The following is a 261,947-nucleotide window of genomic DNA, read 5'->3' on the forward strand; positions in this document are numbered from 1 at the left end:
ATGTAAAATCCGTTTTTTTTGCATTTGTAAAAAGCAATATCCGCCTTTTCAATGTTATACTGTCTTTTAAGAAACTTAACTTAAACTGTCTTACTCATAAATTAAGAAAGGGTGGTCAGATCTTCAATAAATCAGGGCTCGTTGAAAAGGTATATAAATTTGTTTGACCCGAATTCATCCCTAGACCAGGCTTGCCAAACCTCCGTCCTGTGACTGCTTTTAAAAATAAACCGATGTCTGGATCATTGAATAAATCAATTGAGTGTCATAATTCATTTTCATTTCCTTTCATTTATTGGATTGTTTTGGCAAAAACATCAGTGCAGTAATTAACCTAAGCTGAGATATGGGGTACCTTTCAACAGCTGACTAATTCAAACGGTGTTAGAGTTTACTGGTACACGGGAGAACAAATTTAGCAGGGGAAGGAAAAAAGTTACAAAATAACCTTCGAAATTGCTAATAGATAGGAGATAGTTAGAGGAAAGGAGAGAGTGTCATAATTCAAAATATTACCTTAAGATCATTTTTTCACATTTAATAACACAAATTTAATAGAAACATTTATTTGTTTGTTTTGCCTTATCAATCAAATGTTGCTAATTCAACGCATTATTTGAATATTGCATTTGTATTTTTCTTATACAGTCCAGACTCGATTATCCGAAGCCTAGATTATCCGAAGTTTCGATTATCCTAAGTTCGATTATCCGATGGTTTGTATGGGACTTCGGATAATCGAATCACGATCTTTTTTTTTCTTTTTCTTGTTTTGAACATCAAATTCGAGTTTTGCAAACCCATTTTAGTCAAATTTGAATAGTTGATTGCCTGTTAAACAATAAAATGGATTTTTTCAATATTTCACCGCCGTGTTGGCCGCCATCTTGGATTTAAAAGTTTTAAATCACTTTAAGGTGAAGCCGTTGATCATTTTCGAAGAAAATTGATCATGATTTGATTTGATGTGATAACCAACAGGGCCACAAGGATGACCTATGTAGCGGTTGCTTAGAATTACAGTGGCTCAGACTTAAAATTTTCGAAGAAAATTGATCATCACTATAAAATATTCTGTATTAAATTCAATTTAATGAATTTCAGCACCAAAAGGAATCAGCATGTGCCGGTTGTTGCCTTCTTGAAGCCACTGAAAGAATTTTTGATCTAAATCAATTGTGCTTAAAAATTTATAAAATTTTGTGGCACAGTCATTGACGTCCTAGTTGGCAATCATTGATTAATGACGATTTCCATAACTTTACAAGGAATGGGATAATCGTTACTAAAAGGAATCAGCATGTGTAGGGCACTATTCTAAACAACTTGTTGAAAGAATTTTGTCAAAATATTGAAAGCGACGCAAAATTCATATCTTTGAACGAAAAATCATGACAATGATGGAAGTCTTCACGTTAACGTAGTTTAGGGGTCATACTTAAGCTCGACAATAAAAAAATAGGCAACGAAATTTTTTTTTTTTTCGTGATTCGATTATCCGAAGTGAAATTTTTCCGAGGCCTTCGGATAATCGAGTCTGGGCTGTATATGTTTTTTTGTTAAAGTTTTTCTTTAGTTTTAATGTAATGCATATCATTTCCTAATTAATATTTTTAGAACAGTCAATTCTCTCGTTGTCGATATTGAAGGGGCCGTCGAGAGCGGAAGGTATCAAACTATAGAACGAAAAATCAAAGCATGCTTCTTGAAGGGGCTGAAAATTGTATTGACAGCTGGAGCAATATTGATATCGAGAAGATCGATAGCCAGAGAGTATTAAATAATTTAAAAAATGGCATTAGAAAACATAATTATCTGTGTGTGTGTGGTCCAATCCAATACCCGCTGGCCGGCAGTGAAATTATGGGAATGTATAGTTTGTATCAGACGTGGTTTATGCTGATACAACATATCTCAGTCCCGGGTATTAGGTGGTGACAGCCCTCGCGCTGCTTCCAATCACCCATTTCAAATGGCGATCCTAGCGGCCCAATTCTGAGGTCATTGGGCATTGTCTGGCCCCGCCTAAACAGAATACAAGAACCAGACGGGTCCTCGAACTACCTATAAACTTCCAATCCCATCAGGCAAAACAGGGATCAGCGCGTTTATAATGGTTAATAAATGGCATTTGTGTAACACTTCATTCAACCTCCGAAACCCAACTAAATCGTCAGCTTTTCTTCTTTTTTTCACCGGAGGACGCGCAGGCTTGATCCTGTCATCCTCCGACGAAACTCGCACACCAATACACTAGAAAACAAAATAATCTGTTTCTTAAAAATGTACACAAAGCTGGTTCTCGAGCATAACTCAACCGATCGGAACCTCGATCGAAACGATTCTTTATTGAGTGAATTGTAAGGATAGATCCTAAACCATTGTAGAAAGCAATTTGGTTAAATATATATGTTTTGCAAACAAAAACATTGTTCCGTTTTTTTGGAGGCTCAGTTTCAATAAATTTCATGATTAAAAAAAAACAGCATATTGTTGTGATTAGGATATAAAAAAAAATGCAACGACCAATAAAAAATGTTTTTTTTTAATTTTTATGATATCAGGGTATTTGAAACTCTGAAAGGTATCATTCCCGGTCGTCCATTTGGCGGCCATGTTTGTTTAAGAAAAACATTCAAATATGATTCAGAATGTATCCATAGACAAATGGTTTTCTGTGTGTAATTTACTATTTCTGGACCCTGAATTCAGAACCATTACTGACAGTCATTACCCCAGGAGTGAATGACACCATCTACGACCTTAATTGCAATGAACAAAAAACAATTGCATAACAATTCAATAAAAAAAATCAAATTGTTTGCTCTACAGCATTGCCTTGGCGTTCTCGATTGCGAGTTTCTTACTCGAAACTAGGTGTCCGAAGGCCTGATTGTTGAGGCAATTGCAAACCTCTTTTTACACCTTAGCTTCCATCCACCCCGGGGCTAGAACTGACGACCTTTGGATTGTGAGTCCAACTGCCTACAAGCGGCTCCACCGAGATAGGACCAAGGGAGACAACTCCTACACCTGGACTGAGCTATATTTACTTCCCCATCCGACGAATGGCGTGGTCAGACAAATCTCGTCTCGAAAAATGCCACCGGGACCGTCTCGGATCGAACCCAAGCCGACTGGGTGAGAGACAACCATAACCATAACAATTCAATATTAAACTAAATAAAATAAACACATTTTTGAACGATATCTTAATATTTCTTTTTAAAAATCAAGAATGAATATTATTTGCAACGCATATTTATTAGTTTGTTTTCTTATCAATTTTTAAACACTGATAAGCCTCTGCTTCAGAGCTTTTGGTGTTGGCACATTTTGAGACGAGATTTGTCTGATCACGCCTTCCGTCGTATAGGAATGTAAATGTCGGTCCGGACCTAACCTAATGATCAGGTCGTTACGTTAGTCCATGTGAATGAGTCGTCTCCCTAAGAAAGGTATAAACCTGTTTCGGTATAGTCTCTGGTCTGCAGTTGGAATCACAATCCAAAGATCGTCAGTTCAAATCCCGGAGCTCAAGTGTAAAGAGAGGTTTGGATTGCCTCAACGTGTCATGCCTTCGGACACCTGGTTTCCAGTAGGAATCTTACACTTACCACATAGATTTTTTTGCGTCCTCCTCGGTATTCGAACCAGTGACTTCTAGATTGTGAGTCCAGTGTGTGGTTCGATTGATCCACATAAGCAGACGTTTGCTTACAATAATGCCAAAACACGTAAGCAACTACGCGACTAGCTATGAAATCCCGATTGGAGAGGATATTTTTTTGTTTGTTTCGGATTTCGGATTCAAAGCAGCATAATGAGTTATTCTAAAAATAGCTTTATTAAACACTTTTTATGCATGTTTTACAGTATAAATTTACAGTTTCCTCATTACATTTGCAATGAACATTATCTTTTGCAAGGACTAACCACTACCAGTTTTCGAGCTACGTATTTTACATTGATTTTTTGTGTAATATGTTACAGAATCCATTAGTTGGTATGGTATCCAAATATTTATAATCATAAAATGATGGTGTTTTGAAAAGTTTATATTTTCATGGCTAAGTAATAACTAGTGTTTATTTTTATCTACACATTTGATGCATGATGGCAATGATTTTTTTCTCTGATAGAATAATATTTATATCATATTCTAATATATTTTATACTGTTCTGATGGCAATTGTTACATGTTAAGCGACATCGTACAATGAAACTTTCAACTCTGCTTGGTAAATTCAAAATAATAGTGTAAAATAAAGGCACATTAAATATTTCTTTGTAATATACAGTTGTAGTTGAACAAAAACATAAACCGCTCCCTTTTATCTTCAGCAAGGAGTACGAGTGGTACCCACGAAAGTATTCTAGAAGTGATCCACTTTAACGGAGACCGTGTGCGCAGCTGCATTACTAGGAAGCTCGATGTTGTCCCAGTCGGTTTGCAGATTCTTCTCGCTGTCGGTTGCCTTCAGCGAAAGTCCCAGTGACGTTGTCCGGCCGGCACAATGGGGTATGTTTAGCGTAACGGGCTGCAGGAATTCCGTTCCCTGGGGACCGCACATAACCAGCGGCGAAAGCATTGTTTCACCTGTGATGGAGGGTGGAAGAGTGCGATTAGAATGTGGATGGGTAATTTCAGTTATGTGCTGTAGACGACGGTCGGACAAGCATGCAGGTTGTTATTGCTGGGCAAACTTTAACTCAAATCAAATCATATTATATTATACCATTTAAATGTATTCACTGTATCTAGTTTGATTCGCTTTAGTCATTTTGGATTAGTGATTTGGGTTCAGTCTCTAGTTATCTTAATAAAAAAGTGTTGGTGGTCCATATTACGAGATTTCTACTCGGCATTAGTCAGATAATATGTTACAAGAATAAAATGCATGCAATTTGATACGGTACTGGAGTAAAGTAACTGAAAGTAGAGATTTTGAGCTTTCTTTATCACTGTAAGACATACAAGAATTTAAAAATTGCGAAAATTGATAAAGTGCTTGCTCATTTTCAAGTATACTCTACCTAGAAGGTCCTTGAGCTACGTGCAATCTGATTTTGTTTTTAATATTTTTTGAGGTCTGAAAGGTTTTTTCTAAAATTTGAGTATAGAGATAGGAAGGTTCGTCGCTGCGGGTGCATGCAATATGTACAAGAAACGAACCACCCCACGACGAGGACGTGGCGGAAGCAAAATGTTATAAACCAAGAACACCCGTCAGGTTCATATATCTTATGAAGAAAAGTATTACCGTCAACTGGGGCGAAACGGGACTACAGTTTGAATAAGGGTCTTTGCAAATATTTTTCAAAGTTTATGTCGCACACCCCCCCCCCACCCCTTCAAAATTTGTCTGAAAAATCAGGGGGAAAAAACATTATTTTTTCAAAAAACTTCAAAATTTCAATAAAAACAGGAGTTGAATCAACTGAAAACAATGTTAAATGCATTTTTCTGCATTGATAATCATATTTAGCATGTTTGGGCTGGAAAATAAAATATTTTGAATTTTTATGATGTTCCAATGCACAGAACAGCAAAAACTTTTTTCTCGAAAAAAATCGTCAATACTTAGATATTTTGGAAACTAACGATTGCAAAACAACTGGACAGGTGTATAATAGGGTGGGTACGTTTTTCAAAAAGTTCTCGGATCAAGTTTTAGTATGGTTCCCCTTGTAGGGAATGCCCATAGGGACTTTCATGCCAAATATCAGCTCATTTGGTTATAAACTGGCTGCGCGCATCAGGGTTAAAGTTTACATGGGAATTACTATGGGAAATTGGAACTTTTTGTTCAAACGCTCCTACAGGTCTGGGAAAATCACGCGCCAACTTCTGGTATAGTCAGGCCTAAGGGGAATGGTCTGGAGAACAATTTTCCCGAAGAGAGCATATGGATTCGTTGTCCCTAGACCTGGCGCATCGGCAAACAATCCGATGTCTCCGGAAACAACGGTTTTCCCTCAAAAAGCATCAAATATTCCTTAGCATGCTATGAAAGCTTGATGAACGCCGCGACGCCACGTGGTTGAAATATTTGCAAAAAAATACAAATTTGCTATGCAAAGATCCTGAATTCGACTAAATAATATCAGGATTACTCGAAATGATCATTTTCTAGTTAAAAGAAGTTTTGCAATTAAATATTCCAGCCGTTTCTCACCCACGTGGCAGCTGCCTGACGTATGGCGTCGCGGTGTTCATCAAGCTTTCATAGCATGCTAAGGAAAATTTGGTGCTTTTTGAGGGAAAACCGTTGTTTCCGGAGACATCGGATTGTTTGCCTATGCGCCAGGTCTAGGGACAACGAATCCATATGCTCTCTTCGGGAAAAGTGTTCTCCAGACCATTCTCCATATGCCTGACCATACCAGAAGTTGGCGCGTGAGACCTGTAGGAGCGTTTGAACAAAAGTTCCAATTTCCCATAGTAATTCCCATATAAACTTTAACCTGATGCGCAGCCAGTTTACAACCAAATAAGCTGATATTTGGCATGAAAGTCCCTATGGGCATGCCCTACAAGGGGAACCATACTAAAACTTGATCCGAGAACTTTTTGAAAAACGTACCCACCCTAGACTGTATAATGCATTTAAAACACCTTTTTTCATTCAAATGTTGAAACCATGGCTCGTAAATTAAATTTTTAAACTTTTTAGTTTTTGGTCAGAGGCGAGGGACATAAACTTCAAAAAATATTTGCAACGGCTTTATTGAAGCATTCAAAACTTCAAATTAAGAAATCCTTGCACAAATTTAGTTGATCTGTGTCTGTTTTAACCGAAATCAATCAAAAAATATTAAAATATAATGCGGTACTCAAAATATTCTATCAATGTTTTTACACTTTTTATTTTTATATTCTATGAACAAATGTAAAATATTTGAAAATGGGACATTTGATAAGAGTTTTTCGAAAACAAAATAATATAAAATTAGTTTGTAATAAAAACACTGATAGAGCATTTTGAATTTCCATTATATGGGATAAGTATTTTTTTCTGAAAACTCCATAAACAAAATTTTAATTTTTTGCTTTTTGGGTGTTTTTAGAACCACCTTGAGTCAGGATTGAAACACCCAAAAAGCAAAAAAATAAAATTTTGTTTAAAAAAACTCTAGATTTTATTTCATACTCAATCTTAATCAGGAAGATGAAACAAAACTTTCTTTGCAGAAATTTCCTATGGGCTATAACATTTCACTTCGGACACGCCGTGCGCCCTGACCTTCCTTACAAGCTATGTTCAAAACAATATTTGGAACTTCTAAAAATGGTCAAATTGCACGCTATTCTCAGTTTCTTCTCCATGAATTGAGAGTGTGCAGATACATTGTAGTTCGGTGTTGATAATTTTTTTGCAGAAATAATTTAAATAAATGTTAACGACTTTTAACCAACATTCTAATGCATTCAATGTAATAGTGTGTTAGTAAAATATAAATCATTACTTTATGGTAAATACTAGCTACTAAAATCATGCAACTCAAAGTGTAAAACAACACAAACACACACACACAACACACTTTCACACAAGGGTGCACACACAGATTTGTTTGCTTGAAATGTTAAATGTATGATGGAAGATAATGTTGAACCACAAAAGCATCGAATAAATCATAAAACGAATGATAAGAAACATAATTATGGGTCATGAAACTTAAACACAAAGTAACTTTATATGTGAATACAAATTGAGTTATGTGAAAAGACAAAATTAAAGAAAAAAAAACGATACAAAACACTACTGTGGCTAGCAAATAGGAACAATCGTAGAACCAACCGTTTTCCATATCCAACGGAGGGCCACCGACGCTTTCACTGAGACGTGGATCGGTAACGGTGAAGTAAATCTCCTGCTTGATACCAGCCGGGATGGCACCAGGTGGTATCTGGAGTGAAACATTCCAAATGGGATCCGCCAGAGTTCCACCGGAAGCGTCAAACACCCCTCGTCGTGTGATGGGTTGTCTCGGCGGAGGCAATCCCAGAGACATTTCACTGGCAAACGGAGTACTGTGCGCGTTTGGAGGCCCTATAGGAAGGCTCATCTGAGAGGTGTACTGGGTTTCGATGGAGGTTCTACTAGCGTACACTTCAGCGGCACTTGGGCTGACGACTGAAGCCGGAGGTGCGGTTGTGATTGGGGGTGGTGGTGGTTGAAAGGCCGGAGGTGGAGGACCGGTTCGTTTCAGGAAGTTTGAAATGTGAGTCGCACGGGAACTGAGAGGAGTCGAAGCCTTCTGTAAGTCCGATTCGTTTATCTTGGTAAGAGTTTCTTCCTCATCATCGTCCTCGGATATTGCTAGAGGTGCTTTCGAAAGGTTATCAATGGCTTCCGTTTCAGCTGTTGGCGTAGCATCCTCCACATTCGTGCAGGATTCCGAAGGATTGATATTCGAATGTTCCGATATCTCCTCTGGTTTCGCATCAAATTTTTCTCCGTTTATTTGAAGTTTGCTAAATTCTTGAGAGCATGCACCATCGATTTCATTTTTGGACTCGTAAATTGGTTCGTGCTTTAGTTCCCTTCTTGAGACATAGTCTGGTTCTGCCATGGACTCCATTGCTTCCCGCCTTGATTGATAGATTTGATCTCGAAGTTGAGTGCGTGGTTTGATACCCTTTTCCTTTAGTTCCTTGCGCGTAGAATACGTAGAGCTTGCGGGAGAGTTTGGAGAACTCGAGCTTGATTCTGTTGCCACGTGTACACGACCCGAACTTCCAGGAGATTCACTTCTGTCGCGGTGCTGATTTTGAATCATCTCCAGTCGGCTCTGTTGGATGCGATCCTGCATTTGCTTCTTGCTCTGATAAAGATGATCTCTGTGCATCTCTCTTCTGCTCTGATACACCGGTTCATCCATAATACGACGATTTGGATCACGTGAATCGTTGTACATGTACGATCCACTCTTGCTCTGGTAGATGGATTCGTCGTTCACCGACGTGTTCATTTCCATTTGATACCTTTCGGAACCCATTCGTCGGCGATTAATGTTGTTGAAACTTGGCGAAGGAGCGCTACGATCGGCCATACTGTGTCGACGAACAATTCTTCGACCGGTAGTGTTGGATCCTGAACCCGGTGCAAGTCCAGGCCTTGAACGTTCCAGCTCGATGAGTGCCCTGTTTGCGTAGAGATTTTCTTGCTCTTGGTCGTAATAGCCACCAGCACCGCCATAATTTCCATAGATTGATTCCGTCTCCAAGTTCTGGTAGGTACTGTTGGGATCTTTCGGATGATATGCTTCGTGCATTTGATAACCTCCCCTCATGGAATGCTGTGCGGGTGGCGGCGACATTGACTGTCTTGGATCGCCATAATACTGCTGCTGGGCATAGTACTGCCGTGGGTCGTAGGCCGCTTCCTGGAAGCGAGTATCCATCATGCGAGACGAGCGTGGTTCCATCATTGAATGTTGTCGTTTTAAGATCGGTCGTAACTTTTTATCAGCCTCCGCCATACTCACTTGTCTTCGGAGGGGTCTTGTAGTCTTTATGAATACGTTTTTGATTGCCTTCAAAGGAGATTTCAGTATATTTTTCTTTGGGGGTTTTGCTGGTAGCTCCGGTGGCAATCCCGGATGAGGTATATTTCTGCTGTACATGTCATATCCGGACGAACCCGGAATCGGAGGGAGCGGTTGTTGCTGCTGCTGTCGGAGTCGTTCTTGGTACATTAAATTTTGTTGGTGCTGATTAAACTCATGAATAGACATCATTGGCTGGTCCATCTCGCTGCGGGAGTATTTGTGAGTTGATGGAATAAATTTTATAAGGCTGATCAATTCAAGTTCAAACTAATGAGGATGGATATTTGCCTCTTAATGCATGGCACAACACATGCACTAACTTTTCCCCCATTTCGTTTAGCGATTTTGTGGAGATTGTTGAAGGAAAACTTCCTGTTACTTACGCAACCCTTGAACATTTCGATACTGTTCCGTTCCACGAAGATTGTGCAACGGTCACGCAAACCTGACACTCACTCACACTTCCGTCTTGCACGCGCATGCAATCTAATTGGTTAAGACAGACTCATTCATTCGTACCGGCACCGATTTTGTATTACTGGGGAAAGTGGATTAACATTTGCGAAAACTAAACGAATAAAGTGTTAGAAACAGAATGGGTAGAATAGAGGTATACTATCGTCAACTGCTGTTACTGGAATAGTTTCATTTAATGAACAATATAAGCTAAGCAGTTAATAAAACTTGGAAGGTAAAGAAATCACCAATTTAGGTTGAGTCTTTCGAGATTCTTTTAACAAGTTGTCACTGAACAAACATTACAATTTATAACTGCTCAATGAATAGAGTTTCAAGCATTATTATTTTCCTGTTAATTTAACGAGCTGCTGAACGATTTATTAGTTAGTGAAGTAAACCTTTAAACCAAAATATGTTCTTGAAGTGTCGACTGAATAACCGCACAATTACAACGGCATATTCTTTATTCGTGAGACACAAGATAAGTAGTGAATTCCGTAACAAATGAAATAAAAAATGCGCAACAAAAATGAGGGTAAAAGTTAGTGCGATTTGTTTTGCCATTTATTTTCGTGGCAGAAATGGAAATATTATGGCATGGATAACGGCGAAAATGGACTTGAGATGGGTGTTTGTTAGTATAATTTGGTTTTTGATTAGATGAACGGATAGGTTTGGGAGCTAGTGAAACTTGTCGCAGTATCTTGTTTGACTTGGATGGTTCCATATTATAATATGGAATTTGTTGGAAGGATAGTTTATTAAAGATTTAAAATTGAACGCGGCAAGGTAATCACAAAAGAATGGATCGGGATATTCGAGTGGCGTAACACTTAACTGTGTTCATGGACTTACCGCATGTTATGATGGTGCCCAGCAGTACCGAGTTGTGGCTTCCGGTACAACTCAAACGCCGATCCTCGTTGTTCACGGCTACCGGCTAAATCAAGCGGATGTCGCTCAGATGGATGCATTGGCATATTACCTATAGATATGTAGGATTGGAATGTTAATATTTGAATTAATCCCCTTGAATGCAGGGATTAATAAGTTTGCTCGTGAATGTGCATTTGGTGAATCATGAGAAACTTTTGTGTAGTTGTGAAAATTAGTATAAATGTAGTGTTACCTATGCCATGATTTGGGCCCCGCTACCTCTATGCATGTAATTATTGCCGTATGGATGATGTGCGTTACTGTTATAACCGTTATTAGGACCCATTCCCATATCTCGGCCTGAATTACCCATGTAGTGAGATTGACCGCCGTTGTTGTTTCCGTTGTATCCGTTGTAGGCGTTCCCAGCGTACTGCCCATAAGGATGCATTTGCGACGGGTGTCCACCGCTGACGTTCATATGGTTATTGTTCGGCGAACTTGGCACATTGTGGGCGACGCCTTGGTGATAGTGGGACGACATTGGCGGGTAGTAAAATCCATTCGGGGATCGCGGGGATATCGGTTCCTGAGAAATTTGTAATAGATAAGAATTTAACTTACATTCAAGATAGGCATCCCAGACTTACCCCATTTTCCCACTGTCCAGAGTTCATAGGGCCATTGCCGCTGGATCCACCCCCGCCTATGGGAGGTCTATAGTTCTTGGGCTTGGGCGGTGGAACTGGTTTGAATGGCGCTCCATTGCTTCCGTTCGCTGGAGGTGTCCCCAACATTGGTGGTGGTACCTTGCTTGGCTTGGAATAATCGGCTTGTGATGCTGAATTGTTGCGACTGTTGTGTGATGTGTGCGTGTGTCGTGAGTTGAATGATGAATATGAAACGAGTGGGCAAAAATCATAAAAACATGTTTCAATATGATGTAACATCAAGGATTATATAAAATAACAACAGGGAAACACAGAGTGGAGTAACAGGGATGCAGCAGAAAGACATATTTTACATGAATATGTGATGAAAATGTGTTGAGAGATAGATCGTGTTATTGAGAACGACTAGGGATTGAGAACGATCAACGACTACTGTAGCACCATTATCATTTATTTGTCTTTTTTAGGAGGAATGTATTTTGGAAGGCACTTTAGACAAGGGTATCATATTTGGAATAGATTAATCTACGATTGTGACAACATAAGGTATAGTAGTGTAGATTTGGCTGCGATTTGTTACTGAATAGATTCTCTTTGAATTGTTGTCGCATTCTGCAGCGTGAAAAAATAGAAGTATATTTTACCAAAACGTGATTACCTTCTGGTACCAAAAAAAAGTGAGACGTACTAATTCATCAACTACTCACCTATATTTGCCATAGTCCGTTTTTGTTTCGATGATATGCTTCCTCGGACTTTCCAGCGCCAGGTTTGAGGGACGCTGAGGAATGTTCATACCGGTGTTGCGTTCTCCCGAGTTTCTGGGCGTGAGTGCATCATGCGTTCCTGTTAGAGAATCTACATTTAGTACACCATGACAGTCTGTTAGTATCCAGTGTTTCAACTTACCGTTGAAGTTGTTTCTGTCTGGGTGCATATGACCTCCCCGTGGTGGAGTCATAAGCAGGTCGTTGTTACCAGAGGTTCGATTATAGTCCGAAACATTTGACTGATTTGGAGCTAGTGCCGTACCGCCACGTCCACTGAAAAAAAAAATGCAGGAAGCTTGTGTTAGGCCCTTGTGTAAACGCAACATGGTTCAAACATAAACTATTTTGCATCCTTTGAGCAGTACCGATACCGCTTGTTACATTACAAAAGTAAACTTACTTCGGCACCGATTTAAGATCATCGGGCGCATTGGGTCCTAACCTCATATTCTGCGCCGTGAGCTGAGACGTGTTGTAGGAGTCATAGCTGGACACGCTATCGTACGATCCGTTTGCTTTGCTCGGTGTCGTAGGATGTCCCGGAGGTTGATTAGGACGTGTCCGATCGAGAGACGAGTTTTGCGTCCGTTCAAGAGAATTCAATCCATTGCCAACGGGTGCACCACGTTTGTCCTGCACTGCTGCGTTCAACATTTGACTTCGGGTTGCGTAATCATCGGCCGCCTGGTCCAGATTGTCCGTTGACGCTTTGTTGCCAAAAAGTCGTTCCTGGGCTGACCGTCCGAGGGTTCCTCCCGTGCTGGAGTTTCGCGATGGCAGTGATGACCCGGGCGTGCTGGGTGGCACGGTGTTCAATGGCTTCGATGCACGATCTATGCGAGGAGGTAAATCTGGCACTTGAAAAATGTTTTCTATTAATCTACTACTGTTTGATTTAATTATGCACAATTGGTTCTTACCTGGTCCAAAATGATTCGTGTTGTTTTGTTGAATCGGTGGAGGTGGTCGCGAAGAGCCATATATCGCCTCGTCAGGCGGGATCGGTGCTCCGATATTGTTCTTTGATGAGAAACCATACTTGTTGTCGACGGTCATTCGCCGTGGGTGTGCGGAATGGTCGTACGGGTTCTTGACAGGGGATAAAGTTATCATATTAAAATTAAATATTTATTTGACATTATTTAATGTGGCAAAAACCTCCCTAGTCGTTCAAAGAAACGATTTAAATGTATGTTGAGGTCAATTGGTCGAAAACTTGACAAACATTAATGAAATTTTCAAATATATTTTTTTATTTCTCCAATTATTTAATTTGATGTATTGGCGGTCATAGAGCTTTATGACGTTTCGCGTACGTACGCAATATATGGACACGTAAATAACTCTATTGCAGTGCCAAACTGCAAGGGGTTTACTAGACTTAATAAGAAAAAGAGCACGATTGGTTTAAATCTAAGTACTAAGTGTACAAAGAGCTGATTTAACTAGAAATTTAACGAGAGGCTTTAATTCAAAATATGCGATTAATCCATTTTGAAGCTTATAACAAACATTTAAAGATCAACAAATTACCATTATATTTTGAAGGGAAAGTTTTTTTTATCTTCAAGAGCATGTACACGGAAAAAAAAGTGTGCGAGAAATCGTGAATTTCGATTCATGAATTCGTGAATAAATTTGTGCATGATTTCGTGATACCTTTCATGATTTCATGAATTTTATTCATGAAATCGTGCATAAAAATGCACGAATTTATGAATTTTATTCATGGCTAAAATATTTTACGAATATTCATGAATTTTCCTTCATGAAATCATGCATATCACTATTCATGATTTCATGACTGATTTACATGAAGTCATGACTAAACTTCATGAATTCATGAAAAATATTCATGATTTTACGATTATTTATGCATGCGTAAATTTTACGCCGTAAAATTTTATTCGCGAATTTATGAATCATGTTTTTCATGATTTCATGAAAGTTTACATGATTTCATGAATAAAATGCATGAATTCGTGCATAACATTCATGGGTTTATGAATTTTTATCCATGTTTATGACGAGTGATCTTGATCAATCAAGAACAGTTTCGCTCGAACTGTCAAGTTTGTTTTTCGCTTGCCAGTTCAGCCGCGTGTTTATTAGCCACGAAGTCAATCGCGTTGTGACTTGTCGTGTCCTGTTTGTTGTGTTTGCCGGTGAAAGTGACCGTGATTAGTGGACCCGGGATTTAGAGGTGCTGTCCACCGGAACCGGGAAAAGATCTGCGGCCGTTCCGTTGGAAATGGCAACGGAGCCAAGAGCTAGCAGGAGGAGGACCAAGTTGCAGGAAGAGGACCGGGCGGCAGGAGGAGGACCGAGCGGCAGGAGGAGGACAGAACGCGGGAGGAGGACCGAGCGGCAGGAGGAGTAACAAGGTAAGAGTGAGGACAATCTGCAAAAGACAGAACAGTTCCCGGTTGGTTCGCGTGTTTGTTTTGATTGCCGAATCAAAGGGAACATGGTCCATAAGACTGTTCCCGTGTTTTATCTCCGCGTGTGACAGTTTCTTGGTCGCGGACTCGTAGGGATTTCGGTTTTCTGTCAATTGTCGGGGCATTCTATGCGTGTGTGTGTATTTTAAGTATTTTAAGTATTTTAAGTATTTTAAGTATTTAAAGTATTCAAAGTATTTTAAGTATTTTAAGTATTTTAAGTATTTTAAGTATTTTAAGTATTTTAAGTATTTTAAGTATTTTAAGTATTTTAAGTATTTCAAGTATTTTAAGTATTTTAAGTATTTTAAGTATTTTAAGTATTTTAAGTATTTTAAGTATTTTAAGTATTTTAAGTATTTTAAGTATTTTAAGTATTTTAAGTATTTTAAGTATTTTAAGTATTTTAAGTATTTTAAGTATTTTAAGTATTTTAAGTATTTAAAGTATTTTAAGTATTTTAAGTTTTTTAAGTATTTATAGTATTTTAAGTATTATAAGTATTTTAAGTATTTTAAGTATTTTAAGTATTTTAAGTATTTTAAGTATTTTAAGTATTTTAAGTATTTTAAGTATTTTAAGTATTTTAAGTATTTTAAGTATTTTAAGTATTTTAAGTATTTTAAGTATTTTAAGTATTTCAAGTGTTTTAAGTATTTTAAGTATTTTAAGTATTTTAAGTATTTTAAGTATTTTAAGTATTTTAAGTATTTTAAGTATTTTAAGTATTTTAAGTATTTTAAGTATTTTAAGTATTTTAAGTATTTTAAGTATTTTAAGTTTTTTAAGAATTTTAAGTTTTTGAAGTATTTTAAGTATTTTAAGTATTTTAAGTATTTTAAGTATTTTAAGTATTTTAAGTATTTTAAGTATTTTAAGTATTTCAAGTATTTTAAGTATTTTAAGTATTTTAAGTATTTTAAGTATTTTAAGTATTTTAAGTATTTTAAGTGTTCCGACAACACTGCCACCAGGTCGACATAAGTCACGGCGGCACAGACACGGTCGCAGCAACGCCGCAAATCGTGTCAACGCAACGCGTTGACAACTGTCACGAGAGAGAGAATGAGAGCTAGGGAGAAAGAGTGAGAGAGAGCGAGGAGAAAGAGCGCAAAAAGCAACGTAAACAAACGTTGACAAGAAGTTAGAGGAAAGTGGAAAAAGTTTACGTGCAGCTAGAAGATAGGAAGATAGTGAGAAGTGTTGAAAAGTGCGCTTTTTTGCGATTTATGGATTGAATCCGGCGTGCATGCAACACGAAGTGGACGATCACAAACGAGGAGGTACAATCACGATCGAACGCAAGACTGGTAAACAAAAAGCAAAAAGCAAACAAAACATAGTTAAAATATATCCTAATCCTAGTAGTACGGTTGCGCGACTAGAAAACGTTCCGAGGGAACAACAGAGGGCCGCTAGATTACGGTCAAGAACGACACACAGACGGCAAGGCAGAATTGGATTCCGGCGGAGTCAGCAGGGAATTTCAATTGAACTTGTAAGTTACACTGAACAAAAAGTGCACGATAGATTTAAAAGATTAAAATGATGAATTTGGATAGGATTGTGGATAGGACGGTTACAAGGAGCAGGAAAGGATTTCCGGAAAGGATCAAAATAAAAAATGTAAGGAAACACACACACACACACATACATGTACATATACAAACATACTAAAAACTGTCCTTAAATATATTCAACAGTTTGATCTGCTGCGAAGCGGCTGATTCACAAAATTTCGTTGGATTATTTCTACACCGTCCGAACAAAATCAAAATTTTTAAACCGGATTCGGAAATGGTTTCCCGTATGAAGGAAACGAAGTGCATGTTCTGCAAAAAGGCAGACAAGCACGAGCATGGTTGGGAGGAGTGTTCTAAGTGCGGTTCGTGGGCTCATACAAAGTGCTCGGGCGTGGATGAAAAGTCGGAAGAAGAGTGGATCTGTCCGAAGTGTGTCGACTCCGAATTTCTGCTGAAAGTTTCGGGGAATAAAACAAAGAAGTCAGGCCCCATCAGCGATTCGGGAACCGTCCCAGGCGCTAGTTCTGTTGCAGTTCCAACTGAAGAGGAGTTGGCTGAGGAACAGCGTGCCGAGCGGGAGGCTTTCGTGAAGCAAATTGAGCTGCGCAAGAAACGTCTGGCGGAAAAGCTGGCCTGGAGCGAGCAGAGGATGAAGGAGGAGGCGGAGATGCAGGCGCTTGAGTTGAAAACTCAGCGCGAGATCGAGCAGAAGCAGCTGGCGCACGATCAGGAGATGCTGCAGCGTCAGTTGGCTGTAGAGAAGGAGTTTTTAAAGAAACGGTCAGCTCTGAAGAAGCAGATCGATGCTAGCAAGGCCAAGGTCGAAGCGCTGAAGGCCGAGAAGTCCACGGAGCAGAAAGTGACCGACTGGTTGAAGGGTGGCGAGAACTCTGGAACTGGAGGAAAACCGAAGCCAAAGCCGAAACCGGAAGTCACTCCGGAGAGCAGCGATCATGAGGACTCTGGAGAAGATAGCGATTCGGTGAAGTCCGCAAAAAGTGGCGTCAAGAACAAACCGAAGAAGGGTGGCAGATCGTTTGGCAACACTACTCGCATCACGCGAGAGCAATTGGCCGCGCGAAAGGTGGTGTCGCATGCCTTGCCGAAGTTCAAGGGTGAACCGGAAGTCTGGCCGCTGTTCATCAGTTGCTTCGAGCACACCACGGAAGCGTGTGGCTTCTCCAACATCGAAAATCTCACACGACTCGTGGAGGCACTTCATGGCGAGGCGCTGGAGAACGTGCGGAGCAGCCTAGTTTTCCCAAGTGCGGTGCCGGGCATCATCCAAGATCTCCGGAACATGTTCGGGAGACCAGAGAAGCTACTGAAAGCGTTGCTGGAGAAGGTGAGGCAGGCGCCGGCACCGCATGCCGATCGTTTGGGTACCTTCATCAACTTCGGGATGGTGGTGAAGCAGTTGTGCGACCACCTTGAAGCTGCAGGTCTGCACGACCACCTGAACAATCCCATGCTGGTGCAGGAGCTGATCGAGAAGTTGCCGCCTAGCTACCAGATGGATTGGGTCAGGTTCAAGCGGGGCAAAAGGAGAATCCACTGCGAAGGTTTGCGAATTTCATGAAAGGGATCGTGGACGACGCTTCGGAGGTGGCGGATTTCTCGCCACAGAATATGAGCGACCACAACAAGCCAGAAAGAGGAAAGCCGCAGGGCAGAGCGTTCGTTCATGTCCATGAAACGGAGCTGAAGCTGGTCGAAGCGCCGCGCATCGAGAGACCCAGCAGGCCCTGCTGGTTCTGCAAGCGGGCGGATCACTTCATCCGATCCTGCGAGGAGTTCAAGCGGATGAACGTCGCGGAACGGCTGAGGGAAGTGGAGAGACTGCAATTGTGTGGCCGGTGTCTGAACAATCACGGATCTAGACCGTGCAACTTCAGGGGCCGGTGTACGGTGCCGAACTGCGTCGGCGACCATCATCCCCTCCTACACCGCGCGGAAGAGACGGTGCAGCTGCAGAAAGCGGAGAACTCGAGTCGCTCGGTGATTTTCCGCATGATGCCAGTAACACTGCACGCCGGAAAGAGACAGTACGACACTGTAGCGTTCCTGGACGAAGGATCGTCGGCGACGCTGGTGGATGACGCCGTGGCCAAGCAGTTGAAGGCAGAGGGAGTTCCAGAGCCGTTGATTGTCAATTGGACCGGAAACATCAACCGGATTGAGGACGGATCGCGTAAGGTGGAGTTGATGCTGTCAGCCAAGGGATCGACAGAGAAGTTTCCACTGTCGACGCGAACCGTTGGAGAGCTGCTATTGCCACAGCAGAACGTGAACTACCCAGAAGTGGTAGGAAAGTACACGCATCTGTCCGGCGTGCCGCTGGAAGATCTTCCGTCAGGTGTACCGACGATCCTGATCGGATTGGACAACCTGCATCTGTTCGCGCCATTGGAGTCACGTATCGGCCAGCCTTGTGAGCCGATTGCCGTGCGATCGAAGGTCGGATGGACGGTTTACGGAACGGAGAAGCGAAAACCGCGCAGAAGTGTCCATTTGAATGTGCACTTGGTGGTTCCAGTGAGCAGCAGTCAAGCGCCCGAAAAGCGGAAGGTGCCGGATATGCAGGACGGTAGAAAGCCGTCTACAGTTCCGGTTAGCGAGCCCAAGGAGACGCAAGCACGAGAGATTCTGGAAGAATCGACGACCACTCTGGGTCGAGAGCCGGAGAAGAACCCGGCACTGAAGGAGAAAAATGAGCCCACGAATCGCCAGTGGAACGAGGACTGCACAACCAAAGATGAGCAGCCGAGAGCGGCCGCGAGCGAACATCGTTCGGACCCCGGGGCAGCTCCGAATACCAACGGCCACGAGACGAGCAAGGCTCCAACGAAGATGGTCCGGGAAATCGTCAACAACTGCGCGGCTCAGCTGACGTGGGTGCGGACGACGTGGTCGGTCAATCCTCCCCTGTCATCTCACTTGGGAGATGCTTGGGAGCGACTGATGCGATCGGTCAGTGAAGCGCTCATGGCGCTGGACGATGGACGGCGACTCATGGACGAGATCCCGAAGACTGCCACCGACGAAGCGGAGAACGCACGTCCGCTTGCGTACTTGTTGCAGCAGTCGGGCGAGGCTGAACCGATTTTCCCAACTCTTTTCAGCGATATGCTTCACCAAACCAACCGGGCGGGGCTCTTCCGTCGCCGCATCCGACGGTGGCTCTACGGGACACGTACCAGCGTCCCAAACAGCTGGCCGGCGTAACATGGAAACGACGGAATGACGAGAACCTGCCGAGGCGGACGAGGTTCGGGAAGACGACATCGCGAGATACCATGGAGGGCAACGAACGGAAGTGCTGGATTCGGGGCCCCGTGGACGAATCGATCGTATGCAAGGACGAGCGGGTGAGCAAGGCGTGGGTGCGCACCGAAAGCGGCTGGTGCAAACGAGCGGTGGCGAAGCTGGCAGTGTCGGAGATGCGAGTAGGTAACCCTAAACCGGAAGCGGACTCCCGGACCGGGTTACGGGCCGGGGAATGTTCCGACAACACTGCCACCAGGTCGACATAAGTCACGGCGGCACAGACACGGTCGCAGCAACGCCGCAAATCGTGTCAACGCAACGCGTTGACAACTGTCACGAGAGAGAGAATGAGAGCTAGGGAGAAAGAGTGAGAGAGAGCGAGGAGAAAGAGCGCAAAAAGCAACGTAAACAAACGTTGACAAGAAGTTAGAGGAAAGTGGAAAAAGTTTACGTGCAGCTAGAAGATAGGAAGATAGTGAGAAGTGTTGAAAAGTGCGCTTTTTTTTGCGATTTATGGATTGAATCCGGCGTGCATGCAACACGAAGTGGACGATCACAAACGAGGAGGTACAATCACGATCGAACGCAAGACTGGTAAACAAAAAGCAAAAAGCAAACAAAACATAGTTAAAATATATCCTAATCCTAGTAGTACGGTTGCGCGACTAGAAAACGTTCCGAGGGAACAACAGAGGGCCGCTAGATTACGGTCAAGAACGACACACAGACGGCAAGGCAGAATTGGATTCCGGCGGAGTCAGCAGGGAATTTCAATTGAACTTGTAAGTTACACTGAACAAAAAGTGCACGATAGATTTAAAAGATTAAAATGATGAATTTGGATAGGATTGTGGATAGGACGGTTACAAGGAGCAGGAAAGGATTTCCGGAAAGGATCAAACTAAAAAATGTAAGGAAACACACACACACACACATACATGTACATATACAAACATACTAAAAACTGTCCTTAAATATATTCAACAGTTTGATCTGCTGCGAAGCGGCTGATTCACAAAATTTCGTTGGATTATTTCTACACCGTCCGAACATTAAGTATTTTAAGTATTTTAAGTATTTTAAGTATTTTAAGTATTTTAAGTATTTTAAGTATTTTAAGTATTTTAAGTATTTTAAGTATTTTAAGTATTTTAAGTATTTTAAGTATTTTAAGTATTTTAAGTATTTTATGTATTTTAAGTATTTTAAGTTTTTTAAGTTTTTTAAGTGATTTTAGTATTATAAATATTTTATGTATTTTAAGTATTTTAAGTATTTTAAGTATTTTAAGTATTTTAAGTATTTTAAGTATTTTAAGTATTTTAAGTATTTCAAGTATTTTAAGTTTTTTAAGTATTTTAAGTATTTTAAGTATTTTAAGTATTTTAAGTATTTTAAGTATTTTAAGTATTTTAAGTATTTTAAGTATTTTAAGAATTTTAAGTATTTTAAGTATTTAAAGTATTTTAAGTTTTTTAAGTATTTTAAGTATTTTAAGTATTTTAAGTTTTTCAAGTGATTTTAGTATAATAAGTATTTTAAGTATTTTAAGTATTTTAAGTATTTTAAGTATTTTAAGTATTTTAAGTTTTTTAAGTATTTTAAGTATTTTAAGTATTTTAAGTATTTTAAGTATTTTAAGTATTTTAAGTATTTTAAGTATTTTAAGTATTTTAAGTATTTCAAGTATTTTAAGTATTTTAAGTATTTTAAGCATTTTAAGTATTTTAAGTATTTTAAGTTTTTTAAGTATTTTAAGTATTTTAAGTATTTAAGTATTTTAAGTATTTTAAGTATTTTAAGTATTTTAAGTATTTTAAGTATTTTAAGTATTTCAAGTTCTTAAGTATTTTAAGTATTTTAAGTATTTTAAGTATTTCTAGTTTTTTAAGTATTGTAAGTATTATAAGTATTTTAAATATTTCTAGTATTTTTAGTATTTTAAGTATTTTAAGGTTATCAAGTATTTTAATTATTTTAAGTTAAGAGTGGAACCAGTTTTCGGCTTAAAAACTCTTTAATAAAGTATACAAAAAAGTTTTTTTTTAGTTTTTTAAGCATTTTGAGCATTTTATTTATTTTATGTATTTTGCGTATTTCAAATATTTTGAGTTTTTGAAGTATTTTATTTATTTTGCCTATTTTGAATAGTTTGAGTTTTTGAAGTATTTTAAGATTTTAAGATTTGTTGAGTATGTTGAGTATTTTATTTCGGTGTTTTTTTTTATTTTTCAAATTTTCAATTCAACTCTTTATGAATCTATTTTCGTCAAATTAAAGTGTTTGATCATCTGCATTAACAAAAAAAAATCCCATTATTGTAATTAATCACTTTATTGTAACTGGAGTTCTTAATGAGACAAAAAAATAATGGCTTAATTATACGAATTATCGATTATTCTAGTATGCACTCAGACAATCAGACAATCGAGTCTGGACTGCACATGAAATCCCTTAGGTCTTTTTGTATTTAATTAAAGTTTTTGTTGTATTTTTGTAAAGAAACGATCGGTACCCAATTAACGTTTCCGAAATGCTCATGTCAAGTTTTGAATGTTGGTTTTACTAAAGTTATGATTGTATTTTTCATTTATTTAAGGCATTTTTGAACATCACATAACTGGGACCTTTGTAAATTTAGAATTCTTCCGCAGTGACCGGTAATCAGTTCCAAGATGGCCAGATGGAGCCACAGTTTTAAATTTCATGAATTTTGATATGTCACAAGACAGGGTTCCTTGCACATTCCAAAATGTCCCCAGTGACCACCGGTAACCGGTGACCGGTTCCAAAGTGGCCAAGTGGGGCCAGAGTACATTGGCATCACATACAATGGCCACAGTTTTAAATTTCATGAATTTTGATATGTCACAAGACAGGGTTCCTTGCACATTCCAAAATGTCCCCAGTGACCACCGGTAAGTGGTGACCGGTTCCAAAGTGGCCAAGTGGGGCCAGAGTACGTTGGCATCACTTAAAATGGCCAAAGATTTGAATTTCATGAATTTTGATATGTCACATGACAGGGTTCCTTGCACATTCCAAAATGTCCCCAGTGAACACCGGTAACCGGTGACCGGTTCCAAAGTGGCCAAGTGGGGCCAGAGTACATTGGCATCACATACAATGGCCACAGTTTTAAATTTCATGAATTTTGATATGTCACAAGACAGGGTTCCTTGCACATTCCAAAATGTCCCCAGTGACCACCGGTAACCGATGACCGGTTCCAAAGTGGCCAAGTGGGGCCAGAGTACATTGGCATCACATACAATGGCCACAGTTTTAAATTTCATGAATTTTGATATGTCACAAGACAGGGTTCCTTGCACATTCCAAAATGTCCCTAGTGACCACCGGTAACCGGTGACCGGTTCCAAAGTGGCCAAGTGGGGCCAGAGTACATTGGCATCACATACAATGGCCACAGTTTTAAAATTCATGAATTTTGATATGTTACAAGACAGGGTTCCTTGCACATTCCAAAATGTCCCTAGTGACCACCGGTAACCGGTGACCGGTTCCAAAGTGGCCAAGTGGGGCCAGAGTACATTGGCATCACATACAATGGCCACAGTTTTAAATTTCATGAATTTTGATATGTCACAAGACAGGGTTCCTTGCACATTCCAAAATGTCCCTAGTGACCACCGGTAACCGGTGACCGGTTCCAAAGTGGCCAAGTGGGGCCAGAGTACATTGGCATCACATACAATGGCCACAGTTTTAAATTTCATGAATTTTGATATATCACAAGACAGGGTTCCTTGCACATTCCAAAATGTCCCCAGTGACCACCGGTAACCGGTGACCGGTTCCAAAGTGGCCAAGTGGGGCCAGAGTACATTGGCATCACATACAATGGCCACAGTTTTAAATTTCATGAATTTTGATATGTCACAAGACAGGGTTCCTTGCACATTCCAAAATGTCCCCAGTGACCACCGGTAAGCGGTGACCGGTTCCAAAGTGGCCAAGTGGGGCCAGAGTACGTTGGCATCACTTAAAATGGCCAAAGATTTGAATTTCATGAATTTTGATATGTCACATGACAGGGTTCCTTGCACATTCCAAATTATCCCCAGTGACCACCGGTAACCGGTGACCAGTTCCAAAGTGGCCAGGTGGGGCCAGAGTACATTGGCAATACATAAAATGTCCTCCGTTTTTTCACAAAACAGGGTTCCTTGTCAATTCCGATATTTTCACCCAGTGGAACAATATGGTAAATGAACAGAAAAGTAATTCGGAAATTGTGAAAATCGTACCATGAAATCGTGAATATTATGAGTTTTACTTTACGAATTTTTGAACTATGCATATTGGGCACGAATAAACCAGTAGCCGTGAATAAATTTGCATGATTAGACATGCCCGAATATACTCGTAAACGTGAATTAAATTCATGAATTCATAAAAAAAAATCACGAATTCATGAAATTTATGCATGATTTCATGAAGTTTATACATGATATCTCGAATTTTTTACGCCTTCAAAAATAAATCATAAAAATATTCCAGAACTCATGAATTTTGTGCACGAATTCATGCATAAAAATTCACGATTTCATGAATTTTATGCATGAAATCATGAATTTTTTTTCACGATGTATATTTTTTCGACCGTAATCATGAATTTTTATTCATAAAATCGTGAATATTTTTCACGACTACATTCATCTATTTCATGAAATCATGAACATTATTCACGTTTACGAGTGAAATCGGCCATGGAAAGTCATGCATATTTATTCACGATTCCTGGATAATTCGTGCCCAATATGCATAGTTCAAAAATTCGTAAAGCAAAAATCGCGATATTCACGATTTCATGGTACGATTTGCATGATTTCCGGAACACTTTTTTTTCCGTGTATTTATAAAGAGCTTCAGAAGGCACCAAAAGTCATGTATTGTAAGCAAACACGCCTTTGAGATACCGTCATCAGGACTCAGGAGTGAAATTGGGTCTGGGGGGTGAGATTGGGTCATACAAATTTCAGCATTTTTGTATGACCCAATATCACCCCCACCCAATGTCACTCCTGATGACGGTAGCCAAAGTCTTTTTTTTCCAACACAAAAACGTATCAATCTAAAATTGGCTTGGGGCTATTTCATATTTCAGCAAACTGAGCTCATATTCGGGATTTAAGCTAGGTTCAGCACTGCAATTGACAAAAAAGAAAGGAAAAATTTAACCGCTCTTACGATCATGATTGAACAGTAGTTACAGTCGGAGACTAAATTAAAAATACTCTGAATAAGACACGAACCTTTTTGTTTTTTTTTCGAACTTTCAGTGAACGACACAAGTATGGTTTAGATATTAAATTAGTTATTTATTGAGTGAAAAGACAAACAATAATTCAGTTTTCATGTATATACCCTTACATTATTCTTGAGTATAATCAGTATTTCTAGTTAAACAGAAAAGCACCTCAACTCAAAAATCATTGTTTGACCTTTCACTTGTACGACTTAAATTTGTTCAAAAAACAAATAAATAGAAAAGGGATGCGGTTAGCTTACCGTGTATGGTGGTGGCATTCCATCACCGAGTTCTCTATCCCTATCCAAGTTATCCTGATTAGTGGCGATCGAAGGGTCAGAGCTTGACTTCACCAATTGCGGTAAGTTGCCCAATGATAATGATGCCGATGGTCCCGGGCTCAGTTCCAGGTCCGATTCCGGACTCGAGGCATAAGATAGTCGGGAGGTGGTCATGGGGAAAAGGAAATCGTCGGACAAGGACTCTACTGGCTGCTCACAAGCGAAATACGGGAGAATGAACACACACGACACGGGTGTTGGGTTGATGGTTGATAAATGGTGATGATCATTTTAGCAATGTTCAGATGATCATGAGCAGGATGACGGCGATCATGTTACGCATGACACGCATGTTGTGTTGTTTCAATATTTATTAGTGGTATTTTGTTTTTATTTTTTGTTTGGAAGCGGGGACGATATATGAAAATAAAACAGAGAAAAATCACACTGTTAGACTCTCTTAACAAAACTCGTTTGTAACAGACTTTCTTTAAATACACAAAAAATACTTCAGTAGTTAGTAACACATGCACTACACTGAGTATTGTTTTTACAATTTGACAAACACAGGCAACATAAAGTATTAGTTTATCGAGAACACTAATTGTCGATGTAAGTTATGTTATGTTTGTCATGCACAATGCCGTTAGACTGTTTAGGTTTGGTGTTAATAATATTAATGTGGTTAGTATCAGTAATTCGACAGCTGCGAACGTGCTCACTATTGTTAGTATCATTTACAACGGAAGTTGGCTGGTTCCTGTCGTTTAGACCATTGTTGTTAACAGGAGAGTAGTTGAAATAAGGAGTTGCATGTTCAATTCGGACTCCATTGTCGATGTCGGACAATTTGTCGAAGCTTGGCGTTGAGGATTTTCCGAATGAAGTGTATAAGCTAAGAGATGATTGCGGTCTCGTTGGATTGATAAGCCTTGGCATCGAATTTGAATGATTGGCTTGATTTTGAATGGGTATTAATGGATAATGATTGTTTAGATTAACGTGAGATTTGGGATCGCTATTGTGGTTTGGTTGAGGATAGTTTAATGATGAACGCTGCTGTACAGCAGTTGGTACGGTTGGGATAGGCACAGAGTGTAATTGATGCTGGTGAGACGAAGATGGCCAGCCGACGGGCATTGAATAGCGATAGGGAAAACGTGGGTGGTTAACATATCTATTTGGAGGAGGCACACAGCATGATAGCGGACAAGGTGGTTGCAGATAGGGAAGAAAAATGTCCGACGTGAATTCCACCCGCTAAATGGGACATGATAAGAGCCAAACAATGAAGGAAACAGTTATTGTTTGCACCGACACCGAGTTCTAGTAAAGGCTTTCTTCTTTGCATTTTGCTAACAGAATAAAATTAATTAATAATAAATTTATACCATCAAAACAAAAAGTCACTGTTTTTAATTTTATTCCATTAGTTTTACCATCAACATCTAACATCTACAAAACATTGACCATCTACCAAATGCAAAATACAATAATCTGACAAACGAAATTACCTTCGTCTCGGACATCCAAACGGCTCCACTTTGCTGCTGGTCGATAAAGTCCCTCAACTTGCGGTACCACGTATCCGGATCGTTAAGACTGATGGTTGCGCTGAACACATGCGACCAAACGCGCTCAAGTTTTTGACACTGTTCAAAGAGCTTTTTACTACTCTTGTGCTGGGATTTTGGAAGTCCTTGCCGCAACTGCTTGACACTGTGCTTCGTGTCGGCTTTCAGGAAGATTACGATTGGATAGAATTGTGCATAGTTGAGTCGATCGACTGCGTTCGGTGTGATGTCGAGTAAGGCATGTTTGCCCCGATCCATGATATCGCGAATGTTTGATAGTCTCACTATTCCGCCACACTTGGATCCCTTGTCGTCGTCTTGCAACGGGGCCGTATATTTGTCCGAGAAGTCCTTTACTAGTCGCTCCCGAGCAATGTCGGAAACTGGGCCGAATAGGACGACGGGACGCACGAATCCTGGATGTCGCAGAACAACTCGTTCGTAGGCAGGGAATTTGGAGATTGAGTCAGAAAATACGACATCGTCCCAGTTTTCTCTGGACAACGATTTCGACCTTCGGTGCGTTGAACGCTTCCTGCGAAAAAAGCTGACGCGCGACTCGGAGGCGTTCATTTCCTTCTTCGTTGCATTGAACTGTGCCGTGGCCAACTCTTCGGCACGTGCTTTGTTAGGTATGACCCCTCGTTGCAGCTCCTGATGACCATGGCCAATACGTAATACTTGCCAAGCTCCCACTACTCCGTTGTACAATGTATCAATCACTCGGAAGACGTCGCCGGCTTTGAACGATAGTTCTCCTTTCGATGGATTTTCGCAGTGGAAATGAGTTTTGATGTGGAATGAATCTCCTCGCTGCTGTGCGGTAATGTTGTCGTATTCTTCTTTGCAATACTGCACGATCAGATCGATACGATCTTGTAGACTGAGTAGAAACAGTACTGCTTCCTCTCTGGTAACTCCGTTCATGTCCATATCGTTAACTTTCAATATTTTATCACCAGGGACGAGTCCTTGCGCCGCTGCGGGACTGTTTTGTTGTACTGCCGTGACAAAGATGCCCACTTCATTGCCGCCGGTTAACCGGATGCCGACGGAACCCTCTTTCTGGAATGTGATGTATCGTGGCTCCGAAGTCGGTTTTTCGTCATGCAGTGGACGTCGCGTGCTGTAAAAGTCCTCTCCCCGTGGAGGTGGTGGTCGTGGTGGTTCATCTACGGTGCTCCGTGACCGTATGTGACCACTTCCATTAAGTCCTGCTCCTTCGTCTCTGCTACTCGACGCTCCCTGAGGTGTACTGGGTCGGTCTAATTGTTGTAAAGAAATATCTGTTAGTGGGCCTCTCGATCTCCCTCGTGGTGTGAGGTTGCTTTTATCGTCTACTAGTAACGTACTCATGGCGGATGGTCGCGTCGGTGGCTGCACATACAAATTTTGACCAGAGTATATTCCACCGCTTCCATTCAGATAATTTTCATCCATATTACTGCAGTTGGAAACCTGCGCCGTATGGGAATACACGGGTGACTGCATGCCAGAGCTGGTACCATTGCCCAGACCAGCGTTCAACGTGGCATTGGTAGAATCACGTAGTACGGCCAATGTCAATCGTTCTTTGCACCCGTCAATGATCTTTTTTGGCTTCTTTCAAGCTCATAGAATCATTGCAGTTGGTATTATGTATCCTTGTTACAAGGTCACCTTCCTGTAGGGAGTAGCCATTTGCGGCTAGCTGATCTTTTGTCTTTGACGAAATTTCCTAGAAAATGAGCAAGTCGTTGCAATAATATTAAAATACAAACCCAGTTTATCTGACTGCATGCACCAGCTCACCTTAATAAATAGCCTACATCCTAAAACGATGCCGAAATCATCTTTTTTGCTCGCTTTTGTAACAATCACTTTGATTTGCTGTTGAGATCCATTATTCACTAATGCGCCCAGCCCGAGCCCGGTTGAGCTGATACTATGTTGGTGCTGGTGTGAATTGACTCCCACACCGCCCGCCAGAGCGTTACTTCCCGTGGGTTGCATCAGAGCGTGGTTTGGGACGCGACGCTTTACTACCAACGTCACCGTATTTCCACTGTCCCGCAGCACTTGTACGGCCGTCGCGTACTCGACGTTCTCCAACGAGATTCCGTTGACCGAGATAATTCGATCGTTGACTCTACAGGAAAAAGGGGGTGAATGGTTTCTTTCAGCTTCCCGACACATTCCAAAGACAGCAAAAAAAAGAGTGGTTCAATACTCACTGCAGTTGCCCTCGGCCGGACCATGTTTGAGCACATCGCTCACCGCTATCGACGGGTCACCGTTGGCAAAATGCGGATTGTCCCTTCCACCGGACACGGCTATACCAAAGCCGTACCCCGGCACCCGGGACAATGTCACGGTGTTATAATCCCATGATGTTCGCTCGCCCTGTGAATAGAGGAAAGAAGAAAAAAACAAATATTAAATAGTTGTAACCGAAACATTACCCCATGCAGCTTAAACCCTTTTATAGCAACGAGGTATTTATGTCAAGGAATTTTAACGTAAAAAGGTTATAAAGCAGTGATCACAGTACCCGGAGTCGAGTACGAAATTTCTAGGACACTCTCTTTTGAAACAGAATGAATGAATTGACGAGCAGAATTGTGACTAACTGATCCAACAGAAGAAACTGTGTTCAAACTGAATGGATAATAATTGTTCTGGGCGCGGCGCACAGAAGAGAGATGAGCGCAAACAACATACATCGGTTGCGGGTAATTGAAAATCACTTCAATTAGATCTTATCCGTAAAGACCGGAAGATTCGCTGTTCAACAACCACTTCAGTGCCCGCATAAGCGATTTTATTGCAGATTTGACAACAACGAAAACACTGTCTTATTTTAACACGTGCAACATCACATTGACAGATTTCATAGAATTTAAAACATCAGAAACAATAAATATTGTTGTTCATATAAATAGTCAATGACCACTATTTGCACAAGTTTTATGCTGGCTAGAGCACCTCAATATGTATTATGTACTGTACCTAATTGCATCGAAATTGAAAGTGCCTACCGTTGCAACAGACCTCTGAGCTTGGACAAACTTCTCGGCTTCTTGTTGAATAATGACATGTTCATTAGCACTACAGGTTTTGAAATTAGATACATGCACACACTTACACACATGTCGATAGTGTAATACAAAACAAATCAATTTAATTGCTGAGGTTTTACACTTGTTTCACCCCAGCCAAAGCCACTTTAGCGGTCAGTGCCGGTGGCTATAGTAGTTATGCAGGTACTATGCGCGTAAAATGAGATACTTTCGTTATTTTGAAATTTCCGGAGCGGCATACAATTACCTAAAGCATGTTTTGAACGGCGCTAATTTTGTACGGCAACAATTGAAAGTGGTACTCGCTCAATTTTACCCCGTGTTTATTTATTTTGTTCTGCACCACCGATGTGGTGAACAGGTTGGATTATGCAACGATTTGGGGAGCACGTACCTGCTCAAAAGAAATGTAAACTTATACGTTTGACGCATGAGTTAACATTATATTTTTAAATCGCATTTTTTTTTACTGCCGGGACTCGTGGTGTAGGGGTAAGCATGGTTGCCTTTCATCCAGTCGGGCTGGGTTCGATCCCAGAAGGTCCCGGTGGCATTTTCCGAGACGAGATTTGTCTGACCACTAGAGGTGGGCAAAACCGCTCTTTTTTAGGAGCCGCTCATTTTCGTTCGCTCATAAAAAAGAGCCGCTCTTTTGGACGGCTCTTTCGCTCTTTTTCACAATTTTTATGAAAATGTTTTTTTTTTTAAGAGTCGTGTGATTTTATAAGTTATTTCACACTGGACTTTTACAAATTATTTTATAAAAAAATTTTAAAACTGAAAACGAGAAGATGTCCTTGAAAACCATGGGTCTTGGCGGTTTCTATGTCAAGATTTCTACTCGAACCTAAATATTCGAGTAATTGAATCGCATCCAAACTTAAATCTAGAAAAAATTGCTATTAATTTAAAAATTGCGTTTTTTTCTGCAAGAATTGGGCAAAAAAATAAAAAAGTATAAAAATTTAAATAACGAGCCCTGGTTTCAACATTTTCATAAAAAAGTGTTTTAGAATGCATTATACACCTGTCCAGTTGTTTTGCCATCATTAGTTTCCAAAATATCTGAGTATTGACGAAAATTTTATTTTTTTCGAAAAATATATTTTTTTACGGTGCTGTACATTGGATTTTCAGAAAAATTCAAAACATTTTTAAACGCTTGTTTAAAATTGTTTTGAATTTTTATGAAATTCCAATGTACAGCACCGCAAAAAAACATGCTTAATATGATTCTCAATGCAGAAGAATGCATTTTAGATGGTTTTCAGTTGATTAGACTTCAATTTTCATGGAAATTTTAATGTTTTTTGGAAAAATATTTTTTTGCCCTTTGATTTTTCAGCCCAATTTTGAAGGGTTTTCAATTCTCAAAAACAAATTTAATGCTACATTTTTTGGAAATTCAATAAATTATATTTATATCAAAAATCATGCCATCTTGGGCCGGTTCTTTCAAAAGACCGAAGTTTAAAAAAGAACCGCGGTTCTTTTTTTGTGAGCCACGGTTCATTCGCTCTTTTCGGAGAATCGGCTCTTTGAGCGGCTCGCTCTTTTTTTTGCCCACCTCTACTGACCACGCCTTCCGTCGGATTGGGAAGTAAATGTTGGCCCCGGTCTAACCTAGAGGTTAGGTCGTTAGCTCAGTCCAGGTGTAGGAGTCATCTCCCTGGGTCCTGTCTCGGTGGAGTCGCTGGTAGGTAGTTGGACTAACAATCCAAAGGTCTTCAGTTCGAATCCCGGGATGGATGGAAGCTTAGGTGTAAAAATAGGTTAGCAATTGCCTCAACAATCAAGCCTTCGGACACCTAGTTTCGAGTAGGAATCTCGCAATCGAGAACGCCAAGGCAATGCTGTAGAGCGAATAAATTGATTTTTTTTATTTTAAATTAAAATTAAACCAATAAAATAGTTTTTGTGCTACAAGTTTCAAAACAATGATTCTTCAGCACGAATCGTACAACAACGAGGCTACCGAGCTGGATAAATACGACGAGTGCAAAAAAGTTAAGGTTTGAATCAAGTTCCCAGCAAAATTTCTTTTCAAAGCAGATTGGCAAAAATGAGTTTTATATTTCTGCAATTTCTTTGAAGATGTAAAAAAATTTATAAAAAAATAAACATATAATTTAAAAATTATTTTCAATCTCATACATGCATTGCAATGTTTACTAAAAGCCGACGAAGAAAGCTCACCGAATACTCAATAAAAATACGTTGCATTGACCGCGTTTAAGCTTCAAGGGGTGTGTTAGTTGGGCTTTAGCTGTGCGCTTTTTTTTCTCTCCCTGCAAGCATGTGCAGCGCATGACACGGTGTGTGAAGGTAACACACTGAACCGCGGGAAACCTCAAACCGGTTAGATTAGTGTTTTTTCTTCTACCATTCACTGACACTGTTTCTTCATTTATTTGTTGTTGTTCGAATGGAATTCAGCTACAAAGCAGCAGCCCATTAATACAAATAAGAAATCAATCCTTTTCACTTCCACTAATACTGCTGTATTCAAGCTCAATTTCATGCTTTGCCGTGCAGATTGCTGGTGTTGATAAAATTCGTGCATACTAGGGTGACATCAAAAGAAAAATCCTTTGGCAAATAAAAATCGTGTGCCAATGTTGTTTACTAGCACGATAATTTAAAACTTAATTGGAAAAATAGTTGTTGTGATTGGATTTAACATAGTTTAAGGTAAAGATTTATTAATTTCACTTTTGACGCAAGTGAAGTATTAACTTCAATAAACCGAAATATCGTTCAAAACCCGAAAAATCTCTGGTGGACATCTTCGTTCGTAGGGTATTTTAACCATTAGTGGACCCCCTAGTAGAGCCGAAGCATATTTTTCACAAATTTTCAATATTTTAAGCACTTTTTCATAACCCTTTGTACAAAACAATGAAAAGTTAGGTCTTTTGAACTGTTTTGACTATTTGTTTTATCAGTTTAATTGTTTTTGAACAGAAAAATAGCCATTAAAAAAAAGTTTTTTTTGCCTGTTATGGACCCCCTTTTGTGTACCCGGGTCCACAATCGGATTGTGGCAAACTGTTATTTGTATACCAAATTTAACCGATATTTGATGTTTTGATTCATGGTGTAGGTCTAATGATAGATATAATGAATAAAAGATGGCTTCTGCTCACTTTTCATCATAAACAAATATGTTTTGTTAACAAATTTGGCTTTAAACAACAAAAAAAACCTAACATACATTTCCGAAAAAGATCAGAGAAAACGTTTCAAAAACTACTGTAAACATAAAAATATTAAAAAAAAAATAATTTTGATGCACATTTTTTTAAATTAATTACATAAATGGCTGACCGAAACTAAACAATAGATTTGTTTACAGTTGCTGATAAAACCACGCATGTTTATTAAAAAAAATGTTTTGTTCTTGATTTATTATTATAAAATATCTTTTCAAACTGCAATTATGATACTTCAGTTAAGTATAATTGACTATAGTTTTAATTAATTATAATTTTTTACGGCTCCAGCATTTCTGGTACTTTTAACATGAAACAGCTATATTTATACTCATAATTGAAAAAAAATGCGTTAATGAAAAAAAATGCGTTTCAAGGTTTAATTAACAGGGGTCCACTTTTGGAAAAGTACGGATTTTCGTTTTCCTATATTCGACCCTCCTAATTTTTGCTCGAAAATTTGCAGTTCTTCGCTTTATTTCAGTAAAGTTGCTTAAACTAACATTATTTCGACTTGCTGCAGTTAAATAATCAGTCAAAAAATGATTGGATAGTTAATTCAGTCATAAAATATAAATGCAGTTTTGTTGTGAAAATGCTAGTGGCCATGGCTGATTTCAGATGTCGAACTCAAAACGCTTATTTTGGTGAAAAGGACAATTCAATATCAGTCAACATTGATTTAAATGATGCTGATCATGCCAAATAGAAGATTTGTAGACAACAACACGCTTAAAATTGTGATTTTATTGATTTTTCATCAAAAACCCTTCAGAGGGTCTACTATAGGAAAGGGGTCCACTAATGGATAACGTACCCTAACGTCAATGACGTCTCGTCAGAATGCGTCATTAAAGGATTAGGGGGTCACCATGAGGCGTCGAATTCTGCATTTAAAAATATTAAAATTGCAAGGGATTTTTGTCTTAACCAATTTAACTCAAAATTTGCACAGACAAGTATTTGATTTTGTTAAGAATCCAAAAAGAAGTTCTTCAAAATTTTTAAGGGTTAAATGGGAGAGAGTGATGCGCTGTCCTGTTACTGTTACAATATCTTTGTTAATCACATGAATCATATTTTTTGTTGAAGTATTTTATTACTTTTTTTCAATCAAATTTTCGAATTCAACACCTCAAACATATGTGAAATTTTTCAATTAGAAAAAAATACCAAAAACACACAATAAATACCAACAGGGCAAAAGTAAAAGGTGTTTAAAGTTTGTTTCAGAAAAGTCGTCTTAGAATGATAAAAAGTTCAATTTTCAAAAGAGTAAAAACCATAGGCTTGCAGTGCACACAATATCCAAGCTTTTGAGCAAGGGAATATGGTTGTTAAAGGATGTTACAAAAAAGATATTGAAGTTTGAAAAATATCAATTAGGTATTTATATGTTGTTGTCGTTTTTAAATCTAGATTAAATTTTCAAAAGGTCCTTTCTGCATAGGAAACCCATGACTCATAGGTTGTTTTGAAAATTCATTTATTTATGTCAGCTTTAATCTTCTTGGTAATTTATTTACAAAAGTTATAATAAAAAGCGAAACCATTCTAACTTCATCTTATTCACAATTAAACACAATTAAAAATACAACAGAGAGAATTTGAGTTTTACAAAAATGCAGGCAATTTTAAGATTTTTAATATTTTTCTAACTTTGTTTACCTGTGTCGTAGAGGCTTATATTTAACATGAGTTCATAGACAGACAAACCACCTGGATTCGACCTCTAGAAAAAAACTGAGAAAATTCTTCAAAAAATCTCATGAGCCATTAGTATGTGTCCATTCAACAATTTTGCCAAAAGTTCCAAAAATAATCAACTCTGAAGAATGCAAAAAAGGTTTAAACATCGCCCGTCAAAACGTGAAACCCATTTTTTTTATTTGAATTTTTTTCGCATTTAAAATTACTAATCTGTTACAAACAGTTTTAAAAGTTTTTGTTCATACATGTCTCGTTCATCTTAATCGCCCTTTTATTTGATAACCTCACATATACACGTAGGTGCGCATGGTTGCTAAAGATGAATACTAGGCGGGATATCACAAAAATATTATTTTTTCCAGCCGTAACGCAACGTTGTTGTAATTGTTATCGATCAGCGTAATCAATTAATTTTAACGCAGTTTATTGCCTTCCTTTGAAGGCATCACATATTTACATCACACTCACATCTGTGCACGTTTCGAAATGCTTATAATAAGCAATTGATCATTACTCAAAAATACTGTTGCTTGTGCAGGCTGTCGTCAGCACTTGCGCGTATTTGCTGAGGTTAGCTAGCGGGTTGGACGACGCAACAAACTGGTTCTCATTATTTACTCCTCAAAGGTTACATTCTCTTTGATTATATGTTACTCGCCGGGGTCGGTTTGCAAAGAACGACACCACTAGCAGAACCAGCAGTGGCCACCACTCTAGGTTTAAAAAGTTCGATTTTCTGTTGCAACTGACTGTGTTAAACCAAATGTTGTAACTTGACCTTGAACAAACCGTTTGCTGGCGCATGGTTCAGAAATAATTTTATATTTTAATACGCCTCTCGAAAGGTGCGCTGATGTATATGTTGTTATGGGAGAGCCAACCAAACCAAACCAACTAATGAGCTAAAATTCATGGACAATGGCTTATATTAAACAAATGCACGGCGGACTAATTCACCGCGCAGACGAAACGAAATCGAAGCTGGGAGGGTTGTTTAATATGTTAATCACCTGAGCATCGTTGTGAAAGTGGTTATTGGGCAATTGTGTTCCATTGGTTGGTCCTATCATATCCATTGTTAGCGGCGCTGTTGTCCTCCTGCTCCGGTATCCATTTATAGTGAGAGCTTATCACAGACAGTTTGGATGATCTGACGATAGATGGCCCGGGTTCGACTCAGACCATTTGTGCGTGCGTTGAAATCACGAGAATCGCCGAGCTTATCTGCTTGACGGCTGCTTCCGACTTGATTTTTCTCGCTCTCTTGGCTCCGTTCCACTGCTCTCGGCCACCGAGGCTGACTAACTGATGCAAGGATGTGATACAGACCGTGGCACACGATAAACTGCTGACGATGTTATGCTGGTTTCATATTTCCGTTTGTGGATGTGTGTATGTTTTGTGTGTGTGTCTCAGCGCGAACCAACGTTGCTCTTTCTCTCACACTGGCAGCAACGGCACCGACAGCTATGCGGGGACGGATTTAAATTCCAACATATCTCTTCGTTAGCAGAACGATGACCATAGCAGAAGCGTTTCCAAAACCTTGAATTGGTAATTTATTCTTCAGCACAACATTTTTTTTTTCCTTCTCTCTTCTTCACATCCAACCCAAACACATGAGAACGATCACAAATACACTTCCACAGGCCTTAATAATGGTACTTGTATCTGTGCGCGAAAAGCCAAGAAGCGATAAAATTTCTCTACGTTCTGCGAAATTGAATACGGAATTTTAAATTATCGCTCTTGAACGTGCACACCTCACTTAAGCACTCACTACTGCACCCAGAATAACACACTTTTTTTCTGTGTGCCAATACTCCCTCCCCTAAAAACAAGAAGGGTTTGGCAGTACAACTGACTCCGACGACGACAACGTTGGAATGTTGACGCTGTTGAGTACTCGGTGGAAAACTGGTTACGCTGCACATAAAGGTAAAATTCCACACCTACGACTCATGCCGTAACTCGCCTTAGCTCACTCACAAAAAGGCACATTTCAGTATTCCTAGTATACTCTCAGCAGATATTCCATAGCTGCGTACGCGTAATCTTTAATCCTGTGATCGTGTCACGTTGTCACTTGTGGATTAGTCAAATCACCAGAGCTTTTCCCCAAATATTAAATCAGCACCAACAGCAGCAAGTTCAAACGCGGCGCACGACTCAACGGCACGAAAGAAAATGGACGCCCAGAAACAAGTTGTGGCTCGGCTCGGATCGGTTCCGAAAGCAAATGAAAGCAATAAGCGACTCCGGAGACGACGACACACAGAGTAGTGGATGACGATGACGTTGCGGCCAGCCAACCAGACCTAAGCGGCAAAGCAGGAGCCTCGGCTCGGGATGAAGAGAGTGGCGCAGGTTTCCAACAGAAAAAAAGAGCGAGAGAAAAATCCCAATTCAACAAAGCGATCCATCCAGAAGAAGCGAGAAGGGCAGCAATTTAAAAATCATTTCTTATTTGCCTGATCATTGAGTATACACACCTTCGGTCTCGGATTCGCTCTCTCTGCGCGACAACCACGATGACGGTAGATCGAGAAGCACATGCCATGGGGATATTCAAAGTATTGGCCAAACGAACGAACAGGTAAAAATTCACCCGTAACCTGTTGTTGGGTGCTAGAGCTTAACGATGGTATTCATCCGAACAAGCACCTGACGGTTGCACCTAAGCGAACTTGATCGAACTGAGGATCGATGCAAAGAATTCGACAGTCACTGTCCTTAACGACATTGGAACGGCTGATATTTGGTTTTATGAACTTTTCTCACATGTCATTTTTTAACAGAGAACCATGAGTTTGTAAGACTATTTAAACCAAGCGATGTGTGTTATCATCTTGAAACTTACTGAACAAATAAATTTATTTTATATGTGAAGTCCTTAACGGAACAAGACATTTATTACACTTCTATTTCTGCATGATATGTTGTGTTTGCTGCCAAAGGTCACTGAACTGTTTAGAATTGATTTTAAACAACATTTACCTGAGTAGAAAACATCATTTAAACGATCACGCATCTTCATCTATCATTTAATCGTCCTGCTATCTTGTCGCACGTTAATTTTTGACTCAATTGAATAAGGACGTTTTTTGCAGCTGCTTCCAGTGTTTACCCATTTAACTTTTCCAGATCCCAAAATCTCGAGTTCAATCCTGAGATACACAGTGAAAAACGTATAAATTTGAAAGGAGTGATTTTGGAAGTTTTATTGTAATTTTACCTCAGTTTAGACTGAAAAAGTGGCATTACACTAGGAAAGTGGTGAAATTACACATTTTCAGAGGTAAAATGTAAAATTTAAATGTGTAAAAATGTTTAATGTTTATTCGTCAAGCTTATGTAGACTACTTACAATTTTCTTACATACTAGATAATGTGTAATACATTTTTCCTGACATAAACGTTGTACTTCTTCCCAGTTATGATATTAGCATGATTTTTTTACTGTGTATAAATAAACTCTTAAATCTGTGCAATATTGACACTGATCCTATTTCAGTGTGATATTTTCCAAAACAATACAAGATTCGTTTCACCTCAGCCCAAATATTTTAACTGTTAAGATTGCTTCCAGGTTTTAAACTAAATTCTGAAGAAAAAAACTACTTCTACATTATACAACACAGAGTAAATCCAACAAAATCCCACCCCATATTTGTTTTAAAAGGTCATTTAAACTGTTGTCTTTCATATGTTTATTGTAAATCTGTCCCAGTTCCTGAGGGGAACACCCTTTAAGAGTATCGGGGCCGGCATTTACAAAGCGGATTCAGTGACAGTTTATTAAACAACTTTATGTTAACATGTTAAGGTTAATGTTAACATTCCATAGGTCGCCTTCCTAAGGTGCCGTTGATAAGGTCCAGCTTGTGACGATGCACTACCTTCCCTTTACTAGGCAATCGCATCCAGAAGAGAAACGATCACCAGATATGTTGGTCCGAGTCCGAGGATTTGAACCCCGATCTACCGCTTACGAGGCGAAAGCGTTACCACTAGGCTACGTGACTCGGTCGTTTATCAGTGGGAGTGACTATGTGTCAAAAAACGATACACCTCTAGTCATTTCTACGGAAACAATTCAAATTACATCGAACAAAATTTAACGTAGGATTGTTTTTAGATAGCTTACCAACATTTTCCAAAAAAATGATGGAATTTGATGAACTCTACCATAAATGCCAATCGTTTGAAATTTTACCAAATTTCACCCATTAGACGGGGTGACATTGGGTCAAATGAAACTAAAATGATGCTCAAATACAAAGATAGGGTCAAAACAAGTTATCCAACAGTGTTACTTGTTCGAGGGAATTTTATCGACTGCTACAATGTAAGAAAAGGAGATTTTTTTTTAAATTTTTGTACTTTTAGAGCAACACAAAAAAATAATTAAAAGATTGATTTTCCGAGAGATAATTTTTGAACAAAAACGTACCTTAAATTTAGACAGCTGTCAAAATTACAGGATTTGTTCTTGGAAAGTGATTTTTTTTGGCGAAGTTTTCTTAACGCTTGAATACCCAACTTATGTCTAGCTTGAAACTAATGACTTTTGTCAGTTATCAAGGACGGCTAGCTCAGTCCTTTCCAGGACAAAAGACCATCAACTCAAAGGTAATCGTAGACCAAAGCTACTGACTACTCATCACTCAGGGTCGGCACGAACTACTAGGCGGATTCAGGTAAATACGGATAGGGTAGTAAAAATCACAGAACCACACTTTTCAACTTAAAAGGTATAATTTTATTGAACTGTGTATTTGTGTGTGAGTGTGGGCGTGTAAAACAAACTCTGGGACAACGTACCGTACTGCTGCAGCTGGTCCTCGGGCTGAACGCCTTCGGCGTTACCTCTACGATGGCCGGTCACAGGAGCGCCCTCGACTGTGCCGCCGGAACTCCCAGGGGGGGGGGGGTTCGTTGCAGCCACGTAACGGTTGTAGGCTGTTGTTGTTTCCGGAACGCTTGAGCTGCTGGGCTGGGAACCACGGTCGGATGTCGAGCGAGCGTTGCTGGACTTCCGCGCGGGCAGGCGTCTTCCCTCAGTGACGAATCGGCAAGCCCCGGAGTCCACCGATTGGGCTCGCCGAGAGGGGAACCTCCTTGGCGATTATGGCGCGTTCCGCGCCAGAGGTTTTGCGGTCTTTGACGATGAAATGTAGGCAACGGCACCGCCGCGCTTACATGCCTAGATTGACCAGATCCCGTGCACCGATGAGGTCCAGCGGACCGTTGACTTCCGCCGAGGCACTTCCACTTCCGGAATGCAGGACGTGACCAGTACAAATTGGCGGTACTGGCACTAGCGGACACTCAACCGACTACACGGACGCCTGTCAAGCAAAAGAGGCCGATCTTCGGGATCGGCGAGCCAGGTAGACTTCTCCCTCCTATTTTCCCTGGAGGGAAAACCACCATTTTCCATCCCACCCATTGTGTGCCGTCTCGACGCGACGCCGCCAAGAACGGTCTTATTCGCAGCGGTACGAAAATCCCTTCGCTGCTTTGTAGGGTGTGATGTTGTATGTTGGGGAATTAAATCAAAAAGTGAAGGTTCGTTCAAGAACTGTGACCAACGGTTACACTATCCACCACCCCGGTGAAAAAAATGTGAAAGCACGACGAGGTTTCGCATTTTTTTACATTAATGCTTTCCATAACCGCCGTCGGCTTCTACTAGATTCGTGGGTGTGGACAAATAAACCTACAATTCTCAGGTACACTATCATTAAGACGCGCGAGATCATGAACCTCCACAAAACATCCCAAAAATACATAATAAACAATCAAAACATGCAATATTTACAAACAAATTAAAATAATAAATTAACGAAAAACATTTAAAATAAATCAAAATAAAAGTTTAAAATCATCCCGAAATATTGGGTAGACAACTCTATTTTGTTGCTGGCCAGCATAATAAACACGTGCAAAAGTCTGTACAAATTAGATCACATTCGATCGTGAGGGGTGAATCAACAAAAAGTTGACCCCTGCAGCAAACTGTCTCTGCAGATGACAGATGCCAAAACGTCACTACTGTCACATCGCCGAACTGTCACCACATGTTTACATCTGCGTGATTCATCAGTTCGATCGACTATTTTTCAATCGCGCGAGTGGTGTTCTCGGCGTTTTTAATCGTTTACGGACAATATATTGAGGTAAGTACCATGGTATTAGTAAACAATACAACGAAGAACATCTTCGTATAATTTTCCATTCATTTTTCAGCGCATTTAAGCCTGTGAATGGTGGGACGTTTTGCTGCCAGTGCGCACTCTTCCCGAGGAAGAGTGGACTGCAGAAACTCCCAAAAATCCCGGGATTTGCCGTGAAGCCATCTTGACGGCGCAAGAGGCAACAGGTAAGCTAGTGTACACATTAAAATCGATTTAAAAGAACGATCGTCAATGAACGTCCCTAAGTGGTGATTTAGGTATCGTAACCACTTTAATTTTTGACCATTCTTGGTCTGGCCCTGCGGCCGTTGGTCAGTCCCCTCACTGTCACTCTACGGACGGTGCTCGGACGGAGGGCACTTCGGATAACCCCTTCGTCGTCCACCGAGCCGCCAGCGCAGCTATGGACTGCCAACTAAGGTGTGCTTTGTGAGCAATAGCGACACCTACTAATTATGCTCCTTTTACGACTGGGAACTTAATCCATCAGTCTTTCGAGCAATGGTTGACAAATTCACAACATAAAAATAAATAAATTTTCACAACACAATACATTCATAGTACGGTTTAAATTTATAAATTTCTTTTTCTTTTTATTTACAGGTGACCATCATCAACACATTCCCGGAACGGTTCACTGGGTCTTCGGGACGAACCAACAGAAAGTTCCGAGGATAGAATTAATCCCTCGCCAACTTCTGCGGTCAATCGGCCCTTGGTCAGCTATACCGGTTCCGGAAAAGGAAGAAATATGGACCTGTAAATTACATTCAATAAAGTTGTTCAATTGATTCGTCCACTAACTCCATCAGAGAGAATTCCGGATTAATCTTAAGCAAGTCCGAAACCTTCTTCTTCATCATTAGGAGCTGTTGGTTTCTTTTTCTCAAGAGTTCCGTCCAACATTCCTTGGAATATTCTTCGTACTTTCTTGATTTCCGATTCCATTTCCTTGTTTCGTTTCGCAGGTTCAAATTCCGTAAGTTCCGTGGGTTCTGATTTATGCTTTTTATGTCGCGCCTTATGCTTCACTACGGAAGCTTCGGCGGACTTCGGTCGATTCCCCGGCGAACTTCCGTAGGCCGAGTCAGACGACCTCACCGTCTCTTTCTGTTTCCGAATCGTGGTGCCGCCGATCCTCCTGGAGGACGGGCCGACACAGAAGGTCACCGTCTTCGGATGGGTCTTCCTCTCTCGGGTCTTGTTCCCGGAGACCGAACCTCCGTTCGGCTGTTCATTTTCCACGGCCACAGCACTCGGAACCACCAACCTCTCGGTGTGTTGCCGTTCTGTGACCGGGTCTTTGGCTGACTTAGCCTGGGTGTGCCGAGAGGACACCACTTCAAGCACCGCGCTCAACTCCCGGAGAAACGTTTGCATGGCCCGGCTAATCTTCACGATATCTGCCGGTACCAATTCTCCGTTCCCCCGAAGCTGCTCGCAGAACTCCAAACTAAATGTCAGGTCATTAATCACCGAATTGATCGGGTAGTTCTGATGGCCGGGAGCAACGGGACAAGGCATCGCGGACAGTCCTTCGACGTCCGAGCAATCCGCGTCGTACTCCACTTCTTGCCATTCCACTTTGTTCGTCAAATTCGTCATGATCGTGTATTGTTTTTTTCTCGTCATTGTGTGTGATTTTGTTCGACCAGCGCGCAGCGTAATAGTCATCAATTTTTAATTATCTCTCATCGTCAATCCGGGGATGGGTAATTGTGCATTGTGTTGTCTTGTTATTGTGTTCAGGTGTATGTGAGGGTTCACGATCTTAATGTTTTATGTTTCATGTTCATTTCAATCGGCTCGCGACAAACACAAATTGCCCAAAACCACGAATTTTCGTTGCTTTCAACGGTTATGGAAAGTATTGCGTAGGAGCAATAACTCTCAATCGTTTTAAGCCCTTTGGGGGCACTAACACAAATTTTCCACAGGGGAGGGATAGTGTGCAGATGGAGAAAGCCGTACTGAAAGTACGGATCCCTGCCACCTCCCGAAGGAAAAATCCTTAGATTTTCAACCCGCCGGTAAACCTGAATCGCTTTTCGCTGAACTTTCCGCTAGGAAGCCAATTGAAACTAATGACTTTTGTCAGTTATCAAGGACGGCTAGCTCAGTCCTTTCCAGGACAAAAGACCATCAACTCAAAGGTAATCGTAGACCAAAGCTACTGACTACTCATCACTCAGGGTCGGCACGAACTACTAGGCGGATTCAGGTAAATACGGATAGGGTAGTAAAAATCACAGAACCACACTTTTCAACTTAAAAGGTATAATTTTATTGAACTGTGTATTTGTGTGTGAGTGTGGGCGTGTAAAACAAACTCTGGGACAACGTACCGTACTGCTGCAGCTGGTCCTCGGGCTGAACGCCTTCGGCGTTACCTCTACGATGGCCGGTCACAGGAGCGCCCTCGACTGTGCCGCCGGAACTCCCAGGGGGGGGGGGGGGGGGGGTTCGTTGCAGCCACGTAACGGTTGTAGGCTGTTGTTGTTTCCGGAACGCTTGAGCTGCTGGGCTGGGAACCACGGTCGGATGTCGAGCGAGCGTTGCTGGACTTCCGCGCGGGCAGGCGTCTTCCCTCAGTGACGAATCGGCAAGCCCCGGAGTCCACCGATTGGGCTCGCCGAGAGGGGAACCTCCTTGGCGATTATGGCGCGTTCCGCGCCAGAGGTTTTGCGGTCTTTGACGATGAAATGTAGGCAACGGCACCGCCGCGCTTACATGCCTAGATTGACCAGATCCCGTGCACCGATGAGGTCCAGCGGACCGTTGACTTCCGCCGAGGCACTTCCACTTCCGGAATGCAGGACGTGACCAGTACAAATTGGCGGTACTGGCACTAGCGGACACTCAACCGACTACACGGACGCCTGTCAAGCAAAAGAGGCCGATCTTCGGGATCGGCGAGCCAGGTAGACTTCTCCTCCTATTTTCCCTGGAGGAAAACCACCATTTTCCATCCCACCCATTGTGTGCCGTCTCGACGCGACGCCGCCAAGAACGGTCTTATTCGCAGCGGTACGAAAATCCCTTCGCTGCTTTGTAGGGTGTGATGTTGTATGTTGGGGAATTAAATCAAAAAGTGAAGGTTCGTTCAAGAACTGTGACCAACGGTTACAAGCTTACACGGACTCCCAGCCTCCCAAACAAGTTGGAACGTTCCAATTTTTTGAGTGGTTGGGAGTTGGAATTTTAAGCTGTCGCCCACACAACCCTCTAAACAGAATTCAGTTTCATTGAAAAGAACCTGAGAAATTGCAAAATCCGTACATAAAATTTGCCAATTTTCAATACGTTGGTGAAATACTCTGTTTCTTACGAAGATCCAGGTCAGATGCAAAATATGGTTTTCCCTAAATTCTCAGAATGTTATAATCTATATGTCAGACTTCGAAATACAATTCAGCGATTTCTATTAGACCATGGTTCAATGGATTAAACTAAAACTCAGAATTAAGAGATCTGAATTTTTATCAAATTTTTTAAAACATGCAAACAATGTTTAAAAGCGCCGTGAAAATATGAAACACACAATTTATAAAAATGCAAAATGCAAAAGTATAAATAATGTTGTTACTACGAATAGAAAATGTTATGCTTCTTAACCTCTTGTCTACAAAAATAAAGATAGAGGAGTTTGGAGTGACATGTGAGGGGGTAAACATTTTCATTTTCTTTCAAAAGATAAGTGGTATCAGCAATGTTAGCGACTAGGCCAGTTCTAGTCATGACCCAAAAAGTTTATAGGAAGCTAGCAGGCAATCTACTCAAATTTTAATATATTTTAGAGCTGAGAAATAAAGTTTGCCATTGATTGTATAAAGTGGCTAATTTAAGTTTAAAGAAGTTTTTTGTTTTAAATTATACTTGATGTTGTCAACATTTTGTACAGTAGGGTCCTAGGGCCCTATTTTAATTTTAGCATAGTGTCATTTCCTAGTTATTTGCAATATTTGGAGTAAGTTAGACATTTTTCTCAGGAGTTTCAATATTACCCCCAAGAAAAAGATATGGATTAATTTGGACACATTTGGTTACAAGAATGTCTCTATTACCACAAACTCCGACATGATAGTTTTTCGTTTTTGGCGACACGTTTCAACGTTGTTTTTATCTTGCCAAAATCAAATTTCAAATCAGAACGTTTCTAACAAGTTTGAAAATCCCCATGCCATTTTTGTTCAAAATAGTACCAAGTCTCGTCACTACATGCCTAAGACATATTTCCAATTCGTTTATAGTGTGTACAAAAGCGTTACTCACAAACGAAAGAAGCATAGCTTATAATAACACTAGCATAAACCTGACTCAAATTCTCTCTCTCTCTCTCTCTCTCTCTCTCTCTCTCTCTCTCTCTCTCTCTCTCTCTGTCTTGGGTGCTGGGCAAAGCAAACCCGAAAGCTGAACAAGAAGGTGGCCGGAGAGCCTTCTTGGCAGACAACTTTGAGTTGGTCAGAAAGCAAGAGCAAAATGAAGAAAATGGGCGACAAAAACTCAATCCACTGGAAAAGAACGAACCGGGCTGAATTTTACAGTGGTACGAGACATGCCTTAAATTTTGCGAGATGTATTCATCACTTACCTAAAGTGGCGGTTCAACCTGTAGATATTATATTTGCAAATTCTTGAAGCTGGAGTGTCTTTATTGATTGAAAAAATAATACCAATAATAACCAATTTCGTTACACTTTTGCAAGGCCTCCACAACAAACACATTAAAAGTCAGCAATCGTAAATAAAAATATAAGATTTTATTTAAGAAGGATTTCCATACTCTTCAGCTTTTATAAATCTTTGAATAAGTCTTTGTCGTTGATGATTTAGACAAAAAAACAACAATAATCAATTAAACTACACAAGATGACGATTTCAAAACTAAAACAACAAATACATTAACACGAACCAACCCAAGAGATTTATGGCTAAGCGGAAATGCACACATTTTTGACATTCTTATGTTTTGAATTCTCTTTTTATCTCATTCGTATCTAATGAGTCATCAAGTAAAAATCTTCTTTATCTCGTCATGCCATTTCTTGGCAACTCACAGTTATGAATTTTAGTTAATCGAAATATTTTTTTTGTGCACAAAAATTCAAACACCTTCGAAATGGTACAATAACTATGGAATTGTTGTTCAAGAATGACGTTGTTAAAGACCTTCTCAGCAGTTCTCAAATAGTTAGACCCGTATTTTTGTATTGTTTGTCCATTAGGGTGATCAAGGCCGTGTTAGGATGGTCCAAAAATTGCCATTCTTGTCGATTTTTGCTAAAACCACATTTTTCAACAAAAAAAATCATAGCTTTTCGATTGAGCAGTTCTCTCAGGTTTCGGTCATTCGATTTTTATTTGTATTTTTTAATCCGACTGAAACTTTTTTGGTGCCTTCGGTATGCCCAAAGAAGCCATTTGCATCATTAGTTTGTTCATATAATATTCCATACAAATTTGGCAGCTGTCCATACAAAAATGATGCATGAAAATTAAAAAATCTGTATCTTTTGAAGGATTTTTTTGATCGATTTGGTGTCTTCGGCAAAGTTGTAGGTATGGATAAGAACTACACTGTATTTTTTTTTGCAAATCAAGTTTTAGTAACAAAAAATTAAATAAAAAATCACCATTTTTTGTTTATCCAGTATCATTTTTTTTTTCAATGTATTCGAATCCCCCTCCGTGTACGCACGAGAGCAAGCAGCTGTCAAGTGCTCAGTGCTCCATCGTTTTTTAAATTTTTTTTCACCGTAATTTATTGTGATTATCCGCGAGTTTGCTTCTTCAGCATGCCAAAGGCCGGCCGTGGCCGTGGCAGTTCGAGTGCGGCCTCGAAAAACCTGCAAAGTTCGTCTACCGGCCGTGTGCAAAAAGGTAAACAAATCAATGCCGTGTGCGCAGAAGGCATCGACAAAAAGTATCTACATTCCGGATATGTTTCGAGATCACCAGTGCGAACCCGTTCAGGTACTTCCAGTGCCACGACCAGTGGCACATCAACATCCGCCAACATCCCCATCAGGAACGAGTACCAGATGCTGAGCGACGACGAAGCAAACAACAACAACAACACCGACGGTAGCAGCACTACCGACGACGACGACGACAATGGTCGTGCACGGAAAAAAGTGCTGACGTCAAAAAAGAACAACTCTCCAGCGGAACGTAGACCACCTCCAATTTTTGTTTTGGACACGTTACGGACGATGTTGACGAGTTGCTGGAAGGCCTCGGATATTGTCTGAAAATCGGTAATTCGGCAATGCAAGTGATCACACTGATTAAAAAGAATTTCGACCTGGTGTTTGAAGAATTGAAGCGTAGCAACTTTAACTTCTACACATTCAACCCCGAGAAGCCCCTGTTAAGGTCGTCTTACAGGGTTACCAAGACCGTCCAGTTTCCGACCTGAAGAAGCACCTTTTGGACGCCGGAATAAAACCGCGGGAGATAAAAGTGATCTCGCGAAAGACAACGTTAACAGGTATTCACACACTGTACCTGTAGTACTTCGACCGCGACACCGTCAAGATCCAAGACCTGCGGCGGACTAAGACGTTGGACGGTTTTTGGGTAAACTGGCGGTTTTACACAAAGAACCCGACGGACGTAGCGCAATGGCCACGCTCGCGGAACTGCAACCTCCGGCCCCACTGCGTGAAGTGCGGTGAGTCACCCCTCTCGGAGGCGTGCGCACTGCCACGAAAGGCGGACTTGGGGGACAAGGCAGAACAAACCAAGCCGCGAACTGTGACGGCTACCATACCGGCAATTACCGCGGATGCGTTGCGCGCAAGGCCTACCTCGAGGAGCAGGAAAAGAGGAAGAAAGCAGCAGCGTCCCCCCCTCTTCAGCGAAGTACGAGCGCAGCCGTTCCTGCAGCTGGAAAGTTTACGGTTCCAGCGGAAAACTCAGCGTTCCCTCCTGGTTGGGGACGTTCGTTAGCCAGCGTGGTCGCTGCCAGTAGCGGCAGTACGGCCCAGTAAAAAGTCACCGGGGAAGAACTCTCCACCCTGCCGGAGTTCTTTGCTCTCCGGGAGAGATGATGACGCGGTTTTGGAGCTGCCGGAACAAGGCGGAACAATTCTGGCCCTTGGGGAACTGATGATCAAACACATCTACAAAGGATAAATAACCTGTGATCTAGATATAAGCTTTCTCTTCCTCTATCCCTTTCCTTTGCAATTTCTGTAAGTTTTTTTTTAAGTTTTTCTTACTCTAAGGCACTTGAGTTGAAGAAATATTTTTTCCAAAATGGATTATGATGCAACACACAGCTGAAAGGAACTCCAAAACTCTGTTATGCACTTCGAAATAGCTCATTGTATCTTGATTATTCACCAATAAAACCGAATTGAATTGAATTCAATTTCAGTGTATTCCTTAACCATACCTACAACTATGCCGAAGACACCATATCGATCAAAAAATTCCTTCAAAAGATACAGATTTTTGAATTTTCATACATCAGTTTTGTATGGACAGCTGCCAAATTTGTATGAAAAATTATATGGACAAACTAATGTTGCAAAATGGCTTCTTTGGGCATACCGAAGGCACCAACAAAGTTTCAGCCGGATTAAAAAATACAAAAAATAAAATTCTTTAAAAAGGACCGATTTTGTAGAGAATTGCTCATTATAAAACCAACTCTAGCGTTCCGGAATGCATTAAAAAGGGCTGCATCATAGAAAAAGGCATCATAGAAGTTACTATAGTCTTACATTTTAAAAGTCATATGAACACTTCAAATGCCGTTTTGATGGTGTGTGGACACGACCCATGGGGTTGTCACCGGCTTTGAGCGTGATAAGAAAAAAGGTGTTTTTAATTTTATAATTTTTAGTGCACGATTGAGGTGCAATGACCCAGGTATACTTTTATTAAACGAATTAAAAGCACCGTGCGTCTCCATGAAAGTTATGAAAACATTAAATATTTGTGGAGGTGCATGGAGCTTTTTCTTAGGTTCTTAGGGAGCGTTCTTTTATTACGTAACGGGAGGGGAGGGAGGTTGAAAGTCGTGTTACGCTACGTAACAAAAGAACGGTCCCTTAGTTTATAATATATTCTTCTAATACTTATTAAGACTAACTCTTATGCTTCTAAATGGTTTTGCAAAATTTTACTTGCTAGTAACTAAACGAAGAAGAGTTTTTTTTAATCATAAAAAAATAATAGGTATTTGTTACAACTAAAATATTTAAGCAAAAAAAAGTTCCGCAAATATGTTTTCATTACGTACAGCTGGCCTTGTAAAATTGTACATACCTTAGATTTCCTCCTGCTATTCATGTATTTATCATTAATCATATCTAAAATAGCCGCTGGAGAAGGTATCTTGTATCGCCTGAAGCTATCATTTCTGCATATTCCAGTAGCTGCAGTTGGTATTAGTTGTCTCTGTTTGTGACTCAACTGAGCTTCAACTGCCATAGAAGCGTTTTTTGGAAGGTTATAGTGACTGTTGCTGTGCTTTGCGTTTTGCCTATTGGACAAGGACCAGCTCCGTTGGTCCAATTGTTGACCCTCAAGTGACATAAATGCTTGATTTGTCCTCGGAAGTGTACCCAGATAGCTATCACCATGCATTCTAAAAGTGGGCGTTAATTTACGGTCTATCGTCATGGTAGATATTGGATTTACACCCATGTTCGCTGACTGATACTCGTGAAATTTCCTTTGTTCGTTCTTCGCACGATCGGGGCAAAAGTGGTTTCGATGTTGAGGATTTTCATACAGCAGCGTGCCGCTCACTGTTTGTCTAGAGAAGTTGGTCGGTTTCATGCCGGTTGATGTAGCAAACATGTTTTCGTAAAGCCTTCCGTCGGGCGCTCTCGGAGGTGGGTGCATTTGGTTAGCGTAGTTGTACCCACGTAAGTTAGCTGGCAAGGTATTTGCATGCTGGCTAAAGTAGCCGTTAAAGTCTGGACTTGACTTAAGAAAGTGTTCCACGGGATAAAAGTTTTTCGTCGTGATTGATGATGAAACGTACGAGTTCCGTTTTCGTTTCCCTTGTTGGAAGATACACTGCTTCGCCGTTTGTGACCTTGTGAGCCTCGATGACTTCCACCACTGCTCGATTTTTTAATGCCAGCGACACCAACATTAGACTTCGGAGTTCGTCTGATCCAATCCGGAAGTTTCATTTTAGTGTGACGCCCACTTGTCTGCTTATCAACAAATCAGTTTTCTAAGCAACGAACGAGGCAGTTTTTCACGGTTCACTAATTGAATTAAATCTGTTTTCCGACTTCATTCATGTTCGTCTAAGCCTCTACACTTGACCGTTTCTAACGCAGCCAAGTAGAACAAACATTGATTTTTCCTTCACTACGGTCTTTTCACATGCCCTTTGAACTACTTTATACACCCCAAATTTGGGTAATTATTAGCACTGTAATCCGCTGCACATCCCTCAACATAATCACTTCATTTCACACCCTTCCTAACAAGCGCTATTGAAACGCAAATACGAATTCCACCCCCATTTTGCATTAAAAAAAATAATGCATATAAACGCGACCAATATCGTCCACACTTGGTTTTGCACTGGACGCTTCTGTTGCTGTTAATTACATTTATGGGCTAGCCACCAAACCATAAATAAGACCGCTTTGGGAGGTGTTGAAAGCCCGATGGTACAAAGTGAACTAATGTGAACTGATGCCCATGCCGACGCTGATAGCACAAACTTTTTTTAGAACGTTTCGTACTATATGGTCGGAGGCAGAACTGAAATATTAATAGTCCTAGAAGAGTACTCAGGCATCGTTTAACCCTAGACAGTATCAGAATGCCGATTGGGAGGCGTAAGTTGTATTTTTTTTAGAAAACTTGTATTTTTTTGAACGCTTTGCTCTAATACATTACGGTGTCGATTTGAAAAAAATAGAGACTTGTGTGTTTTAAAGATTTAATTTAATATTTACATGATAATTTTTCATAGTCATGCTTTTAAGGGTTTCTAGTGAACTTGGTGAACATGTAAAGATGTTTGTAAAACAACCGAAAAACTCGTCTCCTGATGGGTACATTATGTAACTAAGAATCAAGAAATGAATATGTAGAATTAAAGAAATAAAATACCAGATTAAACTTTCTGTTTATCCGTCTATATGAGCGATACAAAATCTGTTCATCACTGTATAATAATCACATTATCGGTTATCCTTCCAGTCGTGTCATGCGCACTGGAAGTGTTTTCATTCCATTTCTACGTCGCCGAAAGGTGAGATGTAGGCACATATATCTATATTGCGATATTCACGAAATACTGTGTCCTGTTGGAGAGAAATAACTTGTCGCCAGCCAAACTCCCCAAAACTTTTTTCAGAGTGTTGCATTCCCTTAAGGACGCGCAGATAGAACGTAGCCAACAGCATATTCCGGCACAAATAGGTACGAGAAGCACATTTCACAGTTGAATGTCCTCCCGAAATTTATACGTGTTTGTGTGCCATACAAACAACACCCTTGCAAGGGTCGTAGGAAATTGGCAAAAAAAGCTGCGGCCTATTGGATCGTAATAAATCTTATTCAAAATCCCCCTGAACTGATTCATGTAAGGCAGTACAGATAACTTATAATTCATAACTTGTGATATAAAAATTCTGTGTTTTTACTAAGTAGTGTTGCTAAGTAGTACTTACAATTCGATCATCCTCCACCACCTGATCCGCCAGCACCTCGATGGTTTCATTCATCGAATGGTAATTTCGCTGCTCTTTTTTGGATTTACTCCGGACTATGCTGGACGTTCGATTTTTCACATTAACACCTTTATCGTACGCGTAATCACCAAACGAAGGAGAACTAAACCGTTTAGGCTGGAGGTAGGAATACGGAGACACTTGGGACAACCGGCTGCCACTGCTTAGGCCGTGTAAATTGCGGTTATCATCATTTTGGTTGTTTGCACTAGGACTCGCAAAGTTACTGTTGGATACACTGTATTTACTCTCCCCGTAAGGATCGTAATTTTTTGGTTTATTGCTGCTACCATAATCACTAGAACTGTTGCTCGCCACTGCTGATTTCGCCGGCAGTTGAGGAATCGGTGGTGGGACGGAACCGGATGGAGGCGAACTGCACACCAGTGAGGAACGACGGGATGGGCTGTTGGGAACAGGTGTCGGCGTTGCCGTACCACAGTAGCTCGTCGATCGGCGGGATCTGTTGGAATCGATGGTTTCCCTGAAAAATGATGGATACAAGGATAATAATTCATCAGTTGTGTGCTATCTTGTGACAACGACCATTTAGTACTTTTCGAGAAAATCGATTTTTAAAGTTTGGTGGTAAATAATTTCAAAATTATGAATGAAAGAGACGAGCTTTTTAAAGCAATCGGTTCTTATACTATCTATTAACAAACGCTCCAAGGTTCAACTAATTTGGTTTCAGTTAAAAGATACAGTAAATAATGTAAACAAAAATCTGGAAAGCACTTGTCACAAGTGTGTTTCGAAAGTAAAATTGTACTACGTGTCACAAGTGTGCACAGAATTCCCATACAAAATGAAATAGTAAGTCTACAATAGATTAACCGACTTAATCAGTATATTTTCAAAAACAAAAGGTTGCATTGCCTTTAGAAAGTATGTGTGTACATAAATTTGTGAAAAACAAGAAAATTTTTCCACATTTTCCAAAAACATGTATGACGTGTCACAAGTGTGCATAATCATTTTGATGATAAATTGGTCTATGTCACAAGTGTGTATTGCGATATCCGGGAAACGGAAGCGAGTTGTGGTCTATGTCACAAGATAGCACACAGCTGACGAATTATTGCAAGGCAAAATTTTGGTTTTTTGAAACATAATTCTGATCTCTGTCTAATGTTTTCCCACTGCCTTTTCTCCGTGACTTTACAACGAAAAATTCCCACATTCAAGCATTGTACGACTCTCAACAAACGTTCAATGGTTCATTTATGCAAAATTTGCTAAACTTTTTATGATATTTTATAATTTTAAAACACAAAACATTTTTTTTAAATCAAAATGCATGTTTTTATCAGCAAGTATAAACAGTTCTATTGTTTTCTTTTGGTAAACTATTCAACTAATTGATATGGAATCTTGTTTAAAACTTGTATAAAACTCTGCTACGTTTTTACACTGTTGGCATATTTTCAAACAAAACCTATCTTTTACAGTGACATGTGATCAAAAACCTCTACAATCGGATTATGGACTCGGGTCCACTGTAGGAAAAGGGAATTCATATCAATTTTTTCTGCATAAAGCAATTAATTGATAAAAAAAAATAGTCAGATTTGTTCAAAAGTCTTCAGATTGCATTATTGATTCCTACTACGACTAACTACGATAACGAAATTAACTTTTATTTGCATATTTGGAAAACTTTCTCAACATATAGAAAGAAACAACGAAGAAATAAATATTTGGATAAAAATTCGAACAATCCTTCAGTTAGTATTGGAAATATAAAAAAATGAATCGATCTGATTTTTTTTATTTATTCAATAACTTTTCTTTAGAAAATTCCCGGGTCCCGAGAATTCCCGAGAAATTGCCAAATTCTCGGGAAATTAAAAACTTCGAGTATCTTTACCCTCTAGGTGGGGGCAACTGTTATGTGAGTTGGCCTAAATCACCAATTTCAGTTATTTTTAACGGTGCACATCAACCAGAGCTTTTGCACCAAGATTTATGTTGCAGATATTTAAGTATTTTCGAAACTATGGGAACTATCAATATATATTTTTATTCATCCCCTAAAGTACTGTCTTCTAAGCAATTTACAACAAAATATTCCTCTTTTTAAAATCAGATTGTTTCAGGATTTGGTCCGTAAGTTTGTTAATTTTGGAATAAGAAGACAACAACTTCTTTCGTTGCTGTGTACCCTTAAGCTTTATTATTTCTCATCAAGATGCTTTGGATAATCTTTTTGAATAAAAATGTTACTGAATTATAATACTTTCTTTACTATTTGCTACACTGGTGGTTTTTCGTTATCTCGATTGCTTAACAAACATTACTGTTTTTGCCATTCTCACTAAAGAAAGGTATAGGTTTTTTTTATTGCTGGATATCACTTCTATCTTCGCAAAATATATTTACAACATTTTTTTAAAAATATTTTGAAAACCATGAATTATAATTTCTCCAATAATTTGGAGATCTTCTTGTTCATCCAAACATTTTCGATCTTTAGTTCTACAATAACAAAAACATAATTTTTGTTTGTACATTGTTTATACAACAAATTGATAATTCTCGATTAAATTTTCAAAAGGTCCTATCTGCATAGGAAACCCATGACTCAAAGGTTGTTTTGAAAATTTACTCTAGAATTAATTATGTTAAATTTAGAATTTGGGGGAAAAAATACTTTTTCTGAAGGAACCCAACTACTCAATTTTCTTGGTTTGTAGAACTTTAGAATATGCGGACAAACTGGACCGCGATACATCGATATATACTATCGTTAATTCTTTGTCAATCCTTAAGTTAACCTAAAAATTTATTGATACGGTCGAATAAACAACAGGATCTTAAATTTTCATTCAAAGAGGTTTGATGATGTTTTGGCCTCAGCAGATGATTACGGTTCATCACACTTAATGACATGTTACCTTTTTCGAAACTGTGGACTTCTGAAGAATATTGGCGTGAGTGGAACAAAATACCCCAACTGAGGAGGACCATTATTCGGCGGATGGAAGGCCCCGATTGTGGCCGTCGGTGTCGGAACCGGTGTTTCGTCACCAAATTCTTCCTCAGTCGTCGTGCTCGCTAGTTGGTCATCATCGTCCCCGGCACCCTCTGGCACAGTGTAGCACGACATTCCACCGGTAGTTGACACCAGCATCTGTTGATGCTGTTGTTGTAACTTGTGCCACTGGTAGGCTGTTTGCCCGTTGTACTCCATCATTGTAAGGATTTAACTTTGATAAGAGTCTTTTATTACACTAAAATTTTTGTTAAGATATTTTTTGATTCATAAAAAAAAACTCGAATAACTTTTTTTAAGGCTCGAAAGCAGCGTAGATAAAACAAAGATTAATAAATCACTTTATACCATTTCGTCATTTGTGGATGTTCGTTTATCTATAAAATTTAAATCTTATCATGATCTTCAATTCCAACATTCCCAAATTCCAACAAATCAGCAAGACACCCAGGAATGCAATCTACTTAGATTCACTGTTGGCACCCGAAACGGCATGTTTTTTCTGTTCTTCCTTCACGACACTTTGCTGATGCCTTCTATCAACTCCACTTCCATGCAATCTCATTAGTAGCTTATTTTGGGAGAAACTTTTGTGTTATTTTTATGTCGGAGAAGTTTTGTTGTTTTTTCTTCACTTTAGTCGCCGGCTGCGCTCTTCAGCACATCATTTTTTTTTCATTGAAATTCTTTGCAGCCATTTTTGTATCAACGAAAATTAAATCTTAAGTTCTTTTCAATTTATATCGAAAAAAATAATTAAGAGTATCAAACCAGTAGTCATTTTGTTTTCAATGTAATTTTAACTTCTCTCAAAAACAAAGATTTTAGCTTTTAAAATAATTTTGACAGATCCACTGAGTATTATTTACACTTACAGCTTTCAAACTGAATTATCAAGCATAATTTCATACACTCAGTTATTGAAAATCGGTCACATAAATATTACACAACAAAACGGAAAATGCCCTTAATTTTCGTCTTCTTGTCCTTTCGATTTTCTCACATTCTCAGACGATACTGTGGAATAATTTCGCGACGTCATTTTTTGCGACGAGAGATCAAAACGATGTCATGCGTTTGTTCTATTTTCGAATGAGGCGAGATTGGCGAAAATTTCGTTGCAAGTTTCAACACATTTTTCTTCATGATTGAGCAGGTTTTCATTCATCAACTATTGTTCTCTTAACAAATATCACTTTAGAATCTTTGATTCAATAAAAACTGAAAGAATTTTACAATTTCACTGTTTCACGTTCAAAATGTCACTACATTTTTTTACTATGAAATAAACATATGTTAAACAACCGCGTGTACGATACGATCAAGCACGAGACACGGACTGAACTGATCATCCAAGCAAAGTGTCCCAAAATTCTCCCGAACGTGTGAACTCTCTCGCGTACAGAACAGACAGCTCGTGAAAATTGCCGAGAAAACAGACGGACGGTGTTCTAATTTCGGTGAAATTGACGGTTCGTGATCATCGTGAATGCGGCCAGCAAAGCATCGTTTTTTCACAAGCTCAAACCTTCACTACATCATGATAAATGAACTCGTTTGTTTGGTCATCTGCCTGATGACTCGATGGTTTTGTTTAGTAATTCTTAGTTGTTTTCTTTCGACAAAGAAAGTTTTATTTATAACAATATAATAACAAAGTTTTATTTATAACAATATCTATCCGGATCTTAATTTGCTGACAATTTTAAAGCAAATATAACATTATTTTGTTTGCTTGTTTTCCAAGTTTCTCACGTTTTTCCCCAAAACAAACACAATCAACTACAATAAAATTGAATTAAATTTACTCGGCGTTACCCACCATTCCCGACTAGGCTAGTGTTAATGCCATGCAAGTAGGAAGTGACCTGATTGCAATAAATATTTCCGAAACGTAAAGGGTGCATTCTGTGCTTAACTCATGATTTTGTTTAAATTGTATCAGCAACAGTTTTCATAAAAGATGACAATAATTAGGACACACTGTAGTGTACATTTTAGTTTCTATCTAAGCTGCACTCATCCATACAATTCATCAATTATTCAGACATCATTTAGCCGTTCAAAGGATTCATGTTAGACTTCCATTACGCTGTTCTGTAGAGAGCAGAAGATTCAATGGATGAATGAAATGTGAAAGAAAGAGGACAACAAAATATGGTCCAAGCTGTCAATGTTATAGAGGCCAGTAGCACAATTTAGGTAATCGAGATGAAAACTCTACATTTGCTTCCATTTCTATTTTATGCGATTTAGTGTAAATTTCTATTTTTATCCGCTAAGCGTCTCTATTTTAACAACATTCAATTAAATCACTTACCTTCCATTCTCCATTGAATAGTCATCAGTAATCAGAGCCGTTGTGTCTTCTTTCGAATCTGAAAATACAAGTGAGAGATGGATTTTTTAAATAAGTTTTATAAATACATAGATTCGCGACGATATTTGTCTGATCACGCCTTCCGTCGCATGAGGAAGTAAATGTTGATCCCTGCCTAATTTAGAAGGTTATGTTGTTAGGTCAGTTCAGGTGTAGAAGTCGTCTCCCTGGTATATGTACAAAAGAGTTACCAGATCAAGTCTACTTTGGTAAAGTCGCAGGTCGGCAGTTGAACTCGCAATCCAAAGTCGGGGGATAGGTTGTAAAAAGAGTTTGGATCGCCTCACCATTGAATCCTTCGAAAGCCTAGAACCGAGCCTTGACCAAGGGTTTGGGCAAATTATTTGATTTTAAATTGAAATAAATAAAATTAGTTTCCTTAACATTTCTTAACATCTAACATCAGACTGAATTTAACACAATTTCCAGATGAGTGCAGACATATTCGTCGAGCTTCTTCATCGTAGGTTAAGGAACATAACAACAAATATAGCCGATTCAGAGAAAATTGTCCGCAATCTGAATCAATCCGCAAAGCTGAAAATCAAGGGTTGGCTTGAGACATTTTTCTCTGCTACGACAATAAAATATTGTGAAAAATATTTGTGTTGTATGTTTCTTTAGTTATAAAGAGCAAAAAAGTGTAAATTATCCAAATGTTCAACGCCACTTAGAAAACTATATATCAAAATAACTTCTCAGGTTCACAGCCAGTGGGGCGAAACTGCTTTTAATGAGACATATGAGAGAGAGGTGAAGAAGAAGAAAAATTTCTTCTTTAAGAACTGCTCTGAATTATTTCAAACTTGATTGAATAATTTTATGATGAAATAAAAATTTAATGGACGTTACAGGGTAAATCTTTTTATAAACATGATAATTTACTTCATTTTCGTTTCAAAACTTTACACGCAATTGTAAAATAATAATGGTTAAAAAATGTGGTTATTTCGAATTTAATTACAGCCAGTACTACCCTGCTAAGAGTCAAACAAATAGCACATCAAACTTATGTATAATTTCCATAGAATATCTGGAGGTAAAGGCCCATAAACATTTTGCTGAGCAAATCTCTACCAAAACCGGAAATGGATTTTATTTGTTTTTTTTTTATTTGGCTCAAACTTTATAGGGGCCTTTCCTATAACCAAAGAAGCTATTTTGTGTCATTGGTTCACCCATACAATTCTCCATACAATTTTGGCAGCTGTCCATACAAAAATGGTACGTACATAACTGTAACTTTTGAGTGAATTTTCTGATCAATTTGGTGGCTTGGGCAAAGTTGTAGGTAATGTTGAGGACTATTGAGAAAAAAATAGGTACGCGGAATTTTTTTACGATTTTTTAACTGTCATTTTATTTACAAAAACTCATTTTCCCAAAATACGTATTTTTTATTTTCGATTTTTTTATATGTTTTAGGGGACAACAAACCAACAACTTTTGAGCTATAGAGAAGTATGGTCAAAAAATCTTTCAATATTTTGAAAATTTTAAAAGGGCCTGTTTTTGAGACTGTTTTTTTTTTAAAAGTACTCAACAATACCTACAACTTTGCCGAAGACTCCAAATTAATAACAAAATTCACTCAAAAGCTACAGCTCTTTGAATATTTACGTACCATTTTTGTATGGACAGCTGCCAAAATTGTATGGAGACCTTGTATGGGTTAACCAATGACACAAAATAGCTTCTTTGGTCATAGGGAAGGCCCCCACAAAGTTTGAACCAAATAAAAAAAAATCAAAAAATGGTCGAAATCGGCCGATTTCGTAAAAATTGCTCTACTTTACAAAAGCTGATTTGAAAGCATAAAAATGTCCAGAATATCCTCTGTAAGCCCATTCAATTCATTTGTTCACCTTTTATTTTTACATGCCAACGAATCAGACGAAGAACGATGAAAATTCCCAAGAAAGTCCGACGAGGAAGTGTTTAATTACATACTGGACAGAACAAAAAAAAACAATTCCGATTGCTTGGTGAATCAAGGGCTCTGCTGCTCCAACAGCATAAGATAAAAGCGGATAAATAATGTGGTAAAAGAAAACAACAGAAAGATACATAACGTAAGCTGAATTGAAGATGTTTCAAGTGGCAAGTGTGTAAGAACAGCTGCCCTCGATCGGCTAGCCACGTCACATACGGTAGGTTTTTTGCTCCATCCAACTCTTTCCACAGTCTAAAGCCACTTTAGTGTCATCAATCAAGTACTACTATCGATCGGGGCTCTCTGAGAAGCTGAACTCTTATCCTAAGACCAAACTCCCCGGTCCCTGGGAACAGGTCTCACGCTACGCAACCCCAAAATTAACCAGCAAACGTCCCAAAGCGTTGCGGTTTAAACCATTTTGAAACGAGCTGCACACAGTCAATCAATCGATATCAAAATGCAAACAAACGGCGGTCGTCAATCGGTTATGGATCACCGAGCGCATTGTTGTTACTGAAATTACTGGGGACTGGCCCGTATATTCCAACTACTGCCTACTGCTGCCAATTTGCTCAGTGAAGCATGACTCTGAGTTAAATTTAATTTCCAGATGTATGAAAGGGGTTTCTTGTTAGCATTCTCAGTGGAAACGTATTTTACTTGAATTTGTATTCAATTCTTCAGAAAAAATATATTTTACACTTTTGGAAAACGACACTCACTGGCATTGAAAAATTTGCCTACTTTCATTTTTTGTGATGCGTACAGAGTTGAAAAGAATAATTGCAAACGATACTTTACCGCTAACGGGGAACCTAATGGACCACAAATTGCACTCTGTTCATTTTCAATGTTCTGTTCTGAGTTTGATTATTAGATGTTTAGGTTGCATGGCAGACGACTAAAAGAACATTTGTGTACAGCACATACTTCCTTCATGTGCTCCAGTGAGACTGTTATGATATGATGTTTCCAGAAGATCATCTCATAAATCCAATTGGAACGCAAACATTGTTCTGAACCGGGCAGTAAGTGAGGAAGCTAATGAATAATAATTTAATTCGCTCAATTAACAATTTCCATAAATTTTTATTCGTGCTGCCCCCTTACCTTCATTGCTCTGGGACAATTTATCGTTGATCAAGTCCGAAATCAGCTGGCTGCACTCGGTCTCAATGGCGTAGCAGAATTGTTTAAACTTTTCGAAGCCATCTTTGGCCACTACTTCAATCAATTGATCGCACCGTTTTTCCAATTCCACTTCACTATTAATTTGCTCTTCATCTTCCACGTTGATTACACTATTTTTAACCAATATCTGGATAAGATTAGTCTGATCCAGTTCCCGGATTATGGTCAGACGGTGCCGCGACAGTAACGCGTACACCTCTTCGACTTCATCGGCCATCATTTACGGCGCTGGAAACTAAACTGACTTAAAACATACGCTCTGCGGCTTCTCTTTCCAACCAACTCTGTATACGCATTGAAGAGTGTCGATTGTGCTGCTGCCTGGCTATGCTGGCTGTTTGTAAACAATTTGCTTCCGCCGAACTGGTGAACTTGTATTTTGTTTCCACTGTGCTCTCTGTCTCAGATTGAGAAGGAAAAAAACATCTATTTCACTTGGTATATAAAGCAGCATCACAAACATCTCAAAGGGAGAGCAGAAGAGGAAGCATAATCCCTGCGTCACACTCCCCTTCTCGTGGCCCTAACATTGTGACAGCGTTTTTATGCTAACCCCGCCGAAAAGGAAAACGAACTTTATGCAAATCTTAATGATATTTTTTGAGTCATTTGTGTTGCATTTCCCAAAATAAATAACTAAATATAATATCGTACTGGTAAAATTTCCCTGGTACACGAAACACGGTTTAGGAAATAACAGTACTCCAGCATTGCGATGATTACCATGCGACTACATTGAGGCCTTTATTACATAGTATGTTTATGGAGACGCAAGGTTGTTTAGGTTGATTGGGATTTTCTTGCATGAATCCACAACTCATGCAGCAATTAATTTTATAGAAATTCTGATATTTAGGGGAAATTCTCGTATGTTCGGCAGGTCAAGCACTCGCTTCTAACTCCATCCAATTAGCAGATTATCACTATTTAAACAACTAGTTTTGCACAACTTTTGTTATAAACATGCTTGCTCACTTCTTATTGGGCTGTTAATAACTCGATTTCAGTTAAAAACACTTTTACTGAGCTGTAATCGAATGTCAAAGTGCTGATATGCCAACATTAGAGGCACGCTGGAATTAGATTCTGTTCCCCTAACTTAAGTAATATTTACAAGCATGCACTTTTTTATCTTAATGATATGTTTTTTTTTTTTTTTTGTTAAACATTGAATTCTTTTAAAAATCTCAAGACTGTACATCCCATAAGTTTAAAAGTGTTACAGAGATAAGATTGAGAAAACTAACACCAAATTTGTTTTCAATTAGTGCGTGCTACCCAAACGATGATCTTGTAAGAGAGTCTGCAAGTGAATGGATAAATCTGTACTGTGTAGACAGACAAATATGTATTTTTCTGCAGGTTTGGAAATATTGCTTTTTCACGCACTAAAATGTTGTTAAAATTATACCATTTCTAGAAACTTTGTGGACTAAAAACAGAAGAGGGCTAATTCTTTTATAGTTTTTTACAGTTTTAAAATTTGATGAAAAAGTCCATGGAAACATTTTTTCCTAATAAATTTAAATCAGACATCACTGATATTAATCGCCTATTTTGAAACTGTTTAATTTTAGATAATGTGAGAAATGGAAAAAGACTGAAAAAATAGAAATGGAGGAAATGGATTTTTTTAAATACACGTAAGTCGTACACGTGGTATGTTCTAAAATTCTAGAAAATCGCTAATGATGATTCGCTTGATTCTTCATTTGACAACTTTGCAGGTGATAGTTAAACAATTGCATATTTATCATTTTGTATAACAACATGGAAAATATTGACCCTCGTAATCCACTAATATGGAAGTATAGATCTGGAGCAACATTTGGGCGCATAAGCATTTTGACAGCTAGAACTATTTTGCAAATTCCGAGACAACAGGTAACTATTTATCAATACCTTAATGCCAAAAGGTAGCTGTTAAGGCCAGTTATTGTTTTACATTTCGGATGTTGTGTAAAAGATACCGATTGTCTTGGAATTTGCTAAATAGTTCCTGCTGTCAAAATAATTTTCCGCCATTTTCTCGTGTTGCTCTAAAGATTTATGAACAGAAAAACCAAATTTCATACTTATTGTCATTATTTAAGAGTTGAAGCAAAAGACTGTAAGAAAGAGAAATGCTCTGAGTAAATGAACTTCATTATTGAAAAGACACATTCTCCGTTTGGTATAGAAGTGCGATAGCACTGAGGTTTGAATCAACAAAATTGTTGTTGAATATAATTAACAACAAAAATGCGTTGAAACAAATCTTGATTATCTCAATTCCACAAAATGTTGTTGTTGTTTTGAAAAAGCTTCTTTGACGTTTAGCGTTGATTCAACAAAAATCATGATTTTCAAATCAACAAAACGTTTTGTTGATTCAAATATGCCTTATTTTTCTGCGTGGATAATTGTAAAACCTCATGTAATGGCAAAATAGATGTTTTGATTAGATTCTACATAGTTAAAGGCTTCTAAAAAACGACTTTTAAAAACTACCAAAAAATTATGAACACAATTTTTGACGCATGTGAAAAAACAGCAAAGCAATCCACTTTAACGACCCCCGGGTCTTTTGTGGTCGCTGTTGTAAGTTTCTGCTTATTTCTAGGCGTCCGAAAGTTATGTGTGGTGAGCAGTGATCTGCCCATAATTGAAAATTCGGCTATTATGCCAAATCAAGTATTCCGAGAAAAACGCGTTTTAGTGTTTGTCACAAAATGTCTGTCAAGGCAATTTCCCATAAGAGTGGCATATTAGCCGTTTGGTTTTTCGCATCGGCAGCCAAGTCTAAACACTATTTCAGTGAACTTCAAGTTCCAGAAGATGCGTTGGAACATCCTCTACCACCTGGTGCTAATATCTCGTTTTTGCCAAAAGTGGATATTAGCCGTTTTTTTAATGGTGGGCAGTGATGTCAACCATCGCGACGCTCATTTTTGGTTCGCGGCACATTTTTCGTTTGTAGTGCTTTTCAGTTACGGAATTCGACATTTCTTCAGAACATTTTATAGCTGTAAAATTCATAAGCAAAAAGTTACAAGGAGATTCCAGACCTCAGGACCAATGGTTCGCGATGCTTTCGTTTGCCTAACGCATTTTTGGTTGTAACTTTTTTTTTATTCATCAAAAATCAATACTATGTTCAGCAAAGTTGTACAATTTGGTGTGTTCTACACTGCCGCTCTAATCGTGTCCGTCCCATATGTAAAAACAGCAAGCCGAGAAAAACGCGTGTGGATTTTCTCCGGCTTTCTAGAACAAAGTACTACATTTTATTGGTTTTTCTGATAGTTTACATGATTTTGAACCAAACTGCATCATTACCTCAAAATTGACGAAATTACATATGGGACGGACTAGCTTCGAGCGGCAGTACAAGTCCTTCATACACAACTTTGTCAAATTCCGTAACTGAAAAGCACTACAAACAAAAAATGTGCCGCGAACCAAAAATGAGCGTCGCGATGGTTGACATCACTGGTGGTGAGTCACCCGAAACCTCTTTTAGGCAAATGGACTGACATTTTACTTCCCCATCCGACAGAAGGCGCAAGTGAAATGAGTGAAAGAATAACGTCAATAAACCGAAATACCATGTTTTAAAGCACCTCAATCGCAAAAAGCACTTAAAACCAGCTCCAGAAATCCGACATATTTCCGGGGGTCGGGAACTATTTTTCCGAAACAGATCATATCCTGAAAATAGAACTAATTTTTCGTCTAGCATATTGCACATTAGCTCGTAGAACATAAACCAAAACGTAGTTGATTCTTATTTATAACATATGTACTTTCAAAACATTTAAAATTATTGAGGTGTTTTTTTTTTGAATATCTGAGATACATTAAAAAAAAACTGAAAAAATAATCGTCAAACTTTTGTAATGTCATGGCAGAATGTGTGAAAATATACCATGATTTAATACATAAATCATTGTATACAAATATTATGCATACAATATGTAATACAAGCATTATAGCCAATTGGGTCCTAAAATGAAGCTTAGATTGCTGATATTATTGTTTACACACGATGTATTTTTTCCAGACCTCAATGATAAAAAATTCGGTATGCCTGATATTTGGCACCGTGAAAGAAGGGCTCTTCCCCGACATTTTGCGGTATATACCGAAATATTTCGTCGGGGGGTCTAGTGCAACTTTTTTTTTGAAGATTATTTTTCGATTTTATGAGATATTTATTCAAAAAAAAGTCACAGGAAATCGGTGCATTCATGTTGATATCACTCAAACTTCTTATGAATATGCCTTGGGGACTCTATCCAACTATATTTGACCAATATTTGACCTCCAATAAAAAAATCGAACCAAATTTACCAAATTTTCATGTGAAAGGTAATTAAATTAAGAAAATTTTGAAGAAAGGCACTATTTATTCCAGGAAATTGGGCATATCTCTGCTTATATTGAACCAAAAGTGATATTTTTTTAGGGAACTTGTTCAGAAAACTGTTTTCTACAATGTGATTGATTCTAAAATGTTTAAAAATGTAATGGTGTTATGTGGCCGAGGATTGAAAAAATAATTTTCGGAACCTATTGGCTAATAAACAGCTTATTAAATAAATAAACTATGTTTTGCATTGTTTAATGCTCAAATTTGTATCCGGGCAATGTGTTGCTGTTATTTCATGACAAATTGTACAAAGAAAAGATTTACTTTCGGTCGTATCGGGGTTTCCTTCTTGGATTTTGGGGTTATTTGAAAGAAAGCTAGAAATCTGGTAAATTTGGTTCGATTTTTTTATTGGAGGTCAAATATTGGTCAAATATAGTTGGATAGAGTCCCCAAGGCATATTCATAAGAAGTTTGAGTGATATCAACACGAATGCACCGATTTCCTGTGACTTTTTTAAACAAATATCCCATAAAATCGAAAAATAGTCTTCAAAAATAAAGTTGCACTAGACCCCCCGACGAAATATTTCGGTATATACCGCAAAATGTCGGGAAAGAGCCCTTCTTTCACGGTGCCAAATATCAGACATACCGAATTTTTTATCATTAGTTTGTTCTAAAAAATACACCGTGTACAGCGATAAAACTTATTTTTCTGAGCACAATTTCCCTATGTACGACCACAAAGAGTTTAAAATAGATTTTTAAATCAATTTTGAAAAATTAACCTCGCGGTCCTTCTTGACAGAAAAGCTCCTACTTGACAGCTCGTTCCAAGGGGACCATAGTTAATCCATCGAAAAAATGTTGTCATGTCAAAAAAAATTGCATTAACATGACAAAAATTGATCAGAAATGAGTTTTAATCGTGTTTCTTACCGTTGTACATAAAAATTGACATAGGGCTTTAGTACCCAAGTCGGAGAAAAATGTCCGCTCGCTATCTTTACCATTAGAAGGGTCATTTACATTCAGATAAACACCATGCTTTATAGTTAAAACTAAAACTCTTTCAAATAACCCCAAAATCCAAGAAGGAAACCCCGATACGACCGAAAGTAAATCTTTTCTTTGTACAATTTGTCATGAAATAACAGCAACACATTGCCCGGATACAAATTTGAGCATTAAACAATGCAAAACATAGATTATTTATTTAATAAGCTGTTTATTAGCCAATAGGTTCCGAAAATTATTTTTTCAATCCTCGGCCACATAACACCATTACATTTTTAAACATTTTAGAATCAATCACATTGTAGAAAACAGTTTTCTGAACAAGTTCCATAAAAAAGTATCACTTTTGGTTCAATATAAGCAGAGATATGCCCAATTTCCTGAAATAAATAGTGCCTTTCTCCAAAATTGCTTAATTTAATTACCTTTCACACGATGGGCTTTGCCTACTGAGATTTGTAATGAATGCTATAGAATAATTTCATTTATTTCGTCAAAACTTGTTATAATTTTTACGTTTTAATAACATATTATCATCATAAAAAATATCTTAGTAGGCAGTGCCCATCATGTGAAAGGTAATTCAATTAAGAAAATTTTGAAGAAAGGCACTATTTATTCCAGGAAATTGGGCATATCTCTGCTTATATTGAACCAAAAGTGATATTTTTTTAGGGAACTTGTTCAGAAAACTGTTTTCTACAATGTGATTGATTCTAAAATGTTTAAAAATGTAATGGTGTTATGTGGCCGAGGATTGAAAAAATAATTTTCGGAACCTATTGGCTAATAAACAGCTTATTAAAAAAAATAATCTATGTTTTGCATTGTTTAATGCTCAAATTTGTATCCGGGCAATGTGTTGCTGTTATTTCATGACAAATTGTACAAAGAAAAGATTTACTTTCGGTCGTATCGGGGTTTCCTTCTTGGATTTTGGGGTTATTTGAAAGAAAGCTAGAAATCTGGTAAATTTGGTTCGATTTTTTTATTGGAGGTCAAATATTGGTCAAATATAGTTGGATAGAGTCCCCAAGGCATATTCATAAGAAGTTTGAGTGATATCAACACGAATGCACCGATTTCCTGTGACTTTTTTAACAAATATCCCATAAAATCGAAAAATATTCTTCAAAAAAAAAGTTGCACTAGACCCCCCGACGAAATATTTCGGTATATACCGCAAAATGTCGGGAAAGAGCCCTTCTTTCACGGTGCCAAATATCAGACATACCGAATTTTTATCATTAGTTTGTTCTAAAAATACACCGTGTACAGCGATAAAACTTATTTTTCTGAGCACAATTTCCCTATGTACGACCACAAAGAGTTTAAAATAGATTTTTAAATCAATTTTGAAAAATTAACCTCGCGGTCCTTCTTGACAGAAAAGCTCCTACTTGACAGCTCGTTCCAAGGGGACCATAGTTGATCCATCGAAAAAATGTTGTCATGTCAAAAAAAAATTGCATTAACATGACAAAAATTGATCAGAAATGAGTTTTAATCGTGTTTCTTACCGTTGTACATAAAAATTGACATAGGGCTTTAGTACCCAAGTCGGAGAAAAATGTCCGCTCGCTATCTTTACCATTAGAAGGGTCATTTACATTCAGATAAACACCATGCTTTATAGTTAAAACTAAAAAAAAAAACATTCGGTCATGTAAAACACATTGTTCATTGAAATAGCGGGTAAATTGATTTTTTCTTGATTAATTGCAACAATATTTTTTCATTTCATTTCATTTATTCATGTAGAGTAAAAAATATCCTTTTAAATTACTACACTTTGTTGAGAACCAGAAGCGCAATACTTTTTATGTTGAAAATACATAACATAAAAAATAAAAATCTCTCAAGTATCAATCGGATTTGAACACGTGTAGAAGAGGTTTCAAAATAAGTTCATGAGTTGTTGTTGAGATTGTTGATCATTTTATCAATTGCGAATAAAACTAATGAAAACGAAGAGAAAAAAATATGCAGCTCCGTCACATTGTGTTGCAATATCGAGTTAAGCTGCCACCATGAACCGTTTGTACGTGATAAGAACGATCTTGATTGCAAAATTCGTTTGTAAAAAACAGAGTTTCCGATTGTAAAGCAGTAGTGGTTTGATCTTGAAAAATACAATCAAAATCATTTTCACGGCCAAGCGTTATCTCGTGATTGGTCAATCCAAAATTATTGTTAAAGTTTGGTCAGCAGTATAAAAGAAAGTGCCTTGCAATTGTTCTTTCTCATTTGCCGCAGCTGATTTCTGTATCGAAGGTCGAAGACCACGTGCGAGTGTCTCTTCTTCAGATAAAAACCGCGTGTGTTCTTTCGTGCCAGTTTAACAGCTAAACTAGAGTGAAAACATTTATAAAAATGGTGAACGTAGAAATCGACTCGGCCCAGGATGTCTCCATGCAGTCGGAGAAGCTCAATCCGATGCAGATTGATTCGGAGGAGATTAATTCCATCCTGAGAGCTATCATCATCGCGCGGACCAAGGAAGGAGCTACATTGGACGAAATAATTGGTAAAATAACTGGTTATTTTTAATTTAAGAGTTTTTCTTATGTGTGCTTTTATCACAGAGGACTTCAAGGAAAAAAACGATGAGTGTCTGTTAACAATGTTCGGGGATCGGGAGACCATTGTGAACTATTTGCGGGGTCTCGAGGGCGTTTGGACTTCTTTCCATGAGCCACATGGACCGCTACTATGGTACTGCAACACGTCGAAAACGCAACATCTGTCCAATATGATCAAGAATCAGAAATCGCCACGTGGGAACAAGAAGTATCCATGGCGTAATCAACCGGCTCGGATGATCTACACATCCAGTAGCAATGTCGTCACCGGCAGCAGCAGCACGATGATGGCCGGCACCAACGGCTCTGGTCAGCGGGAGAAATTCTTCGATGATAACATCAATTTCGTCCCGAAACGGAACGCGTGGAACCGTGTCCAGCTGCAGCAGCGAACCCCGGCCTACCATCCCTACATGCCACCCCAGAGACGGCAGGTGCAGCCGGCAATGCCGAAGACGCAGCGCGGATACTATTCCAGCATGGTAAGTAGTATCCCCAAGCCTAACCATTAGGTTATTGACACATGGATTTTCTCCACCTTTTCACCAGCAAAACATCGTGCCCAACTTTTGCGGTTGGCAAATGATCGGAGACGACTTTTTCCTTTCGCTAGCCAGATGGGAATTAGGATACTCGTTTGACCCAGGTGAGTTATTTACCGAGAAGAATCATTGAAAACTCGATGTGTAATGTTTGTTTGTTTTTTTTTCTATCTTTAATCACAGGACACACTATTCAACAGAGCGGCCTTTGCATTTCCGGCTTGACAATCGCGGAGGCAGTGGATCGCGTAACGAAGGCAACTGTTCTTAACGATCGGGTCATATTACACATTGGTGTGGTTGATTTGCTGCATGGGCACGAATATGTAGACATGCAGATGGATCTGCTGCGTCTGATGAGAGTTTTTGAAGAGCGTGGAGTGCGCGTCATCCTCACGACCCTGTCCCCAATCGCAAACAGTTCGCACATGCCCGGTGTGGTTAACCGATATTCACAATTCAACAGTCTGATTCGCAACTCAAACTGGCGCTACATCGATCTGTATCGGTGTTTTGTCAACGAGCGGCACAACACCCTGTACGAGTGCTATCAACCTGGTCCGCGTCACGTCAGCGGAAGCAACCAACCCCATGTTTTGTGGAACAAGCTGGGACGCCAGCGTATCATCAAATTCCTGAAAACACAACTCGCGAGATTCATCTAAGGATCCTTCCTACCCGATACCAGCGCACGGCCAAATTATTTCACTAGCGTACTCTTACTTTTCATTTTAATGTGTATTGTAAGTCTTAATTGTTTATTGTATTTTCTGCCATTTCGGGGTGAACCCTCCCGTGCAAGTGGCACACTGCATTATGGTTGGTGTGGAAGCTGTTTTTAAAACTCCGGCGTTTAAATTCAGTTTCCCGTACAAACCAATACTTTAAGGATCCATTGCGTCAATCTTTGTATGACCGGATACAAGGGTCAGCCCAATGCCGCATCCTAGAGTAGCTGGTTAACGATTTCGTGGAAGATCGCGGGCGATCGTTCTGCGAGATTGTTCAGCTTACCCCACTGGGTTACCGGTTCCCACTGGGCGTCAAGCGACAGAATTATGGCTGGTCCATCTAATTCCCCTTTCCAAAACACCGAGCGCAATGCAGTTGCCACAAAACGAGGTAGGACGAAAACTTCAAAGTAGTAGTAAATAATCGCGATTATTTAGCGCTCAATGGCCATACGAAGTATGTTAAGCTTTTCTAGATCTTAATTATTTTAAAACAGAAAGATTTGAATATTTACTATGCTGAATGAGATACTAGAATTTGTCGAGTTAAAATTGTTCAGTCACATGTGATATGTAATGCCAATAAATCTTTATGTTAAATGTTGTGTAATTTTCTAGTCTTTTCATTTAATAAGATCCGATTCCCTAAAATGACAACTAATTAACATAGAAAAAAACCCTCTTTGATTTCCATCTATGTCAATTTTCAAAAAAAAAACTGGTTAGAATTTTGTTAGAAAGAAAATTCAAAATTATAGCATTAGAATTATTCTTCTCTTTTCCAAGTTTTAAAATAATTTTGAAAATTTGAGTTTGTACCAACCACTGAGGAACAAGGAACATCAATCAGGACATCTGTTTCAGATCCAAATGTTGCCAATTGATTATGATTGCTTTTATATGAAATTGCGTCAGGTAGAAATAAAGCATAAGATTGCAACTATTACAAAACATAATCGGCCATGTTTTTTTTGTACAGGTTTATACAAACAAACAGCTAGAAAGAAAAGGAATACCTTGAAGCGTATCGGGCTTGGTATGTTAGATCTAATCAATCGAATCAAGAAACGAAACGATTACCAGTTATGTTAGTCCGGCCGGGGATTGAACTCCTGATCTGATCTACCGCTAAATACACATCATCACGTCATCATGATGATGTTAAAAACATTTTTTGCAATTCCGTCGTGAAACTACTTACTTTTCCTGTCATTCTTGAACGACGAAATAGCCTACTTTTCTTTACCAAAAATAACAGAATCAAATAGCAACACTTTTCAAAATCAATGCTGAAAAGTTCTGAATCTACTTTTCAGAACTCAAATGGGTGCTGAAAAGTTGAACTTTTCAGCACTTTTTTCGAAAAGTAAAACTTTTCAACATTTTTTTGATTTAAACGATTTATTGACAAAATACATGAAAATTTGACATAAAATTTCACTCAGTGTGTGTCTTTTGGAATTGCAAAAAAAATTGTATGGAACTCGTTGCAAAACTTGATTTTTTCAGCACTCTTCATATTTATAAATGTACGATAAATGTACGACTCGTGCTGAAAAAATCCTCTTTTGGCAACTTGATGCATAAACTACTATTCACTTAAACAAGATTTGACTGTATTGGCTTTACCGAAACATGGTTGAATTCTGATATAAAGGATGCTCTGATTAAATTCGACAATTTTGAAATTCTGAGACATGATCGTAATTCTACAACAAGGGTGAGAGGAGGAGGAGTAGCACTTTTTGTACGCCCTGAATACAAAACTAAAATCATTAAAACATCCCCAGCTGATAGTATTGAATATATGTTTTGTGAATTAAAAGTAAGGTCAGTTGCAAGTTGTGGTTGTTGTTATCTTTAAACCCCCAACCTTGATGGATTTTAGTTTTTTCTTTGAGGATCTTGGTAACATTTCTTCAACTTATAATAATATTATTCTTATGGGTGATTTCAATATTAATATTTTTGTCTCAAATCCAATGTCAAACAACTTTACTCGTCTTATAAATAGCTTTTCTCTCTCGATAGTCAACAAATCATTTCCAACTCATTTTCACGACACAGGTTCCTCATTGCTTGACTATTTCATATGTTCAGAAAATCTATCATCTACTCTATTCTCTCAAGTTTCTGTTCCATCCGTGTCACACCATGATCTTATTTACACTGTTTTTAATTTACCTGTTCCTGTTGCGTCTTTAAAAACCATATCTTTCAGAAATTTTAATCGCATTGATAAGGAAGCCGTTAGAAATGATTTTCCGAACTTTAATTGTGATCAGCTCAATGGAATAGTGGATTGCGAAACTTTGGCTTCAAATTTTAATCATAAATTAATTCAAGTAGTGAACAAGCATGCCCCCTCTAAAAACGAAAACAATTCTACCAACAAGCTGCCCATGGTATTCTAAAAAAGCATATAATGCATGTGTAGATCGGGATTTAGCTTACCGTTTTTGGAAAAACAATAGAACTCTTGAAAACAAACTTATTTACAATCGTTTTCGAAATCGTGCTACAAATCTGATTAGAATTGCAAAAAAACAGTATTCTGCTAAATTATTTGATACAACCTTGCCATCTAAAACTATTTGGAAAAACTTTAAAAGTCTTAGATTTAGGGACGACCCAGATAACCTTGACGATAAATTTAAACCTGAAGATGTTAATAACTGTTTTAGCTTAGCTTAGCTTAGTTACCTGAAGATGTTAATAACTGTTTTATGCAAAAAATTGAGAACTATCCAACTGGAAACAGACAACCTACTATTATTCCTGATATCGTTGAAGAAGACCAATTCAAATTTCGAGCTGTTACTGAAGATGAAGTCCATAAAGCTATACCTACTTAGAATTAAATCTGATGCAATAGGGTATGATGAAATTCCACTTAAATTTGTTAAACTTTTTCTTGATCTTTTGGTTCCATACATTACGCTTTTATACAATAAAATAATTTCTACAAATACCTTTCCAAAAATATATAAACTGGCTATAGTTAAACCGATACCTAAAATAAAAAATCCATCTAATCCTAACGATCTGAGACCCATCTCTATTTGCCATCATTATCAAAATGTTGTGAAATCTTACTGAAAGATCAAATAGTTCAATATGTTACATTCAAAAAACTTATCACTCGATTTCAATCTGGTTTTCGAGAACACCATAGTACATCCACCATTATTACAAAAGTTTACCAGGATATAAATGCAGCATTTGATTCTAACTATGTTACAGTACTTATCCTAAAGGACTTCACTAAAGCCTTTGATTTGATTGACCACAGAATATTTATAGATAAACTTAAAGAACAATTTCAATTTTCTAGTGATGCTTGTGATCTTATGAAAGCTACCTGAGCGACCGTTCGCAATTAGTTCAAATAAACGGACACGATCTCAGTTTAGGTTCACAAAAAGAGGTGTACCGCTAGGATCCGTTTTTGGTCCGTTGGAGTTTACATTACCGTAATCTGGGGCGAATCGGGACTACAGTCTGAATAGGGACAGCCGTTTTTAGAGCACATAAAACTTTTAAATTTGGAAATCGATGTACACATTTTGTTGGTCTGAGTCTGTTCTAACCGAAACCAACCAGAAAAATCAAAATATTGTACTCCAACATGGTTAAAACTGCTGTCCCAATTCGCCCCATGTGTCTCGATTGGCAGTGCGTGGCCGAATGGTTACGCTGTCCGCTTTGTAAGCGGATGATTCCGGTGTTCGATTCCCATCTGCTGCAACCTTCCATCGGATGAGGAAGTAAAATGTCGGTCCCGGCCTTGGTTGTTAGGCCGTTAAGTCATTCCAGGTGTAGGAGTTGTCTCCATGCCATAAGTACAAACAACACACCAAACCAAGCCTACTCCGGTGGAATCGCTGGCGGCGGTTGGACTCGCAATCCAAAGGTCGTCAGTTCAAACACTGGGGTGGAAGGTTCCTTGGAGTAGAAAGAGGTTTGGGTGCTCTCCCCATTCAAGCCTTCGGACTCCTAGGTTCGAGCAGAAACTTGCAATAGAGACCACAAAAGACCCGGGGGTCGTTAATGTGGATGGTTTGATTTTTTTTTTTAATTTTTGTCTCGATTGACCCCAGTTTACGGTTCTGTTAACGTTTGCCTAGTTTTATAACTCATTGTTATAAACAATCTTTTGCCGATGATACACAGATTTACCTTTCCAGCCCAGTTGATCAGCTTCCTAACAAAATATCTCTAATAAACTCTGATTTATCTGCTATTTCTCGTTGCTGTAAGGATAATGGACTTGTTTTAAATACTTCAAAAACAAAAGCAATATTTTTTTCCCGTCAGAATACAGTTCTTCTTCACTTACCTCCTATTCAAATCGACAATGAAAATGTAGAAATACTTAATGAATGCTTGAACTTAGGTATTAAAATGAACAAACATCTTACATGGGATGATCATGTATCTCTTATAAAGAAAATAGGTCTATTCAACTCTTCGAACTCTGAAAAATAAAGCTAGTACACACACTGTTAATGCCTCATTTCATTTACGGTAATGTTATATTTTCTAAAATGAATGTTGACACTGAAAGACACCTTCAAGTTTGCTTCAACAGTTGTATCCGTTTCATTTACAATTTAAGGAGATTCGATCATGTTTCACAATTTCAAAGGTCAATTTTTGATCTGTCTTTGAGCAAGTACTATCAGTTTCAATTTTTGTTATTTTTATTCAAACTTATAAATTTCAAGAGCCGCAATATCTTTTCGAAAGTTTAGTTTCCAGTCGTTCAAACCGCACAAAAATATTATAATACCAGTTCACCACACTAACTTTATGGGAAATTCATTCGCAGTTTGAGGTGCACGTTTGTGGAATGATTTGCCGCATAATTTAAAATCTATAACTTCATTTAGTGAATTCAAGCGTAGGTGTAAAGAGCATTTAAAAAAATATGAGTTTTGTTTTGGTTTTTGATTAAGGAATGCCTTGTATTACACACTCTTTTATAACTACATACACAGCTGATAATCAGTCTTAAATTTATTACTGAATTCTATTTAAACAAGTTATTTGTCGTATTATCGACATTTTTATTTCTTTAGTCTATTTCGTTTTAGTTTTTAATTTAGTTATTAGTTTTTAGTTTTGATGAAACATAAGATCCTTATCATTTAAGTCAATGTATACAAAAAAGGTTGTACCTTCGGTATATTTTTGAAAAAAATACAAATAACTAGATAATTTGGCTTAAAATATATAAAAAATGATTCAGGGCGCCAAAATAAATTGTATGAATATTTCTACCGAAGTGTTTAAAAAAATCATACTTAATGCTAAATTTATTTTTCATCCAAGAAGGGGCGCTCAAGTGGCATAAAATTCAAGGAGTTCTAGAATAGTATCTCAAAATAAATACAGTATTAAAGTTTGGACCCTTGTATAACAAAGCCATACCTTCCAGACTAAAAAAAATCCAACTATATGTTATTTTCACGTTAATTTGGTTGTGAATCACAATCATCAAAATTGTGAAAAAATATGGCCATTTGTTGAGCTTCTTTGAAATAGGATTTTTTTTTACAGTAAAGCATAAAACTTTTTTTGAAATTTTGGCATTCTCGAGGTATAAAAAATGGCTCTTGAAATATTTTCAGCGCCATTTTCCCTTTCATAAGCAACTTCGTGCATTGAAATTTGCCTACGCTATTTTAAAATACTAGAGTTTTGAAATAAACAAACTGTTGTAAACTTTCACCAATAAGACCAAAATTATTTTTTCAAGAAAGTAAATGTTGTTCAGAGCACAGAAGTTGTTCTGAACCTCACTTTTTCAGTTTTAGTTTAACAAGTATTGTTTACTTTTTAAGTCATCTAAAAAGTTTTGGGAATGAGATTCTATTCAAACTTTGTTTTCAGTTAAAAAACATTCATATAGCTTTGTGCAAAAAACATTTTCTAGAATATACAATAGGGTGGTCCAAATCCGGACTTTTTTGGGGCTACCCCCTGAAATCAAAGATTGACCCATCACTAGGCTAAATTCCAAATTTGAGCTCATTCTGACCACGGGAACCCCTCCCTCCAATCGCTTAAAGTTTGTATGGGAAAATTCGTCAAAATGTATGGAGAAAAGCAACTGTTTTACCTTTTTACCTGTGGAAGGCGCCATAATTATCCGATTCTTACCAATTCTCAAATGTAGAACCTTCATTAAATTTAGAACAACTTTCCCGAAGACACCATATTTTTAGGATTTTTTCCCACGAAGTTATTAGCGCCCAAAACTGACCATTTTTGTGCGGCCAGCTGTAAGGGGCTACCTAACAACGATGTTTATTTCCAATTCGTACACGCACGTGCTCTCTCTCAGGTTCAAACTCTCTCACGAGCTTGCTCGCCTGCCTGCCTGCCTGTTTACCTACAAGCGCGCGCTGTTTCTCTGCTTGGACTTTTGTCGTCGTCGTCGTTTTCGTTTGCTATCCGCTGCGCTGCGTTTCTGGCATGTTTATTATGATTTTCAACTAAAATAGCAGGATTGTTTTGAGATATATTTGGCATATACATTCTTAAATTATGTCAAAAATAAAAAAACTGCGCTAAAAAAAATGTTTAAAGAAAAGACAGCTTAGGCTCAGTTAACAAAATACAGCAAATGTAATGAGAACAAGGTTTGTTTGTTTTCCCAAACATTACACGCAGTTTTTCGTATATGCTAAAGAAACATGATAATGATTCAATTGTTTTAAAAAAATCAGGTAATACAAATGTTGTTTCTTTAGGTAGTCTGCTTTAACAAAAATATACTTTAGTACAAATCAAGGCAATTTCACAATTATTGCTGCAGATTCTCATTCATACTCTTTAGAGAGTATGAATGAAAATTTGCAGCAATCATTGTAAAATTATTATTTAAATTTTTATTTTAGAGTTATTTTTTTATTCTTTCTGCAAATTTCTTTCTGTGTTCCTAGACTAGACGTAGCAACAAATATTGCAACTGTTTATCATTTTTTGTCAGTTTACCTGTACATTTTTCGATTCAGGAAACATCTCTTTCTGCACAATCGTTAACTACATTCAGATCAGTTTAAAAAAAATCTAAAGAAAATTCCTTCCTTTTTTATCTAAAAAAACAGCATGGTATTTCTTGTAACAAAAGCAGATAAATTAAAATCCAAAGCGTTTGCAAATAGATTTGGATCAGAACAGATGACGATTCATGGATGAACTAATTCATCAAATTTGTATTCTATCTCACACGCTCTTATAACATGATATCTATTGTTGTGTTTTTTTTTTCGTTTTGTTGATCACATATTACATTGAATTTTATATCTCAAAACAAACCTGGTATTTTAGTTCAAAATTATAATAAACATGTCAAGAACACATCGCAGCGAATAGCAAACGAAAACGACGACGACGACAAAAGTCCAAGCAGAGAAACAGCGCGCGCTTGTAGGTAAACAGGCAGGCAGGCAGGCGAGTAAGCTCGTGAGAGAGTTTGAACCTGAGAGAGAGCACGTGCGTGTACGAATTGGAAATAAACATCGTTGTTAGGTAGCCCCTTACAGCTGGCCGCACAAAAATGGTCAGTTTTGGGCGCTAATAACTTCGTGGGAAAAATCCTAAAAATATGGTGTCTTCGGGAAAGTTGTTCTAAATTTAATGAAGGTTCTACATTTGAGAATTGGTAAGAATCGGATAATTATGGCGCCTTCCACAGGTAAAAAGGTAAAACAGTTGCTTTTCTCCATACATTTTGACGAATTTTCCCATACAAACTTTAAGCGATTGGAGGGAGGGGTTCCCGTGGTCAGAATGAGCTCAAATTTGGAATTTAGCCTAGTGATGGGTCAATCTTTGATTTCAGGGGGTAGCCCCAAAAAAGTCCGGATTTGGACCACCCTAATATACAATTTAATTTTACGAATAACAAAAATTAAAATACCGATGAAAAAAATCAATGCAAAACATAATTTAAAAAAAATGAAAAATATTCTCAGGCATCGAATCGCCCATCACCCCCTCCCCTCACTAAAATTGAATAAAAAAATCTTATATTCATATTTTTTCACCAACTACAATGCTATAAGGAGGATAAGGCGGGAATCAAACCCGCAACCCAAAGCAACTTAGGGATTGACAGCCGAAGCTGCTAACCACCGCGCCACGAGGCTCTCCAATTTATGCAGGCTTAGTAAATATCAAATTTGCTAACAAGTTATAGAGCAATTCCAGCTCAAATCAGGAATTTTTCTGGTACTTTTGTACCCGACCCTCTCCGGTTTCAATGAAACTTTGTAGACATGTTATCCTAGGCCTATATAAGCCATTTTTGTGTATATGGAGCCAATTGCACTCGAAAATGACATTTGAGAAGGGCGTAAATTTTTTAGATATTTTTGTATTCTGTAATTTTAAAATGACTGTATCTCGAAGCCGTTGCATCATACCAAAAAGTGGTCAAAGACAAACTTGTAGGAAATTGGACGGGCTTTCTGAAAAAAATAAACTGAATGAAAAATACACGGGGGGGATATTTCAATTTTTATTATTAAAAGATAAATTTTAAGGTGAAGTCACTATTTTTTTTCAATCAAAATTTTTGAGGAAATAGCCTAAAATGTGAAAAAAAGACCCACAAAAAATGCAGGATGGTATGTCTCTCCTAAAAAAATACAAAAGTCATTTACTAAACCTGTTTTTTGAAAAGTGGTCTCAACGTCAAAATTTTCAAAACCGATAATAGGAATCGATTCTCGAGACAATCTTACATAAAATGCTCCCTTCAATGTTGTATACTTGACTGATGAACATTTTTAGCTTAAAACTGTTTTTTATGCAATTTAAAAAAAATGTTTTTCGACTACTTTTCCAGGGTGTGGGGAAGATTGGACCACCATAGAAAACAATCCATTATGTCTAATACAACGTTGAAGGGAGATAATAAATGATTTAAAGGGCCTTTTTAACATAGTTTCCATGAAGTTAGACCATTTTTATGAAAATAGTCACTTACCAAAACAAACATTTTTGAAATAGTTTTAAAATGTTTAAATAAAAAACTATTTTTACAAATAAGCATCAAAACAACTATAAAATTAAAAAAAAAATCAAAAAATCAAACCATCCACATTAACGACCCCCGGGTCTTTTGTGGTCTCTATTGCAAGTTTCTGCTCGAACCTAGGAGTCCGAAGGCTTGAATGGGGAGAGCACCCAAACCTCTTTCTACTCCAAGGAACCTTCCACCCCAGTGTTTGAACTGACGACCTTTGGATTGCGAGTCCAACCGCCGCCAGCGATTCCACCGGAGTAGGCTTGGTTTGGTGTGTTGTTTGTACTTATGGCATGGAGACGACTCCTACACCTGGAATGACTTAACGGCCTAACAACCAAGGCCGGGGCCGACATTTTACTTCCTCATCCGATGGAAGGTTGCAGCAGATGGGAATCGAACCCAGAATCATCCGCTTACAAAGCGGACAGCGTAACCATTCGGCCACGCACTGCCACTAATGTTGCATTAAATTGTGATTTGTGAACCTAAAGGGAACGACATAATCCATTTAACCGAAATTTCATAACTTTTTATTGTTTTTATAAGGCAGGCAAAGGGTGGTCCATTCTGCCCCCAAGTGGATTTTAATTTAACACTCCCACCACCAAGCCGCTAAATGATTTGAAGGTTCCGTTGTTGTTTGATTACCTTCGTGAAAGCTCTTGGTAACATTATAAACATTGAACAAACTTTTTCAAACAATCTAACTTTCGAGAAAGCTATATTTAAGAACCTCGAAATAAACAACATTTGCTTGGTTTTGTCAATACATTTCATTTTCGCTCATAACTCGAAAAATACAATAAATTCAAACGTCGTTTTCGGTGTGGTGATGTTATTTGACGTCCTTTATAAGACCTTTGCCTTATAGTTGGTCTAAATCCATACTAAAGCCCAAATCCAAGGGTGGCCCATTCTGCCCCCTGTCCCTAAGTCTATGGTTTGGCCTTTCCTCGGAAAATTAATTTTTAACAAATTCTGAAAGTCTAATGTTCTATAGTAATCAAATTTGTAGCGTGACGTTATAACGCGTACGAATTAAGCATTTTGCAACTTTTATGTAAAAGGTTTTGTCATGTTTTTAACGTCAAATTGACTGCTGAACCGAATGCAACCACTGATTTTTGCAAAAAAGCTTCCACTGCGTCGTAGCGTCACAAATATGTTCAATACTGTATCTTTAAGTTTAGTAAATTGTAGGTAAGTTTTGTTGTTTTTTTCTGTAGAAGCTATGGCAACTAAATAGGTTCAATGGATAACATCAATTTGTCCAATAATTAAAAACTTTACTTGATCCACCTTTAGGTAGTTGGTGCCTTTCTCGCATATTTTTATCAAAATATATGAGATCCGGCCTCAAAACAAGTTTATTACAAACATTAAAGTTCTTATAACTTTTGATAGGGTTGTCAGATCCTCAATCTTTTGGGCTTGATGTAAAGGTCTTTTGATTACCTATCTAACGATGGGTCGCATGATAGATCCGGAAAACTTTTTCATCAAAATATTTGAGATCCGGCCTCAAAAAAGTGTATAAATAACACTTAAGTGCTCATAACTTTTGATGGGGTTGTCAGATCTTCAATCTTTTAAACGGGTTGGAAAGGTCTTTTAAATACCTTTCTAAAAATGTATAGCATGGCCGGTTTTCTTACAAAAACCACTCTTTTTACAATTTTCGGAAGTTTAGCTAACATCATTTTTTTAGCATAACTTTTGAAGTACTTTTCTAAACTTCATAATATTGACTAGGGTCTTGTGGGACCCCAAGACGGATCGAATGAGACCAAAACGGTCCAAATCGGTTCAGCCAGTCCGGAGATAATCGTGTGCATATTTTTTGGTGCACGGACTCACATCCAGACACAGGCACAGACATTTGTTCAGAATTTGATTCTGAGTCGATAGGTATACGTGAAGGTGGGTCTACGAGGTCGAATAAAGAAGTTCATTTCCCGAGTGATTTTATAGCCTTTCCTCATTGAGGTGAGGAAGGCAAAATAGAAACTTTTGCTGGCGTACAAGTCCTGAGAATGTACCAATCATAACGAGAGGCTTTGAAAGGTCCCTTCTAATTGCATTCATTAATTGTAACAATTATTGTATGCAATTAGAAAAGACTGAACAAATCATCGGCAGACGGAGAAATATTGCCATTACAGAGAATGCCTCAAGCCAACCCTTGATTTCTTAGCAGAATGAGGACATTTTTCTCTGAATCGGATATATTGAGACAGCGACAACCAGAGATTGTCCTGAAAGCTACGTTCAGGCAACGATTTTTAGTTCTTTTTGATATGTTGGCAGTTAGATAAAAAAAAACACTAATGAACGATCTTAGTCCAATTTTTAATAAAACTCACTAGTTGTTTTATTAACCGTAAGCAACAGTTATTTTTATTTGAAAGTATTAATCAATTCACAGAATTAGTTCATGTATTCATAATTAAAAATTATCATTCAAAGGCGAGCAGTTTTGTTCAAAATCAATTCAGTAAGCTAGCAGTATGCATGTGTTTGTAAAATTAAATCAGGAACTCATGGCGTTAACGGAATCGTTAATACATATCCTCAACGGATAATATTGCTGGATGTGTGCAGAAATACTCCACGATATAGTTTTTGATGTACCTTTGATCTGAAATAAATAAATATATTGGTGAGACTCCGATGGACACACATAAAAATGTTAACTTACTCGGATACTGATTGGCGTAAATTATTCCATCCGCCAGGTGTTTAGCCAACTTTTTAAACAGAAAACGGTTTCCAATCAAGCCTTCGTTCAGTGGTTTCATCAATGATTGCACCACCCACTGGGCGATCCTTTGGCGGCAGCTCGATATAAGCACTTCGTTCAGCTCGATCGACGGGCTGTACGGACCCAGCTCATCCTCTTCCTCTTCGTACTCGCCAAACAATTCTATGAATCGCAAGCGAATGCGCTCGTACTTAAAGTAATTTGTGTCGGCAATATTGCTCAGCAATTCACGCAGTTTCATCTTTTGCATGTGATATTCACAGGGCCAAAGACTCTTCTTGAGATCAGCTTCCTTGGTGGACGATTGTTCTTTGGGCTGCCGATTCACATTAGTTAATTCGATCAATTGAGGCGAGGGTGAGTTTAGGGGTTTCGATTGGCCTTCAACTTGCTGGGGATCAAACCTTTCAATTTCATTTATAATTGCATTGATTTGAACTTGATTTTCGCATGAATCGAAAATGTTTCCATCGTCTCCGTTGTCAAACATTGCTTCCAGTTCGCGTATGATATTGTCATCGTCTTCTTTGGAAATGCATTCCCCTGTAAGTACTACGTTTTCTGGCGGCCTCGTCATCACTTCACTTGTATCCACGGGCTCTTGGACATGTTCCGATGTTTTGGCAATCGTTTGCTTCACTTCAGTGCTAGATTTAGTCTCCTTTTTACTTTTTTTCACAGAACTCTTACGACTCGATTTAGTCTTGCGGCTGGAAATGTGCATCTTTGCTTCAAAGTTTCGAATTTTCTCATCCAGAGTCATGGCAGGAACATCGGGAAGTACCCCAACCTGCTGATCATCCATCGTTATCGTGCGCACTTTAGTGCACGTGTCCATGTCTAGCTCATCGGTTTGAATGGACACGTGGCTGCACTCTTTTTTGATAATCTTTGGTGCAAATTTACTGTCAACCAAATTGGGATGTATCGAGCACTCATTAGTTTCTTTACGAATCTGAGAAATCTAAAAGGAGTATCGTTGTCAGAAATCTCGATAATTCATTAAATAATTAAAAAAAAATCCCATTACCGTTTTGAGAATATATTTCCGATAAAGCGATGCAATCATGCACGATTGAACCTGCAGAAATTGGAAATGAAGCACATATAACGAAACCTCACACAAATTTTAATTCTTACCGCCTTCATCTCGATTCTTTCGGCACATCTTTTAATCTCATCCGAGGAGAACGTGACATTCTCGTACGGTTCTACCGATCCGGACCAGGCGGAATAATTGCCTTCGAGCAGCCCTTCCAAATACTTTAAATATTGGCACCGTACCTTTCCAGTTAATCGATGCGCCGGCAAGTCAATGATTTCGATCGTTTCCAACAGCTCCGTTGAGGGTCAGCAGAAAATTCCTCGATTCTCGGAATTTTGCACGAACTTTCGTTCATGTAATCGAGGAATATATCGGACTTCCGGTAGATCTGGTCGTAGGGATCCGTTTCGGGATCGGCGCAGTACTGCTTACCGGTGTTCCTAAAGAGATAAGTAAATCGTGAAGTTATTTGATAAACATTTTAAGAAAATCCAATAGAAAAGTTACCACTTCTGTTTCGGCATGATTCCGTTTCGTTAATGTTTCGTAGGAATATCAAATTTGATTCAGACTGAAAATTATTTGGCTTGAATAAGCATTTTTCACAAGGTTTACTTTTTCACATTGCTTGCAAAATAAACAATTCGATCGGTGGTTTGCTGAGCTGTAATAAATTGACACTCCATTACATGCTCTACCATAAATAATCTGGATGATTTTACATTATATTTTACATTGTTTTGGATGCAATTTAACAGCAAGCAAAGTTTGTTGAAAAAACACCTCCAAGTTGTTTTCATTTAAAAAAAAATCCATAACAAAATTATACACTGGTAAAAAACGACGTCGCATTTGACAAAATCACGTATTTTTGGTATAGACGTATCCAGTTTGAAATGGCCGCTAGGTGGCCAATGGTGTTAGAAATGACAGCTTCCATGTATTTGAATATGGGAGCTCAGGAAAACTCAATTTTTAAACAATAAAATGATTATTTATGATAAAAGTATTGATTGATTAGGTGCACAAAATGTGTCTAGAATATTATCAAAATAAAAACTGTTCGAAAAATTTGCAATTGAGATAAGTACACCATTCGATTCAGCAGGAATTTTGGGCACCAAAAATATATGGTTTTCATATGTTAAGTGTTTTATTTTAGAAGAAAATTAACAAAAAGTAAGAAAATCGAGACATTTAGTATGGGAGCTGTCAAATCTCTCACCATCAAAAAGCAGCGTTGAGCTTTCGCTGGATTTGTCTATAGAGCTTTATGACGTTTCGCGTACACACACTAGAGCACCATTTGATTTTGCTGTCCGGACAAAATTTAACCTCAATCTTTTTCGTGTACGTACACGCAATACATGCGCACGTAGATTACTCTATTCTCTCCTTTAGGGAGCGTTCTTTTATTACGTAACGCAAAAAATCGGATGTTTAGACCCCCTCTCCACGTAACAAAATTTTCATACAAAATTTAAAATTTGTGTATGGAGCGTAACAGGGCTTCACTGAAAAAATCCAACATAGCATAATCAAATGTTTTTTCACGTGAGCTCCTCCAAAAACCAACACGATAACTTCACGTGCTTTTCTTTTGACTCTCACATGCTTTACATATCGAATGTTTGCGAAAATCATTCAGCGCCAGCTGATCGTTGGCAAAAAAGAATTCACTCATTTTCCGCATGGTGTTCACGTAAGATTCAAATGAATTTCGCTTGTATTTGCCCCAATCGGCTTGTCCTTTGGGTTTAAAGTGGAAGTCACGTGAGATTCAAATGAATTGCACTTTGGTTTGCCCTGATCGGCTTGTCCTTTGATTTTAAGTGAAATTCACGTTAGAAACAAATGTTTTGGTATTGAAAGCCGAGTCTTGAGAAATAGCCAATCAGTTTATAGAATAAGATGGCGATTGGCAAGAGCTCAAAGTTCGAGCTATACGTTTTAAATCAAGTCTATTGCAAATAAATTGCAATTAGATCGAAATTTATTAAAAAAAAAACTGATCGTGTAATCGTGGTAGGTACTAACAAAACTATAATTTATATTAATTTCAATATTTTAACAAAATTTTCTGACACTTTTACAGGCAATCAAGATCGGGCAGCCTCCAAAAGGCTTTCTGGAAGCCGATGTGGTGTCCATGGTGCGCACCGAACAGTTTAGCTGTCCTCACCGGATTTTTCAGGAGGATGTGGCTTTTGCTGGGCGGATGAACATTAACAAAAATAACTGTGTAGGATTCGCGTGTGAAAATGATGTGATGTGAAAAAATAGTGTTGTATATGTTTGTTAAAAAAAGAGAATAAAAATAAATCCATGAAATACAAAAATAAAAAAATATATATATTTATTTTCGTAATTTTTATTATATCCAACAAACAAATCACTTGAAAATCAATGGAATTTCATTTGGCACTCACAAGGGTTGCATTGCATATTCAAGTGAGTAGTCACGTTAATTTCACGTGTTTTCCATTCGAATTTGATGCGTCGCGCGATGGATTCTTTTGAAGTGATTTACACATGACATTCACATGCTAAAATTAACTGCAGCCGGAAATGTGGTCAACCCGTGCGTTTCTATAACCCTCTTTGGAGGGCTCGTATAAAAAATTGACCGTTTTTGGAACTGTAGCACCACCATCCGTCGGCTGATTGTTCGGAGTTGCTTCCAAAGTTTCAATTTCCTCTTCTGGATATGCCTGGAACGTTTTCTCCGACGTTTTTTCGGGAGACTTAGCCAGCCTGGGCCGTTATTTCGCAGTTTATTCTGTAACGTGATTTTTCAGCTAACTTAAAAGAGCAAAAGATTTCTTTAAAACTAGGCTTACCTGCGATTGTTCTGACGGTATCTATGAATATTGCACCCATCACCTCACATCAGAAAATATTTAACACTAAAATCAATCAAAAGACTTCCAAAAATTATAAAATGCTGAAAAATTAGATTGGATGCAAAAGGCCAAACAAGAGACTAGGATTTGTTTTGGTTAGATTTATTTTGGCCACGGGCCGACCAAAAAAAAAGTAAACAAAAACAATCGGGCTTCGTGTTAGGCCAAGGGCCAAAACGGAAAGTGAAACTTTCACTGTTTTCAAAGGATCTAAAATGAAAAGGGCCAACTCTCCCCCAATGGTGCAAAATATTTTTATCAGGGCCTTTGTTGCTTTTTCATCCATTTTCTCGAATAAAATATATTTTTTGGTAATTCTAAGTACAGCACAACATAGCCTTAATAGTTTTTCACTATTTAAGGGAATAATCTCTTAGATAATCTTCATTAGCTTGAATTAGGATTTGAAAAACTTTTTCCAAACTTCATTTTGATTTTTCTCAATGTTTTGAAAATGGACTTTGAACCTTTTACAATGTTTTGCTTGAAATTGTATGGGGCGGATTCATGTGGAAAACATGTGATAATACAATGAGCCTTTCTTTCAGTGTTCCGACCCCTCCCTCCCCCATTTGCGTTACATAAAAAAGAACGCTCCCTTATTCCTTTGGCGGCAACATCTTGAAATCAACTGTGTAAAATACAACACCCTAAACAAAAATCATGATTTTCTGAGTTCAATATCCCACTTTTCATGCGAATGTTCCAGTTCAACCCATATTACCATTTTTATGGTTGTATTACCTAAACTCTAAAAATAGTAAGAAAAAGTAGAATATTGAACTCAGAAAATAATGATTTTTGGTAAGGGTGTACGCCCGCGTTTGTTTACCAACAAACTTAAACGACGGAGCGAGCTGGCTTTGCGCTTGATTGAAACGATTTAAAATTAAAATTTGTCAGAGAGCACAAATAATTTGTATTTTATAAATACCTACTTGCTACAATGTGCGGACGAACTTGCTTGTAAGTATATAATATAACCTGTCTAAGATTAAACAACTTTTCTAAGTTTTCTTTCAACAACTTCCCTCCTTCTGGAAAGTCTAGCTTAAAATCTAGTCCTTTTTAAAAAGGTCTTATGTATAAGCTAGGACCGTTAAAAGAATCAGAAATTCGCTTTCACGACGTTATTACCCGGTGAAAAATTATAAACTAACAGGCTCTCGTCACAAATAAACAATCAATTTAATTTGAAATTTGTGCGTTTATTTATAACGATAACCTGTTAGTTTACAACTTTTTATCATGTCAAGGAAGTAACTGTAGGAAAAATATAATCGATAGAAATAATCCATACAAACTGAGTCAGTGTAACTATTCGTTAAACTAAAATTAAGCAGAAGGCCTAGACTAGAGTCTTGACAAAACTTTTAAAAGAAGATAATGTTGGTTTAGTTTTTGCATCGATTGGTAAACCGTTCCAGCAGGTGGCTCCGCGTAAATACAGAAATAATCCATAAAACTTGTAATATCTGCAACGTTATTACATGTTATATATTCTGAAACCGTAAATCAGCTTTATTAAGTGTGAATAAGTTTATCCCGAGGTTTATCCTAAATCTTGTTATTTTCCCTGCAGAACTCTCAATCCAAAGGAGATCCAGTCATGCTGCAAGTACAAAATTACGCCTGAGAGCAAACCAAAATCTCCCGAGTATCGGAACGAATTCAACTGCGGTCGCAAGTATGAACCATCCTACAACATTGCCCCAACTGATTTGAGTCCGGTGTTGGTTTCGGCCGCTCATTTCGACGAACAAAAGGACAGCGCGGAAAGGACGCTGGTTCCGATGATGTGGAGCATGGTTCCACGCTGGCACAAAGGAGACTACAAAAAGCATGGCCTAACTACAAACAACTGTCGGCTCGAAAGCCTGGCAATGTCCAAGTTGTTCGGACCGTCGTTTAACGCGGGCCAAAGGTGTATAATTCTGTGTGAAGGATTTTATGAATGGCAGACAACAAAAGCGCTCAAGGCTTCGGACCGTCCGGCATTCTTCGTCCATATGCCACAGAACGAAAAGGTCCGAATGGACGACAAAACGACATGGAACCTGAAAGACGACGGAATCAATCTGCTCAAAATGGCTGGACTGTTCGACATGTGGGAAGACGAGAACGGCGACAAACTTTACAGCTACACGGTAATCACGTTTGAATCTAATGAAAAGTTCTCACCAATACACCACCGCTTGCCGGCAATTTTGGACACGGAAGCGGATGTCACTGCTTGGTTGGACTACAAACGAGTGGGAGCTAACCGAGCCTTGAACATGCTCAAACCGAGCGAAGCTATCGAATGGTACCCGGTCTCGAGTTTGGTGAACAACTCCAGAAATAAGTCCAGCGAATGCAACAAGCAAATTGAACCAGGACAAAGCCAATCCACGACCCCAAAGAGCAAACTTATGCAGTCGTGGTTGATTGTCAAAAAACGTAAATTCGACGACGATCCAAAGTAGTTAGCGGACACATCTTTCAACGAAAAAAACTCAACGCATTTCCTTCAGTAGCTTTAATCAACCGCCATCGTTACCTGTGAATCTTTGTTAAGTAATTGCAATCGTTTCCTTGAAATAAAGTGCATCTTCAGATGCTGGATTGACTGTGAAGAGCCATCCCACTGTTGGAATTTTTGAAACTCTTGCTTATCACACAAATCTGGCAGCTCCAAACCTCCGCCGTTGAAATCGTGCACCTCTTTTTCCAGTGTCATCCTAATCGAGGATTCCCGCGAGGCATGCTGGTTGTTCCGCTGTTTGTTGATCGATTGAACTAGCTTAATCTGCTCTAACTCCTCGTTGAAACGCGCCAAATATCTGCAGGTTAAATTAAATAAGTAGTTTATGAATGTAGCCGCGGATCACGGTTACGCTTACTTATCTATCAGGGTTTCAAACTCCTGACCCGAAAGTGGTTCCGTTCTGTCCTCCAATTGTTCGGCGAACCATCCCAATTTTTTGCCCACAACGTTAGCTTTAACGGCGTGACCCATCTTCTTTTTCTCACGATTGTTAATTCTGTAATAAAAATAACCATGTAGAAATTTTTGCATTGAACGCCACTTTTGAAATTACTTTTTAATCTTTCTGGCCAACGCCAACGTTTTGCGACTCTGAGGATGCTTGCATTTGACCAGATCTTTCATTATATTTTTCGGCTGGAAAAAAAACCTGCTAATTTAATACGTAGGTTGCAGTCGAATATAAAACATACCATTTTGATTGAAAACGTAAATGAAACAAACAAATCTTGCAGGAAATTTAAGTTCGCTTTTAAAATATTGAGAAATAAAATTAAACAAACGCACGTGCTGTTATTATTTTAAAGCTTGCCTCCTTTGACGTTTTCGATCAACTGTGAACATCAAACCACGCGCGCAGGGATGCCATTTATCTTATATCTGTATAACTTCAGTTTTTTGCTAGAAAAATGCCTGCAGTACTTTCTTGTCAAACTTGCAGATGCAGATAGGAAAATAGCATGTAATTTCATCGAACACCTAACGTTGACATATCTGCTCGTTGACGCTCAAATACATTTTCAAAAATACGTTTTCAACTAAAATCAAGCAACAAATAGCTTAATAGTAGATTTTCTTTCGCTAGTAACGCAACGTAACAAATAAACGAAATTTGCTGTTTTTTTAGCCCCTTAAGCCGGCTTTGCAGTTGGAAAGAAATTTTATTGAAATTACTTAGCAGCAGTAGTGTAACGTACGAAAACACCGTTATTTAGTTAAGACATTTATTCCGTGCCGCGAAAACGTGTGTTTACACAAGCGATCCCTCTCCTCGACTCGCACTGCACTGCACTCAAAGTCAGAAGTATCCCTCAAAAGGGTTCTTTCAATCCTCAAAAAGGATACTTTCTATCCTTTTTTAAAGTTCACCCGGCGTCACCCTTTTAAAAGGGTATGTCAAATTCAGTACATTTTCGATACCCTTTTAAAGGGTGACGACGGGTGAACTTGAAAAAAAGGATACTTTTTAATTTGAGTGTGGTAAACAGCATTACACCTTTTTCAGTTCACTTTTACACACTTGTATGGGATTTTTCAGTTCAAGTATGATTACACACTTTCGTGTAATCATACTTGAACTGAAAAATCCCATACAAGTGTGTAAAAGTGAACTGAACAGTGTGTAATGTTGATTATCAGTGTGGCTGTGTGCTTCTGTCCGCTCGAATGACAGGCACGAGGGGCGACTCAATGCTCATCCTGACTCTTATAAGTATATCCAGGATTTTAAGCAGAGTCTCGGTCCGAAACTTCAAACACGAACAAAAGCAGCGAACCGAAGATTGGCAATGACGTTTTGGAATTTTGACAGTTTGGAACGCATGAATTACCCCATTATCGGTTTCCCGCACGGGTGATGTGGGGCCCTGTTTTTAAGCGAAGGTGGCGTTCGAATGGTGAACGCCCGAAATGTCAAAATTGCGCAGTAGCACCAACATTAGAGAAAAAAATGTGGTTGTCATGGCACACTTTTTCCGTAATGTTGGTACCACTGCGTGATTTCGACATTTCGGGCGTTCACCATTCGAACGCCATCTTTGCTTAAAAACCTCGATACGCTACAAGTCAAGCAAAACAATGTAAAAGGGCCGATGCCCAAGTGTAAACAAAGAGTCCATCCTGCTCACGTCAGTTGATATTTACCTTAGGAACGAGCAGGATAGACTCTTTGTTTACACTTCGACTTCGGCTCTTTTACAATGTTTTGCTAGAAGTAGTATTAAGCAAACCTTGAGCAAACCAAAACAAAAATAGGGTTCGTAATAAGCATTGCAGTTTTTCTTTTTTTTTTTTTTGCAGGAACAGTAACCAAACGGTCTACGGTATTGGAAAGGTGTTTTGAGGCACCTACTATCTCAAGGACCTTGTAGCTAACATTGGTACTGCTTCTTGTTACTAACGATCTGGATGTGGGTTTTAATCCCGCCATAGTTTCGGTCGTTAATTTGGTTAATTTAAATATACCCACTCTTAACCGTTCGACCAATTCTCACCACTTTTGCTGTTTTCCGCTATTAAATCAACATTTTCAGATGTTTTAACAAGCTATTTATTACTTTGGAACAGTCAAAAACACTGTATAAAAGCTGTAATTCATGATCAAAGTGCTGATAGGCCGATAATAGAAAAAGGCTGAGAAATGGTATAGTTCCCCTATTTGGATACCAAAAGAGATATTTTTTTTTGAGATTTCGATTGCAGCGCCTAGGTAAAGATCATCAAGCCAATCAAATAGGAAAATTTGGGAATATTTTTTCAAACCAACAGAACATTGAGGAAAACGGAGAGATGTCGAGGAGTAAAAAAACATTCCATTCTTTTATTCAGTTTTAACATTGAATTTTATTTGTTTGTAATTATAGATCATTTTATTAAAATTTAAATTCTATACAAGCACTAGTAAATATACTTTTATGCATTAATAATTATTATTTATGTATGATCTTGTAAAAGAGTAACCCAAAGTAAGACTTTAATCAGATGCTTTGTTTACAATAAATAAATAGTTGCAGGCGGGGTAAATTTGGAAACCGAATTAATTTGCTTTCATTTCTGTTGCATCCAACAATGCGTTCCTACCTAGAGAATGACGGGTACACATGTTGTCGCTTAGTGGACACAATATTTTATTTTTTTTAGTACGATAATGTGTTTTTTTTTTGTCGAAATTATAAGGAACGGGAAACGTATGAAGCAACTCAAACGGAAACTACTTCGTTTTCAATGTGTGTGAGTGTATATTTCGGGACGAACGGTTATTTGCATTTCTTCACTTTTAATCATACCTCTAAGCGTAAATGTGTGTGTGTGTGTGCCGCTCGAATTGACAACAAAATGTACAAATTTTAAAGTGAAACAAACGTTTGAATTTTTTCACAAAGTGTTTTTTTTTTCTGGCGTGACGATTTTAGTTTTTTTTCTGTTGAATTTTCTTCAATTGATTATTTCATGTATGTACTCTCTCTTTTGTTTCGCTGTGTGACGCGTATGTTAGTTTTTTTTCTCTCTTCCATTCTACTCATATTTGTTTTTTGTATTGAATTATTAAAAATTAATATCTATTTGTAATCGCTACTCCAATGACTTGCTTCGGTCAAAGTTGTGTATTTTTTTTCTTTTTTTTCAATCGAAACGAGGAGGAAGATAGCTGACGTGTGGCTGATGTCCTACACAGTTGTTTTTTTTTTCTGGAAACAATCGTGTTTAGGTTGTTTTTTCGATGAAATTATCGCATTGATGAATTAATCCGACACTCACGTGAGTAAAGAATCCCACAGTGCACTCAAAGGTTCTTCACCCATTTAGTCAGTCACGATTGTGAGAAGTTTCTCATGTGAGTGCCAAAATAACCATATTATCATCGTTGGCAACCTCGGTGTCACTGTTTCTCACAAGCTACAGCAAATATGGGACATACTGTGGACAAAAAGAAAAATAACTCTCGTGCTTGTGGACAAGCGCGTTCGCTTTGTCACAACTCTGTTGTTGTTGTTGCTGCTGCAGTTGAATTTGTAGAGAAAAATAAACCACTAATCACATTGCGTTTACCGAACAGCGGTGCTTGGCTATCGCGTAGTCGCGTCTGATTCGGTTGTTTAATATGTGCAGTTTTGTCCAATCGCAGCGAGTTTCCGACGACGAATAGGGATTTTTGACACTCGGACCTTGCTTTGAGTAAGTAGAGTTTAGAACGTACAGATGACTCTTTGTTATCTTCATTTAAATGGTTTGTTTCTTGCTTGCACTAGGGCTTCCTTATCAATGGGTTTTTGAATATTTTGTGGTTGTTTTTTTTTGTTTAGTGTTTCGTTCCAGTAATAATAATGCCTAAGATGTTACATATATGTTTGCAATTACATTTTGCTTCTATTTTAATAATTTATTTAAAGTTTTACCCCGTTCGCAAATTTTCTTTCTCCAGTCACTCACAGTTGCCCACTCCGCGCCGTTACTGCACGAACTATATTCATACAGATAGGTTTTTGATGATAGTGTAATCTTGTGTATTTTAACTCCTGTTTTTTTTGCCTTCTTCTCTTTAACTTTTAAACAATTTTCGTTACGCAACACTACCTAGGATCGGGCATATGCTTTGACGACATCGATGACGGCGTGTTGGCAGAAGAGTTAGCCTGCTTCATTTCGCGTGCTTTGGCCGAATTGGCGGCTTGCTGCTGTTGTTGTTGCTGCTGCTGGCGTGGACGTCTATCGATGCAACCACCTCCGCCTCCTCCACCTCCCTGGGACCCTGGCTTGGACGATGACTTACCCTTGACCCGTGACAGCACCTGCGGGGGATGCAAGTTTTGCAGCTCGTCCGCAGCGCCACTATCACTGTCGACCTGCTTCAGATTATCACAATTGCCCTCATCCTTGCCGTTGTTGTTGTTCGCCGCACCATCCTGCTGCTCGTCAGCGTCACCGGTGCACTTTTTCGTGTTCCTGTTAAGGCTGCTGTTGTTGATGTTTCCCAAATTCAACAAATTCAACTCGTCGGTCACATTAGACTCTGCATTTTTACTAAAAGCCTGGACATTGGCGATGGTTGAAAGCATCAACGACTGAACAAATTGTGATCTGAAATATAAAACGTGATTGGTGATTAGACAACAATTGTAGACTGCAACCCGCATCCCATACCTATCGGCACGATCACGCTCTAGTTGTGCTAGCTCTGCATCGTCCAGACTGGGCACCATGAAGCGTGCCATCAGGAACTGCGACTGCTGCTGGGAGGCCGCAGCCGAAGCAGCAGCGGCAGCGGCGGCCGCGGCCGATGCCGACACACCGCCCAGGATGTTGCAGGCGGCGAGACCACCGGACGAAACCATCGGCAGCGAGGACGACGGCGCAATCGGGGCATCGCGAGAACCGCCGCCGCCTCCGCCGCCGGCATTGAGTGTGATAATCGAACTGGACTGTTGCGAGGTGGAGGCGCTTCCGCCGGATGCGGACGCGTTGCTGCCGCCACCGGTTGCATTCGTCGCCGAGGACACTACCGGTTGCTGCTGACGTCGTGGTAATCGCTCCAACTGCTGGCGAGCGGCCTTGAAAAGGGACAAAATAGACACGGGAGAGAAAACATTAGCGAGGGTGATTTGGCGAGGAAGGAAATCGATTTTCACTGTAAACACCTTTTCAAACATAACGATCAACATTTTTAAGGTTAAACAACTACTAAACACACGCGTACGAAAAGATGATTGTTGACACACTAGTTATAGGAATGGAAAGAATACAGTTTAACATCTTTGGCGAAGGTTGGGTGGAAAAGGGGTTTGGCGTGGTATTTGCGCCTCAATCACCTCAGGAGGAAGGAATATTATTTTGTTTAGTCTGCCTAACAACCGAAAATGTTGATTCGTTACGATTTTATACTAGATACCTATATACGGATATCGGTGAACACTACATTCCGATACTAATATGTATCTTTTCAATTTGGTCAGGGCATTGATACAACATTGATTAATCTCAATCATATCATCTATTACGAGTTACTCAACTATGAGGAAAAACTAAGTTACCTGCGAGTAAATTACTCATCACTCTCGGTGAGTGTGAGGGCCTTCCTCATTTACTTACAAAGAGGGCTTTGAGCGCTCATGAGGGCTATTTTAGAAAACAAATTTCGAGATGTCAAACTCTACATCGGTAATTTTCTTGTTCACCCAACAGTGAAAAAGTAGTCCTGATGGTAGAGTCGCAGTCAGTGATCCCCGTGCACCGCGTTCAACCGCGTTCTCTGTTTTCTGTACTCGATCAAACACCAGCACCGCGTGTGCACGCGTACAAGCAAACCTAAACTCTGCCGTGTACAGTTTGTACGCGCACACGAACCTCGGGTTTAACGAGGCACATCAGCCGGAAATCCGTCCTCGAATTTTTTTTTTCTAAAACTGTTATATCTCGAAAACTACAAAACATATCGATATGATTTTTGATTTAGCCCCTAGAGTTTTAATTTCTGAACAATTTGCAACTAAGCAAAACTATTTTTACAATACCATTGTTTCAATGTTGGGTCCGAGAGTTCAATGTTGCATGCTGTTTTTGCATTCTACATATTGGTTTTTGATCGTGTAACCCCAACAGGGTAAAAACCACATTGTCAGTCCAAAAAAGGAAGTTGGTACGCGCTTCTCAAGACAATTATCTATTCATTGAATATAAATTTGTTTTGATATGAGTTTTCGTTTTTTTATAGTAAATATTCTACAAAAAAATATTTTTATCCAGCCCAAATCATGCAACAGGCACGCGACAGGCAATTTTATTGCATACAACAGAAGTGGCAACAGCGCGCCATGCTAGCCTGCTGCTCAGCACTCGGCCAGCACGCGGCACACAGCGAGAACAAAGGAGCCAAATAGGGCCGATTTCATATTTTTGTACGCTTTTAGGAAAATAAATATTGGACGACAAATGTCTTTCAAAATATTTTTTGACTAAAATAATGCCAACAGTAAATTATGTAATAATATTTTACACTCTAATAAAATTTATTGATGTTCCACAGCGAGATGGAAGCGTACAATTCGTACTCGGCTCAGCATTTACATTTTGCAACCTGAAGAAAAAAAGTGAATGAAATTTTATGTAATAATCTAATCTAATCTAATCTAATCTCACACAAACGCAGCCAGTCCGATGAAAGCATGCTGGAAAGTCTTGTGATTAGATTACGCCCCAAGCACTTTTCTTGTCATTATTAATAATTGTAGTACATCCGAGAACACCCGAAAAAGTATTACAAAAATTAAAGCGGCCAGCCCTACTACGTTGTGTTTACCGCAGAGAGGATTCTGAGAACGGATCACATTTCTCAGAATCTACAGGGGAGGAAGGATGCGTGGACATACCGTACCAAACGCTCCGTTTGTTTTTTTTTGCATTATTTTTGTGAAAGTTGTGTTTAGTGTAATAATATATAGTTAAATGTTATATAATAAATGAATATAATAAATAAATTTTATATGGTAAATTACCTTCATAATCAGCTGAAAAAAAAAATTATTAAAAGAAATAAGGCAGAGCGTATAGTACAGCGTTTTAGTAGAAGGAGTGTAGAGATTGTAAGAAATTTCGATAGTTTCAATTGAAAAAAAAAACTATAAACAAGAGGAGATTTAACCGAATTTAGAAACGTTCGAAAAAAAGTAAAACATTTAAGAAATAAATATTAGAAATTTCTTTGAAAAGGATACAAACTGGAAGCAATAAGAAACAGCTTCCTTCTTCAAGCCTCCTTTCAGCAGCAAGTGGAAGTTTGGTAGGCTCCCCTCTCGCCAGTTGCACTCTGCACCCCGCGTCTCTATCACTCCTTCACCGAGCCGATCGCGTTTCAAAAATACCGCTTCTTGCGCCCGCCAGACAGCTCACGACAAACACCCTCGTACATTACACATCAACACTGTGGTACGGTGGAGAGGGGGAGTCATCGGCTGACCAACACCATCTTATTACACCGCACAATACTTGCATGCAAGTTGATCACTTCAATGTTCAGGTCAGGTCACACTACCGTGTGCAATGCTTTCACTCACGACGGCGCTCGCAAAAAAAAAAAAACAAATACAAAAGTGGCCAGAAACGTCACCACCGACAAAAAAATGCTCAAAACGCACAAATAATGCAGGAAAACGGGCAAACTCCACAATTTTCGCGACAAACTCTTCACGGCCGACCGAATGACACCAAATAAGAAGGCTCAATCCTTCAAATTCGCACTAAAATCGCGATTTAAATAAAGCTGCCACGACACACACGACATTTCTCAAACGCGCCCGCACGTCTAATCCCGTGAATGAAATTTTATGTAATAAAAATGTAATTTGAAGCTTCAAATAACACAAGTGATTTCAAAAATGAACAGTGTTTATTCTATTGAAAATTTTGATAATTTTGGTGTACTATTGACCCTATAACTTCTCTGCTAACTTGCCGGCCCGGCTGGCCTCGGTGTGTGATTGTGTGTGCGTGTGTGTAAGCTTTGTTTTGTTGCACTCATTGCAATCAAAGGCATGGTTTTGGATTTATTTTGGCATTCACGTCGTTATCGACTGGTAAAGAGAATGATCAAATTAGATAATTTTTACAAAATAACAAAACTACAAAATTACAAAATTACAAAATTACAAAATTACAAAATTACAAAATTACAAAATTACAAAATTACAAAATTACAAAATTACAAAATTACAAAATTACAAAATTACAAAATTACAAAATTACAAAATTACAAAATTACAAAATTACAAAATTATTAATCAGACAAAAAATACAAATAATAAAAATTATACAAATAATAAAAATAATACATATAATACAAATAATAAAAATAATAACAAAAAATACAAAAAATACAAATAAAACAAATAATACAAATAAAACAAAAAAAAACAAATAATACAAATAATACAAATAATACAAATAATACAAATAATACAAATAATACAAATAATACAAATAATACAAATAATACAAATAATACAAATAATACAAATAATACAAATAATACAAATAATACAAATAATACAAATAATACAAATAATACAAATAATACAAATAATACAAATAATACAAAAAATACAAATAATACAAATAATACAAATAATACAAATAATACAAATAATACAAATAATACAAATAATACAAATGATGCAAAAAATACAAATAATACAAATATTTTTTTTGAATTTTTGTATTTTTGTATTTGTATTTTTGTATTTTTGTTTTTTAGTATTTTTGTATTTTTGAATTTTTGAATTTTAGTATTTTAGTATTTTAGTATTTTAGTATTTTAGTATTTTAGTATTTTAGTATTTTTGTATTTTTGTATTTTGTATTTTGTATTTTATATTTTGTATTTTTTTTGTATTTTTATTTTGTATTTTGTATTTTTGTATTTTATTTTGCATTTTGTATTTTTGTATTTTGTATTTTTGTATTTTGTATTTTGTATTTTTGTACTTGTATTTTGTATTTCTGTATTTTGTATTTTGTATTTTGTATTTTTGTATTTTGTATTTTTGTATTTTTGTATTTTTTTTGTATTTTTGTATTTTTTTATATTTTATGTATTTTTTTTATTTTTTGTATTTTGTATTTTTGTATTTTTGTATTTTTGTATTTTTGTATTTTTGTATTGTATTTTGTATTTTTGTATTTTTGTATTTTGTATTTTGTATTTTTGTATTTTTGTATTTTGTATTTTGTATTTTTGTATTTTTGTATTTTTGTATTTTTGTATTTTTGTATTTTGTATTTTTGTATTTTTGTATTTTTGTATTTTGTATTTTGTATTTTGTACTTTGTATTTATGTATTTTTGTATTTTTGTATTTTTGTATTTTTGTATTTTGTATTTTTGTATTTTGTATTTTGTATTTATGTATTTATGTATTTTTGTATTTTTGTATTTTTGTATTTTTGTATTTTTGTATTTTTGTATTTTTGTATTTTTGTATTTTTGTATTTTTGTATTTTTGTATTTTTGTATTTTTGTATTTTTGTATTTTTGTATTTTTGTATTTTTGTATTTTTGTATTTTTGTATTTTGTATTTTGTATTTTGTATTTTTGTATTTTTGTATTTGTATTTTGTATTTTGTATTTTTGTATTTTGTATTTTTGTATTTTGTATTTTGTATTTTTGTATTTTTGTATTTTGTATTTTTGTATTTTGTATTTTTGTATTTTTGTATTTTTGTATTTTTGTATTTTTGTATTTTTGTATTTTTGTATTTTTGTATTATTGTATTATTGTATTTTTGTATTTTTGTATTTTTGTATTTTTGTATTTTTGTATTTTTTGTATTTTTGTACTTTGGGACCATCCAGAAACCACGTGTACACTTTAGTGGTGAGGGGGGGTATGGCGATTGTCCACGATCCATACATTTTTTTTTTGTATGGACAATTGCCGAGAGGGGGGTGGGGGGATTGAGATTCCCAATAAAGTGTCCACGTGGTTTGTGGATGGTCCTATTTTGTATTTTTGTAATTTTTTTGTTTGGTACTTATTGATTGTAGAGTATATTTATTTGGTATCGTATCAAATTACTAAAATTTGTTCTTATTTAGGTTTGCTGAACTAAAAATTAAAAATATTACTGAAACGTTATTTTTCATGATTCGATGGTTCGAAGCATTTGAAAACTCTTCGATTATCTACTTTGAACTACAACACAATATTGGAACAATCTTCTAACTTTCACGACACTTCCCCTAACGTCCAAAGTCATCTTTCGTGAGTAGCTAGACACGTGGTTGAGTCGTCACGTGAGTAATCACATGAAAAACTCTTACGTGAAAAACTCCGTTACCAGTCACGTGGACAGCCACAGTTTGCCAAAAAAAAACTCAAAAATCATGCATTCCATTGAATCAAAATTAGAAACAATTCAACTACTAAGACAGGATGCGTATAGAGATATCCATGCGCGAGAGTATGTTAGTTTGTTTACACACGAGAACCACGTGCTTGAAATTTCAGCCAATCACAATCGATCAAATTCAAAACAATACTCATGGCGAGCCTCTGCTGCTGGAATAGGGTCAAGCACTCGATTGATCACAGACATAAAATAGTAATCTAGAATATATAATTTTTTTTATATTGAAGTGTGCTCTAACAATTGTAAATATATTTAGCATTTTTTCTATTCATTTTTTTATCTTTAGTTTGAGAAGGAAAAATTGCTCAGCAAAAGGGATGATAATGGGCTTTGGTCTTTGTGAGACATCTCAAAATTTTATTAGCAAACGATACATTATTGCGCATGTATTTTCAATATGTTAGTAAAAATGTTGATGAAAATATCAACTTTCTAAAATGTATTTTCATAATAGAGAGCTAAAATGTGAAGTCTACCCTATAACGTTCCTTTGTCTTCGCTTTGTGCTGGCCGTGTGCAGCAGCAGCAGCCAAGAATGGTGCGCTGTTGCCATTTTTGCGCTGCGCAACTGAATTGCTTGTTGCACTTGTGTTGCATTATTTCCGAATATTCAAAAAAATATTGTAAAATCACGAATTATTACAAAAAAAGTGTACTAAACCAATAATGGTTGAAAGGTATTTCAATCAACCATCTTCAAATCACTCTACAGAACAATCCAACCACCTCAAAATGTTGCACGACATTTCTTCGTGATGTCGCATGCAACATTTTTAGAAGAAGAAGAGAACAACTTCCCCGGCTGATGTGGGCCCTTAAAACCGAACCTTGCACCCCGGGTACAAACCCCGTGCAAGCCGACGACGCAGAAAAGAGACAAAAATAGTTCCCTCACGCTCCCTCTGCTGTAAAGCGGTGTTTCATTCTCCGCTGCAGTCACACTACAGTGTTTGCCACAGAGAGAGTGAGAAGCAATCATTTTTTCGTCTCTTAACACGCTCTTCACTCGCACGGCGTTGTACCCGAGGTGTGCACCCCGTGTTTACACCGCGTGTAAACTTGAGTGCGCCGTGCGGGGAGAACTCGAACATGGCAGCCTGGTGTGTTTAAGGTTCATCTGCACTGAAAACATGTACGGCGTGTACGGCGTGCGCGCGTTTCGGGAAGACTGGTCGCAGTGCTATTAATTAGAAGTTTTTTTTTATCACAGTGGTTCAAATCCTGATTATAACCTGTTTTTTCAGCGAGTTTAATTTTTTTATTCACAAAGTTTGTTGTCAGCTTCCAGCTGTCCTACCGACGGATTGGTCGGAGGTTGTTTAGACGGGGCATGCCTCTGCGGGTGGATTTTAACAGCTCTACCAGCAGTGGATGGCCGTGTTGCTGAGGTAAGTGGCCACTAGGGTGGTCCAAATCCGGACTTTTTTGGGGCTACCCCCTGAAATCAAAGATTGACCCATCACTAGGCTAAATTCCAAATTTGAGCTCATTCTGACCACGGGAACCCCTCCCTCCAATCGCTTAAAGTTTGTATGGGAAAATTCGTCAAAATGTATGGAGAAAAGCAACTGTTTTACCTTTTTACCTGTGGAAGGCGCCATAATTATCCGATTCTTACCTATTCTCAAATGTAGAAACTTCATTATATTTAGAACAACTTTCCCGAAGACACCATATTTTTAGGATTTTTTCCCGCGAAGTTATTAGCGCCCAAAACTGACCCTTTTTGCGCGACCAGCTGTAAGGGGCTACCTAACAACGATGTTTATTTCCAATTCGTACACGCACGTGCTCTCTCTCAGGTTCAAACTCTCTCACGAGCTTACTCGCCTGCCTGCCTGCCTGTTTACCTACAAGCGCGCGCTGTTTCTCTGCTTGGACTTTTGTCGTCGTCGTCGTTTTCGTTTGCTATTCGCTGCGATGTGTTCTTGACATGTTTATTATAATTTTGAACTAAAATACCAGGTTTGTTTTGAGATATAAAATTCAATGTAATATGTGATCAACAAAACGAAAAAAAAAAACACAACAATAGATATCATGTTATAAGAGCGTGTGAGATAGAATACAAATTTGATGAATTAGTTCATCCATGAATCGTCATCTGTTCTGATCCAAACCTATTTGCAAACGCTTTGGATTTTAATTTATCTGCTTTTGTTACAAGAAATACCATGCTGTTTTTTTAGATAAAAAAGGAAGGAATTTTCTTTAGATTTTTTTTAAACTGATCTGAATGTAGTTAACGATTGTGCAGAAAGAGATGTTTCCTGAATCGAAAAATGTACAGGTAAACTGACAAAAAATGATAAACAGTTGCAATATTTGTTGCTACGTCTGGTCTAGGAACATAGAAAGAAATTTCCAGAAAGAATAAAAAAATAACTCTAAAATAAAAATTTAAATAATAATTTTACAATGATTGCTGCAAATTTTCATTCATACTCTCTAAAGAGTATGAATGAGAATTTGCAGCAATAATTGTGAAATTGTCTTGATTTGTACTAAAGTATATTTTTGTTAAAGCAGACTACCTAAAGAAACAACATTTGTATTACCTGATTTTTTTAAAACAATTGAATCATTATCATGTTTCTTTAGCATATACGAAAAACTGCGTGTAATGCTTGGGAAAACAAACAAACCTTGTTCTCATTACATTTGCTGTATTTTGTTAACTGAGCCTAAGCTGTCTTTTCTTTAAACATTTTTTTTAGCGCAGTTTTTTTTTTATTTTTGACATAATTTAAGAATGTATATGCCAAATATATCTCAAAACAATCCTGCTATTTTAGTTGAAAATCATAATAAACATGCCAGAAACGCAGCGCAGCGGATAGCAAACGAAAACGACGACGACGACAAAAGTCCAAGCAGAGAAACAGCGCGCGCTTGTAGGTAAACAGGCAGGCAGGCAGGCGAGTAAGCTCGTGAGAGAGTTTGAACCTGAGAGAGAGCACGTGCGTGTACGAATTGGAAATAAACATCGTTGTTAGGTAGCCCCTTACAGCTTGCCGCGCAAAAAGGGTCAGTTTTGGGCGCTAATAACTTCGCGGGAAAAAAACCTAAAAATATGGTGTCTTCGGGAAAGTTGTTCTAAATTTAATGAAGGTTCTACATTTGAGAAATGGTGAGAATCGGATAATTATGGCGCCTTCCACAGGTAAAAAAGTAAAACAGTTGCTTTTCTCCATACATTTTGACGAATTTTCCCATACAAACTTTAAGCGATTGGAGGGAGGGGTTCCCGTGGTCAGAATGAGCTCAAATTTGGAATTTAGCCTAGTGATGGGTCAATCTTTGATTTCAGGGGGTAGCCCCAAAAAAGTCCGGATTTGGACCACCCTAGTGGCCACTCCCGGTCGTCGACAGTTGTACAAATGTGTTTTGGTTAAGGATCGGGACATGCCAGAGAAGTTGCAGTAGCCACCGCTGGCTTTGGCTTGGAGATTCACTGAAAACTTAAAAAGGCCGATCCAGTGCTTTGGACAGCTTTAGGCTAGGGCCACCGGCGGCCGCTGAGGCTCGATTGGCGTATCCTGGTTCTTAGTCAAGACATATTGATAGAACTGTCAGCGACCGAGAGTGGCCACAGTTGCACAGCAACACGGCCACCTTCTTTTGGTATGTCTGCCAACATCCACCCGCAGAAGCTGCCTTCGTCTGTGGCCTCCGATTTTTCCTGCGGTAGGTCAATCCACAACGGATTCGACCGGTCACCAATTTTAAAATTATGAAATAATTGCCCATCCGCTGGACTTTGACAATCCAAGGTTTCTTTTGAAGCAATGAAAAAAAAAAATACCAGACAGACAAAAACAATATTGATACCACATTAAAACCAACACATAACCTTCGGATTTATAGACATTGACGCTACCTCGAATGTACAACCGATTGATAAAGACACTTGGTTTTGGATTGATGTGGTCCTTGATTTTGTAAATAACAAATTGTTGGAAACGGCCTACTCACACCCTCATTTTACTCAAATATGAGTAAATTTACTCAGCCCTCACACTCACGGTGAGTATCGAGAGTGTTTACTGTGAGGAAGCCTACTCAAATTTGAGCGTGAGCGGTGTGTTTTTTAATTGTTTAAATAATTTGACGAAAAAAATCGTAAATTCAAAAAAAATTGTTCAACATTTAAAAAATATGTACATACAAGCTCTTTAAATCAAAACTTCGGATAATCGAATCTAAAAAAAAAAAAGTTTTTTCGTTGTCTTTTTTTCATTATCAAGCTTAAGTATGAACCCTTGTAATCTAAAGCAGGGGTGCTCAAAGTTTTGGAATGGCGGGCCAAATTTGAAGCTCACATGAGCTTGCGGGCCAACTGTGAAAAAAAGATTATGCAATAAATTGAATTACGTTATTACAATCTGTAAGACTGAGAATACTTTGATAAGCTGATTTTTTTTTAGATAACTCTATGTATTTTTAAATTTTCGTCATTTAAATATTAGAGAACAAAAAATGACAGTTTTGTTCAAAGAAGCTTCTACTCAGTTGGTTTAAATTTATAAAAACCAACAAAACTTAAAAAATGTATAAATTATCCATGAGCTTTTCATTGCAATTGGCTTCTGCAAACATGTTTGATAAAAGTTAAAATACCACGGGTTAAGGGTGGTTGATCATTTTGTGGCTTAAGATGAGTAATTTTTCAAATACCGTCAGTGGGGGTGACATTGGGTCTGGGGGATGAGATTGGGTCAAAGTGATTTTTTACGGATTTTACCATTTTTCAGGTTATTCTCAATGAAACTGAATTCTGTTAAAGGGGTTATGTAGGGGACATCTTAAGATGACTTCGCTAAAAAAATCTCGTTCCTAGAACAAATCCTGTTATTTTGGCAGATGTCTAAAGTTGGGGTACGTTTTTGGCCAAAAATGACCTCTCGAAAAATCATTTTTCTAATATTTTTGTTAGAATTGCTCGAAAACTACCCAAATGTTTCAAAATCTCCACTTCAAACATTGTAGCGTGTCAATACGATTCCCTCGAACAAGAAACGCTGTTGGATGACTTGTTTTTACCATATCGTTGTATTTGAGCATCATTTTAGTTTCATTTGACCCAATGTCACCCCCTCTAAGGGGTGAGATTGGGTCAATTTTCAAACTATTGGAATTTAAGGTAGTGTTCATCAAAATCCACCATATTTTGGGAAAATGTTAGTAAACTATCTAAGAACAAATCTACGTTGAATGATTTTCGATGTTATTTAAATTGTTTTTGTTATTAAGAAATTTCGAGAGGTGTATCGTTTTTTGACCCATAGTCACCCCCACTGACGGTATAATGAAAATTTAAGAAAAAATCAATTGAACACACTTGTATTTTTCTTTGAATTTTAATTATTATTTAAAAAAGGGGAAAACATAAAAAATATTTTTAGTGTGCCTAAAAAAAACTCATATCATTGCAAAAGGGGTTTTCAACAATTATTCTTCAAATTCCAATAAAATTTTCAATTTTTTTTGATCAGATGTTTGACAATTACATTCATAACACAAATGTCATAAATTCGCATCCCGAGATTAAAAGTTTCGTTTCGGGTAAAACAAGTTTGAGGCTTAGCCCAGAAAGAAATGGTTCGTTGTAACTTTTTAATTAGTAAATCCTTATGTTTTCGCTATTTGAAATCACATTTAAACTTTCATTAAAATATATTTTTCAATAAAATATTTGTGTCATATAGTCGCAATCAAAGCATGGATAAACCATTTATTTAAGATAAACAAACAAAAAATAAAGTTGTTCACAAAAAATAGTCTAAAATTACAAGAATTTTAAAATCATGTTATGGATGGGTCGAAGGGCTACTTTACATGATCTTTCAAAATGAGTCCGCGGGCCACGTTAATAACCCTCAGCTTTTAGAAGAATGTAATTACAAAAGCCGGCCTCGTGGCGCGGTGGATAGCGGCTTCGGCTGCGACGATGACGACAATGAAATTTTGAAAAAAAAAAAAATGCATTTTTTAGTTAAATTGGCAATCAACCATTCAAATTTGACAAAAATAAGGTTGCAGAACTCGAATTTGCTGAAAAAATCCGATTTTTTTTGTTCAAGATTCGATTATTATTGTTATTACAGTCGACTCTCTGGCTGTCGATCTTCTCGATATCAATAATGCTCCATGTATCGATGAATTCTTCAGTCCCTTCAAACTGCATACTTCGATTGTCTTTATTCCTCGATATTTTCTCTTGCTTGAAGGATCTCTTCCTCGACGGTCCCTTGGATTCTATTTGCTTCAAATATCTATTCCGGTTGTCAATAATTTTACTTTCTCTTGGCTTGCATAGACATTTTTCTTTGAGAAACGAAGCTTAGAAGGGTGATTGACATTTATTTGTTTTTGTTTGCTGGACGTTGCCATGATTCTCTCCTATAGCTGGTCAGCACGAAAAAACAAATTTCAATCGAGTCTTCATTTTGCATCGTTCTGTAAACTGATGCTTCTCTTCCTCGACGGTCCCTTGGATATTGACAACCAGAGAGTCGACTGTATTATTATTATTATTAATCGAGTCTGGACAGAATGGACCAGGGGGGGCAGAATGGGACACCCTTGGTTTTGGGCTTTAGAATGGATTTAGACCAAAAAAAAGCAAAGCAATTCACTTTAACGACCCCCGGGTCTTTTGTGGTCTCTGTTGCAAGTTTCTGCTCATTTCTAGGCGTCCGAAGGTTATGTGTGGTGAGTCACCCAAAACCTCTTTTACGAAAATGGACCGACGTTTTACTTCCCCATCCGTGGTTGGTATACTAGCAATAGTTACCGACAGCTATAACGTCAACTTTGTTTTTGAATATTTCCGTACAAACAAAACTTTTTATCGCAATCCATCAAATTAGGCACGAAACGATCGAGTCTGAATCGTTCGAATCAAACGGTTTTGTTGGGACGCTTGAATCCTATAGCATATGTACTAAAACTCAAATGGGATTACCGCAAAGTAGTCTACCTATATCGAAATTACAACGTTGTTTTTCTCTAGCAATGTTATGCAATTACCGAAACATAAGCACAGATGATGACGCCCAACAGAAAACACAGAAAGGCTCCCTCAAGCACGATGGTCCATAGTGTCGTCACCGCGCTCGAGGCAATCGTGAACATTGAACAAAGAAACCGAATCGTAGTCGTTTGTTGGGACGTTCCGTTCGAGTTTAGTTCAGAACTGCAATCTTCGTAGTAAGTAAATCGCGCGCTTATTCACAGATGATACTTGTGTTTGTGAAGGGTTTTATAGCGCAACTCTCACTCTCACAACAGCTATTAGAACACGGATGGCGTTGATGACTTTGGTGGACGGTGCATCCTTTCCGTGACTCTTTCTTCACAACAACACAAACAAACGAAATCACGACCGATCACGGGTTCGGTTGGTTTACTACTTGCTGCAGGCTGCGTATCTCATCTTCACTTCTTCTGCTGCGCGCGAGAACGGCCGCCGCAAGGGACGATGACGTCGATGATGGCAAATCGAAGCGACTTCTGCGAATCCTTGGGCCGTGGTTCATGGGATTGTTGGTCTAAGCTCCCACCCAAAACAAAAAACAAAACAGAGAATCGAAACAGAGTGCGTCAATTTGCGTCCGTTTGTACTCTGGTCAGCTTGTACTGCTGCTGCTGCTGATGCTGCCTCCGCGTCGCTTGTTGCGCCAAAACAAAAATCTTATTTTTACGACTGAGAAGCTGCGCGCGCGCGTTTCATTTTTTGCACCCACCACCGAGTGGATTAATTTTAGGCGACGTGGACAAAATTTTGAATTTTTTTCCTTAACCGAACTGCTGTTGACCAGATTCGCGAATTTTTGGCCGCTTGGTACGGCTATGCTCGCGTAACTGCACCAGTAACGACGCTGATACTGGTCAGACAGGAAAACCCTTCTCTCCCGCTCGCAGCGGTGGTAAATAGAACTTGCAATTTTCCGAATGCCCGACGATATAAACACGGGGTGGTAATTTTAGGACTTTTTGTTTTTGTTGCTAAAATTTGGTTCTACTTGTGTGCCACTTGGCAGAAGTCAACACACAACCACAATGGCGTTGCTTGCTTCGATATCTACTGCCTGATCCCAGTAGGCATACTTACAGTTACTTGCTGCCGTTCGAGCTGGATCTGCATTTGCAGCTGCTGGAGCTGCGAGGGTTGTGGAGCTCCGCCGCGGCGTACGCTGGACAGCTGCTGCAGCAACTCTGCGATGGGATCCACCGATTCCCGACCGGAGGGGGACAGCGCCGATAGGCCACCTCCCGACGAGCTAAAGTGCATATTGGAACGCCTCGAGCGGGGTCCCCCAAGGGCGCGGCCCGAGTGTGGCATCCGCCGAACACCGCCATGCCGAATCGCTGATGGTTCGTCGTATTATAATTGGTTAAGGAAAATCGTTTTAAAAATGCTGAAAGAAATCTTATTCGCTAAAAGAAACATGACACTTTGAAAAGGATATCAGGAATGAGATAAGATCTCGCGAGCCGCTCCGATGCTCCAGACTCAAATGGCCAGCAAAATCGTCCGTCACCAGGTTGGGATCACCTCCGGGGAGGGCCGCACACACGGGGCAGACGACCTCGAGGCCGGTGTCCGTGTGTTCGGAACTGACATGTTCGAGCAGGGCCGAATCGCTGAGTCCCATCCGTTTGCAGTACGGACAGGTGAACGACTGTGGCTGGTCCGGCGTTAGCACTTCGCCGCCATAGTACAACTCGAAATCGGACCTCGTTAGAATGCACTGCATTGGGTGGTCTGCCGAGTGTCGCGTGCTGGTGGCTCCCTCTTCATAACAAATGGCGCAGAGATCGTAATCGTAGCAGATCAAACATTTGTACCGTCGACCGCGAAAGTTGCTTTTTAGACAGGAATCACAGCTGACACCTGGAAAACGTAGAGAGATAATAGCGATTAGTACAAAAATGAGTCATGACCCGTTTAAAAAATGCTTGAGCTTGTGCTTTTAAGTGTAACAGGGAAAAAAACGAAACTATTGGCACTACGCCCCCCGGGGCATGGCCTTCCTCTAACGTGGGATTTCTGCTCCAGCGCCTCTGACGAGACAGGAGAAACCGGGACCGACGTTTTACTTCACCATCCGATAGAAGCTCAGTGGATAAGGCGGGAATCGAACCCGCGTCTCATAGCATCATCGGGATCGGCAGCCGAAGCCGCTACCCCTGCGCCACGAGACCCACAGGGGTCAACCTTAAAACAAAATTCGCAATTCGCAATTTTCAGTGTAAGAACGGGCCTTGACCGATCTTATGCACCAGGTCCCCGACGAACACGCACTGCCCTTACACCTACATCTCACCCTTGCTCTGAGTCAGTACGAGCAGCACGCTAGAACACGCTTGAGTGTTCGTGCCAGGCATGCACACCTTCTTTATTTTTAGTTTGAATTCAAAAACTTATTGTTATTTACTGTGTATTGTTTTCTTCTGAAATCTTCCCTATTGTTGAGTCTGTTTATCTGTTGCTATTTCTTTTGTCGCGGTGTTTTGTTACAATTTTTGGTCCTAAGAATGTTATAAAAGTTTACCAAAAATACAATAGTAATATTTGTGTTAATCCTTTAACCATTCCATAAATTGAGTAAGGGCTCAAACCTCACTTGTTTGAAAAAAAGGGTGAAGATTGAAAACAATTGACAGTAAAAGAGAATTTATGTTATAAAAATCAAGTATCAATAGTAAGAGAATGATGAACGTATTTTGAAGAATAAAAATGAGAAGCTAGATGTATCAGATGTAAAATTAGACAATAGTTAATAAATAGAGATACAAAACAAGCTTAGATTATAGTAATGATAATTTATAGGACAGATAAAGAATTATTCAAATAAATAAATTCGCAATAAAATCAAAAAAGATTAGGCGAATGATAAATAGACTTGATATTACTAGTACATTAAGGAAAAGTATATTTTTAAGGAGAAAAAAAACAAAGTTTGTTACAGCAGTATCAATTGATAGAAAAGAGTGGATAAGCTTTGAGAGATAAGAGAACCAAAAGTTAGTAAAATTAAAATCAAATGTTGGATATTAAATAGAAGAATCAGTGAAGAATTGAGAATCAGAAGAGCAAAATAAAAATAGAATAAGGTGGTAGCTGAGAATGAAGAGAAGAGAAACCCCGTTGTGCGATGTTTCAGGTACATCCACAGCAGTTGACTCAACATACTGCGAATCAAAACAATACCGTCTACAATCACAAATTACTTCCCTTTCCCACATTGTCGCGCCCCTTTCTTTCAGCCGTCTCGACTCTGACCCGCGGTGGTCAAAGGTTTACGATCCGTTTCCACAGGCCACCAGCTAGGTCATCATGAAAACCAAGCCAACGTGGAGGTAAGAAAATAGGACACTCGCAAGGAACCAGAGCTATACTGTTCTGATCAAGATAATTCGCAGAGGCGACTCGTGCCCGAATGAAGTACCTGTTCAATGTTAAAACATTTTTAAAAGCTTTTTTCTTTCCAATGGCTTTTATTTTTACGTTTTATTATTTTTATACTATTATAATATTCAGTTTATGCAAATAATTAATTAAAATTATGATTAAGACTTTTTTATCTCGTTAAAATGTATTTTTAAGACTTAATCATTAGCGTGGGGAATGTGGAAAAATAGAGCAATCGCTCTGCCATCCTTATCGAAATTCAAGGAAAGTCATTGAATATTATACTCAATTTTAAAAGTATTCATCAGGATGTTCAGAAAAAAAACATATCCTTAACAAAAGAAAACTGTTTGTTAAGCTTTTTTAAGCCCAACTAATATTGAGCTAACTTGGTTACTATTTAAAAATTAAATTGACATGTTACTTTTACTTTTTAGAACCAGGTCTTATCTCTTTTGATCCTTTGTAAAATTTTTAGAGAATTGAATTTACTCACGGTTATGTCCTCATGGCTTTGGAATTCAATATCCGAATAAAAAGAAGGACTTTTGATGTTCGCAATTCGCAATTCGCAATTTTCAGTGTAAGAACGGGCCTTGACCGATCTTATGCACTAGGTTCCCGACGAACACGCACTGCCCTTACACCTACATCTCACCCTTGCTCTGAGTCAGTACGAGCAGCACGCTAGAACACGCTTTGAGTGTTCGTGCCAGGCATGCACACCTTCTTTTCCGGTTACGCATTTTAACTCGGCCGGGGGTGGTACATTACGTAGGGTTTGATGTAAGTATAAGCGCCTAACCGTTTAAAGTGTGCCTAACAACTTTCATTAAAGCAAACACTGTTTTATATTTAGTTTGAATTCAAAAACTAGTTGTTATTTTACTGTGTATTGTTTTCTCCTGAAATCATTCCTAGTGTTGAGTCGTGTTTATATGTTGCTATTTCTTTTGTCGCGGTGTTTTGTTACAATTTTTGGTAGTAAGCATTTTATAAAAATTTTTCAAAAGTACAATAGTAATGTTTCTGTTGATTCTTTGATCATTCCAAAAATTGAGTAAGGGCTCAAACCTCACTTGTTTTAAAGAAAAGGGTGAAGATTGAAAACAATGGACAGTGAAAGAAATATATTATTGAAGAATCAATAGTAAAAGAAAGATAGTAATTAATGAAGTAGATAAAGAAATAAACAATAGTTAATAAATAGAGGCAACAAACAAGCTTAGATTGTATAAGGGCAATTTATAGGGCAGATGAAAAAATATTCAAATAGCTAAATAAAGATAAACAAAATTCACATCGCTACCAAATTAAGGGAAAACAGACAGTTTGTTACAGCAGCATCAATTAGTAAATAGAGTGGAAAAGCGTTGAGAAATAAGAGAATCAAGAAAATAAAATCGAAAACAAATGGACGATTATAAACAGAAGGCGTGTTAGAGAATCAGTGAAACAAAATAAACAGAATATAGATGGTAGATAGAGAGCCTGGAGCCTATTAGAGGACGGACATCTCAAACTAAAAGCACCAATCGAAGCACGAGAACTTTCAAACGGAGGTACCAATCGAGCAAAAGACAAAGGATTTTGCTCGATAGGCACCTCCGCTTGACAGCCTCCGCGCCTCGATTGGCACTTCAGGCCTGAGATGTCCGTTCTCTAACAAGCTCCAGGCTCTCTAATGGTAGATAAAAACGGAAAGAAGAGAAACCCCGTTGTGCGATGTTTCAGGTACATCCACAGCAGTTGACTCAACATACTGCGAATCAAAACAATACCGTCTACAATCACAAATTACTTCCCTTTCCAACATTGTTGCGCCCCTTTCTTTTAGCCGTCTCGACTCTGACCCGCGGTGGTCAAAGGTTTACGATCCGTTTCCACAGGCCACCAGCTAGGTCATCATGAAAACCAAGCCAACGTGGAGGTAAGAAAATAGGACACTCGCAAGGAACCAGAGCTATACTGTTCTGATCAAGATAATTCGGATGATCTAACAGAACTACGGATGTAGTTAGTTACGCTCCTTCCAGGATGTTCCTTACGTGGACGTCAACCGAAGAGCACGCAACAAGGTCAGTGCCATTGCATGCTCTTAGGTATCAATCCTTGGCCTGCAAAAAAAAAAAAAAAAGAAGGACTTTTGATGTTAAAAACAAAACTATATTGACATGAATCCGAGATAATTAAAATATTTGTTTTTAGCATCAGTGAAAAAATGTTTTCAGAACAAATTCATGCTACAATATATGATAATGACCGATTCTTCGGCTTCTTTAAAAAAAAAATCCCAAGTTTTTTTCAGCGTTTTGGCTGTAGTGGCAAAATAAAAGAAGAAACACCCCAATGTTGTTACTTATTCGGAAAGATAATTGATTTTCCTACAAAAAAATGTCGTGTAGAATGAACCATATAGTACCTGTGCTTCCCCTGAAATAAAAATGTAGCGTGACGGGACAACATCGTAAACCTGGACTTAAATAGGCACACCAAGAAACAAATTGAAAAACGAATCTTTTGCTCCTTGGACTGAACAAATTGGTTGAAATTTGAGTTTTTGCTAGCCATTTCTTTCCGTGACGGGACAACAAAGGAGCAGTTTTATGAAAAAACTCCTCTAATATTCAAGGGCTTGCAGACCTTATCTGGTCAATATTTTTGGCGTTTGAGGAAAGAAAACGTATTTAAAGAACATTGCAATTTTTATCATTGTAAAAATGAAATTTTTCATATAAAAATTCGAATTGGAAATTGAAAAAAGTAACTTTTTGGTGTAGCTTCGCTAAGAATCGGTCTAATAATATATACAACTAGAGTGAACCGGAACTACAGTCTGAATAAATACAGTCGTTTTTGAAGCATTTAATGGCATCAAATCTTAAACTATTTAGGACTGACCGAAAAATAAAATAACGATCATGGTTGAATCTACTCAGTAGCACAGCACCTTTGATATTTTGCAAAACAAGGTGCTTAAATCCCTTCCCTGATCTACTGTCATAATTCTTCTAATGTGTCCCGATTCTGGAAAAAAGCACAGTACTTTTTTCTTTCAATTGTTTCAATTCAATCTATCAATCACACTATCTAAACTTAACATTACATCACTTTCCAGTAGAGCAAGAATCCACTAGTAACCACTAGTAAGATCGAAGAGGTTCAACGCGCGCAGTTGAACATTCCAGTTCTAAAAAAAGCCATCACCAGTCTGCGCAAAACAGCCTGATGCCTAAAAGTGCGCCAAATATAGAGCAATATCTGTCGTGCTCTCGCGCTCTCTCATTTATTTATCAACGTGCTGTCAACGCGCTGGCTTGTTTACCTTTTGCTCCCTCTGGAGAGCTGAGCAAGTTAAGTCGGCTGGGGGCTGGGGGTGGCATTTCGCTCTCTCCCAAAAATGCTGTCAGTTCACGCTCTCAGATTGAACCAGATTTACCAACACATCGATACTGCCGCTGCGTATGAATAGGAAGCTCTTTACATGTGTTGATTTTTTTCTGTATGGAAATTTTTTCCCCGACGTTCAAAGGGTCGGTGTTGAACGCGACGAGCATTTGCGCGTGGCCCGCTAGGCTGGCTCGTTTTAGTATTGGTGGGTTGTAAAGAGAGGTAAAGAGTAAAAGGTGGCGGGCCAAAGCCTTTTTGGTGCATGCAGCTCTGCTGGACATAGAGTTATCTACGTGCGCATGTATTATGTGTACGTACACGAAAAAGATTGAGGTTAAATTTTGTACCAGCCAGCAAAACAAATGGCGTGCTAGTGTTTGTGAGAGCAGGCTTAGATAACTCTATAGGGCGTTTAATTTGTTAACGTATATTCAAACAAAAATTGTAATTTTATGTTGCTGGTTTAAAAAGCACCACGGCACATAAATAAAAAAAATATCCGCTTGAAATCGGCTACCTGTTCAATGAACAGGTTGAACAGGTGGACGAGTCGCCTCTGATAATTCGGATGATCTAACAGAACTACGGATGTAGTTAGTTACGCTCCTTCCAGGATGTTCCTTACGTGGACGTCAACCGAAGAGCACGCAACAAGGTCAGTGCCATTGCATGCTCTTAGGTATCAATCCTTGGCCTGCAAGATCTCCCTTCGTAACAAATAAAAAAAATCAAATCAAATTATTCGCTCTACAGCATTGCGTTCTCGATTGCGAGACTCCTACTCGAAACTATGTGTCCGAGTCCGAAGGCTTGATTGTTGAGGCAATTGCATACCTCTTTTTACACCTAAGCTTCCATCCACCCCGGGAATCGAACTGACGACCTTTGGATTGTTAGACCAACTGCCTGCCAGCGACTCCACCGAGACAGGACCCAGGGAGACGGCTCCTACACCTGGACTGATCTAACGACCTAACCCTCTAGGTTAGACCGGGGCCAACATTTACTTCCCCGTTCAACGGAAGGCGTGGTCAGACAAATCCCGTCCCGAAAAATGCCACCGGGACCGTCTGGGATCGAACCCAAGCCGACTGGGTGAGAGGCAACCACGCTTACCCCTACATCATTGTCCCTGATATTTTTTTCGTAAACAAATCTCACCACCAAGTCCTGTAACGCATAACGAAGGTCTTCTTACTTGAGTTTGCGTTGCACTACAAAAATTTTGACCACTCTTCTCTCCCCTAAACCGTGCGTAACGTAATCGGATAGCGCTCCCTTGATAAAATAATATCGAAATGTCGAAGCGCGCGTTTTTGCATTTTTGATTCGATTGAGAGAAGCGGGACCTCACGGTTACTCCGCAACGTGTTTTTCGGAGCCTTTTATTTGATATTTTATTTTTCATAAGCCCTTCTTTTATCATCGTTGATTGGAAGGCACGCCGTTCGTTTAAGTTATTGTTTTAATTTCATTACAGTCGGTTACGTGGTGTCCTGTTTTTCTTTTCGTTTATATTCGTTGATCGTAATAATGTATTCCAACTGGCAGTTTTAGTAAAAACTCATCAAACGACTATTTTTGAAATTTGCTCGCGTTATCTAAATTGTAAATACAGTAAAAATATACTGATAAGAACTACTGCTCGGTTGGCACGCGTTCGATTAGAAAAGCTTTTTAAATAATCAATTTTTTATCTTTCCGCAGCCGGCTGCCTAAGACTTAAAGTTTTCAACCAATAATCAAAATGCACATCACTGCCACTCGTGAATCCTGGCTTCACACCCATCTTACTAACCCCCTCAAAACTCATGTGATACTTTGTCGGAGAAGCAGTCGATTGGGCGGTCTCTATCACTCAAGTATCGATCATTCCCATCCACTTCCCCGTGACTCTACCAATGGTCGTGGCCGGCGCCGGTATTGATCAGCATGATAGGGGCCTTTGAGAAGTTGCGAAGCGAGGAAAGATAGCTCCCACTCATCTTCCACGGCTCGTGGATGTAACTTCTGGAGGTCCTGGTCAATAACGGAGTAGCAACTGCGGGTGGGCTCAGGTGGTCGCAGTGAACTTAACCCAATGCCCATTGGCAACAAAAAAAAAACTGCAGGTGGGCAGATATGCTTATGCTTATGCTTAATGGACCGAAAAAAAACCTGTTCAATTTATGGTGTGGCGACTTTTATTTTCGTTTCATTTTTTAATTGATTGATATAATCAAAGAAGTCCTTCCTACATCATCGTTGATTGGGAGGCACGACGTCGTCTGATTTGTTGCATTAAAAATAGGTTTAAGTGTTAACAGTGATTAAATTAATGTAGAGCAATTCCAGCTCAAATCAGGAATTTTTCTGGTACTTTCGTACCCGACCCTCTCCGATTTCAATGAAACTTTTTAGACATGTTATCCTAGGCCTATATACGCAATTTTCGTGTGTATGGAGCCAATAGTACTCGAAAATAACATTTGAGAAGGGCGTAAGGTATTTATTTTTTTTTGTATTTTGCAATTTAAAAATTACTGTATCTCGAAGCCGTTGCGTCGTATAAAAAAGTGGACAAAGACACACTTGTAGGAAATTGGACTCGTAAATACTTTTACCGGAAAGCTCGTCCAATTTCCCATAAGTTTGCCTTTGACAGCATTTCGATTGGATGTAAGGGCTTACAGATATAAGCTAAATTACATTGTTAATAACTGAAAAGGGAATTTTTTTCCAGTGTGGTAGAAACCTGGATAGTAAATTAGCTTACGTAAATATCAAAACGAGTCAAATCAAAAAGCTGTCACAGGCAAACTAATGGGAAATCGGACGAGCTTTTCGGTAAAAATATTTACGAGACTGAAAAATCAAGTCTGTCATATAGAAATTGGCAAAAACCATAAAAAACCCATTTTTTCATCATTTTTATTTTCAAAACCGCAGTATCTTCCCAAGGATTGGACATAGGACAATGGTCAATATGGAGACTTTTATGTAAAATTGTCTGGGGAATCGATTCCCACTATGGGTTTTTAAAAATTTTGACGTTTAGACCACTTTTCAAGAAAACAGTTTTAGTAAATGATTTTTGTATTTTTTTAGGAGGGACATACCATCCTGCATTTTTCGTCAGTTTTTTGGTAACATCTTAGGCTATTTCCTCCAAAATTTTGAAAGAAAAAAAATCGTGACAACACCTTTAAATTTAAGTTTTAGACTTAAAAATCGAAAAATCTCATAGAAGTGGCGTGTATTTTTGTTTCAGTGTTTTTTTTTTCAGAAAGCCCGTCCAATTTCCTACAAGTTTGTCTTTGACCACTTTTGGTACGCCGCAACGGCTTCGAGATACAGTAATTTTTAAATTGCAAAATACAAAAAAAAATTAAATACCTTACGCCCTTCTCAAATGTTATTTTCGAGTACTATTGGCTCCATATACACGAAAATTGCTTATATAGGCCTAGGATAACATGTCTAAAAAGTATCATTGAAATTGGAGAGGGTCGGGTACAAAAGTACCAGGAAAATTCCTGATTTGAGCTGGAATTGCTCTGTAAAAAATCCTTCCTATATCATCGTTGATCGCAAGGCACGCTGGCGGTTCAAGTCGTCTGAGTAATCGTGGTACATTTATTTAGTATGAACGCATAATTGTCCCATGTCATTTTTGGACGATTCTGACTTTTTATCATTTTCAAGTTTAGTTTGACGTATACTTTCAGAAAAACACATATAATCTAGTACTTTGTTCAAAAGATCATTGAAAACAACACCAAGTCTGTTTACCTCATCGTTGAACTTCTACGCATAATTGTCCCACCAAGCATTTTTTATCACGAAATCATGAGTTTTACTATGCATGCCATCTTGTTAACCTGTTTACCTGTAAGATGATTACAAATAAGGGTGATAAAATGCTAACCGGGATGACGTATAGGACGACCAGGGACCGACGGGACAATTATGCGTACAAACACAGAAAACGATCTAAAATTTCAATCGCGTTTTTCTCAGTTGCCCTTTTTTGAACAAGGGACAATTATGCGTAGAACGGCAGAGCATTGCCTTGGCATTCTCTATTGCGAGATTCCTACTAGAAACTAGGTGTCCGAAGGTTTAAAACGGTGAGACAACCAACACCTTTCTTTACATCTAAGCCTAAATCCACCTCAAGATTCGAACTGACGACCTTTGGATTGTGAGTCCAACTGCCGACCGGCGACTCTACCGAGACAGGTCTTTTTCCCAGGAAGATGACTTCCACGCCTGGACTGCGCTTGGTTAGACCGGGTCCAACATTTACTTCCCCGTCCGACGGAAGGCGCGATCAGACAAATCTCGTCTCGAAAAATGGGTAGTAAATTAGAAAATTACAAATCATTACTAATTTAACATAACGTAACGTAACGTTAGCCGAAATGATGATTCATTGAAATGGATTGTTTTTGGCCACGCATGTTTAATTCGCAATTTTCAGTGTAAGAACGGGCCTTGACCCATCTTATGCACTAGGTTCCCGACGAACACGCACTGCCCTTACACCTACATCTCACCCTTGCTCTGAGTCAGTACGAGCAACACGCTAGAACACGCTTTGAGTGTTCGTGCCAGGCATGCACACCTTCTTTTCCGGTTACGCATTTTAACTCGGCCGGGGGTGGTACATTACGTAGGGTTTGATGTAAGTATAAGCGCCTAACCATTTATAGTGTGCCTACAGTGTATTGTTTTCTGCTGAAATCTTTCCTATTGTTGAGTCGTGTTTATCTGTTGCTATTTCTTTTGTCGCGGTGTTTTGTTACAATATATTGGTCCTAAGCATTTTAGAAAAGTTTTTCAAAAGTACAATAGTAATATTTGTGTTAATCCTTTAATCGTTCCATAAATTGAGTAAGGGCTCGAACCTCACTTGCTTAAGAAAAAGGTGAAGTTTCAAATCAATGGACAGTGAAGGAAATATACTATGTAAAGAATCAATAGTAAAAGAAAGATAGTAATTTATGAAGTAGATAAAGAAATTAACAATAGTTAATAAATTGAGGTGACAAACAAGTTTAGATTGTATTCAGGGCAATTTACAGGGAAGATGAGAAATTATTCAAATAGATAAATAAAGAAAAAGCACATGATAAACAAAACTGACATCGCTGCCAAATTAAGGGAAAGCAGACAGTTTTGATTCGAAAATATAGTGGAAAATCGTTGAGAAATAAGAGAATCAAATAAGTAAAATTGAAATCTAATGGAGGATAGTGAACAGAAGCCGTTTTAGAACATCAGAGAAACAAAATAAACAGAAGATAGCTGTTAGCTGAAATGGAAAGAAGAGAAACCCCGTTCTGCGATGCTCAGGTACATCCACAGCAGTTGACTCAACATACTGCGAATCAAAACAATACCGTCTGACCCTCGCTGGTCAAAGGTTTACGAGTCGTTTCCACAGGCCACCAGCTACGTTACACTTTGTCATCATGATGACTAAACCAAGCCAACGTGGAGGTAAGAAAATAGGACACTTGCAAGGAACCAGAGCCATGCTTTTTTGTCCAAACAGCACTACGGATGTAGTTGGGCTCCTTCCGGGATGTTCCTCGCCTGGGTGTCAACCGACGAGTATCATCAGTATCATGCACCCTTGGCCTGCGTTTTTGGCCACGCATGTTTAAAATAACAAAACATTTCTAAATCTTCCGGGATGGAACAAACATGGGTATCCCCGCTTATATTGCATTTTTTAGTGCAAAGGTCATTTCTGGAGTCTTTTTTGAAAGGTCCAACAAACCAAATTTTCAGTTTTTGCTTTTTGGGTGTTTTTTAATACCTCTGACTCAAGGCGGTTTAAAAAATACCCAAAAGGCAACAACTGGAAATTTTGTTTATTGGACCTTTTCAAAAAAAACTCCAGATCTGTTCGAATCTCGGGTTAGAAGGATACTAGGTGTAAAACGTTACTTAATCCACTGTAAGGTGGTTGATGCCTTCCTCACATTAATATAGTTTTTTTCAACCTACAAATGATCTCTTAATATAACTTCATATACTCATAACTATCGATAGGGTTGTCAGATCAATCTTTTGGACGCGTTGACTAGGTCTTTTGATTACGCATCCAACGATGGGTCACATCAGTTTTATCAAAATATCTGAGATCCGGCTTCAAGAAGTGTTTAGTTAACACTTAAGTGTTAATAACTTTTGATAGGGTTGTCAGATCTTCGATGTTTAGGACTCGTTAGAAATGTCTTCTAAATACCTTTGGGACCATCCATAAACCACGTGGACACTTTTTTGGGAATCTTTTCCCCCCCTTCGTGGACAATTGTCCATACAAAAAAAATCTTTTTGTATGGATCGTGGACAATCGCCATACCCCCCCCCCCCCTAAAGTGTCCACGTGGTTTATGGATGGTCCCTTTCTAAAAATATATATTATGACAGGTTTCCTTACAAAAACCACCCTTTTTACAATCTTCCGGACTTTTGTTAAAAACGTTTTTTTAGCATAACTTTTGAAGTTCTTAACTAAACTTTTTAATTTTCAATAGCGACTTATGGGACCCCATGACGGATCGAATGAGACCAAAACAGACAAAATCGATTGAGCCAGTGCCGAGATAATCCAGTGCAAACATTTTTGATCCCACCACACACACATAAATAGCCAAGAAAAAATAATAAAATACTATCTCGCACCCCCTAGTAAATTTTCTGAAAAAGTCACTTTTTTGAACAAATTTTCTAAAATCGCTTGGAATCAATACAAAAAACTGTTTCGATCAGGTGTGTATTATTTTCAAACGATAGGTTTTCGTCCATAGATTAAGATGCACTATCAATATTGGACCAAAACTCAAGTTTTTGCACTCTCCCAGGCGGATTTATGTCGAAAAAATCGCATTTTTTTTTCAAAACTTTTTTCAGAAATGCTCATTTAATTTAGGGTATCCTATTTTTCCCAGTAAAACCAATACAGACAGCTTGTAGGATATTTCACATTTTTTCCCATCTGAGAAAATGCAATTTTGACACTCCAGAGCCGAGATATTTGAGTTTTAGTGAGAAAAAAGTGCCAATTTTCAAATCTTTCTCAGAATTCAGAAGCAAGGCCTGCTAATTACACGATGTCGCAAAGGTCAGGGAATGCTTTCTTATAATAATTTTTGCAATACCGTCGTGAAACTACTTACTTTTCCTGTCATTCTTGACCTACGAAACAGCCTACTTTTCTGTACCAAAAATAACAGAATCGAATAGTAACCCTTTTCAAAACAAATGCTGAAAAGTTCTACTTTTCAGCACTGAAATGGATGCTGAAAAGTTGAACTTTTCAGCACTTGTTAGGAAAAGTTATACTTTTCAACATTTTTTGATTTGAACGATTCATTGACTCAATGCATGGACATTTGTCCTATAATTCTGTCCAAAGGGTGTTTTTCGGAATTGCAAAAAACGTTGTATGGAACTCGTTGCAAAACTTGATTTTTCATCACTCGTCGTATTTATCTAACTCGGTGAACCTCGTTAGATAAATGTACGACTCGTGCTGAAAAAATCCTCTTTTTGCAACTTGTTGCATAAACTACTATTTGGCCGCTGAATCCGAATCTGAAATCAAATTTCGTGTAAACAGTGATGTTTCGGAGCTACACCCTTTTGGAATGTTATTTGCGTGTTTATATCGCTGCAATTTAAATTGCTTGCAAGTTCGGTCATACTTTTCTCGGTTTTCGTTCCACTTTGAATGACATTTTACTCACAGAGCTGTTTAATATTTTGATTATCTTAAGCAATTCGAAAAATCGCAAATTGTTATTTGGCGGGGGCTTAGGGACTACCCATAAACCACGTGGACACAGAATTACTGGTTTTGCACCTGTTTACACCAGACAAGTGAGCATGCTGAAACTTAAATTCAGTACTGTGTACTCAGAAAGGGAAAATACCACCAGATTTAGGATGCGAGAGGATGATTGAACCAACAATCTTTCAAGTATGAGCTGAAAATGTTGTCTCGAAAAAAACACTTGCTCTTCATATTTTGAATGAATCACGAACAAGATAAGTATATTGTTTACAAGTCGCGCTTAGGCCTAAGATATCATAATAATGTTGTATTTAGACTACACCGTTGAGTATAGGATTATGCTGAGCAAATGAGAATCACCATTAGATGCAGAAGCAGGAAGTGCCCTTGCGTTGTTACAAGTCGATGGCACCTCAAAAGTGTGTTTTGTTTGCCAATGTTTGCAATACAATATCCTTGTCGTCTGAGTCTGAGGGATTAAGGCCGTGTTGGGAAGCTATTTCGTGCTAATTTTAGCCGACAAAGAACGATTTCCCACTCATCTCATCGATTGTGTCGTGTGTCTTGGCATGTCCGCCCCCCCTCTTTTCTCCGAGGTACGACAACGACCTACCACGGACGGATGGTGGTGTGTCATCCGCGATGATGGTCCCTACAATCCGGATAGGTTGTCTTTTGGCTTCGCAAAGAAGTGAATTGCAGTGCGAGCAAAGAACAGACAAAATAAGTTCATCGCCGCTGCTGCTGCTGTTCGAGAAAGGGGAAAAAAGTACAAAAATAATAAGACCTCTTTCTTTACCTTCATGGCGACTCATTATTTTTCACTTCGAGGCCGCGCGTACACACACCGACAGGCGCAACGCACACTTGGATGGGCTGCTTGTGCTTCTTCTTCTTCTTCGTCGTCGTCGTCGTGCTGCTACTTCTCCTCGTATGTCACTTGGGCCAAAAAATCTATGTCCTTCCTGTTGACCCGGACCTCGGTCCCTTCCGGTTCGATAGTCTGTTAGCTTCCAGCGGCTGTCAACACGCACCAGCTGCTGCTGCTCCGGTCACCGGGCTCGGGAAATGATGTCGCGTGTTGTGGCCACACTGCACTGTAACTTTTCCACAATTTTTCCGAAATGTAAAGGAAAATCCGAGCTGCTGTTCTCACAAACACGACCGTAGTAGGCGCGCGACAAACGCGCTCACACACTCACACATACACACCCACCGACGGGTGGCAATCACATAATCGCGTTTTGCAAAATTTTTCCTCCCTTTGTCGCGCAACTTTAACCACAAAAATCGACACTTGCGAACCCGCGGCAGGCACCCTTCGTTGCCCCAAACGGTGCACCGGAAATTGTTCCTTCGTTCGAAGCTGCTTTCGTGCGCGAAATAAGTCCGTAACGCCGAAAACGGGACCAGGAATATGCAAGGAAAAAAGCTACCAACTTGCACGATGACGAGAAGACATTCCACACGGAACCAATCTGCGCTAACATTTTGAAAGGGCGTGCGGGAGGTTGGGGTGCTTAATTTTTATTGTTTAAAATTGAGTTTCGTGAGGTTTTTCTGGGTTTATTTTATGAATTAAGTGTGATGGATTATGTTTTGTTGCATTGGTGGTTAAAAATAATGCAATAAATGAAAATTAGGAAATTTTAAACAGAACAATTTGTCGCCTCTTTCAAATGTTACCGCACAATGATGGTGGTGTTGTCTTGTCGGACAAGGCCAGTGATGGCAGCTAGCGCAAACGTCAAACTGCTGTCAGATGTGAACCCCAGTTGCAAAAATACGTCGGAGTTTGGCAAACGTGGGCCGACTGTCCCTTTACACGTTGAACGAAAGTTGCTCGAATTCGTCGACGCACCACCCGTTAAGCGTGCATAATCAAAATAAACGTTGCGCGCAAAACATGATTCAACGGATGTTGCAGTAGATTCTCAGGATGGGCATTAAGGATTTGTGGAACCTGTTGACACCGTACTGCGAAAAGAAGCCCCTGTTTGAGCTCAACAGAAAGGTGGTTGCGATCGATCTGTCCGGATGGGTGTGCGAAAGTTTGAACGTCGTTGATTATTTCGTACATCCCCGGTTTTATCTGAGGTAAAATTTGCATTGCAATATACTTATCGAACGATTCAATTAATTGCCTTTTTCACAGAAATTTGTTCTTCCGGACATGCTACCTACTGACCACGGGAATTGTCCCCGTATTTGTTCTGGAAGGGGCTGCTCCGCCGTTAAAGTACGGAGTAATTATTCAACGGAACCAGATTCAGTTCCGCGGTGCTCGTCCGAAAAAGGCAGCAGATTGTGACAAGGAGGCGACTGGTGGCGGCAAGCGGAAGCAAGACGAACCCGGCAAGCGAGCTCCGGAGCAGAAAAGGAACCGATTTCATCATGTGCTCAAGCAGTGCGAGGAGCTGCTCAGTTCGATGGGACTGGTTTGCGTGCAAGCCCCGGGGGAAGCAGAAGCGCTCTGCGCACATTTGAATCGAGAGAATCTGGTGCACGGAATAATTAGCCAAGATTCGGACTGCTTTGCGTACGGCGGCGTTCGGGTTTACCGGAATTTCTGCGCTTCGCAAAACGGCGGTTCGGTGGAAATTTATGACTTGGAAAACATTCGCAGGGTCATGGATTTGGGCCAGGAGAAGATTGTGGTCATGGGCATTTTGTCCGGGTGTGATTACAGTCCGGCTGGGGTTCCGGGCGTGGGTAGGGAGCTGGTCCACCGGCTGATCCGAAGCTATCCGAGCTGGGAGATTTTGGACCGAATCAGAGCGTGGAGAAAAACGGCCGATCGGTTGACGGAGCTTGAAATAAAGGCAGAGGACAAAAACGTGTGCGCCGATTGTGGCCACGGTGGGAAAACGTTTGTGCATCGACGATCTGGTTGTGCGGATTGCCGAACAAAAGTCGGTTGCGACGAGTCGAGGTGGAAAAATCAACGCGCGAACATTAAGGCGGAGCTGGACATCAAACGGAAAGCGCTGCAAGACCCGGAGTTTCCGTCGGAGGCCATTATTGACGAGTTTATGGTTCGTCCGTACGAACTTCCAACGTTGGATCTGACCTGGAGGCAGCCGAACTTTGTTAAATTTATTGTAAGGTTTGCTTGAATTTTTAAAAAAGAATCCTGTTAAACATTTTTGCCTTTATTTTGCAGCGCAGTATGGCCGCTCTGCTGCAGTGGAACGAGATCTACTGCTTCCAAAAGCTGTTGCCCCTCTTCACGAGATGGCAAATCGTAACATTGAGCCACTGTCCGTCGAAAAGGCTGTCCATCGCACTGGAACCGAGCTACATCAAGAAAAAACGCAGCCCAAAAGGTGTGGCCAGTTACGAGATTGTCTGGAAGGACAACGCGTCGATCTTTGCCGGTCTCGTGCCGGATGAACAGATCCAGGAGTTTATGGCGGAAGCGGGCAACTCGCTCGAGACGCTGTGGAGCACGATCGAGCCGCAGCAGCTGGTCGAGTCCGCCTATTCGGAACTGGTGGAAGCATTTCTAGCTTCTAAGGCGAAACCGGCGAAAAAGAAAGCAAAAAAGACCCACCCGGAAGGAGGTGCCAGGAAAAAGACGACCAAAGACCCGAAGCAAAAGAGGTTGGAAGAGTTTTTGAACGTGATTAGTAGCGATGCGACCGAGGCAGCTGAAGAGGACCCGCAGGAAAGTGGCAAGAAACTGGAAATTCTGTACGATTTGTCCACTTCGATTGCCGGCTTGAATCTCTCCGTTGCACCAGGTTCGCCGAAGCATGATGAGACCATCAACATGTCCGCCATTCTGGACCGTTTGGCCATGGAAACCACGTGCGATTCGGACGGCTTCAATCTTTCGGCCATCGTTGATCGCGTGTGCGATCCAAACTACGGACGGTCACCTCCCAAAGCAAACCTCGCCGAAAGAGCTTCCCCAATCGCACTGAATTACGACTGCGAACTCAACGATGACGACGACGACGATCCAACAATCGAGAGAAGATTGCTTCTGAAGCAGGACGTGCTGGGGATTACGACCGAGCCGGAGAACCAATCCCTGCTGAACGCTTCCTTGCGTCCGCGGAAGCGCAAGAGTTTCTTCTTCGAGCCCATCGATGTTCCGCCGCCGGAACTGCAGGATCTTTGCCACAACGATATGGACATGTTCGAGTGCTCGACGATGCTCAAGGACCGGATCGTGGTTCCGCCCTCGGAGGACGCCAATCAAACCGTGACATACGATATTGATTTTTAAACAACCGTTTATTAAACTCTACCATTACTTTTCCAATCACACATCCTACTTGGGATCATGCGGCAACTTGAACCCGACCATGTCGGCCGTTTCGCGGATGCTCCGCTCCCCTCGACCGCTGTACGCCGCGTTCAGTTCCTTCAGCTTGCGGACACTCTCGAGATAGCAGAGGTACGTGTTTGCCGCGAACTGCATCTCCTCTTTGGCGCGGCAGTGCTGCTGCTCCGTTGTTTCAAACTTCCTGAACTGCGCCGTGATGTACTTGGCCGCAAGGGAATCGTTCGCGTTCGCCTCCGACGAGATGTGCTTGAGTTCAGTCAGCAATTTTCGCAGCGTTTTTGAGGCCATTTTTGCTCAAGGTGGAGACTTTTGGTTTTGGTTATTAGTTCAAGATCTTCCACCGTGTAATTCGGTTCTGTTGCTTCCCAAAACGATGAACCTTTGCTTTGCAACAAAGTCGTGTTGAAATAGTGGAAAGAAGTGTCGTTGAAGATGTCCGTGTACTTGAAATTGTTTTCGATTGGGACCTCAACGGTGTTCTTCGCTATTTGCAGTATGTAATGTGCGTTGTTCTGTAGAAATCGCTCAGGACTGTTGGTAATAATTTGCTCAAAACTATTACAAATCAAATAAATTCGTCCCAACTTATCCAAGTTCCAATTTTTCCACAGCAAATTGTTACTGATTTGTTTGGGGCAATGTGGCAAATAAAACAACGTATTTTGCTTTGCTGCGTACTTTCCCTCAAGATTCTCCTCCAGAACAATTCCGTCCAGCTGGCGGAGGATTTCCTTTTCTCGACTGGTGAAAACGGGATCAAAGTATTGCACTTTTTCTAATGCCAAACGCCGTTGCAAACAACGCACAAACGCCAATTGATAGCGAGATATGTTACACTCTGCCAATTTGCCAAGCCCAAGACAGACGATTTCCCGGATGTGGGCTTGCTTCAGCACCGGAAGTATCTTCTCGATGGCCCCGGTGAAAAATGATGATTCTTGTAGGTCGCACTCGGCTTCGGCGATTCGCCTAAAAACAGGAACAAACTTTTAAGACCTTTCACAATGTTATTCCCCCAAATTTACGTAATGACAGACGGATTAAAATTTTAAAGTTTTTCTCCGCGTCCACGCTGCCCAGAGGCGCCTACCTGATTAATTTGTCAGAATCAAATTCCACTTCCGCTGATGCTCTTTCTTCGGTGCCCACAGGTTCCGATTTCGAGTGCACTTTCCGCTCGGACGCCTTCTGTCCTCGCCGCTTTCCTTTTGCGCGACAAACCGAAATAAATCCGTCGGCAGATGAGGGTGATGGTTCGGTGTTTGACATGTTTACATGCTGCACGCTTGCGCGGAACTGGCCAACTTGGCTCGAATTGTTGTAAGTTTGTTTTAAAGTGTTATTTGAAGTACTTTTTCTCGAAATTGACTAGAGTTGAACAAACGTGTAAAACTAAACTTCAAACGCGACGCCAACAATTGAAAAAGCGCTATGTAAATACATTTTTGATTTTTTTTTCTTCTCGTAAGGCCAGTATGCAGCTCCAAAGGCTCCAATTTTTTGGGGCTTTTCTTCATCTTCTCTGGCTTGCATGCGCAGCCGCCACTGCCCATAGAGTTATCTACGTGCGCATGTATTGCGTATACGTACACGAAAAAGATTGAGGTTAAATTTTGTACCAGCCAGTAATTCGTCGTCATCGTAATCCCCATGGAACGTTACCAGCCTGGTGCAAACACTACCCAGCGAATTACGAATCGTCCGTGCACATTGGTGCAGCACGAGCTTGCAGAGCTGAAAATGTCAGGGGTCCTGACGCGAAAATCGGCGACGCATACACGATTTTTTCAGATCCATTCACTGAACCGCAAAACCGTGACATAAACAAACCCGACTCAGTCGTGAGTGCCCTAGCTAACTGAGCAGCTGCAATGCGAGGCAGTAGTCGACCAACGCTCATTCGACGTTGCACGCACACACATAAAGAAACAAGTTTTTACACAAAAAGTTTGTGTTTATGCGTGGAAATGTAATTTTGAATATAAGTGTAGTGAATGAGTGCGGCAGAGAGAAGAGAGAGAGAGAGAATAAAACGAGAGAGTACGTGTAGGAAATGAGAGAGAGATTAGCCGAGAGAGGATTTGATGTTGTATGCGTGAATGAGCGAAAAAATAAATCAGTCGTGTGTTTTGTTTGAGCGTGAACAGACGTGTTTTGTATTCATCCGAAATCTTGGCAAAGTCTCGGGAAAATAAAGGTGAAAGTCACGACAATGGCGCAGTGCTCCCGCCGCGATTTTATACAAAAAAAAAGGAAAAGTTTTATGAGTGCGTTTTATTTCGAGTGATTTTGTGTTTCTGTTGCTGTGGTTCTTGGCTACTGTGATGGCGTCGGCGTCCTGGCTGCTGTGTAGTGACAGGCAAGATGGCGTCAGCGTCCCTTGTCGGTTGTAAAAAAAATAAGTTCTTTTTGCCGTTACCGGCTGCTAGTGATCCTGAACAGGTTTGTAAATGTTTTTATCGGCAGCTAATCGTGTTAAAGGAAGAAAAAAAAACAAACAAGACGCCATCATTTTTAGTTTCCTTTTCCCTGTTAAGGTAAGACAGTAGAATGTTTGGTCGATGTAGGACCGACTCGTGTGACGATCTCCATATAATGAATGCTATACTGTCGGACTGATGTTGGGCTGATGTCAGACGTAATTATATAGTTTTTGTAGAACCACCACAGAATGGAAAGGTTAAGTTGAAAATTTATTCGTTGAATTTTGTTGTTTAATCAATAATAAGAGGTGGATGTGTGATTTTTTTAGGAGAATTTCGTTCTATTCAGAGATGTTTTTATGTCATGGTACATATATACTGTGTCCTGGCTTTGGAAGTTTAAGTTGTTTTTGAATAAGAAAAAAATGTATAAGGTTTATAACTTTGAAAGAAATTGCACAAACTGGTTTATGATAATATTTGATTGTATACTCTTAATATAAAATTGTCTTTGGAAAATTTAGAGTAGTTTTGAAGACCTTTTGCTTAATACGTTTTGAAAGGCGCTTAACAGTTGAACGAGTTGTTTTTGATATAGAGTAATGTTCAAATGAAACAAAAAAAAGGAATCGAGTGCAGTAGAAAAAGAAAATGCTGATTGATTTAAATGAGAGGATGAAGCGTGATTGTTTAATTGTTAAAGCCTTGAAAGGGTGAAGCGTGATTGTTGGAGTTTTGGAGCTTGAGTCCCTGAGAGGGTAGAGCGTGCTTAATGGATTTTTGAGCTTGAGTCCCCTGAGAGGGTAGAGCGTAGTTATTGCAGTTTTGAAGCTTGAGTCCCCTGCGAGGGTAGAGCGTGATTGTTGGAGTTTTGGAGCTTGAGTCCCCGTGAAGGTAGAGCGAGATTGATGGATTTTGAGCTTGAGTCCCCTGAGAGGGTAGAGCGTGCTTGATGGATTTTAAGCTTGAATCCCTACGGGGTAGAGCTTAATTGTTGGAATTTTAGAGCTTGAGTCCCCTGTGAGGGTAGAGCATGATTGATGGATTTTTTGAGCTTGAGTCCCCTACGAGGGTAGAGCTTGATTGTTGGAATTTTAGAGCTTGAGTCCCCTGTGAGGGAAGAGCGTGTAGTGATTGTTGGAACATTGAGCTTGGGTCCTATGAGAGGGTAGAGCTTGAAAGAAGTATATTTGAGCTTGAGTTCCCTGAGAGGGTAGAGCGTGCTTGATGGATTTTTGAGCTTGAGTTCCCTGAGAGGGTAGAGCGTAGTTGTTGCAGTTTTGAAGCTTGAGTCCCCTGCGTGGGTAGAGCGTGATTGTTGGAGTTTTGGAGCTTGAGTCCCTTGTGAGGGTAGAGCATGATTGATGGATTTTTGAGTTTGAGTCCCCTACGAGGGTAGAGCGTAGTTGTTGCAGTTTTGGAGCTTGAGTCCCTTGCGAGGGTAGAGCGTGATTGTTGGAGTTTTGGAGCTTGAGTCCCCTGTGAGGGTAGAGCGTGATTGATGGATTTTTGAGCTTGAGTCCCCTGAGAGGGTAGAGCGTGCTTGATGGATTTTTTGAACTTGAGTCCCCTGAGAGAGTAGAGCGTAGTTGTTGCAGTTTTGAAGCTTGAGTCCCCTGATAAGGAAAAGCGTGATTGTTGGAATTTTGAGCTTGAGTCCCCTGCGAGGGTAGAGCGTGATTGTTGGAGTTTTGGAGCTTGAGTCCCTTGTGAGGGTAGAGCATGATTGATGGATTTTTGAGTTTGAGTCCCCTACGAGGGTAGAGCGTAGTTGTTGCAGTTTTGGAGCTTGAGTCCCTTGCGAGGGTAGAGCGTGATTGTTGGAGTTTTGGAGCTTGAGTCCCCTGTGAGGGTAGAGCATGATTGTTGGAGTTTTGGAGCTTGAGTCCCCCGTGAGGGTAGAGCGTGATTGATGGATTTTTGAGCTTGAGTCCCCTGAGAGGGTAGAGCGTGCTTGATGGATTTTTGAACTTGAGTCCCCTGAGAGGGTAGAGCGTAGTTGTTGCAGTTTTGAAGCTTGAGTCCCCTGATAAGGAAAAGCGTGAATGTTGGATCTTTTAGAGCGTAGTTGTTGCAGTTTTGAAGCTTGAGTCCCCTGAGAGGGTAGAGCGTGATTGATGGATTTTTGGAGCTTGAGTTCCATGTGAGGGTAGAGCGTGATTGTTGGAATTTTGGGCTTGATTCCCCTGAGATGGGAAAGCGTGATTGTTGGAATTTTGAGCTTGAGTCCCCTGCGAGGGTAGAGCGTGATTGTTGGAGTTTTGGAGCGCCTCCTTAGAGGGTAGAGCGTGATTGATGGAGTTTTGAGCTTGAGGTCCCCTGAGAGGGTACATCGTGATTGTTGGAATTTTGAGCTTGAGTCCCTTGAGAGGATAGAGCGTGATTGTTGGAGTATTGAACTGGAGTCCCTTGGGAGGGTAAGGCGTGATTGTTGATGTTTTGGAGCTTGAGTTCCCTGCGAGGGCAGAGCGAAATACGGTTCTAAAGCCCTATATAAATTGTTGTTTTTTCGCTGGATCAACTATGGTCCCCTTGGAACGAGCTGTCAAGTAGGACCTTATCTGTCAAGAAGGACCGCGAAGGTAATATTTCAAAATTGATTTAAAAATCAATTTTAAATCTTTTGCGGTCGTAAAAAGGGTCAAAAAATCAAAATCAAACCATCCACATTAACGACCCCCGGGTCTTTTGTGGTCTCTATTGCAAGTTTCTGCTCGAACCTAGGAGTCCGAAGCCTTAATTGGGAGAGCACCCAAACCTCTTTCTACTCCAAGGAACCTTCCACCCCAGTGTTTGAACTGACGACCTTCGGATTGCGAGTCCAACCGCCGCCAGCGATTCCACCGGAGTAGGTTTGGTTTGGTGTGTTGTTTGTACTTATGGCATGGAGACGTCTCCTACACCTGGAATGACTTAACGGCCTAAAAACCAAGGCCGGGACCGACATTTTACTTCCTCATCCGATGGAAGGTCGTAAAAAGGGTCATTGTACCCAGAAAAATATGCTTTATCGTTGTGAACAGTAATAACACAAATTGAGCTTGAGCTTGAGTTTGAGTCCCTTAAGAGGGTGGAAACTGAAACTTTGAGCTTGTATACCTTCGAGAGGATAAAGCGTGTTAGAGGTTTTTAGGTTGAGTCAAGGAGAGGGAAGAGCGTGATGGAACTTTGAGCTTGTGTCAATTTGAAAGGGAAGAGCATGATGCTTGGAGTTTTGCCCTTGAGTCCCCTGAGAGGGTAGAGCGTGAATGCTGGAGTTTAAAGCTCTCAGTGAAAATTTAAGAGACGACAGACGAATAACCTTTAGATCTTAAAATTCAAAAGCGAAAAAAAAAGAAAACTTTGAACATAGATTGTTTTTGGATTTCAGTCTTTAAGAAGTGAATATTTAAGAGACGACAGGCTCTAAACCTTGAGACCTTAAATTTGGGCCAACGAATGAGATTATAGGTAATTTAGAAAAAAAAACTTTGACCATATTTTTTTCTGATCTCGGTTATGAATAAAATATGGATAGGATCAATTGTTTGAAGTTGTAACAGAATTTTAGATTCTCATTCGTTCTGAAGTGACTATTTAGGCAACGATAGGTTCGTAACCAACAGGACTTTAATTTGACTTCATGATTGAATCTCAGGGAAGATGTATTAGAATATAAATATTATCAATTGATTGGAAAGTTATTTAGAAAATTTTGTAATTGACACTATCCTTTTTTTCGAGGTGATTTTATCTCATCGTGTGTGGAATAAGTGTAAGTACTCATTTAATGATGTGAATTTACAGTTGTACGAGCAAAAAAAAAAAAACAATTGGCAGAATTTCCAGATGTAAAATTATCATGTTTTTTACAGTGAGATTCCAATTTCTGGTATATTTTATCAATTAATTACACGAGGGCTGTAGAAGCTGTCGTTTTCTTTTTATTTCTTTAATTACAGGTATTCATGCTGACGTTTGGGCCTGTACGTGTTAGGATCAAGGAGACTGAAGAAGCATCTGCTGAAGCTGGATTTTGCGATGCGTAGTGTTTCAAGATATCACAGATCACCAAGCAGAGCATTGGATGGTTGCTGAATATGTGTTTATGAGAAATCCACTGATTATAAGCTTTCCTATACAAAAAATAGAATAGCAAATTAAAAATTAAGAGTAGGGAAGGACGAGGATGTAGTGAATGAGTGCGGCAGAGAGAAGAGAGAGAGAGAGAATAAAACGAGAGAGTACGTGTAGGAAATGAGAGAGAGATTAGCCGAGAGAGGATTTGATGTTGTATGCGTGAATGAGCGAAAAAATAAATCAGTCGTGTGTTTTGTTTGAGCGTGAACAGACGTGTTTTGTATTCATCCGAAATCTTGGCAAAGTCTCGGGAAAATAAAGGTGAAAGTCACGACAATAAGTTATGGTTGATTTAAGTGTTTTGCACAGTCTAAAACCATTCAATTGTTTAAAAATAGTCAAAATAGTGTTTAGAGAGGATTTTACGAGTCAGTCATACGACACGAATTGAATAAGTGTAGCTTATTTTTTCACGTCTCTCATTCTTCAGCAGCCGACCGGCACGAGTCAGGCGGCAGTGGTTGAACGGACACAGTAGGCTTACAGTCAGATGCTAGCAGTGAACTGACATTTTGGTTTGCTTCATGTGTACGCTGGGTTGGAAACATTTTGCAGGCCTGCGAGCTTGTCCATCTGGTTCATCCGGAAATTTGCCACCGTCACAATGGGACCATTCATTCATCACCACACCAACATCCAAGCAATCCAGCTCGATGCTTTTGAGATAAGGGGCATGTTGCAGCATGCTGGCCAATCTGGTCACGGATATTATGCAATTATCCAGACTGATCTCCACGAGCTTTTCGCCAAGCGATGACCACCACGGATCGACGGCCACGATGCGTGCCCGGCAGAGTTTCACAGCTTCAAATGCCGGTGGCAAACTGCTCGGTTCATAGTCCCGATCCAGCATGATGTTCCGTGGAAACTTGATGCAGAACTTCCGGCTCAGGACGGTACTCCCATCGACAACGGCCTTCCATCGGTGGCACGTGCGACGAACCTGCGCCAACTGACAATAGTTCAAGTTCCGGAATATCATTTCCAACAACTCGCGTCTGCCGGATTCCGACAAAGTTGGTGGATCACCCGCTGCAGCGCGATCCTCGACATCGGAAGTTCTCGCTGGCACGGATCGCTGAACCACAGCAAGTAGGAAAGCTGGTCCACCGACAGGTTCCGAACCCCGGCGCACTCCGGATGGAACCGCTTACGGCACGGCCCGGTACAGGTGACAACGACTGCCGATATGATTGGCCGGCCACAGGTTCCGCCGCAGGATAAGCGGTCCATCGTTGTTGTTGGGCGTCGGTTCCCGGGAGCATGTTGACAGCTTCCATACAAACTGAGCGTACCCCTTTTTGTGGTCCCAGTGGGCCTAAGATGGCGGCCTTCGATTTTATCTAGCCAAACATTTGAAAATGGCAAATAGTTTTTGCCTTATTTCGGTTTAAAACGGCAAAATGAGCATTCTCGAATCCTAGGATACGCGCAACTCACGAAAACTGTCATGTTAGGGGCTGGTCGGTTCCGATTTAGCAGATTAGAGTTATCTACGTGCGCATGTATTGCGTGTACGTACACGAAAAGAAAATATTGAGGTTAAATTTTGTACCCACCAGCAAAACAAATGGGGTGCTAGTGTGCGCGAGCTCGGGCTTAGATAACTCTTTTAGCTGCAGCCATGGCTTTCGCCTCGTCGCGTTCTTTTGGCGCTGCAAACTGAAATGAATCTTTTGGCGGGAGTTCCGCGGTCTTTGACATATGGTACACTCTTGATAATAATTGTTCGATTTGGGATAAAGCTGTACGTTTTTTTGAAGTATTAGTCTTTTCGATTTGTTGAACTTTTAACGAACGTGTAAGCAAACAACAACAACAACAGTTCGGCTGTCAGCTTTTGAGCTGAGGTGGTGTCGTTGGTGCATAATAAAAAATAAGAATAATTCTTAAAAGATTACGGATTGTGAAATTTGCAAAACAGCATTTTAAAATGCAAGAATCTTACCCGGTCGTGGGAAAGGTCCCTACCCACATTCTAACGTGGGGCAAATGGATCGAGGAATCGCTCAATGACCAAAAAGAAATCGTCATTTGCATCACCGGTAATCCGGGTTTGCCGGGGTTCTATACCCAGTTTCTCTCTACAATACACGAATGCCTCAACAAGGAGCTTCCTGTGTGGGTTATCGGTGAGGTCAATCTTGGAATCTTGGGGAGATAAGAACTGATTGATTGCTTTTTTTTAGGTCACGCTGGTCACGACGAGGAACAGGATGGACCGTACAAGAAGCGGCTTCCCCCGCTGGAGGGAAATGAATCGCTGTACAGCTTGGCAGGTCAGCTGCAGCATAAGGTTGACTTTATCCGGAAGTACGTTCCGTCCGATGTGAAGATACATCTGATTGGCCATTCGATTGGGGCTTACCTCGCTTTGGAGCTGCTCAAGATTCCGGACATAAGCGATCGCGTCCAGCATTGTTACATGCTGTTTCCGACAATCGAGCGAATGGTCAACACCAAGAACGGGTTCATTCTGACCAGGATCGTTAAACCGTTCTACTTTTTGGTTCAGTGGTTCTACCACTGTTTTGCCCTGCTGCCGACCGTAGTCAAGGTTTGGATCATCTACGCTTATTTTGTTGTTTCAAGGACGCCGAAACATTTCCTGGGAACTGGCCTCAAGTACACCAACCCGGCCGTTGTCCACAAGGTATGGACGATGGCGTTGGACGAAATGGAAAAGGTGCGCGAGCTGGACGTGGAAAATATCAAAGCGAACAAGCATCGGCTTAAGTTTTACTACGGAACTACGGATGGCTGGGTGCCGGTCAAGTTTTACCGAGATCTCATGGAAGCGGTGCCGGACGTGGACGCCGAGCTTTGCACGCGCAAGTACGAGCACGCTTTTGTGCTGGCATCGGCCAGTCAGATGGGATTTATGGTCGGCGAATGGATACTCAAGTACAGGGTGTAAGAAGTGCACGCGTTACATCACATTAATAGTTTGCATGCTGACATCACATTGATTTCCTAATATGTATTGGGAAGGTTTAACAAATACCAGTGAAAATAAATTTGATATTCTTGTCGAGAGTGTTGTTTAAAAACTATTATTGATAGATTTAATTTTCGGTGAATATAACAAAGTATTTCGGGCTTTCTCTTAATTGCATCAAGGAGAAACAAACATCATTTCAAGCAATTTATTTGTAACATATATTTTGAAGAATCATACTAAATTATAATAAGCAAAATTAGAATCTCCCATCTCAATAAACTGGCCCATCGTCCAGGTTATCGTCTTCCTCGTTGTATGCCTCCCCGTTATCAAAGTAATTATTCCCGTAATCATTCTCGTCGTCCATCTCCTCGTCGACCACTTCCTCCTCCAGCTCTTCGTCCTTTTCCTCGTCGGAGTCGCTCGGCTTTTCTTTTTTAACATCGACATCGTCCGCGAACGACTCCTTCTGCTCCAGCGCACTCAACTTGGCGTTAATGTCCACCACCTTCGGTCGTTTAGCCCCTCCCTTGGCGCCGGATTTGGTCCGCTTGAACGTCGGCTTCAGCTCTGCCGGCATCATGGCCCAGATAAAGTCCCCTTCCTGTTTCCGCTTGGGATCGTTCTCGATCACGTTCTGGAATGGATAAGTGTTTCGTGATGTATACACAGATTTAAACACGTTAACGAATCTTACAATAACTTTGTCCGAGTAACGTTCCACCGGTCCTTTGGTACTCTTGACGGTCGTGTAATAGGCCGATTCCCGCAGGTACGAGATAAAGTCCTCCTTCCACAGAATTTTGTAATCTCTGTCGGGATTCGACTGCAAAAATAATAAAAATACAAAATATGGCGCCACTCCTAACAAATTTAACACAAACCTCCAGCGGAACCGGCTTGGACTGCAGGATTGGGTAGAGCGGTGGCGGGGCGGCCGCCGAAACGGCCTGCATCTCGTTCCGCGTCACGCCCATCGACTGCAGCTGGTCCTGGGTGAGGGTTCCGGTGGATTTTCCGCGACCGCGACCAGCCATTTTCGGAGGGGAGACTTAACTTTTTTTAATCAAAAAATTAAAATTAGAAAGCACCGCACACGATTTCACTTGAAATTTGCCATGAAAGCGTGTAAACAGCAAGTTTCGTTTTAAGCCTTTTGGGAAGTAAACATTACACGCTTAAGATTTTTGTTGGAATCTAGCCAAAATTGTGTTGAAGCCCCTTTGAGTTTTTTTTTTTCTGGCAACACTGCACCAACAGCTGTCAGTTTCTGCGAAGGAAAACAAAAATATCGGGCGTCCTTTGGGTTTTCGGGTAAATTCCGCGTATAAACGGTTCCAAAAGGGCATCATGAACGATCATTCGAAGCTTGTGGCGTCGGAGGTGAAAACCGAAAAGCTGGATGACCGCGCTGGGGGTGATCGGGAGGCCACGCGACAGGACTCGATCGAGCGGATTCTGCAGCGTAAACATCGAGTCTTTCTGCTGCCCCGGAACCAGAAGTTGACCAAACTGTCGATGTATTCGGCCTGCCAGGGACCGGATTGTCGGTGCACTGGGTGGAAGACCCCCGAGGAGAACCGGCACAAGGACGTGGAGGTGGACTACTGTCCGGACTTTCAGGAAGAGTGCCGCAACCCGAACTGCAAGCATCCGCTGGAGATGCACATTTCGCATCTGGGCGAGGTCAACGACGACCAGACGAATGAGCTGCTCGGGGCCATCGTTGACGTGGAGAATTTGTACATGAGTATGCTGAGGGAGACGGACACGGACACCAAGAAGGTGTACGCGTACCTGTTTCGGGTAGGTGGATTGCAAATTTCCTTGGAAGTTCAAGATTTCAGTGACTCAAATCTCATTCCGACAAGAAACTTCCAACAAACAACCCCACCACATCTAATGCTCCCGGCATTCCTTGGCATTGCTTTCTAACAACAAAAAAAAAAAAAAAATAAGAACGAAAATTCAAAGGATATCGATGCTACTAAGAGTTCAGTATCTCCGTACAGAAAAAAAACCTTTAACCTTGTGGAAAATATTAGATTTAGAAAGAGAAGTCAATGACTCGGTAGAACTAAAAGTGTGAGAATAAAGATGAAATTCAAAGGATGATTAATGAAAAAAAGTGGGAGAAAAGCAAGAGCTTTTTATTCCTTAAATAAAAACTTCTAGTTTTTATAAAATATGAGAATCAGGAATAATAGAAGCAAACTGATGTGGGGCAAATAACATAATTTTCAAGAATTGGTGGACGCAGAACATTGTGGCTGTCATCATCGACCATTGAACAAAGTTGCTGCTCCTGTAGATTGTTCGACTGACAGAAAAATCAAACTGGCGCAAAGTTTTGCGTCCACCACTGCGTCTAATTAGATATGAATTCCAGCAAGTTTAGTACAAACAAGCACAGAGGCATCGAATTAACAAACTAACTTCTTCTGCAGCTCCTGAGGCAATGCATCCTAACGAGATCACAAGCCGTGATCCGTGGTCCGTTGGGAGATCCTCCCTTCGAGCATCCGTCGATCTCGAAGGCTGTCACGAACTTTGTACTGCACAAGTACAGCCACCTCAGCCAAGGCGAGCTGGAAACCATGACCGAGGTGGCCAAAACGTTCCTGCACTGTTTGAACCACTGGAATTTCGAGGCCCCAAGTGCGCGTAAGGACTTGAACCACGAAGATGCTTCAAACTACAAGATCAACTACACGCGCTGGCTCGTATTTTGTCACGTTCCGGCATTTTGCAGCTCGCTGCGCCACTTTGAAACGTCGATTGTGTTTGGTCGCACGCTGTTGAAGGCCGTCTATCAGTACGTCTATCAACAGCTGTTGACCAAATGCAAAACCGAGAAGGACCGGATGCCGCCGGAGAAGCGCAACATGCTGTCGCAGTTGCCAAAGTTCCTGGAAGCGCTCAAGCACGAAGTCGTCAACGAGGACTCGCAAATCTGGGATCCCAACTTTAAGCCAACCGCCTCGTTGATGCTCCAGAAAACCAAACGCCAACACGAGGCAGCCAGTTCTTCGAGCGCGAAAAAATCCAACGATCCCAAACGCTACAAGCGCGATTCCGACTGCGAAGATCTGCCGGATGATGTGGTTGTAAAGGCGCTGAAGCGAATCAACGACTCCAACTACACGAGCCGAGCCGAGGTTGTCTTTCCTCCGAACGCCCCGAGAGACGAGGCGGCCAAAGCTGAGGAGAATCGACGAGAAATCGAATTCCACGTGGTTGGAAATTCTCTTACAAAACCCGTTACGAAGGAATCGATGCTGTGGCTGCTGGGTCTTCACAGCGTGTTTGCCCACCAGCTGCCCGGAATGCCACGGGAGTACATCTCGCAGCTGGTATTCGATCCGTAAGCTAATATCGTCGGATAATCTCCTTTTTTTTTCAAATTAACAGATCTTCCATTTCTTCCCCACCAGAAAACACAAAACACTCGCGCTAATCAAGGACGGCCGCCCGATCGGGGGGCATCTGCTTCCGGACGTTCGCCTCGCAAGGCTTCACCGAGATTGTGTTCTGCGCGGTAACGAGCAGCGAACAGGTCAAGGGCTACGGAACCCATCTGATGAACCATCTGAAGGATTACAGCACGCAGCGAGGCATCAAGCATTTCCTGACGTACGCGGACGAGTTTGCCATCGGGTACTTTAAGAAGCAGGGCTTCTCGAAGGACATTAAGGTGTCGCGGCACGTGTACGCAGGTTTGTGGATACTTTGTAACCTCTCTGAAAGGATACTTCAACAGATTTTGCTTCATCAGGCTATATCAAAGAATACGAGGGAGCCACTCTCATGCACTGTGAGCTACATCCGAGTTTGATTTACACGCAGTTTAGTTCCGTTATCCGAAAACAGAAGGAAATTGTCAAGGAATTAATCGCGCAGCGACAGCAAGAGGTGCAGAAGGTTCATCCGGGGTTGTCCTGCTTCAAAGAAGGGGTGAGTAATTAATTTAACCTTTATTCTCTACAAATCATAATGACCCGACCACATCCCACCTCCTCAGTTGCGTAGCATTCCCATCGAGTCCATTCCGGGGCTGCGCGAGGTCGGCTGGCGGCCGCAGTACCGAGCCCAACGCGCGGCCCGCCCTCTCGAAGAGTCCGCCGATCCGGACAAGCTGGCCAACTCGCTGAACGTCGTGCTGCAGTCGGTACGGCAGCACTCGGCCGCGTGGCCCTTCCTAAAGCCGGTCAACCCGACCGAGGTGCCCGATTACTACGACCACATCAAGTATCCGATGGACTTGAAAACGATGGGGGATCGACTCAAGAACAAGTAAGTGTCGCTACAGTGCTCGAGTTCACTTGTCTTACGCAAGCACGATTCACCATTTCCAGATATTATGTGGCGCGCCGGCTGTTCATGGCAGACATGGCTCGTATTTTTACCAACTGTCGATTGTATAACTCTCCTGAAACCGAATACTACCGGTAAGCTTTCCCGTTGTTTTCCTCCTTTTCCTCCCATTCATTCGTTCGTAATTCGATAACGTTCCTTTTTTTGCTTTGTCAGCTGCGCCAACACCCTCGAGCGGTACTTCCAGACAAAGATGAAGGAAATTGGTCTGTGGGACAAATGATGTTCGCCCACGAAGCCAGAGTTGGAGAATGAATCTGACCCCGAGGATGATGACGACGACGACGACGACGAAGACTGCGTGAAGGTGACTCCGAAGGCAGGATACGGCATGAAAACCAAGGCCATTTCTACGCAAAGTTCTGTCGTAGATTTGATCAGGGCCGAGGTAAAGCCGGCGGAGGGAGGAGTAGGAACGTTGTAAATAGTTGCTTTAATTAATCGTTCTACATTTTAGTAAATGATATTTAACTCATGATTATTGTGAAATACAAATCTACATTATTCGTTAACAAATCAATGTGAGTAAAATAATTATAAAATCTACAAAACCTTAAACATTGTAATTTGTAATACCAATATCAAGATAGTAAAAATAAACCGTATGAAATGCTATAACTACGAGAGATCTTTTTATGAAAATTATGATGAAAAAAAAAAAAAAACATTGCGGGATTCCAACTCGAAATTAGGTGCCCGAAGGCTTGAAATGGTGAGACGATCCAAATCTCTTTTTGTACCTAAGCTCCCGCCCACCCCGGGACTCGTACTGATGACCTTTGGATTGTGAGGCCGGTTCAGAATGGTCCGCCTAAGTAAAATGCATCGAAAACCTTATACAAACATACACATTAATGAACTCAATGTGGTAGGCTTCTGCTTTGGAAAAAACAAAAAAATATTTAAAACTATGTTTGATGCACTTTCAAAAATTGTTTTCTACTAGGGGTTGGACAGAGTCGATGGTTTTATTATTCGTCAATCTATTGACGGCGGTTTTGATATTTTCGTCAATAGATCAACGAATAGTTGAGCTAGCGTTCCCACCCAGTATTATTAATCTCGGTCCAATTTGACATCTTATAAACAATAACATGTACTTGTCTGAGTCGTGCATTTCATTTTCAAAAAAGTTTGCGCAAAACGGAGTTTAACACAGACACTGGGACACGGATATCCGGAATCTACAAAACCTTCGTATGACCCTTCTGCCTGAGCCGCCCGACGAAAAAAACAGAATCAAATGAAGTGGACGAGGATTTGGTAAAAGCATCCGGAACGGTCCACACTCCACAATCATGCTATTTGAGTTGTGTGGTGCCCTAAGACGTTAACGGCACGGAAGCTCAACAACGAAGCCAACAACTTCTTTCAGAATTGTGGAACCGTCTTCAGCACGCCGGTCGCACAGCACTACATACACATAAAGATTGCTCACAATCTTTGGAAGCTCATCTTTCCCAAGTCAACCAGGGAAGTTCATCCATGACGACTTCCGGCGTGCCTACGGCTTACGATGTTATGGCTATGGCGAGATTATGGCATTGTTAACGTTCTTGCTAGGGTGTCTAGGGCATGCTACAGGACGAAACGTACCCCTCCTCTCCCTTTTTTCGGTGGTATATGAATAAAAAGCGGAAACAGTAGTATATTTACAAAAAAATGGCAAATTGAAGAATTATGAAAAGATTTAACACAAAGAGTTTGAGATCTTCGTCGGCTTGAATCCCGTGAACCGTTTGTAGGTCTGGTTGAAAAAGTTCAGCAACTGAGATGACATGGATTTAGCACCTCCACCTTCGCGCTGGAAGTGCTCGAGTTGGGAGCACACTGCCAGATCAAAGTAAATCTTGCTGTTGGTTCCCGGAATCATCCGACCGCCACCGCCCGTGGCTACATTGGGATTGCGTTTGGTACTGGGGCTGTAACCGCTCTAGATCAAATCACATTACGTAGTGGTCGGAAAAGGCCATCCGGCCGTCGTTGTCGATGTTTCAAACGGTGTGACGGTGTCCGGCAGTTGGTTGATCTGGTTCACCACACTATGTTCCTCGATTTGGAACCAATTTGGGGGAGGTCGTCACTTCCCATGGCGGGGGATTTGAAGCGGATTTCAAACGTTTCCAGACTGTCGTCGTCGTCGTCGAACAGCGCCAATCGGTGTACTTATCGTCAAAGTATTTGCTACTTGTCCAAGGTTGCTGGCTCGAGACTATCTCTGGGGAAGCGATTCTTGGTCGTTTCGCTAGCTGTGAGGAGGTTGACGGAGTTTGAGAGGTTCTCTTCTCTGCTCGTATTTTGCTTAGGGTCTCGATTAAGTCGGCGAGCAGGAGGATGCTATCTGCGGGGTAAAGTGAATTGAAGCATTGTAGATAAACTTAATCAAGCTTTCGAATACCATTTTGTTGAACTCGATCTCGCCAGTAGGGTGCATTTTCAACACCAAGATGATCTGGCCATTTGGAATCTGAGCCGTCGATTCTGATAGAACTATTTGCCGGGGAAGAAACGTAAACAAAACAACTTTATTGCGTGTCTTCAAAATTTGAATTAATATGGTTTCTCGTTAGAAAATCTGTTTCCTTAAATACGGACTGTTTTTCGTGTTTGTCAAAACACACTCGCAAGAGGACACATCTAGGCCGGAGTCGGTGGACGTTGCAGATCCGGACTCGGAACGAGAACTCCTGCAAATGGCTAATGGCTGCAGGATCGCGATCTAATGGAACGGGGTGGTTCGATCTGCAACCGAACAGATACCACACGTCCAAGAACCATCTCATTTTCCAAACTGCACTCTTGCAGCGGAGGAAGAGGAAACACAGCTTGACTTGACTTTCTCTGCATCGTCACCACCTTCCTGGCCACCGATTCCACGGGTATAGAGTTATCTTAGCCCGCTCACGCACACTAGCACGCCATTTGTTTTGCTGGACGGTACAAAATTTAACCTCAATCTTTTTCGTGTACGTACACGCAATACATGCGCACGTAGATAACTCTATTGTTCGGTTTTCTGGAACGACGTCGTAACCGGTGAAATTTGTTTTGTTTTGATTTGATTTCTACTGACATTTCAACTCAACAAGGTTTTTAAAGGCATGGTGGGATTTCGTTAATATATTGACGAAATGTCGATATACTGACCAATTATTTTAATGCGTTAATAATGTATTGACCGATTTGTCCGACCCCTAGGTTTTCTATTACTTTTCCAGGGTGCGGGGCAGAATTTGCCACCTTAAAAAATAGCTTTTTTGTCTAATAATACATCGTTCAAGGCTATGAAATGACGAAATGGCTCAATGGTTGACCGAAGAAGATTGATCACTTATATAAAAATAGTCACTTAGCAAAACAAACAATTTTGCAAATAGTGTAAAAAAAGCAAAGCAATCCACTTTAACGACCCCCGGGTCATAGACTAATAAAAGACTACACAGTGGACTCTGAACCATGACTCAACCTTTTTATGACCCCTCGGCAGGACCGGTTCACTGTCAAAAATGACGGATCGATATGTCATCAACTGGCAGCTCTGACTTTGACATGACATTTCGCGCAATGTTATTGTTTATGTTTTTGTTTTGATTCAAACGGAACAAGTTCCGGATGAGGACGATGATTACTAGAGTGAACCATCGTCCGGGGGGAATCTCGAGGGTGTTCGAATTTCTAGCGATTCACATTCCGCGTGTCTGCTGAAATATGGACGCGCCTCGCTAGAAGGTCATTCCGGGATTTTGCAACAAGCAGCTCCCGATCGATTTCGGACTTTCAGTCGTATCCTCCCAGAAAACGATCACGTGAACACCGTCGGGTTTGTAACCGTTGGTTCCAATCCTGACGAATATAGGCTTCGCCACAACACTTTATTTCCCATATTCACCACATTACACTCTACGCCAGTTGCGAAGGGGCGAAGCTTATAGTGTGAACGAGGCTGATGCCCATCAATTTCCTGTGGGGTAGCATGGCGGCGCCCACTTACGTCAAACGGAAATTGGTGGGAAATCATGGACTCGGGAATCAACAAGAGAGCGCGATTTGGGGAAAATCGCTCTCTTTTAATCAGGCGTCCGAGCAGTTCGGATGTGCTCCAGCGGAGGGTAGCCAATCGCCCTCGCCATCGTCGGAACCCGGAGGTTCCGAGAGCACCCGCTCCGTCTCGGATTGGTCGGCCTAGGCTTTGTAAGTCGCGTTGCGCATCTGCCTACGTCTAAGCGTAAAGGACCCCAACCCGTCGTCTGGCGCCTCCCCGCGCCATAACCATCAAGGACGACCACCCTCAGGCCGCTGGCCTTCAACGTAAAGGAGGGACCCCTCTCGGCAAGCCCAAATCGGTGGACTCCGGGGCTTGCCGATTAGTCAAGGAGGGAAGACGCCTGCCCGTTGGAGCCAGCAACGCCCGCTGGTCGTCCATCAACCCGGAACCGGCACGAAGCCGTAGAATCGAGCCGCCTACGAAGGTCGGCGAACGAAGCTGCATCCGGCAACCGAAGGACCGGACGAACGCAGCCAGGAACAAGCCGCCGCAGCCAGCAAACAACCCCCCCCCCCCCCCCCCCCCTTACGGGGCCGTCGCCGCAGAGTCGAGGCTGGAAGCCACTCTGCCGGCCCGAACGTCGCCGGCGCGCGATCATCAGCTGAGTTTGCGCGGTAAGAATAGCCCTGAACGACCCACACTGACATACCCACACACCACTTCCAACTTCCCAAAGATCCCGCAATAAAGTGCTGTGAAAAAGTTTAAATTCGTGGTTTTCCTGATTGTCCGTCACCTCCCCTGAATCACCTAGTAGCAATGCCGACCCTGGGACTACTCGGTCTGAGTCTCTTGCTCTGTGCTGGCCAAGCCATTAGTTTCACTTGGCTCCCAGCTCAAACAAGGCGAAAAGTGATCACGGTGGGTGGCCTCAATCAGAAAAATCAAGGATTTTTCCAACGGGAGGTGGCAGGAATCCGAGCAATCTCGGTGGGTCACTGTCCACCTACCCTAGCGAAAAAAATTGTGAAATGCATCGAATTGCGATTAATTACGGTCCTGATTAAAAAGAGGAACCTTTGCGCTTTCCAAAATCGTCTTTGGCGCGATTTAGTTCGTGGATTTTGGTTAGCAGCAAGTTTTGATAAACTTATGCTGCTTGTACATACTTTTTGTGTCTCTAAAAACGTCCTTTTGTGTGATCATACGACAATCAACGCAGCAGCATCAGTGTTATTTATTTCGTCTCGTCCCCTTTGTGTTTGGACTTGACGATCAACTTTATTGTGAATACCGCTAGCACACACAACAGCAACAACAACAAGAACAAAGCAGAGATGAGTTAGATTGCTTGGTGCTTGATCACCACCGAGTCGTCCAGTGCAATTTGCGCAGAAAATAGAGTGTTAGCGAGATAATCGATTGACGACCGTTTGGTCGTATGTCCGTTGGAGACGGAATTTGTCCCAACACAGTCCGTTCGGGTCTGCCATAGACCGGCGGAACTTTTGTACCTGATTGAACCCACAATTTGTCGTAGACCCAGACTGTTGACGTGACGTCATCCCTGGAGAGACATTTGCACCTGTAAATGAACAAATCTTACCTGTTGGATGAAGCCGATAACTTAGGCAATAAGTAAGTCCTGTGAGGCGATCCTTAATAGTCAGGACCCGGTGCCTGCAGTTCCCGTTACAGTTTATATGGAATTCCAATAAGAATGTAACAGAAAAATCAGGCTTCGGGTCCAGACTGTTAATCTAAAGTTTCACCTGTGATTCACCCGTGACCCAGCCATATGAAAAGTGACGTCATCCCTGGTAGGTGATAGGTACCTGAAAGCCTTGTTTCTTTCTTAATCGAGGACAAGCAACCAAATAGGGGAAAGCCCCGACCCAAAAGCTTTATTTTAACTAATTTCTTTTTAAATTTTCTTAATTCTAGAACTTAAACTTAGTAGGAGATGCTGAGGAAATCGGTGGCCAAGATCGGCACCGACTTGGGTGCTAGGGGTTTATTGCGGCGTTGTCCCATCTTCCCTGGACCAAGTCAGCCGGTCTGGATTACCACGATATCCCAGCAGTCATTCCGAAACGTTGAGAGTACCATGAAAGGAAAAGAAAAGAGAAATAAGTTGAAAGAATAAAGTAATTAGAACACCGTGATCTGATAAAATTAGCCGTTTGTTGGTTTTAATTTGTTAGTAGGATTAGTGTGTGTTTGTATGTGTTGATCTTAGCCACTCTCCCCTAAAGAAGTGTGGGTGGAGAATCCCACCTTCGTGAAAAGGGATGAGAGTTGCAAGATGGCATAAACCTTGGTGCTGTAACGAACCTAAACTACTCACCAGGTAAATCGGGAATCCATAGCCCAACGGGCCAGTTCGTGGACGACCAAGCGGTTTAAATGTAATTTCCCTCGATCCGAGCGCGGCTGGTGGTGTTGCGGTGAGGGGATCGCCCGAAAACCAAAAGGCCTAAACAAAGTTTTTATGATCTAATTAGTGATCAAACTTTTTAAAGTGTACACTTGTTTTTACTCACCTGTAGCTGCATCTTGCTGATCAAGATGGCTTACACGGTGTCCCGGGACCATTAGTGGACTCCTGCAGGCGACTTTTTGCGAAAAAAGTGCGTTCTGGCAGCGATGTTCCACGCAACAGTCCAACCCAGTTGGGACGGACAAGGATTTGTCGACTTACCCTATAAATTGAAGCGCTTCGTTAAAATTGTATTGTTACTTACCTGCAACATATCGTCGAGAACAAGGCCAGTTTTCGACGTTTTTCTCCAGTTTTTGTCACGAAAAGTTAACTGCACTACACTTTTGCATATTCGCTTTTGTAAATATTGCGATATGCTAACTTTGAAAGTTGAATGTCATTTTGGGAACTGTCAATCAGTTGCCCAGTCAGGATGAAACCCATGTGGTGAATTCCGTATCAGATCGAATGTGATCTAAAAGTGGATTTATTGTAAATAGTTCATGAAAATTAACATCGTTGATACGTTTTGTAAATAGAGTTGTCTACTAATGTTTTGGGAATGTTTTAATTTATTCTTTTAATATGTAGTGCATGTCTAAACTTTAATTTATTTAATTGTTTTTGTTATTTTTTTGCCAATTTGGCTTATTTTGTAAATACATTGATATGAGCTGTGATTGCGTAGCAGTTGGACAAGTACATTTTTGCCTAAAATGAGGCGTGCTCATAGAAATTTGACCAATTACACTAGTCCACGAACCGAAGGAGAGCCGAAGATGATTTTGGAAACGCTTTGCGTTAAAAAATGTTCATGAACTTCGTGCTTTCACATTTTTCGCCGGGGTGGTGGATAGTGTAACCGTTGGTTCCAATCCTGACGAATATAGGCTTCGCCACAACACTTTATTTCCCATATTCACCACATTACACTCTACGCCAGTTGCGAAGGGGCGAAGCTTATAGTGTGAACGAGGCTGATGCCCATCAATTTCCTGTGGGGTAGCATGGCGGCGCCCACTTACGTCAAACGGAAATTGGTGGGAAATCATGGACTCGGGAATCAACAAGAGAGCGCGATTTGGGGAAAATCGCTCTCTTTTAATCAGGCGTCCGAGCAGTTCGGATGTGCTCCAGCGGAGGGTAGCCAATCGCCCTCGCCATCGTCGGAACCCGGAGGTTCCGAGAGCACCCGCTCCGTCTCGGATTGGTCGGCCTAGGCTTTGTAAGTCGCGTTGCGCATCTGCCTACGTCTAAGCGTAAAGGACCCCAACCCGTCGTCTGGCGCCTCCCGCGCCATAACCATCAAGGACGACCACCCTCAGGCCGCTGGCCTTCAACGTAAAGGAGGGACCCCTCTCGGCAAGCCCAAATCGGTGGACTCCGGGGCTTGCCGATTAGTCAGGAGGAAGACGCCTGCCCGTTGGAGCCAGCAACGCCCGCTGGTCGTCCATCAACCCGGAACCGGCACGAAGCCGTAGAATCGAGCCGCCTACGAAGGTCGGCGAACGAAGCTGCATCCGGCAACCGAAGGACCGGACGAACGCAGCCAGGAACAAGCCGCCGCAGCCAGCAAACAACCCCCCCCCCCTTACGGGGCCGTCGCCGCAGAGTCGAGGTTGGAAGCCACTCTGCCGGCCCGAACGTCGCCGGCGCGCGATCATCAGCTGAGTTTGCGCGGTAAGAATAGCCCCTGAACGACCCACACTGACATACCCACACACCACTTCCAACTTCCCAAAGATCCCGCAATAAAGTGCTGTGAAAAAGTTTAAATTCGTGGTTTTCCTGATTGTCCGTCACCTCCCCTGAATCACCTAGTAGCAATGCCGACCCTGGGACTACTCGGTCTGAGTCTCTTGCTCTGTGCTGGCCAAGCCATTAGTTTCAGGTTTGCCAAGCGGGCCGCCTCCGGTTAATACCGCTGGGGCAAAACCGACTTCCTCCAACCCGGAATCTTCGCCCTGAGAGGCTAGAAAGTTCTTGGAGACGCTATCTAGACCTCGACGTACTGCACCTACTTTAAAAACCTCAACACGGCCAAGATCTTTGCCCTAGCTTTTCCCTTAACTGCCAACTTGGCATTCCCAATCCCAGCGATAACGTCATCAAATGAAAATTTGTCCCCGAACCAATTTTACCGACAAAGAGTACGACCTCCCCTGGCACCGATATGGGCGAGCTGTACGCGGGGGCAACAACTGGAACTGGCAACGAGGAAGACGATCAACCTTCCGCTCAGATTGTCAGCAAGCAGGGACAGGGCATGCGCATCCTTGAAGTTACCAGCGGAGTTCAGCACAGTTTGTTCCATGTGTAGAATGACTCTCACAAAAGAGGGCCCGGAACCAAAACCCGCCGAAACAAAAACGCGGATACTTTGTATCATGTACTTGAGGGTTTATTTATGAAAGTTATTAAAATAATTCACATAGTTCTTCTTGACAACTCCTCGTCCTTCTGGATGGTTTTCTTCAGCTCCAGAATGGCCTTTTTCAGCAGCTCCTTCTCGTAGGCGTTCACCTTGGGTTGACCAATTTTCTTCTCGAGATTGTGTTACCCAGCAGCAGCGGCATGGAGAAGTAAATGTCCTCGAAAATATCCGAGCGTACGTACGCACACTCGATCACGTTCTTTTCGTCATTCATGGCACGGTCCAGGGCGAGGGCAAAACGGGCCTGGCGTAGGCCATCGAGAACGTGGCCGAACCGGCATCGGCCTCCTGAATGTGTTCCGTCAGGGCGGCAATCTTACCCTGGGGAAGCTCTGGGATGCACTGGGATGATAGTGTCGCCGGAGTGACCACTAGTAAATCCCGCTCTTTCACCAAACAAATATTGCTGCACAGCTGATTGACTTCTTCGCAGGCTGCTACCTTGATTGCAAAGCAAAACAAAAATAAACAAGATGCGCGCGTAAATCAGCACAAAACGAAATCGAAAAAGTCAGCGCTGCCAGGTCGATCTGTCATACGAGGGGCTAGCCGATGCGGTTCACCGTGGTACCCGCGGTTCACAGCTTATGAGTCATACTTTTTTGAAAATTTTGTTCGGAGTGTTTAGTCTTTAATTAGTCTATGCCCGGGTCTTTTGTGGGCTCTGTTGCGAGTTCCTGCTCATTTCTAGGCGTCCGAAGGTTATGTGTGGTGAGTCACCCAAAACCTCTTTTACGCAAATGGACCGACGTTTTACTTCCCCATCCGATAGAAGGCGTGATCAAGCAAATCTCGTCTCGAAAAATGCCACCGGGTCCGTCTGGGTTTGAACCCAGGCCATACTGGGATTTAGAGGCTACCACGCTAACTACTAAACCATCGGACCCGGCAAATAGTGTAAATCTGTTAAAATAAGACACTATGTTTACAAATAATCATCAAAATAATAGAAAAATCGACTAATGCTACATTAAGGGGTTGCATCGAGGGGCGCGACAATAGTAAGAAATTAAATTATTTAATTAATTAACGGCAGAAATTAAATACATTAACGATTGTTTACGATCAAAACATCGCCACCTCTCCTTACACTACATTGATTTGACAGTTTGACACCGCGCGTGTTTGTTGTTGTTTTTGGTGCAAAATTTGCGTCCTCGAAGAGCAGGTCGAGCAACAAAGTGCAAGCGCAGCACAGGCGAACCGGAAAAGTACGCAGCGTCATCCAGGGTGGTAAACAGGACGTGCTGGACGATATCGAAGCTGGCCCAGGCGGAAGATTTATTGGAGAAGGCCATCATGTGGCACATTGAGACACACCTGGATGCTGCGTTTGCTCCTCGACTCCAATTCTTCCCATGGGCCACATATTTCGGCAAAATGGTCCAACGCGGCCCACCAGAAGTGGTTTCCCCTGATGTTGCGCTACCGTTGCCACCCTCATCACTGCCGAGTCTTCGACCTCCATTAGACCCGTGACGACCTCCATCACCCGGCGGAAAAGCAATCGCCGGTTGAACGTAATGAGGACTCTTTCCGGGAACAGAATGTTGTATATTTGTTCACATCCAGCTTATGCACCAAAGTCCTTAGCGATCGGCAATGTGGCATTTTGTTCCAGACCAAGGGGCCGACCTAGGAGGAGGGGCAAAGGTTCCGAGCCCCTCCCTCCATTTTGACCCTTTCCTTGGCGAGTAGGCTGCCCTCCAATTTGCCCCCATACTCAGTCGGAACTCGGCGCTGCTGTTCCAGACACTTCAAGAAATGACCAACTCAACACGGTTCCAGAATTGATACGATTTTTGTTGAAATAAATGAAACAACAGAGTTGAGTTATTTTATTTGTATATTTTCAATCAAATCTACCAAAAAGTCATCACCTAACTAAATGCCACTCCAAGAAACTAACCCTGGTAATGTTTGCTCTTCATTGGACCCCGGTCCTAAACCTGCGAGCGTTAAAGCGGCCAGCTACATGAATCATTTGGCGGACCGAGCGTAAATGCACAGGATTTCATTTCCTCCGGTGCCGGCTTGTTGAAGGCATCGCTGTCACAAGCCACCACCAGCTGCAACGAAATATTGGTAGTGTCCGACGTCTGATCTTGCGTCTGATTGTTGTTTTTAGACTTGAACTGCATCCTGCAAGGCGCATCGCAGGATCTTCGTAATCGATGAAACCGCACTTTTGCCGCTTTTTGATTTGCTACTGGCCGTTGTAATCGAATTCTGCCGACTTCAACTCTTTTCCGCCTATGGCACGTTTACACCGTCCTGCTCCAGAATCTCTTCCGCATCTTTCTTTTTTTATCCAACGCGACCAAGAATGTCTACACTCAGCCAAAAAACTTCTTACCAGCCATAGGTAAACCATATAGATTTTTTCCATACGCTAGCCATATAGATTTTATAGGAAAACGAATTGATTTTTTTTCCATAAGCAAACCTTATAAATATAATGTTGGAGAGTTGTTTGCTTTCATATGCAAACCTTATAAAATTCAGATGAGAGAATATAGCAAATTTTAATACTCATATTGCAAACTTATGAATATATTTTAATTATTTTTATTGAGAATACATTGATTTTTTGCTGATATGTTAATGTTTATTTCAATTAAATTACAATAATAGAGAAAACAGAACAGAGCACTTATTTCTTATAAATCTAAGACCCGTAACGTTAAGCTGATGGAATGTCTTTCCGCATTCTTCTGTTAACGGTTCAGGCAAGATTGCTTCATTGTTGAAGCCGCACCGGGAGCAATATTTCGGTCAATCGGAGGAGTCTTAATTTGGCCAGGACAGACTTGTTAGCCCCCAGCTTTCTGGTGGCCTTCTACCTCTTCATTGTTGTGTCGTCCCCGAAGGAGTCCGTTTGACACCCTGGTTCCGTCATCGTCTTAGTATGCGTTTTCGGAATGACCTTGTCGACAATTCTCTTGTGCGGACCCTTCAAATGAATAAGTGCGGTCACGGCCTTCATAGCGTTGAGTTGCTTCGTTCCGGTGAACTTCAAGATGCCATAGGAACGTGCTACTTGACACGAGGGTTTACCAACTTCTTCTCTTGTGGACCAGGTTCGTCACGGAACGATGTGTGTCACTTTGTCGAGTTCTCGATGGGTTACGTCAGAGCCTAACATAGATTTAGCGATCCGGTCCCGTCAGATGGCGGCGATTGTCATGTTTGCGCTGAAATGTATTACATTTTTTTTAACTTTGATTCATTTAGTTTACTTCAAAACACTCACGTTATTCTGTCTCAGCGTATGGCATATTAAACGAATCCGGCAATGTCTCGGCTTTCCGGAGCGACGACTCTGGATTCGGTGTGCCGAGTACACAGCAAATAAAGTAGTAATCCAGCTGCGTGTAAAAGGCTTGGGTGTAAAATAAATTTTGCATTTTCTAATGAAATTCTGTGTAATATTACACCCTGAAATATGTAGCCCATCAGTATGGGAAACCTACTTGACCGAAATGTCAAGCTCACATATGCATTTATCCTTTCCATTTTTCATCGGTCTGATGGCCGAGCGGGCTAAGGCGCCAGCCCTTACTGATGGTGCTGGGTTTGAATCCCGTCGGTTGCAACTTTTTTTTGTGTTTACAAAAATTGTACATGCATTGTGTAATATTAAGTGTTTATTTTAACGAAGGTGATGTGCATGCTTTTGCATGCGATTTTACCATCAGATTTTTTGCTGTGTAGGTATCACATAGAACCGCAACATTTTCTTCGATTTTCGGTTATATTCTATTCAAAATGCACCTGGAACAACAAAAAAAAAAAACAGATTAGTTGCATTAAAAACGAAACAATTCATTTAAACTTACGTTTTCAAAAAACTATTCATAATCTCTCCTTTCGACTGTCCTGTTTGTTTCGCCATCATAAAATTCGTTTTCATATGGTCTACCATATGGCTTTTTCACATATGCAATGTTGGTAGATTTCATAAGCTCACCATATAAAATCAATAGGAGCAACAATGAATCATAGAGCAAACATATAGATTTCATAAAAGGTGATTTTGATATCGTTTATATGGGAGACCTTATGAAATTTAAAAGTTGTTTTGGCTGAGTGTAGAACTTAGCGGTTTATCGAAATATTCGATCTTACAATAATTAACAAGTTCATTTTTTTACAAGCGCGAAACCAAAACAAACTTGACAGCCGAGCGCGAAAGAGACACGAAGCCAACCAATGTTTTCAAAGCAGGTGAGGCGCTGTCAAATCTCAAATGACATGAGGAATTTAATTCCTTAATGTATTAAATACCAAAAATTAATATATTAAGGCCTTTGTCACGCCCCTCGGAGGGAAGCGAGGTTGCAGCTGGATCTGAACGTGTTGATGATGCCGAACATGCTAGAAACGCAGCATCCGACGTCACATCCGGCAATGCAGCAGCATCATTTGGAGAAATCGCAGCAGCGGGGAGAAAAGTAAGGAGGGGATTTTGAATGATGGGAGATTGTTGATTAATTTTATGTTTATTGTAGGTGGTTTCTTCATCGGTCTTCAGCCAAACTTTCCGTTGTCGAAACCCGCTTAGATGCGTATCTTTTTGGCGGACGAATTCCCGGCATAACGAACCAGCCGACGTTTACGATTCTAGTAAACTTTCCTCCGGCGTTTAACATGGTTGCCGCCGTTGAACTTCAACCAGCGGCTGGTTCAGGAGGTTCAGCAAAATCATCCGGTGTTGAATCAGCACCGTTATCATCAACAGCAGCAGCAGGGTCAGAATCCCTGTCAGCAGCAGCCCAAAAACTGCAAAATTACCAGCAGAACCAGAAAAAGATGCAACACCATCGTGGCAGGCTGAACCGATCGGGGGAGTACGAAGCGTACGCGATTGTCCCATTTTTATAAATAAATACAAGTTGTTTTAAACCCTAGTTTATATTTCAAAGCAATTTCATTCACCGTATTCTGGCCACCGTGATGCGATATTCGAGCGGTCGTTAAATACCTTTAACTACCGACTGATGCCTGACTGCAACTGGGCGATGCGCACCCGGTTTGGGAGGATGCAGCACTCGTCCAGCAGAAGGTCGTTCGGCTTGTTGGCGCGTTTTCGGAGCAGACTTACCTCTTCCACATCCGACTCCGTTGATCGTCAGGGTCGTTCTTCGGCTGACGGTTATCACGAAAATTCTAGGACCACCCGAGGACCATTGTTCCAGTTACCCCTCCTTTACTGGTAGTGGTGGTGGTGCTGCTGCTGCGAAACATCATCGTTGAAGTGATCATCGAACCAGGTTTGCCGACAGGATGGCTGCCCTCCTTCTCGGAAACTCTTTGGGTGGCAATTGATTCTGAAACGAGTAAGTATAATTTATATACACACAAAAATGAAGGAAAACCTGCCGGATTGTGCCACGATTCACCGAAGTCACAATCTCCCGCCGCAATCAAACGCTTATCTGGAGAAACATCTCCTGCTGCTGATCCGGGTGTCCACCACCGCCAACTCCGTTGCGATTTTTGTGGCAACCACCTTGGTTGTGGTTGTAGAACCAGCCTTCTCCGCCGCCGGAATGTCCACCGGAGTGATCTTACCATGAACCGCCACCACCGGGAGAATGCATTCTCCCATTAGACCGACTTTTCGGAGACAAACAAATTGCACCAAACACAACAACAATCGTGCGCAATGTCAAACTGTCAAATCAATGTGGTGCAAAAAGAGGTGGCGATGTTTTGATCGAAAACAATCGTTAATTAATTAATTTCGGCAGTTAATTAATTAAATTATTTAATTTTTTACTATTGTCCCGCCCCTCGCTTCCCTCTGTTTCAACCGGACTAAATCTTCGTGCACTCTTCCCAGTCGTTCAGCTCGTCGAACTCCAAATCGTCCGGCATACTGCCGATGCCTTCGCCTCCGCAATCCTCCACTAGATGCGTGTCGAAGCAAAAGAATGGTGGCACCTCGAATCGCAAGTTTTCATAAAAAATCCTAATTAAACTCTCGACATATTTTCTTTCTAAAACTAAATCAAAACAAACTTGACAGTTCTGCCAGCGAAAGTGACACGAGGCAAATCAATGTTTTCAAAGCAGGTGTGGTGCTGTCAAATATTAAATGACGCGAGAAATTTAATTCCTTAATTAATTAAACGCGAAAATTAATACATTAAGGCCAATGACACGCCCCTCGACCGTAATATCCTATCAATACAACTGACCATACGCTTAAACGATCTAATGGTGTTTCCCTTATCAACAGCATGTATGAATGCGAGACTGAAACGGCAACGAAAATCCGGCTTGTTGACCGCGACGCGAACCGTTCAAATTCTCCAAAGCAACTGTCAAATATCCCGAAATCACCCGGGTCGAAATACACACACAATCGGGGGGGAAACAAAGACGGAAACGGCAACGAAAATCCGGCTTGTTTACCGCGACGCGAACCGTTCAAATTCTCCAAAGCAACTGTCAAACATCCCGAAATCACCCGGGTCGAAATACACACACAATCGGGGGGGAAACAAAGACGGAAACGGCAACGAAAATCTGGCTTGTTGACCGCGACGCGAACCGTTCAAATTCTCCAAAGCAACTGTCAAACATCCCGAAATCACCCGGGTCGAAATATACACACAATCGGGGGTAACAAAAACGGAAACGGCAACGAAAATCCGGCTTGTTGACCGCGACGCGAACCGTTCAAATTCTCCAAAGCAACTCTGTTCCTGCCCGTGAGTTATGAAATAGGGCGTAAACCCTGTCGCTGAATGGACTGTAGTGTTAAGCATTAATTCTGTTTCTGAAAGTTTTGTATTCCAGCATCGTTGGTCCTCTTTAACGTACGAACGTATGGCAGTGTTAATTGTGCGATTTACCCGTTCAACAGGGTTAGCTTGTGAATGGTATCTTGAATTCAACCAGTGATTAATTTCGAACGTGTCGAGGAGATTTTTAAATTCCTTTGACACGAAAGTGCTGCCGTTGTCACTGATAATGACCTCGGGAACGGAGTTACGGTAGAACCACTGTTCCTTCAGTACCCGGCAAACGGTTGAGCTATCCAGCTTTCTCACCGGATGAATCATAGCCCACTTTGAAAAATAGTCTACTATAACTAGCATGTGTTGGTTTCCCTTTTTACTGCGTGGGAGGGGACCCACAAAGTCAATTGAAATTATTTGCCAGGGACGTTAGATTAGCCTGGTTTTATCCATTTCTGGTGTGGTGGCCACAAAAGAAGCTTTAATTTCCTTGCACGTTGTGCATTTTTGAATGTGAGCCTTAATGTCCTGGGATTTAATACAAGTAGTTGAAGAATTGGGATTTTTGAAGAAATTTCAGTCTATTCCAAGAGCAATGAGTTGAGATGTAATTGGCTTGCTACCGTATTGCCTCATATTCGTGTTTAGGATTGAGTTTCTTGGGAATCTGCAGAAATGTGTAAAATTAGTACAAGTAGTTGAAGAATTGGGATTTTTGAAGAAATTTCAGTCTATTCCAAGAGCAATGAGTTGAGATGTAATTGGCTTGCTACCGTATTGCCTCATATTCGTGCTTATGATTGAGTTTCTTGGGAATCTGCAGAAATGTGTAAATTTAGTACAAGTAGTTGAAGATTTGGGATTTTTGAAGAAATTTCAGTCCATTCCAAGAGCAATGAGTTGAGATATAATTGGCTTGCTACCGTATTGCCTCATATTCGTGTTTAGGATTGAGTTTCTTGGGAATCTGCAGAAATGTGTAAATTTAGTACAAGTAGTTGAAGAATTGGGATTTTTGAAGAAATTTCAGTCTATTCCAAGAGCAATGAGTTGAGATGTAATTGGTTTGCTACCGTATTGCCTCATATTCGTGCTTATGATAGAGTTTCTTGGGAATCTGCAGAAATGTGTAAATTTAGTACAAGTAGTTGAAGATTTGGGATTTTTGAAGAAATTTCAGTCTATTCCAAGAGCAATGAGTTGAGATGTAATTGGCTTGCTACCGTATTGCCTCATATTCGTGCTTATGATTGAGTTTCTTGGGAATTCGGAGGAATGTGTAGATTTAGTACAAGTAGTTGAAGAATTGGGATTTTTGAAGAAATTTCAGTCTATTCCAAGAGCAATGAGTTGAGATATAATTGGCTTGCTAACGTATTGCCTCATATTCGTTTCTTGGGAATCTGCAGAAATGTGTAAATTTAGTACAAGTAGTTGAAGAATTGGGATTTTTGAAGAAATTTCAGTCTATTCCAAGAGCAATGAGTTGAGATGTAAATGGCTTGTTACAGTATTCCCTCATTTTTGGGCTTATGATTGATTTTCTTGGGAATCTGATGGAGACATATGTAAATTAAGTATAAGTGTGCAAGGATGTAAAAAAAACCTGAAAAAAAGTGGAACAAAATCGAAGTGTAAAAAAAAATTTAACAATGGGAGAAACAATGAATTTCCATACAATTTATGATAAATAAATGACTTGAAATGATAACACTTTTGTTTGGTCCTATGTGAGCGTTTCAATGTACAACCAAACAAAAAAAATCACATTAAAGAAACTAAAAAGAGTAGTGGCAAGGGAGATTGTAGGGAATGAGCAGCGCTGATATAAAATAAAAGATACCGAAAACAGTGTTCCCTGCACCGCGTTCAGTCTGCGTGCGCCCGGTTTTTGTACACAAACGAACACCATCGTCGTGTGTAAACTCGAACCTATGAACTCGCACGCGAACATGCCTCCATGTACACGAACACGTCTGAACCGCACCTCAGGTTTACACGCCGTGCATGCACTTCGAGTTTAAACCCCGGGTGTAAACTTCGAGAATTCAACTTCGTCGTTGCCGAAAATATTGGTGTTACCAATACACAGCCCTTCTCTAAGTTGCACGTATACACCGACAGACGGCAATGGGCCTCGTCGGAGCTCGACCATTCAATACGTAACTCAAAATTCGTATATTTTCGTGACGGCTTTCGCGGTACGCCCTCAAACTGTTCTGGGATAATATTTGAACATGGCGCATGCCCAAAAAGTTTTCAAGAAAATGATTCTGTAATGCTTATTTTGTCGCCGAAACAAGCCAAAAACTATATTAATTTAAACAATTTGCCATTTTCAAATATTTGGCCAGATGATATTATATACGCGTATATGATATACTCTAGCCAAATATTTGAAAATGGCAAATTGTTTAAATTAATATAGTTTTTGGCTTGTTTCAGCTTAAAACGACAAAATAAGCATTATAGAATCATTTTCTTGAAAAACTTGTTTAGAGATACGCCATGTTCAAATATTATCCCAGAACAGTTTGAGGGAGCGTACCGCGAAAGCCGTCACGATAAAAAAGTTCCCCATACGAATTTTGAGTTACGTATTGAATGGTCGAGCTCCGACGAGGCCCTCATTGCCGTCTGTCGGTGTCGGTGGCCGAGGTATCGAGAAATTAAAAGTGAGAGTGTGTGCGTACAACATGGAGTTAAATTTTTCAAAGTGCCATGGGAACCTTCACAGCAACTACACAGAAAGTTTAACTCCATGTTGCACACACTCTCACTTTTAATTTCTCGATAGGCCGCCAACTTAGGCCCACACACCCTGAAAACAGGTACGCTCTGTTTGTATTGGAGATGTCCACTTGTTCCCGGGCTGCTGAGAATAGGGGTCGGATTCAAATTACGTGTGGGCAATATTTCATATTAAATTATATACGAATACCGTCACCCCTGCAGAAATTGGGCTTGAGGGGTGAGATTTGGCCATACAATTTTATGTTAACTGAGATGGCCCATATTCCCCCCTGCCGAAAATCGACAGTGTGTCATTAAATATATATAAACATGTATATATGGAAATAGCATAACGATACTACGGTATTTAGTGCCAGTCCCTGATTTTTTTTATCAAAACATTTGACAATGGTTGGAAAAATATGGAGTGCCTGAAAATTTACTTCAAGTATTCTTTTTAAAATATTAAGTGAATATAAATACACTTATCCATATCAGAATGTAGACCCTATCTAAAGATTACTCTAGCAACAGCGAGACAGCAGCGACTGCTGTATGTATGAAACATCTAACACTACTACATTCAAACTATCCGATCATCTACGTTTGAACGCCGTTTAAACCTGAGGTTTTGTACATCAAGTTTACACCGGGTGCGCGTTTGGTGCAGCGTTCGGCGAGAACCCGAACATAGCGACGAAGCGTGTTTGAGGTTCACGCGCACTGAAAACTTGTGCTCGGGTGCAGAACTGTACCATGTTCGGGGAAGACTGACCGAAAATAATAAGAAAATGAAAAATGTTTAATAATTAAATCAAGCTCGACTTTCATGATTTGTTGAACTTTATTAACTCAATTTTGAGTAGAATACCTAGAAGAATGAGTTGCGTTTCATAAGGGTTGCATTGAACTTTTGAATGAGTTGTCGCTTTTCAGCGTGCATGGTTTTGGGTTTTGACAGCTGCTTGCTCGAGAACGACAGTCATTTGACCAACGCGATAAGTGAAGGATGTGCGAGAGTTCGTGTTACGGATTTTCAAAAAATAAATAAAATAAAAATGTTTTGTTCCGTCACCACACACATTTTTTCGATGGATCAACTATGGTCCCCTTGGAACGAGCTGTCAAGTAGAAGCTTTTCTGTCAGAAGGACCGCGAGGATAATTTTTCAAAATGTATTTAAAAAACCATTTTGAACTCTTTGTGGGCGTACAAAGGGTCATTGTACTCAGAAAAATAAGCTTTATCGCTGTAAACAATAATATCAGCAATTTAAGCTTCATTTTAGGACCCAATTACCGAGAGCTTTTTGATGTTAGCAGTTCAAAAAAAAAAAAAAACGGGTGCCACGATATCCGACCAAATCGGCCTACAATTTTGGTTAAGATTCGTTAAACCGGTTCCATGTGCATGACGAAGCCCGTTTAAACAAAAGTTTATTTAAAAAAGATGAAAATATGTTTGTGTTTTTCATATGAAAAACCTTAACTTTATGATTTTTGTATTTTTTTTAAAAGCATGATTTAGAAATCGAGCTTCGTCATGCACACCGGATATGTCTTGAGAGTCTTCACCCCTAATTTTAGCCAATTTGGTGTGGCACCCGTAAATCAAGTTGGTGTTTAGAGAAAAACGAACAAAAAAGGTTGATAGTTCGCTCAGCGCATGGCAAAATTTTGGGCTTAAATCGTCTCTTACTCAGTTTAATCATGAAATATCTTCATGAAACTTTCATAACATAAACTTTTAAAAATATTTGCAACGGCCTTATGTGACAGGGAAAAATATTTTTCTTATATTTTACAAACCTTAACAAATTTAATATAAACTTTTTGTCTCTTAGTCCTGATTAAGATTGAGGATGTGGAAAAAAACAAACCTGATTTGCAAAATTTGATACAAAAAGTATCGAAGCAGTAATAACAAATGACTTTTGATTTATCGTCTTTATTCAGATATACGTATTTTCCGAAATTCGTTTTCTAAACACTTCTAGGCCATAATTCAATAAATCTGGACGATTCTTTTTTGCAGAGATTTGTGCGGATGGATTGCTATAAGTCTAGAAGTTTCACATCTGTAATTTGTTCGAATAACAACAACGTTACAACTTTTTTAATACGCGCTTGCTTCCATGCGAACATGTCGTAACGATATTTATTTTCAGTCGTACAAATTTAATGGGACTTATAGTGATTTCCTATATTTTAAGTAAAAAGAAGTATGCAGTAATTTGTGTAGTGTCCAAGACTATGGCTTTACGCTTTTTTTTACAATTAAAATGGTAATGGTGCCATTCTATAGCCGAAAATGCGAAAAACATGCAAAAAATTGTAAAAGTGACTGTAAAAACATGAAATAAATAGATAGGCAAAATGTAATGATGGTAGATAGGCCGAATACTTCCAAAAACAAACATAAACTTATCAAGATAAATGCAAATTAAAATACTTAAAATGAAACAAGAATATCATAAAACAAGAGAAGTAAAGTTTTTCGTAGAGCAAAAGTTGGTCAAAATGATCAGATCATTGTAATCCGAGCATTCGTTGGTGAAGGTTGTCTGAATCAACATGACTCGTTGCGTCCCGGCGCAAAACGCCGGCAATATTGCCCTACCTGCGGCTCAAGCAGGCAAAAAAGTGGGAATTTCCAAAAGGAAGGTTGAGGCCTCAACTGATGGCCAAAAACCGGGAATTTCCAAAAGGAAGGTGCTTTTGGAAGTGACATCGAACAGCAAAAAGACGAAAAAGAGCGACGGTACTGTACCGATGGATGAGGAGGAGGAGAACTCTTCGTCGCACGAGGAGCAGCTATTGAAGAACAACAAGTTTGCTGGACTGCCTGACGAGGACCAGGTAGCGGAAGCAAAGGAGAATGAAGTGAAACAGCGAAAGGAGAAACTGCCTCTTTTTATGTGCGGCAATCAGCAGCAACGATCGACTTTCGTGCGGGGCTGGTTGAACTCATCAAGTCTGGGAAAGTCCTAGGCAACATTCGTCTGTGTCAGGACGGATTTAAGGTGCTGGTGCAATCCAGGCAGCACTATCAACTGGTCAAGGATTACTTGACCGAAAACGAGGCGGAGTACTTTACCCATGATGTCGTCATGGATAAGCCGTACAAAATCGTCGTCAGAGGTCTGTACGACATGCCAGTGGAGGAATTAGCTGCCGAGCTAAAAGTTTTGAAACTGGATGTGTTGGCCGTGCACAAAATGAGCCGACGCAACAAAGACATCAAGTACCGTGACCAGCTCTACCTGCTGCATTTGGCTAAGGGATCGACGACGCTTCCTGAGCTGAAGGCAATCCGAGCGGTTTTCAACATTATCGTGTCGTGGGAGCGATACCGACCAGTGCACCGTGACGTCACACAATGCTTCAACTGCCTGGGCTTCGGGCACGGAGGTAAGAACTGCCACCTAAAGCGTCGTTGCGCCAAATGTGGTACCGATGCGCACATCACATCCCAGTGCATCCAAGATTCGCTGGTGAAGTGCCTCAACTGCAACGGTGAGCACTCGTCAACCGACCGAAAGTGCCCCAAGAGAGCTGAGTTCGTGAAAATTCGGCAGCAAGCATCGACGAAGAATCAGCCTCAGCGTCGTAGAACTCCTCCAGCCCTGGTGGAGCAAAATTTTCCACCTCTTCAACCGCGACGCCAGGTCCCGAACTTGGCACCGTTGCCGTTGGATCCCAGGAAGAGAGCTGAGATGAATCATCCACGGCCGGGTTCCAGCCAGGAGCCGAGACCGCCACCACCGGGCTTCAGCCAGGAGCCAAGACCAACCCAAGAACCAGCAGTTGAGGAAAATGGTAATGATCTTTACACCTCAACCGAACTCCTCAATATTTTCAAACAGATGTCCGCTGCACTGCGTGGATGCAAAACCAAGACCCAGCAGATTGAAGTGCTGACCTCGTTCGTCATCCAGTATGGATCGTAGGTCCCTCAAGCTGCTGAATTGGAACGCTTGCTCCATTAGGAGGAAGAATTTAGAGCTGGTGGATTTTCTTCGCGAGAAGGAGATCGACGTAGCTGCCATCACGGAAACTCATCTGAAGCCCGGTGAAAAAGTTTATCTGCAAAACTACAAGATCGCGACGCAGCTCGATAGGACCACCTCTGGAGGAGGAGGTGTGCTTGTCGCTGTTCATCGTGATCTCAAGCCACGCCGGCTGCCACACTTCAAGCTGGACATCATCGAGGCCGTTGGGGTGGAAATTCCCACTTCTGTTGGCCCAGTACTCTTCATTGCTGCATACTGCCCACGTCAGGTGAATTCCAGAGATGGTTCAGCAGCAAAACTGAAGAGCGATATCCAGAAGCTGACACGGCGGAGCGCAAAGTACATCATCGCTGGTGACCTCAACGCGAAGCATGAAGTTTGGGGCAACAGCAGGAGGAATCGGAACGGAGTGATTCTGCACAACGATCTGCAAAACGGATACTACAACGTTGTGAGTCCGGATCGTCCAACGAGGGTGGCTCGGTCTGGGAATCACTCAATCATCGACTTCTTCATTACCAATATGGCTGAGAACGTGGCATCCTGAGGTGTTTGAAGAGTTGAGTTCTGATCACTATCCGGTGGTTGTGGAGGTTGGAGCTTCCGTTACTCCGCAGCGGCAACCAACCCGGAAAGATTACCACAACGTTGACTGGCAGCAGTTTCAGCAAGTGGTAGACAGCAACATCGACTATGATCAACACCCGGAAACTTCTGCTGATATTGATCGTTCGCTGGAGGTGATCCAGCAGGCTATCAACCAAGCAGAGGCTGCCAACGTTCGGGAGGTTCCTGTTAATTTTAAGGTAACTGATATTGACGTAGATACTAAACACTTGATTAGACTTAGGAATGTTTATAGGAGACAATATCAACGGACTGGGGACTATGACAAAAGATTTCAGTTAACAATTTGAACAAAATCATACAAGACCGACTTGACAATATCAGAAATCAAGAATTTTCAAAACATGTAAGCCAGCTTGGGAATTATTCAAAACCATTTTGGAAACTTTCAAAAGTTCTTAAAAACAAACCAAAGCCTATTCCTCCTCTTATTGTTGAGGATTCTCCTTTGATTACATCCGAGGAAAAGGCAAATGCACTTGGGCTTCATTTTGTTAGTTCACATAATCTTGGCGCTTCCATGACCAGCCGTAAAGAAACATCAGTTGCCAATAGTATTTCAACAATCAATGACTCTACCTTTGAATTTCCTGCAGATTCCCATGTTTCTGGTGAGGAAGTCAAAGTTGCAGTAAAACAAATGAAAAATATGAAAGCTCCAGGCTTTGATAACATTTTTAATCTAGTGTTGAAAAAACAGAGTGATCAGTTCTTTCAACATCTAGCCAATATTTTCAATAAATGTTTGCAACTTGGTTACTTCCCCACCAATTGGAAACTGGGCAAAGTCATACCAATTTTGAAGCCTCAAAAGATCCAACATCGCCAACAAGTTATCGTCCCATTAGTCTTTTGAGTAGTCTGTCCAAACTCTTTGAGAAGGTCATCTATTCAAGGCTTTTGGATTTTACCAACGATAATAATATAATTTTGAATGAGCAGTTTGGCTTCCGAAAGGGACATAATACTGCTCATCAGCTTACGAGAGTAACTAAAATCATCAAGCAGAACAAGCTTGAGTCTAAATCAACTGCTATGGCTTTGTTGGATGTTGAGAAGGCTTTTGACAATGTTTGGCATGATGGTTTGATACATAAACTGTATTTATACGGTTTTCCAATGTATCTTATCAAAATTATCCAGCACTATCTTTCGGAGAGATCGTTCAAGGTTTTTCTGAATGGGATTGCTTCTGGATTATTCAACATTGATGCTGGGGTTCCCAAGGAAGTATTCTTGGCCCACTTCTGTACAATATTTTTACATCTGATTTGCCTACTCTTCCTGGTAATGGTGTGTTGTCACTTTTTGCTGATGACACTGCCGTTATTTATAAGGGTAAAATAACCAGATATTTAGTTGGCCGTCTTCAGAAGGGTCTTGACGTTCTTTCCGAATACTTTGGCGACTGGAAAATTCGCATAAATGCAGCCAAAACTCAAACCATCATTTTTCCACTTTCCAAATCGGCCCGATTTGTCCCAAAGGATGATGTTTTGATAAAATGAATGATGTTTCGATACCCTGGTCAAAGGAAGTTGTCTATTTAGGTCTCATACTTGACTCGAAACTTTTGTTTCGGCAGCATGTAGACAAAATATTGAACAAGTGCAGCATTCTCATCAGGTGTTTGTATCCTTTAATTAACAGAAAATCAAAGCTTTCTTTGAAAAATAAGTTAGCAGTTTACAAACAAATAATTTACCCCGTTATTGAGTATGCAGTACCTGTTTGGGAGTGTTGCGCTAGAACTCATAAATTGAAGCTCCAGCGTGTCCAAAACAAGGTACTCAAAATGGTTTTGAATGTTCCTGGCTGGACAAGATCAAGTGAGGTTCATGAATTAGCAGAAGTAAAAACGTTGGATCAGAAGATTCTAGAGAAATGTTTGAAATTCAGGGAAAAATGTGCTATATCTGAATACCCCTTGATTCAAGGATTGGTTTAGTTTATGGTAAGTTTAAATTAGTTTTAGGTTAGGTTATGTTTTCTTAACATTTTTTTTCCTCATTGTACCTAGTGTTACAAAAATGATAAATCATATACTTTTTAAGTTATGAAAATGAACAGTGTTTAAATCACGAAAAGCAAACTAAAGCTGAAGAGCCACAGCTGACCACTTATTATGTAAACCAAATGTAATTATTATAAGAAAGATTCAATAAAGTATATTGAATTCAAAAAAATTGGTCAAAATGATCTACTGACACGGAAAAATAAAAAATCGAAAAGGAATTTGAGCAGTAGAGGGTTAAATTATCTAACTCAAATCGCAGTCTCTATTCACCCCACAAGTCCTGTTTTTCCTCACCAATTAACGAACGTTAACCTGAAGGAAATTGCACTGATTTGCTCGAAGCGGAGAACGTACTGAAACACGTAGTTAGAAGCAATGTGCAAACTGTGACGTGCACCCGCTACTATCACACATGTGACTAGAGGTGATGCCTCAAGGATTAGAAGTGGCGCGACCATTCGGTTTCAGACAGTCAGTCAGTCATTCAGTCACATTCAGACCAGTTGTACACTATTGGCATAAAGCACGTTGTTGCGTAAGTGGAATGTTCAAATTTAGAGGCTTTTAGGACCTTATTAATGGTAGCTTGTTAAAAAGTCGTTTTAAAATTTGCTGACGCGCGAACTCGGCGTGTTCCATCAGAGTGTTAAAAAACTAATTAGCGCCAGTCACTCGCTCCACGTGCTGAATCACGTGCGACGAGCGTGCGTGGAAATCCGTCGACGTCACGAAGCTGGACTTTAACCTTTTCTAAGCAACACCCATGCGTGCAACAACCAAAGTGACATAACTAACCTATGCTGGTGGTGGAATAGATTATGTTTCAGCATGTTATGCTCACTACAACATAAAAAGATGCCGTGTATAAATGAAAGGTGGTGGAATAGAAGCATACAAGGGAAGTGTTCCTTATTTTTGCCTAGGGAGACTGATTAGGAAACACCAAATAATGTGATTTTTCATGGCGAAATTATAGCTGCTGACCCTAAGTGCAGCATGGTTGTATGCGTCTAAGCCTCGAAGGGTGCTATGCGTTGTGGACTAAAACGAAAGCGTTCTAAATCAAAACAAGTGAAATTACATGGTTTTTGACCATGCTTCAGCTTCACAAGCTCGAAGATGTTTCCTGGGATTTAAAAGTGCGAATTTCTGTGATCCAAAGTCGCGAATCGCGTTGAGGTGGCCTCGCAGTGATAATGACCTGTCGATGGCGAGCGAAAAGGTCACTTTTTTGAAATATTGTTTTCGAGTACTGATAGTAACAAGTGATAGTCCAGCATCCATCGTTCCGTGTGTTATACCTCTGGGAGGCGAAGCCGGCTAGACATCTGCTCAGTTTGAAGTGCAACGCGATCGAACAATGTTCTACAAACGTGATTTTGCCGTGGAAAGTTATCAAAGTGCAATATAACATAAGTTTATTAAAAGTGATCATCGATATTAAATAACATTGCCAACAATGATGAAATCGAACCAATACGATATACTGCGAATAGTGCCGAAGAGACAAATCTTCAAAATCTATCTCCGATGTCTTGTGGCAAACTTAATACTGCTAATAAAATGGTTGTTCGAGAGTGTAAAAAATCGCGTTAATCAAACAACAATCATCAGGAGAGCCATCGAGCGGACTGAATTCCCCAACCGACAGCCCAACTTTATGACCGAAACTAAGATGGGGCGGCACTCGTACGTGAAATTGGAGGTAACATATTTTTTTTAACATTTTTTGTGCTTGAGTATTTTTTTCAGAGTATACCAGTTTTGGTGGATAAACTTGTGTAGGGTAGAGTAGTCATCAATGAGACACGGGGAACAATGATAAAATGGCTCTCACAAGTCGTAGTTTCAACCAATCAGGCTCATATTTGGGGGAAAGGTGTGTCTACTGGATACACGTCTGCCATTATAGTGGCTTTGGTTATGGACGCTCCCTTGAAAAGTTATTCATAAATGTTTGATTCTGGGGTGTAAAAGTAAATTATGGACAAAAATTACTTTTTCGCTCGTAGGCTGCCATTAACACCAAAACTAATATTTCTTCAAATTTCTTTCGACGTTCTATAGGGATTGAGTTGGGCTACAATGTCCTTTCATTAGGTTTGGCCAAAATTTAGAATATACCCAGTATACAGGACTGTCTCATTGTTCCCCACTCATTTTAGCTCATGGGTAACAATGAGACACTTTGATTTTTCTTAATTAAACTTTTCAAAATCTATGGAAATCTTTCAAAACATGAATTAAAAGTGATTTTTGGCATATTTATAGAGTTTTAACTTCATTTAACCAAAAATACAAAGTTATTTGGTATAAATTTACGAATTATACAAAATTTAAATACTTTTTAGTATAACTTTTGTTAATTAAAGTTTCATGTTGGCAAAATTGCTCTAAAATGTTCAAGGCAAGTTACCTGCAATGGAACAATACAAAACATGATGTTTTATTAGAAAATCTTGATTTTCGTAGTGTGTCTCATTGTTCCCCAGCTGTCTCATTGTTCCTGCCAAGTGTGTCTACAATGAGACAGTTGAATGACTTTGGCTGTAGATGTCGGATCGATCTCATATTTTGGTCAATGTTAGAACACATTAAAAGAAAGAAAATGCAACAAAAGCTCATTAAAACATGCTCATGAAAAATGAGAAAAATCTTTGAAAGTTGAAAACCAAAAGTGTCTCTTTGATGACTACCCTACCCTATGTTATTTTCCAACTTTTGAAAAAGAATCGATCACTGCATTTTAAACAGGGCACGGGTTTAATAAAAACTAACAAATATTAAAACGTTAAATAGGTCAAATATAGTGATTTGCTGAACTAGAAGAAAACAAAACTAAACGTGCACATAAGTGCAAATAAACATAACTAAAATTATGAATATAAATGAAGATAGAGAAACATATAATGAGAGAAGTTAGCAAAAGTTGCTCAAATAGCCAAGTTTAGCTGAAAATTGAGTATTTATTAAAAACTTGCTATTTAGCAAAAGAGCAAAGAGCAAAAAAGAATTGGTTGAAATTTCAAGCTTCAAACTTTCATATGATTGAATTTAATTTTCATAATACATACATTATTGAATATTTTGTTTAGAACATCAATCACCAAGATCTTAAATCCTGAATATGGCATTTTGTAATAAGTCGTTTAGTTTGTATATAAAACAATAAAAAAATTCAAAACATTGTGTAATATGTCAGTTGTTTAGTAAACTTCGAAAAACTTTCTCACTTAATGTCAAATTTAAAAGACCCGATTGGTAATGAAGAATGTTTTTTTTTATGGAGTGAACTGTTAAACTGCCACTCAAATCAGGTACTCCGTTGTAAAAAAAGTGCCTTTAGAGATTTGTCTTATCATACCTTCCGTCGGACGAGGAAGTAAATGTTTCGAGTAGGAATCGAGCGAACAATTATTTTTTTATTTATTCATTTATATTTATTTTTTTTAGTTTTTTTCGTAACCCGATTCTTTTAACATAGTTGATAATGATTGCTGTTGATAAGGGAAACATCATTTGATCGTTGAAGCGTGTGACCAGTTGTGCTGATGGGATATTACGGTCCTGTTCAGCAACGGAGAAGGACAACCATGGGTGGTCTCTCATGCTCATGCTCATGCTCATGCTCTTTTAACATAGTTGATAATGACTAACTGCTTTTTGAACATTTTTTCGAATGTTTTGTTAACAACAAATATCAGCTTTTGTGAATATGCTTAATTTTAGAGTAAATTTTAATAATTTAGGCTTTTCACATCCGTACAGGTTTTAAGGGAAGTAGTTTTAACTCATGGGACTCATTAACTCGAGAGCAAAAATCTCTCGCGATGCAAAAGTATTGCAATGTATTCCTACCGTTTGTCACTTTCATACCAATCGCTACTGAATATTCTCTCTTTTGCACTTTTTCTCACTCCAATCGGGTAGTAGGGGAACAGCATCTAATTCCAGCGTGCCTCTAATGTTGGCAGGTCAGAACTTTGACATTCAATTAAAGCTAATTAAAGGCGTTTTCAACTGAAATCGAGTGATAAATTGCTCAATAAGAAGTGAGCAAGCAAGTTTCTATCAAAAGTTTTGCAAAATTAGTTGTTTGAATAGTGAAAATCAGCTAATTGGATGGAGTTAGAGCGAGTGCTTAACCTGCCAAACATACGAGAATTTCCCTACAGCGAATAGCTCTGACTCAAAATAGTCTCAAAAAGCTGACTCAAAATAGTTTACGATCGGCTTTGTATTGATCGTTCACTGAATTGCTTGAAAAAACGTTATCAAATTATATTGCAATTTTGTTGATAACACAATATCAAAGACACACTTAACAGCAATTTCTCCATGCCAAATCAAAATTGACGGTAGACTGTGGTTGTGGTATATATAGGCCAAAAGACCGCCGCGCTGATGGAGAAGGCAGCGTTGCCACAATGTACAATACCACAAAGTGTGTATTTGAGCTCGTAAAAAATGCTCAAACGAGTTTAACGCTTTAACTGAACATTATTTTTCCAAACTGAACAAGTCAAAAATTAAGAAAAATAATAATACTCTTTGGTACGGAAATCAATCCGTTAAAAAATTGCATAAATCATAATATTTGTTTATTTTTGAGTTTTGAATATGTGCTTTTTTTTAAATTAAATATGTCTTTATTGAACTTTCTTATAATAATTACATTTCATCTACATTCTAAGTGGTATGGCTCAATGCTCTTCATCTTTGTTATATTTTTCGTTTTCTTATTAACTGTTCACATTCATTTATTTACTTCAAATTGTTTTACATTTTTGCATTGAATCGAATACATTTGGGTAAAAAAAGAAAAAAAATCACTTTAACAACTAATCCTAACTTAAAACTAAAAGAGCAAATTCATTGAAATATTCAAAATCATTAGAACAGGTAAACTACGAACAGTATTTTAAGCAAGCTTCCCTGCACCGTGCGGTACACGCGGTTCAACTGTACCTCGGGTTTGCTTTGCGCCTGCTTTGTTCGGTTTACACCCGTACCCGACTCACACGAACCGAGGGTATTTTGGTTCATCGTACCAGCACACCACGACACTCTCGGTTTGCCGCGTCGGTTTTGTGTCTGGCACTCACCCATGGCATGAACCCGGTATATGAGCCAAGGTGCTTCACTCGTCACGAGCCGAGGTACGTGTCGTGGTACGCGCTGGCGGTACAAAACGGGTTCAATACCACGACACGTACCACGGCACGCTGTGTTTATGCCATGGGTGAGTGCCAGACACAAAACCGATGGGGCGAGCCGAGAGTGTCGTGGTGCGCTGGTACGATGTACCAAGATACCAAGGGAGCGTTCTTTTATTACGTAACGCGAAAAATCGGACTTTTAGACCCCTCTCCCCCCCTCGTAACAAAATTTCCATACAAATTTGAAAAAATTTGTATGGAGCGTAACACGGCCTCCGACCCCCCCTCCCCCCCTACTGCGTTACGTAATAAAAGAACGCTCCCCAATACAAAAATGGGTTCAGGCACGTGCCGAAGCTAGAAAACCAAACCCGCGGTGTGCGTTGGCACTGGCGCATGGGAAGCTTGATTTTAAGATAAACAGCCCGGGAGCATGTTGACAGCTTCCATACAAACTGAGCGTACCTCTTTTTGTGGGCCCAGTGGGCCTAAGATGGCGGCCTTCGATGTTATCTAGCCAAACATTTGAAAATGGCAAAAAGTTTAAATAAATATAGTTTTTGCCTTATTTCGGTTTTAAACGGCAAAATAAGCATTCTGGAATCATTTTGTTGAAAAACTTGTTCAGAGATACGCCAATTTAAAATATTAGTCTCGAAAAGTTGGAGGGAGCGTGCCGCGAAAACCGTCACGAAAAAAAAGTTTCCCATGCAAAGTTTGAGTTGCGTATTTAATGGGCGAACTCCGACGAGGCCCACTTGCCATCTGTCGGTGGATACGCGCAACTCACGAAAACTGTCATGTTAGGGGACGGCTGAAGATAAATCCTCCAAGCGTTCTTACTTGTTCCGCACGAGTTTTGCAACCACGCAGTGTTGTTGTCATCTCGATGAAAATGTTCAGAAGTTCTTGTGGTGAAAACAAATCACATCCGTTGATGCTGCTTGGTTTTCCCTCGGTTGCTGACTGAAGCCAGGAGGTGTTGTATTCTCTGCAACTTTTTGCCGCTGATTCAACGGCAATTGCTGAAGATTTGGAACCACTCGAACAGATCCCGCTCCTGGTGACGCCAAAGCAGGAAAATCTACGTCCGTGTATGCTGGTGGTGTTTTGCGACGATTTGGTTGGTGCCTCGTCGTCGCTTGCTGCCGAATTTTCACATACTCAGCACGTTTTGGGCAGCTTCGATTCTTGGTCGAATGGTCGCCGCCGCAATTGAAGCATTTGTGCTCACCTCCGCAAGTTGCACAACGACTCTTGATGAAACAGTTCCTTCCACCATGCCCAAACTGTAAACAGTTCGAACATTGCGTCACGTCACGATGCACTGGACGATAACGTTCCCAAGTCACGATGATGTTGAAAATTACCCGAACTGCTTTCAGCTCAGACGGCGTTGTCGATCCTTTCTCGAGATGAACCAGGTACAGTTGATCACGATACTTGATGTCCTTGTTGTGTCTCATCATCTTGAAGACTTCGATCACGTTCAACTTAAGAGTATTGAGCTCGTCTTTCAGCACACTCACATCCATGTCATACAGGCCTCGGAGGACCTGTTTCATGGGGCGTTTACCTGGATCGACATGGCTGTAGTATTCAATCTTTGTGTTGTTCAGGAAATCCCGAACGTAGTTGTACAGCAAAAAATCCGAAGGTAAAATCGCATGCACATCACCTTCGTCAAAATAAACACTTAATATTACACATTGCATGTACAGTTTTTGCAAACACAAAAAAAAGTTGCCACTGACGGGATTCAAACCCAGCACCAACAGTAAGGACTGGCTCCTTAGCCCACTCGGCCATTAGACCGATGAAAAGCTGTAAGGATAAACGCATATATGAGCTTGACATTTCGGTCAAGTAGGTTTCCCATACTGATGGGCTACATATTTCAGGGTGTAAAATTACATAAAATTGCATAAAATAATGCAATATTTATTTTACACCCAGGCCTTTTACACGCAGCTGGATTACTACTTTTTTAGCTGTGTGTAATCCTTTCTGTTAGGTAGCAGAATTTTGAGTCCATCAGCACACAAGCGAATGGAAGCTCGTAAAGCACCAGATTTGATAAACCCGGTCAACCACTTTCGCACCGAATCCGATGACGATGTTTTCACAAAAATGGGTAGCAACTTTTCCCTTCGTTCAAATTCTTCCTTCTCGCTCACGTCCACAGGGAGGGTAGCGAACTGGTTTCCAGACAATTTTTGAGCGTTCTTGCTCAAACTGCCTGGCTTTACAGGTAGCGTTTTGGCATTCTTTAGCTTCTTCAAATCTGCCGATCCTGCTGGTGAGGACCGCCTCTTTTTCTTGCCGTGATGCATTTTTTGCACTTTTTAGCACTGTTTTGGTTTGTGAGGGACGCACGTCTGACTCGTTTCTCTGCTGATTGCAGACTCTGAATATGTGCTTTAAATATCTATACGTGTAGTAACTCGGGAGTAGGCAAAGACATTTATGAAGTATTTGTACCGCTGGGTGGAGCGATTGACCCAGTCGCTGGCAGCTAACGAGTGTTTGCGCGCTTCAGTTTTAAAATATTTTTTTAATAATGCCCCTTTTCGCATGAGACATATGTATTTTCATTATTTTAAAGTTAATGATGTAGTATATGTATGTATGATGTAGTTAATGATACAGTCTGATTCATGAAAGCATCTGAACTATCAGAAAAAAAACTAAAAAAAGTTGGTATTTTGTTCTATAAACTCCACTTATAGGACCTTTTCGAAAAAAACTACATAAATAATCATTAAATTTATTATTTGAATTTTATTTGAAGAGATGGCTGATGTAGCAGTCGTCATTGTAATTTCTGTTTGATTTGTTTTATAGGGGGACTTCTTGACTTTTCAAAAAGTTAGAGAAGTTTAATATACGATACATAATAGTTATTTTTTCCGTATAATGACAGAACTTGTATCAGCTAAAAAAGTATTAAGTACCGATAATTTTCATGGTTTTGATGACACCGACTCTGGTTGATTGCAGCATTACATTTAGTTTTGATTGTCATTGAAAAAAAACACCAACATTTACTCGCTTAAGTTGAATAGTAATTTATTTGATTGATCTTCTTTCATGGTTCATGTATTTTGAACACAATTAACAACAGTAATACTTATCTACATATATTTTGTTTCAGAACACAAAATTGCATTACGTCGAAGCTGGCAATCGGAGTAATTCAACCTTACTTCTCTTGCATGGTTTCCCTGATTGTTGGCTCGGGTGGCGATACCAGGTAATATAATAAATAAGCTAATAAGAAAATGAGATTCTACTTTATGTTTTTTCCGTTCATTTAGATTTCCGAATTATCCCAGTACTTCCACGTTGTTGCGCTAGATTTAAAAGGATTCAACGATTCCGATAAACCGATGTTGCGTTTCGAGTACACACCGAAAAAGTGTGTGAAGACTTGCGCAAATTCTTAATTGCCATCAGCGCTAAAAGCGTCTCGATAGTCGGCCATGATTTGGGCGCTATAATTGGGTGGCTTTTTGCGCACACCAATCCGGAAATGGTGGATAAATTCATCAGCGTGGCGACGCCTCATCCGAATTTGATGTGGGACAACCTGCCGAAAAATTCTCCGTTCAACCGGAGGTGGTTGGAATTTATTCAGGTAAATTACAGAGGTTTTATTCGTTACTAATATTATTAACATTTTTCTTGCATTTTAGCTTCCATACTTGCCTGAAATGGAAATGAAATATAATGCAGAGCGCATGTTAAAGAAGTGTTACCCACATATTTTAAAGGAAAAAATGTACATGACTGGTTCTAACGGATCTGTGATCAACAATCTCATGGAAGCGTACAAATATATATTCAGCCAAACCGATGACTGGAGAGGTCCCCTAAATTACTATCGAAATTTTCTATTCTTTCGTGTGAAAGAAGGAGAAACTGTGCAATGTCCATGCCTGATAATTACCGGTAATGACGATCGGTTTTATAAGCTGGAATCTGTCGTAAAGAGTTCAGATTTTTGCGAAAATTTCATCATTAAAGTCATCGAACAGTCTGGCCATGCACCACACCAAGAAATGTCGACAGAATTCAATAGTTTGCTATTGAAATTTTTGCTGGGTAAAATTCTCCATTTCATAGCAGATATTTGCTATACTAATTAATATTCATTTTAGGAAAACGAATGCTGGTTCGATCACCAGAAAATGCTGCCACCACTCCAACACGAGGAATCGTTGGAAGAGTCTTTGGCGGGATTGGGGCCGTTGCCAACAACACAGTAAAGTTGGGAAACAACATCAAAGATGGTTACACATTTGCCAGTGCACTCAACAACGTGCCCAATTTCATTATCAAAAGCTAACATTTTTCATTACCGGCAGTTCAGTTTTCTCATTATCCTGTGTTTGTGTACATCGCTAGTTAGAGCAGATTTATAAAAACTACGAATAAATCCCTTATAAAAAGCTTTTTTATTTTGTCTTATTTGTTTCCGTTTGTGCTATTTTTACCATCAATTTGGACTAATATGTTATGATACCCTACTGTTAACGAATTGACATTCATGTTTTTGTTAATCCTTGTATTTGGTGATGATGTTCGTTCGTTATTGGTTTTCCCAGTTGTCCACAAGAGAGAACGGGGTTCGGAATTCCCAGAGTTAGTGCGTCCATCCCGGGAATTCCCGGGACAAAAATCCCGGGATTTTTCCAAAACCGGGAATTCCCGAATCCCGGGATTTTTTTAATTTTATCCCGGGAATTCCCAAAGTTGAAAACAAATCAAATTTTGTTTGGAAATTTAGATTTTGTTGTGGAAATAGATGAATATTTGAATACAAAATACTCGACAAAAAGTTAAAAGCATTAAAATTTGTATTCGGCATGTAAGGTAGTCAGAAATTTTCCAATACAAAAGTATGTTTACATGGCAGCTAGACGTTTGTTTGCATCAGATTTCCTATCTCTTTCTAGCATAATTTTATTGTCAGACGACTTCTAGCTGGTTTTTGACTGACCGCCCGATATGTCAGCCAACATACTTCGCAGGGCTATGACAGTTCGAGCTCGATCATTGTTTGCATGTGACGAGAAGTTCATCATTTTGGGTTAATTTATATTTCTATAGAGTAATCTACGTGCGTATGTATTGCGTGTACGTACACGAAAATAAAGTGAGGTTAAATTTTGTCAGGCACGAATGGTGCGCTAGTGTGCGTACGCGAAACGTCATAAAGCTCTATAACTAGGCCTAGAAAGCCTTATATCAGCATTAAAATGGCTTGTTAGGAAAATTGCTGAAATTTTAGTTTTCAGATCCGCAAAAAAATAATAATAATAATTGGTATTATATTTTCGTATATTTATGACATTTAACTTTAAAAATCATATTTAATTATTTTTCATCAAAACCGGCATCTGGAGCAAATCAGGACAAAAGTAAGAAATTTGCCAATTTTTTTGCAAAATGTTCTGATTGTTTTGATTGATTTTAGTTACAACATGAATAGAACAAAACAATTAGTACACTGATTTCCAAAGTCTCCTGTATCTATTCAGACTGCAGTCCAAATTATCTCCAGTTGGCGGTAGTGAAAAAAGATATTTTTTCAAATATGTTTTAAATTAACTACAAGAAATTCTAGACTTATAAAACGAAGTTGACTTTATAGCTGTCGGCCACCATTGCTAGTACCAACCACTAGTGTCTTCCTTTTTATCTACAAGGACTTCGCCGCCCTGGGCTCCTAAGTTTATGAAATTATGGCACGGAGCGACGGCGCCGAATACACATATTTACACAAAGAATTTTAGAGCGCCGGGATTCGAACCAGCGACCTCTGAATTGTGAGTCCAGTGCGCGGTCCGATTGATCCACACGGGCGGGACAACTAGACTTATACAAAATGTTATATTTTCTGGTATAATTGCGTGTTTTTTTACAGTTTCAAAGAAAGAAAAAAGTTTAAGCTTTTTTAATGATGTCATAAAAATAAATAAATAAATGAAATATCTAAATAAGAAGCTTATTAAATGTGAATCACATCAGATTCAAAATCCAAAACACATCAAAGAATAATCTTTTAATGTATTTTAAACAATCATAAAAACTGCTGTCTTTGTTTAAATTGAAGTGTAGATTATCACCAATTAACAGTATTGAGCTAATTCTGTAATTTTAGGCTTGAAAAACATAACAAATATAATAAAAATATAGATTTTTTGACTGCTTCAAAAATTTCCCGGGATCCCGGGAATTCCCGGGATTCCAAAAATATTTTTCCCGTTTCCCGGGAAATTCAAAACCCGGGAAAATTGGACGCCCTACCCAGAGTATTGCTTTTAATTAAAATATTCAGTTTTACTTTCACTGTTAACCGATTTAGAAGTTATAATCACAAAGACATTTGTAAAAATAAGTTTTTACTTTGACAGCATTGAAATCATTTCATTTTAAATATATTCGACACAATCAAAAGAAGTTGGAGAAAGTTGTGTCTACTGGATATCCTTTTGCCATATAATAGTGTTTTTTATTATGGACGCTCCCTTCCCTTGCAAAGTTATTCATAAATGTTTGATTCGGGGGTGTAAAAGTAAATTATGACTAAAAATAACATGTTCGCTCATAGGCAGCCATTGACACAAAAACTAATACTTCTCCAAATTTCTTCTCTCTTTTCCAAGATTCTTCCCTCTCTTTTCAGCCCATCGGTAACAATGAGACACTTTAATTTTTCATCATTAACCATCAAGCCATGCAGTCCACTATGGGCCATCTACATACAAACAGGCGGCCAAATTATTTTTTTTGCTTTTTAAATGTTTTTTTCATACAAATTTGGGTAATTGTATGGTGTTGAAATGATATACGTCGATTTTTATGACTTTTCATGTTTTTCAATAGTTGATTGTTTATAATAAATAGTCTTTTCATACATTTGCAAGTACAACAGAATTGCGTATATATTGTATTACAAGTTTATATCATTAAATTATGGATAAACTAATACATCCCCACATCAAGGACACAACCCCTCCCCCCTCTTTCTTTCACCCCCCCCCCCTTCCCCTCCTCATCTTTATTTTAAGTCAAATATTTATTATTAACTACTGTGTGTTTCTTTTTGTGAGTCCATATGTCATATAACTTGAGACCCCCAATCCACTTCAACGACCCCGGGTCTTTTGTAGGCTCTGTTGCAGGTTTCTGCTCATTTCTAGGCGTCCCTAGGTTATGTGTGGTGAGTCACCCAAAACCTCTTTTACGCAAATGGACCGACGTTTTACTTCCCCATCTGATAGAAGGCCAGGAGGATAAGGCGGGAATCGAACCCGCGCCCCACAGCAACTTAGAGATCGGCAGCCGAAGCCGCTAACCACCGCGCCACGAGTTTCTTACGGGCATAAATTGCGAAAATTTTAATTGTTAAATCAAATAACAGAAAAAAATATTTTATTCAAAATATGAATAATGAAGTAGGGTAGGGTAGTCATCAATGAGACACTTTTAGTTAGAATATCTCCAGTAAAAGTGGACCATATTTTTCCTCCATCTGACAGTTGAAAATATAGACAAATCTGGATCTTTTGCAACCGGAAGCATCCAAATTGGTCAATTCTACCAAAAGTTATGAGATTTTTAAGAAAAATAAATAGGGGTCAAATGTAGACGAACTTGGCAGGAACAATGAGACAGCTGGGGAACAATGAGACACTCTACGAAAATCAATACTTTTCTAGTAAAACATCATATTTTTGTATTGTTCCATTGTAGGTGACTTGCCTTGAACATTTTAAAGCAATTTTGCCAACTTGAAACTTTAATTGACAAAAGTTATACACTCAAACCCCGATGGTTTGACACCAACTGTTGTCAAACGAACGGTTTCTCGTTTTAGTTTGACACCCCTTTTACACTACCAAACGTTTGTTTTGATAGTGTGCGTGAGCGTCGTGTAAAAAGTGACAGTTCGTCATTTTTTAGTTTGACTTTGACCAACCAACGGGGTACAAACTAAAAAGGTGTCAAACGAAAAAGTGACCAACCACACATTGATTCTTGAAACCAGGTATTGATTTTTGAAGCGACGATGCCCACGAAGTAGGTAGCACAGCAAGTGAAATAACCGGGCGCATATGTAGATTGCACCAAATTTTGTTAAAACGTAAATGTTCAAAATGGCATATCTCCGAAAACGCAAAAAATCGCAGGCTGGAAATTTCAGCAATGTTAGATTATGATCCAATGTTTCAAGTGATCTTAGTTTCATGTTTAGCATCGGTTAGAAAAAAAACTTGATTAACAAACACAAAAAATAAGTTTTGTCAAAAAAAAATGCTCCAGTTAATCGATGAAAACTTCAGTTTTTGGTTTGGAAACAACATTTTATCTATTAATAGTTTCAAAGCTTATCTCATTACTTTTCCAACGATGCATAATTGTCCTAATAAAATATCTAAAATGGCTGAGCTATGTTAACAAACAAACTCAGAGCTTTGAAAATTTGGATTTTTCTTAGTTAGAATGTTTACTTTCGAGAAAAAAATACCAAAAAATATTTGGAGAAGGTCACTTTTTTTGAAACTTGACTACCCAATGTACCATAGTGCAGTGGAAGTAATGTTTGGCACATTTATCGATTTTTTTAAATTCATTTCAACAAAATCAAAGCGTCCCATTATAAAAAATATAACTAAAATAAAATAAAATAAGCTCTCAAATGGTTTCAAATTTAGATCTTTTAAGCCCGCCCAGCTTTTGAACATATTACTCAAAAATAGTAGCAAAGGTAATTGACCAAATTGTATAAAACATCAATCATTCCAAATAAAACGATACAGAAAAAATCATGTTTGAAAACTGAATTTCATTGAGAAATTTCATTTTGAACAGAAAAAGGAGTTTAGTAGACCGATGAAAATTTAACAAAGTATCGAAGATTCTAATAGGATAGTTCCAGTTGAGGTCCAGTTTCAGTGCTGTTAAAAGGTTTATGTATTCGATTCTTCAGACAAACAGCAGCGCCAAACCCACCACAAGCGGGATTGACTTGAAGTAGAGCATAAAAATATGCTCACGCACACATCCAAGCACATGTTGCTCCACCCATTGCGCAATATAACGGGGGTTGCAAACTATGGCGTACCTTTCGGAAACGGCAATGGTTGAAATTCGGGGTGGCGAGGGTTGAAATGTTGAATGTTGAGTTGTAGAAGGCTTCTCTTTATGTACTCATGCGTACTGAAAGTCAACAGCACATAACGTATCATTACTGGCAGTGCAGAAAAGGCATTACATGAATCTACAATGGCGGTGAAATGAAATCTGGGGGATTATTAATATTCATACATTTCACATTGACATAGAGAAGTATTGTGGATATGTTGAATGAACAAAATGTGATACGATATAGAATTACGACATATTGACGTACCGTATCCTGCTGTGTAAAACGATGAGGGTAGAAACATTTGAGTACCTGGAGGCGCTTTTCCTGGTGGGCCGTAATTACGACTAATACAGCATTCGCAATAATGATACTTAATCATGGGCAAAATACAGCACGAACATGCAAATGAGTTTAGAACTTACGAATAGGTTTTAGTCGTGAGTGGTTTTCCGTTAGTGTTGAATAATATTATGGGGATCGAACAGTTGATGCAATTGAACAACAAAGTTTAAATGTTGACTACGGTATTTTAACCATTGGTTGACAACCTATGAGCATTTTTCACAAGTTATCACTATTTTAAGTACTTTTTTTTATAACTCATTGCACAGAACCATGACATCTGAAGACTTTTGAACTATTCTGACATTTTTTTCGAAAAGCCGAAAAGATATGTTGCGGATGATTCTGGGTTCGATTCCCATCTGCTCCAACTAGAGGGTGACGACTCTCGAGATATTCAATTTCCCGGAAATCGAGAGTTGAGTTTTGCAATTTCCCGGAAATTCCCGGGACCCGGGAATTTTTAATCAGCCAAAAGTGTGAATAACATAAAAAGATAAGTAAAACAACGTTTCTTTTTAATGAAAATTCAGATACAATTTCAGTAACATCATTTCAAAAGGGCGAAACCTGCGATCCTGCCGTTTCGGAAAAATCAACATTCAAAATTTTGCAATTTCGATCAATTCCTATTTCCACAAAAGAGCATGAAAACCATCAATTTTGTCAAAACGTAATAGAAAATAGCAATAATTTCATCATAGAGAGCAATTTGAAATTAATTAAGGTGTTTTTGCTATTAAAAATTGAGAAAAAGAAATTACGCCTTTTTGAAGAGCGTGCCTACATTTTCGCCTCACCGTATTCGCCACACACTCAACTAAAACAACGGTTTAGCCCGTCAGGTTACGCCACAAAGCAAAAGTAAACAACAGATTCGCCCTTTTGTTTTTTGTTCATTTTTCGGGTTTTTAAAGAAAAAAGTGGTGAAACAACTATTTTATCATTGTGAAACGTTACAGTCAGTGATAATACAGTGATATTTGCAACCTAAGTGATAAAAAATTGGTCTAGAAAGCCTTCATAAGGAGTCCGATTCAGGCCAATTCTCGTTGAGCCAGGATACACCGTAAGTAGCAAGTTGGTTTGACGATGTGGTCTATATTGAAGTGACGTTCCTTGAGGTGTCCCCGCCGGAAGTGGGAGACATGGCAGCTAACGACTAGGCCACCCCGCGACACCATCCTGCCTTCTCAATCTTTGCTTAGCTTCAATGGTTACGGAGGCGATGATTTTGTACGGCATTCCTCCTAAACCTCCCTACACTAACTTTTTGTCCTGCAACTGCTCGACCCAGAGTCCCCGGATGTTCCAAGAACCGGTAAATTATGGACCTTCATATCTAGATTGTGAAACCAGACCAGATCCGATACTACAATAATTGAAATTAAAAAGTTATGTATTTAGGATCATACAAATCTGTGTTTTTTGTGGAATTGTGGTCAGAGACATCAGAAACCTACATTTTGACTATTTTGAGGATTGTCAGGTTAAAATTTATAAAATTATAACGAAAATTTTGTGTTTCTAAATATACGTCGGAACTTGCAGAAAAACTACATTCGCCCCTCGTGATTGGGTGAAAACACAAGGGCGGAAATTCAATTTGGGTTGTTTTGATTGATGTTGTTAATTAGCCCTTTTGTTTTTTGCTTGTAAAACTACGTATTTTCGGAATTTTGAGATGATGGAGGGTGTTTTAGAATCAGTTTTGTTCGCTTTATATGATTCTGACAAAAACTCAGTTTGTTTACATCTGAGGGTTTCGCCCTTTTGAAAAGTTGTTACTGATTTATTCATACTTTTTCGCATACTTTTTTGCGTAAAAGAGGTTTTGGGTGACTCACCACACACAACCTTTGGAGGCCTAGAAATGTGCAGAAACATGCAACAGAGGCCACAAAAGATCCGGGGGTCGTTCAAGTGGATTACTTTGCTTTTTTATTCATACTAATCCAATGAAATGTAAATTTAAGTAACCTCATTATTTTGAGGAACTTTTTCTTCATTTTGATTTTTTCCCTCAATCTACAATTAGAAAATCGTTTCTTGAGCCTTTTTGGGACTCAGAATTGCAGTTTAAAATGTTTAAGAATCTTCATTCGCATTGAGTGATTTCTCAAAAGTTGCACATACTTGTTGTTGAGCTTGTTATTGGATTTTTTGAAGGTGAAAAAATAACTAATATATAATTTTCCATACATGCAATATCGTATTTTTGCAATATGATAAATAACGACACAAAACAAAAATATAATTTAATACGCAAAACACAAAATGACTTATTGACATCAAAAATGGAAATTACCTCGATACAGCGAAATTGACTTATTAGAATTAAAAAAAAAAACAAAATTATGAGTTTTGCTATGCTTGAGAGGGGATATGAAAATTAAACTTATCTTGAAAAGGTTTCCCTCTTAGAAATAATAAATATTTCATTCCTGGTTTGTAACTGCTAAGAATGTTTCAAGGTTGATTTTGGGGTCCACATTTTTTGGTTACTCTCAATTGTAGTCATTAGAATTTTGAAAAGTTAAAACTTGAAAATCGAACATTGAACATCTAATGTCATAAACAATTTCGAATGTTTCAAATGTTTTTCTGATTAAATTATTAATTCTGGTTCGATATTTATAAGCATAAAATTTCCCGGGAGTCTCAACCAAATTTCCCAGGAATCGAGAGGTCCAAAAATGGGGGGGAACCCGGGAATTCCCGCTCGTCGCCCTCTAGCTCCAACCTTCTATCGGATGGCCTTAGTTGTTGTTAGGCCGTTAAGTCATTCCAGGTGTAGGAGTCGTCTCCATGCCATAAGTACAAACAACACACCAAACAATGTTGCTATATTAACGAATAAAAAAAAATAGTTTACCAAAACAAAATAATAGATTTGTTTACAGTTGCTAATAAAAACATGTATTTTTATTTCCTACAATTGTTTGCTTGTGTTTATAACTAGAAAATGTCATTTAAATATTTTAAAATATCAATAATGATGTTTGTGTTAAGTTTATAATAAATACTTTTGATTTATTGTATATTCTTATGTTTTCAGGAACTTTGATATTTTAAACATATAACTGTTTTTATTCATTATTGAACAATAAATGCGTTATTGTTCAATAATGAATAAAACAAGTTAAAACAGGTTAAAACAAGTTTTTACTGTTTGTTTAAGAAAAAAATATTGCTCAAATGTATAGTTTTCCTAATTTTTTGTTAAATCAACAGCGGTTCACCTTTGTTTTTCCGTTGTCCTAAATTGGACCTCCTTTATTTTTGTTCGAAATTGAAGTGTTCTGAAATGATTGGATAGTTAATTCAATCATAAAAAAGAAACACCGTTTTGGTGTGAAAATGCTAGTGGCCATGCTGATTTCAGATGCCAAACCCAAAACGCTTATTTTTACGAAAAGGATTAGTAAATGCCAGAAAAAAATGTTTTGGTGATGTAGAACATGCCACTAAAAGTTTTCTACTGAAATATCCACTTGAAACTATGATTTTAATGCATTTTTCGTCAAAAAACCTTCAGAGGGTCCAAACAGCAAACTGTTCTGAACTGCACTGCCCATATTCGCATAAATGTTCCATATGCAAAAACAGCAAGCTGAGAAAAACGTATTTAAAGTTTGTCCCATGCATAAGGCTACGTGTTACTTTTCGCGGAAAAACTGGATTTCCTCCTGATTTCTAGAACAAAGCACAGTCATCCCACATATTCGGAACACCCACAAATTCGGAACACTTTTGTAGTAATTTGTCAATAGGATGCAAAATGCAACTTTTCTGTCATCCCTGCTATTTTTAGCACCTTTATTTGGACATTCTCTTGCTATTCCACTATTAAAAATAGTACTTTTTGAACAAAAAACTTCTATTTAAGACTTTTTTCTCCAGAACAGCAAAACACTGCCTCCAAATTGCCTGTTCCATAATTGTGGGATGTTATTGGGCCTCCCACAATTTTGGAACACCTGAATAAAATTCGGTCCCGCCCGTGTGGATCAATCGGACCGCGCACTGGACTCACAATCCCGAGGTCACCGGTTCGAATCCCGCGGCGGGCGCTCTAAAATTCTTTGTGTAAATATGGGTATTCGGCGCCGTCGCTCCGTGCCATACTTTCATACACTTAGGAGCCCAGGGCGGCGAAGTCCTTGTAGATAAAAAGGAAGATACTAGTGGTTGGTACTAGCAATGGTGGCCGACAGCTATAAAGTCAACTTCGTTTTTTTTTTAAATTAAATTGATATTTTCACAAAAAAAGTTATCAGACCATGTTTAAAACATCATTAAGCTTAGGTTTTATTGGTTTCATAGTGTGAAGTCATTTTTTTGTAAAAAATATGTACTCCTGGAGAGAAAAACATAGTTTGTTTACTTCGTAAGAAAAAAGTGTTCCGAATTTGTGGATTTCAAGGGTCAACGTTTTTCTTTAAAAACTTGATATAAAACGTAAAAATGTACAGCCGGTCTATACACTAATCGAAAGATTGCAAGAAAAGCTTTCACATGAAGAAAAAAGCAAATAATTATGTTCAATCATCAATTTTCTATGATTTGGGGTCGTGCATAAACCACGTGGCCTCTTTAGGGGGGGAGGGGGTCCGAGATCCGACCGAAAAAAACATGAAAAGCCATGGGGGGGAGGGGGGGGGTCGACAGCTGACCACGTGGCCTTTCAAAAAAAAATCTTTTCTTTAAAAAACAACAAAAAAATACGCGCATTAAGTTTACTTATATGCATACATTTTTTGTTACACTTTGAAACCACACAATTATTGTGTTTAGAATTATTACTTATAACTCAATGACACAAAAATTTTCCAATTCAATACTTAATTATATATTTCGGCATATTCATATCAATACTTTTATTGAATAAACACTTTTTAATACTCATGTAACTCCTTCCTACAAAAGTTCAAAATCTGTTAAAAAATAAAGTGACAGTATTCAATGTTAATATACCCTAAAAAATGCGTACCAAAATGCAAACTAAAAACTAAAAACCCCAATTTCAGGATTATCGCGCAAAATTTCAGCTTCACTACCTCATTTGCAAGTAAAACTTCTAACAATAGAAAATAACCAGTAACGAAAAAACGAACGATACATACTTTAAGATTCATCAAAATATTTGAAGAATATTTTGGTCTAAAAGGTATTCCTTATTCCATGGGTTACACAATTCGGATTGTTATATTACATAACATTTCATAAAATACACGTCGTACTATCCTTCGGCAAAGTTGCTGGTATTTTTTTAGTTGTAGGGACCTCTTGAGCCAAAGAGAAACATGGGCAAACATTTGAGATTTTTAGAAAAAAAAACGAACTTCAAGCAAACATTGATTTTGTTTCTTAATTAATTTAAAGATTAAAAAATAGGGGCCAAAGGTGCCCTTTTTTTCTTTAAGAAAATATACTATACCTTCTGCTTTCTATTTGAGACAAAACCACTCAAAAATATAGACACATTAAAATAATTTAAGTTTTAAAAAGTCACTTAATTTTGAAATGCCGATATCAATTTGTGAAAAAAAAATCAATACAATGCCGTTAAAGATCAACATAAATAAATCTTATAAAAAAAGATGGAACGGTATTTTCAACTCGCTGGTTCTCGGGCATAACTCAACCAACCGGGACAATTTTTTGAGTGAATTATGAGAATGTCTAGATGATCCTAAAACTTTGCAGAACTCGATTTGATCAAATCTGTAATTTACGCATTCAAAAACGTCGTTCCAACTTTTGTTTGCTCTTGCAAAAAAAATCGCCCGAAATTCCGCGGGGACAAGACCGAAAATCTGCGAGTTTAAGTTACCGTTCCAACGTTTTAGGGAGACTTGGGCATCCGTGTATATTGGACATGCGTTGGGCGTCCCGGTCCCAGTGTTAATAATTTCAAAAATTGAAAAAATAACTTATATTTAATTATTTTTTTGTATATATTTTTAAGTAATATCTCAGCAACCAAAAGTTGGATCAAAAATTTTAAATATTAGATAATTTCCTGATCTTTCAGATAGCCTTTTTAAACAACTGAAAAAATGTAAAGTCAATTCCAAATTTTACCTTAATTTTTTATTAAATTTATCAAAACACGAAGTCGATAACAAATTCAATTTAAAGTAAGAGTAAGACTAAAACAATTTGGACGTCTATGACTAAAACAATGATTTTTAGCGCGTTGTCTACAACTTTGCCAAAGGCAAGAAATCGATTTTTTCGATTATTTTCACATAACGTTTTTTTACACAGCCGAGCAGTTCTCTACAAAATCGGTCTTTATTCTTTAATTTGAATTTTTGATTTTTTTAATCCGGCTGAAACTATTTTGGTGCCTTCAGTATGCCCAAAGAAGCCATTTTGCATCATTAGTTTATCCATAAAGTTTTCCATACAAATTTGGCATCGCAAAAAAAAAAATTCAACTTAAAGCTGAGAAAATTCTGTATATTTTAGGAGAAATAAATGACACAACTCGACTTTTTTGAACACACTGAATCATTGGAATCAATCATGCCTAATAAAAAAGAAAAGTTGCTTTCGTTTGGATTTTTATGCATGTTTGGAATTAAATAATTATTAACTAGGAGCTTTCGTAACAAGATATTTTCCTTAGAATAAAATAAAAAGATAAATTTCCTGAAGCAAAACTCTATACTTTTATTATTTAATAATTTTGATTTTATGAAAATATTTAAAAGCGCATTTTAATTAAATCATGAATGCTGTTTATTTAACAAAGTAGCTTTAATTCTGATAGCATATTTATTCTGGATGCAATTAATTTCACTGCAATTCTATAATTTTGAATACATATGTTTTACTTAGTTTCTTGTTTTGTTCAGAGTTTTTTTTTAATTTCTGTACCATTTCAACAAATTGTTATACTGTTATTATTTACCTTAAACTTTGTAATGGAATACTTTTTACTTTTTTGAGTTTCTGTTTTTTTAATATTGCTAAATTGGTTTTAATGGTTTAACAGCACATACACAAATTAAAATGTTTTCTATTTGACCCAATGTCACCCCTTCTAAGGGAGAGTGGGTAAATTTTAAAATGATTGGCAATTATGAACGGTGTTATTATACTTAGACATATTCTGGGAAAATGTTGGTAAATCATTTAGGAACATTCCCCAACATTGTTTATTTCGATATAATTTGAAATGTTTTTATTGTGTTGAAATAACAACAGTAGTATCGTTTTTTGACTCAAAGTCACCCCCACTTACGGTATATCATTCGTGGATAAACAGTTTTGAATTCTATTCTATTTTTTTTTAGATTTTTCACCTGGGAGGAAAAAGCCACGTGGTCAAAAAGGGGGTTGGCGTGAAACCACGAAAAACCATGAGGAGGAGGGGGGGGGTCAAAAATTCTCGAAAAAAAGGCCACGTGGTTTATGCACGACCCCTTTGTTGAACATTGGCAGATCTGTAAACTGTTCCGAATATAAGGGATGACCGTACTGGATGTTTAAGGCTCGTCTGAAAGAGCACACGATTTTGAACCAAACTGCATCAATAACTCAAACATGGTGAGAATGCATATGCGATCAGGGGCAGTGCAGATGAAATGAAACAAATGGAGAAGCAGTACAGGGTTTGACATTTAGTTTTCTTGTGTTTAAATTTGTTTTTGATTAATTTCTTATGATTTCAGGGCATCAAAGAAAAATTTGAATTTGAATCCCATACCTCTTTTGATTTTTGTTGCAACGCTTCCACGCAACATGACGGATGGGAACTTCAAGTACCTAAAAGTAGGGTACAACATGGTAACGCGACTTTTTCAAAAAAAAAGAAAATCAAAAAAAAAAAATGAACCGACACCGCAGATAGAGCTTTTAGACAAAGTTCTTTGTTAAAGTAATAAAAATAAATAACAGAGTTATATATTAGTTGATAACAAGGAGGAAAGGCTATAAAATCACTCGAAAAATGATTTTCGTTATTTGACCTCGTAGACCCACCTTCACGTATACATATCTACTCAGAATCAAATTCAGAGCAAATGTTTGGCGTTTGTATGTCTGCAAGTCCGTGCACCTAAAAATGCACTCGATTATCTCCGGACTGGTTGAACCGATTTGGACCGCCTGGTCTCATTCGATCTGTCTTGGGGCCCCACAAGACCCTAGTAAATATTATGAAGTTTTGTAGAGTACTTCAAAAGTTATGCTAAAAAAACGATTTTATCAAAAGTCCGAAAGATTGTAAAAAGTGTTTTTTTGTGTGAGAAAACCCGTCATGCTAATTTTTTTAGAAAGGTATTTAAAACTTTCCAACGAGTCCAAAACATTCAAGATCTGACTACCCTATCAAATATAAGTATTATATATACACTTGTTTGAGGCCGGATTTCAGATATTTTGATAAAAACGTTGTCCGGACCTTTCGTTGGATGGGTAATCAAAAGACCTTTCCAATGAACCCAAAAGATTGAAGATCTGACAACCTTATCAAACATTACAAGCACTTAATTGTTATTTATATACTTTTTTGAGGCCGTGCATTCACTTTATGACATTCACGTGAGGAAGGTACCAACCACCTAAAGGTGAATCACGTAACGTTTTTTTTATTTGAGTCATTGATTTTTTTTAAATTAAATTTGTCTTTATTGAACTTTATTATAATAATTACATTTCATTTACATTCTAAGTGGTATGGCTCAATGCTCTTCATCTTTGTTATATTTTTCGTTTTATTATTAACTGTTCACATTCATTTATTTACTTCAAATTGTTTTACATTTTTGCATTGAATCGAATACATTTGGGTAAAAAAGAAAAAAAATCACTTTAACAACTAATCCTAATTTAAAACTAAAAAAAAGTAAATTCATTGAAATATTCAAAATCATTAGAACGAGTAAACTACGAACTGTATTTTAAGATAAATCCTTCAAGCGTTCTTACTTGTTCCGCACTAGTTTTGCAACCACGCAGTGTTGTTGCCATCTCGATGAAAATGTTCAGAAGTTCTTGTGGTGTAAACAGGTCAATACTGCCTTCATCCGTTGATGCTGGTTGGTTTTCCCTCGGTTGCTGACTGAAGCCGGGAGGTGTTGTAATCTCTGCAAACTTTTTGCCGCTGATTCAACGTCAATTGCTGAAGATTTGGAACCACTCGAACAGATCCCGCTCCTGGTGACGCCAAAGCAGGAAAATCCACGTCCGTGAAAGTTGGTGGTGTTTTGCGACGATTTGGTTGGTGCCTCGTCGTCGCTTGCTGCCGAATTTGTACAAACTCAGCTCGTTTTGGGCAGCTTCGATTCTTGGTAGAATGGTCGCCGCCGCAATTGAAGCATTTCGCTTCGATGTTCTCGTTGATTGTTTCGCAAGCTTGAGTTTTGTGCTCGCCTCCGCAGGTTGCACAACTACTCTTAATGAAACAGTTCCTTCCACCATGTCCAAACTGTAAACAGTTCGAACTCTGTGTCACGTCACGGTGCACTGGACGATAACGTTCCCAAGACACGATGTTGTTGAAAATTGCCCGAACTGCTTTCAGCTCAGACGGCGTTGTCGATCCTTTCTCGAGATGAACCAGGTACAGTTGATCACGATACTTGATGTCCTTGTTGTGTCTCGTCATCTTGAAGACTTCGATCACGTTCAACTTAAGAGTTTTCAACTTAAGAGTTTTTGAGTTTTTAATTCCTAAACTCTAGGAATTTTGGCTCCTTTCCTTAGGCTTCATCCATAAAGTACGTCACGCTAAAATCAGCCAAAATTTGAAAAAAAGAACGGGAATATTTGAGGAAATGCTTTATAAAAAAATACATTTGGCGAAAAAATACCCAAAGTACGCGCCAGGTGGCCACTACTTTGGGTATTTTTCGTCAAATGTGTTTTTCCCCTTTTGAAACATTTCGCCTTTTGTGATTTCGCCTTTCGAGTCTTCGCCAAACGTATGAGACTCCCTGTTTCATGGGTCGTTTGGCTGGATCGTCATGGCTGTAGTATTCAATCTTTGTGTTGTTCAAGAAATCCCGAACTTAGTTTTAATCCTTTCTGGTAGGTAGCAGAATTTTGAGTCCATCAGCACACAAGCGAATGGAAGCTCGTAAAGCACCAGATTTGATAAACCCGGTCAGCCACTTTCGCACCGAATCCGATGACGATGTTTTCACAAAAATGGGTGGCAACTTTTCCCGTCATTCAAATTCTTCCTTTTCGCTCACGTCCACAGAGAGGGTAGCGAACTGGTTTCCAGACAATTTTTGAGCGTCCTTGCTCAAACTGCCTGGCTTTGCAGGTAGCGCTTCGGCATTCTTTAACTTCTTCAAATCTGCCGATCCTGCTGGTGAGGACCGCTTCTTTTTCTAGCCGTTAGGCATTTTTCGCACTTTTTAGCACTTTTCAGGAGCTAATATCGAGGAGTAACTCACTGATTGGTGGTCCACAAGGGAATAAGGAAAATGGATGTTTTCTGAGTCTCATCCAAACAACCCACAATTTTCTAATGCCGATATCTCAGCAACTAATGCTCCGATTTACAATGTCAAAATAGGAAACATTCGTGAAATTTTCCGATCTTTTCGAAAAAAATATTTTCAAAAATTTAAAATCAAGACTAACATTTCAAACGGGCCAAACATTCAATATTACTGTAAGTCTGTAAGTCCCCTAAAACATATAAAAAAAATAAAAAAATAGCGTTTCTTTGCAAATCAAGTTTTAGTGACCAAAAGTGAAATTAAAAATCACAAAAAAAAAAATTACTGTGTATCATTTTTTTCAGTGTAGTCCATATCCATACCTACAACTTTGCCGAAGACACCAAATCGGTCAAAAAATTCCTTCAAAAGATACAGATTTTTGAATTTTCACATATCATTTTTGTATGGACAGCTGCCAAATTTGTATGGAAAGTTATATGAACGAACTAATGATGCAAAATGGCTTCTTTGGGCATACCGAAGGCACCAAAAAAGTTTCAGCCGGATTAAAAATACAAAAAAAATTTTTAGAAAAAAGACCGATTCCAAAGAGAACTGCTCTATTTTCAAAAAAATCATTTCTCGGAACCCTGTTAATGAACTCCTCCCAATTTTTAGTATGTTACGTAAAAATGTCCGAGGAATCCGAAAAAATATTTCCAGACATAGGCTCTTTGGTCCAGACACTGCAAAACGGCATTCTAAAGTTTCATACGACCTTTTCATATGTTAGGCTAGATTTATAAAACTACTATTTTTCCTCGAAAGGCCAACTTATCACCTTTCATTTGCGTATAAGACAGCTTAAATCGGTTGAAATGGCTGGGAGGGGACCATCCACTAACCACGTGGACACCCCCCCCCCCTAAAGTGTCCACGTGGTTAATATAAGTGTTAATGTAGATATTCGATTCCATCTCCCCGTGCTATAAGGTTATTATAAAGTGTTAACGTGTATTCCGTTTTTTAGCATTTTTATTTTGCACAAATTGGCTCAATGGGTTGAGATTTCTAAACAAACAAAAAAAAAATGTTCAAAGTCGTTTATTATTGCTCCTCAAGATCCATTCATTCATTGCGTATTTATCATGGAAAGTAATTTAATATTAGATTTTTTGTATCAAATAAAACTACGACATACAACAGGGTCAATACAAAAAATGTGAATGGACTTTCTAATACAATGTGGCTTACCTAAGCATCAGGTTACGCTTGAGTTTCCTGTTCAGTTGACACATTTTGTTCCCAGTTAGGTTCCTGGTAACAGGATTCATTATGGGATGACAAATAGAGAGCAATTTGACGCTGCGTTCTGATTCCCTTCCAAGTTATTTTTTTTTGAAAAAAATGGGAGCGCAGCATTTGTCAATTCATGCTGCGATGAGTTCGAGTTTAAAAGCAACAGTAGCAAATTGCAGATTCACTGTGAGGGGTAAGAGGGCGTCGAGAAAATAATTGCAAACGACATCAGGTCAAAATTTAAGAGTGAGTGATTAGTGTTACGGTAAATCCGCCCATGATTGGCTGGATATTTAGAGTAAATTTCAAGATAAAGAAAAACAAAGAATGATTCTCCATAACTGAGGCATGATATTCATATGGAAGTGTGTACTCAAAACAAACCACTCAATAAATACATACCTTGAGGTATAGCATCAAAATAGAAGAAGCAGCAGAGCAGACAAAACGTTCAACTGACCATCTTGCTAAAAGATGTTATTATGAAATTAAAAATTTTAAATTGCTTAAAATCAATTCCATGTTATGAAGAGTATCTGATGATTATCTAGAGCTAGAATCAATTTTGAGCATTTCGTCCATCGAGCCACTTTCGTCTGGGTGCTGGTCATGCCTGATGGTGTGGACCATTGTGGAAATGAGAGAAGCCTTTTCTCCTTTCTGTGCTACTTCAAATTACATGATTATCTGGAAACAGCTCATTTTCTAAAGCAAACAAAGCAAAGTGGTGGCAGCGCTTGTACGGTCCCCTGGTCAGGGTACGTCGACGTCGTCAGCAAGGCACTTCAGCTGGCTTCCAGAGAAAAACGGCCATCCAGAGGCAATGACTTGCTTGCGGTCTTCGTGGGTCGTGGATAGCAAGGGTTGATATCATGAGCGTGTTTCTGCTCTTTATTTCGAAGGGAAAAAGAGAGTTATGTCTAAACATTTGTTTCGTGCCAGAGGTAAGAATAACAAGCGTGTAACCTCACCGTAGTTACCTAAATTGAGCAAAGCAATTATATTTTTTTCTCCATTTGTGTTACACAGTCGGAAAATCGGAATACCCCAGAAAACGGAGAGAAGATAACAGTCGATTTTTGTAAAAGGAACAAAAATGCATAATTGCGAAGATTGGCGCCATTGGAAATAGTTTTCTATCCATACTGCCATTATAACTGTGTCTCGTAGTCTGAGTGATCCACCACAGTTGAAGAGAGGTGACTTGGCAAATCCGTGAAACAATTTTCGTGACATGTAAAATCAACGAACAGAGACAGTACGATCAAAAATTTAAACTATGAAATTTAGTACAGTGCAGGCTCGATTACCCGAAGGTTTTTATGGGACTTCGGATAATCAAGTCCCGAATAAAAAAACTTTATCGTATTTTTTTCATTTTTCTTGTTTTTAACAAATTTCAGTTCTGTGACCTCAATTTAGTCAAATTTGAATAGTTGATTGCCTATTAAATAACAAAATGCATTTTTCCAATATTTCATCACTGCCATTTTGGCCGCCATCCTGGATTTAAAAATTCTAAAACACATTAGCGTTGTTTAGGGGTCATACTTAAGCTCGACAATCAAAAATAAGACAACGAAAAAACTTTTTTTTCGTGGTTCGATAAGCCGAAGATTCGATTATCCGAAGTGATTTTTTCCGAGTCGAGTCTGGACTTTACCGGGAGAAACTGAAAAGTATTGGTGACGTTAACGTTAAACAATGAATTCGAAAAACATGCTATCGTTATTTTTCGGTTAGCCTCAACAATGTCACATGTCCTGATTGCAGAATGAAACATTTTCAAAGTATGGGGAAAAATCTTTTATCCTGAAAAAAAAAATCACAAATTGAAAGAGGTTTGTAAGTACCAATTTTCAGATATATGATTTCAAATTGATATTTGTGAGTTGTTTAGATACAACCCAACTGAAACTGTTCATACAACGTAAAAGAGTTCAGCTATAAATAAAACAGTTTAAATTCAAAGTGTCGCTACGCTGTTCCTGCCCTTCTATCAATATTAATGAATGAGTACCAAGTGGTGAACCAAAATGGTCTTTGACTAGTTATAGTTGTGTCAGAATAAGTTGGATGAATAGTGCATTATCATTGCTGTTAACGAGGTCAATTATAGTTGATAAAAATTGATGTCTGTCCGTGCGAAACAGCAAAATTATACGTTTTCGAGTTTTTTCTTCCTGCCCACGTACTATACCGGCGTTAGAGCTGTCCTGGGTCTGGTGAAATTTGTAGAAGCATCTGGCCACAGACGCTCGACGAAGAGCGCAGGTCTTAAAAAAATGAAAAAAAAACAAAAATGGTTCCAGTGGAAGATTTTTTAGTACTTGCTTTTATTTAGATTCAACGTAAATGCAAATTAGCTTCAGAATACTGTTTATTTTGGCTATAATTTTGGTAAACTTTTCTCATCGAACGTAAATAAAAAAATAGGCCTGATTTAAACCCATAAGGAAAAAAGGCATTAGCATGAAACAACGAAATAATTCAAGTACCTATGCCGTTTTGTGGAACTTTAGAATCCAGTTAAATAGGAAGGAATATCGAGAAATGGAAGATCAGCAACCGGAGTATCAACAATAGAGTCCTACAACTGCCGCTCAAATCAAGTCCGTCCGATAATGATGCAGTTTGTTTCGAAATCATCTAAACTATCAGGAAAACTAATAAATTTGAGTACCTTGTTCCAGAAAACCGTAGAAAATTCACTTTTTCGTGGAATTCTAACACGTAACCTTATGGGCGGGACAAATTTGTCTTGCGTTTTTCTCGGTTTGTTTTTTTTTTACATATGAGACGGACTCGATAAGTGCGGCAGTACAGCCCTGTTATAATTTTTATGAACAACGTTAAAAAAACACATTAAAACCCATTTCATATTTGTTTTTATTCTTTTAATGTTAAAAAATAAAAAAATAAAAATGAAAAGATAACATTCAACCCTGCCTCTAGGTAGGCTTTGAATAAAAAAAAACAAAGAAATCCATCTTTCAACCAATTTTTGATTGATTATTCATTGAAAAGAAGAACTTTGTAAATTTAAGAATTTTTTAAGGTTGAAAGTTTGACTCGTTTCATGTGGCTTTGCCAACATTGTTTTTTTTTCTCCTAGAGTCAACTTTGGATGTGATTTTTTTACCAATAATCTCAAACACAAAGCGATAAACATCAAATGCGCACAACGAAAGTGAGATCTTGGCTGCACCAGACTAAATAAACAAAAATAACCCAACAATTCAAATCAAATAATCATGTTTTCACAAAGGCGATACAGGATTCATGTGTAGGTGTGGGTGTTGTGCTTAACATCTAGCGATACATGCGCAAGTGTGGCGCTACGTGCGCTCTCTCTTCGCCCTCAGGCTTTCTTCAAGGATGCATCCTTACAAGCTAGATTCACGCGCGCTGCTATTCGCCCCCGTTCCGCCTTCTTCAAAGCCGGTTCGTCTCGACCCGTTCGTCGCGAACCCGCTCCAGCGAGTGTCCGCCGAGTGATGCCGCCGGCGTGTCCTTCTCCGCCGTCGCCGTTGTGACGACCTCTCCTGTTCGCGGCCGATTGGCCTAGCCGTCCTCAACTGCCACAGCCGATGCCTATCGGTCACGTCCACGTCGGACGATCTTGCCGATGCTGACCGGAAACCGTTTCCCAAAGCCGGATGAGCTAGACACACGAAAGAAAAGGCCCCTTTTCCGGGGCCTTTTGTACTGGATTTGCTTGTGTGTGAGCGTGCGGCCTGGATTTGCCCGTGTGCGAGCGTGCGTGACTCTTCCTTTTGATCGCTTTCGCAGGTGACGATGTGCAATGTGCGATCTTTCTTCGGGTGAAATGTCTTTTCTCGCGTCCTTCCGGGGCCGCTTGTGCGAAGTTCCGCGTGCCTGGACCGGTTACAGTACTTTTGATGGTCGAGCCGTCGCGGCCGGATCGGTTTCAGCAGATGTTCCTTCCCTTCCTGTGGCAGGCGCCGTCCTTCCTTCAGTGTAGGCTTTCGTAGGTCGTGTCTTTTCGCGGGCGGCCTTCCCTGTGATGAGCAGGCTGCGCTCACTCTGAGCCGAGTTTTGACCAGAACTGCGGAAGTGGCCGTTTGTTGATTTTGGGCCGATGCCAGCCGCAGATGAACAATCCGCAATTCACGGGTTAATCTAACCCAATGCCCGCTCCCTGCAAACGCGCGACCGCGAACCAGTCCTCGCACGCGGTTTTTCTCGAACCCGAAAACGCGGAGGTCGAAGTGCACGACCGTCTCCTATCGAGGCAAGCACCAAATAAATGACAGCTGGCAGCGGAAGTGCTTTTGCACGGTGGTGTGCGTTCGGTGTTGCCCGATGCGTGTTGTGGCGAATTTGGTTCACGAACGGGGGGTAATTTTCTTCGGCATTTGCACGCTGCGCGGAGTTTACAAACATTTTTTTCCAAATACAAACTAATCACTACAGATTTTTGGACTAATCTTCATATTTGCTACAATTTTCACTAACATTTCCGATATTTTATGTGAAAATTAGTATGTAGTTTTTTTAATATCTCACACAGTAAAAAAAATCTGCGAAACATTAGAGGCACGCTGGAATTAGATGCTATTCCCCTATTGTTCACAACGATAAAGCTTATTTTTTTCTGAGTACAATGACGTTAGTACGACCACTAAAAAATTAAAATGGATTTTTAAATCAATTTAAAAAAATTAACCTCGTGGTCCTTAATGACAGAAAAAGTCCTAGTTGACAGCTCGTTCCAAAGATCCATCGAAAAAATTTTGTCTTAACATTTTTTTTTTTTGCATTAAAATGAAAAAGTGTTCAGAAATGTTTTAATCGTGTTTTTTATCGTTGTATAGACAAATTTATGCAGGGCTATAGGACCCTATTACATGTGTGAAGATACTACCCTAAGTTGAGATGTGGACTACCTTTCAACAGCTGATTAATTCAAACTTGGGAACAGAGTTGAATCGAGTAAATCAACTGAAGGAAAAATGTTACAAAATAAACTTCGAAATAGATAATAGATGGGAGATAGTTAAAGGAAAGGAGGCGTTTCTTATTCTAGTATCGACAATTTCCAGCTCAACTCAGGAATCTTTCTGGCACTTTTGTACCCGACCCTCTCTGATTTCAATGAAACTTTTTAGACATGTTATCCTAGGCCTATATAAGCCATTTTTGTGTACACTCAAACCCCGATTTCTGAAAAAATACACTGGAAAAAATTACACGCCACTTCTTTGAGATTTTTCAATTTTTAGGCTTATAAGTTTAATTTTAAGGTGATGTCATGATTTTTTTTCGTTCCAATTTTTTTAGAAATTAGTTTAAGATGTTACAAAAAGACTTACGAAAAATGCAGGATGGTATGTCTCTCCTAAAAAAATACAAATCTCATTAACTGAAACTGTTTTTTAAAGTGAGGGTCGATTTTCCAGACAATTTTATATAAAAGTCTCCATATTGATTATTGTCCTATGTCCAATCCTTGTGAAGATACAGCGGTTTTAAAAATAAAAATGTTGAAAAATAGTTTTATTTGTGGTTTTCTATAATTTCTATATGACGGACTTGATTTATTAGTTTCGGAAATATTTTTACCGATAAGCTCGTTCAATTTCCCATAAGTTTGCCTTTGACAGCATTTCAGAGCAATGCTTACAGATATAGGCTTAATTACAATTCTCATAACTGAAAATAATGATTTTTTTCAGTGTGGTAGATACGAATCGAATCGAATTATTCGCTCTACAGCATTGCCTTGGCGTTTTCGATTGCGAGATTCCTATTCGAAACTTAGTGTCTGAAGGATTGATTGTTGAGGCAATTGCAAACCTCTTTTAACACCTTAGCTTCCATACACCCCTGGATTCAAACTGATGACCTTTGGATTGTGAGTTCAACTGCGTACCAGCGACTCCACCGAGACAGGACCCAGGGAGACGACTCATACACCTGGACTGAGCTATCGACCTAACCCTTTAGGTTAGACCGGGGCCAACATTTACTTCCCCGTCCGACGGAAGGCGTGATCAGACAAATCTCGTCTTGAAAAATGCGACCGGGACCGTCTGGGATCGAACCCAAGCCGACTGGGTGAGAGGCAACCACGCTTATCCCTACCCCAAAGTCCACGGTGTGGTAGATAAACTTACGTAAATATCAAAACGAGTCAAACTTTTAAACTTAAAAATTGAAATATCTCGTAGAAGTGGCGTGTATTTTTCTTTCAGTGTATTTTTATAAAGAATTTCCTACAAGTTTGTCTTTGACTAATTTTTGATACGATGCATCGGCTTTGAGATACAGAACATGTCTAAAAAGCTTCATTGAAATCGGAGAGGGTCGGGTACAAAAGTACCAGAAAAATTCCTGATTTGAGCTATCACAGCTTAAGGAAAAAAGTTTTTGCGGTTCTGAAATTGGAATTTCATAAAAATTCCAAATATTTTTAAACGATCCCAAACATGCTGAAATGTAAAAACATGAAAATCTAAACAGGAAAAAGGGCAATGATAGTTGGTAATATAGGCCAAACACTATTAGAAACAAACATAAATTAACAAGATAATTCCAAATAAAAATACTAAAAATGATAAAAGAAAAACATAAAACAAGAGTAGTAAAGTAGTTTCAAAAATTTTCACAAAAAGAAAAACATTTTGATATTACAGGATAAATACACACTGGAGTGTTACAAAAATTACTTTTTGGCGGGAATTTAGGGGTTTGTTCTGGTGGGCATACTTAGCCCAAATCCCAAATTTGAGCTTGATTTGATGTAACAGGAGCTTTGCATTTGAATTTTAAATGGGATATAACCCGTAAAAAAGATTTTTTTTTTAAATTACAACTTTTTAGGCACTTTGGCCACTGAAGCGTTTATTTTTAACATCACTGGCGTGTATTCTAGATCCTTGCGCATCTTTTGGTATATACAAGATTGAAGTTTGGAGCACCCTAGAACTTCAAAGTTTGGCGTGTAAAAGGCCTGGGTGTAAAATAAACTTTGCATTACTTTATGAAATTTTATGTAATATTACACCCTGAAATATGTAGCCCATCAGTATGGGAAACCTACTTGACCGAAATGTCAAGCTCTTATATGAGTTTATTCTTTCCATTCTTCATCGCTAAAGCGCCAGTCCTTTTGGTGCTGGGTTTGAATCCCGTCGGTTGCAAGCAAGCTTCCATCACTAGATTTGCATAAAAAAAAACTGTTCAAATAGTGAAATTGACAAATTGCATAGAATTAGGATCGAATCCTTAACTTACCAAACATATGGGAATTTCCCCTATGCATTTTCAGAATTACATATAACATATCCATAAATGATGAATATTCATTAACATGATTCCATGCTATGATCTATTTAAAAAATATCGGATTTCGGTATGTCAATCGAATTAAAAGTACCATGGAACTCCATTGAAATTTGTTCCTTATACATTTTGCTGGAGACGCATGGTACTTCATGTTCAACTAATTAATAAAAGAGGTTTAGCCGTTCTGGAGCTAAGATTTTTTGAAAATCATGTTTGACTATTATATTTCGAATAAGACCAACCTTATCGCCAGACAAAAAAAAAACGTGCCTGATTATTTTGGCCATTTCCATGCCAAACTTGAGCCAAATGGAGTTCTTTTTAACAGGATTCTGTTGGTTTGACGTGGAATCGCTTAACATGCATTTTTTTCTTATATGGAAACAACTAAGTACCGTTGACACATTACGACTTCAATTACATTGTATCTAAAAAAAGTTTAAAAATGTCTCAAATCAAGGATTTTCGATCAGTGGGGGCTTTGGCGGAAAATATGGGGCTCGTAGAAATGTGTTCCAGTACTTTTTCAAAATGTGTAGTTTAAAAACGGGACCATTTGGAGGAAATCTGAATAGATTAAGATTCGAATTCTTCGAAAAAAATAATCATAATACTTTAGTAGTTTGGCAACGGCCATTTTGTTAACATATTATAATTATAATTCAACTGTTTCATTTGAAAGATCTGCTTATCTCAATTGCCCAATATGAACTAGATGTACGTGCTTAACGTTCAAATGTCTCAATCCACACTGCTCAGCTTACGGTATACTGAATGATAGGACAGTGAAGAAGCCCGGATTCGTCACCACCACAGCCGGGCGTGATGTGCAATACAAATGCGTCAAGGCATGTTTCACCTAATTGAAATAATTTCATCCCACGGGTAGTTTCACCCTGATGGTTACAAAAAGCATCTTTTCAGATCCATATCTGGGCTGAGTGTGTCTCGCTGTTAACACCCCAGCTCCAACCCAAACCAACAAACGGTAAAATATTTGCCAATGCCAATGGAAAGAGACCGTCACTTTTCAGAGGGCACCCGAAAATATGACTGATTTGTGTGTGTGTGTGCTCGAAAATAATGGCACAAAAGGGAAAGGAAGCGAACGTGAACCATTCCATCCAAAATTAAAACATTTTCAATTTGCGTCCCATCAGTTTTCGCATCGCATCGAGAGCATGCTCTGAATAAGGGAAAACTTTTTCTATACATTATTATAGTAACGCCCAAATGCGATAACGTTTTATTTCAATTCGAGCAACATCCACGTCGTCGTCCTGTCCGTTCTGGTGACGGCAAAAGGAAAAATGTATACAATTTTAAAAGAGGGGGCTTTTTCATTATGTTTATTCATCGAGAATGAATTTGTATAGATTCTTTTTTCTGCCACCATTTTTATTCACCACCGCTCGTGATTGAGATTGTGACAAAAGGAGTCAACAACAATACCCTCTCGGAGATGCCTGGTGTGGAATACTGATATCAGATGAGGGTGAAAGTGTGTATTTTATATATGACGGTGAATTGATGGCGAAAAGCTGTAGAATAGCGTTTCGTCCTCGGTAGCAGCCGAGTTGGGTTTTCAACTTTACACAACAACCAACGCCCGTGCCCAGAATGTTATGTTACATGTCCTCGATGGGATGCCACTTTGAACAGCATCCAATATCTAATGATTACCAGTTTTCATCATGGTTGACAATGTCAGAATGTGTCCAGTAAACGTTGAGGTAAGTAAGTTTTTTAGCAGCCAAAACCAAACAATATTTTACTGAAATAAATATTTTAGAATATTTTTTATATCCACTTTTGATTTAGCCCAAAACTGTTTTGTTTCTATATGGAGAGCTTTATGATATTTTTTAAGTGTAAAGTTTGCGAACATGAAATTCGACAATACCGTGTAACCGGCTCGAACCAACACAAGAGGTAATCGTTTCTTTTCTGGATTCGATTGCTTAGTAAAGAGTGAAGAGTGTATAGTGTATCGTCACAAGCTGGACCTTATCATAACACCTTAGGCATGTTTACATTAACATTAAACATGTCTGGAGTTTTTTTTTGAAAAGGTCCAATAAACCAAATATTCAGTTTTTACTTTTTGAGTGTTTTTAAATACCCCTGACTCAAGGCGATTTCAAAAACACCCAAAAAGCAAAAACTGGAAATTTGGTTTATTTGACCTTAAAAAAAAAAAACTCCAAATGTTAACTTTAGTTATTGCAAACACTGTTGCAAACACTGGCCCTGATAGGTAATCTTAAAGGGTGTTCCCATCAGGAACTGGGAAAGATTTCTTACTTACGAAAATGAAATTCCAACTCTAGTTTGATAGTTAGGTAGCCGGGAAAAAAATAGCCTTTGAAAGCTTTGATGGCCTTCAGCATCGACTGGATTGAATTGGGTGGATTGTTTGGTACTAAGATTGGCTCCGTGATTCTCGCTAATTTTCCTAGATTGACAATAAGGGTGTTTCAATCATTAGTGAACACCCTAGCAGAGTCGACGGGCATTTTTTTAATGTTTGCAAAATTTAAAGCACTTTTTTTATATATAAAAGTATATCAATTGAAATCTATAGTATTTGAATGAAAAAAGTGTTTAAAAATTCATTTTTCGCCAGCCCTGTTTTTTTGCCATAATTAGTATTCAATATATCTTAGTATTGAGGAATTTAAAAAAAAACTTTTTGCTGTATCGTACAACGGAATTTCGTAAAAATTTTGAATGTTTTTGAAAAAATATATTTTTGCCCCTTGATTTTTCGGACAGATTTTGAAGGGAGCGGGGGTGACTTAAACTTTGAAGAATATTTGCAACGGCATACGCAAAAAAAAAACAATAGATTAATTTACAGTTGCTGACAAACAACACATTTTTATTATAAAAAAAATGTTTTGTTTTTGATTTATTATTATAAATTATCATTTCTGCCTGCTCCGGTAGCATCGCTGACGGCAGTTGGACTCGCAATCCAAAGGTCGTCAGTTCGAACCCTGGGGTGGGAGGTTTCTTATAGTAGAAAGAGGTTTGGGTGCTCTCCCCCGTTGTTTTTGTACCGGGCGAAACTGGAAAAAAATGCAAAGCTATCCACTTTGACGACCCCGGGTCTTTTGTGGTCTCTGTTACAAGTTTCTGCTCATTTCTAGGCGTCCGAAGGTTATGTGTGGTGAGTCACTCAAAACCTCTTTTAAGCAAAATGGACCGACGTTTTACTTCCCCATCCGACAGAAGGCCAGGAGGATAAGGCGGGAATCGAACCTGCGAACCATGCTCCAGAAACTGCTGTTTCTACTCAGACAATAGTCCCGATTTACCCCAGTTGACAGTACTCATAATCGAAATAATATGCAATTAAGTTAATCAAGACAAGCATTTATTGTTTTTATTTTCTAGAAAAATAATTGTTCAAATACAAAATTATCTTCATCTTCGTAGGTTAAAATAGGAGTCCACTGGCGCGGTGGTTAGCGGCTTCGGCTGCCGATCCCTAAGTTGCTATGGGGCGCGGGTTCGATTCCCGCCATATACTCTTGGCCTTCTATTGGATGGGGAAGTAAAACGTCGGTCTATTTGCGTAAAAGAGGTTTTGGGTGACTCACCTTACATAACCTTCAGACGCCTAGAAATGAGTAGAAACTTGCAACAGAGACCACAAAAGACCCGGGGGTCGTTAAAGTGGATTGCTTTGCTTTAATTTTTTAGGAGTCCACTTTTGGAAAAGTTAGGATTTTCGTTGTCCTATACTCTGCCCATAATTGAAAATTCGGCTATTATGCCAAATCAAGTATTCCGAGAAAAACGCGTTTTAGTGTTTTTCACAAAATCTCCGTCAAGGCAATTTCCCATAAGAGTGGCATATTAGCCGTTTGGTTTTTCGCATCGGCAGCCAAGTCTAAACACTATTTCAGTAAAATTCAAGTTCCAGAAGATGCGTTGGAACATCCTCTACCACCTGGTGCTAATATCTCGTTTTAGCAAAAAGTGGATATTAGCCGTTTTTTCAATGGTGGGCAGTACTGACCTCCTCAATTTTGTTCGAAATGGAGTATTTCCTGGTATTATTTCAATGAAATAACTTACTGAAATGAAATAACACCGACCAACAAAATGTCTGCGCAAGCTCAACTCGAGGGGAAGCATGAACACGCGCTTTTCCCACATATTGCACGCAATTTTTGCGTGTATGCAACAGCGACGAACCGCCCTAATTCTCCATACAAACTTTGGAGAAAAATTATTCGACCCTGTCTAAATGTTTTTGAAAAAATCAAAGTGCACAAGTTTGTTTCTTCTTCCTCTCGAGTTGAGACTGCGCAGTCATTTTTGTAAGTCAGTGTAATTAATCAAAAAATGATTGGATGGGTAATTCAATTATAATAAGGAAATGCGATATTGCTATAAAAATGATATTGGCCACGGCTGATTTCAGATGTCCACTATAGGAAAGGGGTCCATAATGGAAACATACCCAACCAAAAACACAGTACTTTAACAAAACTCATTTTTTACTGCCAAAATGAATATAGTTTCATTGAAGGTAACACGTTTACATTTCACAACAATGTTAAACTTTTTAACATTTTACAAATCGCCTAAAAGTGTCCGACGAGAGAGCACTACTTAAGCATGTCTGTCACGTCGTCAAGTGGCCCTCAACATGTCTCGTGTAGATATAGATGCTCCTACTTGATGTCGTAGGAAATTGCACTCGAGCGTTGCTCATCCTCGGCCTATGTCAAGCATTTGATGTGGGGGAGACTTATGTCAATTGTGTGCAAAAGTCTCCCTTTCCGTTAAACAATGGCGCAAATACAAAAAAAACTATGGCCGAAGTGAGAAAATCTCAATTTATTTCAATGGCTTTGCTAAGTACCGTCATCCGGGGCGAATCCGGATACATGGGGCGAATTGGGAGCTGTTTTAGTTGCAGTATATCAGGATATGCTTGACTAGTTTCGGATAGAACAGACATAACACAACAAAATTAGTGCATCATTTTCCAAATTTTAATCTTTAAAGTGCTCTAAAAATTGTTGTCCCTATTCAGACTGTAGTCCCGATTCGCCCCAGTTGACGACATAGATGTTCTTACCCGCTTTCTTCCCTTGATAAAAGGTGATGAACTCAAAGGGACAAGCAGAAGAACAAGTCGCGAACCGACAAAACTATGGGAAATTTGATTGCCAAAGAGTGCTCTAGAGAGTGCTTAGTCAAAATGGCAGCACCGACAAGTGCCGAATAATGACCCTCTTCAGTGGTAGCAATTAGTGATTTTTTGATGATTTTTATTAGCAAAATTATTAAATTTGTAGCACCATTCAAAGCAATTGTTGAGAATTTTGAGGTGCTTGCACTAAATCAATCATTATGAGCCCATTTGCAAAACAGACGAGTAAATTTGTGATTTCTTGTTCGAGCCACATTTTAGTAATATTTGTTCAATATACTGATTGAAAAAGCCATAACCAAAGAAACTCAGTTATACTAGGCTGAAATTGGGTATTAGAAAAAAAAAACAAATAGTTTATATTTATATGTTTCAAATTGAAAATGTTCAAAGCATTTTGTTCAGTTAGAAATGATTGAATGATTGAATTTGAATGAGGTTTTAATTTTTTTACAGCGCGATTCTGGTTTTGGCAGTTTGACTGTGATTTAGGGGAGAGTGGGGGGACTTGATCCCCGGGGACACTTGATCCCAAGCCTGTTTCTCGTCAGCATGTGGGTAAAACAATTAGCTTTGTTCTAGAAAGTTGAGCGAAATTGACTCAAACTCAATGTAGAAAACAAAGAAAAAAATTAAAAATGTTTAGATTGAGTTAAACACATATTTCTAAAAGTGCTGCAAAAAACATCCAAGAGATCTTTTTTCTTTGTTTTGATAAGTATAGAAAACACTCAAAAATTATTCAAACAAATATTTTTTATACATGAGTTGTTTGATAAACATATCAACGCCAAAACCCGTACGCATTTGACGTTAAATTTATCGTCATACTATTTTTACAATCAATTGTTTAAAAAGTGCGTTTAGGAGACTTGATCCCTGCATTTTTACAGTCACTGAAATTAGCCTCAAGATTAAATAATTGGGCTGAGTTTTCGTACATAGTTTCCTTTAGTATAGTTGTACATAACTTACTGCAGTTTGAACCATTTTTGAAAAGTTTTGTTAACAAAAATTATCAGCTTTTGTAAACATGCTCAATTTTGATCTAAAAAAGAAAATTTTAAGGTTTTTAAATATTTTGCATGCTTAACTTGTTATATTTTGAATATAAACGTACAGGTTTAATGTGAAATTGCTGTAACTTTTAGAAAATTAACAGTTTGGATGAATAAGAAACATTTTGCTTAAGATTTCTTCAAAATGTTGAAAGGGGGATCAAACTATCCCCAACATTTTGAAAATGCCGGTTTAAAATATTTTTTTAAAACGCTTGGCATGATTCGAAGCGTTTATCTGATGAAATACCCTTATCAGCCAAACGTAGTTGAATGTTTAAGCTTTCAATTCATGCAAAAAGTTCATAGTTTTGTGAGAAATTGACAGAGTTATGTGCGATACAAAAAAAGGGGGTCAAGTCTCCCTACTCTCCCCTACATTTTGTTTCTCAAAAACATCGATTTTATTTAATCTTTTGTTGATTCTTCAAAATGATTTGTTCTTATTAAAATTTAAAAACGTCGATGTTGCCAATCGCAATTCCGGTAATAAATATGACATAATTACGGTTAAAACCTCTATTCAAACTCACAATGGATTCTGACTACTAAAAGGTGGGGGAGAATCGTTACGTGAAAATGTATCAAATTCGTTTTTCTGGAGGCACCGGAAACCGGCTTCCAAATTTGCCCTGAATCGTTGTTGATACATTACGTTAGTTATACACGAAGTGAGAAGAACGCCTTTTGTAAGAGTTGAAATTAAATTACACAATTCAACACCCTCTTGAACACTTCGTTTGCCAGAGGGAATATTGAGGGTTTTTTTTTGCGTGTGTCTCTATGAACCAAACACGTACATTTTCCCGTGGTTTCCATTTACAAAATGGAGTCACAGTTTGCACAAGAGTGCTTCTATTCGCACACCGGGCGGCACGTATCATTGAGTTGTGCAGAAAAGTTAGGTACCCTCTCGGTTTTAGCCCTGGGGCGATAAATGCGTTCTTGAAGGGAGGGAACATTATGTAATTTTCGGGGTTGCCGAACATACTTTGCTAACGATAATGTTAGCAAGAAACTTTTTCAATATCCTCCTATTCGAATTATACTACTTGACGTCACAAAATAGGACATATGTGCTACTTGAGCCAGTCCTTTTTTGCACTTATGATAAAATAACAGAAACCCATCATGATACAGCATGGTGGATGTTATCTTAAATATGGCCAATTTATGCCGATTTATTGTAATTTAATATCTAATGTTATATATTTGAACAAAAAAAGTAAAAAGAAGAAGAATATGTTCATTAGACAATAACAAATACTATTCAGAGTTTTGTTTACCTTCTCCAAATTTACTTTAAAAACAGCTTGAAAATTTATTTTTGTTTCAGTCAAATATTCATGAGACAAAATCAGATTTGATTCTATCATATTTTTCAATGTCAACCCTTAGATATAACTTTATCCTTTAAAAAAGTAAAGAATTGCGCATGGACATGGTGTGGAAGTTTAAAAATTTGGCAAAGAATACGTCAAATCTAGTTTTGTTTATAAAATTATCGATTCATATTGCATTCATTTCTTTGGGAACCAACAACGAGAGAGGTACTCCTCGATATTAGCTCCTGAAAAGTGCTTAAAAGTGTAAAAATGCCTCACGGCAAGAAAAAGACCGAGCCAAGTGGCCCAGTGGTAACGCTTCTGCCTCGTAAGCGGTATATCGGGGTTCAACTCGGACCAACACAACTGGTGACCTTTTCCCTTCTGGAATCGATTGCTTAGTAAAGGGAAGGTAGTGTATCCTCACAAACTGGACCTTATCACGACACCTCAGTTAGGGAGGCGACCTATGGAATGTTAACATTAAGTTGAGAATGAAATTGCCACTGAATCCGCTTTGTAAATGCCGGCCCCGATACTCTTCAAAGGTGTTCCCCTCATGAACTGGGAAAGATTTACTTTACTTACAAGAAAAAGAGGCGGTTCTCACCAGCAGGATCGGCAGATTTGAAGAAGCTAAAGAATGCCGAATGCTACCTGTAAAGTCAGGCAGTTTGATCGAGGACGCTCAAAATTCGTCTGGAAGACAGTTCGCTACCCTCCCTGTGGACGTGAGCGAGAAGGAAGAATTTGAACGACGGGAAAAGGTGCCACCCAGTTTTGTAAAAACATCGTCATCGGATTCGGTGCGAAAGTGGCTGACCGGGTTTATCAAATCTGGTGCTTTACGAGTTTCCATTCGCTTGTGTGCTGATGGACTCAAAATTCTACTACCTGGCAGAAAGGATTACAACTACGTTCGGGATTTCCTGAACAACACAAAGATTGAATACTACAGCCATGACGATCCAGGTAAACGCCCTATGAAACAGGTCCTCCGAGACCTGTACGACATGGATGTGAGTGTGCTGAAAGAAGAGCTCAAAACTCTTAAGTTGAACGTGATCAAAGTCTTCAAAATGACGAGACACAACAAGGACATCAAGTATCGTGATCAACTGTACCTGGTTCATTTCGAGAAAAGGATCGACAACGCCGTCTGAGCTGAAAGCAGTTCGGGCAATTTTCAACATCATCGTGACTTGGGAACGTTATCGTCCAGTGCACCGTGGCGCAGTTCACAGTGTTCGAACTGTTTGCAGTTTGGGCATGGTGGAAGGAACTGTTTCATCAAGAGTCGTTGTGCAACCTGCGGAGGTGAGCACAAAACTCAAGCTTGCATCACAATCAACGAAAACATCGAAGCCAAATGCTTTCATTGCGGTGGCGACCATTCTACCAAGAATCGAAGCTGCCCAAAACTAGCTGAGTTTGTAAAAAATCGGTAGCAAGCGACGACGAGGCACCAACCAAATCGTCGCAAAACACCGCCAGCATTCACGGACGTGGATTTTCCTGCTTTGGCGTCACCAGGAGCGGGATCTGTTCGAGTGGTTCCAAATCTTCAGCCATTGCCGTTGAATCAGCGGCAAAAAGTTTGCAGAGATTACAACACCTCCTGGCTTCAGTCAGCAACCGAGGGAAAACCAACCAGCATCAACGGATGAAGGCAGTATTGACCTGTTTTCTCCACAAGAACTTCTGAACATTTCCATGGAGATGACAACAACTCTATGCGTGGGTGCAAAACTCGTGTGGAACAAGTAAGAACGCTTCGAGGATTTATCTTGAAATACAGTTCGTAGTTTACTCGTTCTAATGATTTTAAATATTTCAAGGAACTTATTTTTATAGTTTTAAGTTAGGATTAGTTGTTAAATTGATTTTTTTCTTTTTTACCCAAATGTATTCAATTCAATGCAAAAATGTAAAACAATTTGAAGTAAATAAATGAATGTGAACAGTTAATAATAAGCCATACCACTTAAAATGTAAATGAAATGTAATTATTATAAGAATGCTCAATAAAGATTTATTTAATTTCAAAAAAAAATCATATTGCATTTTAAACTGAAGCACAAATAAAACAATACACTTGATATGAAATTTGTTCTACTGCCTATAAATTTGATGATTTGTGTCAATTATATTTCAAAAACACATAATATTTATTATTTACAAACTTTTTTTAGCTTCTAGTGGAAAATAGTCCAAAGAATCCGAAAATGCATTCCGTTTTCCGATTCGAGGTAATGTTCATTGAGAAAATCATGACACTTTGAGGGTATTAAAGTAAAGCTATTCATCAACATTTTTTTTTCATAGTTAAATAACTTTTTAACCTATTCAAACTTTTATGACAACTTCTTCTAGAAGTGCTTTGAGCACTTCTTTACCACGGTCAGTATGATTCCATACCACTCCATTCGTATTCAATCTGCACTCTTCATTTTCCTGGAAAATCTCAAACCTATCAAAGTCAATCTGTTTTACGGTATATTTGGTTGTATCATAGCCGAGATTTAGATATTTGAGGTTGCCACGATATCTCAACACTGCTTTGACCAAATCAACTCAAAATTTTGTTGAAGACTCGATGAACCGGTCCTGTGTGCACGACAAAGCCCGATTTTCAAAAAGTTTATTTAAAAAAACATATGGTTATGTTTTTCATATAAAAAATCGTCAGTTTTTGATCCATTGTTTTGGTCCAGATATCTTGGCATCCGTTAATTACCTCGGTGTTTCGAGAAAAACAGTCACAAAATTTTACAGCTCGCTTTATCCAAGGCAATTTTTTTAGCTTAAATCATCTGTTACTCACTTTAATCATGAAATTTTCCATGATACTTTCGAAGTCATTCTAAAACATGGCATTTTGTCCAAACGATAAAGAGAATAAAGAGAATATAGATAAAGAGAAACCTGCAAAAAAAAAAAAAAAAACTGATAAAAAGCATGTTTGAAAATGTTTTGGTTGATTTTTACATGTTGTTCTTAATTTTTATTGTAAAGAAACGTTGTTAAACTTATAAAAATACAAAAATAAATAATTTTACTATCCCGCTGCTACGAATAAAAATAACTGAGAGGGAGAGCATAGCTTAGCGAAGGCACATGGGAAGGCACACGTTTGGCTTTGCTGGAGATTGATAATTTTTGTGTGAGATGTCGCTGTGTCAGTGTAAGAGAATATATTTGCGTCGAATTTACGAGAAATGGTGATTATAGAAGAAGAAGAAGATAACGGCTACTTATTAGAAAAAAGTATGTTCATAAAAAATGCATTATTGGAAAGGACACCTAATTTTGTAAATCCACTTTTCTTGGCATTTGGGGCAGTTTCAGTTAAGTTCAGTTAGCACTTATACAAATTTTCGAAAAGACGCGTTACGAGTTACACTGGGGATTGGGGCGGTAGCTCGTCTGTTACAATTTGTTACCAATAATCTCAAATTTTCCGTTACGTAATAAAAGAACGCTCCCAAACTCTTTCATCGGTTAGCACGATTAGTTACATTACTCAAGGATCAAATGTAACAATCAATTTTCATAAATGTGTTCAGAACATAAAAAGCTTCAGGGTCATATTCCACCATTTCGCACATCAGTAAACTAAGGCACGTTTTTAATCGATTTCTAGCCCGAAACCGTAAAAAGATTGATATTTTGTGTCAAATGGTTCGATTACGAACTCATATTTCCGTATTCTGCACAATGATTTAGAAACCGTCGCCATTCATGTTACAAATACTTTTTTTTCATTTTGGTTATTGTAACTGTTTCTTGAGTGAGATTGGGCCAATATTGGTCATCATATTTGGGAAAATGTTGGTACTAGAGCATCCAATTTCAAGGGGATACAAAATTCCCGGGATACGAGAAATTTTCAACCAATTTCCCGGGAAATCCTGGTAATTCCAATGAAATGTCAAATTTATTGAAAAGTATTCTGATCCCGCTTCTGCATAATATTTTGCAACTGCTAACTGCTTGTAAAAAATCATACAACTTTAAGAAAATATACAAATTCTAATTCTAAAGGCAGTCTTTGAAATCGTACCAAGTTAAAAAATATCATTCGTATTTTTTTTGTGAAGTACTATTTTTTGAATCAAGGTGTCGGGAAATTGAGTAAGATCCATGTCCACAACCAAAAAAAATGCTTTCAAATTTGTCTCTGTGAACAGTTCGAGAGAATATGCTTATGAGTTATTGACAGATAATGTTGAAATAAAAAATAATAATGCAAAATTAATATTTTTCACGGCAAAAGACTTTTTCAAACCTATTTTCTTTTTCTGGTTTCACCCTATGAATTAAAAAAACATTAATTTTATCTTAAAAATCATTTTTTTTCAATTGAAACACAATTTCATGAAATCACAACTTAATTTTTTCAAACATTTGTAGCGAGTTTTTAAATTTGTTTGCATTGTTGGGCACCTATGATACGAAGTTGTTTTTTAAATGATTTTTTTTTGGTTTCATTTACGGTATAGTTTTTGTAAAATGGCATGACGGGTAATGAACGGCACTCAATTTGGTCACGGTAAACAAAAACGATTAAAAATATCTCAATTTTGATCTTGGCCAGAAGGGATAACATCTTACTTTCGTATGATATTAACATTTTTTTGTTAAAATAGATTACAAAAAAACAGTTTATTTTCATTCCATAATAGCGCTATTTTTGTTGCCCAAAAATAAGCAAGATCTATTCCCCGTTGTGAATGCTTCTGAAATAAATACCTATTATCTGAATTAAACCTTGACATGCAATTTACAGACAAGCTGATTTGTTCAATATGAAGAGTCGATTGAAGTTAAAAAGATCAAATAAGGTTCTCTCATTAGTTTTTCTTGTATATTATCAAAATATTGGTGCCAAAAAATTAGGAAAATTTATTCTTCCGCTTGAATTTCTGGAATTCCCGAGATTTTTTTCCCGGGACGGAAAATTGAACGCTCTAGTTCGTACTGCCAACTGGTGGTCATTAGGTTTTATAACACTTTAACAGTGAGTCCACGAGCATTCCCATCTCGCATCGACCTCACAAATCTGCCTGAAATTTTCAGGGGTTGTTTGTACATATGAAACTAGAATCTGGCCAAAATATAAGTGCTCTAAGTCAACGGGAAGTTGGGCAAATCGGAACACAAAGTTTGATGGTTTGAAGCAAATCGGGACACAAAGTTGGATGGTTTGAAAACGTCAAAAATCTTTGGAGGCTGTATCTTTGGAAAAATTAAATTAAATTTCAAACTTCAAAATGAATTTGAAAGAGCTTAAAATCCCATTGGTTAAATCTAAAGGGAATTGCTGGCATTTTAGTGAAAAATAGCATAATTTCGGAAGCTGTGTAACAATCCACACTTTTTCTAAATGAGATTTTAAAGCAAATATTGTAAAATGAATAAAGGAGGTTGGCATTACCTCTAGCATATTTTTTTTACAATTAATTAATTGAAAACCTTAAAAAAGTCAAACTAATTGAACTTCTTTCAATAATTCTGTTATATTTCCATACAAGTCTCCACGAAAAACCAAAATATAGAAAACAATGATTTATATGTAACTTGTTTATTGACCACATTGCAATCAATCAACTTGGCCCTTTGAAAAGGTCCAAATGACCCATGATTTTCAAAGTCTTGAATGCTTTCGTGTCGGTTGTGCCAGCTTGTAAAAATAGTGTTTAATAATGAACCCTAAAATACCCAATGTTTATTTACGTTGTGGTCTGCTAATACTTTATTATAGTGGATGAAATTTGGTCAGAAGTTAGTTTACCATGCGTTTTTAAACATGTGCAAAAAGAATCAGTTGTCAAAAAATCGATCTCAAAGTCTTGGTGCACTAGTGCTGCCATGGGCGTTAGAGGGTCAATTTGTCGAGCTCAGAAATAGATTTAAGTTAAATAAGAATTTTGTAAAAAATCAGGCGTCCAGTTTCCCCGCAATCTCTAATTTATATTGACTAAAAATGCAACATGTTGGGGATGTCATAATTCCAGGAACCTATGGATGAAAATGACATGACATAAAACATTGCTTGATCTATAAACAGCCGAGCATGATATATTTTCAATACAAACAACCGAATGTTATTATTTACACGACGTACCGGGGACTGACTTCCGCTAATTAGAGAGGTACATGGTTGACAAATCATCATCCGTTGAGTTGAATGGAGAGAGTTAACGGTTGCCACCGGGGAAGCAAATAAAAAGGTGATGAAATTGTTGGAGAACATATGGTTTCATTGACGTTAAGGGGACGTTTGTGACAGGTAGGGTGTTTGAGCAAAATATTATAAACCGAGATACCTCATTGAAAATTAATACGTAGAAAGTTGTGTTTTATCGGCATGAATTAGAATCTGTATAAATAAAAATACTTTTTCGGTTAAAAATTGCATTAAAAAAGTTAGTTGAGTTTTTGTGCATAGTTCAAATTGACCTGGTGATCTAAAAAAATATATTTTAACGTATTAGTAGATATGTTGTTTACCTTCAAAACATTTTTTACAGTTTGTACATTCGTTTTGATTATCAAAACGCACTGAGAATCAAACCAGAACCATTCGCATACAAAAGATATACCTTAACCAGTCAGTTACGGCTGCTCCACACGGAGAAAAAAGAGTTCCTGTTCATGAAATTGGGAACCACGACCAAAGTGTTCAAATGCCATGGTACGATTTTCAAAAACGTACCATGGAATTTGAACACTTTGTTCGTGGTTCCCAATTTCATGAACGGATGTTCACGATTTTGGGAACTCTTTTTTCTCCGTGCATAAAAAATAGGCATGAATAAAATTGTTTCTGGCTTTGAAAAAAAATCAAATCAAATCAAATTATTCGCTCTACAGCATTGCCTTAGCGTTCTCAATTGCGAGATTCCTATTCGAAACTTGGTGTCCGGAGGTTTGATTGTTGAGGCTTGTTGAGGCTATTGCCAACTTCTTTTTACAACTAAGCTTCCATCCACCCCGGGATTCGAACTGACGACCTTGGGGCCAACAAGCGACTCCACCAAGGGAGGGGACCCAGGGAGACGACTCCTAACACCTCTATAGTTTAGACCGGGGCCAACTTTTACTTTCCCGTCCGACGGAAGACGTGATCAGACAAATCTCGTCTTGAAAAATGCCACCGGGACCGTCTGGGAACGAACCCAGGCCGACTGGGTGAGAGGCAACCACGGTTACCCCTACACCACGGGTCCTGGTTTGATAGCCTCCTTAATTTATGGCGTGATTTTCTAGTGTAAATAAAAAGAACTCATCTTCTGTTACTTACTTCTGCAATAGTTAGAAGAGGTGAATACAGGAAAATCTGAGCAATGTTGCACAAACAAGCCGACAAAAGTGTTGCGTATTCATTATAAATAAATTATTCATTTTCAAGGCACAGCGAGTAAAAGTAATTGCTTGGGTGCTCAATTTTGAAATTGAACAACTTCATAAGTGAGCTTGAGATAAAAAACGTAAAAAGCGGGCGAAAAGAAAGTACGGTCAGCAAAAGGTTGGCATGTGGGACGTTCTTCTAAAGCTGTGCCGCATGCCCCCAGTCGGTCTGTCGGTAGATGAACCTCTGCTGACACCGAAGAAGGTCTCCAGCGCATGGTTATGAAGTGGCCCCTGTTCATCATTCACTGTTGCTGCCACCGCGGCTGATGCCTGGCTGCCGTTTTTCAGATGCACTCCTCCTCTGACGGCGAAAAAGTGCTACAAGTAATGCGTTCTTTGAAATATTGCTACTTTTTCTCCCGGCGAATGTATTACTTATGATGATTATTTGACCCCGGTGGTCATTTGTGTTAATGAAAGGTGTTTCTGACAGAAACGCGATTGCGTCCAGGCTATTTAATTTTTTGCCTCGTTTAAAGTCAAGTCCAGGCCAAGACTTCATACATGCCGACCGTATTAAGAGGATATACATTTCAAATAATTCCGCGTATTTCAAGAAACCAAACTGCTGTGTTTGCTTCAAAAGTGACGAAATAATTAGTTCAATCGCAATGACTTTTGTATGTTTATTGGGTGCAATTCTTTAAAAATACTTGAAAAAGGCCCCTTTTCCAAGTTCAGCGCGCGAGTTGTAAACCATTTTGCCTTTCTCACTGAGGTAAGGCTATAATCCTGCTCTAAAAATGACCTTTGTATAAGAAAATCGTAGACCCACCTTCATGCATACATATTAGGGTGTTTCAGCCAAACAAAAAAGTTCTCAGAATCAGGCAAACCGAGGTTCCCCTAGTAGAGGATACCCATAGGGACTTTCATGCCAAATATCAGCCCATTTGGTTGAGAATTGGCCTGTCCCCAGCGGTTCAAAGTTTACATGTAAATTACTATGGGATTTTTATGCTTTTCGTTCAATCGTTCCTACAGGTCTTGGGATAACATGGATTCACTCGGAATAAAGACAGGTGTGTAGGGGATGGTCCAATGAACACATTCCAGAAGGAATTAGGGTTGTCCATTCTGTCCCCAAGGTGCGCATTGGATCGACGTCCGGTGTCTCCAGAATCATCGATTCACCCTTCAAATGTAGGCATTGTCCTTAGTATGCTATGACGGTTAGGAGAAAATTACGACGCCCCATGTCCAGGGATGCCATATTTACGGATTTCTCCGTAGATCTACGGATTTCAGCCATTTCTACGGATCTACGGATTGATCTCCAAAATCTACGGATTTTCATACCGGCTGATAATTGTATGAAGGACGTGAAATTATATTTTTGCGTGATAAAAATGTTTTATGAAAACGTTTTGAACAATCTGTTTTAAAAGAAGTTTTGAGGAGCGTTAAATTGAAAAGTCGTTTAGGAGAAATGAGGCGATGGCTGAAATCCAGTGCAGCTTATAGATAAGTAATCGATCTAGTGGGTTGAGGTCACGTCAAGTCGATGATTGAAAAATAATTATGTTGGTGTAAATAAAACATTAATAAATAATTCAAAACAAAATCGTACCATAAGTTAAATTTGAGTTAAAAGGCAAATTTGGATTGAAATTAGAACATGTGGTGTGTATTGGGCCCAAGAAACAAAAAAAAAAATATCCCAAAACATCCTCTTTCTTTTCGGAATCAACTCCTAGCGCTTTGCGCTTTTCTACTAATTTATTCTTTAACAAAAAATGAGAGTAGGAATATTGTATAGGGTTTTGAGTAACTTTCTCTACGAAAAGGTTACAAGTGAAAATTCCACATATTTTTTCCCGTGTTCATGAGGTCATTTTTAGTAACTTTTGCTCTATGAAAAATGTCACTTTTCTTCAGGGATGCACCTTGGGTCCAAGGGGCCCTTGACGAAGCATCAATTTTGCGCCCTCCTTAATATTTCTCCACTTTGATGAATTGATTTTAAATTCAAATGTTTGCCGATTGCTTTAAAGAATTCTGATTTAAAAATTGCAATTGGAGTAGTAAACAGGTTGATAAAAAAATCCCGAATCCAGTTTTCTTGTTGCAGTATTTTCAAATCGATGATTTATTTTCTAGTTTCTATTTTCTACTTTAAATTGATATGAAATTTAAAAATACAATTTAAAAAAATCAAACAATGAATCTGTTTTTTTTATGAATTTAAGCATAAAAAAAATTTAAATTTTTTTTTTATTTAATTTTTTTATTCGTGAAATCATATTGATTTAAAATTCAAAGATTTTAAACAAAATTAAGAAAAATTATTTTTCAAAACAAAAAAAATTTTTTTTTTTATTAAATTTTATTATTTCTATATTTCTAAATAACTAAAACCAAATTTGCTTCGAGACATTTGAATGTCCAGAGCATTAATATGGTAAATGAGCAATGCTCTGAGATTTCGGTCATTCGTTTTTTTGTATTTTTTAATCCGGCTGAAACTTTTTTGGTGCCTTCGGTATTCCCAAAGAAGCCATTTTGCATAATTAAATTGTCCATATAATTTTCCATACAAATTTGGCAGCTGTCCATACAAAAACGATGTATGAAATATCAAAAATGTGTATCTTTTGAAGGAATTTTTTGATCGATTTGGTGTCTTCGGCAAAGTTGTAGGTATGGATAAGTACGACACTGAAAAAATATAGTAGTCGGTAATTTTTTTAAGTGATTTGCTACTTCACTTTTTGTCATTAAAACATGACTTGCAAAAAACACTTTTTTTATTTTCTGATATGTTTTAGGGGACATCAAATGCTAACCCTTCAGAAATTTCCATAATGGGCAAAAAATCTTTGAGCGAGTTATACATTTTTTAATCAATACGGATTTTTTCAAAAAATCGAAATATTGGTCACCAAAATTTGTCAACTTAATTTTTCGATATAAAATCAAAATTGCAATAAAAAAAACTTTAGTTGCATTTTGATTAAGTGCACCGTTTTCAAATTATAGCCATTTTCAGGTAACTTTTTTGAAAATAGTAGCAGTTATTTATATTTTAAAATTAGTGCCCACTCTTGAAAAAAATATTTTTGAAAAGCTGAGAAAATTCTCTATATTTTGCATTTTTGAAGAGCAACTCTCTTGATTAAAAAAAAAAGACCGATGAATGAAGAGTTGGCATTTGATATCCCCTAAAACATGTCAGAAAATAAAAGAAATTAAAAATAGTGTTTTTTTGCAAATCAAGTTTTAGTGACAAAAGTGAAATAACTATTTTTTTACCGTGTATCATTTTTTTCTAGTGTAGTCCGTTTCCATACCTACAACTTTGCCCAAGACACCAAATCGATCAAAAAATTCCTTCCAATGATACAGATTTTCGAATTTTCATAAATCATTTTTGTATGGACAGCTTCCAAAATTGTATGGAAAAATATATGGACAAACTAATGATGCAAAATGGCTTCTTTGGGCATACCGAAGGCACCAACAAAGTTTCAGCTGGATTAAAAAATACATAAAATAAAATTATAGAAAAAAGACCGATTCCGTAGAAAATTGCTCATATGTGTTAATTTTGGCAAAATAACGCTGTAATATCCCAAAACTTGAACTCCAGCTAAAAATAAAAAAAATATATAGACAATTTGTAACTTTTCTCCATACCAGCACGCCCCTGATTTTTTTTGTATATAAAAAAAGATAAAAAATAAATTCATATAAATGTTTCAATAAATGTTTTGTTAAAAATGTTAAAAAAAATTATCACATAATTGATTTTTTTTTTGAATTTATGACACAAACAATTTTCGAAAACCGCCGTAGGCCAGATAAAATGCATTCGCTGCCGGATGTTAGGTAGTTCTAGATTAGCATTTGCGGAAAATTTAAAATTTTCTAAATTTAAATAATAATAATGTATAAAAAAATCTTGCTGCTTGGGTGACATTTTGAAAACTATTTTTTTTATTCTTTATATTTAAGTGGCTGTATCGCAAGAACGAAAAGACAAATCCACAATGTTTTTTAGACGATTTTATAAAAAAAAAACTGTACTTAAATAAAAACTAAAAAAATAAATTAAATTGACACTTCCGAAGAAAAATTTTTCTTTGTAAAATCTTTATCAAAATTTCTAATAACTGTTTTACAATTGCAAGTTCGATTCTACTTTCAAAAATGCAGTTGAAAATGTTTAAAATTTGTGTGAAAATTGTATAAGTCACGGCCAAAAATACGTTTTTTTGAAAAAAATTAAATGCAAATTTTGGGAATTCAAAAGTAAATTATAAAAAGGTGTATTTTTTTGTTAGAGTTAAAAATCATATTTAGCATGCCTGTGATCGATTAAAAAATATTTTGATTTTTAGTCAATTTCCGTTGTACATTACTGCAAAAAGTTTTTTTCCAAGCATATCATATCCAGAAAATTGAATAAATTTTTCGTCGAAAAACACGAACGTAGAACAGCAACCGAAACGTTAAACCCTTAGCCCAATGTCTTGTGGCGAATTTATTTACTTTCAGAATCTGTAAAAATATTGAGGATGTTTTCTTTGAAATTTCCGAGTTACAGCAAAAAACTGAAAAAAAGAAACGTCATTCTGTCACGGCACAATGTATCATAACCATCATAACGGACATATGCCCATAAAATCATGAAAAAACATATTTCAAAAAATCATTTTGTAGTTTATGTACAGTAGCTCAACTGTGGAAATATAGTTTCGTAAAATTAGGCATGAAATTTGAAATTGATTTTTTGTTGATCTTGATAAAACCTTAATTAAATTTTAGTAAAAAAAATCTTTAAAAAGAAAACTAATTGTTTTGGAAATTCTATAACCCCTAGCTAGAATAAAAATATTTCGGGTTCCCAAGACACCAACCACCTGGAATTTTTTTAACAAGTCTACGGATTCGACTTCCACCAGACCTGGCATCCCTGCCCATGTCAGACGGTGAACACGTGGCAGAGCATCTACTCGAGTTTTGGCTCAGAAACATTCTTTAAAGTATTAAAATTATAATTATTGATGTTCCTGGAAGAATTTCAACTATTCTAAATAAAGTAAAATGATGATTTTGTGTTTATAATGCAATCGATGCCTCTCCACGTGTTCACCGTCTCATAAGGGGCGTCGTGGTTTCCACCTAGCCGTCATAGCATACTAAGGAAATGCGATGCTTTTGAAGGATGAATCGTTGGTTTTGGAGACACCGGACGTCGATCCAATGCGCACCTTGGGGACAGAATAGACAAGCCTAATTCCTTCTGGAATTTGTTCATTGGGCCATCCCCTACACACCTGTCTTTATTCCGAGTGAATCCATGTTGTCCCCAGACCTGTAGAAACGATTGAACGAAAAGCACAAAAATCCCATAGTAATTTCCATGTAAACTTTAAACCGCTGGGGACAGGCCAATTCTCAACCAAATGGGCTGATATTTGGCATGAGAGTCCCTATGGGTGTGCTCTACTAGGGGAACCTCGGTTTGCCTGATTCTGAGAACTTTTTTGTTTGGCTGAAACACCCTAATACATATCGATTCAGAATCAAAAACTGAACAAATGTCTGTGTGTGTGTGTGTGTGTGTGTTTTTTTTTACAAGGTCGGAATCTGCTACCAGACACCTGAGAATTCATTCCTCAGGTAGTGTGGGGTTGGGAAAACAAAAAAAGAGTTTTCCCGACCCACTAAACCAGTCCTTGAACGCCGTGCCCTTGTCCCCCCGGGACCACCTTTCGGTATAACTTCGGGGGGAGGCGTTGCATTTTCTGCACTAGTCTACTTACAGGATCCATGCCGGGTGCTAGAACCATTTCCTGTCCTACATACATATGAGTCCATGCGAGGGTTTAACCGCGCCCAAGAATCGCGTTGCTTTTGATCGGCTAGTCATATGCAGCCCTCTCCTTGGACCATCGAGACGTGTACCGATTTGGTAGAGCCAACCGTCATAACGTGCTCTCCTTCACAGCCACACTCGTGGGTTCTCGACTCCTGTGACCATCGAGACGTGTACCGATTTGGTAGAGCCGACCATCATAACGTGCTCTCCTTCACAGCCACACTCGTGGGTTTTCGACTAGGCTCCTAGTCGTTCCTCCTCTGATCGTCTCTCCATTTCCGCTGGAGAGCCGAAGTGATCTGCGTCACCGCTCCGACGACCGCATTCCACTTGGCGATGTCGCTGCACATTCTTCGCACCACATTATCCGGGCTGGTGTCCGCTCCGATAATGGCCAGCATTTCGCTTCGCGCTGCCTCGAAGCGAGGGCAGGCGAACACCACGTGCTCCGGTGTTTCCTCGCAATCGACGCAGTCCGGACAGAGAGGAGACTCTGCATGTCCAAACCTGTGCAGGTACTTCCTGAAGCAGCCATGGCCCGACAGGAACTGTGTGAGGTGGAAGGTGACCTCTCCATGCCTTCTGCTCACCCACGTGGATACGGACGGGATAAGCCGATGCGTCCATCTGCCTTTCACCGTGGTGTCCCACTCACGTTGCCACCTTGCCAGCGATTCGGCTTTCGCAGCTTCCCGGATACCTCTCGTGCCTCTCCGGGTGTGGCGCACGGTGTCCTCCTCCAGTGTGATGCCGATGGGGATCATTCCGGCTATGACGCCAACTGCTTCCGACGAAATGGTCCTGTACGCGCTTGCAACCCGCATGGCCATCAGTCTCTGCGTTCTGTCGAGCAGCGCTCGATTTCGCTTCGTCCCCAGCGCCGTCCACCATACCGGTCCGCCGTACCTAAGTATGGACGTCGCGACACTTGCCAAGAGGCGGCGCCTACTGCTCCTGGGTCCAGCGTTGTTCGGCATCATCCTCGACAGTGCCATGATCGCCTTAGCCGCCTTCTCGCAGGCGACGTGGCTGTTGAAGTGTCCTTCGTCCAGGCATTTCTGCAGGACTGTTCGAAACCTGTCCGGGAATGCTTGAACCGCCGATTTCAGGGCGAAATTCGGGATTCCATCCGGGCCGGGAGCTTTCTTCACCTTCAATCTCTTCGCTACTGCCACAAGTTCTTCGTTGGTGATCAGATGACCTTCGGCGTTGCTACCCCCTTCGGCGTTGTACGGTGTAGGAGGCCATGTCGTTGGGTCATGTCTTGGGAAGAGCCCTTCCACAATGACCTTCAGCTTGTCGGGACACGTTTCAGCCACCATCGATGGGCCTCTGATCTTCGCCATCGCTACACGATATGCGCTCCCCCAAGGGTTTGCATCAGCGTCTTGGCATAACTCCTTGAAGAAGTTTGTCTTGCTGCATTTGATCGCTTTCTTGAGCGCGGCCTTTGCAGACCGGTACTCCTCTCTGCACTCCTCTCTAGTTGCTTCGGATCTTGCTCTCTGGACTCTTCTTCTGGCGCTGAGGCAACTTAACTTCATTTGATAGCTTTTGTTGTGATCAGTCAATTAATGTTTGACACATTAATTGACTGATCATAACTGCACATTTTAATGTTTAATGGAAAATTTTTGAAGAAAAGCATTTACCCATTCGGAACATTTGTTTTTTCTTAAAAATGTAAACAAACTTGTGTTCTTTCCAAAAGTGCATATTTTGTGCAGTACATGCTTCCCCTCGAATTGGGACTACGCAAATGTATTTATAAGCGTGTGTTTAGTTTTATTTGCCGGGACCCGTGGTGTAAGGATAAGCGTGGTTGCCTCTCACCGAGTCGGCCTGGGTTCGATCCCAAAAGGTCCCGATGGAATTTTGTCAATTTCGACTACAGCGGGTAATTATGTTAATGAGGGGTGTTAAACACAAAAAAAGTTAAAATACACTTTGTTAGTAGATCCACCCTTGTTTACTTGTTCCTACGCAAATACCGTTTCACAATAAAGACAATTGTATTGTAATCGTCATATATAACAACACGATCGCTACCGATCGTGTAGAAATAATAGTATTCTCTGATCTTGACACCGACGTAGTTGGTCCTAAAAAACTTTTTCAACTCTCGACCATCAAAGCAAGTAATTTGACGTCGTCCGAAGTCTGTTTTCCGGTTTCCCAGTGATTTGTCCGTTTCGGTGGTGTCGCACATCATCACATCATCTTCACTTCTTTTTTTTTGAAATTAAATATGTCTTTATTGAACTCTCTTATAATAATTACATTTCATTTACATTCTAAGTGGTATGGCTAAATGCTCTTCATCTTTGTTGTATTTTTCGTTTTATTATTAACTGTTTACATTCATTCATTTATTTCAAATTGTTTTACATTTGTGATCATCTTCACTTCTCGTGTCGAACAAGGGGAAATAACTCATTTTGTCCGAAAATAATGTACCATCAGTGGGGGTGACATTGGGTCAAAGTGATTTTTTTACGGATTTTACTATTTCTCAGGTTCTTCTCAATGAAACTAAATTCTGTTAGAAGGGTTGTGTAGGGGACAAATCCTGTTATTTTGGCAGCTGTCTAAAGTTGAGGTACGTTTTGGGCCAAAAATGACTTCTATAAAAATCATTATTCTAATATTTTTGTTGGAATTGTTCGAAAACTACCCAAATGTTTGAAAATCACTACTTCAAACATTGTAAAGCATGTCAATGCGATTCCCTCGAACAAGAAACACTGTTGGATGACTTGTTTTTACCATATCGTTGTATTTGAGCATCATTTTAGTTTCATTTGACTCAATGTCACCCTCTCTAAGGGGTGAGATTGGGTCAATTTTCAAACTATTGGCATTTAAGGTAGTGTTCATCAACATCCACCATATTTTGGGAAAATGTTAGTAAATTATCTAAGAACATTTCTACGATAAAAGATTTTTGATGTTATTTGAATTGTTTTTGTTATTAAGAAATTACGAGAGGTGTATCGTTTTTTGACCCATAGTCACCCCCACTGACAGTATCTGAATAATTCTTTGCTTCACTGCATGTCTGAATTTCATGAAAATATTGTGATTTACCTTTTTTTAAAGTTTACCAAAGATTATTTCAATAAAATAAAGTGGGCGATTTCTGGGGTCATGAAAAACATGAGATCCAATTTTCACCCAGGGCGAAATCTATTGTTGTGTTTTCAGATTTGTTCTTTTTTTTTTTTTTTGAAATTAAATATGTCTTTATTGAACTTTCTTATAATAATTACATTTCATTTACATTCTAAGTGGTATGGCTACATGCTCTTCATCTTTGTTATATTTTTCGTTTTTTATTAACTGTTCACATTCATTTATTTACTTCAAATTGTTTCACATTTTTGCATTGAATCGAATACATTTGGGTAAAAAAGAAAAACAATCACTTAAACAACTAATCCTAACTTAAAACTAAAAAAGCAAATTCATTGAAATATTCAAAATCATTCTAATCTATTCTAATCTAATCTAATCAGATCCTAGCGCAGCCAATCATTCGAAGGGATCCTGGAGAGTGCCTTAGGTTAGATGACGCCTAGCACTCTTCTTGTCATTTATTAACATTTGTAGTGCGCCATTGCATCGGAATGCATTGAAACATCACAAGCGTTAAAGCGGCCAGGCCTACTGCGTAAAGCCGTATCGCAGAGATGACTCGTAATTGGGTTGAGTTTGAGCACAGAGTGTTCGAACAACAACACAATTCCGAATCGACAGGAGGAAGAAGCGTGGGGACACACCACCATACGCTCCGAGATTTGGTTGTATTCGTTGGGAGCACCATGCTAAGAAGGTTTGGTACTCCGGGACCCTCTGGGATGGGACATTGTATTTCCACGAATGCCCTGGACACTATTTGCCGTGGTTATAGCGCCACAACTCGCTCATTGAAATATTCAAAATCATTAGAACGAGTAAACTACGAACTGTATTTTAAGATAAATCCTCCAAGCGTTCTTACTTGTTCTTGGCGAGTTTTGCAACCACGCAGTGTTGTTGTCATCTCGATGAAAATGTTCAGAAGTTCTTGTGGTGAAAACAGGTCATTACTGCCTTCATCCGTTGATGCTGGTTGGTTTTCCCTCGGTTGCTGACTGAAGCCAGGAGGTGTTGTAATCTCTGCAAACTTTTTGCCGCTGATTCAACGGCAATGGCTGAAGATTTGGAACCACTCGAACAGATCCCGCTCCTGGTGACGCCAAAGCAGGAAAATCCACGTCCGTGAATGCTGGCGGTGTTTTGCGACGATTTGGTTGGTGCCTCGTCGTCGCTTGCTACCGATTTTTTACAAACTCAGCTAGTTTTGGGCAGCTTCGATTCTTGGTAGAATGGTCGCCACCGCAATGAAAGCATTTGGCTTCGATGTTTTCGTTGATTGTGATGCAAGCTTGAGTTTTGTGCTCACCTCCGCAGGTTGCACAACGACTCTTGATGAAACAGTTCCTTCCACCATGCCCAAACTGCAAGCAGTTCGAACATTGTGTCACGTCTCGGTGCACTGGACGATAACGTTCCCAAGTCACGATGATGTTGAAAATTGCCCGAACTGCTTTCAGCTCAGACGGCGTTGTCGATCCTTTCTCGAGATGAACCAGGTACAGTTGATCACGATACATGATGTCCTTGTTGTGTTTCGTCATCTTGAAGACTTCGATCACGTTCAACTTAAGAGTTTTGAGCCCTCTTTCAGCACACTCACATCCATGTCATACAGGCCTCGGAGGACCTGTTTCATAGGGCGTTTACCTGGATCGTCATGGCTGTAGTATTCAATCTTTGTGTTGTTCAGGAAATCCCGAACGTACAGTGAGTCAAATATTTGTCCGTACCCCCCCATACGGAAAATGTTTGTGATATAAAAGTTCATAAAATACGACCAAAGTACCATGTTTTATACATCAATCGACGCGGCAGAATATCCTTTTTAAAGACACTGTCATTGGATTTGCAAAAAACTTTTTCTAAAAAAATACAAAAATAGTTTACTGAAAATAGTCAAAAAAAGAGGTCAAATAATTGTCCGTACCCCTAATAAAAGTACAAAATCTGATCGATTTAAGTGAATTCATTTATGAAATGTTGTTTCTGTGTCAAATACTAGTACCTCTAGCCAGTTTGTGACAACTTTGAACTTCTGATAACTTTGTTAAGTTAGTTTATATAAAAAATTGGTTTAAATTTAGTTTTTTTATGTAAAACTTATCAAAACATTAGTTTATAAACAACTATTTTTATAAAATTGCTATTTTATGTTGTTGTTGTTCGAAATATACATTGTTTTCATCTTTTTTATTGTTATTTTTCGACCAAAAATACTGTTTCGGAACAATACCGTTAAACAATCCGGATTGTCCAGGAACCGGTTTAACCCCTCGGAGGGAAATTTTGTGGTGGTCAGATAGAGAAACATAAATTCTAAGCACGGAAAGTGAAAATTTCAAAATGAATTCACTTAAATCGATCAGATTTTGTACTTTTATTAGGGGTACGGACAATTATTTGACCTCTTTTTTTGACTATTTTCAGTAAACTATTTTTGTATTTTTTTAGAAAAAGTTTTTTGCAAATCCAATGACAGTGTCTTAAAGAGGATATTCTGCCGCGTCAATTGATGTATAAAACATGGTACTTTGGTCGTATTATATGAACTTTTATATCACAAACATTTTCCATACGGGGGGGTACGGACAAATCCGTAGTAACAGTTCAATAGGGCGAATCTGCGTTTGTAAACAAGCAGTCTATCCCCCTCTTACTTGACGTGAACTGTCCCTTGAGCGAAAGGGATAGACTGCTTGTTTACAAATGCAGATTCGCCCTATTGAAATTTTACTACGGAAATATTTGATTCACTGTAGTTGTAATCCTATCTGGTAGGTAGCAGAATTTTGAGTCCATCAGCAAACAAGCGAATGGAAGCTCGTAAAGCACCAGATTTGATAAACCCGGTCAGCCACTTTCGCACCGAATCCGATGACGATGTTTTCACAAAAATGGGTGGCAACATTTCCCGTCGTTCAAATTCTTCCTTCTTGATCACGTCCACAGGGAGGGTAGCGAACTGGTTTCCAGACAATTTTTGAGCGTCCTTGCTCAAACTGCCTGGCTTTGCAGGTAGCGCTTCGGCATTCTTTAGCTTCTTCAAATCTGCCGATCCTGCTGGTGAGGACCGCCTCTTTTTCTTGCCGTGAGGCATTTTTTGCACTTTTTAGCACTTTTTTTTGGTTTGTGAGGGACGCACGTCTGACTCGCTTCTCTGCTGATCGGAGACTCAGTTGATTCAGATTTGTTCTAGAATTCGTTTACCATAAAAACTTATCTAATCGCTGCGAAATTTGCTAGAAAATATATTTGGATCATTCCAGATTATTTTTAAGGGTTAATTAATAATTTTATTTTATTTCATTCATTAGGGTGTTATGGTAAAAAGATCAGTTCAAAAATTGACCTAAAGTCAGATATGGCACACCTAGTTCAAACGTGGTAAGAGTTGACTGGTACATAGGAGAACGAATTGAGCAAAGGAGGGAAAAGTAGTAACACAATATCCTTCACAATAGCTCATGTGCTATAATATTTATATTTTAGAGGTACTGGAAATTTTCTATTGAGTCAATTCGGGAGCAAATGACACGTAATAAAATCAACAACAACATGGAGCTAACTGTAACTGTGTGTCCTTATCTTCGGTGAACAGGAACACATAAGTTCTATTAGGAATTTTGATTTAGTAATTTTTTTACGAGTTAGACCATGTTTTGGTTTTAGTTAAAATAGACAGAGAACCTCAAAATAAGTAGGATATCTGTAAAAAAAACTCCTAAGGTTTTTAGAACCTCAATTTATATTACGACAAGATTGTGCACATCAATGAAATTGTGCTTCGGGAACATGTTGTGTATAAATAGGAGACCATATTTGGTTAGCTTTATGCCATAATTTCATTTGATTTCTAGATTTTTGTCGTGGGCGAAAACTAGTTCCAAGGGTGAGTGAAAATTGGATTTAGGGGGGCGAAAATAGGCCCTGCATAGCACTTTATTAAAATGAGTGCTTCCTATCGACCGGATCACAAATTATAGGTTAGGTCTCGTATCCGAGAAAATAAGCGTTGTTTCGAATTTTCCCGCCAAGACCGAAAAGCCGAAAACCTAACCTATAATTTATTAAAATGCAAAATTTAAACAAAAATGAACTTTTAAATGATACAAACCTTGTAGAAACTTAACCCTCTACAACCTAACCCCGCCTTTAGACGGGCTTCGATCTAAAAAATCGCCAAAAATCAATTTTCCAACCGATTTTTGATCTTTTAAAAGCGTTGGAAAGAAGAACTCTTAAAATTTTAGAAAATTTATGGGTTGGAAGTTTAACTTGTTTTATGTGACTTTGCCAATGTTTTTAAAAATGTCATTTTTTTAGGGATGAACTTTGGCTGAGTTTTTTACTCACATTTTCTATATTTTCAGTAAACAGAAGTATGCAGTAATTTTTGTAGTGTCCCAGACTAGGCCTCTACGCATTGTTTTGCAATTTAAATGATGATGGTGCCATTCTATAGCAGAAAATGTGAAAAACATACAAAAAAATGAAAAAATGACTGTAAAAACGTGAAAAAATTAGATAGGCAAAATTTAATTATATTAGGTGATAGAATAGGCCAAATACTACCAAAAAACAAACATAAACTAAACAAAATAAATGCAAATTAAAATACTAAAAATAAAACAAGAAAAACATAAAACAAGAAAGTAAAGTTTTTCGTAGAACAAAAGTTGCTCAAAATGACCTCCTGAACACGGGAAAAATAAATATTTTCGAAAAAAAATTGGGCAGTAGAGGGTTAAAATCAAATGGTTTATCAAAGCTCTACAACAAATATAACCGAAAACCATAAATTGTCATTAAAAAAGCAAAGCAACCAACTTTAACGACCCCCTGGTCTTTTGTAGTCTCTGTTGCAAGTTTCTGCTCATATCTAGGCGTCCGAAGGTTATGTTTGGTGAGTCACCCAAAACCTCTTTTACGCTAATTATCATTAAATTCTTGTCAAATTTCTAAGATTCCCACTATAAAGTGGGCGATTTCTGCGTCACCCTATAAGCCTATAGAATTATATTTTTGGTCAATCGCAGTTTTTCGTAGTTTTACGATTTTTCTATAACAAACATTTTACTACGTTTGCCCTGAGTGCTGAATAGTGGTTCGCAAAATGGCCTCAATTTTGAACTGTCAAAGTGGAACCAATTCACTGTTTGCCAAAAGTAGAGAGTATTGCTATCGATCATTTAAAATGTTATTTTTGTAAAAGAATGAAAAATGTGTGGTTTTTGAGGATTTGGAGTTGAAGTAAAGAAATCTTAAGAAAGTTGAAGTTGAAGACGAGATGGTCTATGCAACCTTTGCTAAATGAATTTAATTTTTGCTGACGAAAAAAGTGATTTAGTCAGAAATATTAACTTATTTCGTGTTTGAGCTCAGATTCTGAAAGCGCCCATATAAATTTGATGTTTTTAAGATGAAGGAATTTGATAGTTTTCATCTCACCTAGAATGAAACGTTTTCGCTTAATTATGGGCCAAATTTTACTTGTTTTTAATCAAATTTAAGATCAAAAGGTTCCGTTTGATTGTTTAACTAACTATTTGAAGAATATGGAATGTTTCCATTTAGTCGTATACGTCACTAAGTCGTCTGAGATTAACATCTCGGAGATATTTCAAAAATAACAATTGTTATGTGGACACGGTGGAGTATATATTTAAACTAACGATGAATATAGTAATGGGGAACAATAATCAATTCATTCATTCAAGCAAATGACAAAATTTGTACACACATATTTCACCAAATAAACAATTCAGCAAAGTTAAAAATCTGCTTAAGCTGGAATCTCCCTGTTTGTTTCAGTCGGTTTGTTGCTTCCTTTGACAAATTAGAGGAGGTTGATACATCCAGTTGTTCCAGCGCGTGGCAATGAGTGATGATGTGCTCAACAGAGGCGTCCGTGATACCGTGACACCGTCGAAGGGACAATGTTTTGAGTCGTTTAAGAGATTGACACAACTCCAGAACCAATCGATCGTTGAGGGGCAATTTACAAATCCGCACTGACTCCAAATTTGGACTTAGTTGGATAATGGCACTCGCCAAGTCCTCGCTCATATCAATTTCGTTCAACTCTAAGACTCGCAAGTTTTCAAACTTCTCAACGAGGCATTCATCCTCGTCGCAGCATAAAACATTGATCAGCGTTAAGGTGTGCAGCTTCGATAACGGTAGGTTTGCAAATAGATCCGATTCGGCGAGGATGGTTGTGTTTTGAAGAGCCAGTTTTTGTAGATGAGGGGAATGTCGCAAATACCGGCCAAGCGCCTCGGATGCCTCGAAATTTAGGCCGCACAGGGTGATTTCCTCCAGGTTTGGGTTTTGATACCCCTCAAACGTGGCTCGCAGATTTTCTATGAAGTCGGCATCTATCGAGAGGTACACCAAATGCGGCATGGTGGCAAGAAAAGTTGGCCGCCAGATGGTAGCATCGCTTGTGCTAGTGGAGAGGAGCTCAACATGCAAGTTTCGCAGATTTGGAAGATTTCTACCAATCTCGCACATTATCTGAAATGAATGAAAATTTATAGAAAAAAAAACAGGTGTACTGAAAAGATATTTTTACCGCATTATTAAATTCAGCTCCCTCTAAGCTAAGCATTTCGATAGTGGGCTGAGCTTTGACAAATTGCAGCATTTTTTCGGATGTTGTCAGGATGCAGCTTAAAATCACAATTTTCAATCGAAGTCTCGGCAGGCTACTCATCGTGGTTAGGATGGGATCAGTGGCGGAGATTCTAACCCTTTCCAAGGAATCCTGAGCCGTCTGCAGGTACTCAATAATCTGCTGCTCCATATCATCGGCGTTGCATTCCAGATTACGTGGCCGAGGACAAACCCGTCGTATTAATTGAATCAATTTGTCTTGATGGTCGTGCAATCTGAGCTGTTCGATGCGGTCGAGCTGGAAGTTGGCGAACTGCGAGACGTCCACGTTTGTCGGATACTGGTTGTAAAATAGATCCAATTCCTTCAAATTTGGAGTTCGCCGTAACACTCCAGCGAGCATCGGCAACGAAAACTTGGAGTTGAAAATTCTCAGTTTTCCAAGGTTTTCCCCTAGTACAGGCCACCACGGTTCCAGGCTGATAATCCTGGCATTACTAACGAACACGTGAGGGACCGAAAGCAGACAGGCTGGCTCGCAGGCTTGATCAAGGATGACACCTTTGGGCAGATTCAGGCAGAACTTCCGCAGCAGAATCACACTGCCATCGACGATCGTTTTCCAAAGGCGACAGGTTCGTCGAACCTGCTTGAGCTGGAACACACTCAAATGTTGAAATATCAGCTCGATCACTTCCGGTGGGAAGGGAAGTTGAGTTTGTTCGCTAGCATTCGATAAATCATTTTGGCTCTGAGTTTGTGCAGGCGGCATCTCTTGAGCAACCTATTTAAAAATCATTTTTAAACAGGTTTTGGATTTGATGAAAGAATACTTACGTTCGCGTTTTTCAAAAGCCTTGAAAACCTTTTTCGCAAATCTGCAAACTTTTTTATTTCAGAATGACTGATAGTCGAAGGAAAGTCACGATTTTGAAAAATTGTGGTGGGTTGCTGTGATTAGTCCTTCTGATTCATCCGTTTCTACACATTTTTACGATGATTGTAATTATTTATTTTTATTGTTTTCAATACCGAAACACAAATTTTAAATCTTGTGTGATTGGCTGGTCCATAGTTCCATTTTTGAGTTCCTCACTGTGGCAAGGTTATAATCCTGCTCATAAACTCTAGAGTTTTTTTTTAAATAAAAGGACCAATAAACTAAATCTCCATGTTTTGCTTTATGTGTGTTTTGAAACCGCTTTGTGTCAGGGATATTCAAAAACACAAAAAAATATTGGATCTTATCGAAAAAAGAACCTTGATTAAGTGGGATGAACTAAACCGTTTTCATAAAAAAAATAACAGATCTATCTACGCCTTGGTTTCATAGAGTTAGATGTTGAAATTAAGGTCCTGATGCAAAAAGTTTTTTTTTTTGCTGAAAAAAAAATTCGTCATCATTTAGATTTTTTGAAAACTAAATGTTTGCAATACAACTGGGCAGGTGTAAAACGCATTTTGACTTTGGCCAGAGTCGAGGGACATAAACTTCAAATAATATTTGCAACGGCCTAATTGTCATAAAAATAGAGCTGCTTCATGATTGAAAAATCAATTGTTGCTCCATCTCATCAAAGAAATTGTTATATATTCACAAGGATGAAAATTCAAATGATAGTGTCAGATAAGTTTTAATTTTTTTCCGAAAACACGATCAGAGCCACTGAATTTGTATTGCACTCCCTCTCCCCCTCCCCCTCCCATAATGGCCTAATTTCTTTTGCAGGAAGGATTCCATCATCGGTTGAGAAACACTGAGTTAAATGTTATCAAAAAAAAAAAAAAGATCTGTAAATCTGACTAGGTGACACGTGGTTGATGATACACATCCGGATTGGTTTGTTGGTGGGCATGTGAGTCTATTAAACTCATTCGACAAAGGAAAGGTGCTACTTTAATCCGGATGATCGCTTAAATTCCCAAATAACCGTGGCATGCCTCATTATTTCCAGTCCTGCTTAATGTGTGCTCTTGAAAGAGAGAGAATGAGAGTGGGTGAGAGATAAATATAAAGAGAAGAGAGAGGGAGTGAGAGAGAGAAAACTTAAACTTTTGTTATGTTTTGTACGTTATTGTTATTTTTTTAGCGTGGGATTTTTTTGTGTATATAAAAATAATGAGGCTTTTTATGTTGTCTACAGTGATATGTTAGAGTAAGTCTATGGCCGCAAACCAGGGTGAAATTGATAGGAATTCAATTTATTTTTGGAATATTTTCCAACAGGTGTGGTTTGTTACAACATTATTATTTCTAAAACATGTACTAAGGTAAGCCACGGCACCCCATTGGAGATTTTTACGAAGAAAGTTGTGTTTTACCGGCCTGAATCAGAATCTATAATGATGAAAATGTTCTATCGGTGGAAATTGCGTTTTTCAAAATTTTAAGGTTTTAGATCTTTGGTATACATTTTTAATTGATCTGGCCTTATAGGAGGATTGATCTGTCAAAAATATTTTTTATTGAAAACTTGTAGAGAAATCTTTCACCTTTACAACGCTGTTTAGGGTTTGTAAATCCGTTTTGATTGTCAAAAGATATACCACTTTAAAGACAACCATATTTTGGCTGATTTTGAGTGGCAAACATGGTTCCAGAGGTTCAAGGTCAAACGAAATTCACATAAAAGACGGATGATTACCCTATCAAAAGTTCTCAGCACTTAAGTGTTATTTATACACTTTTTGGAGTCTGTTGTAAAAAACAGGGAACAAGATAGTACACAAGTGACGATGTACTTTATGAATGTGAGGAAGGCATCAACCACCTAAAGGTGGATTAAGTAACGTTTTATCAATAGTGTTTTAATAAAAGCTGGTTTGAAAATTCTTATTTTGAATTCCGGGGTAACTTTGATAGACAAAGTTTTTCTAGTTAAATCAAATTTAAAGTGCAATGTGTATTTATTTAGTGAACTGATTTTATATGTTTTTTTAAATGCATATAAATTTTTGGAAAAATTGTTGAAACTTGTTTGAATCTAGTTTTTTTTCAATAAAATTATCGATTCATATTCATAGCTTCAAATAAAAAAAACATACATAATGTTTAACAGCTGCAAATTAAATGTTTCTTCTCCTAGTGCAGCGATTCTCAAGGGGGTACCGGGCCTACTTGAAGTACATGGCAGGGGGTACCAGCCTAGAAGAAGGTTGAGAATGCATTCCGTTTTCCGAATCAAACTCTTTTTCTTTAAGAAAACCATAAAACTTTGAGAATGTTAAAATAATGCTCTTCATCATTTTTTTCTTAATTATAGTTGAATAACTCTTGAACTTTCAAAATTTTATGAAAACTTCTTTTTGAAGAACTTTGAACACTTCTCTGCGGTCAGTTTGATTACATGGGTAATTCTCCGCCAACTCACACAGCAGTTGCCCCGACCCCTCTTCGATTTGCATGAAACTTTTTCCTAAGGGGTAACTTTTGTCCCTGATCACGAATCCGATTTTTCAGAGTGTAACAATGTTCTACAAAATTGAAGAGCAGACAATTACAAACAATTTGCTACATAGACATAAGGGGTTTGCTAATAAACATCACGAGTTATCGCGATTTTACGAAAAAAAAAGTTTTGAAAAAGTTGGTCGTCATGTGGTCGTCATCGATCATGGCCGTTCATGGTCACCCGCGACAGACACGGACGTCAAAACAAAAAGAAACGCAAAAAGTAACTTTTTGAAAACTTTTTTTTTCGTAAAATCGCAATAACTCGTGAGCAAACCCCTTATGTCTACATACCAAAATTTTTGTAATTGTCTGCTCTACAACTTTGTAGAACATTGTAACACTCTAAAAAATAACCCTCAAAGTTAAAAAAAATACGAAATTTTAAAATGAAAAATTTTGTTCTAAATAAAAAAATGACCCTTCTGATTCGAAAAGAACATTAAATTTCCCATAAAATGACATGTTCCAAAAATTTTTACAGTCGAGTAACGGAAAATGGGAGAATTTTTTTTTGATAAAAAATACGTTTTTTTCGGAATTCTGAGTACGCCATCAAATTTTACATAAAAGTCCCTTTGACACCAAATTTCTATCTCATCACCATTTCAGGCTGCAAAATATTGAAAAACACCTCTTTTTTCGCATGTTCAAAAATGTCCCTCCGTCACGATATATCAAAAAACGGACCTCGGATTCGTGATCAGGGAAAAAGATACCCCTTAGAACAAAGTTTCACGCAAATCGAAGAGGGGTCGGGGCAACTTTTTCCGATTCCGTGTGAGTTGGTAGAGAATTACCCACATACAATGATTGTACGTTTTTAATTTGTACTCTTCATTTCGCGGAAAACCTTCAAACCTTTCAATGTCATCCCGGTTTACGGTACTACTTTTATTTCAAGTTTTTGTTTTCGGCTTTGGGCAAGCTCAAAAGAAAGCAAAAATTGAGAATAATTAAATTATAAAATTGTAGGCAAACTTTCAAAATTTTATTGAAAAAAACAAAACAGATTGCATAGGGCACAAAAAGAGTTATGCTAGCAGTGGAACATTGCAAATATTCATAAATCCATCTTTTTATTTTTTCTAAAGTTTCACCTTTTCCAATCGGTTTATAATTATAAATTTATTCAAAATGTTCCATTGTTTCAATATCTTATGACTGTCACGTTAAGTTACAACAAATGCTTAATGTAGGAATAATATTTCAACACAAATTTCACAGCATAACTTTTGCTTTACGGCACCATATAATTTACTGTGGTTTTATAGCACTTATTAGCAACCGAGCTCGTGAATGGTAATTAAAGGGAAAACACAAAGTTTTAATTTTTAACGCAATATTTCAGGTAAAACCATCCAAAGAGGCACAAGAAGAGGTGCGAAAGAGATCATCAAGCTTTACGAAAGGATTCGTACGCACGGCCAGGGCCATACCATCCGTACATTCTAACCTGCGGGTATCGTTTTTTACGAGTTTGTCGGTTCCTCTACGACTGCATGCCAAATGCCAAAGATGCTGCCGAGATGGTTACGCTATACTTTCTGTTATGTTCGAGTCTCATTTCTGCCGTGGCTGTTCCGATGATTATGATTATGATATTCCAGAAGGGAGTGAGAGATCATTAATACAAATGGTAATAAATTTTGTGCGAAAATTCAGTAGTTTTTGTGGTTTTGGGCACGTTTCTTGGCAGAGCGGCTGTTTAAAGTGTATGATTCCTCGATTCAGATTTGTTTCACCCTCGGAAACCGTTTTGATAATGAGTAGTTACATACCTGCGCCTTGGGACCGAGAATAATTTGTGGCCATAATAAATGGTGGAATATCTCAATTAAGCATCTTTTTGAAGTATGCTACTTTAAAAATCAATTTATCATCAAGGTTTTTCTTTTAACCCAAAACCAGGCGCAATGTTGAAGATATCCGGTGGCAAACGATTATCCGTTTTATTCCATCGAGTCTTTTGTTCGAGAAATATGTACCACGTCCTCCGTTCTTTTGCAATAGCGGGTTATTTTTTTGTTTTGTTTGACAACCGTTTGTGAATAACATATACCCATTTAAATTGTTAATTAGATTTGAATGTGACTGAAGGTACAATAATAGTGGCTAGCGAATGTGTTCAAAGCGTGGTTCATAATTCTCTTGTGATGCGAAAACATATCACATATCACAATTGAGCGGAAATTAATAAGGGTTAATAAAGAACATATTCCTCCGAGTGGCATTGTTTTTTCATTACCGCAGAGCCGGGCCAAGTACGGTAGAATTAACGCGACACTTGAAGAGTGGCTGAGAGAGTGCTGCATTAATCACATGGGGATAGGGTTCATGTAAATGTTCATATTTCTCATAAATATTTTAAACAGTTTATGCATCTTATTCAAATGTAGTTAATGACAAAGTAATGACAAATGGGATGAGGTTTTGAATGAAAATATTTCAGATACAGAAAAATCAAGATCAAAATGGTTTCATTCACCTAAAATAAGCTTGAACGTGTTACGCTCACCTCTAACAAATAAATTCATTTACATATAAATTTTAAATCAAAATTACTAATTAAAAAGTATACATTGTTCTTAAGACTTGAAAAATGTATGTAAGTTATAAGATAAACGTTATTTTCAACCGCGTTTCCCTTTGATAAAAAAAAGTTCAAAAACATTACAATTTTAGAACCACCCACAAACTACTTCAGCTTTCGGGACCTGGACCTGTTGATACTGATTTCCCTAATAGGATAAATCATCAAAAGAGCTAAAACAAAACATGCTGGCTGGCAAAATAAAACATAAATAAAATCGAGGGAAAAAGTTGGTTCCGCTTGCGCTATATGTGGCACCGGACAGCGCGACAGACTTCCTCTAATATTGTGCGAACTTTTTCGCAATTGAGATCCGTTCTTTTGTTTTGCAGGCAAGCTGTCCTTATGATGAATTAACAGTCAGTGAAAAAAAAACTAAATAAAAAAATGCGCAAGTGGTTAGCGAGTTGCTGCTCTTGTGGTTTCAGAAAGCAGAGGGTTTTACCTGATGTTTAATCGGCTAGCAGTGCGATGTGCGTTAATTTATTAATACTGGAACGCCCAACGCATGCCCAACTTACACGGACGCGCAAGCCTACAAAAAAAATGGATTCTTGTTTTTAGTGATTTGTAAGAATGTCTAGATGATCCTTAAATTTTGCAACTTGATTTGAACAAATCTGTAATTTCTGCGACCGAAAACATTGTTCCAACTTTTTTTAAATGACTGCCTCCGCGGAATTGCCGGCAATATTTTCTACACCCGAAAAACGATTTTTTTGTCGCAAAAAATACAGATTTGATCAATTTGAATTCAACAAAGTTCTAGGACATCCTAACAAATCACTAGAAAAAAGAATTGTTCCGATTGCTTGAGTTATGCTTGAGAACCAGCGAGTTGAATTTACCGTTCCAACTTTTGGGCTTGGGAGCTGGAATGTTAAAACAATATAAAAAGATATTTATGAACAAGACAAAGCAATTTCCCACAATAAGTCTTATAAATTTGTGTGTTTTTGTTGTATTATTACATTAATTTTTTTTTCAAATTTATAAATATAATTTTTTAGTTTTAGATATTTGGTATTTACACCCCTTGGGCACTATGCAAATTTTGTGAAGAAACATGTAAACAATTTATAGTTTGACAGAAACCTAGAACCACGTTTTGTTCAGAAACTCATGCCGAACACCTTGCCAGAAAAAGCTCATGAAAAGATGATTTAGCATAGCATAGCATAGCATTGGTGTCTACCCGTAGCTGCTACTTCGTTATTGACCAGGACCCCCAAACATTGCTCCGTGGACCACAGATGAAAAGTAGGAACCAATCATCACCCCTTCGCAATTTTCAAAGGTCCCTATCGTGCTGATCAATACCGACGCCGGCCACGACCAGTGGTAAGACACGGGGAAGTGGATGGGAATGTTAGCCGATACTTGAGTGATGGGACCGCCAAATCGACTGCGTCTCCGACAAAGTATCACATGAGTTTTGATGGGTTAGTAAGATGGGTACGAGGTCAGGATTCACTGTGGTAGGTGATGCGACCATGAGCAATTTGTTTATCGGTTGAAATTTTAAAAATCTTAGGCAGCCGGCTGCGGAAAGATACCTATCTAGGGATTTAAATATAGTATTAATTCGACCGCGATTCTCCAGAAATTCTCCGTCGGCGTGCCTTCCGATCAACGGTGATGTAAGAAGGGCTTCATTCATTAAAATTATTTTATATCATAAGCCTTAAAACATATCCGTCGACGTGCCTTCCGATCCTCGATGATATGGAAAGGACTTAATCCAGCAATACGACTTGCTTGTCTCAAAAAACAAAAATCGGATCGTTTCTATCGAAAACTATATAAAGAGAACAAAAATAAAATTCATCGGCCAACGAACGCGCGAACAAAAAATAAATGAAAAAAGAAGAAGAAGAAATCCAATCACCCCATGCACTCGAACAGCGACACAAAAGAGACGGAAAATAGCACGAAAAAACAGGACTGCGCGTCCACACAGGCACCGCACTACTCAAAAAGCTCATGAAAAGATGATTTCCATAAAAAGTTATAAAACAAATACTATTACAAAAATCACAAAAAGGTGCAAGAAAAGTTTGTACACCTTTCGAAAAATTAACATAAATAAAGTTATTTGTTGACAAATCGCCATAAATCCAGTCTCCCAACTCCAAATAAGCATCCTTGATTGATTAAAAAAATAATTTGGATTGAATATAAAGTTTACTATCTACTTAGTATATAAGTTTATATAATTCTGGAAATTCTATAAAAAACTTTTCTAAGCTTAACTTTTCAAACATTTAATTCAACTTAATGTCAATTTATTACCATAAAATTACTAAACAAGCATTTTGGAGTGGGTATAACATCGTTTTGGGGGTCTTTGAATCGATAGAATAGATTTTCGTTGGAATTTCGAACCAACCCGGAAATACGTCATCGGAAAATAGTGCTCAAGGGGTGTAAATACTTTTTTTACATACTGTATTTAAGAAAAAAAAAGTATGGCAAGGATTCTATCTTAACAATTTTGCAGGTTTTCCAGAATCGGTTCCAGAGCGGCTGAAGTTGTCACTTTTTGGCGTAAGAACCTTCCTTCGACCCAACGCAACAAAGAGCACCTCGATCTGACGCTCCGTTTTGGACTGATTTGCGTTCGAACAAAACGATTTTTTTATAAGGGTCATTTCGGCTCAACTGTATACAAAAAAGTACAAATTCGAAATCGGCTTTTTCTGATCAAGCTCAAATTTGGTGAAGCTGTTGATACTATCAAAACAAGTGAGAATCCTGATTTTGGACCAAATTGGACCACCCCTTCTTTTTTGGCACCGTCCCAAAGTTTTGCGATTTTCGTCATTTTTTCAAAAAAGCTTTCAAATGGCCATTTCTTGGAAACAAAAAATGATAGAGCAAAACTTGACAGATAAAAAAAGGAAATTGGACGCTGAATCGAATGGCGTCATCAGATTTGCTACTGTGATGCATTTTGCGCAATGGATCATTTCCATTCGAGCAGTTTTTGCTTTTTTCTACAATGAACTGTCAAAAACTGCTCGACTGCGGGTGCTCCATTGAAAACTTTACACGCAATTTTCTCAATATACACGCAATTCAATTTCGAATTAAACTTCACCATCGTGTTCCCCACACGATTTTACATAAAAATCAATTTTTCGGAGTTGCAGTCGCTACAAAGCTACCTGACTCCACAGCCCTGGTTTAAATAACCATCGGTTTGGCATCAATTCCGATACATTTTAGTTGTTGGTACACGTTTTGTTTTGGTATAAAGCTTGCTAGATTCGTCCAACAGTTCCAGGATAACTCCTTCAAGAAGTGAATGATTTTTGATTCACTCTTTTCCAAGTCAATCAACCGATGCGAAGAGACCCAAGCAATGCAACAGACACGGCTGAGAGGCGAAGCGATCAAGAATGACACATACTATAATTTGAAGGATCGTGTATTTGGACATGATTTAATGGTTGTGGGCAAAGCTTTCCCCTCCCATTATTGCTTCTTCACGTTAGGCTGGTGGAATAGTTTTGAGACGATAAAAATATTGATTTTGATTTTATTTATTTTAATTATTGTGTTTAATTATTTTCTCAGATTTATTTGTTTTTTTTTTGAGTCAGCAAAAACCTTATTTTAAATTTTTCTTAGCCTAAACCGATGGTATTCACAAGATCTCTTAGTTAGTAGCAATAAGCTGAGATTGTTTACCACACGTTGCTGTTCCGACCTCAACCATTTTGGAGAGTGTAATTATATCGGAGCCAATAATTCACTACTGACTATTTTCGCTAGACCAATAATTATGATATTTTAAGCGTGTAATACAAAGAACGAACACGTTACGAGTGAGCACGGCTCGAACGAAGGAGAAACGGTGGGAGGCTGAAATTGTTAGTTGAAAATCATTTAGTTCACAATTTAGTACAGAGGGTTTGTGCTACTGGAATTCAAATTTGAAGATAAATGTACATTTGGAGTAGGAACCCACGTTGAGGGAGGAGGGAGCGATGTGAGCGCTCTCTGTTGGGGACCCTCGATTCAAAGAGCAAATAAACTATGGCTAGATGGACGGAGTCACGAAGAAACGAAGGGAGAAATCGATGATTGCCTAACTGCTGACTCGTTAATCAAGCGAACGATCGACGTTGACCAATTTGACCCTCTGAAAAGTATGAGCAGCATATGCTGAAATTGAACCATATGCTTATTAGAAAGTATTCCGAAAGGAATGTTAATTGCCAAATGTATAGAAAATTACCTTTAATTTTTAATAAAACGGTTTAACCAATCGTTACCAAGAAAACTGGAGTTATTTGAGCTAAGACATTGCGTTGAGACTTAGAGCGATGATAATCAAATTTATTGAAAAATTTGAAGGTATTTGAGTCCGTTATGCTGTGAATGACTAGGAAGAAATGGAGTGTGGTATTTAACACTCAACAAAAAATAGTTTAAATCGGAAAAGCTATTTCCAGAGCATCCAAAGACAGTTGGTAAAAACATTTTAACGGATTTCCATACACTTTTGCTCGGTTTGATGCATTGATTGTTGACAACGATGTGGCAAACGCGCGCGTTGTCTCCACCCTCGATTGTTGATACAAGAATTTGTGGATTAATATTCATCAGATTACGCTTCGAAAGTCAGGCTAAAATGAACGACTCGTCGCATCCCAAGTTTGATGGAACAAAACGCGATTCGACATTTGGCATCAGGATAAGGGTTGATCTTTCCGCTTCTTGGTTCATTTGCGTTTGCTCAACTGTTTGACACATTCCTTGTGCCAACAACCAACCAACGCAACCGAAACGCAACGTGGGTTGAGTGCAGAAATCTGGAAGAAAGAGTCGTTCTTTGGAGAGTGAGCTACATGATGGTGAAGACAGAAAGGGTGCATACATTTGAATGTAAAATTTTGTTTATCTTTGAATTTGCGTATCAAAGTGTTGTTAGGATTGTCGGGTTGAGACCAATCGAAGGAAAGATGTCGATATAAAACATTTATAAAATTAACAATATGATGTTTTTTTTTGGCAATAAAAAAATCACAAAAACTATACAATATCTAAACTGTCCATGTGTATTAAGCCTGTTCCATTTTGAAGTCAAGTCGTAGGTGCTCACTTCTTAAATGATAGATTATGATGTTAGGAACAATGTTTCTTAGACAAGAAAAACTAATAACTTACTTTCTCGCACCCCTCTTCGATTTACAGAGAAAAGGAACTTTTTTGAACAAATTTTCTAAAATCGCTTGGAATCAATACAAAAACTGTTTCGATCAGGTGTCTTCAAACGATAGGTTTTTGTCCATAGATTAAGATTCACGATCAACATAACCACCGGGAGTTGAGTGTACATCTATTTCGCCATTTAATCAAGTTTTTATTTATTTTTGTGTCTTGCATTTGTTTTTAATTTTAATTTGACTCATTATATCTCACCTAAGTGTTGGTGATAATTTCAAATCTTGGGGAGGTAAAGTATGGCGCCTAGACAAATAGGTGATGAGACAGAAAACGGCCCTCGGCTCCATTTCGACAGATAATCTGAGTCGACGTCGGATGTATCGGATATCTCCTGAATTCAGTCGCCATAGGTTAATTCTGTGGAAAACAGAATCATTTATCGTTTCGGTGCCACGATGACGGTGCCATATTTCGGTTCCACGCCGAGGGGGTCGGTCAGCCTCATGCGCGTGAGATGAGATGTGAAAATCACAGCCTTATGTAGGTTTGTCTGGTTTGTGCTCAAAGTTGAGATGATTTGATAGGCAAATATGGATGATATATTGAGCCTGATAACGGAGGGGAGGGTGCAGAACATGCCAGATCGAAACAAATTAATTTCCAGCTGGAAACATGATAGATTGGCTGTTAAGCGCCATCAAGGGAGAAGTGGTATGCAATCCTATTCACTGGAGCTGCTGGCTGCTATTTATCCTCTGAAGAAAACAAATTTCTCGCTTCAAAGTGTGTTCCAGTGGAGCCCAGTGACAGGTGAAGGTAAGCATGTGCCCACGACTCCACTTATGATCGCCAGGGCGGATATCGATCATTCATGAAGAATTAAATTGTAAAACAATGAAGACGATGACTTTGTTCAGATTGATTTTGCTGATTACGATGTTCAGCATGCAAAGTCTCCCCAGAAAATGCACGTTGATCTTGGAAATGTTTTGACCTACAGACGATGATGAAGCATGATTGGTGAGTAAACAAAATTTCGTTCGAATCATTCTCGACAGCCCATAGTGTATCAGTAACACGATCAATCAATCAACCTAATGTATGCAGTGTGTATCAATTTGTGAGATTTGTTTGTGTTTTTTTGTGATGACTTCATTTTTACGAACACGCTCATAGAAAATTAAAATGATACCTTGAGGCTATAGAATAACTGCAGAGTTTTTGAAATTTTATTTGAATATGAGTGTTTTTTATTGTTTTTTTTTTAAATACGTTGAATTTAAAAATAATAAAGCAAAAAAAAGCTTTGAAAAAATTAGAGAATGGATTTTAATAGAAGTGATGAAAAAAGAGCAGTGCGTCGAAAGTAGCTGATGTAATTAATATCAAATACTAAAAACTTCAAAATTCTATATCTCTGGAATAAAACATATTCATTTCTGTCATTAAGTGATTCTTTTGTAAAATTTGCCGAGAAATACGATGGTGAGGTCAAAGAAAACAAATTTCCTTCAAAATTGAGCCTGAGACCAACCTTCTAATTTGTTTGAAAATAGGGGGTTTTTTTTTGAAATTAAATATGTCTTTATTGAACTTTCTTATAATAATTACATTTCATTTACATTCTAAGTGGTATGGCTACATGCTCTTCATCTTTGTTATATTTTTCGTGTTCTTATTAACTGTTCACATTCATTTATTTACTTCAAATTGTTTTACATTTTTGCATTGAATCGAATACATTTGGGTAAAAAAAAGAAAAAAAATCACTTTAACAACTAATCCTAACTTAAAACTAAAATAAAAATTCTTTGAATTATTCAAAATCATTAGAACGAGTAAACTATGAACTGTATTTTAAGATGAATACTCCAAGCGTTTTTACTTGTTCCTGGCGAGTTTTGCACCCACGCAGTGTTGTTGTCATCTCGATGAAAATGTTCAGAAGTTCTTGTGGTGAAAACAGGTCACTACTGCCTTCATCCGTTGATGTTGGTTGGTTTTCCCTCGGTTGCTGGCTGAAGCCAGGAGGTGTTGTGTTCTCTGCATTTTTTTGCCGTTGATTTAACGGCAATGGCGGCAGATTTGGAACACCAACAGATTCCGCTCCAGGTGACGCCAAAGCAGGAAAATCTACGCAGGTTGCACAACGACTCTTAATGAAACAATTCCTTCCACCATGTCCAAACTGCAAACAGTTCGAACACTGTGTCACGTCACGGTGCACTGGACGATAACGTTCCCAAGTCACGATGATGTTGAAAATTGCCCGAACTGCTTTCAGCTCAGACGGCGTTGTCGATCCTTTCTCGAAATGAACCAGGTACAGTTGATCACGATACTTGATGTCCTTGTTGTGTCTCGTCATCTTGAAGACTTCGATCACGTTCAACTTCAGAGTTTTGAGCTCTTCTTTCAGCACACTCACATCCATGTCATACAGGCCTCGGAGGACCTGTTTCATGGGGCGTTTACCTGGATCGCCATGGCTGTAGTATTCAATCTTTGTGTTGTTCAGGAAATCCCAAACGTAGTTGTAATCCTTTCTGGTGGGTAGCAGAATTTTGAGTCCATCAGCACACAAGCGAATGGAAGCTCGTAAAGCACCAGATTTGATAAACCCGGTCAGCCACTTTCGCACCGAATCCGATGACGATGTTTTCACAAAAATGGGTGGCAACTTTTCCCGTCGTTCAAATTCTTCCTTTTCGCTCACGTCCACAGGGAGGGTAGCGAACTGGTTTCCAGACGAATTTTGAGCGTCCTCGACCAAACTGCCTGGCTTTGCAGGTAGTGCTTCGGCATTCTTTAGCTTCTTCAAATCTGCCGATCCTGCTGGTGAGGACCGCCTCTTTTTTTGCCGTGAGGCATTTTTGCACTTTTTAGCACTTTTTTTTGTGTGTGAGGGACGCACGTCTGACTCGCTGCTCTGTCAACAGCAGACTCTGCATGTATCTGATACTATCAAATATCAACAGCCCAGCCAAATTTGAGGGGCCTCGTGGCGCGGTGGTTAGCGTTAAAGTGGATTACTTTGCATTTTTTTTTGCCAAATTTGAGCAGGACTTTCAAATTAGCATTTTTTCGTGCACACTTTAGATGGAATGACCCATACATTGAATAACTCTTAAAAGCATTTCTTCTAAATTACTAAAGTAAAGCTGAATGATTTTCTAAAAAAAACTCTTAATTTTTCCACGGATCGTAAAGATATATTTAAGTACCGTAAACTGGGGTGACTTTGATAGCCCGGGGTGACTTTGATAGGTTTTTCAAATGTCCGTCAAATTAATATTTAAACATTTTTGAGAATTTTGAGTATGTAAACATTAAGTGAAAGCTTATTATCGAACATATATGAAAAAATGTGACTGTTACATTGGATGTATCAAAAATAGTGGCCAAATCAAATTTCTATCAATGTCACCCCGGGCTATCAAAGTCACCCCAGTTTACGGTACTACACTCAAACCCCGATGGTTTGACACCAACTGTTGTCAAACGAACGGGGTCACGTTTTAGTTTGACACCCCTTTTACACGGAGTTCACACAAACTACCAAACGTTTGTTTTGATAGTGTGCGTGAGCGCCGTGTAAAAAGTGACAGTTCGTCACTTTTTAGTTTGACTTTGACCAACCAACGGGGTACAAACTAAAAAAGTGTCAAACGAAAAAGTGACCAACCACCGGGGGTTGAGTGTATTCGAATAAAATTTGAGCATTTCATATTGGCTAACTTGAAAAATGTCATCAAAAACTGCTAAACAGCCCATGAGATTTTACAGAAATTTGTTTTTGCCCGATTAAACTTTGGTTTTTCTACATTTCCTCAGAGAGGATTCTGAGAACGAATCACATTTCACAGGGGAGGAAGGATGCGTGGACCATATCAAACGCTTCGATTTCGAATTTCATGTGTGTTATGTACTGCCGTTTTACGGCGATATGATGTATACACCATTTTGGACATTTTCAATTTTATTGTACAGTTTGATAAAGAATCTTTAAAGCTACCTCCTGACGAAGAATTTTTCAAAAAACTGCTCTGGGGCCCATTTTATTAAGCCAACAAACAATGATGTTTACGCCAATTTTACTCATCATGATGTATGTAAACATTGAGAATTGATAGAAGTCAAATTCAATACCAACCATTCGTTCACTGTTTAACCTCTGAAGATCCCTGCTTTATTAGTCAATACCGGCGCCCTCCCAAGAAGCCTGCAGTTCAATGAAAGGTAGGAATGTTCGTCCGATAATTGAAGTTGAAGACTCATCAAGCATACCGCTTTTCGCAACTCGTTGATATCGCTTGAGACCGTTGAATCCACAGCATCTCCTTCAAGCATCACGTGATTAATATTTTTTGGGTTAGTAGGATAAGGTATTGGCTTTTCGATGCCTCCCGAGCTACGATGCTATGGGGAGGACTTTCATAACAGACCCGTCGGCGAGCCTTCCGATCAACGATGCTATGGGAAGGTCTTTTTTTTTACAGTAAGCGAATGGCCGAGCACGGAATCGTTATTGTTTATGTTTATTGCAAAAAATATCATTTGACTACTTATGGTCTATATGATTCGGCTTATAAAAACTAGCGACGACACCGACACATATACATTAAAACTGACTAGAATACCAGAGTCGAGCACGTTGTTGAAACATGGAAGTGGAAATGTTAGGACGATAGAGTTGAGAAAAACATTAAAACGACTACACATAAATCGAATCGGCTCATGTTGTCCATAGTTGGTGTTGCGACGTGCGAGCTGCAGGTATGGACGTTGGCGGAGCGGCCTTTCGGGAGCGTAAACTTGGATCTGCGCTAGGATCCAGGGACTGTCGATTTCGCCAGCCAGCACTTTGGCAACGAACGATGCTTGTGAGATGTGCCGCCTTTTTTCAAGTGTGTCCAACCGCAGGATTCGGCAACGTTCCTCGTACGGACTCCAACCAGCAGGATTGTGCGCACGGCGAAGGGCAAGTCGAGTAAATTTTCTTTGGACTGATTCGATCTTGGCTGTCCAAGTGCTTTGGTATGGACACCAGACAACAGAGCAGAACTCGAGGATGGATCTTACCAGCGCGCAGTACACAGGAGCGCAGACATGCAACATCCCGGAAGTCCTCAGCGATCCTGAAGATGAATCCCAGCTGACGGTTGGCTCTGGACACGATGTCATGGCGATGGCTGGTGAAACTGAGTTTGCAGTCCATAGTAACTCCAAGATCTCGTACTTGGGTCACCCGCGCCAGTGTGCTTCCCGCGATGGCGTAGTCAAAGATCACAGGCTTCAGTTTTCGATGGAAAGAGATGGCGTTGCATTTGTCAATGCTGATCGTCAGGAAGTTACGCAAGCACCACTCGTTGAAACGATCCAGCTGTCTCTGCAGAGTTGAACAGTCCAAAACGCTCCTTACAACTGTGAATATTTTCACGTCATCTGCGTAGAACAGCCGACATCCTCCGGCTAGCAGCAGTGCCAATTCATTGACGAACAGGATAAACAGTAGGGGCCCTAAGTTACTGCCTTGGGGAACGCCAGACAGACTGGTGAATATGTCCGATTCAGAGTTCCCAATCCTGACACGCATAACCCGGTCAGTGAGGTAGGACTTCAACCAGCGAATGAGATTAGCAGAAACTCCAAGTACTTCCAGTCGTTTCAGAAGAACTCCGTGGTCGACTCGATCGAAAGCAGCCTTGAGGTCTGTATACACAGCGTCGACTTGCGCTCCGGCATCCATTTCCTGAAGGCAATGAGACACGAATTGGGCCAGATTCGTGGCAACCGAACGTTTCGGAATAAATCCATGCTGGTCTGTGGAGATGTAGTGTTTACAGCTCTCAAACAGGACACTGTTTATGAGGATTTCAAAACCTTGGAGCAGGCCGAGAGGGAGGTGATTCCACGATAGTTCTTGATGCTACTTTTGGCACCCTTTTTGTGGACTGGAAACATAAAAGAGCGTTTCCACTTAGCCGGGAAGGTACTTTGACATAAAGAAAGGTTGAAGAGGATAGAAAGAGGCAATAGGAGAACATCTGAACAACGTTTGATGACAGAGGAAGGAATGCCGTCGGGGCCGGCCGAGTAGGACAGTTTGAGTTTGTCAATAGCGGCAGTAACTTGGCCATTCCCAACCTCCGTAAAGGAACATTCGAATGCGTTGGCTGGAGTATTCCGTGTTGCCGCCATGATTTCCGCCTCCGAAGCAGGTCTAGAGTTGAACGCGTCCTTAAAGTGGGCTGCAAAAGCGCGCATTTTTCCTCGGGAGTAGTAGCAGCAACATCGTTCAGGTACAACGTAGGTGGCAGGCCGTCCGTTTTTCTTTTCGAGTTCACAAACGACCAGAAATTTTTCGGATTTTTCCGGAGATCGTGCTGCGTCCTAATAACATATCGCCTGTACAGAGTACGGTTGCACCCTCTGTAACGTTTGCTAGCGAGCTTGAATCTGGTCTGGAAGAAGGGTGAACGATGATTGCAGAAATCTTGGAGAGCCGCGGCTTTGAGCTGCTTGAGTCTTCGTAAAGTGGCGTTAGACCAAGGTGGCTTCTGAGAAGGCCTTCGCCGGGGAACGTGTACAGCAAAAATGTTGTTCAAAACAGTTTGAAAAGAATCAACGGCGGCATCGATGCTCGAAGAAGTCTCCAAAAAACTCCAGTCGACATAGCTCAGCTCCTCTTTGATCGCTGCATAGTTGGCTTTCCGGAAGTTGAAGGGTTGCTGGATTGCGGATGGTGGTTCGGTTGTAACTGTAGGTGCGGGAACATCGACGACCATTTCCAGTGCAGGATGGGTGATGTCGAGTGGTACCAGCGGTTCAACAGCTTCAAAGACAGCGCATTTGGGAAGCACAACGTCGTTCACCAGGACAAGGTCGAGACAGTTGTTATAGACGTTGATACAGGAGTTGAGCTGAGTAAGCCCGTGCAGGTTAAAACCATCGATTAGGTAACTGCTGGCAAGTGGCATACTGGACAGCACCGGGTCGATCTCAAGTCCACCTTCTTCCGAGGGAATCCATTTTAGGCCAGGTTGATTGTAGTCGCCGAATTGAATGAACGAATCGTTCAGATCAAGGCTGGAAATGACACTGCCAATTGAGTCTAAGTGGGACTTAATTAGGTCAATGTTGCGATTCATTCCCGGGGGAAAATAGAACACGCCTATGCAAACGCGTTGTGAAGCGCCTACGGATAACCTAACCCAGAGTTGCTCCAAAGTGTCGCAGACAGGAGTAGGGTCTGAGACACAGTCCAGACGAGATGCAACAGCTATCAGAACACCTCCTCCGCTCCGCTTAACACTGTTCCGCTCATTTCTGTCGTTCCTGAATACACGGTAATTCGAACCGAACAGCTGAGGGGACAGAATCTCGGCGGCCAGCCAAGTTTCAGTCAGGACAATGACGTCATAATCGCACTCAGTGATGGTTAACACACAAAATCACTCACACAGTTATTTTGCTCCACTATTATCTCGACGTTCCAAAATGTCAGCGCGTCTTTCGATGATTAAATAGAAATAACTTTTTCGCCGTAAAAAAAAACCTAATTCAAAAAATATAAACACAATTTACCCGACGCCGTGCCTTCCGATCGACGTTGATTTAGAAAGGGCTTTGAAAATCACAAAACAGTTAATTACGATTACACAAGCACATAAAACACAAATTACTCAACGAAAATGACGCTCAAGACGCAAATAATTCAGTAAAGCAAGCGTGTGCCCTCGTCACAGCATACAATTCACGACACAAATGCGAAACAAAACGGCACAAAAAAAACTTTTCACTCCGAATATTTTTTACGACAACGCGCTCCCTTTGCCAATTAGGCACTCTGATTCGATTACCACAATCACTCACCCCATACGAACAGCGACACAAAAGCACACACAAAAATTAACCTGAATAACCACGACATTGCGTCTCCACTTCCAGCGCACCACTCATAACCATCGGACACCTATAAATGAGCAGAAACTTGCAATAGAGACCACAAAAGGCCCGGGGGTCGTTAAAGTGGATTGCTTTTTTTTGTAGTTCTAGGTTTCTGTCAAACTTTAAATTGTTTGCATGTTTCATCACAAATTGTGCATAATGACCAAGGGGTGTATATTCTTTTACTAAAAAAGGAAGGAAAACGAAAAAAAAAAAGATTTTTCATTATAACGAAAAATAAAACAGAAGTCTCGCATAATCCTCAACAGTATAAACAGCCTGTAGTCTCGAATAGTACGCTACACATCGCAAAGCCAACTTATAGAAATAATCACTTAGAAATAATTGTCTAGGCACAATTGACTTACATGCATACATTTTAGGACAGAAAAATGTCTTTTTGCAATTCTGTCGCGAAACTATTTACTTTTCCTGTCATTTTTAACGACGAAATAGCCTACTTTTCTGTACCAAAAATAACAGAATCGAAAAGCAACATTTTTCAGCATAAATGCTGAAAAGTTCTACATCTACATCCAGTCGGCCTGGGTTCGATCCCAGAAGGTCCCGGTGGCATTTTCCGAGACGAGATTTGTCTGACCACGCCTTCCGTCGGATGGGGAAGTAAATGTTGGTCCCGGTCTAACCTAGAGGTGTTAGGTCGATAGCTCAGTCCAGGTGTAGGAGTCATCTCCCTGGGTTGTGCCTCGGTGGAGTCGCTGGTAGGCAGTTGGATTCACAATCCAAAGGTCGTCATTTCGAATCCTGACACGGTCAAAACGCCATTTTAAGTTTTCATACGACTTTTTCAAATTTTTGGCTAGTTTTATCGGACTTCAAATTATGAGTATCGTGTTAGCAGCAGTTACGGGATGATGAATTTTTGGAGTGTTCTTTTTGTGCTTTATTCGTGATCTTGTTCATATCATGCATGCGGTGAGGGGGGATCATTGTGCTAATGAATATTGTCCGTTTCTCTCGAAGGTACACGCCGCGCGGCATTTCAGAATGTGCCGCAGACACTGTTGCCAGCGATTTTCTGCACTTTTATTGCAATAAAATACATACCCGGCAACAATGCCATGCAATTCTAAGAAGAAGATCAACAAAAACAAAACGCGCAGTATGGGATTTGACAGCGCGCATTTGCCGAAAGTGCGGCGCGTCGTTTCGAGGCTGATATGCCGCGTGTCTTTTTCGGGAATACGCGCAATATTATTGCGCGTCAGTATCGTGTTAGCAGCAGTGACGGGATGATTAATTTTCGTGGTGTTCTATTTGTGCTATATTCGTGATCGTGTTCAGAGTGCATTATTGGCAAAGGGAGCGTGTGGTCGTAAAAATATTCGGAGTGAAAAGTGATTTTTTGTGTGCCTTTTGTTTCGCTTTTTTGTCGCGAATTGTGTGCTACGACGAGGCCACGCGCTAGCCTCACTGAATTATTTGTGTCTTGAGCGTAATTTTCGTGGAATAATTTGTGTTTTATGTGCTTGTGTAATCTTAATTAATTGTTTTGTGATTTTCAAAGCCCTTTCCATATCAACGTTGATCGAAAGGCACGGCGTCGGGTAATGATATGATCGAAAGACGCGCTAACATTTTGGATCGTCGAGATAATAGTGGAGTAAAATAACTGTATGTGAGTGATTTTGTGTGTTAACCAGAAAGACCTTCCCATAGCATCGTTGCTCGGGAGGCATCGAAAAGCCAATACCTTATCCCACTAACCAAAAAAAAAAAAAATAATAATAATAATCACGTGATGCTTGAAGGAGATGCTGTGGATTGAACGGTCTCATGCGGTATCAACAGGTATATAGCGAAAAGCTGTATGCTTGATGAGGGGATCTTCAGAGGTTAAACAGTGAACGGATGGTTGGCTCCCACTGATCATTTTTGATTCATTGTTTAACTTCAGCTGATCTGTCAATAACGGAGTAGCTGCTCATTGGTAGTTAACCATGCTCATGCTCATGCTCATGCAGTTTTATCGGACTTCAAATTATTTTTCCTTGAAAGACCTACTAATTACCTTTCATTTGTATTTAAGACAGCTGAAATGGGTTGAAATGGTGCGGAGTTATATTTTTTTAAAATGTGTTTTTTTTTTGCGAAAATTGACGAAAATAGCAATTTTTTGAACCACCCTAGCACGGTGTAGGTCACCCTAATGGCCAAACAAAAAATACGGGTGTAATCATTTTGGCCAAGGAACCCTCACAAAAATTTTGAGCCCGATCGGAGAATTTTTTCTTCGGCTTGTGCCCTTTTCAAATGGAATTGCTGAATATATGTTGATGCAGATATTCATTGAACTCAAAAGGCTTTATAAAGCTTCACAATTATTACCTAACGTTAGGGAGCGGCCGTGGCTGACTGGTTACGGTGTTCGCTTTCTAAGCGAATGGTCCTGGGTTCGATTCCCATCTGTTCCCAACGAGAAAGTATAGGAAATATAATATATTGAAACTCTGAACATGAACGAAAAATCAAAGTCGCCCGAGTCGGGGTTCGATCCCCCGTCCTTTGGATTGGTAAGCAAAAACGCTAACCACTAGGCCATCACGGCTTGGTGAGCGATACCTGGAATTAGGAATACTGTTACTATCAAACTATATACGCGCTGGGTCCTTGTCCATTTGACAAGGGTTCGGAAGTTCTAAATAACGTTTGAACCCGATTGGTGCAAACGTTCTTCAGGGCGGGGCCTGTCGATAAAAGCTGAGGGACCTCGCGCTCGGCTAGCCAGCGCAGAAATGGGTCACCGAAGCTCGGCAGAGCTAACACCTTCCAAATGCCTATGCGAGTTATTTGGATGTATAGAATGAAGATCTAAAAATACATGGAAACAACTCAATTTGTAAGAAGCGACCGCGTGGTCCCGTTTGGTTGGTTGAACACCGAACACACACACACAATTATTACCTAACGTTAGAAATGGTTCAATAAAATAAATCATAATAATAAAAAAAGCTTCATTTGAGGGACTGCGATCTAGAGTTTTTTTTGAAAAGGATCTCTCAACTATTGTCTTTAATATGATTATAGGACTATTTAAAAAAAAATAAAAAAAATCTAGAGATGAGATTCACAAAAGTAAGATATTGTACGGCAAATTGTACTGAGTTATTCGGCATAGGTATCTTATACCAAGGATAATAAACATTGAATTAACCGGTTCAAATTTGGAAGCATGCCATCCACCACTAAATTTGGATGGGTACAATATTATTCAAATCAGCAAAATTAAGGAGCTGCTTGATGATTGCAAATCATGCAGTGTGTAGTTGGATGATTGGGGAACGAGTTAATGCTTACGAATCCTGTTATTTTTGGTTTGAATCATTCAAACAGCAACAAAAAACAAAAGAACGCATATTCACCTTCACCTTCACCAAAAATTAATGCTTTTTAAATGTACAAACTTTGAAAAGAAACGACTCTCCATCTGTGGTTGTGTTTAATAAATCCTCAATGGCTGAATGGCCCGCAGAACTAACATAATGTCCTTTTTCTCTGTTCCTGATGAAGATATGAGAAATTTGAGACCAGAACCCCTCCGGCTGTGAGATTTTCTTTCTCGGTTTCACACTTTGACACATAATAATCATGAATCAGAAAGAAGTAACCGCACCTATGAATGGTGTGAAAAAGGCGAAAAGGATCATGATGGCAGTTAGTGATGGTTATCTCGACGGTTTTGGAGAATATGTTCAAACCCAACTCCGATGCTGCAGCAGATAAAGGAATTAGTTTAATGTTTCCTCTGAGGTTTGCTTTTTTGCAGCCGCCTCTTCTGGGGTTTACTGGGCCACAGTGCTGCATTGTATGTGAAATAGATACAAAGAAGATTGAAATCAATGAAAGCGGAATTATTAATGTGAGCAGGGCAAACACGAGACAAATGATGGTTTTCCATGTGCTGAGCTGATGGTTTCCCAGTAGGAACAAAAGAGCAATGGATGGGATTGCAAATCCATGCTGTATCGTTTCCTGATGTTTAAACGACACGAAATGAATTGAAAATGGTGGTTTAAGGGAAGGAAGTAATTCAGATATTAGAAATGTCGCAATACGTCGTTAAAAAAGACTGATGCTAGCTTTTTTGTGGGATTAAATAATTTTTCCTGTTTGGACAAGCATAAAGCTGCAATATTTTTGAATTCGTTGCGAATTTGATTTATTTTAAAAGGGTTTACAGGTTTACATAATATTTGTCTGCATCTTTGGGATTTACTGCTTCTGTTCGTATAAATGTTCCATATGCATTTTCATCACTTTTGAGTTATTGACAGTTTGGTTCAAAATCGTGTGCTCCTTCAGAAAAAAAAACAAAAATTAACAGTTAGCCTTATGTGTGGGACAAATTTGCCTTGCGTTTTTCAGCTTGTTGTTGTTGCATATGGAATATTTATGCGAACATGGGCAGTTAAGCTATAGCGAAAAATGTCCATCGGAGGAAGTGGGATAAATGTTTACATTTGTTTAAAGGACCTAATGACAAAAAAAAACAAAACTCAGGGTTTCTATTCAGAAAGCGTTTCCCACCACAGAACCTTAGACAGAGGTTGAAAATAACAGTTTTGGAAAAATGATTTGTTATTTGTGTTTTGCACAATCCTCAAATTCAAAGTTTATTGGTACGTTTTTGAACATATTAAAATCATTCTAGAAGATACGCATTTAAATAAGAATTTATTTGTTATAACATTGTTGTTTATAATGCAACGATGCAACGATGACAAAACTCAATAATAGAACATTGGCAATTACTGGATCAACCACTCTTTATTGCTTACTGAGTAGTTGTTTAGTTGTAATCCTAAATACAAAGTGTTAAATTGAAACGAAAAAACCCATGCAACATCTTTATATTGCAACGTTAAATAATGAACTGATTGCAGCCCAAGCATACACGGTAGAATTTCGCTCATTTACAAACACAGATAGACAAATAACATTTCATTTTATTTCCGTCAGCTAGCGCTGGATGGTAGGTATTACGATTGGAAACAGCTGCAGAAGATCGAGTGTTGGATTGGCCTAATCTAGCCCCGCCTATCGGTCGCACTCTTCTAGCTTTTCCCGGTTTCTTCTCTCTCTAACAACAAGCAGTTCAACCACTTCAAACACTTTTTACTACAAGGGAGCGCTCCTTTTATGCGTGGTTAAGAAACTCCACCTCCCTGAGAGAAGATTGCACATCTGGTGCAAAAGGAGCAAATGCCGTTTACAGTTTCTTTTTTAGTTCTAATGTTTAGTTTTTTTAAATAAATAAATACACAACAACGTTAGATTACACTCTATAAACCATTAAAATTGTTTGAATCATGTTTATCATTGATCTGGTATTGATAAAAGTTTTAAGCCACGTTTTGAAATACAATAGCACAATAGGACCTTTGCAAAAAAAACTCTATATAGTTTTATTTATATTCCGACAGCCGACAGGTTTAAACATGCTTTGAACAATATTTTTGAATTGTTGAGAGGTTCGACAAGAAGAGATACGGAACATCTTACTGAAACAGCAAGCTGAGAAAAACGCATTTGAAGTTTGTCCCACGCGAAACAACTGGATTTCCTCCTGATTTCTATAACAAGTACATCTTCAGACTGTAGTCCTGATTCGCTCCAGTTGACGGTACAGTTAAACCTCGCATAGTGCGCAGGAGTTACGTTTTTTTGTTGACTACAGTTAAAACTCACATAGTGTGCAGGCGTTACGCTTTGTATTTCTTCGATAACTCTAAAACGACATAATATTTTTGCAATCTTTTTAAAGCTAATTATAGATTGGAACAAGACGAACGAGTTGCTTAGATGAGATTGCAAAAATATTATGTCGTTTTTGAGTTATCGAAGAAATACAATGCTAAACGCCTGCGCACTATGCGAGGTTTAACTTTACTCTAACACGACATAATATTTTTGCAATGTTTTTGAAGCTAATTGTAGTTTGGAACAAGACTAACGAATTGCTGCAAAAAGACTTCATAAATATTGTGTCGTGTTTGAGATATCGACGAAACACAAAGCGTAACGCCTGCGCACTATGCGAGAATTAACTGTATTTGATTAGTTTTTGCTACAACACAATCAGTACTTCAAAACTGTTGTCTTTATTCAGACTGAAATCCCGATTACACTCAAACCCCGATGGTTTGACACCAACTGTTAACAGCTGTTGTCAAACGAACACTTTTTAGTTTGACACCCCTTTTACACGGAGTTCACACACACACTATCAAACGTTTGTTTTGATAGTGTGCGTGAGCGCCGTGTAAAAAGTGACAGTTCGTCACTTTTTAGTTTGACTTTGACCAACCAACGGGGTACAAACTAAAAAGGTGTCAAACGAAAAAGTGACCAACCACCGGGGTTGAGTGTACAGGCTTTTTTTGTACACAATGAGGATTTATTGTTTATGCAAGGGTGTACAGTAGGGTGGCCCAAATCCGGGCTTTTTTGGGGTTACCCCCTGAAATCATAGGCTAAATTCTAAATTTAAACTCAGTCTGACCACGGGAACCCCTTCCTATAATCGCTTGAAGTTTGTATGGGAAAAATCGTGAAAATGTATGGAGAAAAGCAACTGTTTCAGTTTTTACCTGTGGAGGGCGCATTTGAGCAGTTCTCTAGGATTTCGGTAATTCGATTTTTTGTATTTTTTAATCCGACTGAAAGTTTTTTGGTGCCTTCGGTATGCCCAAAGAATCTATTTTGCATCATTAGTTTGTCCATATAATTTTCCATACAAATTTGGCAGCTGTCCATACAAATATGATATATGAAAATTCAAAAATCTGTATCTTTTGAAGGAATTTTTTGATCGATTTGGTGTCTTCGGCAAAGTGGTAGGTATGGATACGGGCTACACTGGAAAAAAAAATAATACACGTGGTGATTTTTTATTTAACTTTTTATCACTAAAACTCAATTTGCAAAAAAACACTATTTTTATTTTTTTTTATTTTTTGATATGTTTTAGAGGACATAAAATGCCAACTTTTCAGAAATTTCCAGGTTGTGCAAAAAATCATTGAGCGAGTTATTATTATTATTAGTTTTATTAAAGACACTTTACCATTGCAATGGCATTCGTGTCGTATTTTTGAATATACAGAATTCTAATTCGGTTTCTAAATCTGTTCTTTAAGCTTTGTAAGAGTAAGAAATTTTATAACATTTTTTTCATTCTCGTTGAAGTTTGCTAAAATTGTCTCTAATGTTCCTCTAATATCACATGTGATCCTTTCTTTGCTGAAGGCGCGGCAATCCAAGAGTATGTGATTTGTAGTAATTCGCACACCACATTGGGTGCAAATTGGGGGTGGGCTCCGTTCCAGCAGGTAAGAGTGCGTGAGTCGAGTGTGTCCTATGCGCAGCCGCGTGAGTAGACGTTGTTCAGATGCGCAGTTTCTGTCGTTGTACTTCCCTGGATTGGATTTAATTTGTCTCAACTGTGACAGAGAACCGTGCCACTGCCTTGCCCAAGCATTCCAAATTTCCACCCCAATAGCACGCTTTACGTCTTGGAATGGAATTGGAATAGCTTTAGGGTTGATTTTTCTTCCTCGGTTTGCTAGTTGATCTGCTTTTTCGTTTCCTGCGATGCCGGCATGACCTGGGATCCAGCAAAATGTCACTTTCCTTGTCTCTGCCAAATGTTCTGCTTGCTGCACCCACGGATGCTTGGATTTTCCATGTCGCAACGCCTCGATGCAGCTGGCCGAGTCTGTGAGAATGATTGCGTGTTCTTCCGTATGGACTCCTTCCACTGCAGTCTTCAGGGCGAAAGCTTCTGCTGAAAATATACTACACTCTCCTGGCAAAGATAGACTTATGTTGATGTCACCGTCTACTACACCCACACCAACTTCTTTGCCATCCTTTGATCCGTCGGTGAAAATTTGCCTGTGGTTTGTATATCGCTCAGACAGCAACTGTTTTAGTCGAGGCAGGACGATTTCCTTACTAGTTCCAGCATGGGTGGTTTTCTCCAGTGTATCATCCGTGTTCGGCGCCTTGCTGTGCCACTTCCTGTCAGCCGTTCGAACTAAAACGCATACATCAGGTATCCTAGAACCCGTTTCATCTTCGAACAGGGTGGCTGCTCGTTTGACAACCGGAAGGCAGTATGTTTTGTTGTCCTTTTCTACAAGACGGGCTGAAAGTTGAGCTAGTCGCTGAACCACTTGGAGTCGGAAGGGTAGTTGTCCTGCTTCTGCCATGACCGACTGCGTCGGACTAGTACAGAATGCTCCTGATGCTAATCGAATCATTGTGTTGTAGGTGGGTCCCAAAATACGTTCCATGTTGTCGATATTAGAGGTTGTTAGCCCCAGTCCAAAAAGCAGCTTCGACGTGACTAGTGCTGAGCCGACTTTAAGCAGTGTATTCCGGTGGCTTCTTTTGATTCGGTTTCCTAAAACTCGGATGACATTCAATCGACTGACACAGCTTTCCTTCACCCCGTAAAAATGCTGGAGAAAATTCAATTTGGAATCCACCAAAACTCCAAGAATTTTGATTTTCCTAACACGAGGAATTGGCACCTTGTCGATCGTGATCGCTCGCCCTCGTTTTCGGTGTTTAGTTTTACAGATGTGCAAAAGTTTTGATTTGGATGGAGCGATTGTGAAACCTACGCTGGCTGTCCAGTCTGCTACTGCGGTAACGGCTACTCGTAGATGCTGACGAACTCGGGTTGGACAGGTTCCTCTGGATACTAGGATCACATCGTCTGCGTATAGCAGGGTGTGAACTTCCGATGGTACTTTTTCGAAAATTGGTTGAACAGCCGTTAGAAAGAGGGTTACCGACAAGATGGAACCCTGCGCCACTCCATTTTCAGCTATTTTGGTGTCGGACTGCGTTCCGTTTGCTACCACCTGGAAGGATCTGTTCTGGAGAAAACTTGTAATAATATTCAGCATTCGTCCTGTTATTTTCCATTTGATAAGTGTGTTTATTATGGCGGGCCTCCAGGTCGTATCGTAAGCTCTCGAAATGTCCAGTGAAACAATTTCGGTGTGGAAGTTATCATTGCATGATAACAGCGACTCTAGATGTGCGAGGTGTGTGTCAACACCTTTACCAGCACGGAAGGCGTGTTGGCGATGGTCCAATCTTCCGGTTGATTCTAATTCGGTTACTAAGCGTCGATTAATCATTCTTTCGAACACTTTACCAACACAACTTAGCAGAGTAATCGGTCGATATCCCTCCGGTTTACTGCGGTCTCCGTTTGGCTTTGGGATGGGTATTACTATGCCTAACTTCCATTCGTATGGGAATTCTCCATTCTTCCATAAGTTGTTGTAGAGTTCTAGGAGAGCGATTTTGCAGCTGAGCGGCAGGTGTTGTAGTAGCTGATATCCCACATTGTCGATCCCGGTCGAATTGCCTCCACGCCGAGCAAGGGCCCACAAAAGCTCATCCAGACTGAAGTCTGTATTATACTGTTTGAAGAGATTTTCTCGCGACGACTTGGAGTATCTGCCTTTGGCGTGGACGTTCTTTTTTCGGAATTTTTCGCTGTAGTTACTGTCAGATGATTTTCTGTAGAATTCTTCCGCAAGTGCGTTTGAAATCAATTTGCCATCATTGCTAACTCCGTTAGGAAGGTTAAGTGTTATCGTATTCGACTGTCTCTTCCCTTGAAGACTGTTGACTCGCTTCCACACTTCGCTGCAAGATGTTTCTGGGTTAATTCCGAGTACGAATTCTTCCCAACTGGATTGTTTCGCTTGATTGATGATTTTACGAGCATGTGACCGGGCTTCGTGGAATTTGTTGAGTGCATCCGGTTTGCGCGGGTCGTCGTCTTTGAGCCTTCGCAGAGTGCGGAGGCATTTTCGACGCATCTTCACAGCGCTTTCAACTTCCGGGTTCCACCAACAAACTGCTTTACGTCCAGGTCTTCCACTAGTTTTCGGCACGCTGGCTTCGGCAGCGGTTATGATTCTAGTTGTAAAATCGTCAATTGTCAGCCCCTGACCAGGTCGAATGCTACAACTCGTCATTCCTCGAACCGTTCCCAGTTGGCTCTTTCGTAAATCCATCTAGCGCGTTTTGGCGTTTCGTTGGTAGATCCAGGGTAATCGATCAAAATCGGAAAATGATCGCTGTTTGCACAGTCTGGGACAGTTTTCCACAGGAACTTGTGTGCCACCGATGCAGTACACAAAGATACATCTAGTGCTTGTGTCGCGCCTGTTGCAGGATCAAGCCGGGTGTGGGAACCGTTGTTAAGGACTACCATGTTGCGTAGAACAACTTGTTCTAGTATCGAATTTCCTCTTTTGCGAGCTTCACTTGCTTTTGGTGGCGCTCTGCTTCCCCAGGCCTCATGGTGTGCGTTCAGATCGCCTAGTACGAGGACAGGTTCCGGTAACTCATCTAACTGGTCCGAGAGATTTTGGACAGCATCTTTATCTAATGGTGGTAAGTATACAGAAACAACTGTGATCTTTGAAGGGAAGTGCATCTGAACCGCAACAGCTTGGATTTTAGTTCGAAGTTGAAGTCTTTCAAATGGAATTCCGTTTTTCACTACTATACCGGCACCCTGTCTGCCGTGTGGTGAGCACGGTCCAAGCAGAAGGCTGTAGTCTCTGCCGAAGTAATTGAGCGGGAACTTGAACTCTCGAGCATTGGTTTCCTGCAGACACACCACCAACGGTTGGAAGTTGGCCAGCAGCATCTGCAGATCACTTCGGTGAGATTGGATACCACACATATTCCATTGAAGTGCAAAGGTTGTCGATGCAGTTGGTGTTGGTTCCTCGTCATCAGAGTTCGTGGATACTGCAGGTGAAGAAGGTTCTGTGTACAGGGTCGATTGAACATCGTAAGAGCAGTTGGTACTTGCCTGCTCGGAGTCCAGGCCCCCTGCACCAGCTGCCGCCTCAAGCTCATCAGCGGATACTGGAACGTTCGAGGTCAGGGCTGGTGCAGGGAAAGTCTTTGCTCTTAGCTGGGTTGTTGATGCATCTTGTAGGCAGGAGAATGAGCAATCTGTGGATTTGTAGATTTCTGGATACGGGATTTGTTGTTCATTGTAAGAGCATTTGGTACTTGCCTGGAGGGAGCTCGGCCTCCCTGCACCAGCTGCCACCCCAAGCTCATCAGCAGATGCTGGAACGTTTGAGGTCAGGGCTGGTGCAAGGAAAGTCTTTGCTCTTTTCAGCTGCTTTGTTTGCGTTGGTGTTTTTCTACAGGTTGTACATGGCACGATTTTATCTCGAGAGGATGATGGACGAGACAAACATTCGAGATAAAAGTTGCATTCAGCGAATCGGATTTCGGAGAGATTTTCGTTTTCCTTAGCATTGGGAGATTTGTTGGTAGAGATCAAAGTTTCGTCGGTCGAGGCCGACTTGGAGGAGTGTCGAGGTTTGGATGGCTGTAGGTTTAAAGCTTCTGTTCTAAGAGTTACGGCCGGATTCCAGGAGGACATTGGGAATGTAAGGCACTCGTTACTGGCCCCATGCCCGTCCCCCCAGACATCCACTCCCACTAGAGGGAGGGGGGAGGTTACTACACGCTCTCCCTCCCCTCGCCGTTTGCCACTTTCGGGTTCGTTGTGTCTTTTGGGGTTGCAGGTATTTTTGGGTTTTGTTGTCTTATTGGTTGTTGGATGCATTGTTAAGGTCGTCTTGTTCCATTTCCATGCGATTTTCAGCATCGAGGGTGAAGTCGTCAGAATCGATGTCGTATTGAAGTTGCTCGTACATGTTGGGATCGATGATAATTTGCTTGCTTCCGGATGGAGTAGATCCTGGGGATCCTGGTGGAGAAATCGAATAATCAAGGGTTCTTTTTTGCTGTTTTGTTGAAGTTTTGCTGTTGTTGTTGAGTTTTTCTTTTGGGGTTTTTGGGTTGACGTTGGTGTCAATTGGATGTTGATTTGATGTCGATATGCGCTTTAGGTAGGCCTTCTTGAGTTTTTCGTGTGCAGCTTTCAACGACTCAAAGTTTGCGAGGGCAGCTTTGAATTGTTCCATTTCAGCTCGAAGTTTCTTAATTTCGGCATCCTTAGTAGACTCCTTTCGTGCAGCTTCCAGTCGTCCCTGGACCTTGCTGGCGTACGACCCAACGTTGTTGGCTGTTTCGTATTCAGCCTTTGCTTCTTCATATGTGCAATCCCGGTCGGTTTTGATGATGAGGATAGAGTTCTCCATCTTAAACACAGGACAATTCATGCTTGATGGTTGGTGGGTTTGCTTGCAGTTTTTGCAGTATGGTGTCGCGTTGCAGGGTCCTGGTGAGTTTTCGTGGGTTTTAGAACAGTTTGGGCACGTTGTAGCGTTGGTACATCTTGCTTTTGTGTGCCCATAATCATAACAATTAAAGCACAACATCGGCCGGGGATAATAACGTTTAGTTTCGACCCTCAGCAGTCCAAAAAATATGTGTTTTGGTAGTACAGTGCCGGTCAAAGTCAGGATCAGTGTTGGTGTGTTTATCCTCTTTCCTTCAGTGAGTCTTGTTATTCTTCTTATTTCCGTTACTCCTTGGGGTTCCAGCTCCTTCAAGATTGTTGCCTCGTCCAGCTCAATCGTGTCGTAAGATTTCACTACACATTTTATGAAGTTTCGTGTTGGGTGCGGGATAATCTTAATCGGTGTTTCGTCGATCAGTTTTGTAAGTTGTTGTAATTTCACAAATTGGCTGTGCTGACGTACTTTGAGCACGTAATGCTCACCTCGTGCTTCGGTGTTGGCTGATTCGATCTTACCGACCGCCTGTTCAATGGACTTCGCTATTATGAATGGGTTCTTTGGCAGTTTCTTTGAGTCGTCAGCATGTTTCAGCTGAAGGATTTCAATCTTGCCGTATAATCCGTTCGGATCCATCCAACTCGGAACTGTTTGATTGTTACGGTCTCGTTCATTGTAGCGTCTTGACAGCACGTCCGAAGACGTGTCTGCCGACGAGGCCATGGTGGCCTGCCGGGTAGAGGTCTAGTCGATCAGAACAGATTTGTTTATTATCCGTGCAGTGACAAATCGATGTTGCGTTATTGTCGAAACAAACAACGTCTACGCTTTAACCTCAGTACTAGTAGAGCTAAGCGTTGAAGGTCCAGCGACTACTAGGGACGGTTTATCCTGGCTGCTGGTACCTGCCCAACGCGTCCAAAGGTCCAGGCGGGTCCAAGAATATCTTAGATGAGCAGCAAAAATGTCTCCACCAGATTGGAAACAGGCCTCACTTCGGGAGACGAAGGGGTTAGTTCGGGTGAAGAACCTCGATCGACTAGCCTCTGGCTTGTAGCCGGTTTGTGTTTACTTGCTTGCGTTGCAAGTATAACAAGGGAGGCACTCACTCTCTCCACGAATCTCACTTATTATAGCACTCGGTATGTTTACACTTTAACTTGGTGAAGTAGCGTCCGCAGAAATAAATTGCTGATTTTCAGTCCAATAAGGCTATTACGGGCGAAATTCCGTGTCACAACTATTCCAGTGATATTCACAGAACTAAAGAACCACTTTAAAGCATTCGTAGGCTGAAATACAACTTGATCAAGCGGTTAGAAACTTCGCGATTGATAACGTGACCTATCCGATCGGTTTGCTATAAAGCGATGATTGAGCGAGTTATGAATTTTTGAATCAATACTGATTTTTTAAAAAAAATCGAAAAATTGGTCGCAAAAATTTTTCACCTTCATTTTTCGATGTAAAATCAAATTTGCAATAAAAAAATCACTGAAATTTTGATAAAGTGCACTGCTTTTAAGTTAAATTCATATTTAGGTGACTTTTTTAGAAATAGTAGCAGTTTTTCATTTTTCAAATTAGTGCACATGTTTTCCCACTTTTGAAAAAAAATATTTTTGAAAAGCTGAGAAAATTCTTTATATTTTCCTTCTTCGGACTTTGTTGATACGACCTTTAGTTGCTGAGATATTGCCATGCAAAGATTAAAAAAACAGAAAAATTAATGTTTTCTAAGTCTCACCCAAAAAAAAACATAATTTTGCAATGTTGATATCTCAGCAACTAAAGGTCCGATTTTCAATGTTAAAAATGAAACATTTGTGAAATTTTCCGATCTTTTCGAAAACAATATTTTCAAAATTTTCAAATCAAGACTAACATTTTAAAAGGGCGTAATATTGAACGTTTGGCCCTTTTGAAATGTTAGTCTTGATTTGAAAATTTTGAAAATATTGTTTTCGAAAAGATCGGAAAATTTCCCAAATATTTCATATTATAACATTGAAAATCAGGACATAAGTTGTTGAGATATCGACATTGAAAAATGGTGGTCTGTTTGGGTGAGACTTAGAAAACATCAATTTTCCTGTTTTTAAACCTTTGCATTGCCATATCTCAGCAACTAAAGGTCGTATCAACAAAGTCCGAAGAAGAAAAATATAGAGAATTTTCTCAGCTCTTCAAAAATATTTTTTTCAAAAGTGGGCAAACATGTGCACTAATTTTAAAAAATGAAAAACTTCGACTATTTTCAAAAATGTCACCTAAATATGGATTTAACTTGAAAACGGTGCACTTTATCAAAATTTCAGTAATGTATTTTTTGATTGAAAATTTGATTTTACATCGAAAAATGAAATTGAAAAATGTTTGCGACCAAAATTTGGATTTTCAGAAAAAATCAGTATTGATTCAAACATGATTTTTTGCACAACCTGGAAATTTCTGAAAAGTTGGCATTTGATGTCCACTAAAACATATAAAAAAAATAATAAAAATAGTGTTTTTTTGCAAATCAAGTTTTAGTGACAAAAAGTTAAATAAAAAATCACCAAATTTTTTTTTACCGTGTATCATATATATTTTTTCACTGTAGTCCATATCCATACCTACAACTTTGCCGAAGACACCATCAAAAAATTTCAAAAAATTCCTTCAAAAGATACAGATTTTTGAATTTTCATGCATCATTTTTGTATGGACAGCTGCCAAATTTGTATGAAAACTTATATGGACAAACTAATGATGCAAAATGGCTTCTTTGGGCATACCGAAGGCACCAAAAAACTTTCAGTCGAATTAAAAAATACAAAAATTAAAATTGATGTAAAAAGATCGATTTCGTAGAGAATTACTCATTTTTTAATTGTAATTGTAATTTGTTGTTTTAATCAATGTTTTCAATTATTACTTAGTACCAGGCTACTCCATTAGAATGAATATTACACATTTTTACTTAAAAAACGCAATTTTCACCAATAAAGTCTTTTGAATCGATCATATTCTTAATCAGGAAGGTAAAACACAACTTTCTACATA

General features: G+C 39.2%; 16 protein-coding genes and 3 long non-coding RNA genes across 20 annotated transcripts; 10 read left to right on the forward strand and 9 right to left on the reverse strand.

Annotated features, from left to right (window-relative positions):
- Positions 1-3,827: 3,827 nt before the first annotated feature.
- Positions 3,828-50,544, reverse strand: LOC6038954 (tight junction protein ZO-1). Its single transcript, XM_038264889.1, is given in 17 exon segments — positions 3,828-4,600; positions 7,803-9,760; positions 10,870-10,999; positions 11,144-11,164; positions 11,167-11,479; positions 11,541-11,745; positions 12,269-12,407; positions 12,471-12,604; positions 12,732-13,188; positions 13,252-13,420; positions 25,095-25,325; positions 26,630-28,285; positions 28,287-28,406; positions 28,481-28,817; positions 28,899-29,071; positions 49,148-49,896; positions 49,899-50,544. Coding segments are annotated over 17 exon segments (7,143 nt in total). The 5' UTR covers positions 50,026-50,544; the 3' UTR covers positions 3,828-4,376.
- On the forward strand, positions 15,991-16,388 carry LOC119770291. Its single transcript, XR_005278753.1, has 3 exons — positions 15,991-16,082; positions 16,138-16,270; positions 16,335-16,388. It is a non-coding gene; the product is annotated as an uncharacterized LOC119770291 (long non-coding RNA).
- On the forward strand, positions 40,746-41,661 carry LOC119770289. Its single transcript, XR_005278752.1, has 3 exons — positions 40,746-40,852; positions 40,923-41,055; positions 41,474-41,661. It is a non-coding gene; the product is annotated as an uncharacterized LOC119770289 (long non-coding RNA).
- A 17,149-nt stretch (positions 50,545-67,693) lies between the features above and the next one.
- Positions 67,694-69,926, forward strand: LOC6038950 (maternal effect protein oskar). Its single transcript, XM_001848589.2, has 4 exons — positions 67,694-67,988; positions 68,047-68,525; positions 68,593-68,689; positions 68,769-69,926. Exons 1-4 carry the CDS (start codon positions 67,835-67,837, stop codon positions 69,248-69,250), a joined length of 1,212 nt encoding a protein of 403 aa, XP_001848641.1. The 5' UTR covers positions 67,694-67,834; the 3' UTR covers positions 69,251-69,926.
- A 10,799-nt stretch (positions 69,927-80,725) lies between these two features.
- LOC6038948 lies at positions 80,726-83,014 on the reverse strand. The gene is given in 7 exon segments (XM_038264875.1): positions 80,726-80,997; positions 81,058-82,084; positions 82,151-82,201; positions 82,261-82,464; positions 82,467-82,605; positions 82,673-82,829; positions 82,888-83,014. Coding segments are annotated over 6 exon segments (1,518 nt in total). The 5' UTR covers positions 82,690-82,829; positions 82,888-83,014; the 3' UTR covers positions 80,726-80,917.
- A 2,870-nt stretch (positions 83,015-85,884) lies between these two features.
- Positions 85,885-87,683, forward strand: LOC6038947 (abasic site processing protein HMCES). The gene is made up of 2 exons (XM_001848587.2): positions 85,885-86,034; positions 86,651-87,683. Exons 1-2 carry the CDS (start codon positions 86,015-86,017, stop codon positions 87,531-87,533), a joined length of 903 nt encoding a protein of 300 aa, XP_001848639.2. The 5' UTR covers positions 85,885-86,014; the 3' UTR covers positions 87,534-87,683.
- Positions 87,572-88,423, reverse strand: LOC6038946 (translation machinery-associated protein 16 homolog). The gene is made up of 4 exons (XM_001848586.2): positions 88,288-88,423; positions 88,149-88,231; positions 87,951-88,091; positions 87,572-87,890 (listed from the first exon to the last, which is right to left on the reverse strand). The coding sequence occupies exons 1-4, from the start codon at positions 88,288-88,290 to the stop codon at positions 87,587-87,589; spliced, it is 531 nt and encodes a 176-aa protein (XP_001848638.2). The 5' UTR covers positions 88,291-88,423; the 3' UTR covers positions 87,572-87,586.
- Positions 88,424-90,745: 2,322 nt separating this feature from the next.
- Positions 90,746-121,577, reverse strand: LOC6038945 (E3 ubiquitin-protein ligase KCMF1). The gene is made up of 5 exons (XM_038264874.1): positions 120,890-121,577; positions 106,966-107,390; positions 106,608-106,877; positions 92,735-93,141; positions 90,746-92,671 (listed from the first exon to the last, which is right to left on the reverse strand). Exons 1-5 carry the CDS (start codon positions 120,903-120,905, stop codon positions 92,164-92,166), a joined length of 1,626 nt encoding a protein of 541 aa, XP_038120802.1. The 5' UTR covers positions 120,906-121,577; the 3' UTR covers positions 90,746-92,163.
- Positions 121,578-121,723: 146 nt separating this feature from the next.
- LOC6038944 (flap endonuclease GEN) lies at positions 121,724-124,367 on the forward strand. The gene is made up of 3 exons (XM_001848584.2): positions 121,724-122,187; positions 122,246-123,191; positions 123,254-124,367. The coding sequence occupies exons 1-3, from the start codon at positions 122,030-122,032 to the stop codon at positions 124,322-124,324; spliced, it is 2,175 nt and encodes a 724-aa protein (XP_001848636.2). The 5' UTR covers positions 121,724-122,029; the 3' UTR covers positions 124,325-124,367.
- On the reverse strand, positions 124,314-124,700 carry LOC119770287 (protein FMC1 homolog). The gene has a single exon (XM_038264887.1). The coding sequence runs from the start codon at positions 124,670-124,672 to the stop codon at positions 124,370-124,372; it is 303 nt and encodes a 100-aa protein (XP_038120815.1). The 5' UTR covers positions 124,673-124,700; the 3' UTR covers positions 124,314-124,369.
- On the reverse strand, positions 124,613-125,668 carry LOC6038941 (SRR1-like protein). Its single transcript, XM_038264882.1, has 2 exons — positions 125,475-125,668; positions 124,613-125,353 (listed from the first exon to the last, which is right to left on the reverse strand). The coding sequence occupies exons 1-2, from the start codon at positions 125,651-125,653 to the stop codon at positions 124,642-124,644; spliced, it is 891 nt and encodes a 296-aa protein (XP_038120810.1). The 5' UTR covers positions 125,654-125,668; the 3' UTR covers positions 124,613-124,641.
- A 7,068-nt stretch (positions 125,669-132,736) lies between these two features.
- Positions 132,737-134,011, forward strand: LOC6038940 (lipid droplet-associated hydrolase). Its single transcript, XM_001848582.2, has 2 exons — positions 132,737-133,058; positions 133,116-134,011. The coding sequence occupies exons 1-2, from the start codon at positions 132,860-132,862 to the stop codon at positions 133,841-133,843; spliced, it is 927 nt and encodes a 308-aa protein (XP_001848634.1). The 5' UTR covers positions 132,737-132,859; the 3' UTR covers positions 133,844-134,011.
- A 47-nt stretch (positions 134,012-134,058) lies between these two features.
- On the reverse strand, positions 134,059-135,218 carry LOC6038938 (DNA-directed RNA polymerase III subunit RPC7-like). Its single transcript, XM_001848581.2, has 3 exons — positions 134,752-135,218; positions 134,565-134,693; positions 134,059-134,504 (listed from the first exon to the last, which is right to left on the reverse strand). Exons 1-3 carry the CDS (start codon positions 134,902-134,904, stop codon positions 134,139-134,141), a joined length of 648 nt encoding a protein of 215 aa, XP_001848633.1. The 5' UTR covers positions 134,905-135,218; the 3' UTR covers positions 134,059-134,138.
- Positions 135,218-138,862, forward strand: LOC6038943 (histone acetyltransferase KAT2A). Its single transcript, XM_038264872.1, is given in 8 exon segments — positions 135,218-135,673; positions 136,315-137,231; positions 137,302-137,344; positions 137,346-137,583; positions 137,643-137,821; positions 137,889-138,160; positions 138,223-138,315; positions 138,398-138,862. Coding segments are annotated over 8 exon segments (2,265 nt in total). The 3' UTR covers positions 138,465-138,862.
- Positions 138,863-139,869: 1,007 nt separating this feature from the next.
- On the reverse strand, positions 139,870-145,057 carry LOC119770292. Of its 2 annotated transcripts, XR_005278755.1 has the most exons (3): positions 144,971-145,057; positions 140,640-140,731; positions 139,870-140,582 (listed from the first exon to the last, which is right to left on the reverse strand). It is a non-coding gene; the product is annotated as an uncharacterized LOC119770292 (long non-coding RNA). The 2 variants fall into 2 exon arrangements; XR_005278754.1 differs by lacking the exon at positions 144,971-145,057 and having other exon boundaries at positions 140,640-141,081.
- A 6,189-nt stretch (positions 145,058-151,246) lies between these two features.
- LOC119770286 lies at positions 151,247-152,041 on the forward strand. The gene is made up of 2 exons (XM_038264885.1): positions 151,247-151,596; positions 151,654-152,041. Exons 1-2 carry the CDS (start codon positions 151,505-151,507, stop codon positions 152,024-152,026), a joined length of 465 nt encoding a protein of 154 aa, XP_038120813.1. The 5' UTR covers positions 151,247-151,504; the 3' UTR covers positions 152,027-152,041.
- An 11,720-nt stretch (positions 152,042-163,761) lies between these two features.
- LOC119770365 (epoxide hydrolase 4-like) lies at positions 163,762-171,907 on the forward strand. The gene is made up of 3 exons (XM_038265086.1): positions 163,762-164,985; positions 171,594-171,692; positions 171,757-171,907. The coding sequence occupies exons 1-3, from the start codon at positions 164,740-164,742 to the stop codon at positions 171,883-171,885; spliced, it is 474 nt and encodes a 157-aa protein (XP_038121014.1). The 5' UTR covers positions 163,762-164,739; the 3' UTR covers positions 171,886-171,907.
- A 39-nt stretch (positions 171,908-171,946) lies between these two features.
- Positions 171,947-172,895, forward strand: LOC6038942 (epoxide hydrolase 4). Its single transcript, XM_001848579.2, has 3 exons — positions 171,947-172,076; positions 172,135-172,543; positions 172,600-172,895. The coding sequence occupies exons 1-3, from the start codon at positions 171,972-171,974 to the stop codon at positions 172,785-172,787; spliced, it is 702 nt and encodes a 233-aa protein (XP_001848631.2). The 5' UTR covers positions 171,947-171,971; the 3' UTR covers positions 172,788-172,895.
- A 53,662-nt stretch (positions 172,896-226,557) lies between these two features.
- On the reverse strand, positions 226,558-228,425 carry LOC6038981. The gene is made up of 3 exons (XM_038263616.1): positions 228,344-228,425; positions 227,466-228,290; positions 226,558-227,407 (listed from the first exon to the last, which is right to left on the reverse strand). The coding sequence occupies exons 2-3, from the start codon at positions 228,276-228,278 to the stop codon at positions 226,637-226,639; spliced, it is 1,584 nt and encodes a 527-aa protein (XP_038119544.1). The 5' UTR covers positions 228,279-228,290; positions 228,344-228,425; the 3' UTR covers positions 226,558-226,636.
- Between the last annotated feature and the right edge of the window lie 33,522 nt (positions 228,426-261,947).

The sequence above is a fragment of the Culex quinquefasciatus genome, chromosome 3, assembly GCF_015732765.1.
Source record: "Culex quinquefasciatus strain JHB chromosome 3, VPISU_Cqui_1.0_pri_paternal, whole genome shotgun sequence".
Lineage (NCBI taxonomy): Eukaryota > Metazoa > Arthropoda > Insecta > Diptera > Culicidae > Culex > Culex quinquefasciatus.

Bases quoted from the DNA above. Each gene is read 5' to 3' on its own strand.
- LOC6038950 (XM_001848589.2), top strand. From the start codon at position 67,835: ATGGTGAACGTAGAAATCGACTCGGCCCAGGATGTCTCCATGCAGTCG. The intron at 67,989-68,046 runs GTAAAATAACTG...CTTTTATCACAG, and splicing joins TACATTGGACGAAATAATTG to AGGACTTCAAGGAAAAAAAC. The intron at 68,526-68,592 runs GTAAGTAGTATC...CCTTTTCACCAG, and splicing joins GCGGATACTATTCCAGCATG to CAAAACATCGTGCCCAACTT.
- LOC6038947 (XM_001848587.2), top strand. From the start codon at position 86,015: ATGTGCGGACGAACTTGCTT. The intron at 86,035-86,650 runs GTAAGTATATAA...TTTTCCCTGCAG, and splicing joins ATGTGCGGACGAACTTGCTT to AACTCTCAATCCAAAGGAGA.
- LOC6038946 (XM_001848586.2), bottom strand. The intron at 88,092-88,148 runs GTAATTTCAAAA...TTTTTATTACAG, and splicing joins TTGGCCAGAAAGATTAAAAA to AATTAACAATCGTGAGAAAA. The intron at 87,891-87,950 runs GTAAGCGTAACC...TTTAACCTGCAG, and splicing joins TTTGAAACCCTGATAGATAA to ATATTTGGCGCGTTTCAACG.
- LOC6038945 (XM_038264874.1), bottom strand. The intron at 106,878-106,965 runs ATATCCTTTTCA...CAATTATAATAC, and splicing joins GAGATCTTATCTCATTCCTG to GACGAACCATCAGCGATTCG. The intron at 92,672-92,734 runs GTATGGGATGCG...TTTATATTTCAG, and splicing joins GAGCGTGATCGTGCCGATAG to ATCACAATTTGTTCAGTCGT.
- LOC6038944 (XM_001848584.2), top strand. From the start codon at position 122,030: ATGGGCATTAAGGATTTGTGGAACCTGTTGACACCGTACTGCGAAAAG. The intron at 122,188-122,245 runs GTAAAATTTGCA...CCTTTTTCACAG, and splicing joins CATCCCCGGTTTTATCTGAG to AAATTTGTTCTTCCGGACAT. The intron at 123,192-123,253 runs GTAAGGTTTGCT...TTTATTTTGCAG, and splicing joins CGAACTTTGTTAAATTTATT to CGCAGTATGGCCGCTCTGCT.
- LOC119770287 (XM_038264887.1), bottom strand. From the start codon at position 124,672: ATGGCCTCAAAAACGCTGCGAAAATTGCTGACTGAACTCAAGCACATC.
- LOC6038941 (XM_038264882.1), bottom strand. From the start codon at position 125,653: ATGTCAAACACCGAACCATCACCCTCATCTGCCGACGGATTTATTTCG. The intron at 125,354-125,474 runs GTAGGCGCCTCT...TCCTGTTTTTAG, and splicing joins GATTCTGACAAATTAATCAG to GCGAATCGCCGAAGCCGAGT.
- LOC6038940 (XM_001848582.2), top strand. From the start codon at position 132,860: ATGCAAGAATCTTACCCGGTCGTGGGAAAGGTCCCTACCCACATTCTA. The intron at 133,059-133,115 runs GTGAGGTCAATC...GCTTTTTTTTAG, and splicing joins GCTTCCTGTGTGGGTTATCG to GTCACGCTGGTCACGACGAG.
- LOC6038938 (XM_001848581.2), bottom strand. From the start codon at position 134,904: ATGGCTGGTCGCGGTCGCGGAAAATCCACCGGAACCCTCACCCAGGAC. The intron at 134,694-134,751 runs GTTTGTGTTAAA...TTATTTTTGCAG, and splicing joins CCAAGCCGGTTCCGCTGGAG to TCGAATCCCGACAGAGATTA. The intron at 134,505-134,564 runs GTAAGATTCGTT...TATCCATTCCAG, and splicing joins GTTACTCGGACAAAGTTATT to AACGTGATCGAGAACGATCC.
- LOC119770286 (XM_038264885.1), top strand. From the start codon at position 151,505: ATGATGCCGAACATGCTAGAAACGCAGCATCCGACGTCACATCCGGCA. The intron at 151,597-151,653 runs GTAAGGAGGGGA...TGTTTATTGTAG, and splicing joins TCGCAGCAGCGGGGAGAAAA to GTGGTTTCTTCATCGGTCTT.
- LOC119770365 (XM_038265086.1), top strand. From the start codon at position 164,740: ATGATGAAATCGAACCAATACGATATACTGCGAATAGTGCCGAAGAGA. The intron at 164,986-171,593 runs GTAACATATTTT...ATTTTGTTTCAG, and splicing joins ACTCGTACGTGAAATTGGAG to AACACAAAATTGCATTACGT. The intron at 171,693-171,756 runs GTAATATAATAA...CCGTTCATTTAG, and splicing joins GGCTCGGGTGGCGATACCAG to ATTTCCGAATTATCCCAGTA.
- LOC6038942 (XM_001848579.2), top strand. From the start codon at position 171,972: ATGGTGGATAAATTCATCAGCGTGGCGACGCCTCATCCGAATTTGATG. The intron at 172,077-172,134 runs GTAAATTACAGA...CTTGCATTTTAG, and splicing joins GGTGGTTGGAATTTATTCAG to CTTCCATACTTGCCTGAAAT. The intron at 172,544-172,599 runs GTAAAATTCTCC...TATTCATTTTAG, and splicing joins GCTATTGAAATTTTTGCTGG to GAAAACGAATGCTGGTTCGA.
- LOC6038981 (XM_038263616.1), bottom strand. From the start codon at position 228,278: ATGCCGCCTGCACAAACTCAGAGCCAAAATGATTTATCGAATGCTAGC. The intron at 227,408-227,465 runs GTAAAAATATCT...CATTCATTTCAG, and splicing joins GAGCTGAATTTAATAATGCG to ATAATGTGCGAGATTGGTAG.